We start from the raw sequence: 288,358 nt of genomic DNA on the forward strand, positions 1-288,358 counted from the left end.
GTTCAATTATCCTGATGCACGTAATGTAGGATGATCTGCCTATACTGCACACAAAGCAATAATAAATCAAATCAAATCCAATCATCTTTCTAAACTTCATTGAGTACATAGAACATAGAACAATACAACGCAGAACAGGCCCTTCGGCCCTTGATGTTGCGCCGACCTGTGAACTATTTTCAGCTCGTCCCCCTACACTATCCCAAAATCATCCATGTGCTTATTCAAGGATTGTTTAAATCTCCCTAATGTGGCTGAGTTAATTACATTGGCAGGTAAGGCATTCCATGCCCTTACCACTCTCTGAGTAAAGAACCTGCCTCTGACATCTGTCTTAAATCTATCACCCCTCAATTTGCAGTTATGCTGATGTCATCATCCTAGGAAAAATACTTTCACTGTCTACCCTATCTATTCCTCTGATCATCTTGTATGTCTCTATCAAATCCCCTCTTAGCCTTCTTCACTCCAATGAGAACAGGTTCAAGTCTCTCAGCCTTTCCTCATAAGACTTTCCCTCCAGACCAGGCAACATCCTGGTAAATCTCCTCAGCACCTTTTCCAATGCTTCCACATCCTTCTGAAATATGGCGACCAGAACTGTACACAATATTCCAAGTGTGGCCACACCAGCATTTTTTATAGTTGCAGCATGATATTGTGGCTCCGGAACTCAATCCCTCTACGAATGAAACGTAACACACCATATGCCTTCTTAACAGCACTATCCATCTGGGTGCAACTTTCAGGGATCTATGCACATGGACTCCAAGATCCTTCTGCACATTCACACTACCAAGAATCTTTCCATTGTCCCAGTACTCTGCCTTCCTGTTATTCTTCCCAAAGTGCATCACCTCACATTTAGCTGCATTGAATTCCATTTGCCACCTCTCAGCCCAATTCTGCAGTTTATCCAAGTCCTCCTGCAACCTGCAACATTCTTCCAAACTGTCCACTACTCCACTGACTTTAGTGTCGTCTGCAAATTTACTAACCCATCCACCTATGCCTGCGTCTAAGTCATTTATAAAAATGACAAACACAGTGGTCCCAAAACAAACCCTTGTGGCACACACTAGTAACCGGACTCCAGGGTGAATATTTTCCGTCAACCACCACTCACTGCCTTCTTTCAGAAAGCCAGTTTCTAATCCAAACTGCTAAATCACCCTCAATTCCATGCCTCTGCATTTTCTCCAACAGACTACCATATGGAACCTTATCAAAGACTTTACTGAAGTCCATGTATACCACGTCAACTGCCCTACCCTCATCTACATGCTTGGTCACCTTCTCAAAAAACTCAATGAGGTTTGTGAAACACGACCTGCCCTTGACGAAACCATGTCGACTATCTGAAATCAAATTGTTACTTGCTGGATGTTTATAAATCTTATCTCTTATAATCCTTTCCAAAACCTTTCCTACAACAGACGTAAGGCTCACTGGTCTATAATTATCTGGGTCAACTCAACTGCCCTTCTTGAACAAGGGCACAACATTTGCAATCCTCCAGTCCTCTGGTACCAAACCTGTAGACAATGATGACTCAAATATCAAAGCCAAAGGCTCTGCTATCTCCTCCCTAGCTTCCCAGAGAATCCTCAGATAAATTCCATCTGACCCAGGGGACTTGTCTACTTTCACTCCTGCTAGATTGATAACACCTGTGCATAACTAACCTAGATCCTTTCTAGTCTAATATCTCATACCTTATTCTTCTCTTCTACAATATTCTCTTTTTCCTGAGTGAAAACCAATGAGAAATGTTCATTTAGCACCTCTCCGATCTCCACAGGGTCCACACTCAACTTCCCACTTCTGTCTTCGACTGGCCCTACTCCTACACTAATCATCATTTTATTCCTCACATACCTATAGAAAGTTTTAGGGTTCTCCTTTATTCTATTTGCTGAAGACTGCTCATGTCCTCTCTTTGCTCTTCTTAACTCTCTCTTTAAATCCTTCCTAGCTGATCTGTAACTCTCCATCGCCACATCTGAAACATCTTACCTCATCAACACATAAGCCTCCTTCTTCTTCATTACAAGAGATCCAATTTCTGTTGTAAACCATGGTTTCCTTACCTTATCACTTCCTCCCTGCCTGACAGGGACATACCTATCAAGGACACGCAATATCTGTTCCTTAAACCAGCTCCACATTTCCATTGTCTACGTCCCTTGTATTTTGCTACCCCATTCTATGCATCCTAATTCTTGCCTAATCGCATTATAATTGCCCTTGGCCCATCGATAACTCTTGACCTTTGGCATGTACCTATCCCTTTCCAACACTAAGCTAAACGTAACTGAATTATGGTCACTCTCTCCAAAGTGCTCACCTACAACTAAATCAAACACCTGGCCTGGTTCGTTACCAAGCACCAGATCCAGTGTGGCTTCCCTCTTGTCAGCCCTTTGACATACTGTGTCAGGAAACCCTCCTGTACACATTGGACAAAAACTTGATCCCTCCGACGTACTGAATTTATAGCGTTTCCAATCAATGTTGGGCAAGTTAAAGTTTCCCATAATGACGACCCTGTTCCTTTCACTCCTACCCAGAATAATTTTGCTAATCCTCTCTTCAACCTCCCTGGAACTCTGCAGAGGCCTATAAAAAACTCCAAGCAGTGTGACTTCTCCTCTCCCATTTCTAACCTCAGCCCATAATACCTCAGTAGATGAGTCCTCATCAAAACTTCTCTCAGCCACCGTTATACTATCCTTGACTAACAAGGCCACACCTCCCCCTCTTTTACCACCTTGCCTGATCTTAATGAAAGATCTAAACCCTGGAACCTGCAACATCCATTCCTCACCCTGTTCTATCCATGTCTCCGAAATGGCCACTACATCGAAGTCTCAGGTACCTATCCATGCTGCAAGCTCACCTACCTTATTTCGGATACTTCTGGTGTTGAAATAAACACATTTCAAACCACTTCGCCATCTGCCATCACACTCCTGTGACCCTGAAATCCTGTCCCTGTCCTTCCTACTCTCATCCTCCTGTGCACTGCAAATACACTTCCGGTTCCCATTCCCCTGCTGAGCTAATTTAAACCCACCTGAATAGCACCAGCAAATTTCCCACCCAGGATATTAGTACCCCTCTGGTTCAAGTGAAGACCGTCCTGTTTGTACAAGTCCCACATTCCCCAGAATGAGCCCCAATTATGAAATCGCGAAACCCTCCCTCCTGTACCATCCTTGCAGCCATGTGTTCAGCGGATACCTCTCCCTATTCCTTGCCTCGCTATCATGTGGCATGGGTAACAAACCAGAGTTAGCAACTCTATTTGTTCTAGCTCTCAGCTTCCACCCGAGCACCCTGAAATCCTGCCTTACATCCTTATCCCTCTTTCTACCTATATCGTTGGTACCTACATGGCCAACGACTTGAGGCTGGTCACCCTCTCCCTTCAGGCCCCTAAAGATACGATCCGAGACATCACAGACCATGGCACCTAGGAGTCAACACACCAACCCAGAGTCTTGGTTGTTCCCAACAAACTGAGCCTCTAGCTATTGAGTCACCAATGATGAACACTCTCCTCCTTTCCCTCCTTCCCTTCTGTGCAGCAGGGACAGACTTTGTACCACAGACCCAGAAACTTCAACTGCTCCTCATATAACATTCCTGGGTTAATTCTTGTGAACTTAATCTAGACCGCCTTCAAAGCCAAGCCCATCCTTTCTCAGATACGGGGCCCAATCTGCGCACAATATTCCGTGTGGTCTGACCAGAGCCTTATACAGCCTCAGTAGTACAACTCTGCTCTTGTATTTTAGCCCTTGTGAAAAGAATGCTAACTTTGTACTTGCTTTCCTAAGTGCCCACTTGCCCGCATGGTATGAGTAGTTTAAACTGAAGCTAGTAAGAAGGAATGGTAGCAATGAATCTATCCATGGCTCTGCAGAAGGTTCAAGCAGAAACCAAAATGTTCAAGATTCTTAACTATTCCCATTTCAGCTGATGATCGATTGTTTTTGCAGCTAAACACTTTCTAACTTTGCCCTCCGCAATGCTCCATCAATATTTCCTTGTCTTGCTACCCTGGCTTGCCTAATAATATTGTCCTGCATTTGTCTTTTCTCCATCCAAAGGCTCCTCTATTTCCTGCACACTTAGCCACTTTCCAACATGACACAGTGAGACAAGTCGATCAGCCACTGGCACCTCTGACAGTGAGAGATGTGGGAAGGAGCAGAGCAGGAGCGCCCACTCAGTAAATTTGTCTTGAGGAAAACACAAACACACTGAAGCCTTCTGAGCCCATTGAATTGTCTGTTACTCAGAGATTCAAATGAAGAAAAAAAATCATTGGTAAGCTCAATACAAGATAAATTCTCTCTGCACATTAATTTTTAGTAAGAACATGTCTGGTGCTGATTAGTGAGTGCTAGGTTACTATCAGTGCTATTTTAATGCAGATACTCTAGTGGTTTTTTTTAAATGAGGGATAAATTGTGTGGGATTCAATTGAAGTGATCTGAGTCATAGTCCTAGAGCTCCCTGCCCCACACCAGTGTAAGTTCTGGATATAGGTTTGCTCACTGAGCTGGAAGGTTTATTTTCAGATGTTTAGGATATTCCTAAAACAAGCCAAACAGGGACACGCATGAGATTTCCTAGAAGCATGGCATTCCAACCAGAACTCTATCAACAAACACATTGACTTGGATCCCATTTACCACCCCCTGAGAAAAATAACAGGAAACGGCATCACCACAGGAAATGATGTCACCACAGGAAATGACATCATCAACCCAAAGAAACCCAAACACATAAATAGAAAGTGGGCCATGCCACCAGTGCTTCATCCAGAGGCTCACTGATGACGTTACCTAGTATGGTGACAAAACGTCTGCAAATGGACCTTCCAGCTCAGTGAGCAAACTTGCATCTGGAACCTCAACCTGAGCTACAAATCTTCTCAAAACTTGCTACCAGTGTAAGTCTGTCCACACCCTGTGGACATAAGGGGGTTCAAGAAAGCAGTTCACCAGTTTGCACGGGCATTGAGAGATAGAAAAATAAATGTTGTCCTTATCAGCAACATCAACATTCCATGAAGGAATAGGAAATGTCAACAGCTTTCCATTGTACAATAAATTACCTGGAAGAGGGCACTGTTGGTATAATCAGCAAGCTTGCAGATGACATGAAGATTGGTGGAGTAGCAGAAAGCATAGGGGACTGTCAAAGAATACAGGAGGATATAGATAGACTAGACAGTTGGGCGGAAAGGTGGCAGATGGAATTCAATCCAGACAAATGTGAGGTGATGCATCTTGGGAAGTCTAATTCTAGAACAAATTATACAATGAACGGAAGAGCCTTGGGAAAAGTTGATGAGCAGAGAGATCTGGGAGTTCAGGTCCATTGTACCCTTGAAGGTTGCTGCACAGGTAGATAGGGTGGTCAAGAAGGCATATGGTATGCTTGCCTTCATCAGATGGGGTATTGAGTATAAGAGCTAGCAGGTCATTTTAAATTGTGCAAGACATTGGTTCAGCCGCATTGAGAATACTGTGTACAGTTCTGGTCGCCATATTGCCAAAAGAATGTGGACGCTTTGGAGAGCGTGCAGAGAAGGTTTACGAGGATGTTGCCTGGTATGGAAGGTGCTAGCTATGAAGAGAGGTTGATTAGATTAGGATTGTTTTCATTAGACAAAAGGAAATTGAAGCGGACCTGATTGAGGTCTACAAAATCATGAAGGATATAAACAGGGGAGATAGAGACAAGCTTTTTCCCAGGATGAAGGATTCAATAACGAGAGATCACACTTTCAAGATGAGAGGTGAAAAGTTTAAGGGGGATACATGCGCCAAGTCCTTTACACAGAGGGTGTTGGGTGCCTGGAACGCGTTGCCAGCAGAGGTAATAGAGGCAGGCACGGTAGATTCATTTAAGATGCGTCGGGACAGATGTATGAGTAGGTGGGGAGCAGAGGGATACAGATGCTTAGGAATTGGGTGACAGATTTAGACAGTGGATTAGGATTGGTTCAGGCTTGAAGGGCCGAATGGGCTGTCAGTTCCTGGGCTGTAAGTTTTATTTTGTTTTGTTCTTTCTTTACAGCAGTACACAGTTAACAGCACCACACCAGCAGCTCAAGAACGAACTTACCTACAAATCAATTTTTTTTTCAAATATCACTGGTTTGGCTTTGTACAGTTTTAATATTCATAATGATTTTATCAGCAGGAACAAAAGGAAATCTCAAGGATGAGAGCTTTGAGTTTCTACTTCATAAATAATATAAAAATGAATTTTCACAGAATGTTTGATAAGTAGCTGAGAAAGCAACACAATGTCCAAAAAAATCATTCTTTTACTGTCAAACCACCACATAATATTATTGATTTGCTCTTTCCTTTTCGCAATATTTTTTATTGACCTCTAACTGAAAGAATGTAAAACTGTGGCCACATTCCCAAGATGCCTTGCTGTTGTAAGGAGTTCTGCGCCCACATTGCCACGTCTCCTCCCAGCTTTTTTCATCTTACTCTAAAAGCAAATCCTTTTCATTCCTTTGTCCCTCATTTCTTTATCCAGCTTGCCCTTCAAATGTATCTGTAGTACCACATCAACCACTCCTTGTGACAGCGAGTTTCTCACTCTCACCATTCTCTGGTGAAGATTCCTGTCCTGAATGTTATTATGAAATTACTGCTGACTATCTTATAGTCATGGCTCCTGGGTTTTGTCTCTCCTGTAGTGAAAACGTTTTCCTTAAGTCAACCTTATCAAAACCTTTAGTAATTTTAAAGTCCTCCATTGGGCCACCCTTCAACCTCTGATTTTCTAGCCTCCTCATGTTGCTTGTTTAACGAGAGCTATCTTTAACCTTATTGTCTTCAAGTAATTATGTGGAGATGCCGGTGTTGGACTGGGGTGAACAAAGATAAAAATCACACAGCACCAGGTTATAGTCCAGCAGGTTTATTTGGAAGCACTAGCTTTTGGAACACTGCTCCTTTATCAGGTAACTGGTGGGGCAGGATCATAAGACACAGAATTTATAGTAAAAGATCACAATGTCATGCAACTAGAATGATATATTGAACAAACCTAGATTGCTGTTCAAGAAAGGAAAGGTAACCTGTTCTCTCCACAGATATTGAGTGATCTGCTGGTGACTTTCAACATTTTTCTGATATTCTCATTCACACTCATGTTATTTGCTTATATATAATAATGGGTAATGTTACCATAATCGCACTGTTGAGAGAGATGATGGGTGGTGAGTTTAACCTGAGGGTCACCGGACCTCAGCCAAGGGAAGGCAGGAATTTCATGGTAACCACAACTGGTGCAGGATTTGAACCTGTTGCAATCGGTAACATTCTGCATTTTAAACCAGCCAAATGAGCTAACTGGCCTATATTATCTGCTGAAAGTATTTTGTGGCATTGAGGAATAGTTTTGTTTCCTTTTTTGATCTATACAGAGTCATTGAGTAGTCATGGCAGTCACGGCATGAGTGAGATGAGGAGAAAAGTTCTCTACTCCTCTGGTACTTCATTTGCTTTTCCAACATTTGTCACTCCTTTCCGTCTCTTTGAGTGATCCTGTGGCTGTTGTGCCAAGTTATAGACCTGCTGTCCGCAATAGTGTCCATAAGGAAAAAAAACAACTACGAAAAGAAGATACCTGTTAAGTTGGAGAGGGTTCAGAAATGATTTACCAGAATGTTCCTTGGACTGGAGAGTTTGAATTATAAGGAGAGGCTGGATAGGCTGGGACTTTTCTCACTGGAGCGTATGAGTTTGAGGGGTGACCTTATAGAGGTTTATAAAATCATGAGGAGTGTGGATAAGGTGAATCCTGAAGGTCTTTTCACTGGGGTGGGCAAGTTCAAAACAATGGGGCATATTATTAAACAGAGAGGAGAAAGATATTAAAGGGATACAAGCAGCAACTGTTTCACACCACCAAATGATCTCCTTTTGTAATGTAAAATGTTATGATTCTAACACAATCCTGTCCTATTTATAATGTGTTTTCCCAAAGGATAAATCTTCCATGCAACTTGTTTTGGAATCACCAAGATTTTCGCTAGTTGTACATTCTGAAGGTGACAGCTCTGTATAAACTGTGTCAAACTGTTCTCAAAGGCTGTGAGAATTGTTTCCTCTGTTTAAACAACCTTTCTGCCACTTTGCTTCATCCTGTAACTTTACCTCCTCCATGTTGATAACCATCATCCCTCGGGCTCATATCATATCATTCCATATCATTACAACAGAGTGTTACAAGGGGACATAAATTTAAGGTGAAGGGTGGAAGGTATAGGGGAGATGTCAGGGGTGGGTTCTTTACCCAGAGAGTGGTGGGGGCATGGAATGCACTGCCCGTGGGAGTGGTAGAGTCAGAATCATTGGCGACCTTTAAGCGGCATTTGGATAGGTACATGGATGGGTGCTTAATCTAGGATAGAAGTTCGGCACAACATTGTGGGCCAAAGGGCCTGTTCTGTGCTGTATTGTTCTATGTTCTAGGTTCTATGTTCTATGTTCTATGGAAACACAGCGTGCCTTTCTTTGGTTGAGGACTCCAAAGTAAAACAAATGGAAGAAAGTTACAATTACTTAAACAAATATTCTTCATTGTCATCTGCAAGCAGTTAAATGGGAATAGTTTTGATGAATTAAAGAACAGGCAAATAGAGCTAGATCTTGTTGATAAGCCTAGTTATGCCTGCCTTAGTAAAGAGAAACTCCCTGAAACTGTTACGAGAAATGAATTTGGACACACCAACTCAGGAACAAGTGGAGGAGGATACCGTGCTAATGAATGCTCAGGCTGGTTTATTAGAGGACATCTGGATTAGTGGTGCTGGAAGAGCACAGCAGTTCAGGCAGCATCCAAGTAGCTTCAAAATCGATGTTTCGGGCAAAAGCCCTTCATCAGGAATAATATTCGAAGACATACCTCTGGAAACTGATGCCAGTTGATTTAGAAGATTTTATGTCCTCTAATCGTCAACTCTCACACTCCCACAAACCTACCCTAACCACAATCCCCCATGCCTCCTTATATCATCCATGCTAACACAATGCCATACCACCAAGTATTCATTTTAGATCTATTTAAGGAATTACGTGGGGATCTAAAACAAAACTTCCAAAACATCTTATACAGTTCTCATTAAACGTGCTTGATAGTGAAGAAAAAACTCTGGCTCACGAAAGTATCAAAGTGTTTAAATGTCCTTAAATGGTTGGTACCTTATATAAGATAAAAATTCTGGTCATTCCCACAAGCTTTTTAATGACTTCTTTAAGCAGTTGATCAAACTGTGAATTCAGAACCTTGTACAGAAACAACTTTAGCTTTTGAAACCTAGCCAATCATTCCTAAAGGCATAAAATTAGCCCAGGAATTTTAACAAAGATTCCTATTGAAACTGCACAGATGATATGCAACTGCCTGTCACTCAAAATATTCCATATTTTCTAATAACCAGAGATATTGGAGTCAGCTTTTTGCTTACAGTTTAAAGAGAGGAGGGATTTTAAAAACAGTTAACGGGCGACACAGTGGCTCAATGGTTAGCACTGCTGCCCCACAGCACCAAGGACCCAGGTTTGATTCCAGCCTCAGGTGACTGTGTGCAATTTCCACATCCTCTCTTTGTCTGCGTGGGTTTCCTCCGGGTGCCCCCGGTTTCCTCTCACAGTCCTAATATTTGCAGATGCTACATTGCCCGTAATGTCCAGTGATATGCAGCCTCGATGGATTAGCCATTGGAAATACAGGGTTAGGGTGGGTCTGGGTGAAATGCTCTTCAGAGGGTCAGTGTGGACCTGATGGGCTGAATGGCCTGCTTCCACACTGTAGGGGATTGTAAGCAGACTTTATCTACTTTAAAGAGCAGTTACATCCAACCCATCAATTTGTGACCCTTGGAATAGCTGAAAATGGAGTCTGTTCAAACTCAGTACTAGATTCATCTCACTCTGATGAGGTTTTTTTTTAAAGTGCCATGAAGTGCCCCCAACATGTATTACCTGCTATCGGGAACATTGTGAATAATTCATTGGCCACTTAAACTCATTAGTTTCTGCTTTATAATCTGCATTCTTTTCAACTCCTCCACCTAGCAACGTTCACTGATCAAGTGCAGTAACTCACTGTTAATGCAGTTAGTGTCGCTTGATTACTAATGAGACTGCGTAACCCTTCAGAAAAATCTCTTATCTGTCTGAATGATTCCTGTCACAACAAAGATCTCTCAATTCTTGAGAAAACTTCCAGTTCACCCTTTGAAATCCATGGAACCTATTGCTATCTGAAAGCACCAATGTACTAGCTAGCTCCTTGACTAAATGTATGGCAAACAGGATTAGATTAGGTTAGGATATCTGGTTGGCATGGACAAGTTGGACCGAAGGGTCTGTTTCTGTCCTGTACATCTCTATGACTGTATGACTATCATAGAGTCAGAGAGATGTACAGTACGAAAACAGACCCTTCAGTCCAACTCGTCCATGCCAACCAGATATCCCAATCCAATCTAGTCCCACCTGCCAGGCCCAAATCCCCCCAAACTCTTCCTATTCATATACCTATCCAGATGCCTCTTAAATGATGCAAGCGTACCAGTCTCCACCAGTTCCTCTGGCAGCTCATTCTATACACATACCACCCTTTGCCTGAAAAAGTTTCCCCTTAGATCCCATTTAAATCTTTCCCCTCTCAGCTTAAACCTATGACCTCTAGTTCTGGACACCCCACCCCAGGGAAAAGACCTTGTCTATTTACCCTATCCATGCCCCTTGTTATTTTATAAACCTCTATAAGGCCACTCCTCAGCCTCTGAAATTCCAAAGAAAATAGCCCCAGTCTACTCAACCTCTCCTGATAGCTCAAACCCTCCAACCTGAGCAACATCCTTGTAAATCCTTACTGAATCCTTTCAAGTTTCACGACATCCGATAGGAGGAGGACCAGAATTGAAGGCAGAATTCCAAAAGTGGCCTAACTAATGTGCTGTGCAACCGCAACATGACATCCCAACTCCTATGTTCAGTGTACTGATCAATAAAAACAAGCATGTCAAATGCATTCTTCACTACCCTGTCTCTCTTTCAAGCAACAAAAAACTGCACTCCAAGGTCTCTTTCTTTGTCAACACTCCCATGGGTCTTAAGTATATAAGTGCTACCCTGGTTTGCACCGTACATTTATCGAGATTAAACTCTATCTGCCACTCCTTAGCCCAAAAGAACATCCCCTTACTTGTGCAATGCCTTGCTCAGATATCACACATACTGTATTACCTGTCAGGGAATTGAACCCCAGTGTCCTGTGTGACAAGCAGAGGTATGGGTCGGGTGCTGACAAAAGGGACCAGATTTACTGTGATGATGCTGCTCCTTTAACAAGGTTGGGTTGTTCTTGATTCTTTTTCACAAGGCAGTAAAGACACAGTCTCCAAAACGTCTGAGGTTGAAATACTTGAGAATGCTTTCAAGTTTTAAAAAAAACTTGTACAATGAAAGGGGAGTGGCCAGTTCTCCCCAGCTCAGCTTTCCTCTGGTTTGGTTTGGCTTTAGCAGTCTGGCTCTTCACTGAAAGCAGTCAGTCAGTTTTTTGAGGCTGCTGGTCCATGAAACAGCTACCTGGAAGAAGGTGTTCCATGCTGAGTCCCTCTGCTGTCTCCTTCACTCCTGTAAGACCCTGCGTTTGATTTTACCTTTTGTGTTAAGGGGTGTTTATGGGGATTGTTGCACATACTGGGAACAGTATTATTAAGTTGGGATAATCTGTTGGGTTTTCGGATAGGTTAAGTTATTCTAGATAGTGTTCTCTTTTGTTTGCATTTCATTCGGCAATCCTGTAAATAAATTCTGTTTTGTTTAAAACTAAGTGGTTTGACCGGCTGCATCTCTCCTGGAATATCCACTTCACACCTACTTAAAACAACGAACAAACTGGGCGACTTTCTTGTTTTGAGGACGTCTGGCCTGGTCCATAACATATAAGATATCTGGTCGGCATGGATGAGTTGGAACAAAGGGTCTGTTTCCATGATGTACAACTCTATAACTTGATGACACTACTTCTTTTGCCAATTGCATCAGGATGTGCCATTTTGGTGCACTCAGTTGTAAGATTATGCATCGGGAGTTTAACTTACATACATTGGCTCCAGCCAAAGATATGAACACAGCAACGCAAATAAAAATCAAGTTGGGTCTGTAACAGACAGACATGAGGCATTATGTCATCTGTCAGGAGGCTGTCTTCGACATCTTGTTGGATGAGATTTTAGCAAAGGCGTTAAACTGGCTGAGGAAATTGAAAATAACAGCTTCAATTTACTTGCTTTGGTGTCATAACCTTTCGTTCCAAGGCTACCCCCGTGGGATGAATGAGAAATTATTGATGTTCAATGCTATAGAACCGTTCTGGGATGTGAGTGAGTAGCAATTTCCAACCTGAAGGTACCTGACTTTATGGTGTTTATTACAGCATTATTGTGTCCACTGCAAAGGGCATAAGTGTTCCAGAGAACCCTGATGCTCATCAAATGTATTTCTGTTTGATGGTGCACTGTGATATAAAACAGCCTCACCGATCTAAACTTTTCCACATGGAACCTATGGACCATCATTCGGTCTTGAATTCAGCCAATGTCCAACTTCTAAACAAGTCAAAGGATTTGAATAAGGCTTGTATTAATACGTATGGCACATAACTGAGAAGCATGCAGCAAAGAGTGAATGAACACAAATTAAGTGCAGCGTTTACATGATTGTGCAGTCATGGAAATTGGAGATTCTCTCTGTGGCAGCTTAAATAGTGAAGGAAATTCTATGGTTCTCCCTCCTCAGTTTACCATCTCCAAAGAGGATTATCCTGAGCCATCCATTGATGCTGGGCTCACAGACGATGCTGCGCTTTTTCTGCCATCTGCTACCAATTACATGTGATCTCAGCTTTGGGAATCCAACAACGTCTCTTTTGCATTCATGTACATCTTTAACTGAGTGTGAGGCCCCAAGTTTCTTCGCGGGAGAAAATTTGACACTTAGTCACATAAGGGCAGCTGTACTTTGTGTCCCAGCACCAACCACAGAGGAGATAGGATGGAAGGCAGGGGAAGGGTGCATTTGGGTGCCATGCCAATGCTGCCAGGCCTGCCCAACGCTGTGAGGATCTTTTAACCCACTGCAGGGGAAGTTTTAGGCAGCCCATATGCCCTACGGTGGCAACTGGTAGGCCACTTCCCACCCTTCTGCAAGTTTTTAAATGGCAGGCAAAGCAGCAATCCAGGTTTGAAGGCTGCCAGTCCCTCTTCCCAGACGAGTGGGGGGGACGGTAGGAGTTTGGGGGTGTAGGGGAGAAGGGGGCAAGTGGTTCTTCATTTTGGGACACCTGAGACATTGGCAGCCATCCTCCCTAAGATTGGTGTACCTCTCCATCCAGCTCCCTCTCGCACTGTGGGGTGGCCTGCAGTTTCAGAAATGGCCACAGCTCCTGATGGCAGCGTGGGACCAGAGAACTGATGGCCATCTGATTGGTCTCGTCAACCTGATTGGAAGTGAGGGATGTTTCTGAGATGGGGGTGAAGGGTGGAAGACTTGCCCCGAGCTACTTCAATGTCCCCTACGCCCACCTGCAAATTTCAGGGCTTGGGCACAGGATAACAATCCCAGTGATAAGTACATTTTTTCCTAACATTGCCAAAGGTCAGGCACAGTTGAGTGAAGCACTGACTACCCAAATAATTGCATAGAAACATGCATGACATTCTTATTACATCCAGTGTGCGTATATTTGTACAAAGCCCCTGAATATCTAAGTGGATTAAGCCTTCTATTTAACACAGTCTAATATTTGTATTCAAGCCACCTCTTGCATCATTGGATTGGAAAGCAGTAAGTGTAGATAAAAAGAACTGTCTGGGATGAACAACAAATCTATCACATGTCCTCCTTTTGTACTTAGTTATAACTTTATTTATTCCTTTACATCCATTACAGCACATGGATTAAAAGCACACCATCCCCTTCTCAAGGGCAGCTAGGGATGCCCACTGTCCCATCAGTGAATTTAAAAAATGCATTTTGGTTTTGGTAGGCAGCACACAAAACTGAGCCTCAAGGGAATTAGCACAAATTTAATAGCCTACAGAAGGTTGGTAGGCCCAATTGGCTGGTATGCAATGCGGAATACCAACAAAAGCACGAGTTCAATCCCTGCACTGGCTGATGGTACTGTGAAGGACTCTCCTTCTCAATCTCCTGCCCCCCCTCCCCCCCAACCCACCCACCCTGCCTGCGGTGTTGTGACCCTCAGGTTAAACCATCACCAGCTGTGTGTGTGTGTCTCTCTCCCTCTCTGTTGCAAGGGTGGGACTATGGTGACTTGCCCTTTCACCTTTTAATGGGTTACGCATAAATTAGGAACAGGAGCAGGCCAACTGGCTCCTCAAACATGCTCCACCATTTGATATGATCATGTGACCCCCAACTCCACTTGCCCTTTCACACGCCGCATACACTTGACACCTTTGCTGATCAAAATTCCATCAAACCCAGCCTTAAAGACTCTCAATGATCCTGCCTCCACTGTTCTCTGGGTAAGATAGTTGTCATTCTTGTTCTCACATTTCTTGATGACTCATGTAGGTAAAATGGGAAGAGTAAACTCATTCCCAACTTTGAATTTCAAGTCAAGTCGGCTTTGATTGTCCTTCTCTCCCTCGTTTCTAACATGAAATATTTTTCACTGTTGTTGCTGCATGATGGGGAAGCGTTAGGGTCTCCATACAAAGTGGTCAGCTTTCAACGCCAGAATGCTGTATAGGAATTACGCATGTGACTGCTGTAGATCTGTTGTGTGGAAACTGTTCAGCACATCACATTTGAAACAACCTACAGCATTTGTTCTGGAGTCTGTGAGTGAGACTGGCATTTCAAAGGTCTTAAGGTTTCTTGCTGTTGTCAGGGATATTGTTTTTGAATTCCCTAGTTCCCCTATATATCCACTCAGGGGCTGTGAATGTTGCTAACCAGGCCAGCGTCTATCACCCTTCCCTAATTGCCCTTGAATTAGATTGAATTGACTGGCTCATTGGCCCATTTCAGAGGGCAGTTAAGAGTCAATGGCTGTGGGTCTGGAGTCACACATAGGCCAGACTGGGTGAGGCTGGCAGAATTGGCTCCCTGAAGGCTATTAGTGAACCAGATGCGATTTTACACCAATCTGTCATGGTTATATGGTCACCATTGCGCTGGTTTATTATCCCAGATTTTATTGAATTCAAATTTCACCATCTGCCGTGATGGGATTTGAATGCGTGTCCCAAGAATGTAGCCTGGGGATCCGGATGATTCATTCTGTGACATTGTCACTGTTCCTCTGCCCCCTAGCCTCTGTTTTGCAGAGAATCATGCAATACTGAAGATTGTTGAACATTTCGTCTCCCATGATGTTGATTGGTGTTCCTACATCTGTGAGAGCATCTCCTTCCGAGTGGCCAGTGGCCGCTGTCACATGTGACAGAACAACAGCAAAGTTTACTGGGGAGGGGGGGACGGGGAGGGAGATCAATTAGCTCCACACTGGTTACACACATTGTGCCTGTGTGGCCCCCTGCTGGCAGGATTGGTCTCTGCAGTTGACTTTGTTGATAGAACATTGAACAGTACAGCACAGGAATGGGGCCTTCGGCCCACAATGTTATGCTGAACACGACGCCAAATTAAACGAATCCCTTCTGCCTGCCCTTGGTCCACATCTCTCCATTCCTTGCATATTCCTGTGCTTATATAAAAGTCCCTTAAACACCCTATCGTATCTGCCTCCACCTCCCCCCCCCAGCATCGTGTTCCAGACCCCTACCACTCTCTGTGTAAAAAACGTCGCCCCTCACATCTCCTTTGAACTTTCTTCCCCTCACCTTAAATGCATGCCCACTAGAATTAGACTTTGTTGATGAGTGAAGAGCATGAGCGATGAGGTTGGATCTTCCACAAGCCTTCCACTGCTTCTTGCTCTTCACTGAATGTGTCTGAAGACAATTGCTTTGTAGGCCCAGATGGGGGACTCCAGTCACAAAAGTGTTGAAGATTCCACAAAGAAGAAAATCAGCATGGAAAGCATTCCTCTCCCTCCCCCCTCCTTTTTGCAGCTCTCACCTTCTGAGATTTAAGCATCCAGCAATCCTTTGATAGATCCAGAGAAAGGCTAAGTATGTAAGGTCAACTTGGGGCTATAACCAGATGGTTGAGGGGTTTTAGGGTGCCAGGTGAGTTGACAAGGGTCCTGTGTCAGGTGAATGAATGGGGCTAGGGTGCCAGGTGATTTGGGGAGGGATGGTTGGCTCTAGGAGATGTGTGTGTGCATATGCGTGGGTGGGGGTATGCTTTAAGATGGGTGGTCAGGCCGACTGAGGAAGAGCTGTCTAGTTAAGATGGAGGAGCTGATCAGGTGGGTGGTGGGACAAATTCTGTTGGCTGTCAGCTCATTTTGAGTCAAGGGTGGTCAGATTCAGGGTCCATCAGATGGGTGGGGGAGGGAGTCACATATTAGGCTGTTAGATTAGAGTTTTACCCATGCATAATTATCTAAAGAATATCTTCCAGTGCTTCACTTCCATAGTAAAGGAGTAAGGCCTTTGATTGTCCGATCGATTGGAGAAGTTAGGATTGTTTTCCATGGAAAAAACAAGGCTGAGAGGATATTTGGCTGGGGGGTGGGGTGGGGGGGGGGTAGGAGGGGTGTTTTCAGAATTTATATGGAGAAACCGTTCCCAGTCATGACAGGATAGAGAACAAGATTGAGGTTTAAAATGCACTTGGTCTCAGGATGAGTATTACTGGCTAGGCCAACAAATGTTGCTCATTCCCAATTGCCCTTGAGAAGGTGGTGGTGAACTCCATCTTGAACCAGTGGTGTCCATTTGGTACAGTTATACCCACAATGCTGTTTGATGGGAGTACCTGTATTTGAACCCAGTGACAGTGAAGAAACTGTGATAGTTTGGATGGTGTGTGACCTAGAGGGGAACTTGCATGCGCAGGTGCTGCCACGTATCTGCCACCCATGTGCTTCAATAGACATCACAGATTTGGAAGAAGCTGTTGAAGGAGCCTAGGCAAGTACACTTTCATTCTGTTACGCCCTCTTGTCACAGTGCATTAGTGGCAGAGGGAGAGTGCTTATGGTGGTGGGCAGGATATCAATAAAATATCAATAAATAACCTTGGTCAGTGAAATAACTTGCAAACAGAATCTTAGCAGCATCTGGAAAGCAAAATTAATACTCAGAATAATTGCCAAGCGTGATTGTAGAGAATAAAACACTCATTCTCATTCAAAGCAGAGACTTAGAGAGACAAGTTTAACAGGAGTTGAATGGCTATTGTTTGTCTTTGGTTGTTCTTACATTAATAGAGGTGCAACATATTGCACTAATAAAGGCAAGTGCTAATGAGGAACAAAGCAGGAATAAATATCCCAACTCTCAGGGACAAATATATTCGTGACAATCTGCTGGTGCTCAGTGTGAATATTTACTGTCCGGCTCAAATGCATTGTAGCTAAATTTCCCATCTGCAGTAAGTTGTGACACCTAGTAATTGTAACTGTGCAATAATTCTGGATAATTCTGGATCGTGCAATAATTACACAGTAATCTGCTCAGAAACTGGCTCTAATCTCCACCAAATGGACACAGGTCAAATCTATAGAACATGAAGGTGGTGGAAGAAGGGCAAGAGGATTTTATTCCAGCATGGCATTTATTCTGCTTCTTTTACCTGGCACACTAGGGTGGGCAACCCCCCTATGAATATAGATAATCAGTAAATGAACTGACTTTCAATAGGACAGGTTTTCGGTGGTTGGGGTGGGGATGAAGGGAGTGGAATACCAGCGTAAATGCACTCCACTGACCTTAGTTTTAATGCTGACCCATCCCATATCCTGGGTTTTGTCAACAATGGATTTCATCTCATCAGGCTGGGAACAGTAATTATGTTATCTCCAGCAGGCACCCAGGAACTGGACTGATATTCAGTAGATATCCTTACAGGACTTCAATGCTTGACTTTGTAGAGTTTCAGGCAGGCTGCTGGTTCTCAGAGTGCTTCCTGCAGCTACCGTGGATCAAGAGGCAAACTTCACTTTACATTGAGTGGGAGAATTCTCAAACCTAAGATTTCCTGACTCTGAAGGAAGGAGGCTGAAAGCATTAGGTCAAGGCAAGTAACTCCCTGGATCCATAATTAGACCATACATCCATAAGATCATAGGAGCAGATGCAGGTCAATCAATCAGCTACTACATCATTCAGTGAGATCATGGTTGATCTGCTAATCCTCAAGTTCATTTTCCAGCCTTTTCTGCATAACACTTGATTCCCCTCCTAATTAAAAATCTGTCCAGTTGTAGCACAGCCTCCTTTTAGTTATACTCCATTCTCTTTGCACTAAAGACTAACATTCCATTTGCTTTCCCTCTAACCCACGGAGCATGGATGCTACCTTTTTGTGATTCATTGATGAGGACTGTCAAATCCCTCTCTTCTGCAACTTTCTGCAGTCTTTCTCCATTTAAACATTGCTCAACTCCTCTATTCTTCCTGCCAAAGTACATAATCACATACTTTAACACATAACATTCCATCTGCCAAATTTTTGCCCACTTCTTGCAGACTCTGTGTTAACCTCACCACTTGCCTTCTAAGCTAGTTTTGTGTCATCTACAAACTTGGCTCAAGTGTATTCATATTCCTCATCAAAGTCATTTATATTTAACTGTGGCCCCAGCACTGAACTCTGTGTCACTCCACTGTTAACACATTATCATTCTGAAAATGTGCCCCATGGCTCAATTCTTTGTCTTCTCTTAGCTGGCCAATCCTCTAAATGTGCTAATATGCTACATCCAACACTATGGGCTCTTATTTTATTAAGTAACCTAATGTAAGGTACTTTACTGAGTAGCTCATGAAGATTTAAATATATCACATCAATTGCTTCCCCTTTACCTATCCTGCTTGCTACCTCCTTGAAGAATCTCAGTAAATGTGTGAAACATGGTTTCCCCTTTATGAAACCATGCTGACCCTGCTTAACCATGTTACTTATTTCTAAATGCTCTGTTATTACATCCTCTATAATAGATTCACATTTTCCCAATAACAAGTTAATATAGTTACCTGTATATTGTCTCCTCTTTTTGAATAAATGTGTTATAATGGCAGCTTTCCAGTGCAGGATGTGTCCAGTGGTATCAAGCTTGAATGTAGTTCTGCATCTCTCCACTTGACCCGATCACATTCAGTCATTCTTTCCCACTCTTCTTCCCCAGCACCCTGCACACACCCCACCTTGCATCACATCTTTCACAAGGCTGTGCTTAATTACCTCTCATGAAGATTATGAATGTTTCCTCCTTGCTACATTCATGGTAGCCACCAAAGGAATTTTCTGTTGATATATTATCCAACAATTTCTCTCATTACTTTTTCTGCACATCATACCCATTACTGTATGTCTCCCTGCGTGAGTCAAGTGACTCATCCACAAGTAACTGGATGTCAGACAAAAAACCATCTGGAGCAATTCACATCCTTACAATTTTTTCTTCGAGAATTAATAATTATTTGGCCATTTTTTATAAATCTTAATTACTGTAGAGAAAGTTGTTTTACTATCTGTTCAACCATTGTGTGTGTCTGTGAGTGTGTCTGTGTGTGTGCAAAATTGGTTATTTAAGAGTGACTATTTATATTTTCCTGTTTCAAAGTTCTTTGATGCTTTGCATCACTGTCCAATAAGCCTGGTTGTTACAGGAAATCAAGAATTTTGTTGCTTATTAAACAAATCTAGCCAATGGATTGTTTTGTATTCATAAACTAATATAGATTGAGTATATAATTGACCATTATGGCGACCTGGATACATTTTAAATGTATGTTGTGACCAGTGGAACTAGAGAAAGCCTGCAAATCGATCACAACAATCCACAGACTAACAACATTGAAAATGAAACTGCACTTGAACAAAGCTTAATGGTGATGAACAACAAAAGGGAAGAAAAGGCAATTTGTGAATTCATGTTGAATTATATTTCAGCAAATTGCAAAGCTTTGTGCATTCATAAAGAGAGTGAAAACAATGTTGTTGATAGTTCCACATTCACCTTGTCATTTTGTTTCTCACTTTGAACAATAATAATTCATTCTTCTTTGCAATTACAAGGCCACTTATGATTTTATGTAATCCTAAACATCTGAAAGCCATGGACTTGCAGACATCAGTTCTAACAAAAAGGCTTATGGATATTTTGCTGACGCACTGCCTAACCCTTTCATTTACCCTTTAAATACACATTTTTATTCTCTCTCTGTTACAGGCTGTTCTGCTACATAATGCAACAACTGTGTTCTTCTGCAGTCCCACACGAGAGAAAATCGCGCAATGGAAAGCTGCTGTAGAATATCGCACTGTAGAATATTGCTACAGAAAATCGCTGTATCCATTCAACAGAAAGTTCGCATTACCCGAACATCACCCACAATTCATCAATCACATAATAGCCGATTTGTGTTGATGAAACACACGTTATACCAGATCTTGACTGGCCTCCCATCGTCCACCCTCTTAAAATTGCATTCAACTAAGACTGTTGCCCATATCCTAACAAAGTTGTGATTAGCGAGTTTTGAGAAGATTTGTAGCTCAGGTTGAGGTTCTGGATGAAGGTTAGCTCGCTGATCTGGGAGGTTCATTACCAGATGTTTCATCACCCTACAAGGTAACATCTTCAGTGGGCCTCAGGTGAAAGAGTGTACACGATTCCTGCTTTCTATTTATATGTTTGGGTTTCTTTGGGTTGGTGATGTTATTTCCTGTGGTGATGTCATTTCCTCTTCTTTTTCTCAGGGGGTAGCAAAACTAATGTCATTTACAAAATACCGTGCAAGGACTGTAACAAACACGACATTGGACAAACAGGCAGAAAACTACCCACCAGGATACATGAAAACCAACTAGCCACAAAACAACATGACTCTCTCTCACTAGTATCCTTACGTACAGATAAGGAAGGACACCACTTTGACTGGGACAACACATCCATCTTAGAACAAGCTAAACAGAGACACGCACTAGAATTCCTGGAAGCATGACATTCAAACTGGAACTCTATCAACAAACACATCGAGTTAGACCCCATTCCCTGAGCAAAAGAACAGGATATGACATCACCACAGGAAATGACAACACCAACCCAAAGAAACTCAAACATATAAACAGAAAGAAGGAATCACGTACACTGCTTTGCCTGAGGCCCACTGAAGATGTTACCTATAGGGTGATGAAATGAACATCCCAGATCAGCGAGCTAACCTACATCCAAAGTTGTGATTAATATATTGGAGCACATTACAACAGTCTGGAGTGTATAGTCATCTAAATAAGGTCAGAAGTCACACAACACAGGTTATAGTCCAACAGGTTTATTTGAAATCACAAGCTTTTGGAGCACTGCTTCTTCAGCAATGCTTCAGAGGTTTGTGATTTCAAATAAACCTGTTAGATTATATCCTGATGTCATGTGACTTCTGACCTTATCCACCCCAGTTCAACACCTACACCTCCACATTATCTAAATAAGGCATGTTATTAAAAGCTCTTTATGATAACAATCTTCATGAGTAAAGATCTACAATTGAATTTAATAATCAGATGGAGTGGTTGGCATTTTGATAAGTGATATTACTTATTCAATAATAAGAAAAGGAAACACTAATACGAAAACCTTCGTTCCATTCTTTTCATCCGTCTCAGCTCCTAAATTCCTAAAGTCTACCGCTTTGCTCAAACTTTGAGAAACCTGTCCTAATATTTCCATTTCTGGCCCACTGTCATTTTAGTTCACTGATTATGCTCTTTGAAGCATTTCGGTTTATTTTTCAACATTAAAGCTGCTTGGCCAATGTATGCTTTTGTTATGTGCCATTGCATCACTGGCTGCAACGCATCTTCCTAAATTTCACTTATTGCTTCCTTATTGTCTGCTTCTTCTTCCTATTGTTCTAATTCTTCCAACCGCAATCCTTTTAATATTGCTAGGTTGGTGCTTGTATGCAGCATTAAACAGTGATGCACCTTTGTGTGGGGAGTATTGTAGGGTGCCCCAACTCTATCCAGTAATCTAATGTTAATGTTCTCTGAAACCATGTTGCACATGGCTCCAGGACAGTAATCATTCCTGAAAGCTTTGGGTGTTGTGGCATTGCAGAAGGGTGCTTTTAGGTAAGTGATGCCCTTTTGAGGTTGCCACACTTTGGAACATGTAAAAGCGTTCATGAACTCTTTGAAAAGAGCAGGGGAGCTCTCTCTGCTCAACTGGGCAATACTTATTTTAGAAACTATTTTTTCTTTAACTATAATTCTGATTATGTAAACCTTAATTTTCAATGAGCAAGAATGGGGGCACAGAAGTAGACAATAGCTGCTGAACAGGATTGGTGCCATCAGAATAAGTCATCAATGGTAAAGAAAGAGGACACAAAGACAACATGCAGCGCATGGGCTAACATCTACCCCGCCAAAGATTTCCATCCATTCCACCAAACGCCTGCCATCCAGCTTCTACAATACACTAATGCACAAAGAGAACAACCCAAAATATCCCAACAGGTTGAGTAAAAATATTTTGTTTTGCAAACAGGTGGAAGAGTTTCTGTTTGGAGCTGTTTGTCCAAACACTGGATGTTTCCCACTAGCGTTAGTAAGTCTATGAGCAGCATACATGGGACAGAACCAGCTCTGAGGGTCAGGAAGCACCAGGCAATGCTTGACTAGTGGCTGAGGTTGAAGGCAAGAAGATTTAAGATGAGATCAGGGTGTTAGGAGGGAGTGGGAAGGGGAGTGTGATGTGGAGAGGACCCTGCAGCCTCTTTTTTAAACCTACTCTGGTAGATTTTAACCACTGAGTGACATAGAATCCCAGCCAACTGTTAACAGTGGGAAGCCTGGTATGGGAGGGGCCAAATTGCCAATCTCTGAGTTTGATCTGGTGGCAAAGGTCAGGGAGTCGGGCTAACCATGAGTGAGGGCTGGTTCAATAGGGCAATAGGAAGTGACAGTGCAACTGTGGGTTTGCATGAATGCTTATCCTAATCTAAAAAGAAATAATTTTAAACTTACCGTTTTTAAACTTTGCACAGCTGGCTAATTTACTAAGTTCCAGCCTGCAAAATGGACTACACCTTCCACAAAAAACCCAGACATCATGATTTTCTCTTACATTTCTCATCATGTTAAACCAAACATCTGAGCTCTACTTTTTTTTTGCATATTTGAACCAGGTCTGAATTTGGCACAGTGCTAGGAGTTCAAAGCAGGGGCAGGTCTGATTGACAACTAGAGTTCAAATCGTTCCCCTTTCAGCATTAAACTCATTGACAAAATGCAGTGTCCAAAAATCCACAAATGCACATCTCTCTGGAAAATCTACCATTTCTTGGTGTTATGGACCAGGCCAGACTCCCTCAAAACATTTCAAGAAAGTAGCCCAGACCCTAATTTTTCTTGCTGCTTTAAGCAGGTGTACAGTGGATATTCCAGGAGTGATGCAGCTGGCCCAACAGTTTTAAACAAAACAGTATTTTATGGAATCATAGAGCACAGAAACAGACCCTTCGATCCAACCAGTCCATGCCGAACATAATCCCAAAGTAAACTAGTGCTGCCTGCCTGCTCCTGCCTGATATCCCTCCAAACCTTTCCTATTCATGTATCTATCCAAATGACTTTTAAATGTTGTAATTGTTCCCACGCCGACAACTTCCTCAGGAAGTTCATTCCACACTCAAACCATCCTTTGTCTAAAATAATTTGCCTCTTATGTCTTTTTCAAATCTCTTTCCTCTCACCTTAAAAATGTGCCCCCGAGTCCGACAACATGAAAAAATTTGGACAATTAGCAACGTTAAGAATTTGTGAGTACATAGCTGATTAATAAGCATTGATCAGCTATTAGACAGCCACGTCCGTTTCGACTAAAACCCAAGTTACTTAAAAAGTGAAGACTTGGCTTTCCTTTAAATAAAATCCAAGTGCCTGCATGTCTGATTTTTTTAAGGACACAGCAGATGAATGCCCGCCACAGCACTGCTCCCCTGAAAGAATATACAGATTATTACAACAGAGCTGAAAATGTGTTGCTGGAAAAGCGCAGCAGGTCAGGCAGCATCCAAGGAACAGGAGAATCGACGTTTCGGGCATCAGCCCTTCTTCAGGAAATCCTGAAGAAGGGCTTATGCCCGAAACGTCGATTCTCCTGTTCCTTGGATGCTGCCTGACTTGCTGCGCTTTTCCAGCAACACATTTCCAGCTCTGATCTCCAGCATCTGCAGTCCTCACTTTCTCCTCGAAGATTATTACAACACTAAAACTCATCTTTCCACAAAGCCTACATGCCATGGTCCCTCCTTATTTGATGCCAATGCTATTGAGAGACAACTGTAGGCCTGCAATCTTTGAACCATAAGGCTGTAGTTCTTCAAACAGTACTCTAAAAGAGACTAAGGTGAGTCAAGGAGCAGTAAATGAAAAGGGAAACAGAAAAAAAGGAAAAAGTAAAAGGAGAGAAATAACAAACATTGTATTGCACTCCATTTCTTTAAACTGGGCAGCCAATAGTCATTTATTTACACATGAATAAAAGAATTTAAAATAACATAACTGTTTTAAAACCCAATCGATTCTATCGCAACTTAATGATACTGTTCCAAATACTTGTAGCATTTCCAAAAACACCCCCTTGGCAAAAGGTTAATATGAAACACTGGTTCTGACAGGAGAGATGTCAGAGAAAGAGAGAGGATCAGCATGGAGCTGCTTCTTTGACCAGTAGCCTTAAAAACTGACTCGCAGCTGCAAAACAGCCAGACTGCTAAGCATCAAAGCTGAAAATGTGTTGCTGGAAAAGTGCAGCAGGTCAGGCAGCATCCAAGGAGCAGGAGAATCGACGTTTCGGGCGTGAGCCCTTCTTCAGGAATGAGGAGGGTGTGCCCAGCAGGCTAAGATAAAAGGTAGGGAGGAGGGACGTGGGGGAGGGGTGTTGGAGATGCAATAGGTGGAAGGAGGTTAAGGTGAGGGTGTTAGGCCGGAGTCGGGGTGCAGAGGTCAGGAAGAAGATTGAAGGTTAGGAAGGCGGTGCTGAGTTCGAGGGTTGGGACTGAGACTAGGTGGGGGGAGGGGAAATGAGGAAACTGGAGAAATCTGAGTTCATCCCTTGTGGTTAGAGGATTCCTAGGCGGAAGATGAGGCACTCTTCCTCCAGCCATCGTGTTGCTATGGTCTGGCGATGGAGGAGTCCAAGGACCTGCAAGTCCTTGGTGGAGTGGGAGGGGGAGTTGAAGTGTTGAGCCACGGGGTGGTTGGGTTGGTTGGTCCGGGTGTCCCAAAGGTGTTCTCTGAAACATTCCGCAAGTAGGCAGCCTGTCTCCCCAATATAGAGGAGGCCACATCGGGTGCAGTAAATGATGTGTGAGGAGGTGCAAGTGAATTTGTGGCGGATATGGAAGGATCCCTTGGGGCCATAGAGGGAAGTAAGGGGGGAGGTGTGGGCGCAAGTTTTGAATTTCTTGCGGTTGCAGGAGAAGATGCCGGGAGTGGAGGTTGGGTTGATGGGGGGTGTGGACCTGACAAGGGAGTCACGGAGGGAATGGTCTTTTCGGAATGCTGATAGGGGAGGGGAGGAAAAAATATTCCTGGTGGTGGGGTCCGTGTGGAGGTGGTGGAAATAACGATGGATGATATGATGTATATGGAGGTTGGTGGGGTGGTAGGTGGGGACCAGTGGGGTTCTGTCCTGGTGGCGATTGGAGGGGCGGGGCTCAAGGTAGGAGGAGCGGGAAGTGGAGGAGATGCGGTGGAGGGCATTGTCGATCACATCTGGGGGGAAATTGCAGTCTTTGAAGAAGGGGTTGTTCGGTATTGGAACTGGTCCTCCTGGGAGCAGATGCGGCGGAGACGAAGGAATTGGGAATATGGGATGGCATTTTTACAGGGGACAGGGTGGGAGGAGGTGTAGTCTAGGTAGCTGTGGGAGTCGGTCGGTTTATAGTAAATATCTGTGTTGATTCGGTCACCCAAGATAGAAATGGAGAGGTCTAGGAAGGGGAGGGAGGAGTCTTAGACTGTCCAGGTAAATTTGAGGTCGGGGTGGAAGGTGTTAGTAGAGTGGATGAACTGTTCAACCTCCTCGTGGGAGCACGAGGCAGCGCCGATACAGTCATCAATGTAGCGGAGGAAAAGGTGGGGGTGGTGCCAGTGTAGCTGCGAAAGATGGACTGTTCCACATATCCTAAAAAGAGGCAGGCATAGCTGGGGCCCATGCGGGTGCCCATGGCTACTCCTTTGGTTTGGAGGAAGTGGGAGGATTGGTAAGTGAAGTTGTTCAGAGTGAGGACCAGTTCAGTCAGTCGAAGGAGGGTGTTGGTGGAAGGGTACTGGTTGGTACGGCAGGAAAGGAAGTAGTGGAGGGCTTTGAGTCCTTCATGATGGGGGATGGAGGTGTATAGGGACTGGATGTCCATGGTGAAGATCAGGCGTTGGGGACCGGGGAAGCGAAAATCATGGAGGAGGTGGAGGGCGTGGGTAGTGTCCCGAACGTAGGTGGGGAGTTCTTGGACTAAGGGGGACAGGACCGTGTTGAGGTATGCAGAAATGAGTTTGGTGGGGCAGGAGCAGGCTGAGACAATGGGTCAGCCGGGACAGTCAGGTTTGTGGATTTTGGGCAGGAGGTAGAACTGGGCGGTGCGGGGTTGTGGAACTATGAGGTTGGAGGTGGTGGATGGGAGATTCCCTGAGGTGATGAGTTATGGATGGTCTGGGAGATGATGGTTTGGTGGTGGGAGGTGGGGTCATGGTCAAGGGGGCAGTAGGAGGAGGTGTCCACGAGCTGGCGTTTAGCCTCAGCGGTATAAAGGTTGGTGCGCCAAACTACTACCGAGCCTCCCTTGTCTGCCGGTTTGATAGTGAGGTCAGGGTTGGAGCAGAGAGAGTGGAGGGCTGCACGTTCCGAGGGTGAGAGGTTGGAGTGGGTGAGAGGGGTGGAGAGGTTGAGGCGGCTAATGTCGCGGCGGCAGTTGGCTACGAAGAGATCGAGAGCAGGTAAGAGGCCAGCACGGGGTATCCAGGCGGATGGGGTGTGTTGGAGGCGGGAGAAGGGGCTATCAGAGGGTGGGCGAAAATCCTGGTTGAAGAAGTAGGCGCGGAGGCGAAGGCGGTGGAAAAATTGTTCGATGTCTCACCGCGTGTTGAACTCGTTAATCCGAGAGTGTAGGGGAATGAAGGTGAGGCCTCTGCTGAGGACTGATCTTTCACTCCACTCTCCCACTCCACCAAGGACATGCAGGTCCTTGGACTCCTCCATTGCCAGACCATAGCAACACAACGGCTGGAGGAAGAACGCCTCTTCTTCCGTCTAGGAACCCTCCAACCACAAGGAATGAACTCAGATTTCTCCAGTTTCTTCATTTCCGCTCCCCACACCTTGTCTAAGTCCCAACCCTCGAACTCAGCACCACCTTCCTAATCTGCAATCTTCTTCCTGACCTCTCCGCCCCCAACCCCACTCTGGCCTATCACCCTCACTTTGACCTCCCTCCACCTATCACATTCCCAACGCCCCTCCCCCAAGTCCCTCCTCCCTACCTTTTATCTTAGCCTGCTGGCACACGCTCCTCATTCCTGAAGAAGGGCTCATGCCCGAAACATCGATTCTCCTGCTCCTTGGATGATGCCTGACCTGCTGCGCTTTTCCAGCAACACATTTTCAGCTCTGATCTCCAGCATCTGCAGTCCTCACTTTCTCCTGCTAAACATCAAGCCAAACCAGAGAAAAGCTGAACTGGGAGAACTGGCCACTCCCCTTTCATCATACAAGTGAGAAACATAAAAGCTTCTTCAAGTAGATAAACGCAGACAACAGACCTTCTGTCTCTATAACCCCTCTGAAAGAAACAAGGACAACCTAACCTTGTTCCAGGGGCAGGCAATCTTAAGTATCAAGAAGCATGGTGCATAGACACTGTCTAAATACCAGAAATGTGGATAATCTTATGGAATAACAAGCATTAATACCCTATGCAATTTAAAAATCTGATCTTTCTTAGAAGGCACTATTTTGTTTAAAAAGTGACTTTAGGTCCAAACTATACCGATTCACTTTTGGAAGATTGAATAAAATTGTGGGAAAGGTTTATATCAGACAAGAGAGGAAAGAATACTCTGGGGAAAGAGCAACAGTTTGGTTAGGGTTGCCACTGCAGAGTGTCTGAAAACATGATAAATCCAACACTTTGATTAAATCGTACATTAAAATATCCATGTCACCATTCAAACAAAACATCCGTACTCAGAAATAACCACATAGCCTGATAGATCATGTTTCTAACTGTGGTTTTAAATTTGTGTCTTCCGTACACAATGACGAAAAGGCTAATGCAAAAAATCTAATGTTTGCATGGTTCTGTGTTTCTGAAAAATTGTAATTGTGATGAGGGTCAAATTTTTCTCATGTGGTGACTGAAAGCTGCAAGTTCCAGTTTAATCCAGTTGACATGTCAATCTAAGGGGGTAATCTGGTATTCTCTTCAGAAGGTGATGAAGGCTGAGTCATTGAATATATTCAAAACTCAGTCAGACTGATGTTTGACAGACGAGAGGGTAATTCGTTATTGAGGAGAGAGGACGACAGAGTTGAGACCACAACCATGTCAGCCCTCATACTGTTGAAAGGCAAGGCAAGACTCAAAGAGCTGAATGCTGTTCCTAATTCCAATGTTCCTGCGTTTTAGAATGGGGCATTAGGCTTGGAAGAGAGAGAGAGCAAACTTGAGAAGGAAAGGCTAGGTGAAAGAAACTGGCATGTGAAGAGAGTGCAGCAGCCAGAGAGAAGCCGTGAGACAGTGAGGCTATATGGTGTGTGTTGCATGGGGTGGGGGTCGGTGTTTGGAAACTTTACTGTCCCACATTGGCTAACCCTTACAGAAGGGCGTTACCTTGCGGCTAAGTGCATGAAAATGCTTTGTTTCAACAATATCAAGCTAAATTTCCATCTGTGCATTACCATCCATTTCCACAACACGCTCATTTGTCCTGCCGACACAAGATTGAAATATGACCTCTCCCCCCAGAAAGATGGACAATGCTGGTGCAGATCAAAGTCTATCCAATTAAAAAGTAAATTGCAAATCGGTAGGCAGCCTTCCAGGGTATTATCTGGCAACTATCTGCTCTGAATTAGAAGCCAGGTTTGATGAGGTATCATAGACTAGTCAGGCAAATGGTCTGTTCAGTGCTTTAAACCCATGCAACTTGATATTGTTGCCACACAGAGACAGATCATTCAGTCCACTGTGTCTGTGCTCATTCTTTGAAACAGCTCCCAATTAGACCAATTCCCCTGCTCTTTCACCACAACCCCGCAAATTTCTCCCCTTCAGGAATTTCTCCAATTCTCCATTTGACAGCATTTTTGAACCTGCTTCTGTCACAGTTCCCAGCAGTGAATTCCGGATGATAACGACAAAGTGTACAAAACAAAACTCACTCCCCCCCCCCCCCCCCCCCCAGATCTCGTCTCTTTTGCCACTGAATGCCAATCTGCCGAGAGATGCCTCACAATAAGACAGGCAGCTACTCACAATATACAAGCAATCTTGGCAAGAGACAGATTGGATGACCCTGTAACCCCAACGGTGATTCAATTTGATTTGAAAGGCAGCGATTGATTTGAGAGTAGGTCCTTTGACCTGTACACTTGCTCCAAGCCTTCTTGGACTTTCTGAGAGAAGGTCTGACTAACAACAGCACTTTGTAATCCTCAAGATCCCTGAAAATATCTGGTAGGCGCTGCAGATTAAACTGTCGACAGACACTCTTATAATATAACAAAAAAATCTGAAATAAAAGTAGGAAATGCTGGTAATACAAAAGATCTCAGCCAACACCTGCAAACCAAGAGTTTTTAAGGTTGAACCATCCATGCTAGCCTCCTCATATACTTCCTGACCTTAATCCATCATCATAGATATCTTATTCCTTCTCCCTTATATGCCTGTATAGCTTTACCGTAAATCCATTCTAACTATTTGTATCAACCACTCCCTGTAGTAGCGAGTCCCATGTTCTTTGGGTAAAGACGTTTCCCTTTCAGAATTCTTGTAAACTATCTTCTATGGACGGGCCTCTGGTAATGTACTTTCTCAGAAGACAAAGCACTCTCTCTCTTCGTAACAGCAGCACAGAATTGCTCAGGTGCTATCCAGACCATCGTGCCTGCACAGCGCCAATTTCCTCCTTTTCTATCCACACACTATCAAAATGTTATATGATCCTCTGTTAGGTTGCCTCTCATCTCCTTCCCCCCCCCCCCACAGACAGTCTGCAAAGTCTGCCAATCCTTTCCGGATATATACACCCACGCATTCCGAATACGATCTTTCCAAGTCTTCTCTACGTCCTCTCCAGTACCTCAACCTCCTCTTTTTGTAACATGGAGACCAGAACAGTAGACAGTACTCTGAGGTCCACTTGAGGTTTGAGGCAGGTTTAGCCTAACTATTTTTTAATTCTATCTGCTCACAATAAAATCGTAGCATTTGGTTTGCTTTGCTGATGTGCAACTCTCACTGATTGCTGATCTGTGAGCTTCACTCCCCCATTTACCCTTGCACTTCCCAAGGAATAAGTGACGTCATTTCCTTCCTCCACAAACGTGTGACCTTGCATTTCTTGGCTTTGAATCTTACTTGCCAATTATTTACCATGTTATGCAAGTTCACTGTTGCAATGTGTGTAGTCCTACTGGGTCTTGAGGACCTTTCCCCCCAGCTCCCTGCTGCCACAAACCACCCTGAACTGAATGAGATTCCTTGGATATGAGCGTCCTAGTGATGCGGGTTACATACCCCTCACGGATTGCTTCAGTGCATTTCAATAAAGCCAGGCTGATTGATCTGATTGTACAGCAGCCATGCAGTGCTTGATGTAATCTCAGCCCAATACTGAAAATGATTAGACCTGGGCCATTGAGTTTTTGTACCTGTTCATTCCAAAAAAGGAGAATGATGAAGATATTTAAGAAAGTAATGCTTTAACAGAACTACACCCCAAACGAGCAAGGTCCAGGTCCCCAAAGGGACGATCTGCCTTTTCAAAATGTGCTTGGTTCATATCTCTCTCCCTTTTATTCGGGAGGAAGCAAAGCAGATCCTGGGAATAGGTTACTGCCGAAAAACGGGCAAATACAGGAAAACAGTACGTGGAATCAAAGGGACAGTGACAATGGGCTAAATGACCCGCTCCGGGCTCTGTATGCTTCGATCGTTTATAATTTAGCTTGTGGTTCCTCTGGTTTTGTTTCTGACACAGCTGCGCGCATTATTCTGTGCTACCTCTAAACCAAAGAGAAAGTACATGTGAGTTATTCCGAGCAATGAACAAAGTTACCATTTTCAAGAGGATCTTTACTATTGCAAGAGAGAGAGAGACCCCTTAGGTCACACAGAATGAAGACAGATGGACACGGCAGTTCAATATAAAATAGGTTTGACGGCGTTCGTTTCTGGTCGGTCTTTATGGTCAGTCCCACAGTGGACCCAGTGACGGCAGATACACTGGCTGGCTGCTCTGGGTGCTGGGTGGCACTGTATGTCCAACTGAAATATGTACAGATACTTTACAAGGGAATATTCGATTGCAAACGCTCGGAGCCACAAATGCTGTTTCGGTTTGTACAAGAAACAGCGTCGGAGCTGCTAAATAGGTTTGGCTAACGTGGCACTGCAAGCTCCCTTCGACCCCCCCCCCCCCCCTAATTTCCAAGGCATCTTTGCAGCTTTTTGGTTCACATTGGCCATGCACTCTCGATGTGTGTGTGTGGGTGTGGGTGTGTTCATTTGTCTTGACTAAGACTGGACAGAGGGCTGTGACAGCAGCCGGCCAAAGCTCTACCTCTGCCGGGAGAAGAGGTTCCTGAAGGCGTTATTGTAGTTCTTGTTGAAGGCGGTGTAGATCAGGGGATTGAAGAAAGAGTTGGAGTAGCCCAGCCAGAGGAAGATACTCTTCCAGATGGGCGGGATGTCACAGGAGCACAGCGGGTTGATCAGCTCGGTGATGAAGAACGGGATCCAGCACAGCACGAAGACCCCGATCAGGATGCCGACCATCAGCGCTGCCTTCTTCTCCTTCTGCTCCCGCCAGGTATCTCCATCCGTCTGGAAGGTGACCGTGGCGTGCCGCACAGTGAACACCATCTGAGGCTGCTGGTTCGCCTCCTTCACCTGGACAGACAGGGTGAACACACCAGTCAGCAGCAGATCTCCAAGACCCACGTTTCAACACAGCATCGTTGCTGCTCAGTAAAGCAGACTGTCGGCACTTTCACTGGACAGAAGTTCATACAACGAAGCATTCCTTCAACTATCTCCTTTCTCTTCCTTTCAATTTTTTCTCACTGTTTCTGTGCCCGATTTGTCTCTGACTGGCCCATTTATTTTTCCAATCTTTCATTGGCTGCAAAATCGCACTGACACTTCCCTAATTTCTTCTGTTTCCCTCCCTTTTATTCAAACCTTCCCCTCTTATACCCCCTCCCCCAATCCACCTTCCCAATCCCCCTCCCCCTTACATATCCCCTTCCTCCCTCTCCCTCTCCCCATCCCTCCTCCCACATCCCCTCTTCCCCTCATACATCTCCCCACCCCTTCACACATCCCCCACCCCTCACACATCTCCCCTCACACATCCCCCCACCTTCCCATCCCCATCACAGTCCCCCCACCTCCCCATCCCCCTCACACATGTCCCTCCTTCATCTCCCCTCACACATCCCAGTCTCTTCACACATCGCCCCTCCCCTCGCCCACACATCCCCCCTCCCCATCCCCCTTCCTCACATATACCCCCTCCCCATCCCCTTTCACATCCCCTTCACACATCCCCCTTCCCCTCCCCCCACATCCCCCCCTTACTCCCACACATCCTCCCTCCCCTCACACATTCCCCTCACATCCACTCCTTGCTCTCACACATTGCCCTTTTCCCCTACATATCCCTCTCCTCTCACATGTTCCCCTTCCCCTCACACTTTCTCCTGCTCTTTTTTCCTTGCATCTTTATCCTCTCCCTCCATTCACTTTCTATTAAATCCATTGCTTTATTCTCTGTCTCTATGCTTTCTGTTTTGATCTCTCCATCTTTCTCTTTCACCCCATTGTTTCCTTTATGACTACTTTTTCCCTCTCTCTTTCCCCTCCTCATATTGGTTATTCTATTTACTGTCTACTTGTTCCTTCTCAGATTTGTTCTATGATTTTAATATTAATTCGAACCGTTTTCCTCTCCCTGTCTGTGGTCCCACTTTTCTACCGTCAGTTTTCTTGCTTTCTCCGTGATCTTGCTCCCTATTTTCCTGTATTTCTTTTCCTTTCATCCTATTGGTTTTTTTTTGCTGTCTTTGAAACTGCTCTCCTTGCATCTGTGTTGTTTCTGCTCTGCACTATTTCCCCGCCTCTCCCTGCTTTTCCTGGTGTTAGTGGTCCTGGGCAGTCTCATTCTCTCATTGCTCATTGTCTCACTGTCCACTCTGTCAGCACTGCCTGAAGACAAATCTTCCTCTTCAGAGTCACCGAATGGTTACGCTGTGGAACAAGACAGGTTCAGCCCATTGTCAGTGCCTCTCTTCCTTTGTCAGTTTATCTCTAATGTTTGTGATTTTTAATGTTGTCCCCCTCCATCTCTCTTTCCTTTGGATATACATGTCTCTCCTTAGGATCCACCTATCCTTCTTTTCCCCTCTCTTTCTCTCTCACATACATTCCCTCAGGTCTTTTCTCTCCCTCTTTATATCTCTTTCAGACACACACTTTCCTTGGATTGTCTCACTCACTCACATTCCCTGAGATATCCCTCTCTCTTTCACAGGAATGGCTCTCTCTAAATCCCCACATCTCTCTCTTCCCCTGAGGCTCTCTCCCTCTGGTCTCATTCTCTCTCTGTTTCTGTGGCATCTCACAGACACACAGACACATTTCTCTCTCACATCCACACTTTCCTGGAGATCTCTCTCTCTGCCTCAAATCTCTTTCTCTCTCTTCCCATGGCATCTTCCTCTCTCTCTCCGTCAAGCAGAAACATCCACACTTTCCTCAGAATCTCTCTATCTCTCTCTTTCTCTTTCTGTGGGATATCTCATGCTCTCTCTCAGGTCACTCACTCCCCCTCTGGTCTCTTTCTCTCTCACTCACACACACTTTCCTGGGGGTCCTTCTCTCCATCTGGTTTCTTTTTGACTTTCTGACCAATGTCTTTCTGATTCACTTTCCCTGAGAAGTCCCTTTTGTCTCTTTCTGTGGGATTTCTCTCTCTCTCTCTCTCTTTCCCCCCTGAGGTCACTCACTCACCCATCTTTCTCTCATACACACACACACATTTTCCTGGGGCTCCCTTCTATCTCCCTCTGCTCTCTTTCTGCCATGGGATCTCTCTTTTTCCCTGGGATGTCTTTCTCATGCATTTTCCCTGATAATTCTCTTCTCTCTTCTCGGCAAATATCTCTTTCTCTCTCTCTCTCTCTCTCTCTCTCCCTGTCTGAACTCTTCCCTTGGGTTATTTCACTGAAGTTTTTTTTTAACAGGTTTCTGTCTTTCTCACGTCTGGATCTACTGTTGCCTGCGCCCTCTGTCTCTTAACCCTCCCATAACCACATCCAGGGGGTGATGCTGATACCAGAGGGAGTGTATTGGGCAGAGGGAGCTTACCTCGACCACTTGGGGCATGGGGCTGACTGTGTTGGCTTTGCGGGAGCCGATGCGGAACTTGGCGGCCTTGTAGATCTTCCAGTAGACAAAGAGCACCACGCAGAGGGGCAGGTAGAAGGCGCCAAAGGTGGAGAAGATGGTGTAGGAGGGCTCCTGGCTGACCTGGCAACGGCCGTCTCGCTCCGAGTAGGCATTGCCCCCCCAGCCGAACAGCGGCGAGAGGGAGATGACGGCGGACAGCGCCCAGGTCAAACCGATCATGAGGTTGGAGAGGCGGCGCCGAGCCTGCACCGTGTACTCCAGGTGCCGGCTGATGGACCAGTAGCGGTCCAGGGCGATGGCGGTCACGTTCCAGATGCTGGCGGTGCAGCACAGCACGTCCAGGCTGACCCACAGCTGGCAGAGTGGCCGGCCCAGCAGCCAGCGGCGCCCGTGCAGCTCGTGCACCAGGCTCAGGGGCATGACCAGCGCCGCCACCAGCACGTCCGACACCGCCATGGAGGCCACCAGGTTGTGCGGGACTCGGTGGAACGCGCGCACCCTCAGGATGGTTACCAGCACCAGGCCGTTCCACAGCAGCGTGGCCAGCACCAGGCCAGCCAACAGCGTCAGGGCCAGGATGCTGAATACGGATACCCCTCCAGGGGGCAGCTGCCCTTCGCTCCTGTTGCCCCACTGCAGCGAGCTGTTGGATACATCCATGCTTATTCCTCCCCACTGTCCAGAACAGTGGTGGGGAGATGGAGGGGGTGGATTAGTCCCCTTTAATGCTCCCTCTCTTTCTGCCTCTCACAGACACCCCTTGCCCCAAGGGGGGTGAGCTCCAAATCCAGCCCCACTCGAACTCTCCATTTCTCGGGACAACAGTGCCAAGCTGGGCTCACCAAGGCAAGTAGCAGGTTGGTGGTAGGACCCTGGAGACACTAGGCAACAGCATCTGTGGATATACAAAGAGAGAGTTAGAGCTTCTCAATCCGTGTGCCTTCTCCAGAACTGTTCCCCCCAGTGTCTCTAGCACTTCTGTCTCTTTGGTTTCTTTGAAATCAAATTAGCTGGTGTAAGGGGGCAGGTCAGTCACTGCACACAGGGGGGCAGGGCACCCACTGCACACAGGGGGGCAGGGCTCCCACTGCACACAGGGGGGGCAGGTCAGTCACTGCACACAGGGGGGCAGGGCACCCACTGCACACAGGGGGGGCAGGGTACCCACTGCACACAGGGGGGCAGGGCACCCACTGCACACAGGGGGGCAGGGCACCCACTGCACACAGGGGGGCAGGGCACCCACTGCACACAGGGGGGGCAGGTCAGTCACTGCACACAGGGGGGCAGGGCACCCACTGCACACAGGGGGCAGGGCACCCACTGCACACAGGGGGGCAGGGCACCCACTGCACACAGAGGGGCAGGGCACCCACTGCACACAGGGGGCAGGGCTCCCACTGCACACAGAGGGGGGCAGGGCTCCCACTGCACACAGAGGGGCAGGGCACCCACTGCACACAGAGGGGCAGGGCACCCACTGCACACAGGGGGCAGGGCTCCCACTGCACACAGAGGGGCAGGGCTCCCACTGCACACAGGGGGGGCAGGGCTCCCACTGGACATAGGGGGGCCGGTCACCCGCAGAACACAGGGGGGCAGGTCACTCACTGCACCCTGGGGGGGCAGGTCAGTCATTGTACCCTGGGGGGGCAGATCACTCACTGCACACAGGGGGGCAGGTCACCCACTGCACACAGGGGGGCAGGTCACCCACTGCACACAGGGGGGCAGGTCACTCACTGCACCCTGGGGGGGCAGGTCAGTCATTGTACCCTGGGGGGGCAGATCACTCACTGCACACAGGGGGGCAGATCACTCACTGCACACAGGGGGGCAGGACTCCCACTGCACACAGGGGGGGGCAGGTCACCCACTGTACACAGGGGGGCAGGTCTCCCACTGCACACAGGGGGGGGGCAGGTCACCCAATGTACACGGGAGGGGCAGGTCACCCACTGTACACAGGGGGGCAGGTCACCCACTGCACACAGGGGGGGGGCAGGTCACCCAATGTACACGGGGGGGGCAGGTCACCCACTGTACACAGGGGGGCAGGTCTCCCACTGCACACAGGGGGGGGCAGGTCACCCACTGTACACAGGGGGGCAGGTCTCCCACTGCACACGGGGGGGGGGGCAGGTCACCCACTGCACACAGTGGGGGGCAGGTCACCAACTGTACACAGGGGGGGGCAGGTCACCCACTGTACACAGTCGGGGGCAGGTCTCCCACTGTACACGGGGGGGGCAGGTCACTCACTGAACACAGTGGGGGGCAGGTCTCCCACTGCACACGGGGGGGGGCAGGTCACCCACTGTACACGGGGGGGGGGGCAGGTCACCCACTGTACACAGGGGGGGCAGGTCTCCCACTGCACACAGGGGGGCAGGTCTCCCACTGCACACGGGGGGGGCAGGTCACCCAATGTACACGGGGGGGGCAGGTCACCCAATGTACACGGGGGGGCAGGTCACCCACTGTACACAGGGGGGCAGGTCTCCCACTGCACACAGGGGGGGGCAGGTCACCCACTGTACACAGGGGGGCAGGTCTCCCACTGCACACGGGGGGGGGGTAGGTCACCCACTGCACACAGTGGGGGGCAGGTCACCAACTGTACACAGTCGGGGGCAGGTCTCCCGCTGTACACGGGGGGGGGCAGGTCACTCACTGAACACAGTGGGGGGAAGGTCTCCCACTGTACACGGGGGCGGGGGGGCAGGTCACCCACTGTTCACAGGGGGGCAGGGCTCCCACTGCACACAGGGGGGGCAGGTCACCCACAGCACATGGGGGGGGGCAGGTCTCCCACTGTACATGGGTGGGCAGGTCACCCACAGCACATGGGGGGGGCAGGTCTCCCACTGCACATGGGGGGGGGGGCAGGTCTCCCACTGCACATTGGGGGGGGCAGGACTCCCACTGCACACAGGGGGGGCAGGTCACCCACTGCACACAGGGGGGGCAGGTCACCCACTGCACACGGGGGGGGGCAGATCTCCCAGTGCACACAGGAGAGGCAGTGCACCCACTGCATACAGGGAGGGCAGGTCACTCACTGCACACATGGGGCAGATCAGTCACTGCATACAGAGGGCAGGTCGGTCACTGCACACAGGGGGCAAGTCACCCGCTGCACACAGTGGGGGGGGGGCTGGGCACCTACTGCACACAGGGGGTGCTGGGCACCCAATGCACACAGGAGGCAGATCAGTCACTGCTCACAGGGGGCAGATCACTCACTGCACACGGGGGGCAGGTCAGTCACTGCACGCAGAGGGCAGTGAGGCAGGTCAGTTGCAATCACCGAAACATGCAGACCCCCATGCCTAAGCTTTTCATTAAGAAAAAAGAAAGTCGACTCATGTTTGACTGGTTCCTGAAGGCTGCCACTGAACCGCGCAAAAGCCGCTGAAATAATCGCCCAGCATTTACCGTGTCCTATGAGCTGTTCAGTAACACCGCTCTCTCAGTGAGTAAACCGTCCCCTCCTGAACATCTTCAACCTCTTCTGTCCCGGCTCGGAAAGGGAGACAGCGGGCTGTTCTCAGCAGCAAAGATGCAGGAAGCTCCGTGCAGGGGCATGGGAGAGTTGCCCACTCACCCGGCCCTGGCACAAAGCTCTCCTCTCCTTCCCGTCCCCCAATCCTCTGCTCACGAACTGGAGCCGGCAAGCTCAGCAACTCTGCTTTATTCCTTCAGCCTCCACCCTCTGACAAACCATGCAGGGAGAGGGAGCTAGAGAAACGCGTGTGTGTGTGTGTGTGTGTGTGTGTCAGAGAGACAGGAGGCTGGCTCTGGATTTAAAGAGATCTCCTCACAGCCAAACTGTGCAATCCTGCCCCAACCCCGCCTACTCTTCCCGGAGGGCTCTTTAACAACGCACCTTCTGGGAGCAGCTCAACATCGTTGAGGGAGGGTAGGGAAAAGGACCCCCTTTTTAACCAGGAGCAGAGTGCCAGCGCTTAAAGCTCAGTGAGAGGGTCACCCCTCAGTTGTGGAGCTCCCCACAGTCCAGATTTCTCCAGGTAAGAGTTCCTTTTTTAAAAAAAATCGATAAATCAAGTTTCAGAAACAAAAACAAAACTGAAGGGCTCCCGGACCCGAAACGTAAACTCTGCTTTCTCTCCTAAGACGCAGCCAGACCTGCTGAGTTTCTCCAGCAATGCCTGTTTCTGATTTCCAGCATCTGCGGTTCTTTCTGGTGTTTTAAAAATAAAATAAATCGGTTTTGTTCATTTATGTGGCCTGCCCTCTTACGTGTTTAAAATCTCCATATTCGGGGTGGGCTGGAGGTGGGGTCTTCAGGACGCGAGGGTGGGTTCTGATGAACGTTGAGGGTCTTCGTGGAGCGGGGAGCGTGCCTCTACCCCGTGAGACCGATGGACTGGGTTCGACTCTCCTTCTGACCCAGAGATGCCACCTGACACATCCAAATAGGTTAAAATAGCGGAAACAAGAGGGAAATAAAAACACAAGGTGCTATAGAAATTCAGCGGCTCTGCTCACAGCTGTAGACAGAAAGGAACCCGGTTAACGCTTCGAGTCCAGTGAGCCTTCGTCAGAACTAGCCAGTTTGGACCGAGTGGTCCACCTCACTGAAAAGGGAGATAGTTCCACCTCTGGGCACCAGGAGGTTTTATTCAGAGCGGGGAACTAGGAATCTAGTGATTGCAAAGACCACAGTTTCCCGACTGAGCACTTTAACACATGCATATGCAATTAAACAAAAATACTGCCATTTCACAAATTCTGCTGAAACTAACTCCTACATCGGGAAGTAGGATGTTGTTCTGTGGAGAGTTAATGCAGCTTCTCTTTTGGTACTGCACGCAGGCAGTTGTATATATATATATATATATATATATTCACACACTTATGTTAAAATAATCCCTATTTAGGATTTCAGTCTCCCGTTCAGTTCTCTGTCACGCTGAGGATGCTGCTCTGGACCGCTGTCTCTGCAGAACTGGAGTTATAATTCGGCTGCTAAGAGATTCTCCATTCCTACGACACCACGCGGAACAAGGCTGTTTAAAAAAAAACATTCTCCCCCACCTCCCATTTGAAAATGTGTCAATATTGTAGGTAAAAATATAACCTGCAGACTGCAGATGCTGGAAACCAGATTTTGGTCAGTGGTGCTGGAAGAGCACAGCAGTTCAGGCAGCATCCGAGGTCAATATTGTGTCTATGTCGCGCGGTTGAGTCTCCCTCCATCCCTCCCTTCTGATTCTTTTCCCGTTCCAGCCCAGCGGCTGCTCGGTGGAGTTTGAGATGTTCGAACTGGCCCCGAGCTCAGCCAGCACACCGTGCTGTTCCGGCTGGGGATAAAGCCAAAGGCTTTCTGTACCTTGTACAACCCCCGAGGCGCTCTGCTACCACCTCCCTCAGTCCCCTGGGCCAGTACACCCAGGAACACGGGGTTCGTGTGGAATTACCACTTGGTTATTGTATCTTCGAATCACGTCAGCCCCGAGGGAGACCATTCTGCTGCTCTTGTCGAGACCATTCTGCTGCTCTTGTCTCATTGAATGAGAAAAAGTCATGCTGAGATTATACAGGATGTGTCCAGTTCTGGTCACCCAGCTATAGGAAGGATGATATCAATTTGGAGAGGGTTCAGAAGAGATTTACCAGGGTTTTACCAGATATGGAAGGATTGAGTTCTAAAGAAAGTTTGGGAATTTTTCACTGGCGCGCAGGGGGTTGAAGGAAGTTTATAAAATAATGGAAGTTTATAAAATAATGAAGGGTATAGGAAGCGTTAATGGTAGTTGCCTTTTCCCCAGGATGGGGGATTTTAAGACCAGGGGGCACATTTTTAAGGTGAAAGGAGAGAGATTTTAAAAAAGACACAGACTTTTTTTTAAAAAGGGTGGTGGAATGTACTTGAACTGAATTGAGTTGAATTTATTGTCACGTGTACCGAGTCACAGTGAAAGGCTTTGTCTTGAGAGCAATACAGGCAGATCACACAGACAAGTAGCGTAGATAAGTAAATAATAGGCAAACAGCAGCAAAAACAAAACCACAGGTACAGGCGAATGTTAAGAGTTTGTGAGTCCATTCAGTATTCTAACAACAGTAGGGTAGAAGCTACTTTGAAACTGGCTGGTGCATGTGTTCAGGCTTCTGTACCTTCTCCCCGATGGTAGAGGTTGTAGAAAAACATTGCCAGGGTGGGATGGATCTTTGAGAATGCTGGTGGCCTTTCCTTGACAGCGGGTCTGGGAGATGGATTCTATAGATGGGAGGTTGGCCTTTGTGATTGTCCGGGCTGAGTTCACCACTCTCTGTAACCATCTCCGATCTTGAATGGTACAGTTGCCCTACCAGGTGGTGATACATCCAGGCAGAATGCTCTCGATGGCTTCCTGAGGGAACAGCGGATGCAGATACAATTACAACATTTAAAAGTAATTTGGATGGATACATAAACAGGAAAGGTTTGGAGGGATATGAGCCAGGAGCAGGCAGGTGGGACTAGTTTAGTTTGGGGTTACGTTTGGCATGGACTGGTTAGATTGAAGGGTGTGTTTCTGACCTGTATGACTCTTTGAAAGAACACTTCTTTAAGTTAGTTTCACTCACTTGTAAATTTTTACCATTTCCACAGCCAGTCTCCTACAGTGTGGAAACAGGCCATTTGGCCCATTGAGCCCATTCATGGTCTGTGAAGACCATCCCTCTCAGACCACTTCCTACTCTATCCCTACATTTCCCATGGCTAACCCACATAACCAGCACAGTCCTGGACATTATGGGCAATTTAGCATGGCCAATTCACCTGACCTGCATATCTTTAGATTGTGGGAGGAAAATGGAGCACCCACAAGAAACCCATGCAGACATGGGGGAGAATGTGCAAAGTCCACACAGTCGCCCGAGCTGGAAACGAACCAAGGTTCCTAGCACTGTGAGGCAGCAGTGAGCCACCGTGCCACCCTGTAGGTTTTACTGAGATTTCTAATAACACTCAGCTGTTGTCTGCCTGGATTGCTTCAGTTAGTTAACTGAAGGGGCACATCCATTAGAGGCAGTGGTTGCTTATTCGGTGGGAAGTGCCAAGCACGTACAAAGACAAAATAGAACAAAACACTACATGTGCTGAAGATCTGAAAAAAACCCAGAAATGGCTGGTGAAACTCAGCAGGTCTGGTAGCACCTGTGGGAGGAAAGCAGAGTTCATGCTTTGAGTCCAGGGACCCTCTTTCAGAATTGATAGGAGGTAGGAAAAGGTGGTATTTAGGCTGGTAACAGGGGGTTTGGATTGGGGGAGGGGTTGTTAGAGGGAACAGGAGCAGGTGGATAGGTGGAGAAAGAGAGAGAGAGAGAAAATGGTGAGGTGTTTGGTGGATGAGAGATAACACTTGTGCGGATGCTGATGGTGGAGTTAGAGTAGCTGTGGATCAGAGAGAGAGAAGCAGCAGTGGGTAATGAGTAACCCAGGATCAAAGTCACCCGGGCTGGGGAGGGATGTGATGGGATTGAGGAGGGTGGTAAGAAAGAGGAAAGAAGCATGTCATGGCATGCGAGTGGAACCATTAAAAAAAATCTCCATAAACACAAGATTCTTTCTTCAGCAAAAAAACAATGGATGGGGAATAGTTTGATAAAACTGTAGGAGGACAATTAATGCCACTCACTTCCAGCAAGGTGTTCTTTTAATTGGAAGAATTCCAGATCCACCCCGGTCTAGCCATAGCTTGTAGTACCATGCCATTCAACTTCAGCTTATTCCTGCCAGTCAACTGTTTGCACACCCTTATCCCCTTGTTCCACCTGCAACACAACCACATCTTTTCATTTCATTTCTAACACAAACAAAAACAGATTGCTAGAGAAACATAGCAGCTCTGGCAGTGTCTGCAGAGAGAAAGCTGACTTAATGCTTCAGTCCAATGACCCTTCTTCACAACGGTTCATTTCTAACCTGGTCTGGTGAAAGGACGTTGCTCTGAAATGTTAACGTCCCAAAGTGCTTTGCCCTTGGTGAATCATTTTTTTGAGTGTGTTCACAGAATATTTTATGTTCGTTCACTGTGTAACAGTATCGCTGGCTAGGCCAGCATTTATTGCCCATCCCTAATTAGAATCATAGACATGTATAGCATGAAACAGACACTTCGGTCCAACCCATCCATTCCGACCAGATATCCCATATTAATCTAGTTCCATCTGCTGAATTTGGCCCATATCCCTCTAAACCATTCCTATTCATGTAATACATGCCTTTTAAATGTTGTAATTGTTCCAGCCTCCATCACATCCTCCGGCAGCTCATTCTATACACTTACCACCCTCTGCATGAATACGTTGCTCCTTAGGTCCCTTTTAAATCTTTCCCCTTTCACCTTAAATCTATGCCCTCTATTTATCCAGGCCTCTCACAGGTTTATAAGGCCACCCCTCAGCCTGCAATGCTCCAGGGAAAACAGCCCCAGATTATTCAGCCTCTCCATATAGCTCAAATCCTCCAACCCTGGCAACATTTATCTAAATCTTTTCAGAATCTTTTCAAGTTTCAACAATCCTTCCTATAGTAGGGAGACCAGAATTGAATGCAGTTTTGCAACAGTGGCCTCACTAATGTCCTGTACAGTCCCAACATGACCTTCCAACTCTTAAACTCAATGCACTAATCAATACAGGCAAGCATTCTTCACTACTCTGTCTACCTGCAACTCCACTATCAAGGAACTATGAACCTACTCCCCAAGGGCTCTCTGTTCAGCAACACTCCACAGGTTACCCTTGAGAAAGTAATGGTGCACATGTTCTCGAACAGGTGTAGTCCTTGGAGTTTCACTCATAGTGACACTCATAGTGCTGTTAAGGACAGCCTTGTAGGATTTTGGCACATTAGAAATGAAGGAAATTGCAGGTGGTGATGTCTTCATGTATCTGCTGCCTTTGTCCTTCTAGATGATAGAGGTTGCAGGTTTGGAAGATGCTGTCTAAGGAACCTTGAGGAATTACTGGTAAGGGGTGGGGCACAGGTGACTCAGTGGTTAGCACTGCTTCCTCACAGCACCAGGGACCTGGGTTCGATTCCGGCCTCAGGCGACTGTCTGTGTGGAGTTTGCACATTCTCCCTGTGTCTGCATGGGTTTCCTCCAGATACTCCGGCTTCCTCCTTCAACCCAAAGATGTGCAGGTTGAGTGGATTGGCCATGCTAAATTGCCCATAGTGTTCAGGGATGGGTAGGTTAGGTGCATTAGTTGGGGGTAAATATATGACAATAGGGGAGTGGGTCTGGGTGGGTTACTCTTAAGAGGGTCGGTGTGGGCTTGTTGGGCTGAAGGGCCTGACTGTCAGGATTCTGTCATAATTATTATATGAGAAAATGTAGCAGCTGATCTGTGAATAGTAAGGAGTCGCAAACAGCAGTGAAAGAAATGATTTGATTATTTATTTTAACAACTCGTGTATATGGGAATGGTTGTTGGCCAAGATATTAGGAGAGATGGCTTTTTTGTATCATGTGATCTTCCCAGTCTTTGAGTATCTTATTTTTTCAAAGGTGGCACCTCCAACAATATAGATGTCCTCAGCACCAATGTGAAAGATCTGCTAATGTGATCTACTCAAGTTTATATACAGACTTAAACACATAAGTTCTGATCTGAATGATACAAAAACACAGGAAGATGAGAATTGGGAACAGGAATAGAACATAGAGCCCATCAAACCTGCACCACCATTCAATATGATCATCGCTAATTTTGGATTTCAGATCCACTTTTCTGCCACTTTCCCATATCCGTTGATTCCCTGGACATATATAGATTAGTCTGTCTTGACCTGAATGAACATTCATCAATGGAGCATCCAAAACGTTCAAGGGTAGAGAATTCGTTAGGTTCACAATCCCTTGAGTGAAGAATCTGAATTCCCAAACTAGAATCATAGAATCCCAACAGTGTGGAAAGAGGCTATTCAGCCCATCCAGTCCACATTGACCATCTGAAGACCATCCCACTAGATCCACACACCACCCTCGTAACACCTCATTTCCCATGGCTAGCTCATCTAGCCTGCACGTCCCTGAACACTATGGGCAATTTAGCACGGCCAATCCACCAAACGAGGACATCTTTGGACTGTGGGAGGAAACACATGTAGACACCAGGAGAACGTGCAAACTCCACACAGACAATAACCCGAGGGTGGAATTGAACCCAGGTCCCTGGCGCTGTGCGGCAGCAGTGCTAACCCCTGAGCTACTGTGCAGCCCTAAGCTAGTACAATAAAAAAACCATTGCGCCACAGCCAGGAGGAATGGACCAGACCCACCAATGAGGAAGCCACGAGGACTGAACATCCGGATCCACTGCACTGCTGCCACTACAGTAGGCCTTGCAACTGTCTTCCTGTGCTGTCACCACAGAAAACAAGAAAAAGTGAACATAGATATAAAAAAGGAATGATAAAACAATAGATAGACAGGCAGACAGATAAATAGTTAGATAGCAAAGACAATGCAGCCGACCAGTTGAGCAGGAGCGAATGGGCACAGTGCCCAAACACTTCCCACCCTGCCGTCTTCACCATCTTTTGTCTAATAATGAATCAACTGGGTTATTCTGAGGATCTGACAGCTTTGTGGTTGCTTTAAGTGGAATGCAATGCTCCGGGAATAAAGAAAGCTAGTACGTACCACATTTAAACTGTCAATACTGAATAGCAAGTGTTGAAATTTGCATATATCTTTTAAAGCAGATGTGTTTTTATATTTTTAGCTACAGAGTCAAGCTTTTCTGATGGCTTTGGCACAACATTGCATGGTGGAAAAGTAATGATTGTCGGGAGTACCTCAAGAATAAAATCCTTCCAAATAAAACTCTTTGATTGTGTGGGTTGCATCAACTCAGTAGTTAACCAGGAAACACTGGGGTGACACAGTTAAGGAACATCAGAGGTCAGACTTCTACACAGTATGGCCAAGTTCAATGTCCTGCTCATTAAGATTTGCAGAAGAATCTGGGAGAAACTGAGAGTTAAGTCCGCTGTTAATTCTAAAGGCAAACTCATCATTAGTGACAAAACAGCAGAGAACTACAAGGGCTGGAAATCTGAAATAAAAATAGCAGCATTTCATTTTGCTGAAGCATTTATAATTGAAATATTAACTCATCGGTTCTCTCTGCTGACTGACCTGCCAGTATTTTCTCTTATTATTTGTGATACATGTCGGCCATTAATAGCAGTTCCTGAGGCAGAATCTTTAAGATCTTTGTCAAACTGCAATTCATTCCTCCTGTTGCTATTTCAGTCGTGTTGCATTTGTTGCCAATTAACAGCTTGCCTCTAGTTATTTTTGACAGTTGTGAAGGTGATTCTTCCAAGTCCTTGGAAACATAAGGAGCTCCCAGCACGGAGTGGCATGGCAGGGAACCCAGCTTGGGGAGCTTCAAATGCCGCAATTACCCAATTGAGGCAGGCCTGCGACTCCCAGAGTCACGTTTGGATTTTGAACAGATCAGCCAGAACCACGCCTCCTCCAAACATTACCTCAATGAGTCACTTTTCTCTCATCTAAACCCATTCCTTTCGACCAAAGAGACACCACACCTCAAACCAATGTACCTTTCTCCTAATTTTTGTCAGTCATGCCAGGGACGTACTTGCCTTGAGCAATGCCAGTTGCAACTTGCTTGGGTGCGTGCTAACATCTGCATCCTAAGGTTGTGGGTACAAATCACACACTAAGGACTTGGGCATGAATCTTATGCTGAAATTCCAGTGAAAGATTTCTGCATGTGGGAGATGATTTATCCTATAATTCATATTTTTTTTAACAAGGGGCAGCACACTGGCTCAGTGGTTTGCACTGCTGCCTCACAGCGCCAGGGACCTGGGTTCGATTCCAGCCTTGGGCAACTGTCTGCATGGAGTTTGCACCTTCTCCCTGTGTCTGTGTGGGTGTCCTCCAGGTGTTCTAGTTTCCCCCCAACAATCCAAAGATGTGCAAGTTAGGTGAATTGGCCATGCTAAATTGTCCATAGTATTCAGGGATCTGTGAGTTAGGTACATTAGTAAGGGGTAAAGTAGGAGAATGGGTCTGGGTGGATTACTCTTCGGTGGGTTGGTGTGGACTTGTTGGGCTGAAGGGCCTGTTTCCACACTCAGGATTCTATGATTCTATGAAGAGCAGCTGAGATCCTCCCAGAGTAAATGCAAAAATACTGTGGCTGCAGTGATGGATTCTGATGAAAGGTCAGTGAGTTGAAAAGTTGGGTTGTGGGTGTTACTGGCTAGACCAAATCCCTGCACCCCCCTCCCCCCCTTCAACCACCAAATTGGCCAGAGGCCAGTAAAGAGTAAACCACATTGCTATGGATTTGGAATAACATAGGTCATACCAAGTAAGGATGGAAGATTTGACCTCAAGAGCATTAGACAAGCAGATGGGTTTTAACAACCATTGATATTGCTCGCTGTGGGGCCAGCTCCTTAACTGAATTTTACCATGCTGGGAGTTGAGCCCATGTCCCCAGATTATTAGCGTGGAGTTCTGGACAATGGGTCCAATACCATTACCATTGTACAGTCAGAAATCCATGGCTGATATTCTGGGGTCTTGAGTTCAAATCCCACCATGGTAAATGGTAAAATTTGAACAAACAAAAATCTGGAATAAAAACAGAGAGCCCAACAGTGATCTTGCAACCACTATTGTAAAAACCTCTCTGAAAGTGGATGGGAGGGAACATGCAAAATCCAAGCGAGTGGTCTTCAGACCTTCTTCTCACTCATTCTATTGTTATAGGTGCATGTATGAGAGGTCACTTGGGCTGTGGTTGGCCTTTTTTTTTCCTAATCAGCCTGTTCTGGAGCAGGTGGGACTTGAACCCAGGCCTCCTGGTCCAGGCCTGGAAAGGGACCCTAACACTGTACAACAGGAGGTCCCTGTTAGATGGCTTTAGGTAGCTGATTATGTATGTAGGCTTTAGGTAGCCTGGCTTAAGGACCCAATTTCCCTCCTGACATAATGTTCTTTGCAGAACTACTCAGGAAATTCCAGATGAGGCTGAACAATCTTTACCGGACGCTTCCTGTGCAGAACTGTTTGTGGTGGAGACTGTTCAGAGATGTTATTGGCAAAAGCTGTTCTGAATGTGCTGTCACAACACCAGGTGAGGAAGCTGTAGCAATGGGGTCTTTCACTAAAGTATTAGGAATGCATCCCACTGTTATAGCTGATAATGCTGGGCGTGACTGCAGATTTAGTGGCTCAGTTTTGAGCTGCTCATAGCAAAGGGAGAACAGCATTTGGATTGGATATGAGAAATGGCACCCTTGGAGACATGGCAGCAATGGGTATTTCGGAGAGCATCAAACTGAAGAGACAAGTTCTGTTGAATGTAGCAGAGGCAATTGAAATGAACCTTCAAGTCGATGATATTATTATGGCAGGACCAAGGAAATGCACCTGATCACAACCCTTGCTGAGTTACGTACATCAATAACTAAAATATTTGGACTCATGTCAACTGCAAATACCAGACATCACCCTGTTGAACAATAATAATAATAACAATAATGTATTAATAAAATTTCAAAACATTTAAGTAAATGTCATGGTTCATTTTGACCGATCTTTCCTCTTCTAACTGAGGCTGCTTTCAGGGTGTCTTAAGTTAAAGTTTTGCCATCCAAAAAGATTGTGTGCGTCATGGGAAGTCGAAAGGAAAATGACCATCACATCAAGTTTCACTGTGCTAGCAAAAGATGGAAGGAAAGGTGGGTGGAATGGTCCCCTGTGCGTGCTGTTAAAGTGCTCCCCCATTCCCCCAATCTTTGTGGAATCCCCAGCCTCTAAACCCCAAAACCCCACCCCTGTCTCACTGAGCTATCCAATCCTTCCTCGACCAAAGGGCCCAAACTTTTCTTAAAGTCCAGTGTCCAGCCACTTCCTTCCTGTGTGTAGTCCCAACAGCAGCCATTACTTTATTCTGGTGGGTGAACTTAAGGGCGTGGATCGGTACCTGGGACTACGATGTTGTGGCCATCACGGAAACATGGATAGATGAGGGACAGGAATGGCTGTTGGAGGTTCCTGGTTACAGATGTTTCAGTAAGATTAGGGAGGGTGGTAAAAAAGGAGGGGGGGTGGCATTGCTAATTAGAAATGGTATAACGGCTGCAGAAAGGAAGTTTGAGGGGGATCTGCCTCTGGAGGTAGTATGGGCTGAAGTCAGAAATAGGAAAGGTGCAGTCACCTTGTTGGGTGTTTATTATAGGCCCCCCAATAGCAGCAGAGATGTGGAGAAACAGATTGGGAAACAGATTTTGGAAAGGTGTAGAGGCCACAGAGTCGTAGTCATGGGCGACTTCAACTTCCCAAATATTGATTGGAAGCTCTTTAGATCAAGTAGATTGGATGGGGCGGTGTTTGTGCAGTGTGTCCAGGAAGCTTTTCTAACGCAGTATGTAGAGTGTCCAACCAGAGGGGAGGCCATATTGGATTTGGTACTCGGTAATGAACCGGGACAAGTGGTGGGCTTGTTAGTGGGTGAACATTTTGGTGATGGTGACCACAATTCTGTGACTTTCACCTTGGTTATGGAGAGAGATAGGTGCGCACAACAAGGTAGATTTTACAATTGGGGGAAGGGAAATTACGATGCTGTAAGACAGGATTTGAGGAGCATACGTTGGGAGCATAGGCTGTCAGGGAAAGATGTGGTGGAAATGTGGAACTTTTTCAAGGAGCAGATACGACGTGTCCTTGATATGTATGTACCTATCAGGCAGGAAAGAAATGGTCGTGTGAGGGAACCTTGGTTGACGAGGGAGGTTGAATGTCCAGTAAAGAGGAAGAAGGAGGCTTACATAAGGTTGAGGAAACAGGGTTCAGACAGAGCAGTGGAGGGATACAGGATAGCCAGAAGGGACCTGAAGAAAGGGATTAGGAGAGCTAAGAGAGGGCATGAAAAATCCTTGGCGGATAGGATCAAGGATAACCCCAAGGCATTTTATGCGTATGTGAGAAACCTGAGAATGACGAGAACGAGGGTAGGTCCGATCAAGGACAGTAGTGGGAGACTGTGTATTGAGTCGGAAGAGATAGGAGAGGTCTTGAACAAGTACTTCTCTTCAGTATTTACGAACGAGAGGGACCGTATTGTTGAAGAGGAGAGTGTGAAACGGACTGTTAAGCTAGAAGAGATACCTGTTAGGAAGGAAGATGTGTTGGACATTTTGAACAACTTGAGGATAGACAAGTCCCCCGGGCCTGACGGGATATATCCTAGGATTATGTGGGAAGCAAGAGAGGAAATTGCAGTACCGTTGGCAATGATCTTCTCGTCTTCACTGGCAACGGGGGTGGTACCAGGGGACTGGAGAGTAGTGAATGTTGTGCCCCTGTTCAAAAAAGGGAATAGGGATAACCCCGGGAATTACAGGCCAGTTAGTCTTACTTCTGTGGTAGGCAAAGTAATGGAAAGGGTACTGAGGGATAGGATTTACGAGTATCTGGAAAGACACTGCTTGATTAGGGACAGCCAGCACGGATTTGTGAAGGGTAGGTCTTGCCTTACAAGTCTTATTGAATTCTTCGAGGAGGTGACCAAGCATGTGGATGAGGGTAGAGCAGTGGATGTAGTGTACATGGATTTTAGTAAGGCATTTGATAAGGTTCCCCATGGTAGGCTTATGCGGAAAATCAGGAGGCATGGGATAGAGGGAAATTTGGCCAATTGGATAGAAAACTGGCTAACCGGTCGAAGGCAGAGAGTGGTGGTAGATGGTAAATATTCAGCCTGGAGCCCAGTTACAAGTGGAGTTCCGCAGGGTTCAGTTTTGGGTCCTCTGCTGTTTGTAATTTTTATTAATGACTTAGATGAGGGAGTCGAAGGGTGGGTCAGTAAATTTGCAGATGATACGAAGATAGGTGGAATTGTGGACAGTGAGGAGGGCTGTTGTCGGCTGCAGAGGGACTTAGATATGATGCAGAGCTGGGCTGAGGAGTGGCAGATGGAGTTCAACCCTGCCAAGTGTGAGGTTGTCCATTTTGGAAGAACAAATAAGAATGCGGAATACAGGGTTAATGGTAGGGTTCTTAGTCAGGTGAGGAACAGAGGGATCTTGGGGTCTATGTACATAGATCTTTGAAGGTTGCCACTCAGGTGGATAGAGTTTGTAAGAAGGCCTATGGAGTATTATCGTTCATTAGCAGAGGGATTGAATTCAAGAGTCGTGAAGTGATGTTGCAGCTGTACAGGACTTTGGTTAGGCCACAGTTGGAGTACTGTGTGCAGATCTGGTCGCCTCACTTTCGGAAAGATGTGGAAGCTTTGGAGAGGGTGCAGAGAAGATTTACCAGGATGTTGCCTGGAATGGAGAGTAGGTCATACGAGGATAGGTTGAGAGTTCTCGGCCTTTTCTCGTTGGAACGGTGAAGGATGAGGGGTGACTTGATAGAGGTTTATAAGATGATCAGAGGAATAGATAGAGTAGACAGTCAGAAACTTTTTCCCTGGGTACAACAGAGTGTTACAAGGGGACATAAATTTAAGGTGAAGGGTGGAAGGTATAGGGGAGATGTCAGGGGTGGGTTCTTTACCCAGAGAGTGGTGGGGGCATGGAATGCGCTGCCCGTGGGAGTGGTAGAGTCAGAATCATTGGCGACCTTTAAGCGGCATTTGGATAGGTACATGGATGGGTGCTTAATCTAGGATAGAAGTTCGGCACAACATCGTGGGCCGAAGGGCCTGTTCTGTGCTGTATTGTTCTATGTTCTACGTTCTATGGTGCTGCACTGGGAGTACAGCGCTGCTGCATGTTGGCAAATTTCCTGTCCCAGAAGTGCTGAAGCCCCATTCTCACCTCACTGAGGCCACAATTGGCCGACTATCACTTCAATGGTGGAGCAGAGCAGCTGGCCCCAGAGCTAGTGAGGTGCTGACTAACCTTTTAACTGGTGCAGGGGATTGGGAACACACAAAATATTCCATCCGACACTGATAAAATTCCACCTGCTCACTCTTTGTCTCTGCACAGTTAATGCCTGACCCGCTGAGCATTTGGGCTTTTTCTATGACGTCTTCCCAGCCTCTAGGTCATTGACTGTCCCTCACCCTATATCATTAAGAACATCTGGCCATTGGCTTCTTGTTGTCTTTGGGAATGTATTAACACACTTCCCTCCATTATAGAAGCAACTACTCTTCAAAACAAGACCTGGACAACATCTAGGTTTGGGTTGGCAAGTGGCAAATAAAATTCATGCCACACAAGTGCCTGGCAATGACTATCTCCAACAAAAGAGAATCAAACCATTACCATTACTGAATCTGCCATGACCATTACCCGGGGGCTGATCATTGACCAGGAACTAGCCATGTAAATGCTGAGACTACAAGAGACAGGTCAGAGGCTTGGAATTCTGAAGCACTTGCTGACGTCTCAAAACCTGTCCACCCTCCTGACTTGAAGCTATATCACTATTCCTTCACTGTTGCTTGGTCAAAATTGGGGAACTCCCTCCCTAACAGCAGTGTGGGTGCCCCTATGCCACTTGGACTAAAGCAGTTCAAGAAGGCAGCTCACCACCACCTTCTCCAGCGTAATAAATGCTGATCTGCCCAGTGATGCCCATATTGTGTGAGTGAATTAAAGAAAATGGCTTTGGACATTCTCGTCATGAAAGAAGCTATAAAAATGCAAGCCTTTCTGTCTTTGCCACAAAACCAGCAGACTGGTTCAACTTAATCATCTTAATACAATTGTCTCCATCCTCATAGAGTCATAGAGATGTACAGCATGGAAACAGACCCTTCGGTCCAACCTGTCCATGCCAACCAGATATCCCAACCCAATCTAGTCCCACCTGCCAGCACCTGGCCCATATCCCTCCAAACCCTTCCTATTCATATACCCATCCAAATACCTCTTAAACGTTTCAATTGTACCAGCCTCCACCACCTCCTCTGGCAGCTCATTCCATACATGTACCACCCTCTGCATGAAAAAGTTGCCCCTTAGGTCTCTTTTATATCTTTCCCCTCTCATCCTAAACCTATGCTCTCTAGTTCTGGACTCCCTCTTGGAACTTCTTCCCCTTTAACCTGGTTTGTCTTTTTTTGACCTGTCCAGCCCTTAGATAATTTGGTCATTCTTCCTCCTCATTTAAATTAGAATTTGAACATTCCTTCCCCCTCCATTCCAAAATATTATTCCAGGATTTTGCCCTCAAATCACCACTTCCACCTCTTCATTCTCACCATCGATTTCCCCCATCCCCTTTAGTACCTTTTCCTTCTCCTTTTGCTTTCAGTTCTGCACTTACATCCCTGCTACAAGTCTTCATTTTGAATGTCACTGTAGTGCCAGCTTTGAAGAAGTTCTCATCTCTGTCTACCTGTTATCAGTGAAGGAAGTGGCAGATATCATCATTCCCACTGACTGAAATGGAATTGATCCTGGGAATAAAAATGGGTATATATCTGTACCATCAATAGCAGTGCCACTGACATAAATATGCTGTGAGGGAGAGAGAGAGAGAGAGAGAGAGAGAGGTAGAGAGATTGAACTACCATCATTGTAGCTTCATCCTAAATGTACAAAATATCACAGAGTGAACATTATAATTTTGTTTTCAGTACAATAAAAAAGAAGTTAATTATAACGGAGTTTAAAAGTTTATAGAACTATTGAGTACAGAAAAGATCCTTTGGCCCATTGATTCTATACTGCTGAAAATATATTACCGATACCAGCCCTGCTTTCCTGAACTGGGCCAGTAGTTTGAATTGTATGACACTTCAAGTGCCCATGCAAGTACAGTTTAAAGGTTATGAGGTTTCCCATCTCAACTAACCTCCCAGCCAGTGTGTTCCAGACCCCAACACAACCTGGATGAAACAGAGTTTCCTCAAATCCTCTGTAAATCTCCTGTCTTTCACTTTAAGATTATGAACCTATGACTAAGGGGAACAGTTGCTTTCTATTCATCCTGTCTATGCTCTTCATAATCATATGCACTTCTCTCGGGTTCTGCTCTCCACTTTTCCTGCTCCAGTATTTCAAACAAATCTTATGGAGAATAGATGCAAACATTCTCTGTTATATGGTTGGTATCATTCCCAGTGTTAGCCTCTAAGATGCCCACGTGATGGACTGCCTGTGCATTGGAGGGCTGAGGTAATTCTAACTTAAATATCCGAATAATTGCATTGCTGAGTGTGGTTCTCTGTGGACAGAAACAATGAAATTGCTTTTGAGTGTTCTCTTTGTCTGTAAACCATTATGTGTGTGCTGAGACAGAACCTACAAATCGAGCTGTCCATTGTTGGAACATTTGAACAAGGCACCAGTTATTTGGCTGTCAGATCTCATTCCAGTCTATCAAATTCTGGCTGATATGTATTTCAACTCAATAGACCTGAATTGGCACTGAAATCTATAACACCCTTGCCTCACAAAAGTTTATTCATCTCTGTCTTAAAACTTTCAACTGACGAAGATTTACCACACCCCCTCAAAATATATAAAGGAGATAGTCTAGATGCGAACGTTTTATTTTATTTGAAGGCTCTGTGTTCTAATTTGTCCATTAGTAGGCTTTAATAAAATACACTTAGAATCACAGAATGCCTACAGTGTGGAAGCAGGCTATTTGGCTTGACAGCCCCTCTGAAGAGGATCCTACCCAGACGCACCCCCCTACTTTATCTGTGTAACCCCGTATTTCCCATTGGTAATCCCCCCCTCGCCTGCACATTGCTGAATACTGTGGGCAATTTAGCATTGCCAATCCACCTAGCCTGCACATTGCTGGATACTGTGGGCAATTTAGCGTGGCTAATCCACCTAGCCTGCACATCGCTGGATACTGTGGGCAATTTAGCATGGTCAATCCACCTAGCCTGCACATCGCTGGATACTGTGGGCAATTTAACATGGCCAATCCACCTAGCCAGCGCATCGCTGGAGACAGTGGGCAATTTAACGTGACCAATCCACCTAGCCTGCACATCGCTAGATACTGTGGGCAATTTAGCATAGCCAATCTACCTAGCCTGCTGGATACTGTGGGCAATTTAACATGGCCAATCCACCTAGCCTGTGCATCGCTGGATACTGTGGGCAATTTAATGTGACCAATCCACCTAGCCTGCACATTGCTAGATACTGTGGGCAATTTAGCATGGCCAATCCACCTAGCCTGCGCATCGCTGGATACTGTGGGCAATTTAACGTGACCAATCTACCTAGCTTGCACATCTTTGGACTATGGGAAGAAACTGGAACACCTGGAGGAAAATCATGCAGACACAGGGAGAACATGCAAACTCCATACAGTCGCCTAAGGGTGGAATCAAACCCAGGAACTTGGTGCTGTGAGGCAGCAGTGCTAACCACTAAACCACCATGCTACCACTTTATTCTCACAACACAGTTAAAATAAAATTAAAAAAAGAATTGGCATAACTTTACTGAAATACTTCATAAAATAACGTATTATTTATCTACTAATCATCAACTGTTCCAATATAGCAGCATCCCATAAACACACCTTTGGCAAAGGCAAGTTCAGCAAAACAGATTTTTCTCATGAAGCAGAGAGAGAGAGAGAGAGCAGTATCTATCAGATTCAACAGCCAACTTCAAACCCCCAAATGAAAGCAAAGCTGACTCGCTCCACTCATGCTGCTTTTATGTAATTTTAAAAAAAGTCTAGAATTCCAAAGCTGTCTCCCCACTGCTTCTGAAGTAAGTATTCCGGCACCACCTCTCTGCAAGAGAAACAGTTCAGAACACATCTCTCTTAAAATCACAGTGCCATCACAGTGTCAGATTTCTGCCATCTTTTGATGGAAGAAACTTCTTCTTACTGCTGAAGAACCAAACTTTAACTTTAATGCCCCAAACTAACAATCAGCAGCAAATCCCGTCTCCAGGACAGAGTAGGAAGAATTCGTGATGTCAGTTTGCTGTTAATGTTAATAGTTGAAATCAATTTAGATAGATCCTCCATTATATCATTGAGGGGGGAGTTCTCAGTCTCCAGGTCAATATTTATCCCTCAATCAAGACATAATAACAAATTAACTTGTCATTTCACATTGGTATATGTTGGAACATGTTGTACACAAATTGACAGTAAAGTTTACTACATTACTTCAGTGACTACTTCAGAAGTACTTAATTGGCAAAGGGAATACTGAGATACTATGGAAGGTGCTATATAAAGGCAAGCCTATGACCTGGTAAATTACTGCTCACTGAACATCCCGGAGTTTGTAATTAAGGCCGAAATGTTAATTGAGCCTGGCATCGCCCTGGTGAACATACAGAGGCTTTCACTGTAACATAATGACAATTTATTATGAAATGGTAGGAGCAATAATTACCCAAGTCACTGAGCTCTCCACCATTAGTGATATATCCATCAAGAAAATTGTCAATTTCTTCTTTGATAAGTTGCACAAGGCACTGACTCACTAAATTGTGCACTTTATAATGCTCATCACACTGCAACAGCCATGCCTTTATGCATTTCTCCAAAGACTTTAACTTGATTGCAATCAGAAGCAATGCACCAACTTGCTATTATAGATTTGATGCCCAAATAAACTTTGGGCCAAGTTTGCGAATCAAGAACACTTGACTGAAATAAACTGTACTCTGTTAGTCAGAAAGGAAAACAGACAGTGCTGCAAGTACATAAAACCCTTTCGACAGAACACCAAGCCGAAACTCTGGGCTGAAATTTATCGAATGAAGCGTAGTCCTGATGCCAGGGTCATTTGCAGGTTGAATAGACAGAATGAGGCGTGGGGGGGGCATTGTTTGGGGGTTCTGTGGCAGTCTTCAGCAATTAACCCCACCTCGCCCACAATTCGGGTGGGGGACAGTGGGTGTGATCAATGCCCAGCAGCGGGTAGGAGGTAGTCCTCACTGGACGCTGAATGGTGGCAACTTTAAAGGTCGGTCTGCAACCATTCATACTGGTTTTCAGCATCTGCAGGATGTTGTTTCATTATGTTGGCATCTGACTCACACATTGGATCCTGAGAAGTGACATTGTGTTGTCTTTGATTTGGCAATGTATCACTCTGGGTGGGAATCCTGCACCCTTTCCAGTGGGGAGTTTGGTGGTGGGAGGGCATTTATTCAAGCAGAGGGGGAAGGGTGATGACTTGTCATACATTCTGTCATCTTGAAGCTGTCCTGTTGCCAATTGAGGCCTTTAAGTGTGCCATCAATGCCAGCTGGGACTCCATTCCCATCATTGCTGTTACTCACCCAGAAGTGGAGAAAGTGAGGACTGCAGATGCTGGAGCTCAGGTTCGAAAAGCATGGCATTGGAAAAGCACAGCTGGTCAGGCAGCATCCGAGTAGCAGGAGAATCGACATTTTGGCATAAGCCCTTCATCAGGAATGTTTCTGGGCCTGAATGACATCACAGTTTCTAAAAAGAGACTGTGCAAGATAGCAGATGATGATATATCTCTCCCAGATTGTCTCAACACCTTTTATGCTCGCATTGAGCAGAATTTCGGCAGAGATGGAACCACCTATTCTGACAGGTCCTGACGAACCTATCCCAACAGTCACTGCATCAGAGGTCAGATCATTTTCCTTTGTGTGAATCCAAGGAAAGTGAAGGGACCAGACGGAGTACCAGGCCATGCACTCAAAGCATGCACAGATCAACTGGCAGAGGTCTCTCCCTGCAGCAGGCCATTGTCCCTGCCTGTTTCAAGACAGCCAACATCATCCCTGTGCCTAAGAAGGCTCATGCAGTGTGTCTCAATGACTACCGCCCAGTGGCCCTAACTTCAATGGTCATGAAGTGCTTTGAAAGGCTGGTCATGGCATTAATCAACTCCAGCCTCCCCACTACTCTTGACCCATTCCAATTTGCCTATCAATCCAACAGATCCACATCAGACGCCATATCACTTGCTCTTCACTCCTCCCGAGAACATCTCAACACCAAGAACAGCTACCTAAGAATCCTACACATTGACTACAGTTCAGCCTTCAATGCTGTTATCCCCTTGAGACTGATTACTAAACTTAGTGATCTCGGACTAAGCCCCACTCTCTGCAACTGGATCCTCAGTTTCTTGGCCCACAGGCCACAATCAGTGAAGATTGGGGACAATATTTCATCGTCACAAACACTCAACACTGGAGTTCCCTATTGTACTCACTGTATACCCATGACTACGTCGCCAAATACCAGACTAATGCCATTAACAAATTCGCTGATGGCACCACCATAGTTGGTCGAATCTCAGATGGCAATGAAACAGACTACAGATGGGAGGTGGAAGACCTGGAAAAATGGTGCACTGAGAACAACCTTGCTCCCAATGCCGGCAAAACCAAGGAACTCATTATTGACATTCGGCAGGATGTTACTCATGCCCCCCTACACATTAACAGCACAGAGGTGGAAAGTGTCAAGCTCCCAGGAGTGGTCATCCACACCAGCTTTCTAGGACTCTTCATGTGAATGCACTGGTTACAAAGGCCCAATAACATCTGCTCTTCCTCAGGCAGCTGAAGAAATTTGGCATGACGGTGAATACCCTTGCCAACTTTTATCGGTGCACCATCGAGAGCATTCTGTGCAGATGTATCACTACCTAGTATGGCAACTGTACCATTCAAGATCGGAGATGGTTACAGAGAGTGGTGAACTCAGCCCGGACAATCACAAATGCCAACCTCCCATCTATAGAATCCATTTACCAGGCCTGCTGTCAAGGAAAGGCCACCAGCATTCTCAAAGATCCATCCCTACAACCTCTATCATCGGGGAGAAGGTACAGGTGCCCGACACACACATCAGCCGGTTTCAAAACAGTTTCTACCCCACTGCTGTTAGAATACTGAATGGACTCACAAACTCTTAACCTTCACCTGTACCTTTATTTTTGTTTTTGCCACTGTTTACCTATTATTTACTATCTATGCAACTTAACCCTGTGATCTGCCTGTATTGCTCACTAGACAAAGCTTTTCACTATGCCTCAGTACACGTGACAATAAATTCAAATTCAATTCAATTGTGCCCCAAACATCAATTCTCCTGCTCCTCAAATGCTGCCTGACCTGCTGTGTTTTTCCAGCACCACACTTTTTGACTTCACTAGAAGTGCCTGGGGAGAGGTGTTCACTCCGTGTGGATGGATTCCTGGGACTGGAAGAAATCTTGCTACTGAGAGTCATTCGTTATGGTGGCCTCTTCTTTCCCAAATCCAACTATCATCCCCCACATGGCCTGGCACCCCATGGCCAATTCTGAGCCTTCTGTCTCCTTCCCTATGGTTAGCCTGACACTGGTCCAGGGCCAAGATCAGAAAAAAAAGGAACTTCGCAAAAAGATGCAATGATGACTTCTGGTTGGCTCCCCGATGTCAGCCAAGATCCATATCGCTGCCGGAAGGTTCCGCCCCATATCTGGTACCATACCTCTCCTTGGAAGGAGAAATACTTTGGAGTTTAAGATTGGCGTAGATTGAATTTTGTTGGAACGTCCCTCACTTCAGAACCGAAACTTGGACAGAGGATGGCAGAGATTCCTTTTTATTGTGGAAGCAGATGTTCCTCAGGCCATCACAACAGCTTGGGGGTGGGGTGAGCTGCCCAATAAGAATGTAAAAACTGGGAATGGGAGCAGGCAATTCAGCCCTTCGAGTCTGCTATGTCATTTGATACAATCATGGCTGATCTCAGCAAAGCTTCAACTCCACTTTCCTGTCCTAAGTCATCACCCTTCACCCTCTGCTTGAATAAATATCCTCCCACCACCAGAGAAGATGCAGGATTTCATCCAGGCTATACATTGCCAAATCAAAGACAACTCAACGTTACCTCACAGAGTCCAATGTGTGAATCAAATGCTAACAGAATTTTGAATATTACTAATTATAAACTGTCTGCCTCCTCAAATTCACTCAACGTCCCAGCATCCAGTAGCACAGGGAAAAATTCTTCCCTTCACCATGATACGAGAGACACTTCATTGTTCATCTCACTGTATTTTGTATTGTATTTTGTAGAACTTGGCTAATTGACTGCCTCATTGAAAATTGTTAAACTCCAAAAGGTCATCTTCTGTGTGATACACTCTGACACATTACAGTAAATGTGAATGTTTTGTCCTGTATCTTCTTCATTAGAATTGCATTAGTCACAACATCCTGATAGTGTTTTTCAGCACAATGATATTTCACGATTAGGAGAAAGTGAGGACTGCAGATGCTGGAGATCAGAGCTGAAAATGTGTTGCTGGAAAAGCACAGCAGGTCAGGCAGCATCCAAGAAGCAGGAGAATCGACGTTTCGGGCATGAGCCCTTCTTCAGGAATGAAGAAGGGCTCATTCCTCATTCTTCTTGAACAAAGGAACTATGTTAGTTATCCTCAAGTCATCTGGCACTTCATCTGTGGCCAGTGAAGGATTAAATATCTCTACCAGGGCCCCAACAATCTCCTCTCATAGCAGCCTATGATACATCTCATTCGACCCTGGGACTTTATGCACCTTTATGTCTACTAAAACATCGCATCCTTCCTCCTTGTTAATCTTAACGTGTTCTAGAACCTCACCATCCCAACTGAAACCCCCGGCTACAATGTCTATATCCTCTGTGAATACTGATGGAAAGCATTTATTCAAGACCACAACCACTGGCTCCATGTACCTGTTGCCCCTTTGGTTTCTTTCCCTGGTAAGTCTTGTAACTCTTAATATATTTACAAAAAGCCTTGGGGTTTTATTTGATCCTACTTGCCAAAGTTATTTTGATGCCCACATTTTCCCTACTAGTTTCCTTTTTAAGCAACTCCCTGCACTATGCTTGAGAAAGGCCTCCCCTGTTTTGAATGTGCTATACTTGACATTTGCTTCTTTTTTTGGTCAAACTCTCGATATCCCTCGACATCAGGGTTCCCTGGACTTGCTGCACTTACCCTTTACTCTCAGAGGAACAAGCTGGCTCTGAATTCTCACTATACTACTTTTAAAAGACTCCCTCTTTCCAAATGTTGACTTACCTGCTCTCGGTTTGCCAGATGCTGTTGAAAGATGTTGATAATGGCATTGCCCCAATTTAGGCACCTAACTTGTGCAATATCCTTATCCTTTTCCATAATGTCTTTGAAACTTATAGAGTTTTGGTCACTATCTCTAAAATGCTCACGCACTGGAACTTAAACAGACTGTGTGGTCCACTCCTGCTCCAATTTTGTATGTTCTTAATCATTGCTTCCTGAGTGATATGGAATCATTGTTTGGTTCTGCAGTGTGTTTCTGTGTTAAGGGGAAAAAAAAGCATTCTGTGAAAGACTTTGCATTCATTCTTGATACTGAAAAGACACAGTTGATGGTAATATCAATCTAAAATAAAATCCAGGATCCAAATCGATTCTGCAATTTAAGACCAACAGACACAAAGAGTGAGGCAGCGCACAAAAGGAAGGTATGAAGGGATGCATTGTCAGTGAATTCATCAGAAGTCAAGTAAAACATGATATGACAAAGGAAAGCAAATACTAATGGATGCAGGTCAACACCCTTGTCTGTCAATCAAGGAATTATTTCAAAACACTCCAGAATACAAATAAGATAGCAGTTGCGAATCTGACCTAACCTCTATTTTTATTACAGGTGATAAATGTCCACAGTAATAGAGCTCAATAAATGCCAGATTGGGAGCTAATTGATTATATAGTGTTGATATGATTTCTTACTCTGAATTTAAATGTAACTTTTACACTTTTTTAAAATTCATTTTTGGATGTGTAATCGCTGGCTGGGCCAGCATTTACTGTCTATTCCTAATTGCCCAGAGGTATGTGTAGAGTCAACCAATTTGCTATGGGTTTGGAGTCACATGTAGACCAGTCTAGGAAATTACTGCAGTTTCCTTCCCTGAAGGACATTAGTGAATCAGATGGGGTTTTCTTTTCGACAATGGCTTCACAACCACCATTAAGCTCTTAATTCCAGATATTTTTAATGTTGAATTCAAATTTCACCAAATGGAAGGATTTGAATCTGTTTTCTCAAATAATAGTCTAACAATAATACCACATGGCCATTACTTCCTCGTGATGTAAACAGATAACAAACAGAAAAACACTTTATTTTCTGGTTTTGTAAGGAAATGTTGTCATGTGATGTATTTTCGCAAGCCAGAAAACTCCAGTAAAGAGCACTGACAAAACATTTATGTTATGATCCAAGACCAATTCACCAAATTCATGTGATGCTTAAGGTCTCACACACACACTTCCTCACACAAACACACTCACACAGACCCTCTCTCTCACATACATCTCATGAGAGAATTACAATTCGTCACTCCTGTCAATCAGGACTTGACATCCCCTCCTTCAAGAGCTCCCCTGTCATGGACTGTCCCAATGTCTGCTCCTGTTCTAGGCAATCACCATCTTATCTGGGTCATGCTCACCTCGTCCCTGAAACTGCACTCCAAAGCTCAGTGACCGGCCCAACTCCAGTTGTTCATCAAAAACTAGCTTGATCAAGCTAACGACTGCTACTTTCCCACATTCTTTTCCCCAAAGATCCAGCTACACATAGCCAGAAACTTGCCCACCTTCCCAGTTCCCCAGGACATCTATTGAATCTGGACGACAACTCTGAGCTGCCTACTTAATCCTAGAACTTTGCCCAGACCTCATTCCAATGGTATAGAGCCATCCAACTGATCTGGACTCCTTCCCAGTAGCACAGCCCCTGCAACTGTGCTTAAGATGAAGACTCTGTCTCTCTCTGTCTGTCTTACTCCAACTGCTTTTCTGGACTGTCCTGTATGAGCTATTGAAACTCCTATAATAATTCCCACCCTGATCTCAGGGCAGTTAGTTGCCATCGAGCACCTTTGGAAGGGTCTGTTCTCAGAATGTTATATTCCCAGAGAATCCTGAAAATGGATTTTATACACTTTACCCTCAGAATTACCAGGTTACACTGATTCAGTTGCTGTCAAACAGGAGCTGGACTCTGATTTATCAAAGGAAAACAGGGCACTTGGAAATAGGGCTGGTGCAAAAATTACTGATGTAAGAAAGAGCTGGTTTAAATAGGTTTTGGTGGTCACGTCAGATTGAAGTAAAAAGTTGTCAATTTATTTCCCCATGGCTCTCTGCTTTTTCTTTCCTGTTCAAATATTTATTTGGTTAGCTTTTGGAAATCAATGATGAATCAGCTTTCACAGCCCCTTCTGTAGATAATTTCCAAATCATAACAACTTGCTGCATAAAGAAACCTCCCCTGCTCTCACCTATGTTATTTTTCTCAATTGCCTTAAACCTGTATCCTCTGGTCACTGACCCTCCTGCAGTAAGCGCCAATTCTCCCCTCCAAATGGAAGGATTTGAATCTAGGGTCTCTGTTTTCTTGAATAATAGTCTATTGAAATCCTACATAACTGATTAATCTTGGTCTTCTTTGTTGTAAGGTGTTGAGGGAATTTTCAGGATCCAACAGCCTCTCAGCTATCCTCTGACCCTTCTCCGCAGGGAGTGACCAGACAGAGATCTTCAGAGTGTCTAAAATGGTCTTTATTGCATGCTGTAGCAAGGCCGAATATCAGACCATGACATGCAGGAGATCTCAAACTAAGGACTAAAGCGTCATTTGCACTCTTGGATTCAATTCCAAGAAATTAGTGTATACCAATTAAAATATACAATCATTTATATCCAATCACTACGAGCAATTAGCTTTATACTGTACACGGACATTAACTATAAACCGACCGACTCCCACAGCTACCTAGACTACACCTCCTCCCAGCCTGCCCCCTGTAAAAACACCATCCCATATTCCCAATTCCTTCATCTCCGCCGCATCTGCTCCCAGGAGGACCAGTTCCAAAACCGTACAACCCAGATGGCCTCCTTCTTCAAAGACTGCAATTTCCACCCAGACGTGATCGACGATGCCCTCTACCGCATCTCTTCCACTTCCCGCTCCTCCGCCCTTGAGCCCCGACCCTCCAACCGCCACGAGGACAGAACCCCACTGGTCCTCACCGACCACCCCACCAACCTCCATGTACAGCGTATCATCCGCCGTCATTTCCGCCACATCCAAACGGACCCCACCACCAGGGATATATTTCCCTCCCCTCCCCTATCAGCATTCCGAAAAGACCACTCCCTCTGTGACTCCCTCATCAGGTCCACACCCCCCCACCAACCCAACCTCCACTCCCGGCACCTTCCCCTGCAACCGCAAGAAATGCAAAACTTGCGCCCACACCTGCCCCCTTACTTCCCTCCAAGGCCCCAAGGGATACTTCCATATCCGCCACAAATTCACCTGCACCTCCACACATCATCTATTGCATCCGCTGCACCCGATGTGGCCTCCTCTAGATTGGGGAAACAGGCCGCCTAATTGCGGAACGTTTCAGAGAACACCTCTGGGACACCCGGACCAACCAACCCAACCACCCGTGGCTCAACACTTCAACTCCCCCTCCAACTCCACCAAGGACATGCAGGTCCTTGGACTCCTCCATTGCCAGACACGATGGTTGGAGGAAGAGCGCCTCATCTTCCGCCTAGGAACCCTCCAACCACAAGGGATGAACTCAGATTTCTCCAGTTTCCTCGTTTCCCCTCCCCCCACCTTGTCTCAGTCAAATCCCTCGAACTCAGCACCGCCTTCCTAACCTGCAATCTTCTTCCTGACCTCTCCGCCCCCATCCCACTCTGGCCTATCACCCTCCCCTTGACCTCCTTCCACCTATCGCATTTCCAACGCCCGTCCCCCAAGTCCCTCGTCCCTACCTTTTATCTTAGCCTGCTGGACACACTTTCCTCATTCCTGAAGAAGGGCTTATGCCCGAAACATCGATTCTCCTGTTCCTTGGATGCTACCTGACCTGCTGCGCTTTTCCAGCAACACATTTTCAGGGTACAATCAATCCCTTATCGTTTGACCTTGCAGTTTTGTGTCTTTGTATATCTATTCAGAGCTAACAACCTGCAGCTCACAACTGTATACCCTTTAATATAATTCTGCAAGGTTTTTAACCCTTTCAGAATGGGTTTAATGAAGATTCATTACATTATTGTTTAAGAATAACAGTTCTAAAGTGGAGGAGCTACATTTACCTTAAAGTTTGATTTGTTTTCTACATTGTTTGTGTTAAAACAGTTGATTTTTCTTTTAGATATTTCATTTTAGATGTGCTTGGAGAGTGGTCTGGACACTTGTTTTGTCCACGTGTCTTTTAAAACCCTTGAAATAACAACGCATTACAAATCAAGGTTGGAAGAGAGAAACATCTGCTGCCTGATTAATCCAAAGGTGCAGAAAGTTAGAACCATCCAGAAGGAGTGAGGTAGGGTTCATGTTTCATTTCGAGATAAAAGACCTGGAACAGCAGATGTGCTGGTAGTTGAGCAGCCTCAGAAACCATCCTCGACACTGGTGGTCCCTCGCAGATGAAGATGGCTCTCTTCCACTCTCTTCCACTCTCAGGATGAGCCCGTAGTTGACTGTACAGACCGATGCGGCTACTGCAGACTCTGGGTGGGTGGGTGTAGGTGTGGCAGCCTCATGCTGTTTGCTTCTGGCTTCCACTTTTTCCTGGCGGCAAGTCTCCAGGTGCTCGATGCCTTCCCAGATGCTCTGCCCCCATTTTGGACAGTCTTGGACCAGTGATTCCCAGGTGTCTGTGGGAATGCCGCACTTCACCAGTGAGGCCTTGAGAGTATCCCTGAAGCACTTCCTCAGTCCACCTGGGGCTCGCCTGCCATTTCGGAGCTGGGAGTAGAGCACCTGCTTGGGGAGTCTCGTGTTGCTTATGTGAACAATGTGCCCAGCCCATCGCAGCCAATCAAGTGGGGGTCAGTGCCTTGGTGCTGGGGACGTTGGCCTGGTCAAAGAGGCTGGTGTTGGTGTGTCTTTCTTCCCAGTGGATTCTCAGGATCTTGCACAGGCAGCATTAGTGATACTGCTCCAGCTCCTTGAGGTGTCTGCTATAGACAGACCAGATCTCAGAGCCACATTGGAGTGGGGAACCACCAGAGCTCTGTCAACCATGAGCTTGCTGTTGGATCTGATGTTCTTGTCCTCAACCGTCCTTTACCTCAGGCAGCTGAAGGCTGTTCTAGCACACTGAAGATGATGCTGGACCTCTTCATCAATACCTACTGTGACCAACAGGACACTTCCAATGTTCGATGTTCTCGGAAGCCTCCCCACAGCCATCAAAAAGCTGCAAAAATAGTCCAGTCATGTCCAAACAGTTGTAAAGGGTGGTGTATGTATGGAATGTACTGCTAGAGGAAGTGGTGGAGGCTGGTACAATAACAACATTTAAAAGAAATCTGGATGGGTACATGAATAAGAAGGGTTTAGAGGAATATGGGCCAAGTGCTGGCAAGTTAATCTCGTTTAATTTAGGATATCTGGTTGGTATGGCTGAGTTGGACTGAATGGTCTTTTTCCATGCTGTACATTTCTATGACTCTATGACTCCACTGAGTACCTTCAGAGACAGAAACTGTTGGTGACATGAGTTTAAGGAACACATATCAGGTAGAAAGTGAGCTACTTTAACAGTTTGTTTAAGGATCTCATCCCGAGGCACTTAATAAATAAAAAAGCACTGAGTGAATACAGAAACCTGCTGAAAGGAAACTGATTTAAGCTATGCCATGTCAACAAAGAATGTCACCACAGAAAAACCTTTCGATGAGGTTAGACATTCTGTTGAGAATAGAAGGGTTGAATTGCTCTGTTATTTCTACTATGATATTTTCAATTGGTTCTTGTCTTGTGTAACATGGTTCATTCTGCACAATAAGTAAGCAGTGGCAGACATTCAAGGAAGTATTTCAAGACTGTCAGCAAAAATACATTCCACTAAGAGGGAGAGACACTAAGAGGATAAACCAACCATAGCTAACCATGGAAGTTAAAAAGAATATTAAGTCAAAAGAGAAGGCATGCAAGGAGGCAGAAGTCGGTGATAGTCCCAAAGACTGGAATAAATTCAGAATCCAGCAAAGGAGGACTAGAAAGATAATGAGGAGAGAGAAAATAAACTATGAGGCCAAACTACCAAGGTATATAAAAATGGACAATAAGAGCTTCTGTAAATATATAAAAAGGCAGAGAGAGGTCAAAGTGAACATAGATTCCTTAGAAAAATGAAACTGGGGAGATGGTTATGGGGAACAAGGAAATGGCTGATGTTTTGCAACAGTCTATCCAAAAGGAAGATGCTTCAAACATTCCATTAACCTAAAGAATTCAGGGAGAAATTAAGGACCAACACAATTACAAGAGAAATAATATTGAACAAACTAATGTGGCTAAAGGCAGTTATGTCTTCTGACTCTGACAGTTTGCATCTTCGAAACCCAAAAGAGGTAAGTACACAGATAATGGATGCATTGGCTGTAATTTTCCAAAAGTCTTGGGATGCTGGAGGATTGAAAAACTGCCAATGTGACAAACAAAACCCTGTTCAAAAGGAAGGGAGGGGTGGGGGCAAGAAGTGGGTAACTATAGGCTGATTAGCCTAGCATCTCATATTATAAAGTTGAATACTATAGCACAGAAACAGGCCCTTCAGCACACCATGTTTGTGCTGACCATGATGCTATTCTGAGCCAATCCCATCTGTCTGCACATGGTCTGTATCCCTCTATGATCCACTTGTTTAAGAGTCTGTCAAAATGTCTGTTAAACATTGCTATCATATCTGCTTCTACCACATCCCCTGGCAGCACTTTAATGAAACCTACCATTCTCTCTATAAAACATTTTCCATACACATCTGCTTTTAAACATTTCCCCCCTTATCTTAAACCTAGAATTTGACATGTCCACCCTGGGAAGATTTTGATTATCCACCCTATCCTTGGCTCTGACAATTTTATACACTTTGGTCAGGTCACCCCTCAGCCTCTGATGTTCTAGCGAAAACAATCCAAACTTGTCCAGTCTCTCCTTATCACTCCAATCCAGGCAACATCCTGGTAAATCTGAGTCAAAAATAGAAATTGTTGGATCTGGCAGCATCTCTGAAGAGAAGTCAGAGTTAATGTTTTGGTTCAAGTGACCATTCCTCAGTTCTGAGATATGTTGGGATCATAACTATTTATCAATGTCTTGGAGGAAGGAAGCAAATGTAGCCAAATTTGCAGACAACACAAAAGTAGGTAGAAAAGCAGGTTGCGAGAGGGACACAAACAGTTTACACAAGTTAACTTAAAGGGCAATAAAATTAGCAAATTGAATATAATGTTGGAAAATATGAAGCTGTTCATCTTGTGGATATTTAAGGCTGAGGTAGGTAGATGTTTGATCAGTTGGGAATCAAGAATTATGGGGAAAGGGATGGAAAGTGGATGTGAACAGGGTCAGATCCAACTGATGCTAATGAATGGAGAGGCAACCTAGAGGGGTCAACATTTTTTTTCGAAGGTACAATGTCCAAAACTGGATAAAATACTCCAGTAAATCAGCCATTTGTAGAGCTTTTGCACAACTTCCTTGACTTTGTATTCGAAGCTTCTGTGTGTAAACTTGGGTGGGATGGTGACACAGTGGTTAGCCTCACAGTGCCAGGGTCCCAGATTTGATTCCAGCCTCGGGCGACAGTCTGTGTGGAGTTTGCGTGTTCTTCCCGTGTCTGCGCATGTTTCCTCCAGGTGCTCCCAGAGTCCAAAAACGTGCAGGTCAGATGGATCAGCCAGCTGAATGTGGGTTTATGAGAATAGGGTGTGGGGGTGCTAATCTGGGTGGTAGACTCTTTGGAGGGTCAGTGCAGACTCGATGGCTGCTTTCTGCACGTAGGGATTCTAAAGCCCCAGATCTGAAATTTTGTTGAACAATTTCTCAGCTTGATCTGCAACTTCCAAAGGTCTGTATGCATCAACACCCAATGCTCTCTGCTCTTTAATCATGTACAATATAGCTTATATTTTCTTTTCTGTTTTTTGGGTGTCACTGGAAAGGCCAGCATTTGTTGCCCATTCCTGATTGCCCTTGAACTGAGTGGTTTGCAAGGCCATGTCAGAGGGCAGTTACTGGGTTCAGGGTCATATGTAGGCCAGACTGCATTAGGATGGTCATGTTCCTTCTCAAAAGGACATCAGTGCACAAGATGGGGTTTTCTAGCAAAAGCTGATCGATTCATGGTCTCCATTGCTAGGAAAAGGCTTCAATTGCAGATTTTCACTCCTTTGAACCCATGTCCCCACAGTTTTAGCCTGGGCTGAGGGACTGATAGTCTACTGATATTACCATTCACATCATACTATATTGCAATTCCATTTTCCTCCCCAAAATGCAATGATTTTATTTTCATTTACCAATTACAGACAGCTTTCTGCATTGACTTCTCATAATCCACCACAAAATTAAAATCAGATATGGTTTTAAAATCCAAACGACAAGAGGGAGCCTTATTATTTTTATTAACAGCACAATCAAGACCCAAGGTACCGAGTCAGTGATGAGAAATGGGTTTCTATGAGAACCATGTTGACTCATAGCTATTCATTGCATTTTTTCACCCCTCAATGTGTTGGTTTAAAAACTCCTCAACTAAATGATCATTACTCACATATGTTCCCTGATAGAAAATCAGTAAAATAGTTTTTACGAATAATTAGATCCTGCCCTCGTGCAATGATCATATATATTTCCAGCAAGTGTTCCTGGCTGGTACTTAGGAATTGGAGTTGACTAGACTAGAATTTGGGGTTCTTACTAGTTTTCCAGTTCAGCAGCACACTCTTGGCTCTGATCTCCAGCATCTGCAGTCCTCACTCTCTCTGAGGTAATTAAAAGTATCAGACAGTGTGAGTAAAGTGTCAACAGTTGAATAGCAAGTGAAGGGATGACCTATAATCTGATTAATTGAGGCAGAGAGATAAGTAGAAGGAATTAAAAATAAAGTGGTGCTGGAGATAAACCAAATGGCTGGAATAACATGATAAGCATAAGAGTCACATGCTGAGGGTCTAACCAAAATAACAAGTAATCAAAAACTGGACAAACTAATTATGGCAGAGAGATCATAACAAGTTATCAAGGTGATGGTGTCAAAACAGGATGGTAAGGAAGATTTTACAAATACAGAACAGTATGGTGGGGTTATTGACATGTATGTTCAAGCCTTCAGGAGATGTCTTAATGTCACAAGATAGTGCAGAACATCAGCAAAGCACAACGCAACCCATTCAGGCTCTCATGACCAATTGCAACATTGTCATCAAACCAGCAGACAAAGGGGAAGCCCTCATCATAAAGAGAACAGACTACCGCAAAGAAGTGTACTGTTAACTGAACAACCAGGAGAGGTTGGACAAGCTAGGACTTTTCTCTTTAGGGTGTAGGAGACTGAGGGGCGATCTTATTGAAGTATATAAGAATATGAGAGGTATGAAGAGGGTGAATGCACTCAGTCATTTTCCCTGGCGTGGGGAATTGAGGACTCGAGGGCATGAGTTTAAGGTTCTAGGGAAAGAATAAGAGGGAACCTGAGGGGCAGCTCTTTTGACACAGTGGGAGGTATGCATATAGAATGAGCTGCCAGCAGATGTGGTTGAAGCGGGTACATTGACAACACTTAAAAGACGTTTGGACAGATACACGGATAGGAAAGGGTAGAAGGATATGGGCCAAGTGCAAGGAAATGGGATTAGCGTGGATGGACATTTTGATTGGCATGGACCGGTTTCAGCCAAAGGGCTGTCTCCGTGCTGTAGGACTCTATGACTCTATTACTAACCAGAAATACTCCAGGCAATTACCTCCCGATCCGACCAAAGAACACACCCATCAACTCAACAGATTGATCCAGACCTTCAGAGTATCTTGCACACTCTCATTCCAAATGCTTCTCGCTCGGGGACTTCTACTGCCTTCCGAAGATATACAAAGCCAACACACCTGTCCTATTGTATCAAGCAATGGGACCCTGTGTGAGAACCACTCTGGCTGTGTTGAAGGCATCATGAAACCCATTGCACAAAGAACCCCCAACTTCTGTCGTGACACTACAGATTTTTAACAGAACCCATAGACCATTGAACCAGGAACATTCCTCATCCCGATGGACATTTCGGCACACTACACCAGCACCCCAGGACAACAGCATCACGGCAACAGCCTCAGCACTCAATACCAACAACTACCACTCTCCAGACACCATCCTGCAACTCATCTGCTTCATTCTCAAACACAATGTCTTCACCTTTGATAACCAGCTCTTCACCCAGACACACAGAACAGCCATGGGGGCCAGAGCTGCACACCAATACGTCAATATTCTCAAGCACAAGTTCAAGCAGGACTTCTTTGCTGCATAGGACCTTCAATCAATACTATACACTAGATATATAGACAACATTTTTTTCCTCTGGACTCATGGCAAGGAGTTACCCAAACAACTACACAATGATATCAACAAGTTAGATGTTGTGGAGGTGCTGGCATTGGACTGTGGTGTACAAAGTTAAAAATCACACAACACCGCATTATAGTCCAACAGGTTTATTTGGAAGCACTAGTTTCGGAGTGCTGCTCCTTCATCAAGGGTTTGTGACAACCACCATGGGCTACTTTTCAGAATCAGGCTCATTCGTGGGCACATGCATCTCTATCAAGGACGGACGTCTTAGTACTTCACTCTACTGCAGGCCCAGGGAGACCCTCATGATGCTGCACTTCTCCAGCTTCCACCCAAAACATGTTAAAGAAGTCATCCCCTATGGACAAGCCCAGTGTACACACAAGATCTGCTCAGACGAGGAGGAATGTGAAGGACACCTAAAGATGCTGAAGGATGCCCTCATAGGAATGGGATATGATGCTCAGCTCATTGTTCGGCAGTTCCGACATGCCACAACGAGAAACTGCAATGACCTCTTCAGAGGACAGACACATTCATGATGATAGAGTGCTCTTCGTCGCCTTCGAATGAAGAAATTAAGCCATGTTCTTTGTAGCCTTCAACAGAAGGTAGGGAAATAGACGGTGACATCTTGAAAAATGTCCATATTACAGAGGAGGAAGTGCTGGATGTCTTGAAATGCATAAAAGTAGATTAATCCCCAGGACCCGATCAGGTGTACCCCAGAACTATGTGGGAAGGTAGGGAAGTGATTGCTGGGCCTCTTGCTGAGATATTTGTATCATCAATAGTTACAGGTGAGGTGCTGGAAAACTGGAGATTGGCTAACGGGGTGCCAATATGTAAGAAACGTGGTAAGGACAAGGGAACTACAGACCAGTGAGCCTGATGTTGGTGGTGGTGCAAGTTGTTGGAGGGAATCCTGAGGGACAGGATGGATATGTATTTGGAAAGGCAAGGACTGATTGCTTTTTGTGTGGGAAATCATGTCTCACAAACTTGATTGAGTTTTTTGAAGAAGCAACAAAGAGGATTGGTGAGGGCAGAGTGGTCAACATGATCTATATGGACTTCAGTAAGACGTTCGACAAGGTTCTACATGGTAGACTGATTAGCAACTTATGATCTCATGGATACAGGGAGAACTAGCCATTTGGATACTGAACTGGCTCAAAGGTAGAAGGCAGAGGATGGTGGTGGAGGGTTGTTTTTCAGACTGGAGCCCTGTGACCAGTGGAGTGCCACAAGGATCGGTGCTGGGTCCACTATGTTTTGTCATTTATATAAATGATTAGATGTGAGCATAAGAGGTATAGTTCGTAAGTTTGCAGATGACACCAAAATTGGAGGTAAAGTGGACAGCGAAGAAGGTTACCTCAGATTACAACAGGATCTTGATCAGAGGGGCCAATGGGCAGAGAAGTGGTAGATGGAGTTTAATTCAGATAAATGCGAGGTGCTGCATTTTGAGAAAGCAAATCTGAGTAGGACTTAAACATTTGATGGTAAGATCTGAGGGAGTGTTGGAGTGTAGGTTCATAGCTCTTTGAAAGTAGAATCGCAGGTAGATAGGATAGTGAAGAAGGTGTTTGGTATGCTTTCCTTTATTGGTCAGAGTATTGAGTGCAGGAGTTGGGAGGTCATGTTGCGGCTATACAGAACATTGGTTAGGTCACTGTTGGAATATTGCGTGCAATTCTGGTCTCCCTCCTATCGGAAAGATGTTGTGAAACTTGAAAGGGTTCAGAAAAGGTTTACAAGGATGTTGCCAGGGTTGGAGGGTTTGAGCTACAGGGAGAGGTTGAATAGGGTGGGGCTGTTTTCCCTGGAGTGTCAGAGACTGAGGTGTGGCCTTATAGACGTTTATAAAATCATGAGGGGCATGGATAAGATAAAGAGGCAAAGTCATTTCCCTGGGGTGAGCGAGTCCAGAACTAGAGGGGATAGGTTTAGGGTGAGAGGAGGAAGATATAAAAGAGACCTAAGGGGCAACTTTTTCACGCAGTGGGTGGTACGTGTATGGAATGAGCTGTCAGAGGAAGTGATGGAGGCTGGTACAATTGCAATATTTAAAAAGGCATTTGGATGAGTATATGAATAGGAAGGGTTTGGAGGGATATGGGCCAGGTACTGGCAGGTGGGACTAGATTGGGTTGGGATAACTGGTTGGCATGGACGGGTTGGACCAAAGGGTCTGTTTCTGTGCTGTATATCTCTATGACTCAATGATTTTATGAGTGTTGCCCCTTATTTTAAAGGTTTGGACTGTAAGAGTGAGGATGTGTTACTGCAGCTGGACAAGGTGCTGGTGAGATACTGTTTGGGAGCACCGAGAGCAGTTTTGGTCCCCTTATTTAAGGCGGGGAGAGGGGAAATGATTTCATTGGCGGCAGTTCAGAGAAGCTTCAACTAGGTGTTCAAAGTTTGGGAAAAGATTTGTAGCTTGGGTGCTCGTTGTTGTGGTTCTGTTTGCCGAGCTGGGAATTTGTCTTGCAAACGTTTCGTCCCCTGTCTAGGTGACATCCTCAGTGCTTGGGAGCCTCCTGTGAAGCGCTTCTGTGATGTTTCCTCCGGCATTTATAGTGGCTTGTTTCTACCGCTTCCGGTTCGAATTCGACTGGGACAACACTACTATTATAGGGCAAGCCAAACAGAGAACAGCCAGGGAATTCCTAGAGGCATGGCACTCATCCACAGACTCTATCAACAAACACATCGACCTGGACCCAATATAACAGCCACTACAGTGGACAGCTGGAACTGACAACCGGAAGCGGCAGAGACAGGCCACTATAAATGCCGGAGGAAACATCACAGAAGCACTTCACAGGAGGCTCCCAAGCACTGAGGATGTCACCTAGACAGGGGACGAAATGTCTGCAACACAAATTCCCAGCTCAGTGAACAGAACCACAACAAGCTTCAACTAGGATGATCCCAAGAATCGTAGAATTCCTAGAGTGTGGAAACAGGCCGTTCAGTCCATCCAGTCCGCACTGACCCTACAAAGAGCATCCCACCCAGACGCCCATCCGTGTAACCCTGCATTTCCCATGGCCAATCCACCTAGCCAGCACATCCCTGGACACTATGGGCCATTTAACATGAGCAATCCACCTAACCTGCATATCTTTGGACTGTGGGAGGAAACTGACTGAGACATAGGGAGAATGTGCAAGCTTCACCCAAAGGTTGGAATCAAACTACTGAACCACTACGCCACCGAGTGCCATGTCTTGGAATTATGTTATGGATGCAAAGTTAAAAATCACATGACACCAGGTTATACTCCAACAGGTTTATTTGGAAGCACTAGCTTTCAGAGGGCTGCTCCGAACGGTGGCACAGTGGTTAGCACTGCTGCCTCACACCGCCAGAGACCTGGGTTCAATTCCTAGCTTAGGTAACTGTCTGTGTGGAGTTTGCACATTCTCCCCTTGTCTGTGTGGGTTTCCTCCCACAGTCCAAAGATGTGCAGGTTAGGTGAATTGGCCATGCTAAATTGCCTGTAGTGTTAGGTGAAGGGTTAAATGTAGGGGGGTGGGTTGCTCTTTGGAGGGTCGGTATGGACTTGTTGGGCCGAAGGGCCTGTTTCCACACTATAAGAAATGTAATCTAATCTTTCATCAGGTGGTTGTGGAGTGTAAGACACAGAATTTGTAGCAAAAGTTTAGTGTGATGTAACTGAAATTATATATTGAAAAATGACCTGGTTTGTTTGTGAAGTCTCTCATCTTTTAGAATGACCATGCTGGTTTCAGTTCTTTCATATGTAAATTGCAGAACATTTAAAAGTTACATTCTCAAGTGAACTTTAACAATCCCCGAAAATTTTTAATATTCGGAAATGTAGAGTAATAGGGTAGAAAAATGAGTCTGGGTGGGATACTCTTTGGAGAGTCAGTGTGGATTTGTTGGGACTAATGAGCTGTTTCCACACTGTAGGGATTCTATGACCTATGACACAAATCGATTCTTGATGAGAAAGAGGGTAGAAGGGATTGTGGAGTCATGTAACCAGCTACAATTTTATTGGATGGCGGAGGAGGTTCTAGGGGTCTATTCCTGCATTTACTTACATTGGTTCAGAATAAACTTTACCTTTACTTCGGTAAAAGCTCAAGAAAACTTGCCTGGCTAATTCCGTAAGTACATACACTGGATTGGCAAGTCCCTCTTTGTAAGGGACCAGTTACTGGAGGGTAAGTAATTAAAAGGGAAGCCACCCTATCCCTCCTCACTTGATTATAACATTTGGTAGGGAGAAAGTGAACACTGCAGATGTTGGAGATCAAAGACACAGCCAGTCAGGCAGCATCTGAGGAAGAGGAGAATCGATGGTTCAAACACAAGCTCAAAGGTAAGGACCAGGGGCGTTCTGTCCTTGTTCCGGTTGGAGGGGTGGGGTTCAAGGGTGGATATACGGGAAGTGGATGAGATGCTCTGGAGGGCATTGTCAACTATGTTGGAGGGGAAATTACAGTCTTTCAAGAAGGAGACTATCTGGTGTGTTCTATGGTGGAATTGGCCCTCCTGGGAGCAGATGCGGCTGAGGTAGAGGGATTGGAAATAAGGGGTAGTGTTGTTACAGGAGGCAGGGTGGGAGGAGATGTAATCCAGGTAGCTGTGGGAATCGGTGGGTTTATAGTAGATGTCCGTGTTATGTAGGTCGCCATTAATGGAGATGGAGAGGTACAGGAAGGGGAGGGAGGTGTCCAAGATGGTCCAGGTGAACTTAAGGTCAGGGTGGAATGTATTAGTGAAAGTGATGAACTGTTCACCCTCCTCGTGGGAGCATGAGGTGGTGCCGATACAGCCATCGATGTAGTAGAGGAAAAGGTGGGGAATGGTGCTGGTGTAACTGCGGAAGATGGACTGTTCCACATACCCGATGAAGAGACCAGCATAGCTGGGGCCCATGGCTATCCCTTTGGTCTGGAGGATGTGGGAGGATCCAAAGCAGAAATTATTGAGGGTGAGGACCAGTAAAGATGAATAAAAGGGTCAGTGGAAGGGTACTGGTGGGGTTGACGGGAGAGGAAGAAGTGGAGGCCCTCGTCATGGCGGATAGATGTATATAGGGATTGGACATGAGGCGTTGGGGGCCAGGGAAAGGAAAGTCATGGAGGTGGTGTGTCACAAACCTAGTCCCTGTTTTTCTAACAGCTGTCCCTTGGCTCAAGGAGACTCTGTCTTTGATATTTTTTCATAGGGGTAATAAAGTGGGCCAGACTCCAATCAATCTGATTTGGTACAGAGATGAAAAGGATTTTGAGAGGCCTTTTGTTTATATGTAAACAGAAGAGACTTCAGGCCAGAATGGTCACGCTTTAGACATGGCCTGTATAAAGAGAGGGGAGTGGTCAGCTCTCTAGCTGAGCTGAGCTGAGCAGTTTTAGTTCAGTCTTGAACTGGTTGCAAGTTTAACAGGGAGCTGTGTGGAAACTCTCTCTCTCTTCCTGCCTTCAACTTCAACCTGTAAGCATGTGTTCCATTGAGACAGGTTTTTAAAGGGAATTTGCTCATTGGGAGTGTTGTATATATTCAGAACAGCATAATTAAGTCTAGCTGGCGAGGTTGAGTTCTGTAGGGGTTCTTTATTCTGTTCTTTGTGTTTCATTGTATGATTTTGTGAATACATTTTTGTCTGTTTTAAAGTATAATAGTCAACCTAGCTGTCTTACTGCAGGTAATTTTCACTGTACACTTACCAAAACAAATTGCAAAGTTATGGTCTGGGCTGCCTGCTTAAGAATGTTTTGAGTGGTCTGGCCTAGGCCATAACAGGTGGAGGCATGGATGTTGCCCCGAACGTAAGTGGGAAGTTCCTGGACCAAGGGGGACAGGACGATGTCAAGTATGCAGTGATGAGTTCAGTGGGACAGGAGCAGGCTGAGACAATGAGTCAACCAGGAAAGTCATGGTTTGTGAATTTTGGGTAGGAGGTAGAACCGGGTGGTGTGGGGTTCCGGGACTATGAGGTTGGAGGCTGTGGATGGGAGATCCCCTGAGGTGATGAGGTTGTGTAAGGTCTGGTAAATGATGGTTTGGTGATTGGAGGTGAGGTCATGGTCAAGGGGGCAGTAGGAGGAGGTGCCTGCGAGTTGGCGTCTGGCTTCAGCAGTGTAGAGGTCAGAGCGCCAAACTGCCACTGCACCCCCACCTTGTCTGCTGGTTTGATGGTGATGTTTGGGTTGGAGTGGAGGGCTGCTCTTTGTGAGGGTGAGAGGCTGGAGTGGGTGAGGGAGGTGGACAGGTTGAGGCAGTCAATGTCCTGGTGGCAGTTCGAAATGAAGAGATCGAGACCGGGTAACAGAACCCCCTGGTCCTCACGTTCCACCACACCAACCTCCAGTTACATCGCATTATCCTCTGCCATTTCTGCCACCTACAAACAGACCTCATCTCCATGGATATATTTCCTTCCCCACCCCTATCAGCGTTTCATAAAGACCATTCCCTCCGCAACTTCCTTGTTAGGTACTCACCCCTTCCCTCCTAGCACCTTCCCCTGTCACAGCAAGAATTGCAAAACCTGTGCCCACACCTCCCCTCTCTCCGCCGTTCAAGGCCCCAAAGGAGCTTTCCACATCCGTCAGAGGTTTACCTGCACATTCACACACATCATCTATTGTATCCGTTTCTCCCAATGTGGTCTGCTCTACGTTGGGGAGACAGGACGCCAACTTGCAGGACACTTCAGAGAACATCTCCAGGACACACACACACACACACACAAAACAACCCCACTGCGCCGTGGCCAAACACTTTAACTCCCCCTCCCACTTGCCCAAGGACATGCAGGTCCTGGGCCTCTTCCATTGCCAAACCCTAACCACTCAACACCCAGAGGAAGAATGCCTCATCTTCTGCCTTGGGACCCTCCAAACCTCATTGGATCAATGTGGATTTCACCAGTTCCCTAATTTCCCATCCCCCTCACCTTATCCCAGATCTGACCTTCCAGCTAGGCATCGCCCTCATGACCTGTCCTACCTATCCATCTTGCTTCCCACCCTCCTCTCTGACTTTTCATCTTCACGCCCAACTTCATCTACCTATCCCTTCTTTCCCAGCTACCTATCCCCCAGCCCCACCACCCCTTTCCCATTTATCTCTCACCCCCCCCCCCCCCCTTAAGCCGCCCCCTCATTCCTGATGAAGGCTTTATGCTCGAAACGTCGATTGTGCTGCACCTCGGATGCTGCCTGAACGGCTGTGCTTTTCCAGCACCACACTCTCCGACTATAACATTTGGTCGTCAGTCTTGCGTAACAGAAATGCCAAATTTTCACATAAATAGACAAGCTTGACAGCAGCTGTGGAGAGAAACATTTAACATTCTGAAACGGAAATTCATTTTCCTGTACACTAGGGATTTTAAACTTTTTTTGGAGTTTGAAAACACTATCATAAAATGGTGAAATTTTGTATCAGCTCAAACCACACCCCCATTCTCTCCCAGCATATACTTAAATTATAAAATAAACAATAAACTAATTCAACCAACTTTTCAACAATATTTTTGTGAACATTTTGCAATAAACTGAAATACCATGAATATTTTACAATTGCGTTTTCAAATAACCTGAAAATCCTTCAGGCATTAAGTGGGTGCTGGGGAAGATATCCTCTGGGGACACATTTCTATCAGAAACTGCTGGACCAAGTAAAGCATTCAAATCTTTGCTTCAGATTTCAGCAGCCGCAAACTGTTTCGTTCGTATTTTATTTTGAAGGGGTAAATATTATCACAAACAGTTTAGTTTAGTTTGGTGTTGCAGATCCTTGTATTAGCCTGTTGTCACTGACTCTCAGTGATATTTGTGAGTCTAGATAATAAACTACCCTCCCCACGCCCCAGCCAGCACTGACTCAGGGACCAGGAGACTCAATGTTTGCAAAGTGGCAACATTTCCCGCGTTATTTGTAACAATCGCCGCCTGGAACCCGCGCGCGCCCCGCGTTCCAACCAGGCCCCGCCCATTGGAACGCGGACCCGACCATGGCTTCGGAGAGGGGTGTTCAGAAAGTGGAGAGACTGAAGTTCTCGGAAACAAAGAATAAAACAGCTCCGTGGATATTCATATCAGTAATATCCTCAATATCATGTGCGTGTATGTATGTGAGGGGGGTGGAGTCGGGAGCGTGGGGGTGATTTTAATAAGGTTAGGTAATCCCCTCCCCCCCGGCTCTCTCAGGATTGTTCTGCTCAGATGGCTGGGGGATCCCCAGGAAGAAGGGGGAGGGAGGTGCGCAGGCGCGGGCTGCTGAATGTATCGAGGGGGGAGCTCCGGAAACAGGGAAAGGGAAGCAGATCTTACCCAGGCAGCAGCAGCAGCCACCCCGGCTCACTCCCCGACATGTCGGAGACGCCTCGCAGTGAGGAGCCGGCAGTCGCTCCGGACCTGTTTAAGGAGATCAAGTTCTTCGCGGTGGGAGATATCGATCAGCAGGTGAGGAGGAGGGGAAGGGGAAGGGGAAGGCCTGGGCTGGAGGGGGATTGAGGATTGGAGGGGGAGAGGGGTGTTTGAGGACTGGAGAGAAGGGGTAAGGGACTAGAGTTGATGGGTTGAAGGTTGGGGTGGGGGGGTTGGTGGCGTGAAGGTTGGGAGGCGGGGGAGCTGAGAGTGGAGGGAGCTGAGGGTGGGAGGGAGGGGGTGAGGTGTTGAAGGTTCCAAGCTGAGGGGAGGAGGAGTGGAGGATTGGAAAGGAGGTTGGGGGTGAGGGGTTGAAGGTTAGAGAGCTGGGGTGAGGGTTTGAGAGTACAAGGTGAGGGGTTGATGGGAGCAAGGGTGTGAGGACTGGGCTGAGGGGGTTGAGGCGAGGGATGGCCCTGGGTCTGGAGGGTCTCTGCTCCATCTTCCACAGGAGGGGGACTGACACTTGGTGCCAGCAGCCTGGGCCTGCAAGCTGCTGCAGCTACTCATGGCCTTCTGCAACTTTTCAGGATATGACCTGGAAGTAGATCATTCTTGTTTTTTTTCTAATCAGCTCCTTTACAATGTTGTCTTTGAACCTCTGTGTTTTGTGTGATTGTTTTTATTTTTCTCGCTTGTGCTCTGGAGTGAGCTGCCTGTGGGAATGTGTTTGTGTGGACGATTGCCTGGGTTTGCACTTCGTGTTGTATAGTAGGCCCAGCCTTGTAATCCCTGCCTGAGGGATCACCCCCTGTTGTGTATGTAAGGACAAGGCTAACACAGCTCAGTCTGGAGAGCTAGGGTACCTCAAATCAATACTGTTACTTATGAAAGAATGATTGTTTGTTTGTTTTTTAAGCACTGTGGAATGTAGAATTTTTCTTTTCAAGTGAATTCTCCTTCCTTTTGTCTCAAATGGATGGGAAAATTACTTGGAACAAGGTTTTTGAATGTTGTTATTTGCATTTGACTCTTCAGTTGCGAAATACATGTGTAAAGTTATTATGATGTGTTTGTCTGCCAATTGATGAGTTTATACCCAGATTACATGAAAAGGTAGAAGTATTAAGCTGCTTTCAGAGACTGAGAAATAATCTGTCATTGCGATTAGATGTCTAGCCAGTGAATCTGTGTAAACATTGAATTGGGAGGTTGTTTTTAATTTGTAACGACCTATTTTGCTGGCATTAATGAGTGCCTTTGTATCCATCTCCCATATTAAATATTGGTGAAGTCTTTGTTTATTTTTATCACGTGGATTAGGTTTGCTCGTTGAGCTGGAAGGTTCCTGAAAATGAACCTTCCAGCTCAGTGAGCGAATGTACATCCAGAACCTCAACTTGAAGCTACAAATCTTATCAAAACTCACTAATATTCATTGTGTTTGGTATTGCCCTCTGTACACAGCAACCCAGACCCTGCGTTTCTGTGATCAACTTGCTATGTGTTTGACCACACAAAATTGCTTTTAGCAAAGCAAATACACCTGCTGAGTTATTAACCAACTTTAGAATAATGGACCCAAAGTTTGTGAGAAGATTTGTAGCTCGGGTGCTCGTTGTTGTGGTTCTGTTCGCCGAGCTGGGAATTTGTGTTGCAGACATTTCGTCCCCTGTCTAGGTGACATCCTCAGTGCTTGGGAGCCTCCTGCGAAGCGCTTCACAGGAGGCTCCCAAGCACTGAGGCTGTCACCCAGACAGGGGACGAAACGTCTGCAACACAAATTCCCAGCTCGGCAAACAGAACCACAACAATAATGGACCCTCAGCACAGTGCTCAGCCCTAGACCCTTCGGTCTAACTAGTCCACGCTGACCGTGTGCCCAAGCTAAACTAGTCCCACCTGTCTGTGTTTTGCGCATGTCCCTCCAAACCTTTCCTATTCATGTACCTGTCCAAATATGTTTTAATTGTTGCAACTGTACCTGCACCCTCGACTTCCTCTGGCAGTTCATTCCACGCACAAAGCACTCTGTAAAGAAAAAGTCCCTTGTGTTCTTTTTAAATCTTTGTTCTCTCACCTTTAAAACTTTGCCCCCTAGTTTTGAACTCCCTCCCCCTAGGGAAAAGACTCTTGCTATTCACCTTATCTATGCCCCTCATGATTTTATAAATGTCTATAAGGTCACCCTTCAACCTCCTACATTCCAGTGAAAAAGTTCTAGCCTCTCCTTATAACTCAAACCCTTCGTTCCTGGCAACATCCTGGTAAATCTTCTCTGCACCCTCTCCAATTTAATAATGTCCTTCCTTCAGCTGGGTGACCTGAGCTCTACACAGTATTCCAGAAAACGCCTCAGTCATCACCTATGGAATCTCCATGGCCTTGTGCCTCCCTGTCTTTGTCATCTCAGTCTTTTGTTTTTAGTGACTGTCCAGCCTTTCTGTAGCAAAGGGGTTTGACGAAACTTTTCCCTTACCAAAGTACTATCAGTGTACGGTAATAAATTACAGCAATTCCTGGGGATTTATGGGAAGGCATGACATTGAAAGCATTCCTTGTGAGAGTCAGCATTATTCCTGATGATGTGCTTTCCTGCTAAATACATTCTGAAGAAGGTCAGAAGAAACAAGAATAGCCTGTTCAGCCCATTAAGTCTGTTTTCCATAATGATGGTGCTGACTGTGGCTTAAACTCCACCTTCTGCTTGTTCTACATGAACCTCATCTCCCTTATTGATCAAAAATCGGTCTAACCCAGTCTTTGTTCTGGTCTCCACTGCACCGTGACATCTCTGAGACAATTCCTTGTCCCCATCTTAAATGGGAGACCTCTGTTTTGAAACAGTGCCCCCATTCTAGCCTCCCTTCCAATAGGAAACAATCGCAGATCAGTCACTTAGCCAAGGTTTCAGTAAGATGACATCACTGAGGCTCCAACGTGTATGCCTGGCCTACTGAACCTTTCCTCATAAGATACTCTCTTTGTTCCTGAAATCACTCGATTAAGTCTTTCCTGAGGTGTTTCCAACAGTAGGCTATCCTTCCTGAAGTAAGATCACAATTGTATGCAGTACTCCAAGTGCAGTCTCACCAGTGTCCTTGGAGTGGGAGCAATACCTTCCAACTTTGATGTTCTGTTTCCCCTGCAGTAGAAGTTGTTCCATCACAGTACAGTAAAGCTCTGCTCTGCTATTTTTGCCAAAGTGGACGACCCTCACTTTTTCCCACCAGATACTTTGCCAGATTTTCACTTGGCGGTGAGTGTTTAAACTCCTTTCTTCTTCCTCCTCTCCCAACTGCCACCCATCTCTTAATTTTCTTCTGAAACGATGTTTACTATCAATGAGTTGGACCTAGTTTCTCACAATCTTACAAAGAATTTTCACATAAACTCTGCCACCCAGGTGCTGTAAACCTGCTCCAAATTTACTACCATTCTGATTTGAATTGGTTAATATTTAACCTGTGGTAAGTCAAGGTATTTGACTACAATAAAACCCCCATGTCTGTTGCACATAACCTGGTAGTAGTTTGGCCCTTTAGGAGCATGAAGAATTCAGTTAGCTCAGAGTCCTACCTTTGCAGTTTTGACAACTCACTGTTAAGTTGCTCTAAGTGATGTGATTAAACATGAATTTCACATGTGTACTTGCACACTCTTGATTGTAAATGGGCAAAGTACGTTTGTCACTGTTTTTGTTGTATTTCATTTCCAATCCTTTTTTTTTTGAAAGGAGTCTGGTCAGATTTATAAACTGCTCTTATAGGATGATTTGGAGATGCCGTGTTGGACTGGGGTGTACAAAGTTTAAAAATCGCACAACACCAGCTTATGGTCCAACAGGTTTATTTGGAAGCACTAGCTTTCAACATGCTGCTCCTTCATCAGGTGGTTGTGGTGATTATATATTTCAATATATTTAAATATTTCAATATATAATTTCAGTTACATCACGCTGTAAACTTTTGTGATACATTCTTATTCTCCACAATCACTTCATGAAGGAGCAGTGCTCCGAAAGCTAGTGCTTCCAAATAAACCTTAGATTACTTAGATTACTTAGATTAGATTACTTAGATTACTTACAGTGTGGAAACAGGCCCTTCGGCCCAACAAGTCCACACCGCCCCGCCGAAGCGTAACCCACCCATACCCCTACCCCTACATCTACATCTACCCCTTACCTAACACTACGGGCAATTTAGCATGGCCAATTCACCTGACCTGCACATCTTTGGACTGTGGGAGGAAACCGGAGCACCCGGAGGAAACCCACGCAGACACGGGGAGAACGTGCAAACTCCACACAGTCGGTCGCCTGAGGCGGGAATTGAACCCGGGTCTCAGGCGCTGTGAGACAGCAGTGCTAACCACTGTGCCACCGTGCCGCCCGGTGGACTATAACCTGGTGGCAGTTAATATGGAGCCTGGTAAACAGGGATTTAATAACCCAGTTCCCGGCAGTACCTGCAGATGGCTTTGAATTACAGAATCCTGACAGTATGGAAGCAGGCCATTCAGCCCATGAAGTCCATAAGAACCTACGGTGAGCAGCCCACCCTATTCGTGCATTTCCCGTGGCCAATCCACCTAATCTGCACATCTTTGGACTGTGGGAGTAAACCAGAGCAACCCCACACAGACAGAGGGAGAATGTGCAAACTCCACACAGTCACCTGAGAGTGGAATTGAACCCAGGTCCCTGGCATTGTGAAGCAGCAGTGCTAACCACTGAGCCACCATGTTGCCCATTTGGGTTGGACAAGGACTAGAGATGGATGATATTAGCCTTAGCAGAGAGCGTAAGAATGAAGAGCAGGAGTCTGCCATTCACCTGTTAAGAACACACACCCATTCACATGAGGTCATGGCTGATCTTTGACTTCAACATCATTTTCTTGTGATGTCAGTGCTGGGGCCACAATTACTTGTAATATGTTAATGACAGATGTGAATGTACTATCACCCAGTTTGTGGATGAGACAAAAATAGTTGGGAATGCAAGTAGTGAGGGTGATACTAACAAAATAGAGGGATATAGACTTGTTGAGTGAGTGTGCAATATAATATAAGAAGATGTAAAGTCTGTACTCTGACAGGAAGAAGAGAGAAGGTGAGGACTGCAGGTGTTGTAGATCAGAGTCAAAGAGTGTGGTGCTGGAAAAGCGCAGCAGGTCAGGCAGCATCTGAGGAGCAGTAGAATCGACGTTTCAGGCATAACCCCGGGAACATTCCTGATGAAGGGCTTATGTCGGAAACATTAATTCTTCTGCTGCTTGATTGGCTGTGCTTTTCCAGCACCATAATCTTTGAGGAAGACTAGAGGAACTGATTGTTATTTAAATGGTGAAGCACTGTGGAAAGCTACAAAATAGAGACTTTTGGTGATCCTTTTGTATGAACTTCAAAAAGCTAGCATCTGAGTTCAATGGGTGGTAGGGAAGGCAAATGGAATGTTGATCTTTGTTTCAAAGGGTATGGCGCATAAAAATCCGGGAGATTGTTACTAAAAACTGTACAAGACACTAGTCGGAACACAGATTTTGGATTCCTTATCTGAGGGAAGATACACTGGCATCGGGGGCAGTCCAGAAGAGGTTCACTTGGTTGCTATCAAGTTTGAAGGAGAGGTTGAGTAGATTGGGACCTACTCATTGGAATAGCAGAGAATGGTAGGTGACCTGTCGAAGAGAAGGATCTTTAGGATTTGCCTGATGGGCTAGGTGCTGCAAATTTGTTTCCCTTTTGTGGGAGGGTCTGGGACCAAGGGCCTAATCTCAAAATAAAGGTTCATACGATAGTCATGAGAAGAAATTACTTCTCTGCAGGTAGCGAATCTGTGAAATTCTTTGCTGCAGAAGGCTGTCAAAGCTTAGTTGTTAAGAATATTTAAGACCCCAGATTTTTAGTCAATGCGTGAATTGAAGCTTATGGTGAAAAGACCTGACAATGGAGTTGAGGATAATCAGATCAACCATTATCTCGAAAAGCAGACCCAGTTGGGCTGAGTGGTCTTATCACTGTATTCAGTCATGTTTTTAGTGTGCGGAAATCTATTGCTCTCTGTTTTAAATGTACTCATTGACTGAGCCTCCACAGCCCGTCGGGATGGAGAATCCCAATGATTCACCGTCCTCTGGGGGAGTGAAGAAATTCCTCCTCCTCAGTCCTAAATGGCCTGCCTCTTCCTCCATCTCCCACCTCTACCCCTCGGCCAGAAGAACCATCCTTCCTGAGTCATCTCATTTCAGCTCCAGGGTACCTCTGTCGGAGTTCCTCAGGGCATTGTCCCACGCTCAACTGGCATCAGCTGCTTCATCTTCATCAGGTTAGGAACGGAGATGTGCTGCTGTTGGTGAATAATGTTCAGCTCCATTTGTAAATCCTAAGGTACTGAAGCAGTCCATGTCCAAACGTAGCCAGGTTTGGCTTGAAAGGTGGCAAGGAAAAGTTGTGCTACACAAATGCCAGTCAATAACTATCTCCAACAAGATAGAATCTACCCAATGCCCCTTCACATTCAGTGGCATTTCCATCATTGAATTCCCCACAAGCAGCAACGTTGGGGGATGCTATTGACTAGAAACTCAAATGGGTTTGTCAGGTGAACGCACTGGCTACAAGAGCAGGTCAGACTTGGAATCCTGCAGCAAGTAACTCACTTCCTGCCTCCTCAAAACCTGTCTGCCAACTCCAGAGCACACGTCAGGAGTGTGATGGAATACTCCCCAGTAACCTGGATAGGTGCACCTCTAGCAACATTCAGGAAGCTTGACACCATCCAGGACAAAGCAGCCTGCATAGTGGGGCATCACGCCCACAAGCATCCACTCCCTCCTCCACTGATGCTCGATATCATCAGTGTGTACCATCTACAAGACGCTTTGGAGAAATTCTTCAAGGCTCCTCAGACAGCACCCTCCAAATCCTATGATCGTTATCATTTAGGACGGGGCAACCGGTACATGGGAACACTACCACCTGCAAGTTCCCCTCCAAGTTTCTCCCAATTCTGACTTGGAAATATATCACTGTTCCTTCACTGTCGCTGGTCAAAATCCTGGAATTCTCTCCCTAACAGCATTGTGGGTCAACCTACTGCAGTGGTTCAAGGAGACAGCTCACCAGCGCCTTCTCGAGGGTAACTAGCGATGGGCAATAAATACCAGGCACATCCCATGAATAAAAAGGGACCCAAACACTTACCAATCTGCAGCTCCAACAGTTTACACAGCACCACTTCTCTCATGATTGTGATTTTCCTGAGTTCCTTTCACCTTTTTATATCCTGATTTATAGCCATGTCTGGGATCTTTATTGTCTACAGTATTGTGAAGACTTGGGTAAATAGCTGTTCAACTCATCTGCCATTCCTTATTTTCGGTTATTAATGCCTGGTCTCTCTTTCTATGGGACTGATGCACACTTTGTTAATGCCTTTTTTCAGCTTTAAATATTTATAGAAAATCATAGAATCTGTTCAAATATTTCTAGCTTGCTTTCTCTTGAATAAATCTTTCCCTCTAATTTTATTTGTCATTCGTTGCTTTTTAAAAAAATTTGTTCAACTTTCTGACAACAAAGGTCACATGAACACCATGAGGTTAGCCTGTTATTCTAGAATTTTATTGAATGTGACCAGCGACATTGGGATTTGGGCCCAAACCACGGAACGTCAGCCTGGAGTTCTGGATTGCCAGGCCAGAGAGATGGATTGTTGTGTGGACACCTCCCTAGGTGGGAGCCTGAGACCAGTTCACATCGACCTTGACGTGAAAGCCAGAGCCTTCTGGATTGATATTGGAAAACAATGACTTTGCACAAGGGGTAAAACTCTCTTTGGCCAACGGCATTTGTTGCAAGGTGAGTTGATTTTTATTCTGTGGTTGAGAAATTTCTTTTAATCAGATATCGGGAGATACAGGCCACAGCTGGGTGTGTAAACATGTATTAGATCTCTGCGTGTTGTTCCACCATTTAGAGGCTAAATGGACTCTTCCTGTTCTTGAGAACAGTGCTGGTGGGAGGAGCTTTGCTGATGCTTCCTAACCTTTGCCAATGATTTCTAACCTTTCTGTTAGATTTTTGCCTTTGACGTTTTTATTTCCTGTTGCTGGAGAAATGGTGTCAATGTGACAGGAGGCAGCTTGATCACTGGTGTTACAGGTTCGTGGGATTGTGACGTGAGTGCAAGAGGGAACGTACAACAGCACTCTGCATTTGCTCAGTGCCTGTTACACAGGAAAGTGTCCCAAAGCACTTCAAGAGCCTGGCTGTTGGGAGGCAGGATCATGTAACAATCATAATTACTGTCCTGGGGACTTAAAGGAAGTGACTGCAGTAATGATAGATGTATTGTAATGTTCCAAAATTTCCTTGATTCTGAAACCGTCCCGGTGGATTAGAGAACTGAAAATCTTATTCTAGAAAGGAGATGGCAGTGCAATGCAGCCACAGAGCTGAACATTGCCTACACTTCCTCAGGAGGCTAGGAAATGCAGCATGCCCGTGAAGGCATTTGCCGGTTTTTATAGGTGCATTATAGAAAGCATCCTATCCAGTTGCATGATGGCTTGGTATGGCAACTGCTCTGCCCAGGACCATAAGAAACTACAGAGAGTTATGAACACAGCTCAGTCCATCTCACAAGCCAACCTTCCATCTATTGACTCCATCTACACTTCTCGCTGTTTCAGGAGGGCAGCCAACATCATCAAAGACCCCTCCCACCCTGGTTCCAACCTCTTCCATTGGACAGCAAATTCACGTACCAACAGATTCAAGAACAGCTTTTTCCTCGCTGCTATTAGACTTCTGAACGACCTCTCAAATTTTAAATTTAATGTTTATCTTGCTCTTTGTATATGTTTTCTGCAGCTATAATGTTGTATTCCTCGCTGTGTTCTGTTACCTGATACACTTTGCATGCTACGATCTGCCTATGTTGCATGCAAAACACAACCTTTTGCTGTACCTAGGTACACGTCACATTAATAAATCAACTGTAATTGGGAAGGTACAGGAATCTAATTTTTAAGGTGATAAGAACAAACCATACCGTAATCAGGCAGAGTCAACATAGTTTCTTGACAGGGAAAATCTTTCTTGGTGAATTTATTAGAGTTGTTTGAGAACATAGCAACTCAGATGGTTCATGGAAAACAGGATCCGTACTGTATTTGGATTTCCAACGGCGATTTGATGGGCTGATACATAAAATATTATTCCACAAGATCTCATGATATCGTGGCGTAATGGGAAGTGATGTGATAAGCAAGGATAGAGGATTGGCTGATTCACAGGAAATTGTTCACCTGAAAAATGACAGAGTTAACTATCTAGATTTAGTGGAGCGCTATAGTGATCTTTGATATAGTGGTCATGTCACTGGACTGGTCATCCATAACCGGTCTGGGGAAATGAGTTGAAATGTCTCTGCTAATGCTGGAAGAAATTTGGATTTAAACGATAAATCTGGAATTGAAAGCTACCTGTCAGTAACAGTGACCGCGAATCATACAGTCATACAGCATGGAAACAGACCCTTCAGTCCAACTCATCCATGTGGACCAGATATCCTAAATTAATCTAGTCCCACATGCCAGCATTTGGCCCATATCCTAAGCCCTTCCTATTCATGTGCCCATCCAGATGCCTTTTAAATGTTGTAATTGTACCAGCCTCCACCACTTCCTCTGGCAGCTCATTCCATACACGTACTGCCCTCTGTCTGAACAAGTTGCCTTAGTCCCCTTTTTAACTCTCTCCCCTCTCACCTTAACCCTATGCTCTCTAGTTCTGGACTCCTTACCCCTGGGGAGGGGGGAGGGGGGGAGGGAGGAGGGAGGAGGAAGGAGAGGAGAAAAGCCCTTGGCTACTCACCCTATCCATGCCTCTCATGATTTTGTAAATCTGTACAAGGTCACCCTTCAGCATCTTGATGCTCCAGGGGAAATAGTCCCTGTCTATTCAGCCACTCCCTCGTGATCAGACCCACTGACCCTGGCAACATCCTTGTAAATCTTTTCTGTGCCCTTTCAAATTCAGCAGAATTGTGATTGTTAAATGCACAACAGGGCCACTAGTGCCTTTAAGAGAAGAAGATCTGCTAGCCTTGTGTAGGCTGGCCTCCCCATGACTTCAAACCACATCAGTGTCACTGAATCTTAGCTGCCCTTTGAAACAGCCGTGTAGGTTACCCAGTTCGAGGCCAATTAGGTGGGGGGGGGGGTGCAGGCACATACTGGCCTTGCACCAATGTCTACATTCTGTGCCAGAATAAAAACAAAACCAATACCTTGGTCTCGACTGATGAAGATCATTAGTAATCACTTGCAGGGACTGGTTGCTTTGCAGCCAAATCCTTTGACAATGCGAAGATCGGTAAGGAATCAAGCCGCAAAGGGATTTCAGTCGAGTACATGAGTAAGCACAGATCTGACAGATGGAGTATGTTGAAAAATGTAAACTTATTTGCAGAACGCATAGAAAAACAAAATGTTATTCAAACGGAGAGAGCATGAAATGTTACCAGAGAGGAATGTACAGATTGGTGTCTTTATATATTAAAAACTAGTAGTTACCGTACAGATACAGCAGGAAGTAAAGAAGATGGATTGTTGGTGTTCATTGCACGGAGTATATACACATGTGGGAATTGTACTGCAAGGCTTTACTGAGACTGCACTTGGAATACAGTAGACAGTTTTACGCTAAGTTAGAATTACATTGGATGTAGCTTTGTGAAAGTTCTCTTCACTGCTTCCTGCCCTGAAAGGTTGCATTATGGAGGAAGCTTACACAAGTTGGGCCTTTACTGTCTAGAGCTCAGAAGAACGAGAGGCGATCATGTTGGAGTATACGGCATTGAGAAGGATGGGTGGACACAGAGGATGATTTCCACCCCCCCCACCCCTCCCCCACCTTCAATTGGAGAAGTCTAGGACTGGGAAGCACAATCTCGAAATGAGAGTTTCCATTTAAATGAAGATGAGGAAGAATTGCTTCTGAGCCTTGTTAGCATGTGGAATTATCTTCCTCATTGTGATGATGCTGCCCCTTTAACAAGGTTATGTTGTCCTTTTGGTTTTCTTCAAGAAGGGTTGTAAAGGCAGAGATGTCGATTTGTCTGGTGCTGATTACTTTGAACAATGCTGTGTTTATGGGATGTTGCAGTAGAGTCAGATGGGTTATGAAGTAAGTTGTTCTAAATTCTGTTTTTCTTTTTTTTTGTTTCAACAACCGTTGTGTGTAAATAAATTCTGTTTTCTTTGAAGTTGAGTGGTTTGACCAGCTGCATCACTTCTGGAGTATCCATTCTATGTCTGCCTTTTTAAGAAAAATAAGTTAGGGTCTTGGCTACTTTCTTAATGTTTTGAGGGGATCTGGCCTGGTCCAAAATGCCTGTCGAGCAGTGGAGACTGGCTGATTGAAAATTTCTCACAGATTATTGATCGAAGGAATTCAGGGTTATTGGGTGGGGAGGGAACAGTAGCAAACAAGAAGGCGGAGTTAAAGCCCCAATCCATGATTTGCTTTAATAGTAAGATAGGTTCGGGTGGCTGAGTGCTCTACCCATACTTGAGTTTTGTCTGATTAGATATGATTAGGAAAAAAAAGCAGTTGTGAAATGCTGGTAAAATGAAAACGCTGTGAACTGTATGTTAAAGGCAAAATGTCGCAATGCAGAGCCTGCCTGGGTAGGCCGCAGTTGTGCAATTTGTCAGATCATGCACTGCTGTATGTAACTGCTCCCCTTGAACGCCCAGCCTAATCTTGATTGGCCTGCTCCCACTACCCAAGTGGCCAAGTCCCAGGTTTCAACTTTGCCTGGAAAATTTGGCCAGCACATGACCATGTGAGGATGTCCTGGGTTAGGTAGGGCTCCTTGCTGCCCCTGTGGGACACAAGTAACATCTCCAACTATGGCTGTGCTTGTTAATGTCTGGACCATCACGTTCACTCTGAGCTCTGACCTCTGACATCCCAACCCTGGTGATATCGCAGCCGTTTACCTTGAGTCAGCTGAACCTGTAGAATAGATTTTAAAACCGCCAAGATTAATCTTTAACTGCCTTCCCAGACATACCTTTCATAGAATCCCTATGGTGTGGAAGCAGGCCATTCAGCCCATCGAGTCCACACTGACCCAGATGCCCCCCTCCCCGCAACCATGTATCCCCATGGCTAATCCCTGGACATGATGGGCAGTTTAGCACAGTCAATCCACCGGATCTACACGTTTTTGGACTGTGTGAGTAAACCCTCGCAGACACGGGAAGAATGTGCAAACTCCACACAGAAAGTTGCCCGAGGGTGGATTTGAACATAGGTCCCTGGTGCTGTGAGGCAGCAGTGCTAACCACTGAGCCACCCCATTACTGGCTGAAGCAACGCAGGGCTAAAGTTGCTATAAAAGTGGAGCCTAAGGACAGGTAAAAATTGTAAGCATCTTTCACAAGTGTGTTAATTTTAGGTCCTCTAATTTAAAGGAAAGTACTTTTGCAGAAGCTTGATACTCAAGTATTGAACGCAAAACACTGTCAAAATTAATCCCTTTTTATAGCAATAGTACATTGTTAAAGCCCCACCCCGTGTTCCCTCCTTCCCATGCTGTCCCTGCTATCCCCATTCCAACACGTCTGGATGCAGGTCTGGCTGCCTGAACCTTCGAAGGAGCCTGTCCTCTTGTAACTGTTTTCCTGTTTTGACCACTGAGCTGAGGCACTCCTGGCCAAAGCTCAGTTGGCAGCTTTGTGATGCACGCTGCTACCAACAGTGTGACTTCAGTTCCCAAGGGTTCTACTGAAGGATTCTCCATCTCAACCATTCCCCTCTCCTGAGGTGTGGTGACCCTGCGGTTACCCCAACACTAGTCATCTCCCTCTAATGAGAGAATAGCCCTATGGTGTGGTAAGAAGTAAGTGACATTCAGTTGTTATTAAAGCTGATCCTTTCTAGGCTGATGTTCCACTCTGCCGTTTAGCAAACTCTTTTAAGGGTCTTCTGTTGTTTATTGTGTGTTGATGATGGGCATATTTGTAGAGTACGTGGTCTTGAATGGCTTTATCATGTTCTCAGCGCCCACTACAGTTTCAAACTACGCAAGAGCTTCTATGGCGGACTGCTCCAGTTCCATTTGTCCCTGTTGCTCAGTGAAAACCTACTGCAATATTGTTTCCTGTGTAAGTTTCCGCAGGTTGCTTCATGTTTGTTGCTGGGTCCACGACTTTTTGTCATTTATTTAAATGATTTGGATGTGAGCATAAGAGGTATAGTTAGTAGGCTTGCAGATGACACCAAAATTAGAGGTGCAGTGGATCGTGGAAAAGGTTACCTCAGAGTGCAACAGGACCTTGATCAGGTGAGCGAATGGGCTGAGGAGTGGCAGATGGACTTTAATTTAGATAAAAGCAAGATGCTGTATTTTGTGAAAGCAAATCGTAGCAGGACTTATGCACTTTAATGGTAAGATCCTGGGGAGTCTGGCTGAACAAAGAGGGTCACAGGTAGATAGGATAGTGAAGACGGTGTTTGGTATGCTTTCCTTTATTGGTCAGTGTATTGGGACTCGGGAGGTCATGTTGTGGCTGTCCAGGATATTGGTTAGGCCACTGTTGGAATACTGCGTGCGATTCTGGCCTCCTTCCTATCAGAAGGATGTTGTGAAACTTGAAAGGGTTCACAAAAAATTTACGATAATGTTGCCAGGGTTGGAAGATTTGAGCTATAGGGAAAGGTTGAATAGGCTGGGGCTGTTTTCCCTGGAGCATCGGAGGCTGAGGGGTGACCTTATAGAAGCTTATAAAAATCATGAGGGGCATAGAACAATACAGTACAGAACTGGCCCTTCGGCCCACGATGTTGTGCCGAACTTCTATCCTAGATTAAGCACCCATCCATGTACCTATCCAAATGCCGCTTAAAGGTCGCCAATGATTCTGACTCTACCACTCCCACGGGCAGCGCATTCCATGCCCCCACCACTCTCTGGGTAAAGAACCCACCCCTGACATCTCCCCTATACCTTCCACCCTTCACCTTAAATTTATGTCCCCTTGTAACACTCTGTTGTACCCGGGGAAAAAGTTTCTGACTGTCTACTCTATCTATTCCTCTGAGCATCTTATAAACCTCTATCAAGTCACCCCTCATCCTTCGCCGTTCCAACGAGAAAAGGCCGAGAACTCTCAACCTATCCTCGTACGACCTACTCTCCATTCCAGGCAACATCCTGGTAAATCTTCTCTGCACCCTCTCCAAAGCTTCCACATCTTTCCTAAAGTGAGGCGACCAGAACTGCACACAGTACTCCAAATGTGGCCTAACCAAAGTCCTGTACAGCTGCAACATCACTTCACAACTCTTGAATTCAATCCCTCTGCATGGATAGGATAAATAGACAAGGTCCTTTCTCTGGGGTGGGGGAGTCCAGAACTAGAGGGCATAGGTTTAGGGTGAGAGGGGAAAGATATAAAAGAGACCTAAGGGGCAACATTTTCACGCAGAGGGTGGTATGTGTATGGAATGAGCTGCCAGCAGAAGTGGTGGAGGCTGGTACAATTGCAACATTTAAGAGGCATTGGGATGGGCATATGAATAGGAAGGGGTTGGAGGGATGTGGGCTAGGTGCTGGCAGGTGGGACTAGATTGGGTTGGAATAGCTGGTCGGCATGGACGGGTTGGACCCAAGGGTTGGGTTCCCTGCTGTATATCTCTGATTCTATGTTGATCACTCTTGTGCATTTACTACATGCTGAACTGAAGCCGTGGTTGGTGTCAGTTTGACGGTGAGTTCTGTGGTATTCTGGTTGAAGAGTGTGGATTATACAGCAGCCTGTGGCTAGGATCCAAACATCCCTGAGCTTTTGCAAAATCGCTGCAGATTACTGTGATTTTGATAATGCTCCACTCTAAGCCTTACAAGAAAGGGACAGCTTACCCTGTTATTCTTAAAAAAAACGTGCTGGTTCTGCCGGTTAAACATAGACCAAGTTGAGTTTATCAGTGTGACAATTGTTAATGCAGTGTGACTGTCAACTCTAAACCCTCATGGATCGTAAAGTTACAGGACTGTGCAATTTCAATATTGTAATTTTGTTCGTTCTTCCAACTTTTACCCCTTTCTTTTCTTCCTCAGTGATTGCAGTTCATTCTAATTCCATTCACCTTCATTGCTCTGTTTCTTTTTCAATAGCTCATTGGTTAAGGAGATGCATCGTTCCTGTGTGTGTCTGTACCTTTAGCAGTCAGTTCATCCTGTGTCTAGTGTGTGTTTACAGCTGGCTGTTTGTTTCTTTAGGTGATTCAGCTGCTGAAAGCTGGCAAGGCGAAAGAGGTTTCATATAACGCATTGGCAACGCACATTATTGCAGAAGATGGTGACAACCCAGAGGTTGGTGAGGCTCGGGAAGTGTTTGACCTGCCGGTGGTTAAGGTGAGCTTTATATTCTCTCTCTGCCCTGCATGGCAAATTCGCCTTTTCGATCTGAAGGGCACGTCGCTGCAGAATGGCTTGGATGTACAATATAAATCAGTTATGAAATGGTTACACCTTGAAAGGAAACCATTTGGCCCAGCCAGTCTTTGGCCAGGATCTCTCCCCTACGTTGTTCTGTTAGCCTGTCCACTTTCCCTTTGGAAAAGGTGATTTGAGTCTGCCTTGACCACGTGTTTGAGCAGTGCATTCTTTCAGTGCTGTGTTTGTTTCAGTTCTCCACTTCTACCTGAGCCTGCTCGGTCATTCACCATGGTCACGGCTGACCTCCCCTCCACCTCAACATCACCTTGCTCTCTATATATCCTTCAACCTGTTCCTAATGAAAAATCCGTCTAACTCCTTTTAAAATTTATTTCGTGTCCCAGCATCCAGTGCATTTGGGGGCAATGACTTCCACAGATTCATGAACCTTAGAGAGAGGTAATTTCTCCTCATCTCTGTTTTAAATCTGGCACCCCTTTAGCATAAACCTGTTGTCGTCTTGGCTCCCAAAGAGGAAACCTCACTTTCCATCTCCCTCGAGGAATACTGAAGTCAGAAGCTACACTTCACCAGGTTATAGTCCAACAGGTTTATTTGAAATTGCAAGCTTTCAGAGCGATGTTCCTTCATCGGGTGAAGTCACTTGCTCCAAAAGCTTGTGATTTCAAATAAACCTGTTGGACTATAACCTGGTGTCATGTCCACCCCAGTCTAACACTGGCACTTCCACATCGAGGAGGAATGAGCAAGGTCAGTCCTCGTTTGGACAAGTCCCTGTTTATACAAACACTTCCTTGACGATATAGTGGGGCTGGTGCAGGTTGATTTTGGTCCCCTAATCTGTGCTGTTTGCGCTGTGTGAGGTAATGGATTTACAAATGCAGTACCCCTTAAGAAGTCTCAGTGCATTCAGCTTGTTGGCTGTGGAGTGGTCGAGTGATGCTCCTTGATTCACTGGAGCAGCTGATGGGTGTTGGTGCTGTGACTGTGTGACTGACTTTCTCTGTGCGATGCTGATTTATACCTCAATCCTCCCTTGATCAGGCGTCCAGTGCAGAGTAGATCTCCCTTTGTGCTGGGGGAGACCGTCCCTATTCCTCTGCCACTTCCCACACAATCCGGGGGGAGGGGGGGGGGGGGGGTTTCAGCGAGTTTGGCTTAATTTGTTTTCTTTCTCTATTTTAAGCTGAAACGTCCAGTGATCAAATTTTTAGCCAATATTAAATGTATCCACCACCCTCACCTCCACCATTGCAAATTTATCTCGGAGTTTGTTTTGCTGATTTTTATTTCTTTCTGACTTGTGATAATTGTGATTATTTCTGTATCTCAGTTTTCAATAATTTATGCACTCTGTGTGCTTCTGAGCACAGCGCAGTTGTATGAAATAAAAATTTCCTTCTATCTTTGGAAAGCCCTGGATCGTTCAATAATTTAGGAGATCCGTGAGTAGGGTATCAAAGTCAGAGATAAGATCTTTAGTTTGGAAGGGCATTTGAAGGAGAGGCAGTGAAGGGAAGTCTTGAATCAGGACTCTTTGAAATGGCCTTTCTGTTGTTCCCTCGTCAATCCAGCTCTTAATGCATCATTCACTTCGTATAACATTGTTATTCAAATGCTATGTTCACTTCTTAGCTTGCAATTTTTTTTCTCCCATGAATTAGCTAATGCCCTAATATAAGCACATGTCCAGTTCTGCAGCACTCTAAGGAAAAAAAAAATCTCTAATATTTAATGTCCTGCAGTATCTGAAATCATTACCCACTGCTGGAACCTGCAGTTCTGTGTGATTCAAATTTGCCTTTTAGAATGACGAATTGTGCCCCAGGTTTCAGTAGCAGTCTGCAGCACTTCCCACTTTGCAGTGATGCTCTCCATTGCTGGGAATAGGGAGATGTTGGTACCTTGTGCGCTGACTGTACGGTCATACAGCACAGGGACAGACCCTTCACTCCAACTCGTCCATGCTGACCAGGTATCCTAAAGGTTTTTCTCTATCCTTTCTGGGCAAGGGTCACCAGCCCCGAAATGTTAACTTTGATTTCTCTTCTCAGATGCTGCCAGACCTGTTGAGCTTTTCCAGCAACTCTTGTTTTTGACCAGAATTGAATGCAGTGTTCTACAAGTGGACTCACCAAAGTCTTGTACAACCGCAACGTAATGTCCCAACTCTTATACTCAGTGCTCTGAACAGCGATGGTCGAGTCATATCGATATTATGCATTTCCTTGTACAGATCTCTCCAGTGTGGAAGAATTAAAAGCCAGCCCTTTTTTCTCGTATTGGTCAGCAAAGGGACATCACCTGGGGAGGCCATTCGACAATGCTGTCTGATATGTACGTACAGAATGGGAGCAGCAGGGGCCAATTCAGCCCCTCCAGCCTGCTCTGTCATTCAATAAGATCATGGTTGACCCGCTGGTCTTTCGAATCCAATGTTCCCATCTACCCACGATGAATTCTGCCGTCATCCAAAGGCTGTGACATGAGGGTAGATTGGACAGGCTAGAACCGCCCTCCTTGGAAGAGTGAAAGCTGAAGGGGAGTGCATGGGGGTGTGCAGAGCACAGAGGTTGATAGCCAAGAGGTTGAGATTAAAGCATTGGAGGGGAGTTGAGAATTTCATTTTCACTCCATAGCACAGTGGGTGGTTAGGGCTCACTCCCTAAACGGGAGCCTTGACACAGATTGAAGTAAAACACAGACAAGGCAGTGGACCAACAGCTGGAGAGCTTTTCCAATCAGCACCCACTTGATGGGCCAAATGGCCTTCTCAGTACATTTTCTACGTTTCATAACAATGGGCTCGGTCACATTTTATTTATGAAGTCATAGGTTAGAGAGAATGAAGCTTCTTGATCACTCTCCAGTGGGTTTCATTCCAGACTACTTCCAACAATCAATGGAACTGGATTGGTGAGGAGAGAATGGATAGGCCAGGGCTGGCCAGGACATTAGAAAAACACTTTTGCAATTCAAACGTTTCTCCACACCATTGGATTTTACCACTGACCATGGTTCTGGAAGGCGTAGTGAAAGTGACTTCATTCCTGACTCCATATAATTGATATTCTCTAGGATTTCTAATGACTTTGAGAAGGTTCGGGGATGATCTGATTGAAGTCTTCAAGGTAAACAGGAAAAGGCAGGATAGATAAAGATAAACTGTCCCCACTGTTGGGGATTCTAAAACTAGGGACTTAGGGCTAGAGCGTCCAGGGAGCAATCTTGGGAATCACTTCCATACAAAAAAAGAATGATTGATGTTTTCAACTCTCTCTCACAAATAGTAGTGGCTGCTGGGTCAGTTCTTAATTTTAAATTGGAGATGATTTTTTGTGAAGAGCAGGTATTAAGGGGAATGGGCCAAAGGCAGGTAAACGGAGTTAGGCTGCATGACCTTAAAGAATGATGGAACAGCCTCAAGGGGCTGAATGGACTACCTCTGTTCCTATATTTCAATTACTTCACTCTATTCAGCTTCAATATCCAGCTTGGAGAAGCCTTGAGGATTTGACTTGTGTCTGAGGTGCCACGGAACAGGAGAGTGGAGTGCTGGTGGTTAGCAGCCCTCCTTGGTTTATATCTTATCCGTGTGCCTCTGAAGTCTGTATCCGGAAGTCAGTGCTGGGATCCACGTCCTCCAAGATCATTGGTTCAGTCCCTTCACCCCCGCGCATCCCAGTGACCTGAGCACATAACCCAGGGTGAGCTACACTTTTGAGGAGCGCTGTTGTACTGCATTGGTGCAGCGTCCCAGGAAATCAAGCCCTGCTGCTGCTCAAATCATCACAGAAGTTAGTTTTTAAAATAAATATGTAAAATCCCCCAACTGTCTGCTTTTTCCGTTAGTCCCAGGTTGGTAGAAAGCACGGATCAGGCTTCTGTACTTAACGAGAAATTGGGATTCGTTGCAGGTCATCCATTTCGAGTTACAGGTTGTTTAAAGCTAAGTTAAGTAAAAACAATTGAGAACTCTAAGCCCTTCATTATACTTGTCCTTACACAAGTCAAAATAACCAGTAGGCCAGAAAGCACTTGGGCAGATGGAAAACAATTCCATAGCTATTCTTCATAAGATCTGTTGGGTTGGTTTTCACTGATGTGAGTGTTGTTTCTGGGGAGGTGGTGTGGGTGGAGGGGGGGATGGGACAGTATTTATTGCCTGCCATGAATTGACCTTGTGAAGCAGCTAGAACTATTGTTAATCGTAGAGATGTTTTTTAGAGTGATGGCTTAGTACCTTGGTATAATTCACAGGCTCGTTTTAGAGGGTAGTTCGGATTCAAGCACGTTGCTGGAGACCAGACTGGTAAAGACAACAACGTTACCTAAATAAGGCACCTTTTAACGAATCAGTTGGATTTTTAATGGGTAGTTTTCATGGTGACTTTCACCAGCTCTCCCAGATTTATTCAATTAACTGCATTTCACAATTTGTACACTTCCTCACTGGGGTCTTAACATGGGTTTCCCGATAATTGGTCAAGGCCTCTGAATCACCAGTCGTAGACTGTGGCGCAGTGGTTAACACTGCTGCCTCACAGCACCAGGTGACTCTGTCTGTGTGGAGTTTGCACATTCTCCCCGTGTCTGTGTGGGTTTCCTCCGGGTGCTCCGGTTTCCTCCACAGTCCAGAAATGTGCAGGTTAGGTGAATTGGCCATGCTAAATTGCCCATAGTGTTAGGTGAAGGGGGAAATGTAGGGAAATGGGTCTGGGTGGGTTGCGCTTCGGCGGGTCAGTGTGGACTTGTTGGGCCGAAGGGCCTGTTTCCACACTGTAAATAATCTAATCTAATCTAATCCTAGAGTCCAGGCGTATAGTACACAAATCTGCTGAACCCATTTAAATGAGGTGGTATGTCTGAGATTAACTGCAGAGGTAATGGGAGTCTTGTGCCAGACATGAACGATGGTTAATCTGAGAAGTGGAAGAGTATGCAGTATTAAGAATGTAACGTATGAATTTAATGACTTTTTTTCTCTCCTCTCTTTTGCAGCCGTCCTGGGTTTTTTTGTCAGTACGGTGTGGCCAGCTTCTTCCGTATCCTTTCAGTGCTCAGATGTTTCACCCACGCAGGGGGATGGATTGTATTTTGCGCCAAGTCAACATGAGGCGATTCTGCAGTGAAATTCAGGAGCGAAGTATTGTAACAGCCAGGGGAATGGAAGGTTTCCTTTGTAGCTTTATGCTTTGCCTTCTCTTCCCTGGTTCCGTTTGAGTGCTCATTGGTGATCGCTGCTCTGGATCCAAGCCCTTCATTCCATTTCCATTTTTGCCTTTCTGCTGAGATTCCCCCTGCTTGGCTCCTTCACTCCTCCACTCTCAGTCGAGTGTGTTTCCATCTCTTCACAACACCCCTTCAGTATTCCTCAATCTTCCTCTGCCTAATGCCATCCCAGGCTTGAACAGAGAGGACATGATTGAGCTGTGTAAAATTCTGGGTGGTGTAGGTGGGGCAGATAGGAAGCAACCTTTTCGATCCCTGGTCACTGATCCTTCCATTGTAGCTTTAAGGAAAGAGGCACAAAGTTGAGACAAGGGGAAATCCTTTTGGGAATCGGAGATTTGTCTGTAAGTGGCAGAAGCTCTCAGTTTCGGAGAAGTATTTAAATGTTTTAGTTGTGATGTATTTAAGGCTATGACTGAGTGCAGGAAATTGGTTTGGAAAAATTGGCTCTCTTTGACTGGTGCTGAGTTGATGGGCTGAGGGCCTAGTTCTGTGCTGTAGACCTCTCTGACTTCCTCTTGTGTTAGTCTGTAACTTGCCTCTGTGCTTTCCTCTCTAACCTACAGCCCATTGGAAGTTAACCTTCCCAGTCTTCCTTCCTATGTCACTGAACCTAAACCCCCCTCCAGACTTGGTGTCTTGGGGGTTACTGTACTCACCATACTCTCTGCATCTCCCTCCTGGGTATTTGTCCACGTAGGGCCCTATGGGCCCACCAAGTCTGCACTGACATGAGAAACACCTGACCTTCAACCTAATCCCATTTACCAGCACTTGGCCCAAAGCCTTGAATATGATGATGTGCCAAGTGGTCATCCAGGTAGTTTCTGAAGGATATGAGACAACTCCCCTCTCAGGCAGTACCTCTAGACTGTCAGCACCCTCTGGGTTAACAAACCTTTCTTCACATCTCTTCACAACCTCCTGCCCCTCACCTTGAACCCGTGTCTCCGCATGACTGACCCTTCACCCTGTTCATACCCCTCATAATCCTGTACCCCTCGATTAGATTCCCTACAGTGCGGAAACAGGCCCTTCGGCCCAACAAGTCCACACCGACCCTCTGAAGAATAACCCACCCAGATCCATTTCCCTCTGACTAATGCACCTAACACTATGGGCAATTTAGAATGGCCAATTCACCTGACCTGCACATCTTTGGAATCACCCCTTTGTCTACTCAGCTCCAATGAAAACAACTCAAGCCTATCCAACCTTCCCTCAAACTTCAGTTTTCCATCCCAGGCAGCATCCTGGTGGATCTTCTGTGCACCACCTCCTCCTCCAGTGCAATCACATCCTTGCTGTAATGTGGAGACCCGATCTGCACGCAGTACTTTTGCTGTAGTATCAGCAAGGTTCTGTACAACGCCAACATGGTTTCCCTGCTTTTCTAATCAATGCCTTGATTAATAAAGGCAAGCATCCAATGTATATTTTTCACCACCCTACTAACATGCCCTTCTGCCTTCAGTGATTTATGGACAAACATGCCAAGGTCCTTTTTTGTTCCTAGCATCATGCCGTTCATTGAACACTTCCATGTTACATTACTCTTTTCAAGTATATCATCTCTCACTTTTCAGGGTTACCTCCCACCTGCCACTTAGCTGCCCCTTCAACCATCCCATTTACGGCGCATAACCCCTGGTGAAGTCTTCATGACTTGCTCATTTTCTTAATGTGATCTACTACATCCTCAACCCAACGGTATTTGAGCTCCTCTACCTCTGACATTCCTTAAAACCTACCTCCTTGACCAAACTCCTGATCAGCTGACCTTGAATCTTCTCAGGTAGCAATGTTTAATAAGGGAGTGATAGTTATTATTTTCAGGAATACTTTCTCGCTGCGCAGTAAGTGTCTCCATGAGTGTATTGGCCCAGGGTAACGTGCTCACTAGCTACAGCCTATTGCCTGCACAAGGAGTTAATAACCAGAGACTTTTCCCTGGGGAAGGATTGACTGGTACGAGGAGTCTTAATTTTAAGATATTAGGAGAAAGGTATAGAGGGTACATCAGAGGTATGTTCTTTATGCAGAGAGTTGTGAACACATGGAATGCGTTGCTAGCGATGGTGGTGGAAGCAGAGTCATTAGGGACATTTAAACAACTGCTGGACATGCACATGGATAGCAGTGAGTTGAGGGGTGCATATGTTAAGTTACTATATTTTACATTAGGATTAAACCTCGGCACAACATCAAGGGCCAAAGGGCCTGTTCTGTGCTGTACTTTACTATGTTCTGCAGCTCCTGAGGGACCCTCTGAGTGCAGTGAACTAACGTGGTCCTTGGTTTTCTCTCACTACTGTAAACCAGCACCTCATATCTGAGTAAACCGGTCCTTCTCTGAGTAAACTGGTCCATACACTGTCACTGACGCTTTTAATGTTTGATCCAGAATAATGAACTGTGCAGCTCATTTCCTTGACAGAACGCACACAGAGTAGCTGGCTTCTCTCCAGAAGGAGGACAGGTATTCTCGGGAGTTACAGCTTGCCTATCACGGGTACGTCCTCGCAATTTTCACTGCCCTGCGCCTGCTCCTCAAGGCAGAGAAAACTCTTTTCTCGGTAACTGCTGTTAAAGGATGCGCACGTTCTCCCTTTTCTTTGTTTGTAGCGAAGACGTGAATTGTACTGTTTTAGAAGAAAGTATGGAGGTGTGCAACAGACTGGCTATGTTGAAACCACTGATGTAGAATATGGCCAATCATTTTCCATGTGTGCAAAGGAAAATGCATCAGTGCTTCATCCCAGTTTAAATTGCTTCCAGTCAATTCACCTTGAAATGAAGAGCAGAAATTGTTTCTTCAGATAGGGGTCTTCACCCAGGGCTGTCTTGGTAATTTTGTTGCTGAGTGTAGTTCATCAATGTGCTGTTAAGTCTTTCCTTTTCCCTGTTGGATCATCTGAACTGTGTCTCTAATTTCCTTGTAAAGTAGTCCCATTTCACCCCCCCCCCCTCAACACCCCCATCCGCAGGTGATGTGTTCCAAGACCTATCGCAAATGTCCAAAACCACGGATAGTAGCGAACCCTATATATGTCATTTTTTAGTTTACATACATACCAATGATAAAGTTTAGTTGATAAATTACATGCAACAATTCATTACCAATGTTAAATAATAAATACCTTGTACATTATTATCCATGCGCGCTTGCCGTCGAATGAACGGGATTCTGGCATTTTTAGCTTAACCCTCAAGGGATGATTGCGCAATGAAGAGAAATGATTAGTTTATATCTGGAATTTTCCATTTAATTGTTTTAGGCAGCGGATAACAGAAACCGTGGAAACCAAATCCACGATTATTTGCGTTCGACTATATATTCCTTTCATGCCATGATAGACTGTGGACTGATGCTATGGTGATATTACTCAGCCCCCTCGAGCTTGTGCTGTCCTGTAACACACATGTTGATACTTCCTGCTCTTTAATTCATAGTGCTCTCTTTGTAGTCGAAAAGACTTTGCGTGGGGAGTATGTTTATTGCTTTTAATTTTATTTGCACTTTATTTTCAAACAACATATTTGGGTTTGGATCTGAAGGATACCCATGCCAGTTGGGCTCGTGCAGTGGGTTTTCTTTTGTAATTCACTCATGGTATGAGGGTGTTTTGGGTAGGCCAGCATTTATTGCCCATCCTAATTGCTCAGAGGGCAGTTAAGAGTCAACCACATTGCTGCAGGTCAGGAGTCACGTGCAGGCCAGACCAGATGAGGGTGGCAGTTTCCTTCCCTAAAAGACACTAGTGAACCAGATGGGTTTTCTGGCCATCTGCATTGGATTCATAATCATTGCTAGATTCTTGGCTCCAGAGTTTTTGAAAATTGATCTCCATATATCCAGTCCCAACTCTTTGCCTTTTCCCTTTAATCCTGCCCATTAGTCCTTTAGGATTGTGGCTATATAAGATTCTTCACAGCACTCATTCGAGTGCTCGTGACAATAAAGCAGATTTATAAGTTCTCTTTTGGATGTTTTGTTATGGATGAGGTCAGACCCCTCAAAGGTAGCCCAGACTCTAACGTTTCTAGTTGTTTTAAGGAGGTGTACAGTGGATATTTCAGGAGGAATGCAGCTGGCCCGACCACTCAGTTTAAAAAAAAACAGAATTTATTCACACACTAACCAAAGGAAACCAAATTTACAATAACATAACGACTTGAAAACCCAACCAACGTGAAAGTGCAACTTAACAAAGAGCTGTTGTGATTTCCTGCACCATCCCATAATCGCACCCCGTGGCAAAAAGGTAAATTCAAACACAGGGTCTTAAAGGAGAGAGACGCCAGAGAGAGAGGGGATCAATGTGGAGCGGATTCTTTTGGTCCCTGGCTAATAACTTGACCAGCAGCTTCAGACAGTTTACTTGTTGAAATCAAACAAACCAGAAAAATCTCTAAATTGGGAGAACTGGCAGCCTCCCTTTATTGTGCAAGTGTTTTTTAAAAAGACTTAAAAGCCTTTTCAAGTAGAGACTTCCAGACATATCGGAACCTCCACCTTTACAACCCCTCTCAAAAAAACAAGGACGGAATAACTTTGTTAAAGGAGCAGCATCATCATACAGAACTTGTTCAGGTAATGCTCCAATCTTCTCAGCTTCTTCCCCCCCCCCCCCCCCCCAACCTCCCCCAAAATCATGTGGGGAGCACTGTTCTCTCATCCCCTATAGTTTCCTCTGCCAGTTAGCTCAATCTGTAGGCTCTGATTACTGCGCCACATGACAGAAGGGACAAACCCATCGCTCTGTCAAAATTCCTTCTGGTTTTGAACACCTCTGTTGTCAGTGCCCTCTAACCATCCTTGCTGTAAGTTTATGGAACCGAAGCTGGTTGATGCAGTTAAGATATGGATTGGTTCAAAATCTGATAAAACGGGCCTACTCTTGATCCTATAATACAGAAAATTTGTTCCTTTCTTATGAAAAGGAATTTTTTGTATGAAGAAACAATATTGGTACGGTTGTTTTTTTTTCTGTTCCTCAATTTTGCTTTTTAAGAAACCTATTTCATGCAAGAATCTGTAAAGTACGGAATGGCACAGTGGCTTAGTGGTTAGCACTGAGGGACAGCGCCAGGGACCTGGGTTCAATTCCATCCTTAGGTCTGTCTGTGTGGATTTCCTCCCATAATCCAAATATGTGCCAGTTAGGTGGAATAGCCCTGGTAAATTGTCCATCATGCCCACCGATGTACAGGCTGGGTGGTTCCCATGGAAAATGTAAGGTGACAGAGACAGGGTGATGAATTGCTCTGTGTAGGATGTTGTTCAGAGGGGTGGTGTGGACTCTATGATGAAAGGCTTACGTGTGAAACGTTGATTCTCTTGCTCCTCTGATACTGCCTGACCTGCTGTGCTTTCCCAGCATCCTACACTCTACTCTGATCTCCAGCATCTGCAGTCCTCGCTTGCTCCTGGTTAAGGAGAGATAGGCAGTGGAGGAGGATCTGTGTATGACTCAGTGGTGAAGTGTGTTACCAGAGTTCTCTGTTTGCATTGTTGCTAATTAGGAGCACAGTTAGAGGAGGAGCAGTGATCCCATGTATTTCATTTCGTCGGTTGTACATTTATTAGCTGTTATTAAACTTAGAAGCCTGGGATGTTCCTTCTAGGGGTGGAATAATGCGATTTTGAGGAAGTTTTTTTTCCCCAGAACTTCGATATGTAATGGGCCCTCTTGTAGCACAGTAGTAGTGTCCTTACCCTTGGACCAGGAGGCCTGGGGTCAAGTTCCACCTGCTCCAGAGATGTGTGATAACATCTCAATAGGTTGTTTAGAAAAATAGGTTAAGTAAACAAAAGAAACAGTGTAATGTTTAAGTGTGGAGGCCGGCTGTGCGATTTTGGGGTTGGTATGAACACTAAATTGGGGGGGAAATCCCCACAGACAGTGGAAATTGGGCCAACAGTCATGTGTTTCCATGGAAACAGTATGTTCTTAGGATTTGTCAGATTTGAACCAGTAAAGGATCCGTTCATTACCAAACACTTTAGAAACAGGCCAGGTTCTTTACTTTGTATAAAATCTTACATTTAAGACCAAAAGCTATATGAGTAGAATTAGGCTATTCAGCCCATCAAGTCTGCTGTGCCATTTGATCATGGCTGATCTGTTTCTCAAACACATTCTCCTGCCTTCTGTCCTTAACAATTGATCCCTTTTCTAATCAAGAACCTATCTATCTCTCTCTCAAATACACCTGGCATCCACAGCCCCCTGCAGCAATGAGTTCCACAGAGTCACCAGCCTCTGGCTGAGAAATTCCTCCTCAGCTCAGTGCTACAAGGTTGTCCCCTTCACTCTGAGGCTGTGCCCTTGGGTCCCTAGTCTCTCCAAGTGGAAATATCTTCTCCACATTCACAGTATTCAGTAAATTTTGTTCAGATTCCTCCTCTTCATTCTGCTAAACTCCATTGAGCTCACACCCAGGATCTTCAAGCCCTTGATTCCCGGGATCGTTTATGTAAGCTTTCCCTGGACCCTCCCTCCAAGGCCAGCACGTCCTTCCTTAGATAGGAGGCCCTAAATTGCTCACAATATTCCAAATGTAGTCTGGCTAGCAAGTTATACAGTCTGTGTAATACATCTTTGCTCTTGCATTCTCGCCTTCTGAAGATGAATGCTGACACTGCATTTGCCTTCCTAACCGCCAACTGAACTTGCATAGTATCCTAAAGAGAATCCTGAACTAGGACTCCCAAGTTCCCTCTGTGCTTCAGATTTGTGAGATCTCTCCCCATTTAGAAAATAGTGTATGCCTCTGATCTTCCTGCCAAAGTGCACAACCTCACTTTCCCACATGGTATTCCATCTACCATTTCTGTGCTGAGGAGTTGTCAGCTTCTGGGAAGGAATGTTCCATTCTACGTGAATGCTTCTAGTTTGGTTAGATTACTGGTTCGAGAAGTGAGACTTCACTGTCGTTTATATAGAGCTACAAGTGTGTTAAAGTAAATACTTAAAAATTATACTTAATAAGCACTGAAAAGTATGTCTCTCTTTCCATTTCTCTGCTCCAGGTTTCCACTGAAGACCGCAAAACGCTATGGGCTTTAATAACGTTTTACGGCGGGGACTGCCAACTCAAACTCAACAAGGCTTGCACCCACTTAATCGTGCCTGAACCTCAGGGGGTAAGTGTGTCACAGTTGCCAGAGCAGCCTGGAATGTACTCCATTAAGATGAAAATCACACAACACTAGGTTATAGTCTAACAGGTTTAATTGTAAGCACACTAGATGGGCATTGTCCTGGAGCAGTCACTACTTTTCCCTGCTTTTGATGGCGCTAGATATTTCTGGTCAGGACTTAGAGGCAGAGAGTTGTACAGCACAGAGACAGATCCTTCAGCCCAACGCCTCCATGCTAACCTGATATCCTAAACTAATCTAGTCACATTTGGCTCATATCCCTCCAAACCCTTCCTATTCAGATACCACCCAGATGCCTTTTAAATGCTGTAATTTTAGCAGCCTCCACCATTTCCTCTGGCAGCTCATTCCAAACAGGCACCACCCTCTGCCCCTTGGGTCCCATTTAAATCTTTCCTCTTAAATGTTAGCTAAGCCAGGCTGCTCCTTGTTACCAAGTTCTGTTTTCTGGTCAGTTCATTCACTACCTGCTGACAAGCTTTCAGACATGTGAGCAGCCCTTTGGTGTTGGCGAATGCCTGTGTGTGCGTGTGAGGGGTTGTGTGAGGTAAGTGGGTGACAGAAGTGGATGGCGATGGTTGTAGGTGACTCAAGCACCTGGTCTCAGAATAAAGGGTGGCATCTTTAATGCAGAGGCGAGGAGGAGATTCCTCTCGGTGGGTCGTGCATCTATGACGTTCTCATCCTCAGAGAGCTCTTGGGACCATCACGTGTACTCAGTGCTGAGAGAGTCCAATTTTTAATCAGCAAGCGGAGGGCTCGTCCTGGGAAGAAGGGGAAATGGAGTGGAGGTTGGCTTGATCCATCATGACCTCCGTTAAACGGCAGAGCAGACTCGACGGGCCGAATGGCTGACTTTGGTGTTCGCTGGTCTGACGGGGACCAGCAGCGTGTTCTCTCATTCTTGTTCCAGCTGCCTGGGCCTCTGAGTCTGGCACTGTCTTCGGAATTGAAGGTCGTGGCCATGATCGGCATGCAGGCACGTAACCTTCAAGGGAGCATTGGTGACCAGCTGAAAGGAGGGGGTGAGGCAAGATGGATATCAGTGGAGCGTGTTGGGAAGTAAATTCACGAGAGGAATTGGTGGGGCGTGTTGTGTAGGGGAGGTGTTTTCCAAGGCATGGCATCATAACGGCCCTGAGTTTTGGAGTGGTGTGGTGGGGGATGGGTTGAAGCTGGAGCTGTGTGGTGGGTCTGATCATTTCGTATTGGGGGAATCCTATAGATTGCGCTGTACTGCAACAGGCCTTTCAGCCCTGGCCCGCGAACTGCCTCCGTCATTGACTGGTTTAACCTTTTCTTTCTTCCCCCTTTGATCCCACAATGTCCCTAGCCTTTCCCAGTTGGAAGTTAGGCTGAATCGGGCAGGTATGTTTCAGTAGGAGGAGGCCATACGATGCCTTGAGGCACTATTCAGCAACTTCGTGAAAGCGTCTGGCACCTTGACCAAGACTCCTTGACTACTTGCTGCGTCAGAATAAATCTCCTTCTTTTCCCTGCCCCGACTTTTCTGCCAGTTTGCTTAAATATGGTTGCCCTGGCCTGCAGCCCTTCTGTTACCGGAGGTGGTGTTATATTGCTTGTTCTGGTTTGGAAATGGTCTTACTGGTGTATTTACTGAGCCACTGGTCAACTGCTGAGTGAGAAATGGGAGATCTCGCACTCTGACTTTCATTTATTCAGCTGGAATGGTTTGAGTCTATCCTTGCTTGGAGGGAGAAAGGAGATAGCAGGTTAAGGGGATATCGCCCTCCCTGATCTTTCTTTTAATGTAAGAGATTGATTGCTCTCATTGAAGACACATTTCTGAAAGGTTTAGATCCACGGAACTTGCCTTGTGGGCATGTTTCAATAGGGCAGTCTGTGTCAGGCTCATAAAATCTTTTTACAGCCAGTTGTTAAAAGCAAATGGGCAGACTAAATTGTGCTGCTTTGCAGTGGCTGTAAATATCTACTTAATAGCCATTTGCCTCAGAGGTGGGGGTTGTCTGAGTTGACTGGGGAACAATGCTAGTCCCAGTGATGGTGATTCTGTGGGAGCATCTGCAGTCTTAAAAAGAATTTATTAGCTATAACTGAAGGTTTCTCCATTCCTGCAGGAAACTGCTTCATGTTTATGGTGCTGTTGTTAATACTGGTTCACCTCCGAGCAGCAGTAAAGCTTTACAGTCCCCTGTCTGGCCAGTTTTTTTCTTGGTGTTCCTGGCCTTTGTGTTGCGTGGTTCGACGGAGCTTGGTATTGCAGTGTCTCCATCTGCCATGTCAGCTTCAAGCTGTAACTGGTGCGCAAGGTGCCGAAGGGGATGAACAACGTAGACCGAGCGAATGCTTCCTTGTGTGGGGCAGTCTAGAACGGGGGGGTCATAGGCCGAGGATAAGGGAGAGCAGATTATAGAGTCATAGAGATGTACAGCATGGAAACTGACCTGTCGGTCCAACCCGTCCTTGCTGACCAGATATCCCAACCCAATCTAGTCCCACCTGCCAGCACCCGGCCCATATCCCTCCAAACCCTTTCTATTCATATACCCATCCAGCTGCCTTTTAAATGTTGCAATTGTACCAGCCTCCACCACTTCCTCTGGCAGCTCATTCCATACACGTACCACCCTCTGAGTGAAAAAGTTGCCCCTTAGGTCTCTTTTATATCTTTCCCCTCTCACCCTAATCCTATGCCCTCTAGTTCTGGACTCCCCGACCCCAAGGAAAAGACTTTGTCTATTTATCCTATCCATGCCCCTCATAATTTTGTAAACTTCTATAAGGTCACCACTCAGCCTCCGATGCTCCAGGGAAAGCAGCCCCAGCCTGTTCAGCCTCTCCCTATAGCTCAAATCCTCCACCCCTGGCAACATCCTTGTAAATCTTTTCTGAACCTTTTCAAGTTTCAAAACATCTTTCCAATAGGAAGGAGACCAGAATTGCACGCAATATTCCAACAGTGGCCTAACCAATGTCCTGTACAGCCACAACATGACCTCCCAACTCCAGTACTCAATATGCTGACCAACAAAGGAAAACATACCAAACGCCTTCTTCACTATGGGTGGCACAGTGGTTAGCACTGCTGCCTCACAGCGCTAGAGATCCGGTTTCAATTCCCGTCTCTGGCGACTGACTGTGTGGAGTTAGCACATTCTCCCCGTGTCTGCATAGGTTTCCTCCGGGTGTTCCGGTTTCCTCCCACAGTCCAAAAATGTGCAGGTTAGGTGAATTGGCCATGCTAAATTTCCCATAGTGTTAGGTGAAGGGTGAAATGTAGGGGAATGGGTCTGGGTGGGTTGCGCTTCGGCGGGTCAGTGTGGACTTGTTCGGTCAAAGGGCCTGTTTCCACGCTGTAAATAATCTAATCTAATCTAATCTATCCTATCTACCTGCGACTCCACTTTCAAGGATCTATGAGCCTGCACTCCAAGGTCTCTTTGTTCAGCAATACCCTCGGACCTTACCATGCAGTGTATAAGTCCTGCTAAGATTCGCTTTCCAAAAAGCGGCACCTCACATTTATCTGAATTAAACTCCATCTGTCACTTCCCAGCCCATTGGCCCATCTGGTCCAGATCCTGTTGTAATCTGAGGTAACCCTCTTTGCTGTCCACTACACCAATTCTGGTGTCATCTGCAAACTTACTAACTATACCTCCTCTGTTCATATACATGACAAAAAGTAGAGGACCCAGCACCGATCCTTGTGGCACTCCACTGGTCACAGGCCTCCAGTCTGCAAAACAACCCGCCACCACCACCCTCTGTCTTCTACCTTTTGAGCCAGGTCTGTATCCGAATTGCTAGTTATCCCTGTATTCCATGAGATCTAACCTTGCTAATCAGTCTCCCATGGGGAACCTTGTCGAAAGCTTTGCTGATCTTTGAGGGGCCCTATTCTCTCCCTAGTTACCCTTTTGTCCTTAATGTATTTGTAAAAACCCTTTGGATTCTCCTTAATCCTATTTTCCAAAGCTGTCTGATGTCCCCGTTTTGCCCTCCTAATTTCCCTCTTAAGTATACTCCTACTGCCTTTATACTCTAAGGATTCACTTGATCTATCCTGTCTATACCTGATATAGGCTTCCTTCTTTTCCTTAACTAAACCCTCAATTTCTTTAGTCATCCAGCATTCCCTATACCTACCAGCCTTCCCTTTCACCATGACAGAATATACTTTCTCTGGATTCTCGTTAACTCATTTCTGAAGGCTTCCCATTTTCCAGCCATCCCTTTACCTGCAAACATGTGCCCCCAATCAGCTTTTGAAGGTTCTTATCTAATACCATCAAAATTGGCCTTTCTCCAATTTAGAACTTCAACTTTTAGATCTGGTCTATCCTTTTCCATCACTATTTTAAAACTGATAGAATTATGGTCGCTGGCCCCAAAGTGCTCCCCCACTGACACCTCAGTCACCTGCCCTGCCTTATTTCCCAAGAGTAGGTCAAGTTTTGCACCTTCTCTGGTAAGTACATGTACATACTGAATCAGAAAATTTTCTTGTACACACTTAACAAATTCCTCTCCATCTCAACCCTTAACACTATGGCAGTCCTAGTCTATGTTTGGAAAGTTAAAATCCCCTACCATAACCACCCTATTATTCTTACAGATAGCTGTAAGAATAGTTTGTTTCTCAATTTCCCTCTGACTATTAGGGGGTTTCTAGTACAATCCCAATAAGGTGATCATCCCTTTCTTATTTCTCAGTTCCACCCAAATAACTTCCCTGGATGTATTTCCGGGAATATCTTCCCTCAGTGCAGTTGTAATGCTGTCCCTTATCAAAAACGCCACTTCCCCTCCTCCCTTGCCTCCCTTTCTATTCTTCCTGTAGCGAAACTGCTTCTCTCAAAGGGTCATGAATCTTTTGAATTCACTGCCCCAGAGTGCAGTGGGTGCTGGAACATTGAGCATATGTCTAGAGGAGGTGGACAGATTTTTAATTAGTGATGGGTTATGGAGAGCAGGCAGAAAAGAGGAGTTGAGGCCGCAATGAGATCACCTGTTGCTGGATTGAATAATTGAGCAGACTCAAGCCCACTCCTGCTCCTAGTCCTAATGTTTTTTATTTTGTTATATCTGAAGCTGGAAGTAACTCCTGCACTTGCTGATCCAGTGTGGCTTCTTTTCTGGCAAAGCTGTAATTTTGAAACAAAAAAAAATCACCTCCCTGTTTCCAAATCTCTCTCTTGCCTCACACCTGTGTCCCTTCCAGCACTAGTCCCAAAAAATTCTCTCCTCCAAGTCCACGTCCTTTAGATCTCAGAGAGAAAAGGTCGTGTGGTAAATAGAACATAGAACATTACAGCGCAGTACAGGCCCTTCGGCCCTCGATGTTGCGCCGACCTGTCATACCAATCTGAAGCCCATCTAACCTACACTACTCCATGTATGTCCATATGCTTGTCCAATGACGACTTAAAGTTGGCGAATCTACAACCGTTGCAGGCAAAGCATTCCATACCCTTACTACTGTCTGAGTAAAGAAACTACCTCTGACATCTTTCCTATATCTATTACCCCTCAATTTAAAGCTATGCCCCCTCGTGCTCACCGTCACCATACTTGGAAAAAGGCTCTCCCCATCCACCCTATCTAACCCTCTGATTATCTTATGTGTCTCTATTAAGTCACCTCTCAACCTCCTCCTCTCTAACGAAAACAGCCTCAAGTCCCTCAGCCTTTCCTTGTAAGACATTCCTTCCATACCAGACAACATCCTAGTAAATCTCCTCTGCACCCTTTCCACATCCTTCTTATAATGCGGTGACCAAAACTGTACACAATACTCCAAGTGCGGCCGTACTAGAGTTTTGTACAGCTGTAGCATAACCTCATGGTTCCAGAACTCGATCTCTCTATTAATAAAAGCTAAAATACTGTATGCCTTCTTAACAACCCTGTCAACCTGGGTGGAAACTTTCAAGGATCTGTGTACCTGGACATTGAGATCTCTATGTTCATCTACACTACCAAGAATCTTACCATTAGCCCGGTACTTTGCTTTCCGGTTACTCCGACCAAAGTGAATCTCCTCACATTTGTTCGCTTTAAACTCCATTTGCCACCTCTCAGCCCAGCTCTGCAGCTTATGTATGTCTCTCTGCAACCTACAACATCCTTTGTCACTATCCACATCTCCACCGACCTTGGTGTCGTCTGCAAATTTACTAACCCACCCTTCTACACCCTCATCCAGGTCGTTTATAAAAATGACGAACAGCAGTGGACCCAACACTGATCCTTGCGGTCCATCACTGGTAACTGGACTCCAAGATGAACATTTCCCATCAACCACCACCCTCTGTCTTCTTTCAGCCATCCAATTACTGATCCAAACTGCTATATCTCCCACAATCCCATTCCTCCGCATTTAAATATAAGGTGGATAGCTGTAAACTACTGAAGGACATCAGTGGACCTGACTGGTCAGCTAGGCAGAGCAGTGGCAAATGGAATTCAACCTGGAAAAGTGTGCAGTAATGCACCTGGGGAGGCCTAATAAGGCAAGCAATTATAGCGTGAATGGGATACCCTGGGAAATTATGGAGATCATAACCTTGGTGTGCATATCAGAACAGTGAAGATAGGGCAGGAAGAATAAGATGGTTGAGAAGACCTATACAACACAAAAACAGAAATTGCCGGAAAAACTCAGCAGGTCTGATAGCAACTGTGGAGAGAAATCGAAGTTAACTATTCAGGTCCAGTGTCCCCTCCTTAAAACTGATGGTAGCTAGGAAAAATGTTGTTTTTTATGCAGAAGTGTACGGAGAGGGTAAGGTGTAAATGATAGTTAGGGTTAGTGCCCAAAGAGAGAGAACAAACTAGCAGGAAACTTGCCACCAGGATATATGAACAGCAACTGGCCACCAAGACACAATCCACTGTCACTAGTTTCCATACATACAGACAAAGAAGGACACCACTTTGACTGGGACAACGCACACATCCTTGGGCAGGTGAAGCAAAGACATGCACGAGAATTCTTGGAGGCACGGCATTCTAACCAGAACTCCATTAATAAACACATCAATTTAGAGTCAAGAGCGTGGTGTTGGAAAAGCACAGCAGGTCAAGCAGCATCCGAGGAGGAGGAAAATTGACGTTTCGGGCAAAAGCCCTTCATGTCAATTTAGACCCTATCGATCTTCCCTTGAAAAGAGAAAAACACAAATGACATCACCCACCTTAAGAAACTAAGACCTATAAATAGAGAGGCAGTGCATACTATCAGCGCTTTACCAGAGACTCTCACTGATGATATGACCTAGTCATGGTGACGAAACGTCTGAAAACAAACCTTCCAGCTCAGCGAGCTAACTTACATACTTATCATTAACCTGAGCTACACATCTTCTCAAAAATTGCTAAGGGACAGAACAGTTGGAAAGACATGAGTAGTTAATGATTAACCTGGGAATGAAGAGATCCTAATGTGAACTAGTTGTGGCTAATAATGTGATATGTAATTGTATGTAATGGCAAGGCCTAATGTGTGCGGCTTGGGAAAAGGTGTCTCGAGTCCTAATATTGTTGAATGTAATACTGAGTCCAGAAGGCTGCAGGGTCTCCAAGTGGAATATAAGGTGCTATTCTTCCAGCTTGCACCAAGCTTCACTGGAGCACCGGAGTAAGCCTGAGATCAGAGATGTTGGCCAGGGAACCAACGTCTGGGGTGGGGTGTTAAGGTCGCAAGTGACTGGGAGTTCAGGGTCTTTATTGCAGACTGAATGTAGGTGTTCTGCAAAGCAGTCACCCAGTTTATGCTTTGACTCCCAGTGTAGAGGAAACCATATTGTGAGCAGTGAGTGCAACAGATTGAGTGAACTGCAAGTGAAATGCTGTTTCACCTGGAAGGTAAGTTTGGGGCTTTAAGTGTTAAAGAGGGAGGAAGTGAATGGATAAGTGTTCCACCTCCTGTAGTTACAATATAGGAGACTTGTCTTTATTAGCAGAGGCATAGCATACAAGAGGAAGGAGGTTATTCTGGAACTGTACAAAACACTGGTTAGACCACAACTGGTGCGCAAAGGTTGTAACCAGGATGGATAGGAACAAACTTGGTTAAAGACTTAATTCCCGTTCCCATTCTCTTTCTGACATGACCATCCTTGGCCTTCTCCATTGCCACAACGAACCACACTGCAAATTGGAGGAATAGTTCCTCATCTTCCACCGGACAGCCGACAACCCGGAGAGCTCAACATTGAGTTCTCCAATTTCAAATAAGCTCTCTTCCCATCCCCCAACTCCCTTCCAAGCCCCTCCACCTTCCTTTACCCCTCCCTGCCACCTACCAGATTAATTCCTCCCATTGACAAACTAGGTCGTACCCTCTGCCTGTCTCTTCACCTATCACCACTTCACCCTGGCCTTGCTACCTCCTTTATCTGCATCTCCCCTCACACCCGCCCTCAATCCTGAAGAAGGGTTACAGCCGAGACAATAACTTCTCCACCTCTTGATGCTACTTGGCTTGCTGTGTGTTCTTCCAGCCTCTTGCCTGTCTCTGATGGATAGGAACGCATTTTTTGTGTTGGTAGAGGGACATAGATGTAAGGTAAGAAGAGAATACACTTCACTGGAGTTCATGGGAACGGGAGATGCTGGAGAGTCAGAGTGGATAAAGAGTCGAGCTTGAAGAGCACAGCAGGTCAAGCAGCATCGGAGGAGACGGGAAGTCGATGTTGAAACCTTTCATCGCTCCCCTTCTTCTTTGACACTGCTTGACCCGCTGTGCTTGTGGAGAGAGTCAGAAGCTCACTGTCTGAAAGGGTGGTTGAGTGAGACGTTTCTGTAACAATTAAGTTGCATTTAGCGAGTCCCTTGCCCAGCCATAGCCCCCAGAGCTATGTATAGAAAAGTGAAAGCTAAACAGCTATGTATAGAAAAGTGAAAAGTGAAAGCTATACACCAGTGTAGTCAGTTCTTTGATTGGTGAGGGACTGATGATGAGCCTTCTCTCCTGTAAACATGTATTACTAAGGAGCTATATGTTTACATTAAACACAGATCTTGAGACTAATGGGATTAGGGTAGTCCCATCAGCATTTTCACAAAGCTCAATGCTTAAAGCCTCAGATCCATACCTTAATAGGCCGCCTTTGAACTTTATAATTACCAACTGAATAAGTATTAAACACCTGCCAGCTAGATTGATCCAAATGGTAATTGCTTCTCCCAAAGTCCTACAGAATAAACATTAAATCTATGCGTTCCTTTAATCAGTGACATAATTTTTAAAATATGCTAAAATGTAATTTTCCTACAAAAATGTTTTCTTTAAAAATAAGAGCCCAGGAATTTTCTCTGTATCCTTTCATAGGGTATGGGTTTTGCGAATAAAGCCAGCACTTTGTTTTTGTAAATCCCTAATTACCCTGGAATTGAGGCCATGTCCAGAAGGCAGTTAAGAGTCAGCAGTATTGCTCAGGGTCTGGAGTCACATGTAGGCCAGAATAGCTAAGGATGGCAGGTGCCCTTCCTGAAAGGGCATTAGCGAATCTGCTGGGTATTTACAGTGGTTGTGCTATGGTACCATTATAGCGGGAAATCTGTTCAATTCCAGATGTATTAATCTGAATTTAAATTTCACCTGCTGTGGTGGGATTGGAATGAGCGACTGGCTTAAGGGCTGTGAGGATAAGGTGGGGTCATGTGATGTGGCAAGAGACTGGTGTGGAATGCAAACATCAATACTGTAAACTTGTTGGGTTTTAAATATCAGTATTATCAACTAGTTAATTCTTGTTGGACCGAAGGTCCTGTTTCCTCACTAGGGAGTCTATGAAAGTTAGGAACTAATTCTGTGTCGAAAGTATGAAGCTGCTATTTTGTTATCAGGTGCTGACTGGCCAGACCACGTGTATATTTCAAAGATTTGCACTGTCTTTCTTTATAGAATAACTGCAATTACTCCTGAAAGGCTAACATACTGTTTTTCAACCTTCCCACAACATGACCCATTCAAAATAAAAAAACCCGAAACATTTCTAATTTCTTCCAGACATTTCTCTAAACCTCTGCCCAATCCCTCTGGGTTTAGGTGCAAAGTTACAAGGTAAGGCCTGTAGCCTAAGATCTTTTTCACTGGAGCGTCAGAGGCTAAGGGGTGACCTTATAGATGTTTTTTAAAAAAGCATGGCGTATAGATAAGGTGAATGGCAAAGGACTTGTCCCCAGGATAGGTGAGTTCAAAACTAGAGGGCATAGGTTCAAAGTGACAGGGGAAAGATTTTAAAAAGACCTGAGGGGCAACTTTTTCACGCAGAGGGTGGTGCATGTATGGAATGAGCTACCAGAGGAAGTGATGGAGGCTGGTACAGTTACAACATTTAAAAATACATTTGGACAGACACATAAATTGGAAGGGTTTAGAGGGATATAGGCCAAATACAGGCATGTGGGGCTAGTTTAGTTTGGGGAAACTTTGTTGTCATGGATGAGTTAGACTGAGAGGTCTGTTTGTCGATATAATGAAGGAAAACGCTCTGTCCATAAGTGTCTTAATTTTCTGTCTCGATATAAATTTTAGAATTGGGGGGGGGGGGGCGATGCTGAATACAGGGCACAGTTGTAGTGTCCCTCCAAAAAAAAAAATTCTACCTGTTACTAGGTTCCAATTTTGAGACCACCTTGTGGAAAAGCAAGGTACAAGTGATAAGTTTTCTTAATGTCAGTGGCAGAAAGGTTTAAACTCTGTTTTGTTTTGACAGGAGAAGTACAACTGTGCTTTGAGTCGAAGCAGCATCAAAATAGTGACGCCAGACTGGGTGGAGGACAGTGTCGTGGCAAAATCCAGGAAGGATGAGTGCACGTATCACCCTCGCCTTGTCATTCTGGAGGAGGAGGAAGAGGAGGAGCTGGCCGGAAATGACGAGGAGCCTGAGATGGACGACAAGTGTTCGGCCAAGAGCAGCGCTGGGTCATCGCGGGCAGGCTCTCCGCTCAGCGTGCCGGGCTCGCCCCCCAGGCGGGGGGGTGAGAAGGCCCAGAAGGCCACCAGCGAGATCATGTTCGACGACTCCTCGGACTCCTCACCCGAGAAGCAGGAGAGGAACCTGAACTGGACCCCGGCGGAAATCCCGCCTCCCAGCGCCGCGAAGCGCCGGCTGGCTCACGGGAAGGAGTCCGCCCTCATTAACCTGTGCGCCAACGTCCCGCCTGTGCCCAGCTCCGTCTCTCACCCTGAGGCCAGGGTTGGCTTGGTGACGCCTGGCCAGGGGGCTCCGGGCCCTGAGATGGCGACTGCCTGGAGCCCCGCTGTCAGGACTCTGCGAAATATAACGAATAACGCTGACATTCAGCAGATCTCCAGACCGTCGAATGTAGCGCAGGTTAGTGGCTTGTCATTCCTGCTGGGGCGCGCAGAATCTCCTGAAGTGGAGCAGGTGGGGTTAACGTGGAGCGCGGCCTTTCTGTTTAAATGTATAACGACAGGGCGGCAGCACTATAGAGTCGCAGACTGTGCAGGTTAGCTGGTCGACCAGTCTGATCTGCCTTCGTATCATCTGTGACACGGTACCCTCATCTCACCCCACTCAGGATTTTAGCAATCTGAAACGATAATCCACCTTGCTCTGTCTATGCTGCCTGATCCACCTCTGAATGTAAGAAGTCGGAGCAGGAGTAGACAGGTCAGCCCCTCGCGTCTGCTCCCCTAATCAGTATGTTTGTGACTGATCTTCTCTCGGCCTCAACTCCACTTCCTGTCCCTCCCCCATTTGCTAATCAAAAATCTGTCTGTCTCCTCATTATTCACTGTCCCAGCATCCACCTCATTCTGGCGTAGTGCATTCCACAGATTTGTGACCCTGTGAGAGAAGTAATTTCTTATCTCTGTTCTAAACCTGCTAGCCCTTGGCCTAAAACTATGGCCTCTCATCTTAGATTGTGCCTCAGAGAGAACCATTATCTCTAGACCTACATTTTTGATCCCCACAGCATGTTATGCACCTCAGTTAGATCTCCTCCTGTATAGACCTAAATTGCTTCATCGCTCTCAATCTTTCGAGCTTTTTCTGTTTTTACCTTAAGCGGTTATAGGGTTTGCTTCAAAGAGACCTTGGAGTGCAGTTTCATAGCTCCTTGAAAGTAGAGTCAGAGGTAAATGGGATAGTGAAGAATTCATTATGTTCATTAGTCACTGCATTGAGTAGGAGTTGGGAGGTCATGTTCAGGCCGTAAAGGACATTGGTTAGGGCAATTTTGGAATATTGCGTTCAGTTCTGGCCTCCCTACTATAGGAGGGATGTTGTGAAACTTGAAAGCGTTTAGGAAAGCTTTACAAGGGTGCTGCTTGGGTTGTTTCTCGGATTCGGCTGGGGTTGTTTTCTCTGGAGTGTCGGAGGCTGAGCGGTGGTTTATATAAACCTTACAGAGGTTTATAAAATCACGAGGGGCATGGATACAGTGAACAAACAAGGGCTTTTCCCTGCAGTAGGGAGTTCAAACTAGAGGGCATAGGTTTAAGGTGAGAAGGGAAAGATTTAAAAAGGGACCTAAGGGGCACCTTTTTCATGCAGAGGGTGGTGGGTGTATAGAATGAGCTGCCAGGGGAAGTGGTGGAGGTTGGTACAATTACAGCATTTTAAAAGGCATCTGGATGGGGATATGAAAAGGAAGGGTATAGAGGGATATGGGCCAAATGCTGGCAAATGGGGCTAGAGTAATTTAGGATCATAGAATCCTTCCAGCATGGAAACAGGCCCTTTGGCCCAACAAGTCCACACTGACCATCCCACCCGAATCCTTTTCCTACATTTACCCCTGGCCAATGCACCTAACTTACACATTCCTGAACAGTAGGCAATTTACCATGGCCAATTCACTTGCCCATCTTTGTATTGGGCCAGGATACTTGGTCAGCGTGGATAAGTTGCTCTGAAAGGGATGTTTCCATGTTGTACAGCTCTGAATCTAAAGTTCTGCATTTCTGCTCTTGCTGCAAGATGACCTCAAATGTCTGTGTGGTCCAGTTAAATTGAAGCTTCTGTTTCTCTCTATTCCCCTAACCAGTGTGGGGATAGGTCTGCTCTTTAGAATTGCGAGCCACCATTAGATCCCTCTCCTGGGTAATTCTGGGAATGGTACAATGTTCCTAACCATCTTAATGACATTGACCCAGCTACCGTCTTGGTCAGCACAGCATCTTCTGAAAGCAGAAGATACTGTGGATGCTGGCAGTCTGCTGAAAAACAAGCAGTTCAAGTTGAAATAAAGAAGGAAATTGCTAGAGAAACTCAGCTGGTCTGCCCTATATGTGGGGAAAAAAATAGACTTGACTCGACAGAAGAGTCATCCTGGATTCAATATTTCTCTTTATCCACAGATGCTTGCTGAGCTTCTACTGCACTTTGCTCTGACTTCAACATTGCATCTCTCCTCTTGCTCTTACACCCTTCCTGAGAGGCCCAGATTAAAGATGTGCTTGAGATTAAAGTTTGTTGCTAGCATGCAGTGCTTCAAGCAGAGACACGGTTTGGTAAAAGGGAGAATATTGTAACTTGTTCAGAAACCAGGCAAAACCAGACTGCAGGTAGAGTCATATAGAGTCATAGAGATGTACAGCATGGAAACAGACCCTTCGGTCCAACCTGTCCATGTCGACCAGATATCCCAACCCAATCTAGTCCCACCTGCCAGCACCCGGCCCATATCCCTCCAAACCCTTCCTATTCATATACCCATCCAAATGCCTCTTAAGTGTTGCAATTGTACCAGCCTCCACCACATCCTCTGGCAGCTCATTCCATACACACACCACTCTCCACGTGAAAAACTTGCACCTTGGGTTCTTTTTAAGTCTTTCCCCTCTCGCCCTAAATCTATGCCCTCTAGTTCTGGCCGCCCCACCCCAGGGAAAAGACCTTGTCTATTTATCCTATCCATTCAATCATTATTTTGTAAACCTCTATAAGCTCACCCCCTCAGCCTCCGACGCTCCAGGGAAAACAGCCCCAGCCAGTTCAGCCTCTTCCTGTAGCTCAGTCTAGATTAGAGTGGTGTTGGAAAAGTACAGCAGGTCAGGCAGCATCAGAGGAGCAGGAAAACTGACGTATCGGGCAAAAGCCCTTCATCCGGAATAAAGGCAAGGAGCCTTCGGGGTGGAGAGATAAATGGGAGGGGGGGGGGGGTGGGGCTGGGGCTGGGGGGAAGGTAGCCAAGAGTACAATAGGTGAATGGGGGAGGGATGAAGGTGATAGATCAGAGAGGAGGGTGGAGCGGATAAGTGGGAAGGGAGATTGGCAGGTAGGACAGGTCATGGGGACAATGCTGAGCTTTCCAGCACCACTCTAATCTTGTTCAGAAACCAGTCTGTTGCTGTGAATGGGGGAGCTGTGGAAGGAGAGGAGTAGTTGATGGGTAGAATGGTCACTCCTTTCTGTATTTATCAGGTCAGTCAATCAGAACTACCAGGTTAAAATGGCCATTGGAATAAAACGGATCCTTAGCTTGGTAACAATGGATTCTGCTGGGGGGACTATGTTTGTTAATGACACATGCTGTCATTGATTCGTAAATCGTAGCGGCAAGTTCATGGGGTTGAGGAACATGCTATGAAGTGTGAATCTCCAGAGTTTGCTGGTTGGTTTACTGTTCCCTGCTGTTCGCTTCTCACAAATGGCACTTCATCCTGAACCATTCATTATTGTTAAAGCCGTGTTGGATTTGCAAGTGAATCCGTCTTTAATCTTGCACGTCCCTAACTCTAATCAAACTGGCTATAAAACCGGAAGCAATAGGAGTAGGCCGTTGAGCCTGGTCTGCCATTCAATAGGATCGTGGCTCATCTAACATTCCTCAATCCACTTTCCGACCTTTCCCTGTAACCCTCGAGTCCCAACTGATCAAGGATCTATCTCAGCCTTAAATATACACAAGGGCTCTGCCCCTACAAAGGCTCTCAACTCTGAGGAACTTCTTCCTTCTACTTAGTCTAAAATTAGTGCCTTCCTACTCAAGACCCTTTAGATCTGGGCATCCTTTCAACATTTATCCTGTCAAGAATCCAATATGTTTGAATGAAGTCACCTCTTATCCTTCTACATTCCAGTGAGTAGAGTCCCGTGTTTAGCTTTTGCTCATAGGACAATCCTTCCATTCGGGGATCAACATAGTGAACTGTCTTTGAATTGCCTCCAGTGAAATGACATTTTTCCCTTAAAGAAGGGGACCAGACTGTTCGCAGTATTACAGATGTGGTCTCACCTTATACAATTGCAGTAAGGTTTCCTCACTCATGTATTCAACCCTTTGAAATAAGAGTTAACATTCCACTAGCCTTCCTGATGACCTGCTGTACATGAGTGTGCTAGCTTTCTGTGCACAAGTACCCCTGTGTCCCTTGTTGCAGATTGTTGCAGTTTTTCTCTATTTAAATAGCACTCTGATCTTCTGTTCTCCCTTCCAAAACAAACAACTTTGTGTTTTCCTGTATTATACTCCATTTACTAACTTCTTGCCCACTTACTCCCCGTGTCAGTGGAGTTTGCACATTCTCCCCGTGTCTGCGTGGGTTTCCTCCAGGTGCTCCGGTTTCCTCCCACAGTCCAAAAATGTGCAGATTAGGTGAATTGACCATGTTCAGTTGCCTGTAGTGTTAGGTGAAGGGGTAAATGTAGGGGAATGGATCTGGGCAGGTTGCTCTTCGGTGGGTCGGTGTGGACTTGTTGAGCTGAAGGGCTTGTTTCCGCACTGTAATTAAACTAAAACACCCTGTGTGATTTAGGAACACTGCTGATAGCAATACAGTGGGCGGCACGGTGGCACAGTGGTTAGCACTGCTGCCTCACAGCGCCAGAGACCTCACTGCTGCCTCAGGCGACTGTGCAAACTCCGGGTTTCCTCCGGGTGCCCCGGTTTCCTCCCACAGTCCAAAAATGTGCAGGTCAGGTGAATTGGCCATGTTCAATTGCCCATAGTGTTAGGTGAAGGGATAAATGTAGGGGAATGGGTCTGGGTGGGTTGGGTTTCGGCGGGTTGGTGTGGACTTGTTGGGCCGAAGGGCCTGTTTCCACACTGTAAGTAAGTAATCTAATCTTACTTGACCTATTGATATCTCTCCAAACTAAAAACCGAAAGAACAGCAAGTGCTGTCAATCAGAAACAAAAAGTTCAGCAGGTTTTGAGAAAGGGTCACTCAATCTGAAACGTTAACTCTAACTTCTCTCCACAGATGCTGCCAGACCTGTTGAGCTTTGAGTAGTTTCTAGTTTTGTGTCTGTCAAAACTGTTTATTTGTCTCCCCCTAGCAACCTACTATTGCACCTATTTTTGTGTCGTCAGCGAGTTTGGCTACAGTGCATTCGCTTCCTTCCTCCAAATCATTTATATATCTGGCAAACAGTTGTGTTTGCAACACTGAGCCCTGTGGAACCCTGCTGGTCACAGCTCAACTAGGCTCTCTGTCACTGCTCATTTTAAAATATGCCCTTAAACAATGTAGACAATAAAGCTGTTCCCATTTGCTGATGGCTCGTGGACTGGGAAAAGCAGGTTTAAGATTTCGGGCAAAGGTGTGAGGTGGAAGTCGTTTTGTGCAGTGGGCGGTAATGTCCCGAAATTTGCTGGTGAGTGTGCAAATAATTGATTGGTTCCTGAGAGAAGTAAGCACGTAAGTCTAGGACGATGGAGCTGAGCAATGGGATTGTCTGGATAGCTCTGCAGAGCTCAGCGTGGATTTGAGGGGTCGAATGGCCCCCAGTGTCATAATTGCTTCTCTTTACCATGTTTTTCATCATCTGGCCGAATATCATTTTGTGATTTAGCATCCAGGTTTACTTGATAACCCTTTGTTAAACCACCGAGGGACATTTTAACTACATAGTCGGCGCTGTGGAAATGCAAGGTGTTGGACTCTGACGATGAGTTAATTATTTATGCAATGCCCCAGCAATTGAACAGTTTAACTGTGGAGCTCATTCCTTCCAAGTGGTAAATTGCTTTTATTCTTACAAAGTCAAATTTGCACTTTTTCACCTGATCTTCCCTCTCAATCCAGTCAGTTTCTTTGTGCCTGATTTGACTGTAATTCATCTGCCTTCTTAGTCATTCCCCTGTATTCTTTCTTGATTCTCATTTCTCTTTGATGTGCGAGCGCTGCTGTTGGTCCTGTCATTCACTAGTCTCCTTGTTGACCTGTTGTCTTCACACTCATTATCGCCTCTGACAGCAATCATTTAAACGATAAAACAGCTTTTTCAGCTGAAAGGTGAGGGAGCATCCTGACAAATTAGGCTAATAGCGAAATGGCCTGTTCCATCAGGAACCAAATTTTTCATCATCTTGTGGTATTGAAGTAAATGGTTTCAGGTGTGGCAGGGTAACTGAGTCTCAGCTTTTGCAGTGACAGTGAATGTCCTCACGGGTCAGTGACTCAATCCAACACCCCAAATCCTGGGACATTTGAGTATGTGTAATAATTATTGTTCCAGTGTGGCTTGTATTACTGTTTCTCAGGCTCTCTGATAATGTTATGGTCAGCCACACCAACTGGTACCTGGCTCGTGGCCGGGCAAGAAGAACTGAAGAGGGGTGGGAGTCACAGACAAAGGAGGAAGACATTGCTGTGACTATTTCCTGAGCCTTTTGTGTATTTGACCCCTTTGAATAACGTAGAAACGGCAACAGAGAAACAAACTGTTCAGCCAATCACTGAAACCCTTAGTAAACCTAAAGCGAGGTGCCTCATACATTAGCACTGCTGCTTCTCAGTGCCAAGGTCCTGGGTTTGATTCCCGTCTCGGGCGACTGTCTGTGTGGAGTTTGCACATTTTCCCCGTGTCTGTGTGGGTTTCCTCCCACAGTCCAGAGGGATGCAGATTGCTCTGTCCTGTGCCGGCTAGGTGGGTTAACAACGATAAATGTGGGATTACAGGGATAGGGTGAGATGCTGTTCGGCAGGTTGCTGCAATTCTGATGGGCCAAATGGCCTGTGTCTGCACTCTGGGTTTCTATGATTCTAAGGGTCATTGGGCAATGCCATGTTTAAAACAATGAGAGAGATTTAAAACATTTCTTTATTGAAGGGTAACGAGCCTTTGGAACACCGTTCCCCAGACAATGGTGAAAACCATGAAGTGTAGCCGTTGAATAAGGAGCAGGTTAATGTCCCCTAATTCACTGTTAGTACACTTGTGCTAGTATTTAACGTCCACACATAGTAATCCTAATCCCATGTATCTGTTCCTCGAAGGTCTTTTGGCTTTATCCCTGCACTATTTATTGAGTAGATTAGATTCCCTACAGTGTAGAAACAGGCTCTTCGGCCCAACCAGGCCACATCGACCATCTGAAGAGTAACCCACCCAGACCCATTTCCCTCTGATTAATGCACCTAACACTAGCTTGGCCAATTCACCTAACCTGCACACTGTGGGAGAAAGCCCATGCAGACACTGGGAGAATGTGCAAGCTCCACACAGACAGTGACCTGAGGCTGGAATCGAACCTGGGACCCTGGTGCTGTGAGGCAGTAGTGCTAACCACTGAACCACCGTATTCATTTATGTTTCTGCAGTCCCTGTTTTCGTCATTAAGTCCTGTATGTGCCCCAGTGCACCAACAGCCCCCTCTTTGGGGAAACAAAATAGCTTCATCTACTCTGTTCACTTTAGTTTTCGATCTGTATTCCTTTATGATCTTTCAGTCACTGAAAGCAGTGTTCCAGCTTTCCAACTAGTCATTATACAACATTTCTTTATCAAATCACCCAGCAACCTCGTCGGTATTCATAAAACTAGCCACAGTCTACCTTTCACTTCTGTATTTTCTGAATCAGCAGCACCCGATTTAGTCATGTCCATGTTTCCTCAACATATTCCACATATCGCGCAGGCTGAAAGTGTAGCATTGTTACGGTTTATATGGATCAAGCATCTCCTAGAGTCATACAGCATGGAAACAGACCCTTCAGTCCAACTCATCCGTGCCTGTCATGTTTCCCAAATTTAAACTAGTCCCACCTACCTACACGTGACCCATATCCTTCAAAAGCTTTCCTATTCATATCCAAATGTCTTTTAAATGTTGTGACTATATCTACACCTACCCCTCTGGCAGTTCTTTCCACATATGGATCACCCTCTGCTTGTAAAAGATCCCCCTCATGTCTTTTTTAAAAATCTTTCTCCTCTCACCTGAAACACATGCCTTCTAGTTTTGAAGACCCCCACTCTGGGCAAAGACAATTGCTATTCACTTTATCAGTGCCCCTCATGATTTTATAAACCTCTAGCATAAGGTTACCCTTCAACCTCTTATGCTCCAGTGAAAACAGTCCTAGCCTCTCCCTATAACTCAAATCCTCCATGCCTGGCAACATTCAGGTAAATCTTTCCTGTGCCCTCTCCAGTTTAATAATTGCCTCCCTAGGGCTACCTTTCATAGTAGCTCTTGTCATGAAGTGTGTATGCACGTTCATATTAATGTACTCTGCAGCTTGTGCACTTGAGCTTCTTCATTATGTATCTTGCCATACCTTTTGCCCTTTCAAAGTGAATTCCACCTGTAAGTTTTTTTTTGTTCGTCCATTTCACCTTGTGATACTTTTCTTCGACCTTCTGAGTTCTTAACTGTGCTTAATAATGTTCATCAGTTTGAGTAAAGCTTCCCATATCCAAATCTAAATTCTTCTGTAATGTTGTTGTTTGGACCATAATAGGGGTGAGCCTTTCTGAGCTGGGTCAGAGAGAGGTAGGCCGTACTGGGTTCCATCTCTATCTTGTACTGCGTGTATGGACTTCAATCTGAGGAAGGCAAAATCATCCAAGTTACTGTTGAGTGTGTGTTGCTGGGAAAACACAGCAGGTCAGGCCACATCCAAGGAGCAGAAAAATTGCCGTTTTGGGCCGGAGCCCTCCCGAAACATCGATTTTCCTGCTCCTCTGACACTGCCCGACCTGCTGTGCTTTTCCAGCAGTGCATTCTCAACTCTGATCTCCAGCATCTGCAGACCTCGCTGTCTCCTCATCCAAGTTACTGTCCAGACATTCCACTCTGTCTCTGCAATCTCTAACCTTATTCATGAAATCATTGCCAGAACTTCACTATCTCTGACCTTAATTCCATCAGTAACCCATCTGGACCGGAGGAATGCCTCCTATTTCAGTTCTCCTGCGTATAGTACCTTTCAGATTCACCTTGTTTCTTTGCTGTATTAAGTCCAATGCCTTTAGCCACCTTTATCAGTTCCATTTTATGTCTATAGTTATACTTCATGGGTTCTAGCCAATGATGCTATACTTCTCTTCCTGCTGGAAATGTTTCTGTTTCAGAACAAAAACACAAATTACTGGGGAAACTCAGTGGGTCTGGTAGCATCTGTGCAGAGAAAACACTTGATGTTTGGGGTCCGGCGACTTTTTCGGAAGGGTTCAGCTCTGTAGAAAGGTCAGTGGATCTGAAATGTTAATTCTGAATTCTCTCCCCAGATCCTGCTTGACCTACTGAGCTTTTCCCAACAATTTTTGTTTTGTTGCTGATTTCCAGCTTCCGCAGTTCTGTTTTTGTAGAGTGGCTGTTCTGGACCTGAACTTCCTGTTTGGTCTCCCATTGCTTGTTGAGATTAGATTCCTACAGTATGGAAACACGCCCTTCGGCCTAACAAGTCCACCCCGACCCTCTGAAGAGTAACCCATCCAGAACCGTTCCCCAACCCTATATTTACCCCTGATTAATGCACCTAACACTATGGGCAGTTTAGCATAGCCAGTTCACCTGACCTGCACATCTTTGGATTGTGGGAAGAAACCGGAGCTCCCAGAGGAAACCCACGCAGACAGATGCCCGAGGTGGGACTCTAATCTGGGTCCCTGGCGCTGTGAGGCAGCAGTGCTAACCACTGTGCTGCCTCCTAACCAGACTCTCCACCAGGCAGAAGGAGGTCATTTGGCCTGTTGAATCTTTGATTCCAATCTACTGTGACGCTGTTTTGAACTTGCCTTGCTTGTGTATTCTTATATTTGATTGTTCCTTCTTTTCTGTAACTATATGACAACTGTTCCCTTCAAATCCCCCCATGCTCCAGTTCATTCTTCAGATCCAGCACAACTTCCTTCCAGGTTGGAGTTTGAATGTCCCAATCGTGAAAGTACTCTTGAGTGTTTTTCAGGAATTCCTTACCTCCTTCACGCACTAAGTTTCCGATTATGTGAAAATCATCAAAGCTCTGTTCCCTCCCTACCCCTATCAGCGTTCCGGAGAAAGTATTCCCTCTGCGACTCCCTCGTCAGATCCACCTGGAGGAAACCCACAGATACAGAATGTGAAAACTCCACACACGACAGGGTGGATTTGAACCCGGGTCCCTGGCACTGTGAGGCAGCAGTGCTAACCACTGAGCCACCGTGGTATTTTGTCACTAAATTTTAACCATGAAGTTTCTGTCTTTGATTACTCGTTTGCTTCATTCTAGTGTTCTCTCAATGTCTTGAACTAGCATTATTATCCAAATGCTCTCCTTTCTGAATAATTTATATGGGCATGCTAAATTCCCAGTCCCCTCCTTTTTGAGATAAGTAACTTCGTTAATTCTGCTGTCTCAGTCTCGTGTGACTACTTGCACCTCCGCATTTACTGCTGTGAACTCTCAACCCACTGTAGTCTGCCTCTCTCGATCCTCCATTTCAGTCTGTATTATTTCTGAGCTGCTCTTAATTCAAATGCTGCATTCCTGTGCTCAGAGCACTGAGTACAGGAGTTGAGGCATCCTGTTGATGAGGCCGTTTTTGGAGTACAGTATGCAGTTCTGGTTATCCTGTGACAGGAAGGATATTATTAATTTGGGGAGGGTTCAAAAGCAATTTACAAAGATGTTATGGGGACTAGAGGGTTTGAGTTAAAAAGAGAGGATGGGTAGGCTGAGACCTTTTCCCCCTGGAGTGTAGGAGGTATAGGACTGACGTTACACAGGTTTATAAAATCATGCAGGACATCAATAAGGTGAATAGCAAAGGTCTTTTCCCGAGGGTGGGGGAGTTCAAAACTAATGTTAAAATGAGAGGAGACAGAGAGGGGCAAAATTTCACACACACTGTGGTTCATATGTGGAATGAACTGCCAGAGGGAAGTGGTAGGTGCAGATACAGTTACAACATTTAAAAGAGATTTGAGCAGGTGCATGAATAGGAAAGGTTCAGAGGGATGTGGGCCAAATGCAGGTAAAGGGGACTAGTTTAGTTTGGGAAACGTAATCTGCATGGATGAGTTGGACCAAAGGGTCTGTTTCTGTGCCATATAACGCTATGCTAGTGTTCTCAGTGGTTCAGGCGCATCGTTTTATTTTGGTCCAGGTTCCAATACCCCAGGAATGTGAACCACTCCCCCCGCACTAATTTAGTGGTCCCTATTAATCATCTTTATCCCGCTGTGTCTGAGATATACCAAAACTGCATGGATACTTGGCCTCTAAAAATGCATTGGCAATGGTGGGGGAAGAAACAGCAGAGACTTTTCGTGACCAAAGTGGCAACTTAGCCTTCCTCTTAGACAAAATACTGTGGATGCTGGAAATCTGAAACAAACATGGGGAACGTTGGAGAAACTCAGCAGGTCTGGTAGCATCTGTGGAGAGAGAAACAGCGTTTGTGTTTCAAGTCCCAAATGACTTCAGAAGTTTGGAAGGAGACTCGTACTGGATTCAAAATGTTATCTCTGCTTCCAGCATTGGGTGCTTGATATTTATTCTTCCTCCTCTTGTTGAAATTGGACAGGGTTATTTACCAGATCACTGCCAGGAAGAGAGATCCTGGGATCAGTTGTAAGCCAGATACCAAACCCTTTACAGCGAGCACAGCCTGCCTTCCTGACTTGTCAACTGCAGTGAATGTAGCCATTTGTCTTTAATGAAAACTCCTACATTGTCTCTTTGCAATAGCTGTTCAATTAGCTTCACTTCTCTGCCCTTTGGCTATATCCGTGCAATGTCCTTTCCCGCCGCAGTTCCCACTTACAGGTTAGAATCCAATCTGCTTGTACTGTACAAACGTTACAGATCGATGATAATTAGAGCTTTCGGCCACTGTAGCTTCTGCCATTTAAAAGATGGGGCTTGTGTAAGATTTTGGTCACATGAGACTCATTTCATTTTGCTGCTTGTGCAGTATTGTATTTAGATAAGTCAAAGGTGCATTTAAAACTGTGTATCAAACTGATGGATGTGTTGTATTTTATGTGCATGGGGCTGGTGCAGAGTTTCTCAAGTTATTGACCAGTAAAGCGAATCGGCAGAAAATTAACTGGGTTGAGCCAAAACTGCTCACCACTTCCTTCTCAACTTGATTTTCCCCTTTGCACCCAGATAATTGAACAGCAAACTCTAAACATCGTTCCCTACGCATCGTGACTATATTTCAATCTCTTAGTCTTGGCACTTTTTAAAAAAGAAAATTGTTGCTGGGATTGTTTCTGCAGATCTTACAGTCCCTTTCTGCTCCGACCAAAAACCTGGAAGCTGCTAGTCAGAACCAGCAAGGCCCGGACCCAAGACATCCCAGCGCCGTCTTGTTCACACAGGTTAAGCAGTTGACCCCCGAGGCACAGCAGCACCAACTGCTGCAGCTCCAACAGCAGCATCTGATGCAACTGCAGCTACAACAGCAGCAGCAGCAACAGCAACAGCAGCAGCAGCAACACCATCCTCAGTTGCACCAGCATCCGTTCCAGCAGCAACAGCAGCACGGGTTCTCCCAACAGCAGCAGCACCATCACTTACAGCAGCAACTACAGCAGCAGCACCTCCAGAGGTTGCAGCAGCAACATCTACAGCAGCAGCAGCAGCATCTACAACAGTTACAGCAGCAACAGCACCATGTCCCGCTGCAGCAGCTGCCGATCTTCGGGCACGATCCAGGGCTAGAAAGTAAGTCGATTGAAGCATTTCATTCGCAGGCGTTACGTCACATGTTTTCCCTTTTGCGTCTTTCCAAGTACATCCACACACCTCATTATGACCTTGATGTCGAGAATGCATTTCCTGTCTGTACAAGTCAGGTCCGGTTGCAGTTCTTGGTTACGCCCTCTTCTCTGCTTTTACCCTTGTAAATTCTGAGGGGAGACGATGGCCTAAAGACTCATAATCTGGAGACCTAGGTAATGTCCTGGCGACCTGGGTTCGAATCCCATCATGGCACTTAGTGGAAGATTAGATTAGATTCCCTACAGTATGGAAGCAGGCCCTTCGGCCCACCAAATCCACACCGACCCTCCGAAGAGTTACCCGCCCAGACCCATTCCCCTACTCTATATTTACCCCTGACTAACACACCTAACGCTGTGGGCAATTTAGCATGGTCACTTCACCCAACCTGCGCATCTTTGGATTGTGGGAGGAAACCGGAGCACCCGGAGGAAACCCATGCAGATACGGGAAGAATGTGCAAACTCCACACAGTCACCTGAGGTGGGACTCTAACCCGGGTCCCTGGTGCTGTGAAGCAGCAGTACATCGAGGGCCGAAGGGCCTGTACTGCGCTGTAATGTTCTAATGTACTAATCACTGAACCACCATGCCCTGGAAGTTTGAATTCAGTGAAAATCTGGAATTAAAAGTCTAATGACGACAATGAAGCCATTGTCAGTTGTCAGGAAAAGTTCACCTGGTTCACTTATGCCCTTTAGGGAAAGAAACAGCAATCCTTCCCTGCTTTGGCCTACATGTGACTCCAGACCCACAGCAATGTGGTTGACTCTTCACTGCCCCCTGGGCAATTAGGGATGGGCAATGAATGCTGAATTAGTGGTGCTGGAAGAGCACAGCAGTTCAGGCAGCATCCAACGAGCAGCGAAATCAACGTTTCGGGCAAAAGCCTGAATGCTGGCCTGGCCAGTGATGCCCACATCCTCTGACTGATTTTTTTTTTTAATATGATTTCAGTTTTGCCTGCAGCAGGGAAATTGCAGGCTGTAGCCGCTTGGTGGTAATATAGGATAGGCTTCTTTAAAGTCCACAAACTCAAATTTACCATTTTGCAGATTTGTATTCATCAAGCTGCTGGTTATACATAGACACTCCCCGCATGCCCCTTCTCTCAAACAGAAAGGGAAACCCACCAGAGTTACATGTGAAATATTTTCCATACTTTGAGGCCAGCTCTTATGTTCATACAGGAACATAGAACAGTACAGCACAGAACAGGCCCTTCAGCCCACGATGTTGTGCTGACCACTGATCCTCATGTATGCACCCTCAAATCTCTGTGACCATATGTATGTCGAGGAGTCTCTTAAATGTCCCCAATGACCCTGCCTCTACAACTGCTGCTGGCAACGCATTCCATGCTCCCACAACTGTCTGTGTAAAGAACCCACCTCTGACATCCCCTCTATACTTTCCTCCAACCAGCTTAAAACTATAACCCCTCGTGTTAGTCATTTCTGCCCTGGGAAATAGTCTCTGGCTTTCGACTCTATCTATGCCTCTCATTATCTTGTATACCTCAATTAGGTCCTCTCTCCTCCTCCTTTTTTCCAATGAAAAAAATCTGAGCTCAGTCAACCTCTCCTCATAAGATAAGCCCTCCAGTCCAGGCAGCATCCTGGTAGACCTCCTCTGAACCCACTCCAAAGCATCCACTTCTTTCCTATAATAGGACGACCAGAACTGGACGCAGTATTCCAAGTGCGGTCTAACCAAAGTTTTATAGAGCTGCAACAAGATCTCATGACTCTTAAACTCAATCCCCCTGTTAATGAAAGCCAAAACACCATATGCTTTCTTAAGAACCCTGTCCACCTGGGTGGCCATTTTAAGGGATCTATGTACCTGCACACCAAGATCCCTCTGTTCTTCCACACTGCCAAGAATCCTATCCTTAATCTTGTACTCAGCTTTCAAATTCGACCTTCCAAAATGCATCACCTCACATTTATCCAGGTTGAACTCCATCTGCCACCTCTCAGCCCATCTCTGTATCCTGTCAATGTCCCGCTGCAGCCTACAACAGCCCTCTATACCGTCAATGACACCTCCAACCTTTGTGTCATCTGCAAACTGGCTGACCCATCCTTCAATCCCTTCATCCAAGTCATTAATAAAAATTACAAACAATAGAGGCCCAAGGACAGAGCCGTGTGGAACACCACTCACCACAGACTTCCAGGCAGAATATTTTCCTTCTACTACCATTCGCTGTCTTCTGTTGACCAGCCAATTCTGTATCCAGACAGCTATGTTCCCCTGTATCCCATTCCTCCTGACCTTCTGAATGAGCCGACCATGGGGAACCTTATCAAATGCCTTCCTGAAGTCCATATACACTACATCCACAGCTCGACCGTCATCAACTTTTCTAGTCACATCCTCAAAGATCTCTATAAGGTTTGTGAGGCATGACCTGCCCCTCACAAAGTCGTGTTGACTGCATTTAATCAAGCCATGCTCTTCCAGATGGTCATAAATCCTATCCCTCAGAATCATTTCTAACACCTTGCAGACGACAGATGTGAGACTTACTGGTCTGTATTTGCCGGGGATTTCCCTATTTCCTTTCTTGAAGAGAGGAATTACATTTGCCTCTCTCCAGTCCTCAGGTACGACTCCAGTGGAGAGCGAGGATGAAAAGATCTTCGCAAGTGGCGAAGCAATTGCATTTCTCATTTCCCAAAGCAGCCGAGGACAAATCTGGTCCGGGCCTGGCGACTTGTCAATCTTAATGTTTGACAAAATTTTCAGCACATCATCTTCCTCTATCTCTATCCATTTCAGCATGCACACCTGCTCTTCAAAGGTTTCATTCACTACAAAGTTTGTTTCTTTTGTAAAGACAGAAGCAAAAAACTCATTGAGGGCTTCCCCTGCCTCCTCAGACTCCACACACAAATTCCCTATGCTATCCCTGATCGGCCCCACTTTTTCTTTGACCATTCTCTTATTCCTCACATAAAGTGTAAAATGCCTTTGTGTTCTCCCTAATCCATTCTGCCAAGCCTTTCTCGTGCCCCCTCCTGACTCTCCTCAGACCATTTTTAAGCTCCATCCTTGCCTGCCTGTAATCCTCTAGAGCTGAGCTTGACCCTAGCTTCCTCCACCTTATGTGAGCTACCTTCTTCCTTTTGACGAGAAGCTCCACCGCTCTCGTCATCCAAGGTTCCTTTATCATACGACTTCTTGCCTGTCTCAGAGGGACATATTTATTCATCACTTGCAACAACTGTTCCTTAAACAGTCTCCACATGTCTATAGTGCCTTTACCATGGAACAATTGCTCCCAGTCCATGCTTCCTAACTCATGTCTAATCGCATCATAGTTTCCTCTTCCCCAATTAAATATCCTCCCATTTTGCCTAATCCTCTCCTCCTCCATAGCTATGTAGAATGTGAGGCAGTTGTGGTCACTATCACCAAAATGCTCTCCCACCACAAGATCTGATATCTGCCCCGGCTCATTGCCGAGCACCAAGTCTAGAATGGCCTCTCCCCTCGTCGGCCTGTCAACGTACTGAGTTAGGAAACCCTCCTGAACACACCTTACAAAAACAGCTCCATTCAAATCTTCTGCTCAAAGGAGGTTCCAATCAATATTGGGAAAGTTAAAGTCACCCATTACAACAACCCTACTACATCCACACTTTTCCAAAATCTGCCGACCTATGCTTTCTTCCATCTCCCTGCTGCTATTGGGGGGCCTGTAGTAAACCCCTAAAGAGGTGACTGCTCCCTTGCTGTTCCTAATTCCCACCCATACTGACTCGGTAGGCAGATCTTCCTCGACAATGGAAGCTTCTGTAGCTGTGATACCCTCTCTGATTAGTAGTGCTACACCCCCTCCTCTTTCCTCCCCCCCCCCCCCCCCCCCCCCCCCCCTCCCTATTCTTTTTAAATGCACTAAACCATGGAACATCCAGCAACCATTCCTGCCCCTGAGAAACCCATGTCTCTGTTATGACCACAACATTATAGAGCATGGATCAGTACCTGGTGCTAAGTTCATCACTTTTATTCTTGATACTCCTTGCGTTAAAGCAAACACACTTTAACTGATCCCTTGGTTCCTTCCCAGGAAAATCCTTCCCACTGGATGGTCTACCTCTTGCTATTGCCTCATCTGCATCAACTCTCACCTCCGGTATACAGCTCAGGTTCCCACCCCCCTGCCATGCTAGTTTTAAACCCTCTCGAACTACTCGTGCAAACCTTCCACCCAGGACATTGGTCCCCTTCCAGTTCAGATGCAACCCGTCCTCCTTGTACAGGTCCCACCTTCCCCAGAAGGCATCCCAATTATCTACATATCTGAAGCCCTCCCTCCTACACCAGCTGCGCAGCCACGTATTAAGCTGCGTCCTCTCCCTGTTCCTCGCCTCGCTATCTCGTGACACCGGTAGTAAACTAGAGAACACTGCTCTGTTCGTCCTGCTTTGCAGCTTCCATCCTAACTCCCTGAAATCACTTTTTATATCCTTGATCCTTTTCCTGGTTATATCATTAGTGCCAATATGTAACAAGATTTCTGGCTGTTCGCCCTCCCCTTTTAGAACCTTATACACCCGATCGGAGATGTCCCGGACCCTGGCACCAGGGAGGCAACATACCTTCCGGGAATCCCGATCCTGACCACAAAATCTCCTGTCAATTCCCCTAACTATCGAGTCCCCTACCATGAGTACTTTTCTATTCTGCCCCCTTCCCTTCTTTGCCACAGTGTCAGGCTCAGTGCCAGAGATCTGACTGGTATGGCTTTCCTCTGGTAGGTCATACCCCCCCCCAGCAGTATCCAAAACTGTATACTTATTGCTGAGGGGAATGTCCACAGGGGATCTCTGCACTGTCTGACTGTTCCCTTTCCTCCCCCTAACTGTAGCCCATTTATCCTTGTCCTGAGCCTTAGGAGTGACCAACTCCCGGTAACTCCTCTCAATTACCCCTCTCAATGAAGGGTTATGGTCAGAGGGTGGGTAACATGGAGTTGAGGCCAGAGAAGATCAGAATGGCGGAGCAGGCTTGAAGGGCCAGATGACCTACTCCTGCTCCTGGTTCCTCTGTCAACTCAAAAGTCTCCGAAAAGTTTGTCCCTTTTAAATACTCACCAACCTCCCTCGCTTTGTGCAGTTTCTCATCAGTGTAGAATCTTTGGTTCCACCGCAGTTGTGAAGTTGTTTGAAACACGAGTTTACAATTCCTTTTGTGTAGCCATGTATTTCATGTGCCTGGAACTCGGTCAATATATTTGTGGATGTCTATTTGAATAAAGTCACAGGTGTTGGACCAGAGAATTGTTTGATTGCAAAGACCCTGACATATATTTGGAAACCACTTTTAAAATAATGAAACATCCCAAGCTGCTTCACAGAATCATTACAAAGCAAATTCTGACACTCAGCCATGTGACGAGGCGTTAGGTGAGGTGATAGAAGGCTTTAGTCAATGAGGTTGCTTTTAAGGTGAAAACTGAGGTAGAGAGAGAGCAGCGAGGTTTAGAGACAGCGTTCCAAAGCTGGAATTGTAAGCAGCTGAAGTCACGGCCACCATTGGTGGAACGATTAAAATTGGGATGTCCGCAAAACTGGTGTTAGAGGATCTCCAGTCTCACGTTGGATTGTGGGGCTGAAGGAAGTTACGGGAGTTAGCTGGGTGAGGCCCAGGAGGGATTTGAAACCCAGGCTGAAAGTTGACTCTAAGCTGCTACAGGTCAGTGAGCTCAGGGGTGTAAGGGGTATGAGCTGGACTTGTGTGTTGAGATGCAGGTAGCAGAGTGTTTCGGGAGGATTGGCTGACTGGCGGAAGACCAGAGAGAGTGGGGTTAAAGGGTTTTTTTTTCAGGATGGCAGCCAGTGACTAGCGGAGGTCCATAGGGGTTTGTGTTGGGACTACAACTATTTACATCATACTTTAACCATCTGAACAAAGGAACTGAGGGCATTGTTGCTAAATTTGCAGAAGACGCAAAGGTGGATGGAGGAACAGGTAGCACTGAGGAAGCGGGTGGCTGCAGAAGGACTTGGACAGCCTCGAGGAGTGGGTAAAGAAGTCGCAGATGGAATGCGCTGCAGGAAAGTGAGGTTTTTGCACTTTGGTGAGAAGAATAGAGGCGTAGACTATTTTCTGAACAGGGATATGCTTCAGAAATCTGAAGCACAAATGGACTTGGGAGTCCTGGTTCAGGATTCTCTTTAGGTTAACATGCAGGTTCATTGGACAGTTTGGAAGGCAAATGCAATGTTAGCTTTTATTTCAAGAGGGCTAGAATGCAGGAGCAGAGCTGTACTGCTGAGGCTGTACAAGGTTTTTGTTAGACTGCATTTAGAAGATTGAGAAGCCTCGGGCCCTGTATCTAAGGAAGGATGTGGTAGTGGGGGGTGTTCAGAGGAGGTTTACAAGGATGTTCGGGATGGAGGGCTTGCCATACAAGGAGAGGTTGAGGACTCTGGGTCTGTACTTTGGAGTTCAGGAGGATGGGGGTGCAGGGTAGTGCATTTATTGAAACCTACAGAATACTCCGAGGCCTGGACAGACTGGAAGTGGCGAAGATGTTTTCATTAGTAGGAGAGGTGAGGACCAGAGGGCAGAGCCTCCAAATGAAGGGATGACCCTTTCGAACTGAAACGAGGAGAGATTTCTTCAGCCAGAGGGTGGTGACTCTGTGGAACTCATTGCCAAAGGGGGCTGTGGAGGCCAAGTCATTGAGTGTATTTAAGACCGGGGTAGATAGGTTCCTGATTAGAAAGGGGATCAGTGGTTACGGACAGAAGGCAGGAGACTGGGGTTGAGAAACATATCAGCCATAATTAAATGGCGTAGCAAACTCAGTGGGCTGCATGGCCTAATTCTGCTCCTCTGTCTAATGGTCTTATGGATAATCTTTAGTTTACGGGTGTAGAATGTGGAAGATGAATCGAGGATGCATTGGAATAGTTGAGTCCAGAGCTTGATGACAGGAGGGTTTCAACAGTAATAAGAAAACATACTGAAGTCCTCAGGCTGTGATAAAGTGAAAAGAAGGTGATCGTGGTGATTGCCAACATGAGGTTAGAAAGTTCATTTCAGCGTTAAATAAAGACCTACAAACAGACCTTTTATGAGGCAGTTAGCAGAAGCAAGGACAATGTCAGAAATAGTTTGGAGGGGGCCCAGTATAATGAGTCAGCAAGATATTTTCTGACCATCTGTTAGTAGTTGTGTAACTATAATTAATCATCACTGAAGTAGGGCGGCACAGTGGCTCAGTGGTTAGCACTGCTGCCTCACAGCACCAGGGTCCCAGGTTCGATTCCAGCCTTTGGGCGACTGACTGGGTGTGGAGTTTGCACATTCTCCCCGTGTCTGTGTGGGTTTCCTCCGGGTGCTCCGGTTTCCTCCCACAGTCCAAAAATGCACAGGGGGTTAGGTGAATTGGCCACGCTAAATTGTCCATAGTGTTAGGTGCATTAGTCAGAGGGAGATGGGTCTGGGCGAGTTACTCTTTGGAGGGTCAGTATGGAGTTGTTGGGCTGAAGGGCCTGTTTCCATACTGTCGGGAATCTAATCATAAGATCTAGGAGAACTAGGCCATTCAGCCCATTGTGTCTGTTCCATCATTCAGTGAGATTGTGGTTGATCTGATGATCCTCAACTCCATTTTTGTGCTTTTTCCCAATAACCCTTGATGCCCTTACTGATTGAAATCCTCTCTATCTTAGCTTTTATTGTCCTTAAGGACCCAGCCTCAACAGCCCTCTGCAGTAAAGAATTCCACAGCTTCATTAGCCTCTGAGAGAAGAAATTCCTCCTCATCTCAGTCTTAACAGGACAGTCACTTCTTCTGGGATGATGCTCTCTTCTCCTCGACTCTCCCACAAGGGGAAACAATCTTCCCACCTCTACCCTGTAAAATCCCCTAATATCTTTCAATAGATCACGTCTTTTTTGTACATTCCAATGAGTGGAGTTGCAGGTAGATAGAGTAGTGAAGAAGGTGTTTGGTATGCTTGCCTTTATTGACCACCCCATTGAGTATAGGAATTGGGAGGTCATGTTGCATGTGTACAGGACATTGGTTAGACCACTTTTGGAATATTGCGTGCAATTCTGATCTCCTCTTTGTAAGGAAGATGTTGTGAAACTTGAAAGGGTGCAGAAAAGATTTACAAGGATGTTACCAAGATTGGAGGATTTGAGCTGTAGGGAGAGGCTGATTAGGTGGGACTATATTCCCTGGAGTGTCTGAGGCTGAGGGGTGACCTTACGGAGGTTGATAAAATCTTGAGGGGCGTAGATAAGGTGAATCGACAAGGTCTTTTCCTTGGGGTTGGGGGGGGGAGTCCAAAACTAAGACAGCATATGTATAAGGTGAGAGAGGGGAAAGATGTAAAAAGGACCTGAAGGGCAAGCTTTTCACGTGGAGGGTGGTGCATGTATGGAATGAGCTGCCAGAGGAAGTTATGGAGGCTGGCACAATTACAGCATTTAAAAGGCATCTGGGTAGGTATATGAATAGGAAGGGTTTAGTGGGATACGGGCCAAATGCTGGTCAATGGGACGAGATTTATTTAGGGTATCTCGTTGGCATTGGGACAAGTTGGATCAAAGAGTCTGTTTCCATGTTGTATATTTTGATGAGTATAGGTCCATCCTACTCAAACTTTCCTTGTATCAGGCAGGGAGGGACTGTTATCAGTCTTGTGGTCGTCTTCTGATGCCTCAAATAGCCAGTGTATCTTTCCTTGGATAAGGGCCCCAAAACTGTTCACAGTATTCCAGCTGTGGTCTGACTAGTTAGTGCTGAATTTTGCTAAACTTGTCATTATTGTAAAGCCTCTCTATTTTAATGTTCCATTCTCTTTGAAATTAAGGTCAATATTTCATTTGCCTTTCCAATTAACCAATATGAACTTGGATGCAGTATTTTTAAGATTTTATGGACGATTAACCGCTTCAGTTTTAGAGTGGTGCTGGAAAAGTGCAGTAGGCCAGGCAGTATCTGAGGAGCAGGAAAATCGACGTTTTGGGCAAAAGCCCTTCAGGCAAAAGCTCATTCCTGATGAAGGGCTTATGCCCAAAACTTCGATTTTCCTGCTCCTTGGATGCTGCCTGACCTGCTGTGCTTTTCCAGCACCATTCTAATCTTGACTCTAATCTCCAGCATCTACAGTACCCACTTTCTCCTGCTTCAGTTTTAGTTTAAAGTTTATTTTTGTGGGCAGTTATACTTTTATTTCTTTGAGCCTTCGAAGCCAGGGTGTTCATGAATAAAACGACTGCATAAGGTTAATATTCCACTACTGTAGCTTTCTAGTCACAACATGTCTAAACATATTGACCATTGCCTTCTGCCTCCCTGGTTAATTGAGCAGTCTTAGTCTTTAACAGTTGCAACACGCTCACCCTGGACAGCTCCTCAATTAATTTTAAAGGGCCTGCATTAACTTGAGAGGATAAAAGAGCAGAACAAAGATATTCCCTGCTATAGGTCTTCGCTAAGCAGGTCAAGTGGAAACAAACACTTGTCAAAGAGGCAAATCCAAATTAAATCACACCACTGAAGTGCACCCTTTTTTTTTTCTGATGCACTCGCTAATCTGACTGTGTCTGTCCTTAATATTTAAAACAAAAATTGTGAATTGAGAAACTAAAATATTTGTCTTAGATTAGTGATGGCAGGTTTGACGTTTGGAATTTCAGTAACAGATGAGAATATGGGGACTGACTGAAATTGCTTTTGTAAATGAGGCAAAAAAGATTTGAGAGGGAGTTTTCAAGACAGGTGCTAGACATATAAATTACTGCAATAATTTGTACAACAGTGTTACTTTTTTAAAAAGTTCCATATTTTGTAAAGACAAAAATAGGAATTGCTGGAAAAGCTCAGCAGGTCTGGCAGTTTCTGTGGGGAGAAATCAAGTTACCTCTTACCACCTCTAGCTTTTAAGAGGTTGTACCTGGGTAACCTGGTCCTTAATGATGGCCCAGTCAGTGGCGACTTGTAAACTTTGCATTGTACTCGTGTGAGTACACATGACAATAAAGCTCATTCAAATTCAAGTTAACGTTTTAGGTCCAAGGACCTCTCCTCAGAACTGACGGTAGCTAGTTTTACCCCTATGACACATGCTGGTTCTCAGATGCCACTATTGTAAAATTCTTGCCCTTTTCCAATCCCTCTGTTGTCTACCTCCTCTCATCTCTACAACTTTAAAAGGTAGCAATTTATTTAACTCTGGTGACTTGAATTGCTCCACCATTGATGGCTATACGTTCACATGCTTAAGACCCTAAACTCTGGAGGTCTGTCCCTAAATCCCTGTCCCTCTTCCTTTTTAGATGGTTCTTAAAACCAATATCTTCGCCTCACATTATGTCCATTAGCTGTAAAGTGTCTTTAGTCCCCTGTGTCTGATGTTGGTTTATGATGCTCCTGTGAAAGTACTTTAGGAAGTCTGATTATTTTAAAGGCGCTATATAAATGTTAATTTGTGTATATAGTGTGCATCTGCAAGTGGGAGTTGGATTAATTTCTGACTCTTGATTGCTATAAAATTAGATTAAGGGACCACACAGGATTAATTGTGAGGGCATAAACTACATTACTGAAATATATTTGGTTACTCTTTATTTAGTAATGCTTCTGAACATCTCGGTGCATCTGTGTAGTCATGAATTATTGTGTACTTGCAGCTATCAACTGCTCAGTTTCCTTCCTCTTTTCTTTTCAGTCCCAGAAGAGTCCTTTTTATTGGGTTGCGTTTTTGCAATTGCTGACTACCCTGAGCAAATGTCAGATAAACAACTGTTGGCAACTTGGAAAAAGGTAATACCTCACGCGTTGCTAGGTGACAAAATAGATTGCGGATTTGCACTTCTGCTGTGAACAACTGGTGCTTTTTTAAAAAAAAAATTTGTTGATGTCCCCACTTGTTTGGGAGTGTTGAGGTGATCCAGAACTGGCGGGGAGTGACAAATGAAAAGAGATCACCATTGAGTTTAATGGGGCATTCAAAGGTGACATTTTACCACAGACCTGGGTCAGAATTGCAAGTTTGTTGCTGCACGGAGTTGCTTACCTGAATGATAGATGGCTCTTCATGGGAAGCCAGCTAAGGACAGGAGGGAAAGGAGTTTGAGAACCCTACAGTGAAGGTTGACTCAACTTGTTCCTGAGATGCAGAGCTTCCCTTTTGAAGAAATGTCCAACAAGTTAAACGTTTACTCACTGGAGCTAACAAGAATGTGAGGTTTTCTTGTAGTCATAGAATCCCTGCAGTATGGAAACAGGCCATTCAACCTATTGACTGACGCTCCGAAGAGCATCCCACCCAGACCTAACCCCCTACCCTATCCCTGTAATACTGCATTCCCTATGGCTAATCCACCTGGCCTGAAAATCTCTGGACACTATGGGCAATTTAGCAAGGCCAATCCACCTAACCTGCATATCTTTGGACTGTGTGAGGAAACTGGAGCACCCGCAGGAAACCCTCGCAGATTGCGCACTGGCAATCATCAGAGGGTGGAATCGAACCTGGATCTGTGGCACTGTGAAGCAGCAGTGCTGACCACTGAGCCACTATATCGCCCGAACACACCATTGTTTTTTTTCATGTGTGGAGACTCCTGTTTTTTCCCTTACCCCCACACTACCGCCTAACTGCGGTAGTGCTTATTTTTTCCCCAACACCCATGGCGTGAGTGTGCAGGTGTGAGACATAGTGAAAAACACAAAGTGCACAAATCTTTATTCAATTTCCACCAGCAGGAAGATAGGAAAGCACCCGAGTGGCCAGTGACAAGCACCGCCCTTCACATCAAAGGGTGATGCCACACCATTGTTGGCAGACAGAAGGCCATTGTCATTGGTCAGTGGACTAATGACAAGTTATCAATCAGTTACTTGTTCCGGGTAATGTCTCGGATCCTGAGATGGGGTCTGGGTAGGTTTGATACTGGGAAGACATTTTCTGTTGTAAAACTGAAACAAGCAGTCCTAATTTAAGGACAAGAGGTTGCCGTCTTAAAAACAGGAGATCGACTATTTCTCTCAGGCTTATTAGAGTGTGGTGTTCTCTTCCCCAGAAGCTAGTGGAGGCTAAGTCTTTAAGTTTATTGAAGGCAGAGTGAGTTAGATTTTTGATAAATGCAGAAGTCCAGGCTTATGGGGCTCAGATGGGAGAGTGTAGCTGAGACTAGAGTCATGTGAGCTGTGACCTTATTAAATGGTGAAGCAAGCTCAAGAACCAAATGTGCTGCTGCTTCTCCTGAGTCATTTGTTCATGTGGTGGAGACTGATTCAATAGTGGCTCGCAAAGGGAATTGGACAACAATCTGAAGAACTGTCAGGCTAAGGGGAAAGGCAGGGAGTCTGCACTGCGTGGCCTCTTGGCCATTCTGTTCTGTATACAGAGGAGCCTCAATCATCTGGCATTCGATTTAACCGAATTTCAGATTATCCAAACAAGATCCCGATGCTTAGCTAAACTTTTATCAGAACGTTCGATTATCTGAACAAAATACTCCTCGCCTGTGTCGTTTGGATAATCGAGGTTCCTCTGTAGTTGTTGGAGTTAGCTACAGAGATGTGGGAGGAGGCTAGTACGGAGTATAGTCACTGGTACAGGCTTGTTGGGTTGAAGAATGGCTCATTTATGTTCGATGTAATCTATTGTTGGATTGTAGTAAATTCGTTTTCACTTGATTAAGCAGAAGAACTGTAGAAGCTAAGCACTTTATCCTTGAACGATACTGTCTGAGAGTATAAATTTAAACTAGAATATTGAAGCAGAACAGTGAGTGAACTGATGGTGATCGACAGGGAGGGTCTCAGCCAGCTGGCCTCTGGAAAGCCCAGCATGGAGCAACTGCAGGCCCAGGCCCATGCCTGTGATGAAGTTTTAACTGTATTTCTTTAGTTTCCTATTTTGTACCAAAGTGTTTGTACCAGGTGCATGATGGCGCCAGGAATGGCAACTTTGTACACTTTTTACTGTAATTCTGTGCTTGAGTACATATGACAATAAACCTAATTCTAATTCCAATCTGAGATAATGCCTCAGGGTTTCAAGGACAAGGAAATATCGATTTTAAACTAGCGGAAAAGGATTTTACTGCTGATCTTGGGCTGTCCCAAAGAGTGTTCAAACCAGTGAAGTTCATTTTAAGTCAATAGATGTGAAGCTGGAAAAGCACAGCAGGTCAGACAGTATCCGAGGAGCAGGAAAGCCAACATTTCATCCCAAAACATTTCATCAGAAGAAAGGGTTTCGTCCTGAAACGGTGACTTTCCTGTTCCTTGGATGCTGTCTGACCTGCTGCGTTTTTTTCAGCTTCACATCTATTGACTCTGGTTTCCAGCCTCTGCAGTCCTTACTGTCTCTGTTTATTTTGAGACTAGTGATTGCTAGTTATGGGATCTTGCAAATACAATCCTGCAATGACCAGACAATTTACTTTGGAAGAATTCATAGAGTACATTCATAGGGTATCCATAGGTTGGTTACTGTTCAGAGGGTTGGTGTGGACTTGTTGGGCCGAAGGGCCTGTTTCCACACTGTAGGGATTCTTTGATATTTTTCCCCATAACAATAGCTTGTGGATCCACCATTGGATCAGGCTGTTTCAGATCTGGTAATGTGTGATGAGGCGGGCTTAATAGATGATCAGAGAATAAAAGATTCCCTCGCCAACATTGACAATAATGGAACAGAATTGGGTTGGAAACAACTGTTCTAAACTTTAAGGATAATTACATGGGAATGGGGCAGGGCTGTCTGGAGTGGACTGGGGAATATTTTTAGAGAAGAGATGGTTGAGGAACAGTGACAGGCATTTAAGAAAACAGTTCACCACACACAGCAAAGAAATATTCCAGGGAGGAAGAAGGATACTAGGAACAGGCTAAACTGATCATGGTTAATAAGGAAAACTAAAGTATCAAATTGAAAGAAAAAGCATACAATTTGACACAGACTAGTGGTAATGCCAACAGAAGATGACGAAAGAAAAATGGTGGAGAAACTTAACTATGAGTCCAATGGAGCAAGCATCATAAAAGCAGACAGTAAGAGCTTCTTTGAGTTAAAAGAAAAGGGGCACCTATGAGTATCTGCTCCTTCAAAAGAGTATCTGAGGAAGTAATGGGGAAGCTAGAGAATGGCAGAAGAGCTAAGAGTCTTCACTACAGGGAATATTAAATTAGATTAAATTCTCTACAGTGTGGAAACAGGCCCTTCGGCCCAACAAGTCCACACCGACCCTCCAAAGAACGATCCGCCCAGACCGCCCCCCCTCTCTGACTAATGCATCTAACACTATGGACAATTTAGCACAGCCAATTCACCTGACCTGCACATCTTTGGACTGTGGGAAGAAACCGGAGCACCTGGAGGGAACCCATGCAGACACTGTGGGAATGTGCAAACTCCACACACACTTCCACAAACTCCACAGAGGCTGGAATCGAACCTGGAACCGTGAGGCAGTAGTGCTAACCACTGAACTACCGTGCTGTGCTAATTAGCATTCTTAGATTACCAAATAATCAAGAAAGAAGAGGGAGAAAATAGCATCATGACTATCATGAGAACAATAACTCGGGAAATTAATGGGATGAAAGGCGAAAACATCCCTTGTATGTAAGGAAAGCATCCTAGGATTTTAAACAAAGTAGGGACAGAGATAATCAATGTACTCTTGTAAGAATCCTTAGATTCTGGGAAAATCCCAGATGATTTTTGGTAAGATGAGCAAGGGCAGGACTTAGATACTTAATGCTAGGGTCCTTGGTAGTGTTGTTGAACAGAGAGACCTAGGGTTTCAGGTACGTAGTTCTTTGAAAGTTGTGTCACAGGTAGTCAGGTTGTTAAGAAGGCGTTTAGAATGCTTGTCTTCCTTGTTCAGACCATTGTGTATAGAAGTGGGGGCATCACGTTGAGATTGTACAGAATGTTGGTGAGGCTAATTTTGGAGTACTGTGTATAGTTCTAGTCACCATGCTATAGGGAGGGTGTTATTAAATTACCAGGATGTTGCTAGTACTGAACAGTGTGTTATCAGTAAAGGCTGGGACCTCTTTCACTGGAGCATAGGAGGTTGGGGGTGAACTTATAAAGGTTTATAAAGATAAAGTGAATAGCAAAGATCTTTTCCCGATGATAGGGGAGTTCAAAACTCGGGGGCATATTTTTAAGGTGAGAGGAGAAGAATTTTGCCTGAGGGGCAACATTTTCAAACAGCAGGTAGTTGGTGTGGAATGAACTGCCAGAAGAAGTGGTTGAGGCTGTTACAATTACAGCATTTAAAAGATGTTTGGATTAGTACATGAATAGGAAAGATTTAAAGGGATATGGGCCAAATGCAAGCGAATGGGACTAGTTTATTCGGGAAACTTGGTCAGCATGGACGAATCGAACTGAAGGGTCTCTTTCCGTGCTGTACAGCTCTTGGAAGATTGCCCCCCTTATACAAGGTAAAACTCTCCTGCAAAAGGGGAGGGAGGCAAACGGCTAAATAGTTATTAGGCAAATGCTGGAATTCATTTTAATGAACATAAAAGGAAAACTGAGAAATGCATAATTTAAGCAAGCCAAATCAGCATTGCTTCGTGAAGGGGAAATCAAGCCTGACCGTTTTGTTAAAGTTTTTTTGAGGAGGTGACCAGCATTACAAATAAAGGGGAATCATTAGATGTTACATACCTGAAATTGGCTTAATATGATTCATCGTCATTGAATCACAGAATCGCTACAATGGGGAAAGAGGCTATTTGGCCCATCAGGTCAGCACCAACTCTCCGAAAAACATCCCACCCAGACCCAGCCCCCCCCCCACCATTTTCCGGAGCATAGGTTATAACCAGTGGAATGCCTGTAATGATTTAAAGTCTATTTAAAAAATCATAAGACATAGGAGCAGAAGGAGACAGTGAGGTCTGCAGATGCTGGAGGTCAGCGTTGAGTTTGTGTTGCTGGAACAACTAAGGCAGGTCAGGCAGTATCCACTGAGCAGGAGAATCGACATTTGGGACTGGAGTCCTTCATCAGGAATGAGGCTAGAACCCCCGAGGGGTGGAGAGAGAAATGGGAGGGGTGGCTCTCAACTACCCTCTCCCCAGCCCCACCTCCACTCCCAGGGCTCCCAACCTCATTCCTGATGAAGGGCTCCACTCCCAAACATCGATTTTTTCCTACTCCTCGGATGCTGCCTGACCTGCTGTGCTTTTCCAAAAACACACACACAATAGGAGCAGAAGGTGGCCATTCAGCCCATCGAGTTTGCTCTGCCATTCACTGAGATCGCAGCTAGCCTCAACTCACTTTATGCCATATCCTTCTAACCCTTGACTATTAAAAATCTGCCTATCTCAATCTTGAATGTAGTTAATGACCCAGCTTTGAAGCTGCCGTGCTAAAGAATTCCATAGGTTCACTACTCTGAGAGAAGAAATTCCTCCTCATCTCCACTTAAACTTAGAATATGTAATTGTATCATTTAGGCTGTTTTTTCACAATGGGAATCAGATTTTCGACACTTACTCTGCCCCTTGAGAGACAGGGTTTACATGGTTTTGGAAAGGGAAGGGCTGATTAGGAATAGTCAACGTGACTTTGTACATGGGAAAATCATGTCTCACTGACTTAGTTGAGTTTATCATGAAGTAACAAAGGAGATTGAGGGCAGAGCAGTGGATGTGATCCAATGGACTTCAGTAAGGCATACAAGGTTCCTCATGGTAGACTGGTTAGGAAGGATAGATAGCATGGAATACAGGGGGATCTATTTGGATACAGAACTGGCTTGAAGGGAGAAGACAGAGGGTGGTGGTGGAGGGTTGCTTTTCAGACTGGAGTCTGTGACCAGTGGAGTGCCACAAGAACCGGTGCTGGGACCACTGCTTTTTGTCATTTACATAAATGATTTGAAAGTGAGCATAGGAGGTATGGTTAGTAAGCTTGCAGATGACACCAAAATTGGAGGTGTAGTGCACAGTGAAGAAGGTTATCTCTGTACAATGGGATCTTGATCAGATGGGCTAATGGGCTGAGGAGTGGCAGATGGAGTTTAATTTGGGTAAATCCGAGGTACTGCAGTTTGGAAAGGCAAATCAGGGCAGGGCTTATATACCTTAAAGGTAAGGTCCTAGGGAGTGTTGCTGAACAAAGAGACCTTGGAGTGCAGGTACATAGCTGCTTGAAAGTGGAATCGCAGGTAGATAGGATAGTGAAGAAGGTGTTTGGTATGCTTTCCTTTACTGGTCATAGTATTGAGTACAGGAGTTGAGAGGTCATGTTGCGGCTGTACAGGACATTGGTTAGGCCACTGTTGGAATATTGCGTGCAATTCTGGTCTCCTTCCTATCGGAAAGATGGTGTGAAACTTGAAAAAGTTCAGAAAAGATGTTGCCAGGGTTGGAGGGTTTGAGCTATAGGAAGAGGCTGAACAGGCTGGGGCTTTTTTCACCAGAGTGTTGGAGGCTGAGGGGTGACCTAATAGAAGTTTATAAAATCATAATGGACATGGATAAGATAAATAGGCAAAGTCTTTTTTTCTGGGGTGGGAGTTCAAAGCTTGAGGCCATGGGTTTAGGGTGAGAGGTGAAAGACGTAAGAGATCTAAGGGACAACGTTTTCATACAGAGGGTGGAGTGTGTATGGAATGAACTGCCAGAGGAAGTGGTGAAGGCTGATACAATTATAACATTAAAAGACATCCAAATGGGTATATGAATAGGAAGGGCTTAGAGGGGTATGAGCCAAATGCTGGCAAATGGGACTACATATCTGGTCGCCATGGACAAGTTGGACCTAAGGGTCTGTTTCGTGCTAAATATCTCTATGACTTTATGTATCCTGTATATTTGAAATCAAGTTACAGACCTTGTACTCAGCGTCTCCTCATTAGACAAGTCACTTCATAGTGAGTATGGAGTGAATTGTCCCCAGTGCTAGTATATCTTTCCTTAGATAAGGACACAAAACTGTTGACAGTATTTCAGCTGTGGTCTGACTCTTCCCTTTATAATTTTAGCAAAAGTAGTTCAGTCAAATTGCTTCCCTGTCTGATCTCGTGTTCAGTGTGCATCACGGAAAGCTATGGAACCAGAAGTAGGTCCATTCCATTCCTGATTTGTACTGAACTAGTCATTCCCATCTCAGCTGTGCTGTGGTGCATTAGATATATGGCAAAAGTTAAACTGGTAACTTTAATAATGAGGTGATACAATTTAATCAAAGCTGACAAACGAAGCGATGCGATGACATGGTTTAACTGTGGGAAGAGTCTCCTGATTGTAGCTGTAGTAAAAATTCATATGGTGTATAAATGATGTGTTTTTATGTTATTGTCCAGATTATCCAAGCCCATGGTGGAATTGTAGATCCCACACTGACCAATAGATGCACACACCTTCTGTGTGAAAGTCAGGTCAGCAATATGTACACCCAGGTAAGTGCACAGACATTTACTTGCCTTTTCCCTTCCTTGCATGCATGTTATCAAGCTAGTTTTGTGAAAACATTATGCAGCCTCATTCAGCCTCCCAGCTTGTTTTGAGCGCTGTATTGATGAAAGAAATTAGTTTTTAATGCAACATCTTTTGATGGCTCATTACTGTTCACTAATTTGTTTAATAAACGTATTATCTTCAATCTCTGATTCTTTGCTATGTAACTGGTGCATGAGTCAAATCAATCCTTCATAACACTTTGCCTCTGGTATTTCCATCCAGATGTTCACAGTTGAGAGTAAAATAGTAGGAATGTAACATCCTGATAATGTCCCCTATTTACATATCGATGCAAATTTCCAGCTCTGTGCTGCTGTAAGTTGCTGTATTTTACCTCCTAAAGCCATGGAATGTCAGTACAAGCAATGTGATGGACGGCTTCCTCCTGGTTTCCCTGCATAAGTTTCTTTTGGCCTTATTTGATTTAGAGAATATCAACTTGCGCCATTTAATAATTTCAGAACCTGCTGCTGGGTCAGTCTTTCAGCAGATCATGACCAGTAACTTGTGTCTCATTCCGAGCTTTGACTTTGGTTTGAATGCCATCGTGAATCTGCAGTGGGCAAACATTTAGGGGAGATGCTTGGGATTTGAGGAGCCAGTCATATTCGTCTGGTCCAGAGCATGGATTTTTGTCGTTTGGAGTTGAGCCTAACGCGGGAGAAGTGAGTGATGAGGGAAGTCCCCCAGTCTCTGTGGTGGCGGCCGCATTGAGAACAGACAGCTGCGGTCTCCCAGAGAGTGAGCTAAGTGGAGAAACTTGGGGCCATGATATGGCTAAACAGTCAAGAAAGATTGTTGAGCTTTTAACTTGATTTCTTTATCTTTCTAGTTTATAATAAGAAAGATAATATTAACTATTACCTTTTATTTCTTTATTTTTATACTATAATGGCCTGTAATGCTTAACTTTTTAACTTGGGTGCAAAGTAGTTTTTAAAAAAAAGAAACAAAAGGTACCTTTGTACGTAAAATGGGACTGTGTGTGGTGACATTGTATACTTCTCACTGTACTCCTGTGCATCTGTACTTGAGTACACACGATGATAAAATCTGAATTAATATCCAATGTAGAAAATATAGGCAGGTGTAGTTGATCTGGCTCTTTAAGCCTGTTCAGTCAATCAATATGATCTCAGCTGCTCATCCAACACTGTACCCTTGTCCAGCTTTCACCTCAGGCCCTTTATCCCTAAGTGCTATATTCTATAAAATACAAACAGAGTGCTCTGTCTCTCAAGGAAAATGAGTAAATGAACCAAGGGTCTTCCTTTCCCTCTTAATTGAGTGAAGAGCCTTGGATTTTACTGCACATTGCATCTGTGTTGACATTTTAGTATCGTTCAAAACTAATCCAACTTTTCCCGTGCTTATCCAATTGTCCTGAACCTTTCTCTGTTTCAAATTTTCCTGTTTAGTGGACCAAATCTCACTGTCTGAATCGATTCTTAAAGCAAAACATTTTCCACATGTCCGTATCACTTGATGTAAAGAGAGTATGATTACACATCCTGTTAACCAGAGTTAATCTTTTTATAGTCACTCCCTGAAAAGATTTTGTAACTTTCAATGCCTCCATGAAATTTCCTCCTGGGTTTCTGTACTTTAGTAGAAATAGTCTGTCTCATCCCTATCAATAACTATAATTTCCTCTTCCATGATACTAAGTTTAGCGCTTGTTCTGGCTTTCAAATATCTACCATTGTGAGGTGCTTCAACAACATACAGTGTTGCAACTTTGGCACAATCCATGTTTTATATAAGTATGTACTCTGTCCTTTTACTCTTGAATGTTAATTGGCAATTTATAAAGCCCCAAATTAATTGGCTTTTTATGGATTTATCTGCCAGCATGCTTAGGATGAATTTGTGCGTGCAAACTTCATTCCTCAGAGTTCCTCAGTGTCTTTTCAGTTGAGTATATATTCCCTGGGCATGTCTGCGATAACTAGTGCATACTGAGGAGGCAATGTTGGCTTTCAACTCTGTTCTCAGTGCAATCCTCTACCATCGCCATGCTCACTTTGAGGAGCAACCTGATTTTGGACTGAAATAAATGAAAGTACAAGTCTTAACATGAAAGGAAAAGGCTGGAAGTGTGCAGCAGGTTGAAGGAGATGGAGACTGTTATGAAGTTTCTGGTACTCAACTTTCAGTGAGGCAGCTGAGTTCTCCCAGAGAGTGAGCTAAAACTTGAACTGTTACCTTTATTTTTTTAATTTTCTAGTTTATATAAAGCATTTTAACAATAACTATTACCTTTGTTAATTTTTCTAGTTACACTATAATGGTCTGTAATGCTTAACTTTATCACTTTGTTTCTCTTTTTTTTTACTACATTGTCCCTCCTAAGATTTTTGTAATTAGGCAGCTGTGTGTGGCGATATTGTAGACCTTTTACTGTACCCTGTAATTGAGTACATGTGACTGCATTTTGGGAAAGCAAATCTTACCATTAAGTGTACAAGTCCTGTTAAGGTCCTAAGGAGTGTTGCTGAACAAAGAGACCTTGGAGTGCAGGTTCATAGCTCTTTGAAAGTGGAGTTGCAGGGAGATAGGATAGTGAAGAAGGCGTTTGGAATGCTTTCCTTTATTAGTCACAGTATTGAGTACAGGGGTTGGGAGGTCATGGTGCGGCTGTGCAGGACATTGGTTAGGCCACTGTTGGAATCTTGTGTGCAGTTCTGGTCTCCTTCCTATCGGAAAGACGTTGTGAAACTTGAAAGGGTTCAGAAAAGATTTACAAGGGTATTGCCAGGATTGGAAGATTTGAGCCATAGGGAGAGGCTGAACAGGCTGAGGCTGTTTTCCCTGGAGCATCGGAGGCTGAGGGATGACCTCATAGAAGTTTATAAAATCATGAGGGGCATGGATAGGATAAATAGACAAAGTCTTTTCCCTGGGGTGGGGGAGTCCAGAACTTGAGGACAAAGGTTTAGGGTGAGAGGGGAAAGATGTAAAAGAGACCCTAAGGAGCAACATTTTCAGCAGAGGGTGGTACGTGTATGGAATGGGCTGCCAGAGGATGTGGTGGAGGCTGGTACAATTGCAATATTTAAAACGTATCATGGTTATATGAGCAGGAAGGGTTTAGAGGGATGTGGGCCAGATCCTGGCAGGTGGGACTAGTTTGGGTTGGAATACCTGGTTGGACAGAAGGGTCTGTTTCCAATCTGTACATCTCTATGAATGGATGCCCTCTCATAATGGGTTAGGCCAACTGAATCTGGAAGCAGTGGTAAGGAAGACTTTAATGCGCTCAGAGCAGTCAGTTCAGCTTCAACTACTGAAGGGGGAGGGAGGAGTGTATCAAAGATCCCTTTCTTCACTACATGACATGAGTGTGACAGTACTCTGACTAATCTCAAAATCCATTCCTCTCAGGTGCAGGTCAAACAGCCATGACTCAGCACTGAACTAGTCAGCAACAGTGAGCGATTGGAGGTTAGCTGATGCTGCACCTCCTGTGTTCAGTGAGTGATCATGCGTAAAACTTTTTGCCAGTTCAATACTTCATTAGACAAACTGCGTTGTAGGGTCAGCTCCACAATTACCTCTGTCCACTTTGTTCTGCAGAGGCTGTCTCACAAGGCTTTCCCCGAAGTTTATTGTGTAACTTGGCTAATAGTTTTTCAACCGTAGTTGATGCGCCATAATTGAATGGCACTCCCCCACAGAACAGTGACCCCTGTGTTCAAGTACATTTGAAACCATGCTCAAACACTAAAGCTTGTAATAGCTCCTTTTGGAATTGTTGCTGTGTCTCAGGGTCCCTTGGCTTATTGCTGGTGACTTTTTTTAAAAGCTGCTGAGTGGGAGTTATGGTTGGAGAGGCTTGCGCATTCACTGCAAGGTTAGTTGAGAAGGAAGTGGGAAGATGAAATGTTAAAACTCTTTGTTTTATTTTCTTTGCCAGCTTCAGTTTCAGAGTTAACAGAAGCTCTGCTGTGTTGGGCTGTTCAGCTGCAGCAAATCTGCAAAAGCTCCATAGGTGTAGTGTGTTCCAGTTTGAAAGAAGCTTTGAATAAACCTTTTCCTTCAAGTCTGTATACAATTCAAGTAATGGTCAGGTTGATAACAGGATACAAAGTTAAGTAGGAATGTTCTGACAGAAAGAGAATACAGGCCCAGCTTCCCAAATCTCTATTCACGGGACAATCCCATGTCAGGTGAATCTTTTTTGCACTCCTTCAGTGGCAATAATATCATCCCCTCGGGTAAATAAACCAGAATTGCACATAGTACTGTAATTGTGCTTTGACCAATCTCCTGTACAGTCCAAGCAAGATTTTTTAATATATTCATGACCGATGTGCCAGCATTTATTGCCCGTCCTTAGTTGCCCTTCAGAAGGTGATGGTGAGCTGTCGTCTTGAATTGCTGCAGTCCATGTACCCTGGATTGACCCACAATGCACTTGGGAGTGAGTTCCATGATTTGACCTAATGACACCGAGGGGCCAGCGATATAGTTCCACCCTATTTGTGATGCAACATCCTGGTAAATCTCTTCTGAACCCTCTCCATCTTAATAATATCCTTCCTATAACTGGGCGACCAGCACTGGACACAGTATTCCAGAAGAGGTCTCGCCAATGTCCTATACAACCTCAACATGACTTCCCAACTCCTATACTCAAAGGACTGAGCAATGAAGGCAAGTACAGTCTGTTGTTGGGAAGAAGACTCGCAGGTGGTGGTGTTCTCATGTATCTGCTGCCCTTATCCTTCTAGATGGAAGTGGTCATGGGTTTGGAAGGTGCTGTCAAAGGATCTTTGGATAAATCTCTGGGACCTGATCTAAAGTATCCCAGAATGTTGTGAGAAGTAAGGGAGGAAATTGCGAGACCCCTTGCAGAAATATTTGCATGATCTATAACTATGGGTGAGGTACCTGATTACTGGAGGATGGCTAATGTACCTTTGTGTCAAAAAGAGGTTGTAGGGGAAAACCAGAAAACTATAGACCTGTGAGTGGGTAAACTGTTTGGTTGTGGGCAAATTGTTGGAGGTGATTCAAAATGTTCATAAATCCTATGTTTTATAAAGGCAAAAATTGATTAGGGATAGTCACCATGGTTTTGTGTGAGGAAAATCATGTCCCACAAACTTGAGTTTTTTGAGGAAGCTATCAAGAAGATTGATGACGACAGAGCAGTAAATATTGTTTATTTGGATTTTAGTAAAGCCTTTGACAGGGTTCAGCATGGTAGACTAACTAGTAAAGTTAAGCCACGTGGGATTTAGGGTGAGCTCGCCAATTGGATACATAATTGGCTTAAATGGCGGGAGACAGTGGGGAGAGTTGCTTTTTGGACTGGAGGCCTGTTACCTGTGGTGTTTCACAGGGATGAGTTCTGGGTCCTCTTTTATATGTCATGTTTTTTTTTTAAAAACGATTTGGATGCGAATATAGAGGCACGGTTAGTAATTTTGCAGACGACACCAAAATTGGTGGCATAATAGACAGTGAAAAAGGTTTTCTGAGATTGCAAAGGGATCTTGATCAATGGGCTGAAAAATGGCAAATGGAGTTCAATCTGGATAAATGCAAGTTATTGCATGTTGGTACAACAAACAAGGCTAAGGCCTTGGGTAGTGTTACAGGACAGAAGGACCTCTTTGTTCTGGTACATAATTCTTTAAAATTTGCATCACATATAGACAGGGTAGTTAAAGGTGTTTGGTACACTTGGTTTCATTGCTCAGTCCTTTGAGTATAGGAGTTGGGAAGTCCTGTTGAGGTTGTATAGGACATTGGTGAGACCTCTTCTGGAATACTGTGTCCAGTGCTGGTCGCCCAGTTATAGGAAGGACATTATTAAGATGGAGAGGGTTCAGAAGAGATTTACCAGGATGTTACCAGGCATGGAATGTTTAGGTTATAAAGAAAATTTGGATATGCTGGGACTTTTTTCTCTAGAGTGCAGGAGGTTGAGAGGCAATCTGATAAAGTTTATAAAATTACGAGGGGTAAAGATAGAGTTCCTAGTAGTTGTCTTTTCCCGAGGATGGGGGATTTCAAGACTAGGGAGACACATGTGGTTGCAGGTTAGCCCACTGAGCTGGTGCATTGTCATGCAAACGTTTCATCACGATAGGTAACAACATCAATGCGACTTATTGAAGCGTTATAATTCCACTCCGCTTGATATTTGCCCTGGTCTGTTAAGGTGGGTGCTGTCACTTCCGGTTTTCCTACGCAGTGGTTTGTAAGTGGGATCTATGTCAACATGTTTGTAGATGGTATTGCGGATTGAAAACCAGGTCTCTAAGAAGTCCTGTGCGTGCCTCTGGTTAGCTTGTCCTAGAATCGTTATGTTGTCCCACTCAAACTGGTGGTCCTCTTTGTCTGCGTGTGTTGAAATGAGGGAGAATTGGCCATCCAGTTTTGCTGCTAGTTGGTGTTCGTGCATCTGGATTGCTAGTTTTCTGCTGGTATGTCCGATGTAATATTTGTCGCAGTTGTTACATGGAATTTTGTGTATCATGTTGGTCCTGCACGTTACGGGTATGGGGTGTTTTGTTCGTGAGTAGCTGGTGTAGTGTGATCCTGTGTAATGATTCCTAGTTATTATTTCTGATATGTTTTTGATATAGGGTGGGGTGACGAGAGTGTTGGGACATAGTGTCTCTTTGGTGTTAGCTGTCCGATAGGCATTGGCAGATGAAGCCGTTGGGGTATCTATTGTTTGTGAAAACCTTGTATAGGCATTCGTCCTCATTCTTGCATCATTCTGGTGTGTTGCCGTGCGAAGTAGCTTGTCTTAAATGTCCTGGCACAGCTCCATTCATGGACATTGGGGTGGTCGCCGTTGTAGCTGAGGATTTGGTTCAGTGGGTGGCCTTTCTGTATAGCTTGGTTACAGATTCTCTATCGGTCCTTCATTCGACAGTGATGACTCGCAATGGGAGTCGATTGTTGTTTTCCTGCTCTCCAGTGAATGTGGTGTTGATGGGCTGTTGTGTTTCCTCTAGCTTATGCATTTGATGACAAATGTGTCATCAATAGTTTGGGTTGGATTATGGGGAGGGCTGTGGGTTCTAGTCTTTCCATGACTGCTTCGGCTCGAAGCTCTGATAAGGGTAGTCCCATGGGTGTGCCATTGATTTGTTGATATACTTGGCCATTGAAGCTGAAGTAAGTGGCGAGGCATAAGTCAAGTGGTTTGGTATGTTGTGTTGGGGGTCAGCGTTTCCAGTTCTTTCAGTAGTGCTGTGGATGATTCTTCCTCCAGTGGTATGTCAATGGAAGTAAACTGCTGTGAGGTCAAAGGAAACCATGATTTCTTCATCGTCGATCTTAATATTGTTGAGGAGTTTCTGAGCTGAGTGGATAGCATGAGTTGGTCCATTGACAAGGTGTTTCAGTCTCTGCTTTGGCCAGTTTGTGTTAGTGTGCTCGGTAAGGAAACTGTGGGTGAGAGAGTGATGTTGCTTTAAGCACTCTGGGGAGTCTCCACCACCAAACCATCATCTCCCAGACCATCCATAACCTCATCACCTCAGGGGATCTCCCATTCACGGCCTCCAACCTCATAGTCCCACAACCCAGCACCGCCCGTTTCTACCTCCTGCCCAAAATCCACAAACCTGACTGCCCCGGCCGACGCATTGTCTCAGCCTGCTCCTCCCCCACCGAACTCATTTCTGCATACCTCAACACGGTCCTGCCCCCTTAGTCCAAGAACTCCCCACCTATGTTCGGACACCACTCACGCCCTCCACCTCCTCCATGATTTTCGCTTCCCCGGCCCCCAACGCCTTATCTTGACCATGGACATCCAGTCCCTATACACCTCCATCCCCTATCACGAAGGCCTCAAAGCCCTCCGCTTCTTCCTTTCCCGCCGAACCAACCAGTACCCTTCTACTGATGGTCTCCTTCGACTGACTGAACTGGTCCTCACTCTTAACAACTTCTCCTTCCAATCCTCCCACTTCCTCCAAACCAAAGGAGTAGCCATGGGCACCCGCATGGGCCCCAGCTATACCTGCCTCTTCGTAGGATATGTGGAACAGTCCATCTTCCGCAGCTACACTGGCACCACGCCCCACCTTATCCTCCGTTACATTGATGACTGTATCAGCGCTACCTCGTGCTCCCACGAGGAGGTTGAACAGTTCATCCACTTTACTAACACCTTCCACCCTGACCTCAAATTTACCTGGACCGTCTCAGACTCCGCCCTCCCCTTCCTAGACCTCTCCATCTCTACCTCGGACGACCGACTCAACACGTATACTATAAACCGACTGACTCCCACAGCTACCTAGATTACACCTCTTCCAACCCTACCCCCTGTAAAAACGCCGTCCCATATTCCCACCTTCGCCACATCTGCTCCCAGGAGGACCAATTTCAGTACCGAACAACCCAGATGCCCTCCTTCTTCAAAGACCGCAATTTCCCCTCAGACGTGGTTGACTGTGCTATCTACCGCATCTCCTCCACTTCCTGCTCCTCCGCCCTTGAACCCTGCCCCTCCAATCACCACCAGGACAGAACCCCACTAGTCCTCACCTACCACCCCACCAACCTCCAGATACATCGGATTATCCTTCATCATTTCCGCCACCTCCAAACTGACCCCACCACCAAGGATATATTTCCCTCCCCACCCCTATCAGTGTTCCGGAAAGACCACTCCCTCCGCCACGCCCTTGTTAGATCCACACCTCCCGGCACCTTCCCCTGCAATCGCAGAAAATGCAAACCTTGCGTCCACACCTCCCCCCTCACTTCCCTCCAAGGCCCTTTCAATATCCATCAGAAATTCACCTGCACCACCACACGCATCATTTACTGCATTTGCTGCACCCAATGTGGCCTCCTACACATTGGGGAGACAGGCTGCCTACTTGCGGAACGTTTCAGAGAACACCTCTGGGACACCTGCACCAACCAACCCAACTACCCCGTGGCTGAACACTTTAATTCCCCCTCCCAGTCCGCCAAGGACATGCAGGTCCTTGGCCTCCTCCATCGCCAGACCATGGCAACACGACACTTAGAGGAAGAGCAACTCATCTTCCGCCTCGGAAGCCTCCAACCACAAGGGATGAATGCAGATTTCTCCAGCTTCCTCATTTCCCCCAACCCTCAGACTCAGCACCGCCTTCTTGACCTGCAATCTTCTTCCCGACCTCTCCGGCCTATCACCCTCACCTTAACCTCCTTCCACCTATCGTGTTTCCAACGCCCCTCCCCCAAGTCCCTCCTCCCTACCTTTTATCTTAGCCTGCTTGGCACACCCTCCTCGTTCCTGAAGAAGGGCTTATGCCCGAAACGTCGATTCTCCTTCGCCTTTGATGCTGCCTGACCTGCTGCGCTTTTCCAGCAACATATTTTTAAGCTCTGATCCCCAGCATCTGCAGTCCTCACTTTCTCCAAGTTGGGGAGTCTGTAGTCTTGTTGGAGCATCTGGGCAATTAGAGCAATCACGTCAGGCAGCATCAGAGGAGCAGGAAAATCGCTGTTTCGGGCAAAATCCCTTCATCAGGAATCCTGACGATATTGCTGATGAAGGGCTCTTGTCTGAAACCTCGACTGTGCTGCTCCTCGGATGCTGCCTGACCTGCTGTGCTTTTCCAGCACCACACTCTCGACGCTGATCTCCAGTATCTGCAGTCCTCACTTTCTCCTACTTATCCCATCATGTTCCCTGACTTGTGCCTTGTAGATGGTGATAAGGCTTTAGTCTGCTCTTGTTGCCACAGCGATCAAACGGTTAGTCTAGTTCAGTTTTTCAGCACTTGTACCTCCCAGGATGATGTAAGTGGCCTATTCAGTACCATTGCGATGGTCATTTTCTGGCACTTGTATGGTGCAGGTGCCTAGACTGCTAATTGCTGTGACAGTGGGGAAGTGGAGGCAGATGCAGGTAAGGGATGTTAGTGACAATGTTTTGGTCCTGACTCTCTACACTGGTGTTCGTCCACAGGTTGGTGTTGATATCGCGCTCGAATCCTGTTGACGTGACATTGTGCATGTTTTTCGAAAGAGTCCGACTCTTTTCCCCCAATCTGAGGGAAGCCCGAAGTACAACCTGCCTTTCCTGTACCTGCCAGGTCACCACTCCTCTCCAGTCACCGACTGAAAAAAGGAAAACTCAATTCAGTGCCAATTAGCTGCTGGATGGTGCTCAGATTGTGAAATATCTGAATGCTTCAAGGGAATAACATTTTGAGAAGTTTTGGAGTTTATTCTGAAGTACCAGATACCAGATACCATAGTTGCCTGGATCAGTTTGTCCAGAAAAAGCACTTACAGGGAGAATTGAGGCTGTAGCAATGTGTGTTCCTCTGGTATTTTGAGGAGGGAAAGTACAATGTAGTTTGGACGAAGAATGGACTGTCCAAACGCTGAAATGTAAGGCTCTTGTTTTAAACCCTATTTGGCCACTTCCCATTTCATTGAGAATCCAGAGCAATTAGTGTGAAAGCCATCTTACTGCAGAGTGAAAAATCTCAGAGGGAAGTGTTTCCGAAATCACCTTGAGGTGAGGGATACAGAAGGGAAACTAATGAAAAGTAAACAAGCGTTTATGGCCCGAATGATGCTTCGAGGTTATGGCATTTTTTTCAGAGCTCAGTTTTGTAGAAAATAGTCTGGGTTTAGCTACATTCATAAAGTCATAGGTATACAGCACGGAAACAGACCCTTTTGTCCAACTCGTCTGTGCTGACCAGATATCCTAAATTAATCTAGTCACATTTGCCAGCACTTGGCGCATATCCCTCTAAACCCTTCTTTTTCATGATCTCCAAATGTCTTTTAAATGTTGTAATTGTACCAGCCTCCTCTGGCAGCTCGGTCCATACACACCACCATCTGTCAAAACGTTGGCCCTGAGGTCCCTGTTTAATCTTTCTCCTCTCACCCTAAACCAATGCCCTCCAGTTTTGGACTTGCTTACCCTGGGGAAAACATCATGATTATTCACTGGATTAGTGATGCTGGAAGAGCACAGCAGATCAGGCAGCATCCAATGAGCAGCAAAATCGACGTTTTGGGCAAAAGTCCTTCATCAGGAATCAAGGGCTTTTGCCCGAAACGTCGATTTCGCTGCTCGTTGGATGCTGCCTGAACTGCTGTGCTCTTCCAGCACCACTAATCCAGTATTCGGTTTTCAGCATCTGCAGTCATTGTTTTTACCATCTTGATTATTCACCCTATCTATACCCCTCATGATCTTATAAGGTCACTTCTCAGTCTCTGACGCTTCAGAGAAAATAGCCTCAGCCTTTTCAGCCTCTCCCTATGGCTCAAACCCACCAATCCTGGCAATGTCCTTGCAAATCTTTTCTGGGCACTTTCAAGTTTCATAACATCCTTCCTATAGCCAGGAGATCAAAAATGCAGGCAGTATTCCAAAAGTGGTCTGACCAATGTCCTGTACAGCTGCAGCATAACCTCCCAACTCCTATACTCCATGCTCTGACCAGTAAAGGAAAACATACCAGATGCTGCCTTTACTATTCTGTCTACCTGCAACTTTACTTTCAAGGAGCTATGAGCCTACGACTCCAAGGTCTCTTTGTTCAGCAACACTCCCTAGGACCTTACCATTAAATGTATAAGTCCTGCTCTGATTTGCCTTTCCAAAATGCAGTATCTCACATGTATCTAGATTCAATCCATCTACTACTCCTCGGCCCATTGACCCATCTGATCAAGATCCTGTTGTAATCTGAGGTAACCTTCTTCGCTGTCCACTACACCTCCAATTTTGGTGTCATCTGCAAATTTGCTAACTATACCTTTTTGTGTTCATATCCAAATCATTTATATAAATGACGAAAAACAACGCACCCAGCACTGATCCTTGTGGCACACCACTAATCACAGGACTCCAGGCTGCAAAGCAACTTTCCTCCACCACTGTCTTTTACCTCCGAGCTAATTTTGTATCTAAACGACTGTACTTCATGTGATCTAACCTTTATAATCAATCTATCTTGCGGAACCTTGTTGAGCACTTTTGTCTTCAATACCAAGCCTGTATGGTAATCCAAGATTGTTTCTCCTCCAATCTGAGGGCAATGGTAATCTGTTGGCTTGTATTATTGACTGGTAGCTCTATGCATAAAGCACATTCCATGATATATTGTTGATGCCAAATTGGGAGGTATTCAGGCTTCTTAATGATAAATGTTGGTGATTCCTTGTGGGGTGATGCTATGGATATTGAAAAGTGGTCTTACTGAGATTAAAATGGAATTTAAGATTGGCAAGTCAGACTTCACTGGCTTTATGTTGATTTTGCCATTAAGTAACATACGTGTGGAGTAATTTCAAGTTGGTGCTTAGTGTTGGTGTGCAACTCGGTCATAAGGTGATAGAAGAAACAGTTGTGGAGCTTGTTTGATTAGTTAAATGGCACATGACCAGGTGTGTTGGACCTCAGTTCTGTGATGAAGTGTCCTAAAATCAAGTTTGTTTTAAGAGCAAGCAAAACACCTGAAAGACTTAAAGGACCTGGGGACAATTTTATTTTGACGGAGAATAGTTAGTGTGGAATGAACTTTCAGAGGAAGTGATGGATATGGGTACAGTTACAACATTTAAAAGATATTTGGATAAATTCATGGGTGGGAAAGGTTTGGAGGGATATGGGCCAAGCGCAGGCAGATGGGTCTAGTTTGGGAACATGGTCAGCATGGACTGCTTGAACTGAAGGGTCTGATTCCATGCTATTTGACTCAAATTAAAAACAAACGCAGAAATAGACAAGTTTCTATCCTTGGGTGACCCCAGAGGACATTAGTTATTTTTAGTGATCATTCCCATGTTGTTTTTCTTAATGGGCATTTGATTACATTTCGTTTCATAATGTTATTGGGTGGGTAGGTGGATAGAGGTGGGATGTACTGACGTTAAGTTTAGGAAGCAAAGTGAATAGGGTTGTTCAATTTACTGGAAAACCAGTGGAGTTTGTAGACGCAGGGCATTGGAGATTTTATTTGGCAAAAATAGGGGGGAGTTCTAAAAATGGGTTGAAGGATTGTGGGGAACTGGTAGGAAAGAGGAGTTGTAGCAGAGATGAGATCAACCATGATTTTATTAAATGGCGGAGCAGGCTCAAGGGACTGAATTGCCTACTCCTGCTCCTCATTCTTCCATTCTTAAAACTGTTGGCCCATAGTTGTGGGATAATCTTCTTTCTGTAAGAGTGAGCAGAATGAAAAAAAAATGTAATTTTTGGTCCTGGTAGCCTGAAGCCAATGTGATTTGGGAGTGAGAGTCTAATACTATGCATGATTAAATATTGATCAATCACTCTCAAATCCAGTCAGGAATTTGAGAGAGAACTTGATTTACTCAGAATTGGAAGTTCACCCCCTTGTCACATGAAGTAATGAAAGCGATGAGCACGAACGCAGTTAAATACGTGAGGGAGGAAGGAATAGACAGATGTTTAGGTAGAGCACGATGAAGGAAGGTGGCAGGTTCTGGTGTGAAACATGGTCTATTGGTCCCACATGGGTTTGTCTTTGTAAACTTCTGTGACGCATCCAAGTTGAGGCGATTTTGAGGGAAAGAGCTGCAAATGCTGATGGTGTTTGCCAAGAACCACAATAAGAATAAATCTGAATGTTACACTTCCGTTTAATATCAACGATGTTCTATCTGATCTCAGTATTTTGGGATAACTTTTTGGGTAACCTTTCTGGGATGTAATTAACCTTTTCCGGTTGATCCCTGGTGAGCCACAGTCAATACTGTTACAGAAGCACTTGACAAAAGAATAAATCCGGTTCCTGACTGTGACTCATTAGTTAGTTCTGTGCTCTTGAGAGAATTGATCAGAGCAGTTCCAATGATAGAAGGCATCCCTTTAGAATTTGAAGCAGTTAATTTGAATCATTCTGCACTATGAAGTATTTCTTCTTTCCACTTTAATTCCTTTTAGTGCATACTCTCCAATTCCACTCATTAGTGTCGCTGTTCTCCCTTTCTGCACCCACCCCCCACCCACCCAGCCCAATCAATGTTATTCATCCTTTAATGACCTTGTACAGTTTTCTTTTGTCAAATAAAACACGCAGCTTTCGCCTTTACTCAACTGCATACAGACATGGGTAGATTGCATCTTCCTGCAGGCTGTTCAGTATAACATTTTCCTAGCTGACAATTTATTTCCCCTTATTTCTGTCTCCTGACCTCAGTCCAAAACAGTATTCTTTTGCGATTTCTTAGGATTGCAGTTTCCTTCAACCAAGAGGAGTCAGCGATGGGCTTTGGAATGTGAAGAGCTTCACATTGATATCGAAGTTGAGTTTGCAGATATAGAAGATAGGCATATTTCCAGATGCTTCCTGTGTTGGTAACCATCTTGAGTTCCTGGTCAATGCAGTTGGCCTGTGATTTATCAGCATCCTTCACCAAGCTTAGCAGGCTGGGTTTCAGTGGCAATAGTGTGTTTGAAACTTGAGTGTAGCATTGATGAGCTCAGTTGAAGCTTAGTCCAGTAGCCACAGAGTTATGATCTTCCCTCTTTTTTTTTCATTGTCTTGCATGTCCTGTTGGCAGTACTTCAACACGATCATTTTGGGACCATTGTTTTGTTAACATTTAACGTTGTCCTTCTGTTACTAGGCCTTGAGAGAAGGAAAGCGATGCATCACTGCTCATTGGTTGAACACAATTTTAAAGAAGAAGAAGATGATTCCACCTCATCGAGGGCTGCATTTTCCGGTCGCTTTCCCGCCAGGAGGCAAGCCGTGTTCACAGCACGTGAGTAACCTACCACCAGGCGACATGTGCCTTTGAGTGACTGGGATTGCTAGAACTCAAGTGGTCTCCTCATGTTTCTTGAGCAATACACGTTTAAAAAGAAGGTGGAGCGTATATATTGCACTTTCCGTGGCCTGGTGATAATGTCACTGGACTGAGAATCCAGAGCCCAGACTATAAGGTTCTGGTAATGAGGGTTTGAATCCCACGATGGCAGGTGGTAAAATCTGTGTTCGGTAAAATGTAGGCTGAAGAACTGAGCTAATGGCAACCACTGTCAATTATTATTGTACGAACTCATCTGGTTCATGAAACTTAAGGAAGGAAATCTGCTACCTTTACCTGGTCTGGGTCTACATGTGATTCCAGACTCCCAGCAGAATGGTTACCTCTTCATTGCTCTCTGGGCAATAAATAAGAACATTAAGGAGCAGGAGTAGGCCCTCTGGCCTTTTGGGCCCGCTCCACCATTCCCTAAGATTATGGCTGATCTTTTCATGGCCTCTGCTCCACTTACCCAACCTCTCACCATAACCCTTAATTCCTTTACTATTCAAAATGTTATCTATCTTGGCTTTAAAAACATTCAGTGAGGAAGCCTTAACTACTACACTGAGCAGGGAATTCCACAGATTCACAATCCTCTCTGGGTGACGAAATTCCTTCTTAATTCAGTCCTAAATCTGCCCCCCTAATTACTTTCCTGTTCTAGTTTCACCTACCAGTGGAAACCTCCTCCCTGTTTCTATCTTATCTATTCTCTTCATAATTTTATGTTTCTGTAAGATTTCCACTCATTCTTCTAAATTCCAATGAATGTAATCCCTGTCTACACTGTGTCTGTCCTCATACGCCAATCCCCTCAACTCCAGAATTGACCTGGTGAACCTCCTCTGCTCCCCCTCCAGTGCCAGTGCATCCTTCCTCAGGTAAGGAGATTAAAACTGCACGCAGTACTCTGTGTGGCCTCACCAGCACCCTATACAGCTGCAACATAATCTCCCTGCTTTTAAATTCAATCCCTTTAGCAATGAAAGATAACACTCCATTTGCCTTCCAAATTACCTGTTGCACCAGCAAACCGACCAGCCTAGCCAGCAATTCCTCCATTAACCATGAACACATTTTAAAAAAACATTTGACTTCCCACAGGATGGTGCAGCCAATGATGTGCTTCTGAAGTGTTGTCACTTGTAATGCCATAAACATGTCAACCAGTTTGTACACCGAAAACTCTAGAAAGTGAGGTATGATAACCATTAGGTCAACTCATACTTGGTAATGCTGATTTGAGGGGTCAATACATTAGGTAATATGGACTGGGACCACAGGGAAATTTCCCTCTACCCTTCCTTCCGTCATGCCTGGGGACATTTAATATTGGTTTGATCTGACCGCTTTGGCCTCTTTCAAGTCTCTCCAAAAGATGGCTGCTTGGGAAATTTTCGTCAATTTTATTAATTGTGAGCTAGAAAGAGGTGCAGTTTGTGGGTAATATGCCATGGGGTCTAGTGAGACTGAAAATTGACAGACTGTCAGAGGGGTTAAGAGTAAGTGACAAGTGGAGGTGGGGCCTAAAGAGGGAGAAGAACCTTTGGGCAGACAAAAGATCGGATAGCGGTCACCCTAGGAGAACGAATGGCTGCTAATGGGGTTGTAGCTAATGATGGGTTTTATGTAGTAGTGGGGTTTGCGGGAAGGTGATGGGGGTAGGTGCCTCAAGCCCTAATATTGTTAAATTCGACACTGAATCCGGATGGCTGTGGAGTCCCCAAACAGAAAATGAGGTGCTGTCCTTCCAGCTTGTGCTGAGCTTTGCTGGAACACTGCAGCAAACCTGGGACAGAGATGTTGGCAAGGGAGCAGGGTGGGGTATTGAAGTGGTAGGAAACTGGAAGCTCAGGGTCTTTTTGTACATTGTAGATGTTCTGTGAAGTGGTCACCCAGTCTGTGCTTCGTTTCCCCAACGTAGGGGAGACCACATCGTGAGCAGCGAATGCAGTACTCTAGATAGAGTGGGAAACAGCGAATGTTTGGTAATTCGCAGTGCAGTATAACCTACTGCACATGTTCTTATAATCGGGTTTGTTGTTGTCAGCTACTCTTGTTTGTACCGACATTCAGAACAATGGATGAGCTCAGTATTTGAGTGGATAATAAGCCGATGCATAGCATCAGTTGCCTCATTCAGTCTCTGTGACCAAGTGCCTCATGCTGATTTTTTTTTACTTTTTTTGTTTTTGTTTGAGTTAGAGTCTAATAGCATGATGACATTTAAACAGGAGATAAGAGCTAAGTGCTAAAGCTGAGTCACTGTATAAAACCTTTGTCTTTTGCATTCATAATGGATTTCCTGCTCTCTCTTCCATTGACATTACTTTTCTGACATCTTAATCATAAAATGAGGACTGAATAAGCACAGAACGATTGCATTTATCTGGCACTTGACATCACTACTGGACTTCGCGAAGATCGTCAGAGCTAAAGAAGCACTTCAGGGTAGCGTAGTTGTTGTCATGTCAGAAACATAGTGGCCAATTTGAGACCCATCAAGCTCCCTCAAACAGTATGTGATGATGACCAACAGATTTTATTTTTGCGACATTGAGGGGTAAATATTGACCAAGATGCCAGGAATAACTTTCCTTCCCTTGTTCAAAATAGCACAATGACTTCTGCATCCACCCAAGCTAGTCATGGAGATGTACAGCACAGAAACTGACCCTTTGGTCCAACTCGTCCATGCCGACCCAGATATCCTAAATTAGTATAGTCCCATTTGCCAGCATTTGGCCCATATCCGTCTAAACCCTTCCTATTCATTTACCCATCCAGATGCCTTTTAAATGTTGCAATTGTATCAGCTTCCACCACTTCCTCTGGCAGCTCATTCCATACATGCATTACCCTCTGTGTGAACAAGTTGCCCCGGTGTTCCCTTTTAAATCTTCCCTTTCTCACTTTAAACCTAATCCCTTTAGTTTTGGACTCCTGTACACTGGAGAAAAGACCTTGACTGTTTACCTTATCCATGCCCCTCATGATTTTATAAACCTCTATAAGGTCACCCCTCAGCCTCCAACGCTCCAGGGAAAACAGCCCCGGCCTAGTCAGCCTCTCCCTATAGCTCAAACCCTCCAACCCTGGCAACACCCTTAAATCCTGTGTTTAGTAACGAGGCACCTCTGACAGTGCAGTGTGCCTCAGTACTCCCCTGGATGTCAACCTGGATTTTTTTCTGAGGGCAGTGAAGTAGGGTTTGTTCCTGGAACCCTGTGATTGAAAATGAGAGAGCTACTAACTCAGTTCTTAGAAATGCTAACTTAGAAGCACTGACTTAGAAACACTAAGTTTAAAGCTGTTGCATCATTGGTAACTTGCACCTAGCTGTAAAATGATGAATTGGTTCAGTTTGATTTAAATTCAATTTAACAATGGTTAATAAAGTAGAAAATTTGCCTCTATCTTCCTCTGAAAAGTATCAGTGCTGTCACTGTGTACTTAATTTATTCTGTTATTTATACTGATTTTGAACCCTGATTTTTATCTTTTGAGGATTCATTGCATTTTACTGTCCCTTTAGACACATTGTCAGAGGAACAGCTATTACTCAAAGGTCCATTTGACAGTTTAATATTAGACAGATGGCCATAATAGAATTGAAGCACAACAGAGCCTGTGTCCAGAACTGATTTAATTATTTAAACTTTTTAAACCATTCATTTCATCCATTCTCTTTGGAAAGCAATTATAGAGGGGTCCTGAATCAGAATGCTAATGAAAGCTGTCGGTCTTGTTGAAACATTGCTTCTGACAAGTTCAGTTGGCTGATGTAATAGCTGTCTTGTGTTCAGAGGTTGGGTTGAACCCAAGAAAGATTGTGCTTTGTGCATGGCCTATTTTTGAGTGCATTAGCAATAATGATGTCCTGAGAGAGCACAAGAGAGTGTGTCATAGTTCCTCAGTATTGGGAGGACTTGTAGGGAGGTGGATGGTGGGGGAATAGACAGTAGTCATGTCCTGGGATGAGCTGTACCAGGAGTCACGTCTGTTAGCCCATGGGCCAGTTTTTGTACTGCCACTTGCATAACCTTCCAGTCCGGACCTTCCCCAACTGACAAAGCTCAACAAGCTACAGTTGCTTCATCACAATGGCCGAGGAGCTCTGTGGTTGTGGTGATCCCCCGGCTGAAGTGGGGCTGTGAAATCTGTAAAATGGGAAGTTAAGGAGCTCAAGAAGCCTCCACATGTTGCCAGTAAATCTCCAAAATAATATAAGGTAACTAGCTGGCCCTCTCCCTCGAAACATTGGGACAGAAGGAGGTCATTCAGCCTATAGAGTCGTCTTCACCTTTCAGGGAGAGTGCAGCTGACTTGATTATCCACATCTCCATTTTCCTGCCTTATCTCTGTAACTCGTGATCCCTTTACTGACAATTATGTTCCTCACAACATTTTAAATGAGCTGGTGTGTATCCAAACTTTGAAAAGCAAAGCTTTAATGGAGTATCTCAATTATTCACTAACATCCGGGGTCCATGAGCCCAACATTGGATCGTGCTTGTCAAAGGTAAGGGTAACCAAAATTAAAATTACACAAAGCGTTTCTATTGTGGCCTCACCAGCTCCCCATCGCAATAACAACGCCTGATTTTTTTTTTACTTTTGGTGCACAGTTTCACTTTGGCAACGACCAGACTAACGAATAATCATGTGAAATATCAAACCCAGAGGCAGGTTTACCAATGTATTGGACAGATCAAGAAATAAACCCTCAATTTAACTGGCGATTCCAGAATGCTGCACTTACACTATACACTGCACCGATGTTTGTCTGAGGATCAGAAAGGTTCTTTGTCTTAAGTAAGCTGGCATGATGGGAAAGGTTGGTTACCTATTTATTTGTGCTAACTTTTTCTTCACCTCTCTGCTGTCCATGGATGAAAGCTGCTTTGATGGAGCAGGTCTGGAAAAACAAACTGAACGGTTTCCTGTGACTTTGCAGATGATTTCTGTCACTGGCTTCATGGATAACGATCGAGCTGACTTGAAGCTGATGGGTTATTTAGCCGGGGCCAAGTACACGGGATACCTCTGCCGCAGCAACACTGTCCTCATCTGCAAAGAGTAAGTTCTTGATTGTTAATGTGAAATGGCGGTGATTGTTAGTGAAGGGTACTGTTTGTCACCGCAATAGAAAAAGACATTGGCTTTCACCAGCTTAACTCTGATGTGCTGTCTGCCAAGTTTTTTTTAGTATTTCATTGGCTTGTAATGTGTTTGGTTGAGTGCACCTTTAAAATGACGGCAAGCAATTTTGTACAGAATCCTTTTACGGAGCGTATCAAGGTCATATGGAGTGAATTATTACAGTTTCGTGCCTGAAGGTCTGGTACTCTTGAGAGCAATGATGGTCAACTGCTTTCTTGAGTGAAATAATTGGTAGTCAAAGGTACATTTGCTGTAATTATGGTTCATCATGATTCCCTGTCTTTTTTTCCAAAGACTACCTGTCATAACTTTCAAGTGTTTGTGGGCTGGAGCAGTTGAGGAGTGGGTGAAGAGAGTGCAGGGAGTTAATGGGAGACAACTCTAAGTGGCAGTGATAGAGCTAATGTGGCAGAATGCAATTCGGTTGGAATGCTAAACTAAAAATACTTCTTGCTTAAGGTTTTATTGAATGGGTGCAGCACAGGATTAGGCCATTTGGCCCATTATGCTTATGTTAATCCTTTTGAATAACCAATCCAAATGGACGCACACAATTTCACTTAACCTTCAGCATTGCAAAGTTTATTTTTCCTCCATCAGGTATTTAACATCTTAAAAGTTGCAATTCGATCTGCTCCGGCAACCCTTTCAGGCTTTACAGATTTTAACTCTTCCGGGTCATAACTCTTTATCTTACTTTTCTTCTTCTTGTCCCTCCTTTTTTTTTAATATCTGTGACCTCTGGTGACCAACCATCTTGATATTGTAAAGACTGCGTTTTTGAAAATATCACAATGAAATCTTCTTTTGACATTCTCTGACCTGCTGAAATTATAATGTGGGGGTACCGGTGTTGGACTGAGGTGGACAAAGTTTAAAAATCACATAACACCAGGTTATAGCCCAACAGCTTTAATTGGAAGTACAAGCCTTTGGAGCGCTGCTCCTATATCAGTTAGCTAGTCTATAGGATCTGTTGGACTATAGCCAAGTGTTGTGTGATTTTTATTTTTAACTCTGCTTGAATTAGAATCACTTCCACAGTCTCTCTAACTGAAGTCCCACTTGCTCGGATGTTTGGATCTCAGTAAGAGGATTTGCTGGTGCTGGTGGTGAGCGTGTGTCTTTGACTGATTTATGCTGGACACTTTGCTCGTGCAAGCCATTGTTCCGAGCTTGTTTTGATGGTAAATTTGATTCAACGTTGAACATTTTCTTTTGATCTGTGCTAGCCGAGAATGTTTTTGTAACGGGCTTCAGTCTTTAGTCACTTGATGCTTTGTCAAGTTCTAAACTGAAAGGCATTTGATTCTATTTGTACAGAATTTTAAAATCGGTGGGGGGGCGCGGAAGTAAGCAAACAGGACCTTTACTTAAGATAAATGGCACAGAGGTGGGGCATTTCAGCCCAACCAGTCCATATTAATGTTCATGCTGCATTCTGGCTTCTATCTTTACTCATCTGAGTTTATCATTTATTATTCTCTGTTCCCTTCCTTCTCTGTATGCTTGCCTGGCTTCCCCATAAATACATCTATACAATTCGTTTCAACCTTCATGTTGTATTGAACTCCACATCCTTATCATTCTTTGGTGAAACGTTTTCTTCTGTTATTATCTCAGCTGATGGTAATACTGGCCAAGTCCGATCCCTGAATGAAAACTGGCTTGATAGATAATGAGTTTAATTTTTTGTGATTTGTTAGTCATTGAATCTATTCATACAAAATTGGCAGTATTCTTCCACAAAAGAACAATGAGTTTATTACTGGAATAATATGTTTATAACTGGAACAAACAGTTCAAAATAATACTAAGGTAAACTGCAAAACAAAGTTTTAACCTTTTTTTTTCCTAGCAACATCCTTTATAGATTCTCAGTCCCTGCAAAATGTCACTCCTATCTTAATCCTTCGATTTATTAGATTCGATTCAATTTGATTCCCTACAGTGTGGAGACAGGCCATTCGGCCCAACAAGTATACACCAACCCTCAGAGTAACCCACCCAGACCCATTTCTCTCTGACAGTAACACCTAACACTATGGGCAATTTAGAATGGCTAATTTGCCTAGCGTGCACATCTTTGGACTGTGGGAGGAAACCCATGCAGACACTGGGTGAATGTGCAAACTCCACACAGATAGTCACCTGAGTCACCCAGGTCCCTGACGCTGTGAGGCAGCAGTGCTAACCAATGAGCCACCATGCCGTCCTCTTACTTTACTGACTTACTGGTTTTGATGGCCTTGAAATCTTTATTCGTTTCTTGTGGCCTCCACTTTTTTCCCCCAGTTTTGGCAGCTTAAAAACCACGACACACACTGTTACAGATAAACTCTTTCAAGTTTGAGGTTTTGTAGCTTGGCTTGCACGTACTACCTTTCTGTACTGAAACTTGCATCTTCTGAACTAAACTCCAATCCATCAGCGCCTTACTGGCTTTCTGTCCATATCAAAGCTTCAGCTTCATCAATGAATGCCACAAGTATCCTGTTGGAGACCATTCAAATCACATGCCTTCTTGAAATGATTTGATTAGTTAACTCTTCAAAACACTTTTTGAACTTTTAAAACAAAGTTAGCTTATCTCTACTTAAAAATCCAAATTACAGTAATATGTTACACATTTTCTTATTCCTGAGTTCTCAATTTAGGTTTGTTGATGACCATCCATTCCTATATAAACGGTTTGGTCAGATGGCCAACTCAATGTCAGATGGAATTTAACCCAGATAAATGTGAGGAGGAATGGGACATGGGAGTACTCAATGAATGGCAAGACACTTGGAAGCTCAAAGGAACAGAGAGATCTTGGAGTGCTTGTCCACTGATCCCTGAAGATGACAGAACAGGTTAATTGGGTAATTAAAAAGGCTGTGGTTAGTACTGTTGCCTCACAGCGCCAGGGACCTGGGTTCGATTCCAGCTTCGGGTGACCGTCTGTGTGGAGTTTGTACGTTCTCCCTGTGTCTGCGTGGGTTTCCTCCGGGTGCTCCAGTTTCCTCCCACAGTCCAAAGATATGCAGGTTAGGTGAATTGGCCGTGCTAAATTGCCCACAGTGTTCAGGGACGTGTAGGTTAGGTGCATTAGTCGGGTAAATGTAGAGTAGTAGGAGAATGTGTCTGGGTGGGTTACTGTTCTGAGGGTCAGTGTGGACTTGTTGGGTTGAAGGGCCTGTTTCTGCACTGTAGGGATTCTATGATTCATATGGGATGCTGACCTTTATAAGTGGTGGGCATAGATTATAAGAACAGGGTGGTCATGTTGGAGCTATGCAGGACTTTGGTTAGACTATAACTGGAGTACTATTTGCAGTTCGGGTCACGGCCTCACTATGGGAAGGATGTGATTCCACTAGAAGGTGTGCAAGTCAACCAAGCCTTCAACAGAGGAGTAGCTCATAAGGAGTGTCTTGTAACAGTGATTTGGTGAGACAATACCAGAGCTTTAGTCCCAGGCATCTGTTTGTGCAGCCACAGTGGGTTCTGAAGGAGGATCGTTGGACTGGAAATGTTAACTCTGCTTTCTCTCCACAGATGCTGCCAGACCTGCTGAGTTTTTCCAGCAGTTACTGTTCCTGATTTTCAGCACCCACAGTTCAATGATTTTAGTTTAGCTATTAAACTCAAAGGTGCGCAAGAGGCCAGAATTGCAGGAAAGCTGAGGTCGTGAACAGTTGAGAGGCTGTAGGAGCTGACAGAAGTAAGGAGCAGTGAGGCCCTGGAGACAGTTTCTTGGGCAGTATTGGCCAGTGAGCACAGGCAACTAGTAAGCAGGTTTCTGTGGTTAGGAACTAGCTCGTGACTACAAGCAGTCTGAACAGGGCTTACTGCAATTAGGATTTGCAACTTTTTTGCGAATCTGGTCCACAACTGTTCTGTCTCTAGGACAGGGGCGACACTTGATGGTGTTGTATTTTGCACCATTATTACAGCTACCGTTCTGTGCAGCTTTAGAAAAGAATAGCATACTGTGAAGACAAATGTCAGGGCAAGACAGAGCGCTTCAAGAATGGTGAATGGTTGGAATCATTTTTCTGCATTTAGTGCTGACCTTGATGCACAAGCACAGAACCTCTGCATTTTGTAGTGAAGGATCCCAGTCCCTTGTGTTAGAGCATCATATGTTCACAATTATTGGTGATAATAAACTGGCAAGTGGGGGACATAAGCTAATGGGACACAGGATATGGATGTATGTTTTAGTTGGAAAATAGGATAAGTACCACAGTTGATTTTGCATTCAAGCTGTATATAACGCCTGGGGTTAATTCAGTGACACTCCATTGCATTCTCCTTCTAAACGATAAAGATCTTTGTTTCTAAAGATATCAGTTGCTGTCTGCCATGGATTGCTCGCAAGCAGAACTGCCAACTGTTCAAGACCATCTGCTGTCTCACTAACGGATAAGCAGCCGGTCTGCAATATTTCTTACAAATTGCTACTGTTGTGAATGACTTTATGATTACCTTTTGTACTGTAGCCGCACAAATGCATACCACGCAAGATTCACTAAGTGACTTTAGGCTTCATTAACACTTGGCTCAGAGGCTTGTTTAGAGTTACCTTGCCTGCAAATTAACACAAAGTTTTTAAAAATTGCTGGGAAAGTGTCCTAGTTAGGAGAATTACAATACGTGAGAGTTGTACAGCATGGAAACAGACCCCTCGGTCTGACTTGTCTGCGTTGACCAGACATCCCAATCTGACTTGGGCCACATGCTGGCAAATGAGCCTATATCCCTCTAAACCTTTCCTATTCATGTACCTAGCCTTTTAAATGTTGTAATTATATCAACCTCCAGCACCTCCTTTCACTCATCCTATGCATGCACCCCACACAGTATGAAAACGTTACCCCTCGAGTCCTGTTTAAATCTTTTTTCCTGTAGCCATAAGCCTATGCCCCCTACCCTTGGGAAATGATCTTTTGCCCAAAACGTCGATTCTCCTGCTCCTCGGATGCTGCCTGACCTGCTGTGCATTTCTAGCACCACTCTAATCTAGACTCTGATCTCCAGCATCTGCAGTCCTCCCTTTCGCCTAGAAGACCTTTGCTGTTCACCTTATCTGTGCTCCTTATGATTTTACTAGATAAAGTGATCTCTGACAATGCAATAGCTGGCGCAAACCAATTACATGCATGCAGGCAACGGTAAGAAGGTCAAGTTGCCTGTTATATGAAACAGTATTAGAAAAGTTATTTATTTTCAAAAGCAAACCAGCTCACTGTAGTGTGGTGCACTTACTTCTGTTGTGCAAGCAAGAGCAATAGATACCACACCAAGGTATTGCCTGGGATGTAGTATCTCAGCTATGAAGAGAGGCTGGAGTACATCAAGGTGTATAAGATAATAAGGAGTATGGACAGTGTAAACCGAAAGCAGCTAGTCCCCTTAGTCAAAAGGTCCGTAACAAGGGAGTAAGGTGGTGGGGGTCTGGGATGCACTGCCTGCAAGGGTAGCGGAGGTGGAAAAGTTCACAAACTTTAAAAAGTACTTGATGAGCGCTTGAAATGCTATATCATTCAAGGCGCTGAGCCCAGTGTGAGACAGTGGGACTCGTGAGGATTGTAGTGTATTTTGGGTGGTACAGCCTCGATGGGTTGAAGGCTCTCTACTGCATAATTCTATGATCTGATCCCTGAAAATTTCTTAATCAGATTCTTATTCATAATTATTGAGGAAGTTCTCATGTGAGGAAATTCGCCTAGGTATGAGCTGTACGGTCTGGATATGACACCACCTTGCAGTTGTCAGATCTTTCTAGTGTTTTGGCTCTGCCATTGGTAAGGACAGTAGCTTCCTAATCCTGAAGGACACTGGTGAACAAGCTGAATTTGTTTTCAATGATTATCGGACAACTTTACAAAAAATATTGAAATCATAAAATGACTGTTGCCCCCAAATTTCTCCAAAATGTCATGTAATAGACACTGTTGAGAATTCATTTTCAGTAAGTCTGCCATTGCATGTTGGTAACGTGGAGTCAGTGTTTAACGTTTTACAAAGAACGAATTATGCTAAAGTACTGACTCAGTGAGTTGTGGAGTGGGAGGATGAAGATTGTGGTGGGACAGGGTACAGTATGGTGAGATTTCCTCTTGGTGTTTGATTTGAAAGTGAACTGACTCTACTTTCCCGGTGGCTTGTCTTGAGAACAGACCGTGTGGATTGAAATATGAGAAGGCGAAGGAGTGGAGGATACCATGTGTGAACGCTCAGTGGCTCTGTGACATTCTCCTCGGGAACTTCGATGCATTGCGACAGATTCAGCACAGTCGCTACACAGTGTTCAACCTCCAGGACCCTCTTGCCCCCAGTCCACAACTGGTTTCAAACCTTTTAGGTATCGTATGTGAAATTTTTAGCTGCCAAATTCATCTGGTTTTTGTGGAATGGCAAAAGATGAGAGGTTCATCTGGATCCTTCAGCCAAGTTGAAACCCGAGCTGGTTGCCATGTTGAATTTTCACCATCACTCGTAGAATAGTGCAGCACAGGAACAGACCCTCCAGCCCACAATGTTGTGCCGAACATGATGCCAAGTTAAACTAATCTCTTCTGCCTGCCCTTGGTCCATAATCCCTCCATTTCTTGCATATTCATGTGCTTATCTAAAAGCTCCCCCCACCGCCGCCAAAACCCCGTATCTGCCTCCTGAATAAAGTCCGAGTGGACTTATCTTGCCATTCTTCAGCTAGACATCCTCACCAGTTCGTAAGCTTCTTCAACATTTTGAACCCTGACCCCTCTCTCTCTCTCTCTCTCTCTCTCTCTGTTCCAAGTTCCATTTTTCATAGTTTTGTTGTAGCCCGTTTTGACAAAGCTCAGTTTCTTAATGGAAGCAGTAGATTGGCCATGTTAAATTGCCCATAGTAAGGGGTAGATGCAGATGTAGATATAGGGGTATGGGTGGGTTACGCTTCGGTGGGGCGGTGTGGACTTGTTGGGCCGAAGGGCCTGTTTCCACACTGTAAGTAATCTAATCTAATCAGCTACTCCTATTTCAGACAAAATTAAACAAAACCCTAAATTCAAAAAGCAGCGCTCTAGTAATGTGCTATCATCCTTTGTGCCAAAGCTATCCTAAATTTAAAGGTAGTTAAATATCTGTAAGGTGCCATTCTTATTTTTGAAAAGGTGGTTAAGTTATCCATCCTTCCTGTAAAAATATTAATGGAGAACAGAGAATAGAACAGAACAAAACTAGGTAAATGCATCTGACTCTCTTCCCTTTCTGTGCCTCTCATAATTTTGTAGACTTGTAAATGGAGTCCCTCGGTCTCTGAATTTCCAGTGAAAACGATGAGTTTATCCAACCTCTCCTACATTACTAAAACCCTCCAGACCAAGCGACATCCTGGTAAACCTTCTCTGCACCCTCTTCAAAGCATCCACGTCCTTCTGCTAATGTGGCAACCAGAACTGCACGCAATAGTTTCTGTGGCATTTGTATCATTGGTAGATAAAGATTTGGTTAAATTCTGTTCATTTTTGTTTCCAGCTGCTTGGCGGATGCCACTGAAGATCTCTCCGGAGCTGTTGATGGTATGACCATGTTTAATTACCCTCTGTCTCAAGTGTTGACTGCTACTATGTAGTTTTTACCCCCTTTTTCACCCTCTCCTGAATTTTGTCCTTTTTCCCCACATTAAGTCTAAAAGCCATGCGTGTAGACTTGTGGGAGATTGAGTAGATTTGCTTTAATCAAACCAAAGCAGGTTTATTATTTCAATGCAAATGATGTACATCAAAATACCTTGGCTAAAGAAAGCATTTACATTTATCTTAAGAGGATATGGTAGCATAGTGGTAAAAATTGCCCAAATGATCCAGAGGCCCAGGCAATGCACTGGGGCATGGACTCGAGTCCCACCATGGTAGCTGGTGGAATTTAAATTCAGTGTCTGAGAAATGATATTGAGGGACTGCAAAGAAGGATTACCAAACCGATTCCTGGGATGGCAGGACTGACATATTGGGAAGAGACTGAATCGGTTAGGCTTGTATTTACCAGAGTTGAGAAGATCGGGGGATATACCTCATAGAAGCGTAAGAAATTCTGACAGGGTGGAAGGATTTTCCTGACTACTGCAGAATCCAGAACCCGGGGTTCAGAGTCTTAACGCTCAACGATGGGCCTTTTTAGGGCTGAGATGAGGAGGAATTTCTTCGCCCAGAGATTGGTGAGCCTGTGGAGTTCTCTGACACAGGAAACTGTTGAGACAGTTTTGCTGTCATCAGCAACCAGCCCCACTCTCGACCTTCGAATCAAGAGAGGGGCATTATTGAAAGAGCTGAAGATGTTTCAGCTGAGGACCCTTTCCTGGTGCCTGACTGTAGCCACCATTATATCCCTCTCTGCTACTTTGGGCTTCAGTCTGCAGTGTGTTTCCCCCAGTTCCCATTGGCTGCAGTTTTTCAGAGCACCCCGATGCCGCAATCTCATCCAAGGCAGCTTCACTGTCAAGAGCAATTACTCTCGCCTCAGTTTTTCTTGTCTGTTTTTATACCCAGGCTGCAGAATCATGAGCCAAGTAACCCTTGCATAACCTGAACTGAATGCCAGTGAGCAGCTTTGTGTCAAGCATATGATAGCTTTTGGCGATGTTTCTGGGAGGTGTTAGCATTCCACACCAATTCCCTGCTCCAATAGTGCCTACAGCCAGCATCTTTAATTGCGCTGTTCCTTGATGAATTAAGACGGGGTGTGGCTAAGTCAGGGCTTATTGCCCAGCCATAATTCCCCTGAAAGCAGTTGAGAGTCAGCCCGTTGCTGTGGAACTGGAGTCACATGTAGGCCAGACTAGACGAGTTTGGCAGATTTCCTTCCCTAAATGATATTAGTGAACCAGATGGATATATTTTTTTCCTGATCATTGTCAGCAGTTTCATGGACATCATTAGAACTCCAGATTTTTAAAAATTGAATTCAGATTCCATCATCTGCCAAGGCAGGATTTCTGCATTGAGAGTCTTGCAATAATGCCATTAGGCCATCACCTCCCCTATAAACTGAGGCAATAGTAAATGAAAGTGAAGACTGCGGATGTTGGAATTCTGGAAGTAAGGCAGAAAGTGCTGGAAAACTTCAACAGGTCTGGCACATCGATGGGGAGAAAACTTTAATGTTTTGAGTCACAACAATATGGAGTAAATTGCATTGTACATTGGTAACTTGTAGTTGAGTTAGCAAGTTGATAAACTTCACTTAGAAATTCCTTCCCAGACAGCATTGTGGGTCTACCCATAGTGGTTCAGATTTCTTCTTGAGGGTAACCAGGGATGGGCAATAAGTGCTGGCCAACTGGTGATGCCCACATCTCTCTCAGGAATGGAGCTTGCAAACGTGATGTCTTCTCAATCTTGGAGAGCTCTTTGTAAAGGTAGACATAGAACAGCACAGCACAGCACGTCAGGCAGTATCCGAGGAGCAGGAGAATCGACGTTTTGAGCATCAGGAAACTGATGAAGGGTTTATGCCTGAAATGTCGATTCTCCTCCTGGGATGCTGCCTGACCTGCTGTGCTTTTCCATTACTACACTCTTTACTCTGATCTCCAGCATCTGCAGTCCTCACTTTCTCCTAGACACGTAGAACAGATATTTTCATCTGCAATGGAGAGTTAAAGCCATAAATGGAAAATAGCCTGTGATAACTGTGAAAGAACATGGAACAATACAGTACAGGAACAGGCCCTTTGGCCCTCCAAGCCTGTGCTGACACATCATGCACTTTTACGCTGTAACTGTCTTCACTTAGTGGATCCATATCCCTCTATTCCCTTCTTAACAACGTATTTGTCTAGTAACTGTCTTCACTTAGTGGATCCATATCCCTCTATTCCCTTCTTAACCACGTATTTGTCTAAGTGCTATTTGAAAGCTGCTGTTCTGTCTGCTTCCACCACCACCTCTGACAATGCATTGCAAGCACTCACCACCCTTTGTGTGTGAGATTCCCCAACCCCAGGAAAAAGCCTCATACTTGCCACTGTCCATGCCATTCACAATCTTCGGAACTTCTTTCAGGCGGCCCCTCAACCTGCTGCATTCCAGTGATAACAAACCCAGTCGATCCAATCTTTCTTCAGAGCTAAAATCCCCCATTAGCAGGCAGCATCCTAGTAAACCTTTTCTGTACCCTCTCGAAGACATCTACATCCTTTTCGTAGTGTGGTGACCAGAATTGTACACAATATTTGAAGTGTGGCCTAACTAAAGGAGTTCGGGAGAGATTTCCTTACCCAACCAGGTAAGTTCCTATCTCGGGGCGTAGATTAGATCAATTGTGTAGGTCCTCTTCATGAGGAAATGACATAAGTGCAAGGGGAAAATAAATGAAAGACAATGTCAGGAGTATTGGGAATGAGATGAAGAAAGATGCTAGGACTTGTGTGGAACATCATTGCTGGCGTAGCTCCCATTGAGACGAGTGATGTGTTTCCTTCCTCTGTGAACCTGCTAAAGGTGTCCTGGTGGTCTGTCTTTTACCTTGCAGAATGTACGTCTCCAGATTAAACAGAAACAAAATGATTATAACGCTCCACCTCCTGTGAAAAGAGCAAGGTAAGGTGACTATGACCATAGCTTTTCTCATTGAGTTTGAGATTTATTGTTGCTTTGGCCTGTGTGGTGGAGAATGTGCAATTATAGAGTTCAAGAGACTTGGCCAGTTACCCAGGTCTGTTTGTGACAGACTGCTGTTATTTAGTGTCTCTAGTTACTGTCGTCCGTGTTTGGTTTGTTTTGTGGTTTTCCTTAACTCTCCATTCAATGCCTCTGAAATACAACACAGATGTGAAACAGGAGTCTAGATTAGAGTGGTGCTGGAAAAGCACAGCAGGTCAGGCAGCATCTGAGGGGATGCTGCCTGACCTGCTGTGCTTTTTCAGCACCATTCTAATCTAGACTCTGGTTCCAGCATCTGCATTCCTTGTTTTTACCTACACAAATGTGAAACAACTTGCATTACACAAATATCCAAATTGTTGTCTTAAACTCTTGCTGTCCTGAACTTGAGTGCTTTTGGAATTTAATGGAATGCATTTTTTAAAATTGCAGTTCAAGTAATCACAATGCTACATATTTGTCATTAACTTTTTACATGTTAAATTGATGGATCAGACATTGGCCTATTCTTGAAGACGAGACGCAGAACAAAACTAGTACAGAAGGAGGCCCCTCTGCCCATCAAATATGTGCTAGCCCTTTCAAGGCACAATCCATTTGGTCCCACTCCCCACTCTTCCTGCAACTTTTTTCTCCTTTTTGCATTTATCCAATTTCCTCATTTTTGAATCTGTTTCCACTAACCCCTCAAGTAGTGCATTCCAAATCCTATCACCACATTTCTTAAGAAAGGTTTCCCCCACTGTTATCTTTGGTTCATGTGGCATTTGCCTTTAGCCCTCTGGTTCCTACCCTTTATCAGTTAGAAGTAGCCTCCCTTTATTTACACTATTTGAATCTTTCACGATACTAAACACATCCATCAAATCTCTTCAGCACTTCCTGCTAAGTTACTGTATGACCTTATCACTCATTCATGTAAATCTCATCTGCAATCTCCACAAAGTCTGAACGTCCCTCCACAAAGAGGGATACTCACAGTTGGACACAGTGCTCCAGCTGCAACCAGCCTCCAGTTTTATCTCTGTTTAGCAGAACTTTGTTGCTTTCGTACCCGGGACCCTGTATATTTAGTCATTTCTTTGTTAAAGTGTCCTGCCAACTTCAGTGATTTGTACACACATATGCTAATGTCTCTCTTTTCTTCAATCCCCTTTAACTCATATCGTTCCTCCTCATTCCATTATCACCTCACTTCTTACTGCACGGAATTGCATGGGCCACCCATTTTACCATCCTTTCTGTGGTGTCGTGAAGTCACGTATTATCCTCCGCACCGTTTATTGCACTTCCAAGTTTAGTGTCATCTACAATCCTTTCAAAAAGAAAGGTTGAGAAGGTGGAAATCTTTGTGGTATCCTCAGCCAGTGGGGGAATTGAACCCAATCTGCTGACGTCACTGATTGCAAACCAGCCGCATGGTTTTAAAGAAAAACAAACTCAAACCCGCTCAAACCCAATGTGCATGTGTGTGGGGATTGAATCCCAACAATTTCAGGGGAGGCGATGGCCTAGTGGTATTATTGCTGGAGTGTTAATGCACCGATCCAGCTAATGTTCTGGGGATCTGGGTTTGAATGCTGTCATGGCAGGTGGTAGAATTTGAATTCAATAAATATCTGAGATTAAGAGTCTAATGATGGTCGTAACTCTATCGTCGATATTCAGAAAGACCAAAGGAAACTGCCATTCTTACTTGGTCTGGCCTAACCCACAACAATATGGTGGTCTCTTACCGGCCTTCTGGGCAATTAGGGATGGGCAATAAATGCTGGCCTAGACAGTGACACCGTCATCTCCTGAATGTTTATTTTAAAAGGAATGGTATGCTGTTATCCCTCCGCTTTAATAATCCAATAGTTTAATTCCTTGTTGAACAAGGGAGGCCGAAAGGTTACCTGGGGTAGATGGGAATGTGGATTTAAGGTTAAAGTGAGTTCGCCCATGATCATCTTGAATGGTGGAGTGGACCAAATAGCCTGCTTGCTCCTGCTATATATGCTTGTAGTCTGCCTGTGGAACAGTACTCTGTGTCTTTGAGAGAGAGAGAGAGAGAGAGAGAAAACAAAAAGAGCACTTCATGTGGTATCGGGGTGAGAGAGCTAGATAACCTGGGTAGTTTTGTGTGGTTCTTTTTTATCTCCCATCGATATGATCACAGTTTCTGACTCGGCAAGTCATCTGTCTAACCAGGATTGAGGATCTGCCACCACCATCAAAAAAGCTCCCTCCAGAGTCAACACCAGCAGTGCTGTTCACAGGATTTGAGCCTGCCCAGGTTCAGCAGTACATCAAGGTAACCCTTCCCTGCGCCTTGTCTCTCACTTCTTGTTCTGTGTAATACTTGAAGGGGTCTTCCGTTGAGCAGCCAATCACGGCGGCAGACTAGCCCTGTGATTTATTCTAACCATTAAGTGGATGCAGTCTTTTAGTTTTGTAACGTGGTGAAAACTTAGGGGCAGCATATCAGCAGATGCCCTTTACCACAGAGTTATTTGTTAACTTGGCTTTCTGTTCGTCTTAACATTCATTTAACATGTGGTACACTCAGGTTGCCATTCTTCAGTCAAAACCATCTGAGGTGCCTCCCTGAATTGGGAGAAGAGGGGAATGTGGGGGAATAAATGGCTAAAACATCAGTATCAACAGCAATCTGAAAGTTTGCACTGTACAGCCTCTTACTGTGTTACAATAACTAACTACCTCATCACAGTGCAGTTCAAACGAGATTCAGGGTGATTTGGAAAGTCTAAAGATGGATTTAACCAGAGAGGTCGGTTCTGAAGCGTCAGTCATACAGCACGGAAAGAGACCTCTCAGTCCAACTCGTCTATGCCGACCAGATATCCTAAATTAATCTAGTTCCATTTGCCAGCATTTAGACTATATCTCTCTAAACCCTTCCTATTGCTACCCATCCAGATTCCTTTTAAACGTTGTAATTGTACCAGCCTTCACCACTTCCTCTGTCAGCTCATTCCATACATGCACCACCCTCTGCATGAAAAAGTTATCCCCTCAGGTCTCTTTTTAAATCTTTCCCCTCTCCCCCTAAATTGATGCCGTCTAGTTTTAGACTCCCCCATGCTGGGGAAAAGACATTGGCTGTTCACCCCAAACAGTGTCATAAGGTTGGAGGGGCATTGGTTCACAATTCTGAAATGACAGATTGCAATTTCTGGAGATCTCTGCCAACTCGAGACAGATTTAAGGTGATAAACACCAGAGGTAAAACTGTTGGTTAAATGGAGTCTAGGCATATGTTTTTGTTTTTTCCAGTTAGAGCTTCTTTCCAACTGTCTCGCCATCAGCTCTAACTGCATTGATTACTTGCTCCCTCTATGTAAAATACCCAATTGGTTTCTCACCCAATTACTCTCAATTGACATATAACCGTCACCTTTCCCCAAGTTCCACTTAACCTCAGACGTATATGCAAGATGCTACTAGATACTGCGATGTGGTTGGGTGGGCTGGTGGCTGACTGGAATTGTTTAGAAATAGTGCATTGTCCTATTGAATGTAGTGTAGGTCGGATGAAGGTATTTGAAGTGGGAAATGAGAATTTCCTGCCTCGTCTTTCAAAATGATCAATTGTGATCCCAATGTACTTAGCACCTGTAACAGTCTGCTATTAGAGCACCAAACAAAAACGAAAAATTGAAAACCTAATCGGGAATCCAATAACTAATGGAACCCCGAAATAGCGTTGTGGAATCTGACTTGTGAATCTGTGCAGGATCACAGGTAATGAGAGCATTTTACCCTCATCCTGGCACATAGGTCTCCTTGGCAAGGCTAGTATTTATTGCCTACCCCCTAATTTCTGTCGGTATGTGAGTTGAATGACTTCTATGCTATGGGATTTAAACAAAACTTTAGATTGAAACCGGGGTGATGATTACGGGGTAAAATCTACACAGCACTTGAAGATAATATCACAGAGAATGGAAGGAATGTCCAAGTTTGTCACCTGTGGAGAACATAGTAAATGGTGTTCTGGGGCCATGATAATGTAGGTAACACTGCGAGCACAAGGGGGTAAAACAACACCTATAGGCCAGTAAAATGGAGCTATTCACTGGAAACCACAAAGAAAGGTCACGGTCGTGGTCCTTGAGAATATTGTTGGTGTCTTCAAGCAGGACACTGCTGGGCCAAGTGGGAACCACTCCTTGCCATCACCCTGAGAGACTTTTAGTGCAGTGCTTAGAGTGTAAATGATCTATTCACGCATCTTAAAGCAAGGCCATTGGTAAGATAGTCTTTGGCAGTGATGATGTGATGAAGGGAGTTAATGTGATGTTGGCAAATTTGTAAGAAAATTATTCCTAAAATCTCTTAATAGCCATCAAGGAGGTTGAGGCGTACCAGTAATGTCACAGGGCTTGTAATCGAGAGCCCCAAACTAATACTCTGGGGTCAAGGGTTCAAATCTTACCCAGACAGATGGTGGGATTTGAGTTTAATTAATAATATCTGAAATGTAATACTCACCTCAGTGATGGTGCCTGTGAAGCTATTGTCAGTTGCTGTAAAAACCCATGTGACACGCTTGTCCTTTAACTCTACAAAACGTAGGAAGAAAAGTGGGCCATTGTGCCCAACGGGTCTGTTCTGGCATTTGGGTGAGGTCATGGCTGATCTGATAATCCTGAACTCCACTTTCCTGCCTGTTGTCCATAACCCTTGATTCCCTTTACTGACTCAAAATCTACCTCAGCCCTGAATATACGTCATGACCCAGCATTGATGGCAGTCTGTGGTAAAGAAGTCCACAAATTCACTACCCTTTGAGAATTCTGCCTCGTCTCTGTCTGTCTTAAATATGCAACCCCTTATCCTGAAATTATGCGCTCTGGTTCCAGACTGTCCTATAGGGGGAAACACATTTTCACCTCCATGCCGTCAAGTCCCCTGTGTATTCTATTTGCTTCAATAAGGTTGCCTCTCATTCTTCTAAATTCTAATGACTGTGGGCCCAACCTACTCGACTGCTCAGTTGAGGGCATCAGTTCAAGGTTGGAGGGGAAAGCATTAAAGGGAACCTGAGGGGCAACTTTATTTACACAAGAGGGTAATGAGCTGCCAGTGGAGGTGGTTGAGGCAGGTACATTAACAATATTTAAAAGGCATTTAGACAAATACATGGAGAGGAAAGGTTTAGAAGGGTATGGGCTAAGTGCAGGGAAATGGGGTTAGCATGGATGGAGATTTTGGTCAGTAGGACTCTGACTCCTCACAATTCGGTCCCTCCATACCTGTATCAGCCCACTGCCTTCAATGCCAATATACCTTTCCTTAGATTTGGAACCAGAACTGTTTGCAGTATTCCTGGTGTACTGACTCATGCCTTGAATGATTTTAGCAAAGCCTCCTGAGTTTTTTGGCCCATTCCATTTGGAATATAAGCTGACATTTTCCATTCCCTGTTACGTGCTGAACTCAAATGCTAGCTTTCTGTGATGGCTACTGCTGTCCTTACCTGGTCTGGCCGACATGTGACATGGTTAACTCTTTACTGACCCAGCAGCCCACACAGTTCAGGGAAATTTGGGGGTATGCAACCAATTCTGGCAGCCCATGAAAGACAATCAGGGAAAAAAAATTATATACACCAAAGTTAGAACCTTGTCTCGGGGGAAGTCTGTCTTGTGTTTTATTTTGTCAGCCATTATATCAGTTGTCATCAAACTGTCTACATACATTGGTAACCAAATGATGCATTTCTTTTCGAGAATCGAGAAGATTTCCTCCATTCATGTCTTTGTTACTTCAAGACATGATTCCTCCAGTGCACAGCTGGTTAGCTTCACATCTTCCAACTTGCATAAAGTTAAGCTCATCCACAACATCACTTGATTGAATTCTTAGCTAGTCATGGTCACCCATTGTGCCTCTGTACCTGCTGACCCACACTGCCACCTCCCCCCCCCCCACGGTGGCATAACCCCTCAGTTTTGAAATTCCTGGTCTTTGTTTTCAGATCTCTAGAATCTCACGGTTCCTTATCGACGTTAATCTGCTCCAGCTCCGAATCATTCACTGATCTATCTCCATGTCTCTCGGAAATGGCCTATCGCCCTGACTTCTGATGACCTTGCCTGTCTGCTGCATTCTCTTCAGGCGGTATATTCCCAAACCCTGCAGTTCTCTCCTTTCAACCCCTCTATTTCTCAGCTTCTCTCGCTTTAACACACTTCCTAACGCCTACCTCTTTAGAGCTGCTTTTGGTGCCCTGCCCTGATAGGTCAAGGATTTCTGTAAAATTGCTAGCGTTAATCCTCTTTGGCTGTGTTACTACATTGTTTGTGCCTGTGTAAGTACATATTCAGCACTTCTGATGGACGTCAGGTTTTTTTTTTGTGAAAGCACAACTTCATTTTTCTACCTTTATTTCAGAAACTCTATGTCCTTGGTGGTGAAGTTGCAGAGTCTGCTCAGAAATGTACCCATCTGGTGGCAAATAAAGTGACACGTACAGTGAAGTTCCTGACTGCCATCTCCATCGTAAATCACATTGTCACACCTGAGTGGTTAGAGGAGAGCTTTAAAAGTCAGAAGTTTATTGGTAAGTCACCGTGCCGGTAATTGCTACTGGCACTGATTTCAGAGCCCTCTCTTAACTCACCGCACAGTGGCTGCTTCAGTTTTGAGGTGACCATAGCATGAATATGCACATCTCTAATATAGGGTCTCCACATCTTGTACTGATACTTTTGTATGTTGATAGGGTGTAAATGGTTACAGTGCAGAAGGAGACTATTTGGCCCATCGTGGTGGTGCTCACTGAATGAGCCTTTCTCTTCATGCCATTCTCCCCACAGACCCAAGCATTCTGCTTTTTTTCAAATACTCTCCATTCAAAAGCCTCAACCGAACCTCGCTTCCCAGCCCTTTCAGGCCATGTGTGATGCTTAATTGCTAATGTGCAAGTTGTGTGAGGTGCTGTATTTTGGGAAGGGAAATCAGGGCAGGGTTTAGACATTTAATGGTAAGGTCTTGGGAAGGGTTGCTGAACAAAGAGACCTTGGAGTGCAGGTTCATAGTTACTTGAAAGTGGACTCGCAGGTAGCTACGATGGTGAATGTGTGTGGTATGCTTTCCTTTATTGGTCAGTGTATTAAGTATAGGAGTTGGGAGGGACATGTTGCAGCTGTTACTTTTGGAATATTGCATGGAATTCTGGTCTCCCTCCTACAGGAGAGATGCAGTGAAACTTGAAAGAGTTCAGAAAAGATTTACAGGGCTATTGCCAGGGTTGGAGGATTTGAGCTACAGGGAGAGGCTGAACAGGCTGGGGCTGTTTTCCCTGGAGTGTCGATGCTGAGGGGCAACCTTATAGAGGTTTACCAAATGAGGGGCGTAGATAGGGTGAGTAGCCAAGGTCTTTGCCTTGGGGTGGCAGAGTCCAAAACTACAGGGCATAGGTGAGAGGGAAAGATATAAGAGGGACCTAAGGGGCAATGTTTTCACGCGGAGGGTGGTGCATGTATGGAATGAGCTGCCAGAGGAAGTGGTGGAGGCTGGTACAGTTGCAACATTTAAAAGGCATTTGGATGGGTGTATAAATAGTAAGGGTTTACAGGGATTATGGGCCAAATGCTTGCAAATGGGACTAGATTGGGTTGGGATATCTGGCTGGCATGGACAAGTTGGACCGACAGGTCTGTTTCCATGCTATACATCTCTATGACTCTGCTGACCCATCCAAAGCGCAGAACATGCATACCTACATTGGTACCAACTAAGTCATGAATGCCACAATGTAACACGATTGCATTAAATAATTGTGCATGTGTGACCTGACCATGCCTCCTCCTCTGTGGGCAGAAAGGTCAACGCCATGCCATCTGCACCAATCCATTGTGGGATAGATGATGCAAAATGAGAGGTTCCCAACAGGCCTGGTGTCTCGGGGCTGGGACAGCCAAGTTCCATTCCCACTGATTCCCTTGCCTCTAGACAGCTTGTCTTCCCTTAGCCTCGACATCTGGCGTGCAGCTGAGATATGCGATCAAGTAGTGTTGAAGTCAGAATTAGAGTGGGGATAACAAAGTTGTAGAAATGGAAGAATTTTGGATGACACTGCGTGTAACCCCGTGCCCATTTCTGGGTGTGTGGCTCCCTACTCTCACCCTCCAGTTGGTGTTTACGGCAATGGGTGATGGCTGATGGCAGAGCTGGAAATTTCCTGCATGGTGACAGCGTGATTGTCCAGAATAACCGAGCCCCTTAACTACTCCTCCTCCAGCGCCTCGGAGAGAGGCCTGTGATTGCTAGCGTGCACAGTGTGTCTTTGCCTCGTCACTTCTTGCTAATATTCCTATCAAAACACACCAGATGGGGGCACAACCTTTTCTTTGTGTTTTAAATTTTCCGGAGTTTAGATGTGCTCATTATAAGGTTGGGAGGGTTGATTTGAACCTTAGGGGAGCATTATGTACTTCTGTTAGCACCACGCAACATGTCTTTTAAAACTAAGACTGATTTTGTAAGAAAAATACCATTTTCATGTCATTACTTTGGAGGAGAAAGATTGCACCGTAACAGTATTTTTTATGGAAATGTTCCAGAAAACGAGGGAGCAGCCCACTTTTGCTCAGTTCATATTGGAACAATCTACTGCAAGCCCCTAAATGAAGTCCACATTTTACCTTGGAACAATATCATTGAATATGCTTAGCTCCTGTTAGTGTGCTGATTTGATTCCAATGAGTACCTGATGTGTATTTCTCATACTTAAAAAATAAGTTTAGAGCTGGATAATCTGCATTTTCAGTTACAATTGCTGTTTTTATTTTTCCACAGTCAAATTTTTCCAAACCAGTTTCTTGATTTATGCAGTCCCTCACTATCCAAAGTGCCTTTGAACTTTTGCATTTCAAAAATAATTTTTTAAAAAATGTAATGTCTTTTATGACCGTTGGCGTATAGGAACTGGGACGTCATGTTGAGGTTGTACAGTGTGTTGGGGAGGCCTTGTCTGGAGTACTGTGTGCCGTACTGGTCGCCCTGTTATAGGAAGGCTATAACTAAACTGGGCAGGATTCAGGACAGATTTACCAAGATGTTGCTGGAGAGATTGGAGAGTTGGAGACAGGAAAATAGGCTGAAAGGCTGAGACCTTTTGCCACTGAAATGTGAAAGGTTGAGGGGTGACCTTATTGAGGTTTATAAAATCATGAGGGGCATAGATAAGGTGAATGGCAAAGGGCTTTTCCCTGGCCTGGGGTGGGAAAGTTCAAAATTAGGGGGTAGATTTTTAAGGTGAGAGGAGAAAGGTTTAAAAAGGACCCGGGGGGGGGGGGGGGGGGGCAACTCTTTTATGCAGAGAGTGGTTAGTTTGTCAAATGAACTGCCAGAGGAAGTGGTGGAGTAGGGGCAGTTACAATGTTTAAAAGACATTTGGATAAGTATGTGAATAGGGAATGTTTGGAGGGGTATGGGCTAATGCAGGATGGTGGGACTAGTTTAGTTTGGGAGCATCATCGGCATGGACTGGTTGGACTGAAGGGTCTGTTTCCACGTTATAGAACATGGAAAAATACAGCGCAGTACAGGCCCTTTGGCCCTCAATGTTGCGCCGATCCAAGCCCACCTAACCTACACTAGCCCACTATCCTCCATATGCCTATCCAATGCCCGTTTAAATGCCCATAAAGAGGGAGAGTCCACCACTGCTACTGGCAGGACATTCCATGAACTCACGACTCGCTGAGTAAAGAACCTACCCCTAACATCTGTCCTATACCTACCACCCCTTAATTTAAAGCTATGCCCCCTCGTAATAGCTGACTCCATGCGCGGAAAAAGGTTCTCATGATCAATCTTATCTAAACCTCTAATCATCTTGTACACCTCTATCAAGTCACCCCTAAACCTTCTTTTCTCCAATGAGAACAGCCCCAAGTGCCTCAGCCTTTCCTCATACGATCTTCCTACCATACCAGGCAACATCCTGGTAAACCTCCTCTGCACCTGTTCCAGTGCCTCCACATCCTTCCTATAGTATGGCAACCAAAACTGCACACAATACTCCAGATGCGGCCGCACCAGAGTCTTGTACAACTACAGCATGACGTTGTATGACTCTGTTTCCTTAAAAATAACTGGCAATGTGTTGTCAGCTGGAATTTGTCTATTGTGCTCCTATCTACAAATAACAGATAGCAAGCTTGGGAGGATTGTTTTTTAACTTCAGTTTGAAGACATGCTGCGCATTTTGTGTTTACACCAACCCGTGTATCGTGTATCCACTCCACCCCCCCCCCCCAATCCTGATCTATTTCTCCAGGGATTCTCATCACAATTCTGCGCTTGCTGGGCTGGTGAGTAATGCCCCCTCTTATCGGTGAACTACCCAACATGTTGACTTTTTCTAGCACCTGGGCTACTTCTCCTCCTGCTGTGCTGTTTAAAAGACATTTGGATAAGTATGTGAATAGGGAATGTTTGGAGGGGTATGGGCTAATGCAGGAGTTAGCCACCTCTGTGCAGTGCTTCAAGACAGCTAAGAGCAGTATAGATTGGGTTAACAAATCCGATCCTTCTTACTTGTAATATCAGTGCATGGATGTAGCTTGCTGACCCCCTACAATGTCTTAGCCAGAAGCCAGTCTCTGTTGTGCAAGAGATTTGAGTTAAGCTGAATGCTTGTAAATTTGTTTTTAACCTGAGCGTCCGAAAGCTGCAGTCTTTTCTAACAGGTAGTATTTCTTTTCCTGCAGATGAGCAGAATTTTGTCCTGAGAGACGCAGAAGCAGAAGTTCTCTTCTGTTTTAGTTTGGAGGAGTCACTTAAGAGGGCACAGAATGCTCCTTTATTCAAGGCAAGGTTCATATGCTTCCCTGTGTGTATTATGTCTGTGCGTGTTGTATTTCAGTGCACATTAATAAGCGTTACTGGTGGGCCTGCACACACAGCAGCCCTGCAGAGGCTTTTGCCAAATCTCTTCCGAGAAAGGAAAAGAACTGTAGCTATCGTTTATCTTCTACATGTACGTGTTGACACTGAAAATGAAGACGAATTGAGAAGCTGCAAGGATGAACAGAACTAAAGTATTTTTTGAGCAAGGTCCCTAAAGGGGTAAATTTGCTTTAAAGAGTCAGACGGAACCTGGGAATTAATTATATCAACTCAGAAATGAAGTTTTGCAGGGCATTTGGAGCAAAGCCCTCATGTTGACAGAAGTACAGTGGGTCAAATGGCCACCTCCCATGCTGTGAAAAGCTACTGTCGCATTAATAGTAGAAGAACTTAAATGTAGCCCTGTTGCAGTCATGCGTAGTATGGAATCCTCTTAACTCCTGGAAGCTAGGTCACTGATAGTGTTTAAAGAGGAGGTAGATTTTAAATATAGAGATATCGAGGGCTAGGAAGAGCTGCAACAAAAAAAAGAGGAAATGAGTCATCTGGCACATCAGCCAAGATCTCATAGAATGGCAGGCCTGAATGGCGTTACTCCGATTTCTGGAGTTCTTATGTAACCTGCAAGGCTACAGCCAAATGCTGGGAAATGCGATTAGATTAGGTGGCTTGTTGCTCAGTTTTGGCTAGCGCAGTCCAAGTAGCTTGACTCTGGGATGTAATTTTTGCCACGGCTTCCTGTTTATTGCCTGCTCTCTTTCAGGGCAAGTATTTCTACATCACTCCTGGGATTTGCCCCAGTCACGCAACGATGAAAGCCATCATAGAGTGTGCGGGTGGTAAACTGCTGCCTAAACAACCTGCCTATCGCAAAATCATGGAGCATAAACAGAACAAGGTTGGTCGTCCATGTGCACTTTTGTTGAATGAGCTTGGTGGATGCTGAAACCCCAGGCTTCACCCTCAAGACAGACATTGGCCCCTTTTTCAAAAAGAAAACCACCAGGGCATTTGCTTCCTCGGCTCCTCAAACTAGATCAGAGTCAGAATTTGTTTTAAAAAAATGATCAGAAACCGAGCACAGTAATGCTAACGGTAAAAGTAATTAAAGTCCCCTGTTCCATTCTTTTGTTTAGGGGGATTGGATGGTGCAATGAGCTTGCACTCTCTTCTCTCCACCTTCTGGCTTCAAATGCAGCCCAAGCTATTCGCTGTGACGGTCTGACGTGAAATGAGGTTCATTGTAACTGAGCTCCCAGCATGTGTCAGTCTGTACAATTAAATTGGAAGTCGAATCCCCACTCTTGCTTAGGGAGAAGGCAATGTTTTTTCTGAAGTTAGTTAATGGCACTTTAAAAAGGTTCTTTAAGTCTCAGACAGGAGTGCTCTCTGCTGACAATTGGCATCTGAAATGCAAATGCTTCTTTCACTCACTCGAACGTAGGAAAAGAGAGCAAATCAATGTTGGGCAATGGAATTGGCCTATTGCATCTACAGATTTCTTCAGTTGCTGTATATCAGTCCTTCACCTACTTACAAGTACTTTTTCTTTTTCCTAAGAGTTTGTCCGAAATAATCCTCATCTCGTGTGAAAACGATCTTCACTTATGTCGGGATTATTTTATCCGAAATATAGGTGAGTAGCTATCTATGCCTGAGATGCTTCTTGCAGCCATGCAGTTAAATTTTGGTCGTTGATTTGTAACTTCTGTTTCTGTTCTTTCCAGATGTTCACAACGCAGAGTTTGTTTTGACTGGTGTCCTGACGCAAACACTCGATTATGAGTCATATCCTTTCATGTGTGAACACTTCCAATTCTGACTCCTGATAAAACCTGCTGCCAAGGCTGATTTAACTTGGTTCACTGATCTTTTTAACACCTTTCAGGGATCGTAACTCTTCAGGGGGCAATGACACGCGTGGCTTGTGTATTTAAAGGGATTTGTTAGACTGACCCCTCTGGTATCCCAGATTTCTTTTCCATTCTGCCAAACCTTCTAAGTTAAGGCTTAGGTTAAAATTTATATTCCTTTGTCCATGGTTGTGTTTATGCATGATGAGCTCTCCCAGTCAGGCTACTCAATAAATGGCTGACTTCTTGTAGCTCACTGCTTCACGATAGCTTGGAAGGGGGAGAACGTCACTGGCAGGCCAAATAAAACAAAGCTGCAAAAGTTCATGGTCACTTGTATGGGAGGCATATCCATTATTGTAAATGGAAATTTAAATCTGAAGGATACCAAACCTAGGTACCAAATTATCTATCGAAGGTAGAAATTAAATTGGATTATAATTTTTTTATATGGGCAGCAGTGCAAGTGGAAGCATCTGAAAAATACCTTTTACCAATGTTGGGTAATTTGTTTACTTTCTGTACCCAGTAATTTAAAAATCATCTAGAGTTCTGGCTATTAATCTGAATTTGACAGTCTGCATCTCTGAATGGAAGGTACTGTGCTGTGTCCTCTAACACCGTTAAATGGTTATTGTGGTTACCTTGGAACCTTGAAATACCTCAAACAGATGCGTTCAGTATTGCTTTTCACTTGGGTGAGTAACAGCGCTTGCAGGATGGTTGTGACAGAGAATAGTCATTTTCTTCCAATAGCTCGAATTCTCCAGTACCACGGGAGATTGAGTGTGTTGGCCAGTCAAGGTCTTTATTAAGTTGCTCATCTTTGGGTCTTGCCTCCTCAGACTGCCGTTATCGGTATGTTAGTATTTAGAGCTCTACTTGTGTAGAGTATTACCGTTACCAAACCACCAAGATGATGCATTACAGAAAAATTATATTTGTTTTTAAACAGTTATCCTGACGTGGTTTGAGTAAAACAATATTACAGTGATAAATGGATTGATACAAATTGTTTTGAGTGTAATTTTTGAGAGGAATGCGAACATTTTGTTCTGCAGTAATATTAAACTTAGCACTGTGCTCTAGCTTTTGAGCAGTTAATTGACTAAGAACAGTTCACCATTTCATCACCATTTGATAGATCTCTATCTGTACCAATCCACTCCCATCCAAAGCATCAGCAGAGCAACATCACAGGAAACCAAAAACTGGTTAACCTGACCTCAATCATTGGTAAGATTTTAGAATCCATTATTAAGGGAGAGATTACGGAGTATTTGGAAGTGCATGATAAAATAGGGCTGAGTCAGCACAGCTTTGTCAAGGGGAGGTCATGCCTGACAAATCTTCAACTTCTTTGTATAACTTGCTCATTACCTTTTCAAAGGAGAGCCAGTGGGCATGATCGATTTGGCTTCAGAAGGCCTTTAACAAGGTGCTGCACTGCATGCTCCAAAATGAGATAAGAGCCCATGGTGTAAGGGGCAAGATACTGGCTTATACTGAGGATTGGCTGACTGACAGAAGGCAAAAGTGAGGACTGAAGATCAGAATCAAGATTAGAGGGGTGCTGGAAAAGCACAGCAGGTCAGGCAGCATCCGAGGAGCAGGAAAGTCCACATTTCGGGCAGGAGCCCTTCTTCAGGAATGAGGCTGGGAGCCTCGGGGGTAGAGAGATAAATGGGAGGGGGTAGGGCTAGGGAGAAGGTAACTAAGAGTGCAGTAAGTGGATGGAGGTGGAGTTGAATGTGATAGGTTGGAGAGGAGGTGGAGCAGATCGGTGGGAAGGAAGATTGGCAGGTAGGACAGGTCATGAAGATGGACCCCAGTTCCAAACTGCCAGCTCTGCACCATCCTCATGACTTGTCCTACCTGCTAATCTTCCTTCCCACCTATTCTCTCCAGTCCCAACCCCTCCCATTTATCTCTCCATCCCAGCGGCTCCCACTGTCATTCCTGATGATGAGCTCCTGCCAGAAACATCGATTTCCCTGCTCCTCTGAGGCTGCCTGACCTGATGTGCTTTTCCAGCACCACACTAATCTTGACTGGCAGAGTGGGCATAGAGGTATTTTTCAGGATGGCAGCTGGTGATGAGTGGAGTTCCATGGGTCAGTGTTGAGCCCACAACTATTCATATTATATAATAACAATCTGGGCAAAGGAACTGAGGGAGGGCATTGTTCCTAAGGTTGCAGATGCCACAAAGACAAGTGGAGGGACAGGTAGTATTGAGGAAGTGGAAGACTGGAGAAGGATTTGGACAGGCTGGAAGAGTGAGCAAAGAAATGGCAGATGGAATACAATGTGCGAAAGTGAGAGATTATGGGAATACAATGTGCGAAAGTGAGAGATTATGCACTTTGATAGGAACAGGGACTTGGGAATCCTAGTTCAGGATTCTCTTAAGGTTAACATGCAGGTTTACTTGGCAGTTAGGAAGGCAAATGCAATGTTAGCCTTCATTTCACGAGGGCTAGAATATAAGAGCACGGTATACTGCTGAGACTGTGTACGGCTGTCGTCACAGAGTCATACAGCACGGAAACAGACCCTTCAGTCCAACAAGTCCATGTCAGACATAATCCCAGACTAAACTGGTCCCATCTGCATGTTCCTAGCCCCTATCTCTCCAAACCTTTCCTATTCATGTACTTATCCAAATGTCATGTAAAAGTTGTAACTCTACCTGCATCCATCATTTCCTCAGGAAGTTCATTCCACATGTGAACCATCTTATATCTTTGCCACTTACATATATTTTTTTAAATTTCTGTTCTCTCACCTTCAATATGTGCCCCGTAGTCTTGATATCCCCCATCCTGGGGAAGAGGCAGCTACCATTAACTCTATCTGTACCCCTCATTGTTTTATTAATTTCTGTAATGTCGCCTCTCAATCTCCTACACTCCAGCGAAAGAAGTCCCAGCTTATCCAGACTTCCTTTATAACCCAAATATTCCATACCTGATAACATCGTGATAAATCCCTTCCGAACTCTCTCCAGCTTAATAATATCCTTCCTATAACTGGGCGACCAGAACTGGACACAGTATTCCAGAAGAAGCCTCACCAATATCCTGTACAACCTTGACATGACTTCCTAACTCCTTTACTCAAAGGACTGAGCAATGAAGGCAAGCATGCCAAACACCTTTAACCACCCTGTCTCTCTGTGCCACAAACTTCAAAGAATTATGTACCTGAACCCCTAGGTCCCTCTGACCTATAACACTACAAAAGGCCCTACAATTAATTGTCTAAGTCCTACCATTGTCTGTTGTACCAAAATATAATACCTTGCATTTACCCAGATTGAACTCCATTTGCCAGTTTTCAGCACTTGGACCCATTTGATCAAGATCCCTTTGTCATCTTAAATAACCGCTCTCACTGTCAACTGTGCAACCAATTTTGGTGTTGTCCGCACACTTACTGACCATGCCTTCTACGTTCTCATCCAAATCGTTTATATAAATAACAAACAAAAGAGGACCTAGAACCGATCCCTGTGGAACATTGTTGGTAACAGGCCTCCAGTCCGAAACGCAACCCTCCATCGCCATTTTGTCTTCTGCCATTAAGCCAATTATGTATCCAATTGGCAAACTCACCCTGAATCCCATGTGACCTAACTACTCATTAGTCTACAATGTGGAACCTTGTTGAAGGCTTTACTATAGTCCACATAAACAATGTCTACTGTTCTACCCTCATCAATCTTCTTAGTTTGACTGCATTTGGAATATTGAGAGCTGTCTTAGGCCCCTCACCCCTGAGGATGAGGGGGAAATCTCATAAACGTACAGAATACTGAGAGACCTAGATAGAGTGGACATGGAGAAGATGCTTCCAATGGCAGGAGAGACTAAGATCCAGGGGCATGGCCTCGGAATGAAGGGACAATTCTTGAGAACTAAGATGAGGAAGAATTTTTTTCAGCCAGAGGGTAGAGACTTTGTCGAACTCATTGCCACAGAAGGCTGTGGAGGCCAGTCAAGATTAGAGTGGTGCTGGAAAAGCGCAGCAGGTCAGACAGCATCCGAGGAGCAGGAAAATCGATGTTTCGGGCAAAAGGCCTTCATGTGGAAGTCAGTCATTGAGAGTCTTTAAGAAAGAGATAGATGGGTTCTCGATTAGTAAGGGGATCAGGGTTGGGGGGGATTTTGAGGAACAAATTGGCCATGATCAAATAGTGAAGTTGACTTGATGGGCCGAATGGCCTAATTCTGCCCCACCATCTTATGGTTTTAAGCAAAACCCAGGGGCAGAATGAGTTTTCACAAACCGATCGTGAACACACTCTATAGATGACGCTGTTTGATTTTGAGAACCAATCTGGATAGCTTCTGAAAATCAACTTAAACAGCCAATAAATCTTGATACCAGATGCACTTTGAGTAATGACAGTCACCAATTATGCTGTATCAATAAAAGTCCCTGTCACCTGGTGTGTTGCTACCTGTTGTTTATTGACACGAATTACTATCACTTGCTGTGCTTTATTAGTTAACAAAAGATATAATGTAATTGGGAATCCAGGGGCCTGTTGCACATGTACTTTATTAACATAGGATACATTACCTTTCATTTTAAGAGCAAAGAGGTTTATGCTGTTAAACATATTAAAACTATCACAATGCAGCAGTTTAAATGGCATTAATTTGTAGGTTATTTCTTTGAGTCAGACATCACTGAGGTAATGGTCCCTATTTTAGAGGGGAACTATAAAAGTGATCAAGAACAAAAGACTGAAAATATCTCATACCATGGACCTCTGATTTTATGACTAAAGGGATTTGGGAGCATTTGAAAAGTATGTTCGATACTGTGCTATGCATCTGGGTCAGATTCAAAAATCCTGTCTGTGATCGAGAACTTTTCCTTAACGATCTTACATATAAATTCACCTGAAATGGTGCTGGGTGCATGGTGTTGCACAGCCAGATTGCCAGAACAGTGTTGAATCAAACTACTGAGGAGCTGGGACAAGTGTGTTGTACTTTCCTGTTGACTGTCACTCTACAGTTCAGTCTGAAGTGTCTTCAGTGAACCAGACAGATTCAGGCAGGAGAGGAAGAAGAAAAGCAATTTGCATCTTTTTAAGATGTGTGTTACTTAAGAAACATATTTTGTTATGTTTTACTCCAGTGCTGGCTTGTTTTCTTACTGTAGAATATTGTACTGATTATTTTAGCCAGTTCAGATAGTAATTGATTATTTTTAATAAACTGTTTTTAACTATGACTGTGGTACAAGCCCATAAATAAAAATCTAGCTCTAACTCTTGTTTATTATGAAAATTTTATAAAGGGCTGTTGTCTGATAAATTATGGATGTTTTGAAATTCTGGACTTTATGCAAATTTTGTTTTGTATTTCTAATTTGTGAATTACTTTTATTACGCAAAGTTGCATGAGTTGAATAAATGAGTTTTAAAAATTACCAGAGTCACTTCTCGTTCTTAAAGATTCAGGGACAAGAGATTTTTAAGCTCAAGTTTTCAATGATGTGGTTTTTATTTATTTGTGGAATGTGGGTGTTTGCTGGCTAGGCCAGCATTTATTGTTCATCCCTATTCACCATGAGGGCAGTTAAAAATTGACCACGTTGCTGTGGGTCTGCCAGGCAAGGTAAGGATAGCAGCTTGCTTAAAGGGCATTGGTGACTTAGATGGGATTTTCAGACAATTGGGAAAGCTTTGATGGTAATCATTAGACTCTTGATTCTCATCTTTTTAAAATTGAATTGTAATTCCACAATCTGCCATGGTAGGATTTAAACCCAGGTCCCCAGTACAGGGTCTCTAGTGATAAAACTAATAGGCCATTGCCTACTCTGTTCATGTTATCAATTGCATTTTGCGATAACTAATTGTGAGGATGATGTCTACTGTGAATAGTGTTGGGTGTTTTTTTTATATATCTGGAAGTACTATCATATACAGCTGAATAGCTACCATGGGTTTTCATGTTTAGACATTATCATAGAATCAGAAGACGGTCAATGATCAAATCGTCTTCTCTCTACTTAAGTCAATTTAAATTAAGTTTACACCATTTGAATTTCTGAGGTTAAAACTCTTATCGCAGAAAAAGCACCCGCTTCCTTCTCTAATATAGCCAGATTCTGATTTTGCCTTATATCCACGAGCAACATAATTCTCATCTGCAAATTTATTTCCAATTTACTCGTTCGTGGTTATGGGTTTGGAAGGTGTTGCCTAAGGATACTTGGTGAATTTCTGCAGTATATCTTGTTGATAGTTCACACTGCTGCTCCTGAGCGTTGATGGTGGTGGAGCGAGTGGATGCTTGTGGAGGTGGTTCCAATCAAGTGGGCTGCTTTGTCCTGGATGGTGTTCAGCTTCTGGAGTATTTTTGGAGCTGCATCTATCCAGGCAGGCAGGGAGTATTCCATCACACTCCTGATTTATGCCTTGTAGATGAAAGACAAGCTCTGGGGAGTCAGGAGGTGAGTTACTTATTCCTCACCTCTAACCTGCTACTGTAGTCCTAGTATTTATATGGTGAGTCCAATTCATTTTCTGGTCAGTGGTGGTTGATTTAGCTTGTTTGGCTGCACGGCTGGTTTGTAATGCAGAGTGATGCCAACAGCATGGGTTTCAATTTCTGCTGCAGCTAAGGATCCCAGGATTCCACTCTCCTTCCTAACCTCTCCCCTCACCGCCACCCCCCCCCCTTTCATATCGCTCTCAGAGAGCAGGTTTCCAGTCTGGGAAGATTGTAGTGCTTTTACCTTTAACCTGCAGGGTGTTGACAGGTAATTCAGTAGTTTATTAATTTATACGATGTGAATGCAGCTGGCTGAGCCAGTGTTTTTTGCTTATTCCTAACTGGCCAGAGGTTATTTCAGAGTCGACGGCAGATTTTCTTCCCTAAAGGAACTGCTAATGAACCAACTTGGTTTGTCCCCTGACATTGAACATCTTAATACCTCGTTTTTTTATTGAATACAAATGCCACTATCTGCACATGATGTGATTTGAACCCAAGTTCCCAAAACATTGCCTGAGTCACTGGATTAATAGTCCAGCAATGATACCACTAGGCCACTGCCTCCCTGTTCTGGCACAGTGACCTTTTTCAATTTGAGTATATTGCTCAAGGTGTAATGATGGTAGTGGAGTCAATTCTCAATCAAGTCGACAACCCAGTCTTCCAAGATGAGATGTGTGTTTGTGTTGCATTCAAACAATTTCCAGTTAGTGTTTTGTGCATCCTAGAACCACGAGACTTTTAATATTGTCCATCCAGTCTCACTGATGTTCTTCACTTAAAAACTAATCTGTGTACCCACTGAAGATTAGTCCCTGGGAGTATGTCACAATAACTATACTGTTTTTTTTTCTCTAATCCTTGTTGCAGGACCTCCTCATGTAGTAATAACAGACTTGGTTTCTCTGTCAGAAGTTTCCACTTGTGGTTAGTTAACGCATGGGTGTATGTTTGCTACATTTTACCAATTAACCAAGGTAGAGAACCAAATTCAGTTAGTATATATCATGCCAAGCTTTGTATTTGTCAGATTCCATCTTTCCCCAGTTACACATTCTTAAAATTCAAGTTAGAGGGAAGATTCTTGCAAGCATTGGCCCTAAGAGCCTAAGTATTTGAAAATAATCCTGTTCGTAACATTTCATCTTCTGCCTTAATTTTTTTTTAAATCACTTAATGACGGTGTCGATGGCTTGGCCAATATTTATTGCCCAGAGGGCAGTTAAGAGTCAACGCCATTGCTGTGGGTCAAAGCCCCATGTAGGCCAGACTAGGTAATGAAGGGTATTAGTGAACCAGCTGGTTTCTTTTCGACAATCCGCAATGATTTCATGGTTCTCAGTAGATTCTCAAATCCCGATTTATTTTTTATTCTTTTGTTTTTTAATTCAAATCCATCATCTGCCATGGTGGGATTTGAACCCAGGTTCATGGAACATTCACTGAGTTTCTGGATTATTAGTCTAGTGATAATCCCACTAGGCCTTTACCTCTCCCTCAATTCCTGATGAAAGCTATGGAGCAAACAGGCTGTTTGCCCAAAAGCATCTACATTGGTATTAATGCTCCATACAAATCTCCAATCCTACCTTGACCACCACATGTAAATTTGTCAGTGTAACCTCATCCTTTTTCTCTATACAGAGGGACTTATGAGCAGGACTGGCCTATTCAACTCTTCAACTATCCTCGGAAATTCTAGATTGAGGATGAACATTGGTCTCTACATATTTCCCCATCGTCCCCGTATCTCTCATTGACGTTAAATAGTAAGGAGATGGGCATGTCAGGAATGTCTCAGAAATACCTTAATTTTTCACCTTGGGGAAAGTAGACCAGATGGATTGTGTTAACTACAGAGGGGTCTCCCCGATGTCCAACTCTGGGAAAGACATTTCAATATTCCTCCGTGCTAGTCTAAAGAGCTCATCATGGAGTCAGGATACTGATTCCATCCATCAAAAGGCCCTGTGGACGTGAACTTCACCACAAGACCATTACAGAAAGCAGCAGCAGTTACACCTAAACATAGCCACCTTTGACCTCCCAAAGGACTTTGGCTTCGTCAACCAAGAGGCTTTATGGAATTTGGTTATCTGTAGAAATTCATCAGTCCTTGCCTGCTGCATAGTGGTGTTCAAGCTATAATTGTCAGCCTGTATCTCATCCAATTTGACGCACAGACCCAACCCTTCCCATCAAGCTGCAGTGTGGTTACATAATGATTATGTATGCAAGCTCCAAGACCATCATTGGGAAATTCACAGAGGCATCGATGGAATGGATTTTATGCTAATCATCCAGAAATCAAAGGTTTTCTATCAATCTTTTCCCACTTGACAACACTCCCTCCATCGTCCTCCGATTATCAAGATCAACAGTGTGAGGTGCTACACTTGAAGAGATCAAATGTTAAGCGAAAGCGTACAGTGAATGGTGGAATCCTGAATAGCATTGATTTATAGAGGGATCTTGTGTTTCGAGTCATTCGCTCTTTGAAAGTGGCCACACAAGTAGATAGGGTGGTAAAAAAAGTGTTTGGCAAGCTTGTCTTTGTCGGCTGGGGAATTGAGTACAAGAGTCAGGATATCATGTTGCAGCTTTTTAAAGTTAGGCCACACTTAGAGTATTGAGTTCAATTCCGATTGCCACATTACAAAGAAGCATGTGAAGGCTTCGGAGGGGGTGCTGCCCGGATTAGAGTCCTTTATTCCTTTTGCCCGAAACGTCGATTTCGAAGCTACTTGGATGCTGCCTGAACTGCTGTGCTCTTCCAGCACTACTAATCCAGTATGTGAACTATAAGGGCAGGCTGGAAAACCTCTAGATGTTTTCTCTGGAATGGTAGAGGCTTGAATTTGAATTTGAATTGGATTTATTGTCACGTGTACCGAGGCACAGTGAAAAGCTTTCTCTTGCAAGTAATACAGGCAGATTACAGAGTTAAGTAGCATAGATAAGTAAATAATAGGGTAAACAGTGCCAAAAACGCAGGTACAGGTGAATGTTTAGAGTTTGTGAGTCCATTCAGTATTCTAACAACATTAGGGTAGAAACTGTTACGAAACTGGCTGGTGCGTGTGTTCAGGCCTCTGTACCTTCTCCCCGATGGCAGAGGTTGTAGAAAAACATTGCCAGGGTGGGATGGATCTTTGAGAATGCTGGCGGCCTTTCCTTGACAGTGGGCCTGGTAGATGGATTCTATAGATGGGAGGTTGGCCTTTGTGATTGTCTGGGTCAAGTTCACCACTCTCTGTAACTGTCTCCAATCAGTTGCCATACCAGGTAGTGACACATCCAGATTGATCTCGATGGCACACCTATAAAAGTTGGCAAGGGAATTCGCTATCATGCCAAATTTCTTCAGCTGCCTGAGGAAGAAGAGACGTTCGACCTTTGTAACCAGTGCATCCACATGAAGAATTCAAGAAAGCTTGTTGTGGATGACCACTCCCAGGAGCTTGACACTCTCCACATGTTCCACCTCTGTGCTGTTAATATTTAGGGGGGCCATAAGTAACATTCTGCCGAAAGTCAATGAGTTTCTCAGTTTTGTTGGCATTGAGAGCTAGATTGATCTCAGTGCACCATTTTTCCAGGTCTTCCACCTCCCACCTGGAGTTTGTTTTGTCGCCATCTGAGATTCGACCAACTATGGTGGTATTATCAACGAACTTGTAAATGGCATGAGTCTGGCTTTTGGCGACACAGTCATGGGTATACAATGAGTACAGTAGGGGCTGAGTACGCACCTCTGGGGGGTCTCCAGTATTGAGTGTTAAAGAGGATGAAATATTGTCCCCAATCTTCACTGATTGTGGCCGGTGGGTCAGGAAACTGAGGATCCAGTTGCAGAGAGTGGGGCTTAGTCCGAGATCACTAAGTTTAGTAATCAGTCTCGAGGGGATAATAGTGTTAAAGACTGAACTGTAGTCAATGAGTAGGGTTCTTACGTAGCTGTTCTTGGTGTTGAGATATTCTAGGGAGGAATGCAGGGCAAGTGATGTGACATCTGACGTGGATCTGTTGTTCCAGTAGGCAAATTGGAGTGGGTCAAGAGTAATGGGAAGGATGGAGTTGATTAATGCCATGACCAGTCTTTCAAAGCACTTCATGAGCATCAAAGTTAGGGCCACTGGAGGACAGTAGACATTGAGACATGCTGCAAGAGCTGCCTTAGGCACAGGGATGATGTTGTGGTATACATGGACTTCAGTAAAGTGGTAAGGTTCTACATGGTAGGCTATTGGGAAAATGCAGAGGCATGGGATTGAGGGTGATTTAGCAGTTTGGATTAGAATCCGGCTTTCTGAAACAAGGCAGCAAGTGGTGGTTGATAGAAAATATTCAGCCTGGAGTCCGGTTACTAGTGGTGTTCCACAAGGATCTGTTTTGGGACCACTGCTGTTTGTCATTTTTATAAATGACTTGAACGCATGTATAAGTGGATGTAAGTTTGTTTGCAGATGACACTAAAGTCGGTGGAGTAGTGGACAGTGTAGAAGTATGTTGCAGGGGGACTTGGATAAACTGCAGAATTGGGCTGAAAGGTGGCAAATGGAGTTCAATGTAGCTAAATGTGAGGTGATGCACTTTGGCAAGAATAACAGGAAGGCAGAGTACTGGGTCAATGGAAAGATTCTTGGTAGTGTGGATGTGCAGATAGATCTTGGAGTCCATGTACATAAATCCCTGAAAGTTGCCACCCAGGTTGATAGTGCTGTTAAGAAGGCATATGGTGTGTTAGGTTTTATTGGGAGAGGGATTGGGTTCTGGAGCCATAATGTCATGCTGCAACTGCCACACTTGGAATATTGTGTGCAGTTCTGATTGCCCCATTACAAGAATGATATGGAAGCATTGGAAAAGGGCAGAGGAGATTTACCAGGATGTTTCCTGGTCTGGAGGAAGCTCTTATGAGGAAAGGCTGATAGCCTTCTTTCCAATGAGAACAGACCCAAGTCTAAGAGAGGATTTGTAGAGACATACAAGATTAACAGAAGATTAGATAGGGAGATAGCAAATGTCTTTTTCCTAGAATGATGACGTCAGCTTGTACAAGAGGGTATAACTACAAATTGAGGGGTGATAGATTTAAGACAGATGTCAGGGAGTGGTAAGGGCATAGAATGCCCTATCTCCCATTGTAGTTAACTCAGCCACATTGGGGAGATTGAAACAATCCTTAGATAAGCATATGGATGATGATGGGATAGTGTAGGGGAATGAGCTTAGATTAGTTCACAGGTTGGCGCAACATCGAGAGCTGAAGGGCCTGTTCTGTGCTGTATTGTTCTATGTTGGCCCTCTTGAAACAGGCATGTACAGTAGCCTGCTGCAGGGAGAGGTTGAAGATGTCTGAGCACCTCTGCCAGTTGATGTGCACATGCTCTGAGTGCACGGCCTGGTACTCCATCTGGTCCCATTACTTTCCTTGGATTCGCATGTAGGAAAACCGATCTGATCTCTGATGCAGTGACTGTTGGGATCAGTTCATCAGGACTTGTCGGAATAGGTGTTACCTCTCCGCTGAAATTCTGCTCAAAGCGAGCATGGAAGGTGTCAAAATGATCTGGGAGGTATATGTCATTGTCTGCTATCTCGCACTGCCTCCTTTTAGAACCTGTGAGGTCATTCAATCCTTGCCATAATCGCCGGGTGTCTGTCTGCGTCTCCAGTTTGGATCAGTATTGGTCCTTGGCTGTCTTAATGGCTCTGCGAAGGTCATACTTGGATTCCTTATGTTTGAGTGGGTCTCCTGATATGAAGACCTCACACCTGGTTATTAGCAGGTTCTGTATGTCTTCATTCATCCAGGGTGATGTGAGTGGTAAGATTTTTACACAGTGGTAGGAGTCTTCCGCAAAGCCCGTTCCCTCCGTGACTACCTGGTTAGGTCCACGCCCCCCTACAATCCACCCTCCCATCCTGGCACCTTCCCCTGCCACCGCAGGAATTGCAAATCCTGTGCCCACACCTCCTCCCTCACCTCCATCCAAGGCCCTAAAGGAGCCTTCCACATCCATCAAAGTTTTACCTGTACATCCACCAATATCATTCATTTTTTAGTATCCGTTGCTCCCGATGCAGTCTCCTCTACATTGGGGAGACTGGACGCCTCCGAGCAGAGCGCTTTGGGGAACATCTCTGGGACACCCGCACCAATCAACCACACCGCCCTGTGGCCCAACATTTCAACTCCCCCTCCCAGTCTGCCAAAGACCTGGAGGTACTGGGCCTCCTTCACTGCCGCTCCCTCACCACCAGACGCCTGGAGGAAGAACGCCTCATCTTCCGCCTCGGAAGACTTCAACCCCAGGACATCAATGTGGACTTCAACAGTTTCCTCATTTCCCCTTCCCCCACCTCACCCTAGTTCCAAACTTCCAGCTCAGCACTGTCCCCATGACTTGTCCTACCTGCCTATCTCCTTTTCCATCTATCCACTCCACCCTCTCCTTCCTGACCTATCACCTTCATCCCTTCCCCCATTCACCTATTGTACTCTATGCTACTTTCTCCCCGCCCCCACCCTCCTCTCACTTATCTCTCCACCTTTCAGGCTCTCTGCCTGTATTCCTGATGAAGGGCTTTTGCCCGAAACGGCGATTTTACTGCTCCTCGGATGCTGCCTGAACTGCTGTGCTCTTCCAGCACCACTAATCCAGAGTCTGCAGCGCACTGCCAGGTAATAATGGAGGCAGATATGATAGAGACATTTAAGGGGCTTTTAGATAACCACATGAATATGTGAGGAAAAGAGGGATATGAACAATGTGCAAGCAGAAGGGATGGTCATGTTCAGCATAAGATCATGTGCCAAAGGGTCTGTTCCTGTACTGTGTTCCAACAGGTAACCACTGAGTTATGGGATTCAATTCCCATTATTTCAAAACCAACATGGTTTCTGATCTGCCAACACGTCCTTTGGCTGTCTGAGGATCAGAATGTCATCAGTCTGTACGTTTGTGCTGTGAAATCTCAAACCTCCTGAAAATATAGATTCCCACAGAGTGGAAACAGGCCCTTCAGCCCAACAAGTCCACACTAACCCACCCAGACTCATTTCCCCGAACTAATGCACCTAACCTTCACATCTCTGAATACAATGAGCAATTTAGCACACCCAATTCACCTAATCTCCACATCCTTGGAGTGTGGGAGGAAACCAGAGGAAGCCCATGCTGACACAGGCAGGACGTGCAAACTCCACACAGACAGTCAGCCGAGAGGGGAAATTGAACCCGGGTCCCTGGCACTGTGAGGCAGCATTGCTAACCACTGAGCCGCCCCAAATCACTGGCATCTGCAAAATCCTGCAAACCCACAGGGTGTGTGCTTCAATATCCTCTCACAGACTAAAATCTCAAGCACTGAGGCACTGTTTACTATTGATCAACTAGGTAGGCAGGCCACTTCATCCACATGCCCAACATCAGATTTCCAAAACAAACTCTTTACTCCAAGCTCCGCCAGAAAAAAGGGGTCGTTGGAAGGGTGAGAAATTGATTCAAGTACCTCCTTGAATACTTCCCTGAAAAATGCAGTATCCCTGCCAACTCGTAGGGACTGCCTAAGAAGAAGTGAGAAATCCGGCCATCTCTCAGTCTCAAACTAAGGAGTGTTAATCCAGTCACCCAGTATTGGCCCATTCCGATACATTTCAATTTTGTTGACGAACCTACTGCATGGGCCCAATATACAGAAATTCACTAAAGAGGAGGAAAACTGCAACAAGCTGCCATTCCTTGATGTCACAGTACAACAAACAGCCAATGGGGAACTTTAAACCAGCGTCTACAGGAAAACAACACATATGGGTCAAATATTGAACTGCAGAAGCAATCATCCCAATGTCCACAAACGAAGCTGCATCAGAAAATTATTCCAAGGAGCCACCACACACTGCAGCACAGAGGAACTACGCAGAGCAGACAAAAATCTCCTATATTATGTATTCAAAAAGAATGGGTCCTGAAGAAGGGCTTCTGCTCGAAACGTCGATTCTCCTGCTCCTTTGATGCTGCCTGACCTGCTGCGCTTTTCCAGTAATACATTTTTCAGCTCTGATCTCCGGCATCTGCAGTCCTCACTTTCTCCGTTCTCAGCAACAAACTCAAACAAGCAGACAAGATACGTCCAGAACCCCTAGCCACTCTCTCCTACATCAAAGACATCTCGGAAATGACTGCCAGATTACTCCGACTCCTTGGAATTGTGATGGCTCACAAACCCACCAACACACTAAAACAGCAGCTAATGAACTTGAAAGACCCTATACAGACAACAAACAAAACAAATGTCATTTACAAAATACCCTGCAAGGACTGTAACAAACACTACATTGGACAAACAGGCAGAAAACTAGCCACCAGGATACATGAACATTAGCTGCCACAAAACGACATGACTCTCTCTCACTAGTATCCTTACATACAGATAAGGAAGGACACTACTTCGACTGGGACAACACATCCATCGTAGGACAAGTCAAATAGAGACATGCACGAGAATTCCTAGAAGCATGGCATTCCTACTGGAACTCTATCAACAAACACATCAAGTTAGACCCCATTTATCATCCCCTGAGAAAAAGAATAGGAAATGACATCACCAACCCAAAGAAACCCAAACATATAAATAGAAAGCAGGAATTATCAGCAGTGCTTCGCCCGGAGGCCTACTGAAGATGTTACCCAGTAGGATGACACAACGTTTGGAAATGAACCTTCCAGCTCAGCGAGCAAACCTACATCCAGATTCTATTACCCATTAATGGGGTAATATTCTACCCATGCCAAGATGTTACATCCTGCACCGTGCATTTCATTTTTTACATTAACCTCTGATATAGGACCTTATCAAATGTCTTTTAGAATTCTAAGTGGAATACAACCAAAGTTTACCTTCTTCACAGCAAGTTTCTTCCTCAAGAGTGTTAATAAATTCACTAAACAAGATTTATTTTCCATGTTGACGCTGCCTGACCACTTTCCACTTTTTGAAGTGTCCTGCTATAAAGTTTTTAATAACTTCTAACATCTTCCCTATGTCAGATATGATGTTAACTGATTGTACTCTTTGATCTACCCATTTATTTCTCAAATATTATTTGTCTCTGCTAATTCAGATGTGGTTTAGATAATAATCCATTTACTGGAAGCTTCCAAATCGGTAGCTCTGCTTTGCTGTCTCTAGCATTCTCTTCAGTTATTAAATTGTTGAATGTCCTCAGAAAAAACATCAGTTTAAAGAAATGTAGTCTGCTGAAATTGCACTAACCAATGACATTGGAATTTGAACATGATGTACAGTTCTATATGCCTGTTAACAACTCAATGTCTAAAGATTTTAGGCCTGGTATTCATTATTTGAGGCTATGTAATGTAACTGAAAAATTACAAATATTTCCTTTTATTTTCAATGTATCCCTTAACTGTCAATCTCTCTGTGTTGGGGTGGGTGGGTGTGCATGTCTTATGAGCAAAGAGTAAACAGGTTGGGACTCTACTCACTGGAGTTTCGAAGAATGAGAGGCGACCTCATTGAAACACATAGGATTCTTAAGGGGCTTGACAGGGTAAATGTTGAGAGGATGTTTCTCCATACTGGAGAGTCTAGGACCAGAGAGCATTATAGAGTCATAGAGATGTACAGCATGGAAACAGACCCTTCAGTCCAACCCGTCCATGCCGACCAGATATCCCAACCCAAGCTAGTCCCACCTGCCAGCATCCGGCCCATATCCCTCCAAACCTTTCCTATTCATATACCCATCCAAATGCCTCTTAAATTTTGCAATTGTACCAGCCTCCACCACATCCTCTGACAGCTCATTCCATACACATACTACTCTCTGCGTGATAAAGTTGCCCCTTATGTCTCTTTTATATCTTTCCCCTCTCACCCTAAACCTATCCCCTCTTGTTCTGGACTCCCCGACCCCAGGGAAAAGACTTTGTCTATTGATCCTATCCATGTCCCTCATAATTTTGTAAACCTCTATAAGGTCACCCCTCAGCTTCCGACACTCCAGGGAAAACAGTCCCAGCCTGATCAGCCTCTCTCTCTAGCTCAGATCCCCCAACCCTGGCAACATCCTTGTAAATCTTTTCTGAACCCTTTCAAGTTTCACAACATCTTTCCAATAGGAAGGAGACCAGAATTGCATGCAATATTCCAACAGTGGACTAACCAATGTTGTGTACAGCTGCAACATGACCTCCCAACTCCTGTACTCAGTACTCTGACCAATAAAGGAAAGCATACCAAATGCCTTCTTCACTATCCTATCTCCTGCAACTCCACTTTGAAGGAGCTATGAACCTGCACTCCAAGGTCTCTTTGTTCAGCAACACTCCCTCGGACCTTACCATAAAGTGTATAAGTCCAACTAAGATTTGCTTTCCCAAAATGCAGCACCTCGCATTTATCTGAATTAAACTCCATCTGCCACTTCTCAGTCCATTGACCCATCTGGTCAAGATCCTGTTGTAATCTGAGGTAACCCTCCTTGCTGTCCACTACACCTCAAATTTTGGTGTCATCTGCAAACTTATTAACTGTACCTCTTATGCTCACATCCAAATCATTTATGTAAATGACAAAAAGTAGAGGACCCAGCACCGATCCTTGTGGCACTCCACTGGTCACAGGCCTCCAGTCTGAAAAACAACCCTCCACCACCACCCTCTGTCTTCTACCTTTGAGCCAGTTCTGTATCCAAATGGCTACTTCTCCCTGTATTCCATGAGATCTAACATGGCTAATCAGTCTCCCATGGGGAACCTTGTCGAACGCCTTACTGAAGTCCATATAGATCACATCTACTGCTCTGCCCTCATCAATCTTCTTTGTTACTTCTTCAAAAAACTCAATCAAGTTTGTAAGACATGATTTCCCACGCACAAAGCCATGTTGACTATCCCGAATCCGTCCTTGCCTTTCCAAATACATGTACATTCTGTCCCTCAGGATTTCCTCCAACAACTTGCCCACCACTGAGGTCAGGCTCACCGGTCTATACTTCCCTGGCTTGTCTTTATTGCCCTTCTTAAACAGTGGCACCACGTTTGCCAACCTCCAATCATCCGGCACCTCACCTGTGACTATCGATGATACAAATATCTCACCAAAAGACCCATCAATCACCTTCTCATTACCTCAGAATAAAGAGGTAATGAGGAAGTATTTCTACTCTGAGGGCTGTGAGTCCAGAATGTCTTGCCGAAGAGAGCTGTAAGGACAGAGTTCTCGAGTATATGTAAGGCTGAGATCGATAAATTCTTGATCAGTCGGGGTATTTAAGGGTTACAGGCAAATGCAGGAAAGTGAACTTGAGGACTGCAGAGTCAACCATGAGTTGGAACAGGTTCGACAGACCTATTCCTGTTCCGATTTCTTATGCTCCTTTACACATCTGATTTTTTACAGTTGATGTATAGATTAAGGTCCCTGTGATTTTCACCATACCTTTCCGACAAGCTTTTAATATTTCTTCCTTTATATACCGATCCTACCATGAGATTTCCTATTGGGGGTTGAAGTGACTTTTTATCTTTACTATGTCTCATTTCAACCCAAACTGCTCCAAGATTTGGTTTCCTGAAGTTAGCTTATTGTTCTATAGACAACTTAATTAACAGAACTACACTTGCACATTTTCCTGGCCTCCTGGCCTTCCTAAATGTCCTGTACTGCTAATATTCAGGTCCCAATTTGTCACCCTGTAATGCCTGTCAGATTTTACTTATTTGTGCAGGCAGTTCATTTGTTTTGCTTTGAATGTTATTTACATTCAGTTACAGAGCCTCATTTTCTGTCCTTTTATTATTTTTGTAACCCATGTCCTCACCTGTTGATTTATTCTTAGATTTTTAATTTCTATCGCCTCATGTCATGGTCTGTTTATCATTTTCCATCTTAATACCTTTCTCTTAGCCTCGTGCTTACTCCCGATTCTAAACTTCCCCTACAGTGTGGAAACAGGCCCTTTGGTCCAACAAGTTCACACTGACCCTCCGAAGAGTAACCCACCCAGACCCATTTCCCTCTGACTAATGCAGCTAACACGATGGGCAATTTAGCATGGTCAATTCACCTGATATGCACATCTTTGGACTGTGGAAGGAAATCAGAGCACCCGGAGGAAACTCATGCAGACACGGGGAAAATGTGCAAATTCCACACAGACAGTTGCCCGAGGTCGAACCTGGATCCCTTATGCTGTCCTCACTATTTTAGTGTAAAATGCTCTCTACTTTGGGTCCCAACATATATCAGTCCCCAGAAGTATTCGCCCCACTTTTCCCAGCATGGTGCGACAGTGCTCCACAAGCTGGAACTAAGTTTCCCACCCCAGTCTTTTAAAATGTCCATTTATTTCTTCAAACTTACGTCACCTCATATATGGCTCAGGTAATAATCTGCTTTCCAATATTATGCTGCTGTAGTGCCCATTTTGCATTTATTAGAGGAATGGAATAATAATGTTTGCTGTCGGGAGCTTCTTCACCCAACCATATCCCCCTACTCAAGAAGTTCACTTCGCAAATACTTTGTTGATAACCAGGAAGCTGGCCCAGGATTTGCTCTGTGTGCCAACTCTGGGTGGCATCATGCTTGATTAGGAAGTCTTGGTTCAGCAGGCAAGACTTTTGGCCTCAGGACCAGTCACTGAACAAAGGACACAACACGCTGCAATGGGACATGGCAGTTTTCCAACGCTTCCTGCTGCAAAGCCTTTTTTTGAAGTTTGAAGAATGAAAACTCTAAGATTTAGATGCTTAGACCAGAGACAGTACATACTGAAAATTGAATACTCCAACATTGTTTTTCAAAGACAGAAGAGCTCCTGTGATGAATTGTTAGAAGCTGCTATTACTTCATCCTTAGCTTGAGGCATCTTCAAATCGGACTCTCGGGTGTTTTGAAGCATCAGCTTAAATATGAACACAGCAGCACAATGTGTGGGCTGAGTCTAGAGCCTGCGTCACTGAGTGTCTCTATGCGCCTTCTACCAGATAACATCTTTTCAGTTATGTCTTTACACTTGTCATCTGTTCCCTTTAGGGATGTGCTGACTTATAGGTTTTGGAAAACTGGTTGATCTTAAATCAGGGAAAATTGCACGAGAGTACAGGACATAGAACATAGAACATAACAGCACAGTACAGGCCCTTCAGTCCTCGATGTTGCACCGACCTGTATCACCAATCTGAAGTCCATCTAACCTACACTATTCCATTCTCATCCATAAGGGAGAAAGTGAGGACTGCAGATGCTGGAGATCAGAGCTGAAAATGTGTTGCTGGAAAAGCACAGCAGGTCAGGCAGCATCCAAGGAACAGGAGAATCGAGGTTTCGGGCATGAGCCCTTCTTCTGGAATGAGGAAAGTGTGTCCAGCAGGCTAAGATAAAAGGTAAGGAGGAGGGACTTGGGGGAGGGGCATTGGAAATGCGATAGGTGGAAGGAGGTCAAGGTGAGGGTGATAGGCCGGAGTGGGGTGGGGACGGAGAGGTCAGGAAGAAGATTGCGGGTTAGGAAGGTGGTGCTGAGTTCGAGGGTTGGGACTGAGACAAGGTGGGGGGAGGGGAAATGAAACTGGAGAAATCTGAGTTCATCCCTTGTGGTTGGAAGGTTCCTAGGCGGAAGATGAGGCACTCTTCCTCCAGCCGTCGTGTTGCTATGGTCTGGCGATGGAGGAGTCCAAGGACCTGCATGTCTTTGGTGGAGTGGGAGGGAGAGTTGAAGTGTTGAGCCATGGGGTGGTTGGGTTGGTTGGTCCGGGTGTCCCAGAGATGTTCTCTGAAACGTTCCGCAAGTAGGCGGCCTGTCTCCCCAATATAGAGGAGGGCAGCCTGTCTCCCCAATATAGAGGAGACAACCGCCTCCACGATCGCCAGGAAAGCCATCGCCGACAGATTCACGGCCTCCGCAGGGTCCACGGCTATCGGGAACAACACCATTTCTGCCGTCGCCACAGCCACTTCCGCCCCCAGGTTGCCGTCGCCGCAACCACTTCTGCCCTCAGTGACATCACTCACCTACACAACGACCACGCCGCACGCGTCTCCACCCCCATGCCGATCTCCGTCACCACTCCTAACCCTGCCCCACGCCGATCTCCGTCCCCGCCCTGATTCCCGCCCCCAATCCCAGCTCCAGCCCCACACCAGGTCCCAGGTCCTAGCTCCCAGCCCTGCCGTGTTTTCACCATCCCTCCAGAACTATCCCTCTCTGAGGATGAAAGATCAGTCCTCGGCAGAGGCCTCACCTTCATTCCCCTACGCTCTCGGATTAATGAGTTCAACACGTGACGAGACATCGAACAATTCTTCCGCCGCCTTCGCCTCTGCGCCTGCTTCTTCAACCAGGAAGACAGTTAACGATCTGTATACACGAACACCAACTAGCCACGAATCGACACGACCAGCTATCCTTAGTAGCCACACACACAGACGACAAGCAACATGAATTCGACTGGGACAACACTACCATTATAGGACAAGCCAAACAGAGAACAGCCAGGGAATTCCTAGAGACATGGCACTCATCCACAGCCTCTTATCAACAAACACATCGACCTGGACTCAATATACCGGCCACTACAGCGGACAGCTGGAACTGACAACCGGAAGCGGCAGAGACAGGCCACTATAAATGCCGGAGGAAAAAGCGCTTCAAAGGAGGCTCTCAAGCACTGAGGATGTCACCTAGACAGGGGACGAAACGTTTGCAAGACAAATTCCCAGCTCGGCGAACAGAACCACAACAACGAGCACCCGAGCTACAAATCTTCTCCCAAACTTTGAACTTCTCTTTCCAATCCTCCCACTTCCTCCAAACCAAAGGAGTAGCTATGGGCACCCGCACAGGCCCCAGCTATGCCTGCCTCTTCGTAGGATATGTGGAACAGTCTATCTTCCGCAGCTACACTGGCACCACCCCCCACCTTTTCCTCCGCTACATTGATGACTGTATCGGCGCTGCCTCGTGCTCCCACGAGGAGGTTGAACAGTTCATCCACTTTACCAACACCTTCCACTCTGACCTCAAATTCACCTGGACCGTCTCAGACTCCTCCCTCCCCTTCCTAGACCTTTCCATTTCTATCTTGGGCGACTGAATCAACACAGGCATTTACTATAAACCGACCGACTCCCACAGCTACCTAGACTACACCTCCTCCCACCCTGCCCCCTGTAAAAATGCCATCCCATATTCCCAATTCCTTCGTCTCCGCCGCATCTGCTCCCAGGAGGACCAGTTCCAAAACCGTACAACCCAGATGGCCTCCTTCTTCAAGGACCGCAATTTCCCCCCAGACGTGATCGACGATGCCCTCCACCGCATCTCTTCCACTTCCCGCTCCTCCGCCCTTGAGCCCGGCCCCTCCAATCGCCACCAGGACAGAACCCCAGTGGTCCTCACCTACCACCCCACCAACCTCCATATACATCATATCATCCGTCGTCATTTCCGCCACCTCCAAACGGACCCCACCACCAGGGATATATTTCCCTCCTCTCCCCTATCAGCGTTCTGAAAAGACCACTCCCTCCGTGACTCCCTCGTCAGGTCCACACCCCCCACCAACCCAACCTCCACTCCCGGCACCTTCCCCTGCAACCGCAAGAAATGCAAAACTTGCGCCCACACCTCGCCCCTTACCTCCTCCAAGGCCCCAAGGGATCCTTCCATATCCACCACAAATTCACCTGCACCTCCACACACATCATTTACTGCATCCACTGCACCCGATGTGGCCTCCTCTATATTGGGGAGACAGGCCGCCTACTTGCGGAATGTTTCAGAGAACACCTCTGGGACCCCTGGACCAACCAACCCAACCACCCCGTGGCTCAACACTTCAACTCCCCCTCCCACTCCACCAAGGACATGCAGGTCCTTGGACTCCTCCATCGCCAGACCATAGCAACACGACGGTTGGAGGAAGAGTGCCTCATTTTCCGCCTGGGAACCCTCCAACCACCAGGAATGAACTCAGATTTCTCTAGTTTCCTCATTTCCCCTCCCCCCACTTTGTCTCACTCCCAACCCTCAAACTCAGCACCACCTTCCTAACCTGCAATCTTCTTCCTGACCTCTCCGCCCCCACCCCCACTCTGGTCTATCACCCTCACCTTAACCTCCTTCCTCCTATCACATTTCCAACGCCCCTCCCCCAAGTCCCTCCTCCCTACCTTTTATCTTAGCCTGCTGGACACACTTTCCTCATTCCTGAAGAAGGGCTCATGCCCGAGACGTCGATTCTCCTGCTCCTTGGATGCTGCCTGACCTGCTGCGCTTTTCCAGCAACACATTTTCAGCTCATTCTCATCCATATGCCTATCCAATGATCATTTAAATGCCTGTCAAGTTGCTGAATCCACCACTGTTGTAGGCAGTGTGTTCCATGTTCCTACTAGTCTCTGAGTAAACAAACTACCTCTGGCATGTCTTCTATATCTATCACCCCTTAATTTGATGCTCTGCCCCCTCATGCTATCCAACACGATCTGAGGAAAAAGGGTCTGACTGCCCACCTGATCTAACCCTCTGATTATCTGGCAGGACACTGATGGTGAAACGAAGAATGATTTGCATTGAACTTTCATGACCTCAGGATGTCCTAGTCCTGGTGAAGTAGTTGAGGATTGTAGTCCCTGCTGTCATGTCAAAGTGCATTCATTAAGAGAGGTGCTCATTAAGATAGTGTAGCTACCAAAAGAAATGGTCAGCATAGCATAACACCAAGATTCCTTACTCACAGGAACTGTCGAAGAAATTAGGTAACAAATTCTATTCACTGTGTTATTTGGATTCCAGGATTCATTTACACTTCTTGGTGTAAGGCTTTCTGAGCAAATGGATAGAAGGATGAAGATAAATGAATTACATTTTCACCACAGTGATAGCCCAGCTTCCCTCTGCCTTATTTGTCATTCAGGCTTCAATTTGGTAGAAGTTATTTTCAAGTCTTTGTTTTAGTTGTCATGCAGACCTGAAAAGACAGGTCTCTAAGCACAGAGGGGCGGTACATTGATAGTTGCTATCCGAATTGCCCACACCTCGTCTCAACACAAACTCTCACTTGCACAGAAGTCTGACGGCTCCAGAGCAGAGAACCTTCAACTCTGAGGATAGATGGAAGATGTCTGAATTTTTTCTCCTTGGATAAAGGAGGCTAAGAGGAGATTTGAAGGAGGTTTACAAATCAGTGAGCGGGCTGGATAGACTGGTGGGGAGAATCGGTGGTGAACTGACCATAGGTAATAAGAGGTACAGTTAGTAAGTTTGCAGATGACACCAAAATTGGAGGTGTAGTGGACAGCAAAGAGGGTTACCTCAGATTACAACAGGATCTTGGCCAGATGGGCCAATGGGCTGAGACGTGGCAGATGGAGTTTAATTCAGGTAAATGCGAGGTGCTGCATTTTGGGAAAACAAATCTTAGCAGGACTTATACACTTAATGGTAAGGTCCTAGGGAGTGTTGCTGAACAAAGAGACCTTGGAGTGCAGTTTCATAGCTCCTTGAAAGTGGAGTTGCAGGTAGATAGGATAGTGAAGAAGGCGTTTGGTATGCTTTTCTTTATTGGTCAGAGTATTGAGTACAGGAGTTGGGAGGTCATGTTGCGGCTGTACAGGACATTGGTTAGTCTACTGTTGGAATATTGCATGTGATTCTGGTCTCCTTCCTATTGGAAAGATGTTGTGAAACTTGAAAGGGTTCAGAAAAGATTTATGAGGATGTTGCCAGGGTTGGAGGATCTGAGCTACAGGGAGAGGCTAAACAGGCTGGGGCTGTTTCCCTGGAGCATCGGAAGCTGAGGGGTGACCTTATAGAGGTTTACAAAATTATGAGGGACATGGATAGGATCAATAGACAAAGTCTTTTCCCTGGGGTTGGGGAGTCCAGAACTGGAGGGCATAGGTTTAGGGTGAGAGGGGAAAGATATAAAAGAGACATAAGGGGAAACTTTTTCACGCAGAGGGTAGTACGTGTATGGAATGAGCTGCCAGAGGATGTGGTGGAGGATGGTACAATGGCAAAATTTAAGAAGCATTTGGATGGGTATATGAATAGGAAGGGTTTGGAGGGATATGGGCCAGATGCTGGCAGGTGGGACTAGATTGGGTTGGGATATCTGGTCGGCATGGACGGGTTGGACCGAAGGGTCTGTTTCTATGCTGTACGTCTCTATGACTCTAATAGCAGTAACCTGGCTGATCAGTTAGTCACCAGTCCCACTCTGCTGCGGGTGACCAATCCTTCTGAAAAGGGATTTCGAACCCTTCCTCTCACAAACGGATCTGCGTTATTCTAATGGTGACTTTATATCTTTTCACGGATCCTCTTTTCCCTGCACTTCTTACCAGCTTCTTGGTGAACATTTGTCTGTGAAATACTGAGATTGTCCTGCTGATGTTTCAATGGCTGTTGCAGCCTACAATGGCGATCTACAATGCTATCCTTGTTTTGGGAATCTCCATATGAAATTCTAATGTAGGCCACGGCTATTTGTTGGCACTACCAAAACTGTTCAAACTGTTTAAAAGTAGATGTCTTGGTTTATTTTATGTTTATTTCTGTCTTATTGATAAAACCAAATCTGCAGCCTTATGTGTTTATGCTTCAGTGAAAGATTGTCGCGTTAAGTTGAAAATAAATCAAACCAACTTCATTCTGGGACCAGATTTGCCCAGTGGTCCTTCGTCTGTGCTGTGGGTAGTGTCTTCCTATTTATTAGAGTAGAGTTGAGTCAAACCAGAAGAGGCACTTGTCTTAGGTGAGAGATTGGTTGATTGAATGTTAGCAATAAGAACAGTTGACTTTGATAGTCGGGGATAAATACAAAGGACTTGCAGAGCTGTCGAGAAAACATAGGCTCCTCACAAAGGCTAATGTAGAACTGTTGTCTCCTCCCAGACAGAGAATGTTTGTGCTGTGTTATCAAATTGAACAGAGTTAACACAGTTTCATCACTAATTGTTTCAGAACCTTTGCTTTTTACACCAAGCCCTCTATGACACTCCAGTCAGGTACAAAGGATCATACCAGAAAAGTGTGGGTATAACATATTGTTGTGGTCTCAGTTAATCTTCCCACTGGGCAAGTCAGGTCCCAGAATAAAGTTTGGTTTGATAGACCTTTGTTTTCAATTTAACGCGACAGTTTTTCACTGAAACATAAACACATAAGACTACAGGTTTGGTTTTATCCATAAGACAGATTTTTATTACACAAAGAAATAAACATAAAATAAACCAAGACATCTACTTTTAACATTTTGGAAAGTTTCAAAACATACAGCAAAATAAATTTCCTTCTGTTCCCCAATATCATTATAGTTACTCTGAAACCCAGAGAAATTATTTCACTATTAAATCTATAAGTTCACTGTAACAACTTAGTTCTGGTCATACGAGATGTAAGGCCTTTTCTTTTAACTACTCACAACTGAGAGCTTACACTTCCTCGGTCATTAATATTCTGCAGAGTTCTAACCAAACATTCCTGGTCAAGAACTTTCACAAACTATACCCTGTCACTGGAGGAACTTGTCGCTTACTATGAGCATAATGTCCTTTACTAGGAGAGACTATTTATGCCTCTGACCCTAGTGAAGGTCTCCATTAGCCTGTAGATATTTCCTAATCAATCTGTTCAAGCAGGTTATGATACAATCCTGTGGAGAAAGTGAGGACTGCAGATGCTGGAGATCAGAGCTGAAAAATGTGTTGCTGGAAAAGCGCAGCAGGTCAGGCGGCATCCAAGGAGCAGGAGAAGGGCTAATGCCCGAAAAGTCGATTCTCCTGCTCCTTGGATGCTGCCTGACCTGCTGCGCTTTTCCAGTAACACATTTTTCAGCTATGATCCAATCCTGGAAGAGGTGGGACTTTAACTCAGGTCTCCTGAATCAGAAATAAGGACACAACCACTGCATCAGAGAGCCCCCTATCATGTACAAATATGTTTTGTTGATATTTCACACCTCGAGAGCAGGTGAGACTTTAACTTAGACCATCTAGTTGAGAGATTGGGACACTCTCAGCGCACCACATGAGTCCTTCATAAGTCTGTTAACTAATTCTCTAAACCATGCTTAGCTGTGATACATCACATGAATTGAGTTAAAATTAGGATTTCTATTTCAAATTTCTGTACAGAGTGATGTGAACCAGAGCAGAGCAGAAGAATCAGCAATGTAAGATTCTTTTTCAAACAATGCAAGAAATTAAAAACTCATTTAGTTTGATATCTCTACCTGGGAAAATATTGGAAACATTAATTAAAGATGGTGTTACTAAATAGAAGGATGGAGCACAAGTAATTTGATGCAGGCCACATGAATTTCAAAAAGGAATATTGACAGACTTGACTTTGAGGATTTAAAATTCAGCTCTGGCCATTGAGAAATGAAATCTGGAAGTGGTTTCTCACACAAATCCTATTGAAGATGTAAAACTCTCCCACACTGCTTCAGGTAGCTGCAAAGTTTTAAAGACCTAATATCAATAGCGTTTTGTTCAGAAAGGGATATAATTCAAGAGAGGAGATAAATTGAATTTGAGGTACAGATGATTTAGTTGAATGGTAGAACAGACCTGAGGAGCTGTCCTTCAAAGGAGGTGAAAGATATGTTGAGCAGGGAAATACTGTGCATATAGAAGTAAATACACTCTGGCAAGGTATCCCAAAGGGACTTGTTGGATGCGATTAAGAGCTACTTTGTACAGCATTCCCCATGTCAGATGCTTGTTGGGGACATGTCAGCCATGGCTAAATATGTAGCACTGATTCTGGGTTGGAGACACACTCTGGGACATGAGGACTAGAAGTTGCTGACACTTCAGTGCAATAATGACAGTGCTGCATTGGCAGGCATGTTGCATTTAAGAGCAGGCTGCCCATTCAACTCCTCTAGCCTGACTCATCATTCAATTATGTTAGCGGCACCTCAAAGTCATTCACTTCTGTTGACTAATGAAAATCTGTCGACTTTATTCTTTAATGTTTCAATTGACAGAGCTCTGTGGGAGAGTTCCACATCATCATCAACATGTGGGGATGACCGACTCCGTACTTAAAGTCCTCAAAGACCCCGATCAGGTTTGTCAAGTATAATATACCTTCTGGAAATCCATATTAGCTGTATTAGATCAGATTAGATTAGATTCCCTACAGTGTGGAAACAGGCCATCTGGCCCAACAAGTCCATACTGACCGTCCTAAGAGTAACCCAACCAAACCCATCCCCTTACATTTACTCCTGACTAATGCACCTAACACTTTGGGCAATTTAACATGGTCAATTCACCTGACCTGCACATCTTTGGATTGTGGGAGGAAACCAGAGCACCCAGAGGAAATCTGCACAGATACGGCTGTATTCAATTATTTCCCCAAGTTATTGAAGAATCTGTTTTGAATAGAGCAGGGCAACAAGCTCTATTGTTCTGGTCAACATTTATCCCTCAATCTCCAGTGCAAAGGAAAATAACAGGTTACTGCATAGAATCATTGAGTTATACAGCACAGAACCAGACCCTTTGGACCAACCAGTCCAGGCCAAACATAATCCCAAACTAAACTAGCCCCACCTGCCTGCTCTGGGCCCATATCCCTCCAAACCTTTCCTATTCATGTATCCATCCAGATGTCTTTCAAATTGTAACTGTACCCACATCCAACACTTCCTCAGGAAGTTTACTCCACATGTGAACTACCCTCTGTGTAAAGAAATTGCACCACATGTCTTTTTAAAATGTCATTCCTCCTACCTTAAAAATGTGCCACCTAGTTTTGAAATCCCCCTTCCTAGGGAAAAGACAGCTACTATTAACTCTATCTATATCTTTCATTATTTTATAACCTTCTATCAGGTCACCTCTCAACCTCCTACGCTCCAGTGTATATGGCTGTCTGTCAGAACTTGCTATGTACAGATTGGCTTCCACTTCTCTACTTTAGTATAGTGTAGCAGCCTCCTTGCGGCTAAAACACAGATACATTGCTACCTTGGTCAAACAGCAAGGAATTCCGAGTACATTGACCAGTAAAACTCTGAAATCCCAAAGCCCACAACAGACACAGGGAAAATACAGCATTCAGGTTCTAATGATATTAGAGTCATGTAAAAGGTACCAGTTATCCTAGACAGACATATCCTCCACAACATATCCACCAAACAAAGGAGGGTCCAGATGGAAACGCACTGAGTTCTGCTACTAACAGTACAAACTAACATTAGTATGCTATCCAAATGATGGACTCTTTTTAATTGAGTCTCCTTCATTGGCCAGAATTATAGAAAATCCATTTCAAACAGTATAAAAACAAGGATCGCTGGCAGACTGCTCTCTTGCACCTCCTGAGGAGACCAGCATGGCCAAAGGTTGAGAGCTGCTGACAGTCTGGAGAGAGAGAGAGAGAGAGAGAGAGAAAGCAGCTTGGCATTCCACACAGACAGAGAGAAGTCTGTGCAAACCTACAAGAGTCTTGGGAAGTGTTGTAAGCTTAAGGGACCAAATAGGATTAGAGGTAGTGTTGTTTTGTAGTAAAAGCTATTGTAACTGGTTTCTTAATAAAGTTGGGCCCATTTTGCATTGCTACTGGCTTGTGTTTGTAGTGATTTGACAACTTTGGCATTGTGGGACACCTGGGCAAATTCTTTCATGACATTCTGGTTAGATTTGCCTAACTTGCTTTAAGGAGGAACTAGATAATAGTGACTATACGTCAAAACTACTTCACTGACAACAAAGTGTGATGGGTGTCCTCATATTGTAAAAGGTGCTCTAACAATGCAAAACATTTCTTGTTTGCTATTCCTTTAGCTAGACACTTCTCTCACTTCCACTCGTGATCTCCTTTCCATTAAAACAGCTCATCTGTGACCAGCTCCCAGGCCTAGCTCCGCACGTATGAGTGTGGGGACAAACAGCTAGATGGCTAGACTATGATGGGGTGGTACGGTGGCTCAGTGGCTCAGTGGTTAGTACTGCTGCCTCACAGCACCAGGGTCCCAGGTTCGATTCCAGCCACAGGTAACTGTCTGTGTAGAGTTTGCACAAACCCCCCGTGTCTGCGTGGGTTTTCTCCCTCAGTCCAAAGATGTGCAGGTTAGGTGAATTGGCCATTCTAAATTGCCCATAGTGTGAGGTGCATCATTCAGAAGGGGAATGGGGTCTGTGTGGGTTACTCTTTGGAGGATCGGTGTGGACTTGTTGGGCCAAAGGGCCTGTTTCCACACTGTAGGGAATCTAATCCACCAATACCCATGGTGCAGGTTCAATCCCTGTGATAGTTTGTGGAGGTCTGTCTTGCATTGTGATTGCGGAAACTGTATATAACTCAGTTCTGAAGAAGTGTCACTGGACTCAAAACGTTAACTCTGCTTCCTCTCCATAGATCTTGCCAGACCTGCTGAGTTTCTCCATCAATTTCTGTTTTTGTTTCAGACCTCCAGCACCTGCAATTCTTTGATTTATATCACCCATTAGTTCATTAGTTTCTCTAATGGGCAGAGATGCCTATGGTTGTTTGTGAGCTCTGGCTATAAATGTGACATGGCACAATGGCTCAGTGGGTTAGCACTGCTTCCTCACAGCACCAGGACTCCAGGCTCGAATCCAGCCTCAGGTGACTTGTCTGTGTGGGGAATGCACTTCTCCCCAGTTCTGCATGGGTTTCCTCCCACAATCCAAGGATGTGCAGGTTAGGTGGAATGGCAAAGCTAAATTGCCCCACAGTGTTTAGGAAAGTGCAGGCTAGGTGGATTAGACAAGGGAAATGTTGGATTACAGGGATTGGGTGGGATGCTCCTCAGAGGGTTAGTCTGCTTCCATGCTGTAGGGATTCTATGATAGATGCCCTCACCTGCCATTAAGAAGCCCCATTATATCATTATGATCACTGCAATGAGATTTATTCGTCACTGAGATAGCTCTGGCAGTTTCTTGAATTTGGTTACATGTCTCACCTTGGCTCTCCAGGCCTGATTCCACCGAAACTAAGGTTCTCCATCCTCCAACATTGCCCAAAACACTGCTGCAAGCAAAACCAGGAGTAAAAAAAAACTCTGCTCTTCACTTTGAATGTCCTTCTTCATGGGTTACGAAAATATTGAACTTCAGCAAAGCAAGCTCTGAGACCCAATCAGCTAATGGAGAGCATCGTCTGTGGCTGATTGTGGGGAAAGGTGAACATGGGTGTGGCAGATGACCAATGGCGAAAGTGAGGACTGCAGATGCTGGAGATCAGAGTCAAGACTAGGGTGGTGCTGGAAGGGCACATCAGGTCGGGCAGCATCCGAGAAGCAGGAAAATCAACATTTCTGGGGTGGAGAGATAAATGGGGAGGGGGGTGGCTGGGGAGAAGGAGCGAAGAGTGCAATGGGTGGATGGAGGTGGGGTTGAAGGTGATAGGTCAGAGAGGAGGGTGGAGTGGATAGGTGGGAAGGAAGATTGGCAGGTAGGACAGCTCATGAGGATGGTGCTGAGCTGGCAGCTTGGAACTGGGGTAAGGTTGAAGAGAGGAAATGAGGAAATTGGTGAAGTCCACATTGCCAGTCTGTTTCAGGACATGGTTGAAGAGCTTCAGGGCAGAGGAGATGACCTGAGGGTTGCAGTGACAGAGAGAGACTCACTGAGATCTTTGTAGAGAGAGGGGGAGAACATCTTCAAGGTAGGCAAGATGAGCAATAACCAGAGTTTGGGGGCAGAATATGAAGGAGGGGTTTATAAAATCATGAGGGGCATGGACAGGGTCAATAGTTAAGGTCTTCTCCCCAGGGTAGGGCAGTCCAAAACTAGACAGCATAAGTTTAAGGTGAGAGGGGAAAGATTTAAAAGGGACCTAAGGGGCAACCTTTTCACACAGAGGGTGGTGTGTGTATGGAATGATCTGCCAGAGGAAATGGGTGGAAGCTGGTACAATTACAACATTTAAAGACATCTGGATGGGTGTATGACTAGAAAGGGTTTCGAGGGATATAGGCCAAATGCTGGCAAATGGGACTAGATCAATTTAGGATGTCTGGTCAACATAGAAGGGTCTGTTTCTGTACTGTACATCTCTATGATTCTAAGATTGACGTATCCAGGATTGCCAATACTAATAAGTTAAAGGATGGAGAATGAATAAAATGGCAGAATTGGCAAATAAAGTTCATCGTTGATAAATTGAGGTAATACATTTTGGGAGGAACAGCTTATGACTTGAGTGCGAGTCTGGGTGGGATAGAGGAACAAAGGAGTCTCAGAGTACAAATACATCCATCAAGCTGTTCTAACACCAGTTAGCAACCATTAAAATTATTTCCAGAATTGAAAGCAGAGAAGTTATGCTAAACTTGGTTAGTTCATTCCTCAAGTACTGTGTATAATTCTGGTCACTCAATGATAAAAAAGATGGAGACCTTGGAAAATAGATTTACACTGATGAGACCAGAAGTGTGTGAGTACACCCATCAGGCAAAGATTGACAGGTATCTTTTCTCTCTTTAACAAAGAAGGCGGAAGGAGTCAGAAGAAACTTCTTGACTCTGAATGGTGAAGGTGTAATATTGGTCAGCACAGTGACTGAATCACTACACTGGGAGAGATCAGTGAGGATTTCAGAGCCTGATCAGCTAAGTCTTTGATTTTATGATTTCTAAAACATATTAATCTTAATCTGCTTTTATTTTGTAAATTCTATGATAGTGAGTATGGTGAAGTTTTTTTGTGATGTTTTACTGAGATCTGTCCCTTGATTGAACTTTAACATAATCGATAGTGACAGTGTGTTGAGCAGTAAGACTGTGCTCACCCTGAGTTTTTGAGCAAAGTACGTTGTGTTTGTTTTCGGTATTTTCTGGGTCTGTGGATGGTTAAAGGGGTAGGGATGACATTTAGTAGAGTGAGGTGCTCTTCCAGTTGGATGTGGGAGATCGGGGATTTTTTAATGTTCCCGGAGACTATAATGCAGAGAGCAAGGTAAGACTGATAGATTAAACTGCGTTTATTTCAATGTAAGAGGCCTTATGGTAAGGCAGATGCACTTAGGACATGGTTGACAAGCATATCGGGAAGAAGGGAATTAAAGTTTACCATGCTTGATTTAGATGTCAACTTTAGTTTTCCAGAAGGACTTAGATACAGTTCTTAGGGGGAAAGAGATCAAAGGATGTGGGGAGGACATGGGAACAGGATTTTGAGCTAGATGATCAACCAGGATCATATTGAATGGTGGAGCAGATTTGAAAGGCTGAATATCCTATTTTCCATGTTTGTGTTTCTATGAGGGACATGACAGGAAGCTCGAGTGGAGCATAAACACTGGCATTGGCTGGCTGGGCCGAATGGCCTGCTTGTGCTTACAGTTCTATGTGATCCTGTCAACATGTCCGACCAGTGATGGTAACCCTTACCCCTACAGGAACTGATAGGATAGATTTCTGTTCTGAATGTCTGGATGAGGGGAGCAGGACCCCCATGATCTGCTCATTGATTTCAAGTCCCTTTAGGTGCTTAATACGGGAATACACACATTGTGGAGTTGGGAGTGCACGCTGGGGAGGTCTCAGTGTGTAAATGGCTGCCTAGTGTACCTCACAATCAATTCTCCCTTCCGTTGATTTGAATGAGAAAGAAAGCTGAGCAAATTCAATAGAGTTCATTTCATAGTGACATACAAGGCCAGCATGAGAAAACTATCCTCAGAGAGTCTTTGTCAAGATGCTACTTTTATCAAATTCTAGTTTCCCCTTCAATAAACCGAGTGAGTTCCTTTTGTGAGGAGAAGGTCGCTTTGAAAGATGACAGGGTTTGTTTTTGCTGGTTTTTTTTAATTTAGCCTTTGAAAGAAGTGTCATTTTCTAGCTTGATGGTTCATAGTCAGCTTCTGAATGATTGGAGGAAATGGCAAAGGAGCCTCTTACTCTGGTTGACAGCCTTTGATTTACTGTGACCTGTTAGTGCTTTAATGATGCTTGAAAAGGGGCCAAAGATTATAATGCAACGCTGAAAGTCTGGGTTCAAACCACCACCAGATGGAAAGGCTCTTAGGAACAGAACTAACTGTACTTACAGGTGAACATTTGACCCTGATGTACCAATTATAATTAATAAGCTGACTTGCAGTGTGCAGCAGAAGGGAAAAAACACTTTCCCTTCGAAAGGAATTGGAAAAGTGCAAAGAAAGATGTAGGATTTTTGAGCCTTGAATCCTTTGCAACACAGAAGCAGGCCACTCAGCCTATTGACTCCACGCCAGCTGGCTATGTAGCAACCCAGCCAGTCCTATTCTTCTGCTTTATACGCCTAGCCCTGCAAGGTTACTTCTTCAAGTACTTTCTCAGCAGCTCAACAGAGAGCCACACAAATAATCTGAAAGTGTCTGTCTGTAGCATTTCAATAGTAATTCTGTTAATCCTTCTGGTTAAGCAAAGGCAACATTTATTCCGTGTCTTTCAAGTCTTAAAGTGCATCAGAGACAATTAAATACTGATTTAACTTGGGAAACATGCCAGCCAACTTGCAAACTGTGGATGATAAGTAAGACAGGCATTTCGGATTGGAACAAGAGCTATTGAAAGGTGCTACCTGATACCTCAACATCAGTCATAGAAGCTAATAGAAATTGCACAAGAACAAAAGGATCGAATACAGGTGCAGGGATGTACAGCTGAGACTGTATAAAGGTCTGGACTGACTGCATTTGGAATATTGTGAGCAGTTTTGGGTCCTGTATCTAAGGAAGGATGTACTGGCTCTGGAAGGAGTCCACAGGCGGTTCACAATGATCTTGGGGATGAAGGGTTTGTCATATGAGGAGTTGTTGAAGACTCTGGGTCTGTACTCGATGAAGTTTAAAAGGATGATGTGGAATCTGAATGAAACTTACAGAATACTGAGAGGCCTGGACAGAGTGGGCATGGAGAAGATGTTTCCATTCGTAGGAGAGACTAGGGACCTGAGGGCACAGCCACAGAGTGAAGGGGCGACCCTTCAGAACTGAGATGAGAAGGAATTTATTCAGCCAGATGGTGGTGACTGTGGAACTCATTGCCACAGAGGGCTGTGGAGACCAAATTATTAATTGTATTTAAGACAGAGATAGGTTCTTGATTAGTAAGGGGATCAAGGGTTAGCATTAGAATGCAGGAGAATGGAGTTGAGAAACATATCAGCCATGATTGAATAGTGGAGCAGACTCGATGGGTCGACTGGCCTAATTCTGCTCCTATATCTGATGGTCTTATGGGTCTGGGGCTCTGAATGTGCATTGAGGGAAAGGGACAACACATCTCACAAAGATTATACATCTTGGAGGAGTGCAATGCAGAGTTTTGGAACAACATAGAATCTGAGAGAGGTGAATTCTAAGGAAGAGGTTGATGGAGATGATTCAGAGGCTTGATGTGGGGGGCAAGGGAAATGATGGGGAGGATGTCCAAACCAAGAAGGTATAACCTTGAAGTTAGAGCATTCAGCAGCACGGCCAAGAAGCATTCCTCACATAAACCAGTAGCAATTCATGATCTCTTGAAAGCTGTGGATCTGGAGTCTAGGAGAAAATGAGGACTGCAGATGCTGGAGACCAGAGTTGAAAAATGTGGTGCTGGAAAAACACAGCAGGCCAGGCAGCATCCGAGGAGCAGCAGAATTGACGTTTCGGGCATAAACCCTTCTTCAGGAATGAGGCTGGTGTGCCAAGCGGACTGAGATAAGAGGTAGGGGGGAGGGAATTTGGGGGAGGAGCGCTGGGAATACGATAGGTGGAAGGAGGTGAGGGTGAGGGCGATAGTACGATAGGTGGAAGGAGGTGAGGGTGAGTCTGGAGTCTAGGTCAAGGAAGGTTTTGCTGGCAATCAATCATACTTTCATGGCACCATTTGTCAGACTAGCTCTCAAATGAAATTCCACTGGCTGCCACAGTGGGAGTTGAGGTCACAAACAATTCTCAAAGCATTAGGTTCTGAGGAAGAATCACTTGAACCAAACGTTAACTCTGATTTCTCTCCACCGATGCTGCCAGACCTGCTGAGCTTTTCCAGCAATTTATGTTTTTGCTTCTTAAAGCATTAGCCCGGGCTCCTGGGTTACCAGCTGAGATGACTAATCTCCAACAACCACTACATTTCCACTACCTCACGGTCTCCCCAAACATCAATCTATTCCTTAGTCAGAAGGATAGTGGAAATGGATGTTAATGTTGAGTTTTATTGCTTATTAATCCAAGTGTTACTATAGACTCTAGGTATTTAATAATCAAGTAGAAAATATTGTCTTTAGCATTAGAATGCAGGAGAATGGGGTTGAGAAACATACCAGCCATGATTGAATGTGGAGCAGACTCGATGGGCTGACTGGCCTAATTCTGCTCCTATATCTGATGGTCTTATGGGTATGTGACCTGTTTCAAGGTTTGATTGGTTCTCAGATGATGTGGTTGGAAATTGGAAGCTGGAATTGAGTCAACCTGTTTGAGGCAGGCTGACTAAGATAGGCTCGTTTTTCCTATTGCAAGCCATGATTAATTCACCAGCATTGACTTTGAATCCCACACCACAACAAAGGACAGAACAGGGCAGTTCCAACAGGAGAGGTTGACATCATACTTCGCAAATCTCCAGCTACATTTTTTTGTCAAGGTATGAGTGGCAATGCCATGGTGGCATTTAATGCCCATCTCTACTGCCCTGAGAAGGTGGAATGGGGTTTCCCTTAAAACACCATCACATTGAGACAGGAGGAATGCACTATCTCTCTTCCTTTCTCTCTCCAGCCTCACTAATTCATAGATCACAACATTAATTTAACTGTTTTATTCACTTCCCAATATGGCCAAATTGTAAGCTTGCACTATATTAGAATAAAAACACACAGAATCCAATTTTCTTTAAAAAAGACAAAATTATTGATTTATTGACTGCTGGAAATACTTGACAGAACACTCTGGGTTTGAGGGGAGAATAAATAAGAAACTGGGGCACATCCTTACGCGAGAACAATGGTGTGTTCACAATCTTCTTAATACGGCACAAATCAAGTTCATAGCAAGAAGAAATTTGCAATGACTTGTGAATCTCTAGAACCTAATTTGGCATCTTCCCACTTAGCAGCACCAAGCTCCTTCTGTCCTTTAGACCCACCACCCTTCTTAAGAAATTGCAAGGTGTTGTTTTCCAGTATTATGATCTTTTGCTTCCAATAACATAGAGTGTGAATTATATTTGAACATTGTCTACTAGTATACTGGGAATGCTTGTCTTTTTTTATATTCAATCACAAGATAGGGACATCACTGGCTAGGTTCGCATTCATTTTCCATCCCTAAATACCCAGCGGGGAGTTAAAAGTCAACCACATTGCTGTGAGTCTGGAGTCATATGCAGGCCAGACCAGGTAAGGATGGCAGTTTCCTTCCCTGAAGAACATTAGTGAACCAGATGGGTTTTAATGATAACTTTTCCATGGTCATTATTAGACTCTTAATACCATATTTCATTTGTTGAATTCAAATTCCATCCAGATTTGAACCTAAGTCACAGAACATTATCTGGGGCTGTAGATTAAGAGTCTAGCAATGAAACCATTCAGCTATTGCCTTTCCGTACCCCTTGCCTACACTGTATTTCCAGCCCTACGCCTTGCCCAAAGTTCTATATCATGGATGCTGCTATACATCAGGTCATAGAATTATTCCTAGGGGAAACCGATAGAAATGCTGCATTACCAACTTCGAGGAGGCACCTTGGGCTGGATTTAGTTGTCCCAAGAAAATCATGAAAGGAGTGTAAGGTTTGGCAAAACTGAGGCTGTGGAGTCACTACTTTCCTCTCAAGAACCCTGCTCAAACATTCCATAGTTTGGGAAAAATGATTGGATTAGGTTCAGTTTGTGACCTCACTTACATGGCCAGTGATCTTAGGGATCACTAGTGAAAGTCCAAAGGGACAAGTGTACTTATATCAGGTGGGTTTTGGAGGTTTCTGGAAAAGGAGTTGACTATTACTATAACTAGCATTGCATTATGTTTAGATGCATTAGAGTACTTTGTCAATTTGGAAAAAAGGAGCTACTATGCACTCAAAGCTGTAGAAAACAGTACTTGGTAAATTTCATGATGTGACTTGAAGTGCTTTAAAGGCTCATAGTACTTTAACTTTGAAGAAAAAGCTTGCTGCTTTAACACAGGGAAAAAAGACATCTGCTCTTGAAATTTTTCAGTGACAGGCTATCTAGCATCATCTAGAACAACCCTAACAAACTTTCTAAAAAAAACCCAATATTCTTCATTCTCTAGAGCATTGTTGGCATGTTTTAGCAGCTGAGACCCTTATGAGTACTTGGCTGAGGTTTAAAAGCTACAAAACACTTAGCACAACTTGTTCGAAGACAGGTTTAAGAGGTCTTGTCATCTTTTAATGTCTCAATGGCCATCTGAGGAGATGTAACGATTTTTCAGTGGCTCTAGAATAATATTTTCTGTGCAGTAAGAATGCTGGCATATCTGAATGACACTATATAGATTGGTGTGGAGATGCTGATGTTGGACTGGGATGGACTAGGTCAGAAGTCACACGATGCAAAGTTACAGTCCAACAGGCTTATTTAAAATCGTAAGCTTTCGAAGTATTGCTCCGTATCGGGTGACTTCACCTGACGAAGGAGCAGCTCCGAAAGTTTGCAATTTCAAATGATGAGAACCTGGTGTCGTGTGACTTCTGAGTCTATGGGTTGTGAGAGGTTTGATTTTTTTTTCCCTTTCAAAAGGATTTCCCATCACTGTTTACTGGCTTGGAACATCTGTCCATAGAGGATACTGGGGTGAGTGTCTATGAAGGATAGTTTGGGAGGCATGGTGGGGTTGTGGGGATGAATGAGATGTTGCAGGTGAGGCACACAGAATCAATGTCCACCAGAATTGACGAATGTCTTCTAAATGATACAACTGGGCATGTACATTCTTTCAACGCTGCATCATACCAAGCAAGATGGCAGACATCAACCTTGTTCACAAACATCTCACAGAGACAAAGCCATATGGGAGAAGGTTCCAACTTCATGATAGGTAACTGACCCACTCCCAATGGACAAATAAAATAAATGTGGTAAAGGGATTTGGTACAAGTTAGAATATAGAGAGCAGAGATTTGTCCATGTATATGGGATGGGATGGTGCCCAGGGATCTGGAGGTGACAAAAGCACAAACGAGGCTTTCAACATGAGGTGGACTTCAGCAGTGGTGGATTTGGCCTGTGCTACAAAGGTAGCTGCCCATCGAGTATTCTCCATTACACATTATAAGGAGAGACTGGGCGCTCTCCAGCCCATTCACCAGTAAAGTTAATGCCAAGCAAAATGAAAATTGTGGTAATGCTTGCATAAAATATGTAAGGATTTATTTTGAAAAAAGCAGAAAGAAAAAATCAGCAGAAACATTAAAAGGGAAGAAAGTGGGAATACTTTAGTCAGACAGGACTTATATTCCAACTCTTTGAGGGGACCCAAATGTGAAATGTAAAACCCTGTGTTGAAATGGTAACTCATGCATAATAATGATTTGTATTCTCAATAGTTCACTCTGGCTGATGGATGGATGGTTTGAAGGGTTAGGCTGACATCAACATAAATAGTTCATATTTTGGAGCACAGCGTTGCTCTGTCATTGGTGATTTGTGTTAGAATTCCTTAGGGCTATTGTGCTAGGATTTTCAACTGTGGTGGTGAATAGATTTATTTTTTGTTCATATTTGATTTGACGAGGGATCACTGAACTTATTTAAAGTTGAAGCAGACTTGAAAATCCAAGACTCTGGTTTTTATGTTCCCCTTCAGCAAGTGACGTAGAGACAATATGGGGGCAGTCATCGTTGGGTGAGAGCTGCCTGGGACCAGATTTACATTCCAGCTTCTGTTGTAATAAATTGTAAAATTGTCTTCTCTCAGAGTGAGTGAGCATTTTGGCAACTAGTTTATAGATCATTGCATAAACGGCTCAAAATGTTGAAAGGCCATTTATAAAGTTCAACCTTTCCACAGTCGGTGAATAATCCAAGACTCTTAACAATTTTATACAGTTGCACCCATAGAAAACATTCCATCCAGTTGCATCACTGCTTTGTACAGCAACTGTCCAGGACTGTAAGAAACTACAGAGAGTTGTGAACACAGCCCAGTCCATCACATAAGCCAACCTTCCATCCATTGACACCATCTACACTTCTCACTGCCTTCCGCAGCCAACATAATCAAAGACCCCGCTCACCCTGGTTACCATAAGACCATAAGACCATAAGACCATAAGACATAGGAGTGGAAGTAAGGCCATTCGGCCCATCGAGTCCATTCCGCCATTCAATCATGGCTGATGCGCATTTCAGCTCCACTTGCCAGCGTTCTCCCCGTAGCCCTTAATTCCTCTAGACAACAAGAACCTATCAATCTCGGCCTTGAAGACATTTAGCGTCCCGACTTCCACTGCACTCCGTGGCAATGAATTCCACAGGTCCACCACTCTCTGGCTGAAGAAATGTCTCCGCATTTCCGTTCTGAAATGACCCCCTCTAATTCTAAGGCTGTGTCCACGGGTCCTAGTCTCCTCGCCTAACAGAAACAATTTTCTAGCATCCACCTTTTCAAAGCCATGTATTATTTTGTATGTCTCTATTAGATCTCCCCTTAATCTTCTAAACTCCAACGAATACAATCCCAGTATCCTCAGCCGTTCCTCATATGCTAGACCTGTCATTCCAGGGATCATCCGTGTGAATCTCCGCTGGACACGTTCCAGTTACAATCTCTCCCAACCTCTTCCATCAGGCAGAAGATACAGTAGCTTAAACCCACATTCCAAACAGACTTGAGAACATCTTCCCCACTGCTATTAGATGGATGGAGCTTTCAAATTTTAAATTTAATGTTGATCTCGCTCTCTGTGCACCTTCTCTGCATCCATAACATTGTATTCCTCACTCTGTTCTGTTATCCTGATGCACCTTGTATGGTACCATCTGTCCAAGTTGCAGGCAAAACAAAACTTTTCACTGTATTTAGGTACGTGACAAAAATAAATCAAATCAAATCACATCAAGGTCTTCACCAATTTTGTACAAAAATACCAGATAGAGTAATGGGGCTGAATTTTAGCTTCCACTCTCACCTCCCACCCGGGGTAATGCTCATGTTCTTTGCCATCATCTTTTGCCCACTCCGGACCTTTCTCCCAGTGGCTAGGATAATGTCAGGTAGTTTCCCTGAACTGAGGATTATTAAGGACAATTAATGGTCACTTAAGGAGCTCGTACTTCCTCATCACTTGCCCACCTTTTCTCCCACACACTGGCACAACACAGGAGGGGAGTCCTGGCAACTCTATCTACACTGGCTACATGTCAACACCAAGAGATAACATCTCCTCCAGAGGCTTCCCTGTCCCCATAAAAGGCACCTTCCCCATCAAGATCAGATCTCCTGTTGAAGGATTTACATGTAGTTGGAAAGGCGAGGACTGATTATGAATAGTCACCGTGGCGTTGTGCATGGAAATCGTGTCTCAATAACTCGATTGAGTTTTAAGCAGAGCTGACAAAGAGGATTGCTGAGGCAGAGCGGTAAATGTTGTCCATATGAACTTCAAAAAAACGTTCAATAAGGTTCTGCATGGTAGCCTAGTTATCAAGGTCACATCACATGGCATCCAGGGGGAGCTAGCCAATTGTGTACAAAATTGGCTTGAAGGAAGGAGACAGAAGGTGGTGGTGGAGGGTTGTTTCTCAGACTGAGACAAGCAATATTCCACAAGGATTAGTGCTGGGTCCGCTGTTTTTTGTCATTTAAATAAATGATTTGGATGTGAACATAGGAGGTATGGTTAGTAAGTTTGCAGGTGACACCAAAACTGGAGGTGTAGTAGACAGTGAACAGATGGGCCAATGGGCTGAGGAGTTTAATTTAGATAAAGTGAGGTGTTGCATTTTGGAAAGGCAATTCAGGGCAGGCGTTATACACTCAATGGTAGGCCCGGGAGTGTTGCCAAAGAAAGACACTGAGGGGTGCAGGTGTATAGTTCCTTGAAAGTAGAGTCACAGATAGACAAGGTGATGAAGAAGGTGTTTGATATGCTTGCCTTTATTGGTCAGTGCATTGAGTATAGGAGTTGGGGATGTCATGTTGTGGCTATAAAGGACAATGGTGAGGCCACTTTTGATATACAGCTGACAAATCTGGTCGCCCTACTCTAGAGAGGATGTTGTTAAATGTGAGAGGATGTAGCAAAGGCTTACAAGGATGTTGCCAGGGCTGGAGGGTTTGAGCTACAGGAGAGGCTGAATAGGTTGGGGCTTTTTTCCTGGAGCATTGGAGACTGAGAGGTAACTTTAAAGAGGTTTAGAAAATCATGAGGACCATGAATAGGGTGAATGGGCAATGTACTTTTCTTAGGGTAGAGGAGGCCAAAATTAGAGAACAAATGTTTAAGGTGAGAGGGAAAAGATTTAAAAAGGAACTGAGGGGTAACTTTTTCAAGCAGAAGGTGGTGCGCAAATAGAATGAGCTTCCAGAGGAAGTGGCAGAGGCAGACGCAAATACAACATTTGAAAGACATCTGGATAGGTACATGAATAGGAAGGGTTTAGAGGGATATGACCCAAATTCTGGCAAATGGGACTAGGTAAGATTGGGATGTCTGGTCAGTGTGGTTGAGTTGGACCATGGGTCTGTTTCCATGTTGTATGACACTATGTCTTTATAAGTGTTCTCCCCATCTCCCAGTCTCTTCAACCCAGCACTTATCCCACTATGTACCTCACCTTGCTCACTAAGCCATCCCTGTCAGACACAGGCCAAATTCCAGCTCTTTTCCTTCATGTATTGCCTGCAGTGTGAGTAACAGCCACCATGTTGACAGAGGGGCTAGTGAGCTTCCAGTCGATTAGTCAAGTCAGTCTCTCAGACTGGCGAGCAGCTCTGGAACAGGATAGAGCTATCCCCCAATGTGGTCAGAAGTCCCACTCTGAATTACTGAATGCTCCCAGGGTAGTCTCATGATGGGGACAGCCAGATTCTATATTGCGACTATGTAAAGTCCAGCGAATAGATTGGTAACAGTGCAGAAAATGACCATCCAGCCCATATACTGTGTGGGTGGCATGGTGGTTCAGTGGTTAGCACTGCTGCCTCACTGCACCAGGGTCCCAGATTCCATTCCAGCCTCGGGTGACTGTGTGGAGTTTGCACGTTCTCCCCGTATCTGTGTGGGTTTCCTCCCAAAGTTCAAAGATGTGCAGGTCAGGTGAATTGGCCATGCTAAATTGCTCATAGTGTTGGGTGCATTAGTCAGAGGGAAATGGGTCTGGGTGATGTGGACTGGTTGGACCGAAGGGCCTGTTTCCATACTGTGGGGAATCTAATCTATCAATCCTTGAAGCAATTTTACTCAATTAACTACCTTTTCTAGCAATTTAATGCAAGGAATTGATTTAGGCATTGTTTTCACATATGCTTTGCCACCCTCTTTCTCCCAGTGGCTAGGATAATGTCAGGTAGTTTCCCTGAACTGAGGACTATTGAGGACAATTAATGGTCACTTAAGGAGCTCGTACTTCCTCAACACTTGCCCACCTTTTCTCCCACACACTGGCACAACACAGGAGGGGAGTCCTGGCAACTCTATCTACACTGGCTACATGTCAACACCAAGAGATAACATCTCCTCTGGAGGCTTCCTTGTCCCCATAAAAAGGCACCTTCCCCATCAAGATCAGATCTCCTGTTGAAGGATTTACATGTAGTTGGAAAGGTAAGGACTGATTATGAATAGTCATCGTGGCTTTGTGCGTGGAAATTGTGTCTCACTAAATTGATTGAGTTTTAAGCAGAGCTGACAAAGAGGATTGCTGAGGCAGAGCGATAAATGTTGTCCATATGCACTTCAAAAAAACGTTCAACAAAGTTCTGCACGGTAGCCCAGTTACCAAGGTCACATCACATGGCATCCAGGGGGAGCTAGCCAATTGTGTACAAAATTGGCTTGAAGGAAGGAGACAGAGGGATGAACCAGAACTTGATGTGGGAGGGGTTGGTAAAGAATTTGAGTTTTCTTGAGGTTGAGACTGAGACCAATTCTTCAGTCTGCCTCTGTGAAAACATAAAGCAGGGCTTGAAGATTCTCTTCTGAGAGCATGGAGATGACATTATTCTTGAAGAATAGTGACAATGTAGTTGGAGAAAAGGGTGGAGGCGATGACGTATCCCTGCCTGACCCATCTTGACCTCAATGGATTCTGTCATGTTACAGCCGGTGATTACAGTTGCTAACATCTGTCATGGAGGAGACAGAGGGTATTGGTGAGTTTCATCAACCTTTGATAGGGTTTGGGTAAAGACCTTGGCCACATCAATGAAGACCATGTAGAGTGGTTAGTGTTGTTGCTGGCATTTCTCTTGGAGTTGCTGAGCAGTGAAAATCATATCCATAGTTCCACGGTTTGATCAGAAACAGCACTGGCTTTCAAGAAGGATTTCATCTGAGGTTGGGAGAAGGTGCCTAACCAGGATTCAGGTGATGATATTCCCGGTGATAGAGAGCAGGGAAGTTCCCTCCAATCCACTTTGTCTCCTTTCATGAAGCTGGTGGCAATGACAGTATCCCTGAGATCACGAGGGATTTCTTCTTTCTCCCAAATTTTCAGGAAGATGGAGATAAGCTCTGCACCTCCAAGTTTGAGAATCTCCACTGGAATTCCATCAATTTCTGCAGCTTTTCCATTCTTCTTGTGTCTAATGGCAGCTTCAACTCCTGATGCAAGTTGAGAGTTGAGTGATTTCCTCAAACACATGCTCATTGACGATTATATCATGGGTTTGGAGTTCTTTGAATTTGCTGTGATTGTGGATATGTTCTCCGAGTTGGGAAGTTGATTTGCAGACATTTTGTCCCCAGTCTAGGTGACATCTTCAGTGCTTTGGAGCCTCCTGTGGAACACTGCTGTACTGTCTCTTCTGGAATTTATTTGGTTCTGTTCCTGCTGCTTCCAATTCCTGGTTCTGGCAGTGGCTGGTAGAGAACCTAGAACAATCCAGTGCAGAACAGGCCCTTCGGCCCGCCATGTCGCGCTGACCTGTGAACTAATCTAAGCCCGTCCCCCTACACTATCCCATCATCATCCATAGACTGTTTAAATGCCCCTAATGTGGGGCAGGCAGGGCATTCCATGCCCTTACCACTCTTTGAGTAAAGAACCTGCCTCTGACATCTGTCTTAAATCTATCACCCCTCAATTTGCAGCTATGCCCCCTTGTACAAGCCAACATCATTATCTCACTGTTCATCCTATCTAATCCTCTGATCATCTTGTATGTCTCTATCAAATCCTCTCTTAACCTTCTTCTCTTAAATGAGAACAGACCCAAGTCCCTCAACCTTTCCTCATAAGACCTTCCCTCCAGACGAGGCAATATCCTAGTAAATCTCCTCTGCACCTTTTCCAATGCTTCCACACCCTTCCTGTAATGGAGTGACCAAAACTGTACACAATATTCCAAGAGAGGCCGCACTAGTGTTTTGCATTGTTGCAGCATGACATCATTGCTCTAGAACTCAATCCCTCTACCAATAAAACCTAACACACTGTATGCCTTCTTATCAACCTGGGTGGCAACTTCCAGGGATCTATTTTCACGGACATCAAGATTCCTCTGCACATCCACACTACCAAGAATCTTTCCATTGACCCAGTACTCTGCCTTCCTGTTATTCTTCCCAAAGTGCATCACCTCACATTTATCTGCAAAAACTCCATTTGCCACCCCTCAGCCCAATTCTGCAGTTTATCCAAGTCCCCCTGTAACCTGCAACATTCTTCCACATTGTCCACCACTCTACTGACTTTAGTGCCATCTGCAAACAAACTTACATCCACTTATGCGTGCATTCAAGTCATTTATAAAAATGACAAACAGCAGTGGTCCCAAAACAGATCCTTGTGGCACACCACTAGTAACCAGACTCCAGGCTGAATATTTGCCATCAACCACCACTCGCGGCCTTCTTACTGAAAGCTAGTTTCTAATCCAAATTGCTAAATCACCCTCAATCCCATGCCTTTGCATTTTCTGCAATAGCCTGCCATGTGGGATCTTATCAACTGCTTTACTGAAGTCCATGTACACCACATCACCTGCCCTACCCTCATCCGCATGCTTGTTCACCTTTTCAAAAAACTCAATGAGGTTTGTGACACACAGCCTGCCCTTGATGAAACCATGTTGACAATTTTCAATTAAATTGTTGCTTGCTAGATGATTATAAATCCTATCTCTTATAATCCTTTCCAAAACATTTTCCTACAACAGATGTAAGGCTCACTGGTTTATAATCACCTGAGGCATCTCTACTGCCCTTCTAGAACAAGGGCACAACATTTGCAATCCTCCAGCCCTCTGGTACTAAACTTGTAGACAATGGCGACTCAAAGATCGAGGCTAAAGGCGCTGCCATCTCCTCCCTAGCTTCCCAGAGAGTCCTTTGATAAATCCCATCTGGCCCAGGAGACTTATCCACTTTCACACCTTCTAGAATTGATAACACCTCCTCCTTACTAGCCTCAATCCTTTCTCATCTAATAGCCCTTATCTCAGTCTTCACCTCTACAATATTCCCCTTTTCTTGAATGAAAATGGATGAGAAATATTCATTTAGCACCTCTCCAATCTCCACAGGTCCACACACAACTTCCCATTTCTGTCTTTGACTGGCCCTTTTCCTATCCTAATCATCCTTTTATTCCTCACATACCTATAGAAAGCTTTAGGGTTCTCCTTTATTCTATTTGCTAAAAACTGCTCATGTCTCCTCCTTGCTCTTCTTAACTCTCTCTTTAAATCTTCCCTAGCTAATCTGTAACTCTCCATCGCCTTATCTGAACCACCTCATCTCAACATCACATAAGCCTCCCTTTCCGCTTAACAAGAGATACCATTTCTTTAGTAAACCACGGTTCCCTTACCTTATCACTTCCTCCCTGCCTGACCGGGACATACCGATCAAGGACACCAAATATCTGCTCCTTAAACCAGCTCCACATTTTGATTGTCCCCACCCCCTGCATTTTGCTACCCCATTCTATGCCTTTTAAGTCTTGCCTAATCACATTATAATTGTCCTTCTCTCATCTATAACTCTTGCCCTTTAGTGTGTACTATCCCTTTCCATCGTTAAACTAAACATAACCGAATTATGGTCACTCTCTCCCATTCACCACCAGGATATTAGTACCCCTCTGGTTCAAGTGAAGACCGTCCTGTTTGTACAGGTCCCACCTTCCCCAGAATGCACCCCAATTATCCATATACCTGAAACCCTCCCTCCTGCACCATCCCTGCAGCCACGTGTTCAGCTGATAACTCTCCCTATTCCTTGCCTCGCTATCACGTGGCACGGGTAACAAACCAGAGATAGCAACTCTGTTTGTTCTAGCTCTCAGCTTCCACCCTAGCTTCCTGAAATCCTGCCTTACATCCCTATCCCTCTTTCTACCTATGTCGGTACCTACGTGAACCACGACCTGAGGCTGGTCACCCTCTCCCTTCAGGACCCCAAAGATACGATTCAAAACATCACGGACCCTGGCACCTGGGAGGCAACACACCAACCGTGTTGGTCGTTCCCAACAACCTTCTATCTGACCCTCTAACTATTGAGTCCCCAATGACTAACACTCTCCTCCTTTTCCCCCCATCCCTTCTGTACAACAGGGACAGAGTCTGTGCCAGAGACCTGCACTGCATACCCCTGGTAAGTCATTTCCCACCCCTCCCCCAACAGTATCTAAAGCAGTATACTTGTTTTTTTGGGGCATGACCACAGGGCATCCCTCCACTGACTGTTTTTCCCCTTCGAACAGTCACCCAGTTTTCTTCATGCCTATGAGTAATTACTTCCCTGTAACTCTTATCTATCACAGACTCTGCTTCCCAAATGATATGAAGTTCATCCAGCTCCCGCTCCAGTTCCCTATCGCAGTCTTGGAGGAGCAAGAGCTGGGTGTACTTCCTGCAGATACGTTTGGATGGGACACTAATGGTGTCCCTCATCTCAAACATCATGCAGGAGGAACATTCCTCTCCCTGCACTGCCATCCCTGCTAGTCCCCTTATCAGAAAGTAAAAAACAAGAGAAGCTTACCTGATGTGTCCCTGGCGTTTAAGGTTGGAGAAGGTGGGTCTAGGTCTATGTGCTTGTTGATGGAGTCCACGATGAGTGACAATCCTGTAAAATTTCTCTGGCTCCCCCCTGTTTAGCTTGTCCTATGATCATTGTGTTGTCCCAGTCGAATTTGTGGTCCTTGTAATCTGTGTGTGTGGCTACTAGACAACTAGTCGTGGTATTTAGTGGCTAGTTGGTGTTCATGGATGCATATTGCTAGATGCCTGCTCATTTGTCCTACATTGTGTTTTGTGCCATCTTTGCATGGAATCTTGCAAATTACATTATTCTTGTACATGATGGGTATAGGTTCTTTTGTTCCGGTGAGTTGTTATATGTGCAAAGCTGTCGGTTGATGGGCTGTCATTGATCCCCAGCAGGCAGAGAGGTCTGGCTGTCAGTTCCGAGACATTTTTTATGTAAGGTAGTGTGGCTAGCGTATTGGGTCATGTCATGTCTTCGTCGTATTGTTTGTCTGTAGGCATCTGCTGATGAAGTTGTGGGGATATCTGTTCTTGGTGAAGATTCTGTAGAGGTGTTCTTCTTCTTCCCTTTGCAGGTCGGGAGTGCTACAATGTGTTGTAGCCCTTTTGAACAGGGTCCTAATGCAGCTTCTCTCGTGTGTGTTCGGGTGGTTGCTGTTGTAGTTCAGGACTTGGCCGATGTGTGTGGCTTTCCTGTCCACTTTTGTGGTGCATTCATCGTTTTGTTTCCTTTCTGCCATCATATCCAAGAATGGGAGTTGATTGTTGGTTTCCTCATCCCTCGTAGATCGGATCCCTGTGATCATGGTGTTGATAATCCAGTGTGTGTTCTCGATTTCTGTTCTCTTAATGATTACAAGTGTTGTCCACCTACCTGATCCAGAGTTTGGGTTGGATTTGTGGTAGGGTTGTTTCTTCCAGTGTTTCCATCACTGCTTCTGCTATGAACCTGGAGATGGGTGAGCCCATAGGACTCCATCAACAAACACGCAGACCTAGAGCCAATATGACAGCTGCTGCAATGAACAACAGGAACTGGAAGCAGCAGAAACGGAACCAAATAAATTCCAGAAGAGACAGTACAGTGTTTCACAGGAGGCTCCAAAGCACTGAAGATGTCACCTAGACTGGGGACAAAAGACTTGCAAGTCAACTTCCCAACTCAGCAAGCATGCACACAACCCCGGCAACTGGCACCCGAGCTACAAATCTTTACACAAACGTTGAGTTCCTTGAGGTGGTTCTCTCCACCTGAGTCTGATGTTTCTCTGTCTTTCAAAAGGGCTCTTTATTGGCTGCGAAGTACTTGGAAGCACCCTGAAATCAGGAGAAGTTCTCTGTAAAGTTCTTAATGTAGTTAGTGGTTCCATTCCTGGAAGTTGCTACTTAATGTGAAAGGTCCTCCAGTGAATCCTCTGTTCCTACAGGAATCAATGTTAAAGGCAGAGTTAGGTTCCTTCAGACATTTTCTTGCCCCTGTACCACATGTGTACATCACTCGCACACCGAACTGGAATAATTTGGAAAATAACTTACGTCACTAAATATAAAATAAACGTAATTCAGTATATTCATATATAACATTTTTGAAACAATTACTTGTCTTACCAGCAGTGTGTTATTGGACTGATGAAGCTCCCTCTAATGGCAGCGGTCAGTTGGTGCAGGAAGCTGCTCAGTCCCTTCCACAATATGTGACCTTCAGTGCAGGTTCAAAACTGCAGCCAAGGGATGGGAATGACTTCAATGTTCAATGGAGGCACCTAACGTAAAAGCAGAGGGTGGGAGGCAAGGCTGGGAGGAGGGCAGAGTGAGGCAATACCAGAGGGAGAGTTGGAAATTGTGGTGCTGTGAAAGCAAAGCAGGTCAGTCAGCATCCAAGGAGCAGGAGAGCATGAGCCAGAAATGCAGATTCCCCTGCTCTGCCCAGCCTTGCCTCCCGCTCTCTGTTTTGACCCCCTTATTTACGTGAAGATATTATTTCATTGGAAGCAACTTAGGGAAGGTTCACTAGGATGTTCCTGGCATGGAGGGGTTGTCTTATGAGCAAAGGTCAAACAGGTTGGGTGTTGACTCACTGAGGTTTAGAAGAATGAGAGGTGATCTCGTTGAAACATTTTGGATTCTTAAAAGACTTCACAGCTTCAAAACACTAAGAAAAAATGTTTTCCCTAATATGATAGTCAACGATCAGGCGGCATTGTCTCTGAATAAAGGGGCACCAACTTTAGGCTCAGATAAGGAGGAATAAGGTTAAGATTGATAGATTTCCGATCAGTCTTGGAATCAAGGGTTACAGGGAGAGTGGATGTGAGGAATGTTAGATCAGTTATGATCCCATCGAATGACGGAGTAGGTTCAAGGGGCTGAGTGCCCTATCTCTGTTCCTATTTCTTATGTCTTAAGTCTGACTATACCATGGCTGATTTCTACTTCAATACCATTTTCCCACATTCCCTCCACATCACTCAATGTTTTTAATATGCAAATTCTATTGACGTCTGCCTTGAATATACTCAACAACTAAACATCCACAGCCATTTGGAGAAGAGAATTCCAAAGAATCTTCATCGTCTGAGTGAAGACATTCTTCCTCATCTCAGTACTAAATGGTCTCTCCCTTATTCTGAGAATGTTTCCCCCTTTTTTGGAGCCCTCAGCCATAGGGAGATCATCCTGTCTGCATCTACTCAGTTGAGGGCTTTTGCCTGAAACGTTGATTCTCCTGTTCTTCAAATGCTGCCTGATCTGCTGTGCTTTTCCAGCACCACACTCCTGACTCTACTCAGTTGAGTCCTACTTGGATATTGTATGTTTAAATGAGATCAGCTCTCATTCTTAGATGTTAGAAAATACAGGTCCATCCTTCACAATTGTTCCTCAGTGGACAATTCCGCCATCCCAAGAATTAGTTTGATGAACCTATATTGCATTTTCTTGTATTTTTGTAAGGCAGAGGTGGACAGATTATTGATTACCAAGGGGATCGAAGATTATTGTAGCTATGCAGAAATGTAGAGTCGTGGTTAAATCTGATCATCCATGATCTTATTGAATCATGGGACAGACTTGAAGGGCCAAGTGACCGACTCTTGTTCCTTGTGTATATGTTCATATAGAAACCCAATGGAAGCCGGCCACTCAGCCCCCCGAGTCCACACTGACCCTCTGCAGAGCATCCCACCCAGGGCCACCCCTGCAGCCCCACCACCCTGCATTTCCTATGGCTAATCCACCTAACATGCATATCCCTGGACACTATGGGCAATTTAGCATGGCCAACCTGCACATCTTTGAACTGTGGGAGGAAACCCTCGCAGACACAGGGCGAATGTGCAAAATCCACGTAGACAGTCACCTGAGGTAGAATTGAACCTAGGTCCCTGGCGCTGTGAGGCAGCAGTGCTAACCACTGAGGATATGTTCCTCTATGGGAAATATATCCTTACTTGGGAAAGATGAGCAAAGCTGTATACAATACTCCAGGTGCAATCTCACCTGCACAATATACATTGTATTGTCTATATTCAAATCATCTTACAATAAAAGCCATTTGTCTTTCTAATTGATTGCTGTATCTACCTTAAAGCTTTCAGTGAGTCAAGAGCAAGGACATCCTTTGACGTCAACAGTTCCCAATCCGTCACCATTTAAGAAATACTCAGCACCTCCAAGCAAAGCAAGTAATCTCACATGAACTGCGCCACTGCCACGTTCTTACCCATTTAGTCAGCCCGCCAAAATCCTTATGAATACACTTTACATCCTTTTCATAACTCAGGTTCCCACCCAGTTTTGTTTGATCAACAAACTCCAAACTACTCAGGTATTTTCCAATCAAGTTTTTCAGAGATGGCACAGGCCGTGAGCCTGTCGTCTCCTGATTTTCTTCACGGCAGGGCACAAGCGATGAAGCCATGGGATAGCTTTCTGAGCTGCATTGTGAATTTTCCAGTCCGCCACTGACAACTGAAGTTGTCTAATCAATCTGTTTGGAGTTTTATTGGAGCAGGTGGGACTTAAATAGAACATAGAAGGGGCCTTTGGCCCAAGATGTTGTGCCGAACATGGTGCCAAATTAAAACATCTCCTTCTCGTAGAATCAACTCCAATCCCTACAGAGTGGAAACAGGCCCTTCAGCCCAACAAGTCCACACTGACCCTCTAAAGAGTAACCCACCCAGACCCATTCCCTTACTGCTGTACATTTCCCCCTGACTAATGTACCTAACCTACAACCCTCGAACGCTATGGGCAATTTAGCATGGCCAATTCACATAACCTGCATATCTTTGGACTGTGGGAGGAAACTGGAGCAAACCTGCGCAGATACGGGGAGAATGTGCAAACTCTACACAGACAGTCGCCCGAGGCAGGAATCCAACCCAGGTCCCTAGCACTGTGAGGAAACAGTGCTAACCAACATCCCTTGGTCTACATTCCACCATTCCTTCATTATTCATGGCCCTATCATATCTGCCTCCTACACCATCCCCAGTAGTGCGTTCCAGACTCCTACCACTCTCTGTGTAAAAGACGTGCCCTCACGTCACCTTTTGAACTTTCCCACTCTCACCTTAAATGCATGCCCCCCAGTATTAGACTTTTCAACTCTGGGAAAAAGATTCTGACCATCAACTCTATCTATGCATCTCATGATTCTATATAGACTTCTATCAAGTCTCCCCTCAGCCTCCCCTACTCCAGAGAAAACAACCCAAGTTTTTTATAGCTCACAGCCTCCTATCCAGGCAGCATCCTGGTAAACCTCTTCTGCATCCTCCACAAAGCCTCCACATCCTTCCTGTAATGTGGCGACCAGAATTGAACGCATTACTCTAAGGGTGACCTAACTAAAGTCTTATAAAGCTGCAACATGACATCCTGTCTCTTATACTCAATTCCCTGATCAATAAAGGCAAGCATGCTATATGCCTTCTTTACCACCCTATTTACTTCTATAGCTACTTTCAGAGAGCTACGGACTTGAACCCCAAGACCCCTTTGTACATCGGTGCTGTTCAGGGTCCTGCCATTAACTGTATACTTTTCCTTAACATTCGATCTCCCAAAGTGCAGCATTTCACACTTACCTGGATTAAACTCCATCTGCCACTTCTCCACCCATATCTGCAACTGATCTATATCCCACTGTACTCTTTGACAACCTTTTACATTATTCACAACTTCAACTTGAACCTGGGCTTCCTGGTCCAGAAGTAAGAACAAAACCTATGCATCTGCAAGAATCACCTGGTCCCCATATCCAAATAACTTATATTGATTATGAACAGCTGGGGCCAAGCTATTAATCCATGTAGTATCCCAATGATCACGAAAGCTCTTGTTGAGCCGAGGTAGTGTCTCTATCTCGAAGCAAGGAGGCCCAGGTTCAAGGGGTGTGTTAAAGGTTGCTCTGCAAAGATTGCTTTAAATATGTCTACCCACTGGTCACAACCTGCCAATGTGACATTCACATTCCTTCTCACATGATTTTCAGTCCAATTATCAACCTTCAATCATTTAAGTGTCTGCTGGACATGCACATGGATCGTAGTGAGTTGAGGGGTGCATAGGTTAAATTATTTCATTTTACATTCAGATTAATCCTCGACACAACATCGTGGGCCAAAGGGCCTGTTCTGTGCTTTACTTTTCTATGTTCTATGTTCTATGTTCTATCCATGGTGGTATGCTTTTCCTATTCCAGGAATGGGGACAGCTCTGGTAATGGCTGCACCACTGTGTTTCCATCCAGGGATGAAGTCAGGAAAATCTCCCCATGGTTTTTACCCAGCTCTGGATTGGAGGAGAGGGTATGGGGATTTGTGGAGCTGTGAAGAGAAGGTAGCCTGAGAGAAGGAGTCTTTACTTTTTCTGCTGCAACATTTTGCTCATATTGTGATTTTGTTTTGCCATTATCCTTCGAAACAATGACTTCTGCCGCACTTGAAGGGAATTGGGTCTCATTAAACCAGTCGGAGCCCTTTGAAATGAGGTGCTGTATCTAGAAACTCAGAGTAACTTTACTTCCAAATATCTCATTTCTCCTTTCCATCTTACATTTGAAAGTTGTTTTTTCCCACAACGTTTCTGCAATTATTCCCACAATTGGGTCTTTGCTTTCAGATTGTGTCTCCAATAGCTGTTGCATCACTCACACTGAATCCCATTCTGCTTCTGCGACTGAGTTTATCTATTATATTATTAAACTGAAAGTTTATTTTCTTCTATAAGATTAACTGTGTCAATATTGAAGTGAGGATTTCTTTCTCCACCTGCAGAGAGGCTTATTTGGATTTATTATCTGGAGAAATATTGGGATTAAGTCAGTAATTCTGTGTGTGTGCATTTTGCTGCAGATATTGACGTGGAGAGTCAATAGCTTCTGCCAAAGTTATTAAGAACTAACCCAGAAAGGGGTTAGAGGCCTAAAAGAATCATCTGGCTATTACTTTCCATCATTGTGGATTTTATTTATCACTAATTACCATTGAAGAGATTAAGGGATTTTAATATCAATATACCAAACTATTCAAGAGAATGATGATGGTTGAAATTTTAAACCAGTCAATTGTCTGTGTGCGATTTCACAGATCATTACTTCCAACATAATTTCTAATGGGTTTATGATTTCGTTAGAAATATCAATGAGATATCCTGATGAACACATCTATAACATTGCTTCATTTCTGTCCTCCAGCTTACTCTCGTTTTTGCGCACCACTTCTGTTTATTTCACTGATTCCCTTCTAGATCTGCCCAACGTGATCATATCCGTCACTGCAAACCACAACGGGGTTAATCTGAGAACCCCGCAGACACGGGGAGAACGTGCAAACTCCTCACAGACAGTCGCCTGAGGCTGGAATCAAACGTGGGACCCTGGTGCTGTGAGGTAGCAATGCTAACCACTGGAGCACCTCGATCCTTTTGCACCTGAGAATGCCACACCCATTCTCTTTTCGATAATACCCTGTTTCCTTTCTCTTCCTGCCAAAGTAAATTACCTCACATTTTTCCACATGATACACCATCTGCCAAATGTTTGTCCACTTACTCAAACTATTAATATCCATTTGCAACTCCCTTATGTCCTTTTCACAACATAACTTTTACGTACCTCTGTGGCATCTGCAAATTTAGCCACAATGCCCTCATCTAAGTCAAGGATGTCAATTGAAAAATGCTGAAATTGTACATGTGTCCTTGTAGAGGGAGGAGGAGAACCCCCCTGGACCTCACCTTCCACCTCACCAACCTCCAGATGCAGTGCATCATCCTCTGCCATTTTTGCCACCTACAGTCAGATCCCACCCCCAGAGTTATATTTCCCTCCCCACACCTTTCAGCATTCTGCAGAGACCATTCTCTCTGCAACTCCTTCGTTATGTCCATGCCCCCCCTGAAAACTTCCTCCTGAAATCTTCCCTTGCCACCATAGGAAGTGTAAAACCTGTGCCCACACTCCCCCCCCCTCACCTCCACCCAAGGCCCCAAAAGATCCTTCCACATCTGGTAGAGATTTTCCTGCACCTCCAAACACACCATCTACTGTTGCTCTTGATGTGGTTTCCTCTACATCGGGGAGACAGGATGCCAACTTGTGGAACATTTCAGAGAACATCTCTGGGACATACGGACTAAACAACCCCCTGACCTGTAGCTGAATACTTCAACTCCCCCTCCCACTCCGCCAAGGACATACAGTCATAGAGTCATAGAGATGTACAGCATGGAAACAGACCCTTTGGTCCATGCAGTCCATGCCGACCAGATATCCCAACCCAATCGAGCCCCACCTGTCAGCACCCGGCCCATATCCCTCCAAACCCTTCCCATTCATATACCCATCCAAATGCCTCTTAAATGTTGCAATTGTACCAGCCACCACCACCTCCTCTAGCAGCTCATTCCATACACGTATCACCCTCTGCATGAAAAAGTTGCCCGGTGGATCTCTTTTGTATCTTTCTTCTCTCAGCCTAAGCCCTCTCGTTCTGGACTCCCCACCCCCAAGGAAATGACTTTGCCTATTTATCCTATCCATGCCCATCATAATTTTGTAAACCTCTTTAAGGTCACCCCTCATTCTCCGACGCTCCAGGGAAAACAGCCCCAGCCTGTTCAGCCTCTCCCTATAACTTAAATCCTCCAACCCTGGCAACATCCTTGTAAATCTTTTCTGAACACTTTCAAGTTTCACAACATCTTTCCGATAAGAAGGAGACCAGAATTGCACACAATATTCCAACAGTGGCCTAACTAATGTCCTGTACAGCCGCAACATGACCTCCCAACTCCTGTACTCAATACTCTGACTAATAAAGGAAAGCATACCAAACACCTTCTTCACTATCCTATCTACCTGCGACTCCACTTTGAAGGAGCTATGAACCTGCACTCCAAGGTCTCTTTGTTCAGCAACACTCCCTAAGACCTTACCATTAAGTGTATAAGTCCTGCTAAGATTTGCTTTCCCAAAATGCAGCACCTTGCATTTATCTGAATTAAACTCCATCTGCCACTTCTCAGCCCATTGGCCCATCTGGTCCTGATCCTGTTGTAATCTGAGGTAACCCTCTTTGCTGTCCACTACACCTCCAATTTTGGTGTCATCTGCAAACTTACTAACTGTACCTCTTATGCTCGCATCCAAATCAAGTCCTGTGCCTCCTCCACAGTCAAATTCTAGCCTGGAGGAAGAACACGTCATCTTCTGCCTTGGGACCCTTCAACCACACGGGATCCATGTCAAATTCACCTGTTTCCTGATCTCCCATTGCTCCACCTTATCCCAGATCCAACCCTCCAACTCAGCACCACCCTCTTGAACTGTCCTACCACCCCATCACCTTTTCCATCTATCCACTCCACACCCCCTGACATATCACCTTCTATTCCACCTGTTGCATTCCCAGCTACCTTCCCCCCAGCTTCCCCCCCCCACCAAATTTATCTCTCAGCCCCTTTGGATGCCTCCCACATTCCTGATGAAGAGATTATGCTCAAAATGTCTACTCTCCTGCTTCTCGGATGCTGCATGACCGGCTGTGCTTTTTCAACACCACACCTTTTGACTTTTAGAACCCTTGAGCTGAATTGACTCAATGCAAAGGGTCGGAGAGAGAGGAAATAAATAAACTTTTGTTTCATAAGAAAATATCCCTGACACAGGGAGACAGAGATAGGAACAAGGCCTTTTGGGAAAGGACAGGTGAAGGAGGGTGTAACTTTTTCTCAGCGGTCTATACAGGCAACAGTGCAGTTCAGGTGACTTCTACAATAGACAAACACCCGATGAAGGAGCAGCGCATCGAAAGCGAGGGCCTACAAATAAACCTGTTGGACTAGAACCTGTTGTTGTGTGATTTTTTGCTTTGTCCACGCCAGCCCAACACCGTCACCTCCAAATTATTACTGAAGGGAGCATACTTCGGAAGAGGTTTTCTAGATTGATACCTGGAATGAGCAGTTTATCTCATTGGTAAAGACTGGACAGGGTAGGCCTCTACCTGTGAGGTTCTGAAGAGTCAGAGGTGACTTAATCGAAATGTATAAGATTCTGAAGGGAATTGACCAGGTGGGTGTAGATAGGACAGCTTCTCCTTTGGATGAATCTAGAACTTGGAGTCATAGTTTAAAAATCAAGAGTGATCCATTTATCACAGGATGTGGAGGTGCTGGTGTCAGAAATCACATGACACCAGATTATAATCCAACAGATTTATTTGAAATCAAAAGCTTTGGAGAATAAGATTGTAAAACACAGAATTTATAGCAAATGTTTACATTGCGATGTAACTGAAATAATCTATTGAGAAAGACCCGATGAAGGAGCATCGCTCCGAAAGCTAGTGTGCTTCCAAATAAACCTGTTGGACTATAACCTGGTGTTGTGTGATTTTTAACTTTGTACACCCCAGTCCAACACTGGCATCTCCAAATCATTCCTGCCCATAAACTCTGTGCCTTGACTAATAAAGCCAAGAATCTGATAGACTTTCTTAACCACTTTACCCAATTGTCCTGATACCTTAAGGGACTGGTGTAAATGTACACCAAGGTCCCTCTGATCCTAGGTGCTTCCCATGGTCATCCTGGTCATTATGTATTCTCTTGTCTTGTTTGCCTTTCCCAAGTAAATCACCTCACATTAATCTGGATTAAAATCCATTTGCCATATGGTCAGCCCCATCTATATCCTCCTGTAATCTAAGTTTATCCTCCTCCCTATTTCCCACCCCATCAACTTTTGTATGACCTGCGAATTTATTGATCAATCCTTGAGCCTAAATTGTTTATGTGGACCACAAACAGCAAGGGTCCCAACACTGACCCCTATTGGACACTGCTGAACACACGCTTCCAGTTGGGAAAATGGGCCTCATCCCAATCCAGCCTCAAGTGGTTGGGGGTCGGGGTAGAATTACCCATGCTTTCCATGGAAGGTTGAAACATTTACATCATCCTCCTGTTAAAGAAAGCATTCCCACCTGCAAATGAATCCCGTTCATCAGTGTCCCAGCTCAAACAGTGAAATCTCACAGGAAAATGTTCAAAAAGGTCACACAACACCAGCTAATAGTCCAACAGACTTAATTGGAAGCACTACCTTTCAAAGCCCTGCTCCTTCATCAGGTGGTTGTGGAGTATAAGATTGTAAGACACCGAATTTATAGCAAAAGTCCTGTGTCTTACAATCTTATACTCCACAACCACCTAATGAAGGAGCACCTCTGAAAGCTAGTGCTTCCAAATAAACTGTTGGACTATAACCTGGTGTTGTGTGGTTTTTAACTTTGGACACCCCAGTCCAACACCAGCTTCTCCAAATCACAGGAAAATGGATTTGCTGCTGGAGTCTGTTAGCTGGCTCTCTGCTGTCCTCCAGTGCTCCCTTCTGGTACTTTATAAGTTCTTGTTCTTAAAATCAACCTGGAAAGTCGTATTATGATTTCTTTTCTTGCATGGCTTATAGGTAAATAGGAAACACAGAGTCAGGCCATTCTGCCCAGCTAATCCATTCTGGCATTTATGATCCTGCATGGTTCAAGACCATGGGAATCTGACATAAAACCAGAAATTTCCAATAATACTCAACGAGTCTGTGGAGAGAGAAACAAAGCTAGTTAACGTTTTCAGCTCAATGACGTTTCATCAGGATTAGAAAGTGATGGAGCTGTTTTAATCTGATAATTTTGGGGGACTCTTTTACTGATGCCATCTATTTTCAATTTTCAGACTTTTAAAACTGAGTTCAAGTTCTATTGCTGTCTCAAGAGCAGCTTATTCCTCGAGCTATCTATATATTTTGGATTTATTAGCCGGTTCAAGCAACCTGATGTTTGGGCATCTTGAAGACTGAATGATACATCCCCTGCCAATTCCCAGACGAGAGATTGTAGCAAAAAGGCTAACATTGGCGAGTGATTAATATTCTTCACAAGTTTTATGTTCTCGTTCACCCAACACTGTGACCTTGGTTTGAATCCACGAAGATTTATTGGAATGTGATTAAACCTTCAAGGCTTATAGTGATTTTGGTGCCATTTGAATTTTAAGAGAGCAGTTTATGACTGAGGGAATGAACTCCAGCTCAGTGGTTTTTACAGCTGGTTGCTGTAACAAGGTGAGAGGCCTTAAGGAATTTTTGGGACATGGTGCCCCTTTATTTGTTGATACCTGCAAACCATATCGTGGGGATTTGGGAGATCAGGTTCCAGCCTCTGATTGGTGAACGGGACTGTGTCAATGAGCCTGTAACCTTTAGCCTTTGCCCCTTTGCTGGGCTGAGCCAGTTGGATTGCACCCCTCTGCTGCTTAGAATTGCAGAATCCTTACAGTGTGGATAGAAGCCATTTGGCCCACTGAGTTCACACCAACCCCCTGAAGGGTATCCCACCCTATCCCTGTGATCCCACGTTAATCCTGGCGAATGCCCCTAGTCAGCACATCCCTGAACACTATGGGGAATTTAACATGGTCAATTCACCCTGACTGCACTTCTTAGGACTGTGGGAGGAAACTGGAGCATCTGGAGGAAACCCATGTAGACACGGGGAGAATGTGCAAACTCCACATAAAAGGTCGCCGGATGGCAGAACCAAACCTGAGTCCCTTACCCAGTGAGGAAATGTTGCTAACCACTGAGCTACTACTGCGGGGTGGCATGGCCGTGCTGGAGTGGAAGCAAGAATATGGCAAGTTCTGGAGCTGCCGTGCGCTGAACCAGCCCTTTGTTGGAACTGGTGTGGGTGGGTGGGTTGTGGAGTGTAGGTCGGCTGCTGTCACCATTGTCTAGGCTTCCTCTCCTTGACTAGGCCGCATGACTTAGATAGACAGGGCAGGTGGATTCGCTGGGGGCTAGTGAGGAGGCCTCACCAATCACTTGGTACCTCCGTTCCTGTGCACACAGATTGATGTGACGCTTCTGAACAGTTAATTCAGCTGAAAGAAGTGATTTTGCTGTGGAATTGGAATATGACTTGGAACAGGAAAGGTTCGCAGCCACCACTCTAGTTTGAAGTTAACAATTTTGAAGAGTTTTCCAATTTGTGATGTTTATGTTTGTGGAAAAGTCATGTGAACACCGTGGCTACTGGACTCCAGATCCCATTACAGCCTTGGTCCAGAAATTGAAACGACAACTGAATTCCAGAGGTGAGGTACCCTTGACAGCATTCAACCAGGTATAGCATCAAGGAGCCTGAGGGAATTTTAGAATCAGTAGGAATCAGAGGGAATCAGAGCGAAGATGGAGGCGGCACTCTGGTGGAAGTGTATCAGAAATTGATTAACTCAATATTACCACAACGCCGTGGGAGCCTAAAAAAAACAAGAACAGAAATTGCTGAAGAAACACAGCAGGTCTGGCAGCATTTTACAGAATCCTGAAAGGCCATTTAACACATTAGATCCATACTGGCCCTCTGAAGAGCATCCCACCCAGACCCACTGTCTCCCCAATAAACCTGCATTTCTCATGGTTAATCTATCTGGCTTGCACACTATGGCATAATTTAGCCAATCCACCTAACCTGCACATAGAGTCATAGAGATGTACAGCATGGTCACAGGCCTCCAGTCTGAAAAACAACCCTCCACCACCACCCTCTGTCTTCTACCTTTGAGCCAGTTCTGTATCCAAATGGCTAGTTCTCCCTGTATTCCATGAGATCTAACCTTGCTAACCAGTCTCCCCTGGGGAACCTTGTTGAACGCCTTACTGATGTCCATATAGATCACATGTACCGCTCTGCCCTCATCGATCCTCTTTGTTACTTCTTCAAAAAACCCATGCAGAATGTGCAAACTCCCCACAGCCAGTAACATGAGGTGGAGTCGAACCCAGGTCCCTGGGGCAGTGAGGCAGCAGTGCTAACCATTGAGCCACCATGCTTCATATCTGTAACCTGAACTGAAGAAATGTCACTGAATACTGTCAGATGGAGTACAACATGGGAAAGTGTGAGGTCATGCACTTTAGTGGGAAGAACAGAGGCATGGACTATTTTCTAAATGGAGATAAAACTCAGAAGTCTGAAGTGCAAAGATTCTTGGGAGTTCTGGTCCAGGATTCTCTCAAGGTAAACTTACACTTGTAGCTAGGAAGGCAAATGCAATTGTGACATATATTTTGAGAGGACTTGAATATAAAAGCAGGGATGTACTTCTGAGGCTTTGTAAGGCTCTGATCAGATCACATTTGAGTATTGTGTGCAGTTTTGGGCCCCATATCTCAGGAAGGATGTATTGGCCCTGGAACATGTTCAGAGGAGGTTCACGAGAATGGTCCCATGAATGAAAAACTCAACAAATGAGGAATGTTTGAGGACTCTGGGTCTATACTTAAGAGAGTTTAGAAGGATGAGGGGGGTGATCTAATTGAAACATACAGAATAGTGAATGGCCTGATAGAGTAGATGTTGGGAAGATGTTTCCATTGGTAGGAGATACTAGGAACCGAGGGCACCGCCTTAGAGCAAAGGGAAGACTTCTTCAACTTCTTCAACAAGAGATTGGTGAATCTATGGAATTCACTGCCACAGAGGGCAGTGGAGGCCAGGTCATTGAGTATAGTTAAGACAGAGATAGATAGGTTCTTGAGGATTAAGGGGATCAAGGTTTATGGGGAGAAAGCAGGAGAATGGAATGAGAAACTTATCGGCCATGATTGAATGGCAGAGCAGTCTCAATGGGCTGAAAGGTCTAATTTCTGCTCCTATCCCTAATGGTCTTATGGTGTTATGGCCTCAAAACATTAACTCTGATTTCTCTCCACCATTGCTGACAGACTTGCTGAGCTTCTCCAGCAATTTCTGCTCCTGTTTATTTTTGATCTCCACCAAGCGCTGTTCTGATTTGCTGTGGGGGACCTTGCTATACTCAAGTTTGTGACGCTGCTGCACCTTTAACAACATTATTGTGGCCTTGGATTTTTTTGAGAGGGGTAATAAAGGCAGAGTGCCCAAATGTCTGAACTGGCTACTTTAATAATGGCTAACAGGTGCTGCTAAGGTGACCAATCAAAAAAGGCTTTCGGTGTTTGTTTTAAGAAACCTTTGTACAATGATAGGGGGAATGGTCAGTTCAGGGTTTCTTTCTGGTTTTATCTAGGGACCCAAATAAACAGCTGCATGCCTTTTCCCACCACCCCCCGCCCCCCCCCCACACCCCCTCTGAATCTCTACTGTAAGACCCTGTGTTCAAATGTACTTTTTTTTGCTCAGAGATGTGTTTATCAGATGTTGCAGGAAATCAGAACAGCTCTTTGTTAAGTTGCATTTTCGTGTTGGTTGTGTTTTCATATAGCTACGTTATTGTAAATTCAGTTTTCTTTTGTTCATGTGTAAATAAATTCTATTTTGTTTGCTCCTGGAATAGTCACCTTCCATCTGCTTCAAACAGTTTGGCAAAGTTAGAGTCTGGGCTGCCATTTTAAAATGTCTTGAGCGGGTCTGATCTGGTCCATAACGCGCTGGCTGTCATTCTTTGTACCTTGCAGCATGAATTGCACTTCAGAAAGCACTGAGCACTTCAAGGATGAGAGGAACACGCTGCAGGAATGCGAGATTTCATTTTGCCTTGGAACAGAAATCGTGACTGGCGAAGCAATAAATCACCAAACGCTGAATCACCGAGTGACTGCCAGAAAAAAAGCCAGCAAAACAAAAAACAGCGAGAATGATTTCAAACGCCATTGGAGGAAATGAGCAACCAACCAAGTGCACCTGTAATAAACGAGTTTAGAAAATGTTCAAATACATTCGAGCTGATGACATTTTACAGAAAGGAAGCTGTTGTCCCTGACTTGGTCTGGGCTCCATGTCGCTTCAGACCGATAGTAATCTGGTTGACTCTATCCACTTTCCCAAATGCCTGCCCCAGGAATCTGTGACCGATCAGGGAATCACAACAATCAGGGAATCCAAGTACAGATGGTAGGATCTAATCAGATGTGCGCCTCCTCCAGAACTCTGATCGAGCTACCGATGGCAGGTTGGTACAAGCCTGACACTGCTGGAAAAAATCGCGGAGGTCTGTGCAGCGTCCTCCATTGTGTTCCCTCTCATGGTCAGCGTTCTTGTGTGTTGTGTGTTTGATGGCACATAATGAGTTCTGAGTTTGAGGCAGATTGATTGAAGAGAAGGGAAATCAAGGACAGATATCAGGCTTGATTTGCTCTGAATCTGATTTATTGCTGAGCAGATCATACAATACAATAAAAGTGCATTATGGTAACAGAGTGGAGTGCACAGAGCCATGGAGGAGGTGCAGAGAGAGAGATCAACATTAACATTTCAGAGGTCTGTCCAAAAGTTTGACAACAGCAAGCAAGAAGCTGTTCTTGAATTTGTTTATGTGTGCACACAATCCTTTATAACTGAGGTGGGAGAGCTCTTTGATGATGTCGGTTGTTTTCCTGCTGCAGGTGGAAATACAGATTAAGTCAGTGGATGGAAGGTTGGCTTGCGTGATAGACTGGGCTGTGTTCACAGCTCTCTGTAATTACTTTCGGTGTTGGGAAGAGCACTTGCCATACCAAGTTGTGAGACATCTTCATAGAATGCTTTCTATGGTGCATCTATAATGAATTGGAACAATCTTTACAGACGTGCCGAATTTCCTTAGCCTCCTGAGGAAGTCGAGGCGTTGCTGCGCTTTCTTGACCGTAGTGTCAACGTAGGATGGACCAGGACAGATTGTTAGTGATTGTGACTCCCGGGACCATCTCCACCTCAGCACCTTTAATGTAGACAGGGGCAGTGCCCTCCACTCCACTTCCTGGTCAATGACCAGCTCCTTTCGGTTCTCTGCCTTGTCATCATTTGAGATCCGACCTATAATGATGGTGTCATCAGCAAATGTGTTAATGGGTTCGTGTGGAATTTGCCCCACAGGTGTGTCTGTGTTCATGTGTGTCTGTGCGCACATGTGTGTGTCTGTGTCTGTGTCTATGTGCGTGTGTGTGCGTGTGTGTGCATGTGTGTGTTTGTCTGTGTGTGTGCATGTGTGTGTGCGCGCACGTGTGTGTCTGTATCTGTGTGTGTGTGTGTGCGTGTGTGTGTTTGTGTCTGTGTGTGTGTGCATGTGTGTGTTTGTGTCTGTGTGTGTGCTTGTGTTTGTGTGTGTGTCTGCATCTGTGTGTGTGCACATGCGTGTGTGCGCATGCATGTGTGTGTGCGTATGTGTGTATGTGCGTGTCTGTGTGTGTGTGTGTTTAAGGAGGATAGCTGGGGGCTGAGCACACTGCCTTGTTGGGCACGACTGTTGAGGATTTCCATGGAGGAGGTGTTGTCGCTTATCCTTAGGCCCATCCTTCGATGACATCTGCTGTGGACCTGTTGCAATTGTAGGCAAATTGCATGGGATGAAGGCAACCTGGGAGGCTGGATTTGATGTGAGCTATGACCAACCACTTGAAGCACTTTATAATTATGGAGGTCAGTAACACTGTTACTGGTTATCCCTGTTGGCCTTCTTAAACAAAGGAAGCAATATTGGTTTCTCTTCAGTCTTCTAGGAAATCACATGTAGCTAAAGGGAATGCAAAGATCTCTGTCAAGGCCCCAACAATCACCTCCCACCCCCCACCTCCCACCAACCCCCCCCTCTCCCCCCCCTACTTAACAAATAATACTGCTCATTAGATAAATACTATAAATAAGATACATGTAATATTATACCAGACTGATTTACATATTAAGAAGGAGGAGATGTTGGGTATTTTGAGAAACATTAAGGTAGACAAATCATCAGGGCCTGTTGGGATCTATCTGAGGATACTGATGGAGTCTGGGAAGAGAGATTGCTGGGACCGTGACAGAGATCTTTGCATCCTCTTTAGACACAGGCAAGATCCTAGAAGACTAGTGAATAGCTGTCCCTATGTTTAAGAACAGCAACAGGGGTAATCCATGAAATTAAAGGCAGGTGAGCCTGATATCAGTGGTAGGGAAATTATTGGAAAAGATTCTTAGGGATAGGATTTACTCACTTATTAGGGATAGTCATGATTCGGAGATGCCGGTGTTGGACTGGGGTGTACAAAGTTAAAAATCACACAACACCAGGTTATAGTCCAACAGGTTTAATTGGAAGCACACTAGCTTTCAGAGCGACGCTCCTTCATCAGGTGATTGTGGAGGGCTCGATCGTAACACAGAATTTATAGCAAAAATTTGCAGTGTGATGTAACTGAAATTATACATTGAAAAATTGATTATTTGTTAAGCCTTTCATCTGTTAGAATACAGTGATAGTTTCACTTCTTTCATGTGTAAATCACAAAACCCTTTTTTTTAAAGTTGCATTCTTGCGTTAGCTGTTAACAATGGTGATAGCTAGACTGTATGTTGAAGGTGTTAGCCCCCTGTGTTCTCTGTCTATGACCTGATGTTTAGATTGATTCTAATCTAAAACGTGAGATAACAGAGTTTTACATAAATTCATGCAGTTTTTGAGCTCAGAGTTCTACATAAATGTATGCAGTTTTTGAGCAAAGTGAGCAATGTAACTCTGCAAGTACAAATTCACCCCACAAAATATATGTGTGCATGTGGGTCTTTGTCTGTCTGTGTGTGTGTGTGTGTCTGTCTGGGGTGGGGGTTGTGAGCGTGAGAAAGTGTGTAAGGCTCTGCCTTTAATACCCCTCTCAAAAAAATCCAAGGACAGAATAATGTTGTTAAAGGTGCAGCAGCGTCACAAACTTGAGTATAGCAATGTCCCCCAGAGCAAATCAGAACAGCACTTGGTGGAGATCAAAAATAAACAGGAGCAGAAATTGCTGGAGAAGCTCAGCAAGTCTCTCAGCAATGGTGGAGAGAAATCAGAGTTAATGTTTTGAGGCCATAACACCATAAGACCATTAGGGATAGGAGCAGAAATTAGACCTTTCAGCCCATTGAGACTGCTCTGCCATTCAATCATGGCCGATAAGTTTCTCATTCCATTCTCCTGCTTTCTCCCCATAAACCTTGATCCCCTTAATCCTCAAGAACCTATCTATCTCTGTCTTAACTATACTCAATGACCTGGCCTCCACTGCCCTCTGTGGCAGTGAATTCCATAGATTCACCAATCTCTTGTTGAAGAAGTTGAAGAAGGTCTTCCCTTTGCTCTAAGGCGGTGCCCTCGGTTCCTAGTCTCTCCTACCAATGGAAACATCTTCCCAACATCTACTCTATCAGGCCATTCACTATTCTGTATGTTTCAATTAGATCGCCCCCTCATCCTTCTAAACTCTCTTACGTATAGACCCAGAGTCCTCAAGCATTCCTCATTTGTTACTGGACCAGAATTCCCAAGAATCTTTGCACTTCAGACTTCTGAGTTTTCTCCCCATTTAGAAAATAGTCCATGCTTCTATTCTTCCTTCCAAAGTGCATGACCTCACACTTTCCCATGTTGTACTCCATCTGACAGTATTCTGTGACATTTCTTCAGTTCAGGTTACAGATATGAAGCATGGTGGCTCAATGGTTAGCACTGCTGCCTCACTGCCCCAGGGACCTGGGTTTGACTCCACCTCATGTTACTGTCTGTGGGGAGTTTGCACATTCTGCATGGGTTTTTTGAAGAAGTAACAAAGAGGATCGATGAGGGTAGAGCGGTACATGTGATCTATATGGACATCAGTAAGGCGTTCAACAAGGTTCCCATGGGAGACTGGTTAGCAAGGTTAGATCTCATGGAATACAGGGAGAACTAGCCATTTGGATACAGAACTGTCTCAAAGGTAGAAGACAGAGGGTGGTGGTGGAGGGTTGTGTTTCAGACTGGAGGCCTGTGACCATGCTGTACATCTCTATGACTCTATGTGCAGGTTAGGTGGATTGGCTAAATTATGCCATAGTGTGCAGGCAAGATAGATTAACCATGGGAAATGCAGGTTTACTGGGGAGACAGTGGATCTGGGTGGGATGCTCTTCAGAGGGCCAGTATGGATCTAATGTGTTAAATGGCCTGCATCCACCCTTTCAGGATTCTGTAAAATGTATAATTTCAGTTACATCACACTGCAAATTTTTGCTATGAATTCTGTGTTACAATCGAGCCCTCCACAATATCCTGATGAAGGAGCGTCGCTCTGAAAGCTAGTGTGCTTCCAATTAAACCTGTTGGACTATAACCTGGTGTTGTGTGATTTTTAACTAGGGCTAGTCAGCATGGTTTTGTGCAGGGGATGTCTAGTCTCCCAAATTTAATTGAATTTTTTGGGGAAGTAATGAAGATGAATGATGAGGATAAAGTGTGGATATTGTCTACATGGACTTTATAAAGCACTTGCCATGGTCCCTCGTGGTAGTCTGGTCAAGGAGATTAGGTCACATGTGATCCCAGTGAGTTGAATACAACATTGGCTTCGTCACAGAAGACAGATAGTAGCCGTGAAAGAGTGTTTTGCTGATCGGAGATCTGTGACCAGTGGTGTTCTTTGTAACATCGAATTAGTGGAGTTTTGGATAGTGAGGAAGGTTGTCAAAGGATGCAGGAAAAGATCAAAGTAAAGTTGGGCAGAGAAATGGCAGGTTGAGTTTAATCCCGACAAATGTGAGGTGGTGCATTTTGTGAGGTCAAATGCAACAGCAAGTATACAGTAAATGGCAGGTCCCTTAGGAGCATTGACATAGAGAGAGGTCTTGGGATGCAAGTCTATCGGTCCCTGATACACGAGTGGATAAGGTGGTAAAGAAGGTGTGTGTCGTGCTTGTCTTCATCAGTTGGGACATTGAATATAAAAGTTGGCAAGTCATGTTGCTGTTATATCAAACTTTAATGTATAAAGTTCTCTCCCTTCCCCTTGTCACTTTTAGCTTCAAGATGGCAGATGATGGTATCGTGGTAATGTCACTTAACTTGTAAGCCAGCAACCCACGCTACTGTTTATGGAATGTGGGTTCAAATCTCACCTACAGGTTTTAAAGTTCCATTAATAAAATTTGAAGATAAATCAGTCATGACTACTATTATTAGATACAAAACTGGCTTGATGGTAGGAAGCAGAGGGTAATAGTGGAAGGATGTTTGTCAGACAGGAGGCCTGTGACTAGTAGAGTGCCTCATGGTTAGTGCTGGGCCCATTGCTGTTTGTTATCAACATCAATGATTTGGATGAGAATGGTTACTGATGACACTAAAATAGGCTTTATTGTGGACAGTGAGGAAGGTGATCAAAAATTGCAGTAGGACCTTGATCAGCTGGGGAAGTGGGCCACGAAATAGCAGATGGAGCTTAATATAGATAAGTGTGAGGACTTGCATTTTGGAAAGTCAAATTAAGGTTGGAGTTTTATGGTGAATGGTAGGGCCGTGAGGAGTGTAGTGGAACAGAGGGATCTTGGAGTTCAGGTTCATAGTTCGCTGAAAGTGGAGTGACAGGTAGACAGGGCATTGGGGAAGGTTTTGGCCTTCATCAATCAGGGCATTGGGTGTAGAAGTTGGGAAGTTATGTTGCAGTTATACAGGACATTGGTGAGGCTGCACTTGGATTATTGAGTTCAGTTTTGGTCACCTTGTTATAGGAAGGATGTTATTAAACTGGAAAGAGTGCAGAGGAAATTTACAATGATGTTGCCAGGACTCAAGAGTCTGAATTATTGGGAGAGGTTGGACAAGCACAGACTGTTTTTTTAAGAGCGTAGGAGATTGAGGGGGGATGTTATAGAAGTGTATAAGATCATGAGAGGCATGGATAGAGTAAATGCACTCAGTCTTTTTCCCAGGATTGGGAAATCGAAGATTAGGAGGCCTCAGTTTAAGGTTAGAGGGGAAAGAATAAAAGGGAACCTGAGGGGCAACTTTTTTTACACAGAGGGAGGTATGCATATGGAATGAGCTGCCAGCAGAAGTGGTTGCAGTGGGTACATTAACAACATTTAAAAGGCATTTGGACAAATACATGGATAGGAAAGGATGAGAAGGATATGGGCCAAGTGGAGGGAAATGGGGTTAGTGTGGATGGACATTTTTGTCGACATGGACCGATGTGGGCCAAAGGGCCTGTCTCTGTGTTGTAGGACTCTATGACTCTAAGAAAACTCTCTATTTCTTTCTTAAGTGCATTCAGTAACTTCAGTGTTCACAATCTTCCACGGATCACTACCATTACCTGAGAAAAGAAGCTTTCCTCAGCTTAGTCTGAAATGGCTGATTGTTGACTGTGAGCCCTTGTTCTAGAACCTGGTCAGGGGAAAACATCATCCCGGCATCCAGCCCTGTCAGAATTGTATATGTTTCAATAAGATCCCCACTCATCCTTCGAAGCTCCAGTGAATACAGGCCCGATTAACCCAATCTCTCATACGTCAGTCCTGCCATTCCAGGACTCAGCCTGGTAAACCTTCTCTGCCCTCCCTTCATAGCTGGAACATCTTTTCTCAGAAAGGAGACAAAACCTGCACACAACATCCGGGGGTGTTTTCAACAAAGTTCCGAACAGCAGCATTAAGACTTCCTTCCTTCTGTACTCAACCCTCTTACAATGAAGGCTAACATGCCATTTGCTTTCCTAATCTGTGTGCTGGCTTTCAGTGACTGGTGCACAAGGACTTTTTTTATTCCTTTGTAGATACCCCTTCCCCAAGCTCTCACCATTTAAATAATACTCTGCACTCTGTTTTTCCTACCAATATAAATGTCACATTTATCTCACAAGTATTTACCAGCTCACTCAACTTCCCTGAAGCAAATGGAAGTTCCATTTTGTCCTTCTCACCATGCACACACACCTCATTTTGTGTCATCGGTAAACTTTGAAGTATTACATTTAATTCCCTCATCCAAATCATTCATATATATTGTGAATAGCTGAGCCCCAATGAAGCAGCTTGTAACTGCTCAAGGGAACTAAAAACCATTAAGATATACAGAGTCAGCAACTGAAATAAACAGGGCATCAAAATTAGCCAAAAAGCAAAGAATGCTGGGAATGCGTGAGCCAAAACAGACAGAAGAGACAATTCTGCCGAGGGACAAGTCCTTGCAAGATCTAATCAATTGAAAGCTGGAGAGGCACCAGAACACATTAAGAAGTGTGAAAGTGGCCACTCAACCCTTCCTGACAAACTAACAACACTAGATGCATGGGACAGACATGCCTCAGGAAGAGAAAATCCAGGTGTATATTCTGGGACAAAACCAGACTTTCAGGCCCAAGGGCAGACTTGTCAAAAGGTTCACTGTTAGGCAAGCTATCAAGAGTCATTAGCAACATCTCAAGGTGATAAAACCAATTAATTTGATAAATCTGATTGGTCAAATCCTTGGAAAGTTCCAGAAGGTAGCCAGAAGGGTATAGGAACACAGCTCAGCAGATCTTGGGGTACTCCCCCACTCCCCAGTCTCCCTAGAGGCACATTGGGATACGGCAGTGACCAGATCAGCTCACCCTCCGAGCAGATAGAGAATCAACCGACAGCAAGATGGCGGCACAGTAAAATGCTCCAGCCGGAGCTCCTCTGCTCGCTAGCCCATATTCCATTCTTTTTTCCCTTTTTGCTGCAGCATTTCTTACCCCCTCCCACCCCCACCATCCTTTAACTTCTTAAACGACCCTACCTGGAAGGAATGGAGAATGGAATCTCAGACCAGCCTGGCACCGGAGACTAGCACAGCGCGGGAGGTGAGTCAGGGCTGGGAGCAGACTGAATGTGGGCCTGCTGGGGGCCGAGCCCTGGAGATGAGTCTAGGATGGAGGCCAGTCTGTGGAGGCAGTGAGACATTGTGTTCTGAACCCTGGCGGGCACGGACTCAGTGAGAAGGACTACTTTAAAGATACGTTTTCTTATCATTCTTGACTTTTTAAAGTCTGTAATCCCGTGCTAGTAAATAGTCTTTTACTATTTCAATTCTATACCAATACTTAAAGTATCTGTACCTCGGTACCCTGTACCTAAGATGGTGCCGAGAGGTAACATGACAAACTTTTCACTGCATTCATTCGAGTGCACCTGACAATAAAGACTATTATCTCAAGGCTATTCTAACCTGTGATATGAGAAGCAGACCAAGCAATTCGATAGACCAGCAATCGTTACGAGTATCTGGGAAGTAGTTTAAGTTTCTAAAGAATCTGTGAGTTAGAAATAGAGCTGTTAAAAGTTTAACGTTTAACTCTTAACCTTCCTTGTCTTCAAATAAAATTGTGACCTGTTCACTGACTACAGACTTGTGCTGTGTAGTTCTTTCCTGGTACATGCTCATGTGCCTGGGTAAATTCATATTGTGTACACTGGTTGAGGAGCCTACAAGGTCTTAGAGATACCTTATTCCAGACAACCAAAGACTGATTCTTGTAGTCACTACCTTTCATTCAAAAAATGACTTATATATTCCGACTGTCTGCTTCCTGTCAGTGACCCAATCCATGCCACTATGTTAACAGCTTACATGTGACTTTATCAAGGACTTGGACAGGAACTGGGGCGCCTAAACTGGGAACAGATGTTCTCAAGAAAATGCACGACAGAAATGTAGAGATTGGTTGGGAAGCACTTGCTGTGAGTGTTGGATAGGTTTGTCCCACGGAGGCAAGGAAGGGATGGTAGGGTGAAGGAACCTTGGGTGACAAGGGAGGGAGAACATCTAGTCAAGAGGAAGAAGGAAGCTTACTTAAGGTTGAGGAGGCAAGGATCAGACAGGGCTCTAGAGGATAACAAGGTGGCCAGGAACGAACTGAAGAATAGACTTAGGAGATCCAGAAGGGGGCATTAACACCTTGTGTGTGTGTGTGTGTGTGTGTGTGGAGGGGGGTGGGTTATGAGTGTCTGTGAGAGAGCATGTGTATGTATGTGAGTGTGACTGTAAAGGAGTTTAAGTCTGTGACAGGGTGCGTGTGTGTGGGATTGTTTGTGTGAACTTATGAGAGAGGTTGTGTATGAGAGAGCATCTGCCTGAGTGTGTGTGGTGCAGTGGGGTCACCTGTAGTGTGACATGAACCCAAGGTCCCGGTTGAGGCCATCCCCATGGGCACCAAACTTGGCTATCAGCCTTTGCTTGGCCACTTTGTGTTGTTGCTTGTCCCAAAGTCTGCCTTGGAGGACGGTCACCCAAAGGTCCAAGGTTGAACATCCAAGATCTCTGAAGTGTTCTCCGACTGGAGGGGAACACTCCTATCTGTTGATTGTTGTGCGGTGCCCATTCATCCATTACCATAGCCTCTGCTCGGTCTCACCAAAGCACCATGCCTCAGGGCATCCTTGCCTGCAGGGAATGAGATAGAAAATGTTGGCAGAGTCACATGAGTGCCTGCCACGTACATGGTGGGTGGTGTCCCCACATGTAATGGTGGTATCCATGTCCATACTCTGACACGTCTTGCAGTGGTTGCCATGACAATGTTGGACGGTGTTGTCCTGAAAGCCGGGCAGTTTGCTACAAACAATGATTTGTTTGAGGGTTGGCGGTGTTTAAAGGCAAGAGGTGGAGGTGTGGGGAAGGCCTTGGCGAGGGGCTTATTTCCATTGATAATGTGTTGCAGGCCGCGAAGAACATGGCATGGTTTTTCAGCTCCTGGGAAGTACTGGACAATGAAAGGTACCCTGTCGGTTGCAGCTGGTGTCTGTCTCCTGAGGAGGTCATTGCAGTTCTCGCTGTGGCACGTCAGAACTGGCAGTTGACAGGTTGAGTATTGTACCCTGTTCTTATGAAGGCATCCTTGAGTTGTTCCAGGTGCCAGTGGTGGATAGTGTAGAGGGCTATTATATGTTGCAATGGGACATTGCCAAGATGCAGAGCTGGGCTGAGAAGTAGCAGATGGAGTTCAACCTGGACAAGAGTGAAGTGATTCATTTTAGAAGGTTGAATTTGAATGCAGAACACAGGGTTAAAGGTAGGATTCTTGGCAGTGTGGAGGAACAGAGGGATCTTGGGGTCCAAGCCCACAGATTCCTGAAAATTGCCACCCAAGTTGATAGGGCTGCTAAGGAGGTGTATGGTGTGTTGGCTTTCATTGGCAGGGGGATTGAGTTTAAAAGCCGTGAGGTTATGCTGCAGCTCTATAGAGTGCTGGCTAGACCACACTTGGAATATTGTGTTCAGTTCTGGTCCCCTCATTATAGGAAGGTTGTGGAAGTTTTACAGAGGGTGTAGTGAAGATTTACCAGGATGCTGCTTGGACTGGAGGGCATGTCTTATGAAGAAAGGTTGAGGGAGCTAGGGCTTTTCTCATTGGAACGAAGAAGGGTGAGAGGTGACTTGATTGAGGCTTACAAGATCATGAGAGATATAGATCACTTGGATAGTCAGAGACTTTTTCCCAGGGTGGAAATGGTTATCACAAGGGGGCATGATTTTAAGGTGACTGGAGGAAGGTTCAGAGGAGATGTCAGAGGTAGATTCTTTACACAGAGAGTGGTGGGTGCATGGAATGTACTTAGGGACATTTAAGTGACTCTTGGATAGACACACGGATGATCGTAAAATGAAGGCTATGTGGTTAGTTTGATCTTAGAGTAGGATAAAAGGTTGGCACAACATCAAGGGCCAAAGGGATTGTACTGTGCTGTATGTTTTATGTTCTATGGACTTTCTGACTTTCTAAATACACCACATTCACAGGTTCTCCATCTATCAGTTAGAACCTTAAAAATTCCCAGTAGATTTGTCGAACATGACTTATCTTTCACAAGTCCATGTTGACTTTGTGAAATCCCATTGGTATTTTTTAAATGTCCTTTATTGTAGACACTTGAAATTTCCCTTGTACTGATGTTAGGCTAATTGGTCTGTAATCGCTGCATTTCCTTTTTCCCTTCCATTCTTTTTTAAACATTGGGATTACATTTGGCACCCTCCTGCCTGATGGGACTTCTGCAGAATCTATGGAATTTTGGGAAGATGACAGCCAACTTTTCCACTGGTTCACATTACCTCCTTCAGTACCTTGTAGATTACCAGGCCCGAGCAATTTATCAGCTCCCATTAATTTCTCCGGAACCATTTTCATTTTGCAAATATAAGTTTCCTTCATTTTCTCCTTCCCAAGACACCTCTGCATTTCCAGGATGATTTTTGCATCTTCTTCTAAGAAGACTCATGAGGGCCATGGCTGGGGGGTGGGGGAGTCCAGAGCTAGAGGGCAGAGGTTTAGGGTGAGAGGGGAAAGACATAAGTAATCTAAGGGGCAACTGTTTCACGCAGAGGGTGATACGTGTATGGATTGAGCTGCCAGAGGAAGTGGTGGAGGCTAGTATGATTGCAACATTTAAAAGGCATCTAGATAGGTATATGAATAGGAAGGGTTTGGAGGGATATGGGCCGGATGCTGGCAGGTGGGACTAGATTGGGTTGGGAAAGCTGGTCGGCATGGATGAGTTGGACCAAAGGGTCTGTTTCCATGCTGTACATCTTTATAACTGTAAAACAGAATAGGAATACAATGGTTGTGAAATTGCCCTGCCATTTTCTTGTTCTCCATTACCAGTTCTCCCATTTCAGACTGGAAGGTTCCAACGTTTCTTTCAACAAAGTGTTTTCTTTTTGCCTACTTGTAAAAGATCTTGCAATCTGCTTTTATGTTCCTTGAAAGTTTACTATTTTTCCCTCATAATCGACCTCTTGGTCCTCATTTACTGAATTCTAAAAATGTTCCCAGTACTCAGGTTTTCCATTTTTTGGAGCAACTTTATTAAATACAATCTGTAATTTATTTCGTTAACAGGGTTAGGCCACTTTCTCTGATTTTTGTTCATCTGAAAAGGAAGTATAACAACTATATTCATCCATCCTTTAAATATTGACCATTGCTTATCCACCATTGTGCTGTTTAATGAAGTTATTCAGTTTATTATAGCCAACTAACCCCCTCCTATTTCATAGTTTCCTTTGTCAGATTCAGGGCCCTAGTTTTGGATTGGACTACTTCACTTCAAATGGAGAATCTTATAATTTTATCATCACGTTTTCCTAAAAAGGCCACTCAAAACAGGATTATTGATAGACCCCTTCTCATTGCACAAATCCACATCTACGACAGCCATCCTAAGTTGTTTCTTCACTGCACTGGACTAAAAATCCATCTTATACACACTCCAGGCATTCATCTGCCACAACCTTATTGCTAACGTGATTTCCCCTGTCTACATGGGGATTAAAATCACCCATAATAACTATAGCACTCTCATTGCTTGCATCCCTAATTTCCTGTTTAGTGCCACCTCCTACCTTACAATTTGGAGGTCTGTAGATAACTCCCATTGGTATTTTCTGTGTCTTGTCACTTCTTAACTCCACCCAGACTGATTACTTGTCTGGAATTCCTGTGCCATTATCCTTTCACACTATTGAAACTGATTTTGCCTTGAACTAGGAAAACCACCACATCTCCTTTTTCATTTTGTCTGTCCTTTTTAAAGACTGAAGACTCTTCAATGTTTAGTCCCAAGCATTTTTTAAAAAAAATATTCTTAATAACATTAATATTCCTTAACGCCACTTTCCTGCCTTTTCCCCATAACTCTTAATTCCCTTACTGATTAAAAATCTCTCTATGTAATCTTTGAATTCTTACTGACCCAGCCTCAACAGTCCTCTGTGAGAAAGAATCCCACAGGTTCCACAGATGATCCTCTGAGAAAAGGAATCTCTCCTCATCTATATCATAAATTTCTATCGTGTAGGACAGATAGACTTCAGATTGGTTCCACAGGTTGCTGCAACATTGAGGGCTGAAGGGCCAGTACTGCTCTGTAATGTTCTTTGTTCTATGTGGTGGCAAGGTGGCTCAGTGGTCAACGATGCTGCCTCACAGCACCAGGGGCCTGGGTTTGATTAGATTACTTAGAGTGTGGAAACAGGCCCTTCGGCCCAACAAGTCCACACCGACCCGCCGAAGCGTAACCCACCCAGACCCATTCCCCTACATTTACTATGGGCAATTTAGCATAGCCAATTCACCTAACCTGCACATTTTTGCACTGTGGGAGGAAACTGGAGCACCCAGAGGAAATCCACACAGACACGGGGAGAATGTGCAAACTCCACACAGAGAGTCGCCTGAGGCAGGAAATGAACCCGGGTCTCTGGCACTGTGAGGCAGCAGTGCTAACCACTGTGCCACCATGTCGCCCGCAAGTTTGATTCCACCCTTGTGTTACTATCTTGATGGAGTTTGCGCAATCTCTTTGAGTCTGTGTGGGTTTTCTCTGGATTTCTTCCCACAGTCCAATGATATGCAGGTAAGGTGGATTGGTCATGCTAACTTGTTTGTAGTGTCCAGGGATGGATAGATTAGTCATGGGAAATACAGGGGGACAGGGTAGGGATGTGGGTTTGAGTGGGGTGCACTTTGCAGGGTCGGTGTGAACCTGATGGTTTGAATGGCCTACTTCCATACTGTAGATCCTAGGCTTTCTTACAAGGGGAAGCCACTTTTCTGCATCTACCCTGTCAATCCTCTAAAAACCTCATATTTTCAAAAAAGCTATCTCTCATGCTTCGAAATTCCAATGAGTATAGGCTAAACCTATCCATCCTGAACTCATTTGGAAGACTAGGAGATCAGATGCTGGAGATCAGAGCTGAAAATGTATTGCTGGAAAAGTGCAGCAGGTCAGGCAGCATCCAAGGAGCAGGAGAATCGACGTTTTGGGAATGAGCCCTTCTTCATGCTGACCTGCTGCGCTTTTCCAGCAACATATTTTCAGCTCATTTGGAAGACTCTCCATATCTTGTATCAATCCAGTAAAAATGCTGGGGCCCAAAACTTATCACAGTATTCTCGTACACAGCATTGCGAGATCAGTGGTTAATTTTAAATCCTGGATAGTGTGGCTGTACTGTATCTTTAAGAAAGTTAAAAGCTAGCAGAACTAGCTGACAGCACCAAGTGTTCTGAACAAGGTACAATGTAACCTTTTGGTTAGCAGTTAGTGGAGCTGGTTGCCTGGAGACAAAAACAAATTTGAATTTGGCCAGTCAGTTTAAATTATTCCCCAAAATACCAAACTCCAATCAAGTTTGAATTTAGTACATTGACAATATTAAAAACCAATGATGCAATCTGATGCTTTGGGATATAAAACTGTGGAAGATTGAACTTAAGACCATAAGATCATAAGACATAGGAGTGGAAGTAAGGCCATTCAGCCCATCGGGTCTACTCCGCCATTCAATCATTGCTGATGGGCATTTCAACACCACTTACCATTTCACCCATGGCTCCCCATGGCCCTTAATTCCTTGCGAGATTAAGAATTTATCAATCTCTGCCTTGAAGACATTTAATGTCCCGGCCTCCACTGCGCTCTGTGGCAGTGAATTCCACAGGCCCACCACTCTCTAGCTGAAGAAATGTCTCCTCATTTCCATTTTAAATTGACTCCCTCTAATTCTAAGGCTAGTAACCCTGCCTGACGGAAACAATTTCTCAGCATCCACCCTTTCTAAGCCATGCATTATCTTGTAAGTTTCTTTTAGACCTCAACCTTCTAAACTCTAATGAATACAATCCCAGGATCCTCAGCCGTTAATCATATGTTAGGCCTACCATTCCAGGGATCATCTGTGTGAATCTCCGTTACACATGGTCCAGTGCCAGTATGTCCTCCCTGAGGTGTGGGGCCCAAAACAGGACACAGTATTCTAAATGGGGCCTAACTAGAGCTTTATAAAGTCTCAGAAGCACATCACTGCTTTTACATTCCAACCCTCTTGAGATAAATGACAACATTACATTTGCTTTCTTAACCACGGACTCAGCTTGCAAGTCAACCTTTAGTGAATCCTGTACTAGCACTCCCAAATCCCTTTGTATTTGGCTTTATGTGTTCTCTCAGAGAGTGGCGGGAGCTGGTCAGAAATGAAGTCGGAGCGCAAAGCCAGTCGGGAAGGTAAGTTATTGTTATTTGAATGGGTGTGTTCTAGTCCCCAGGTCCTACAAAGTAGGGCCTTCCTCCCACCCACCTCCTCTAACCTAAATTAAGAGTCCACAGACTTGCGCCAAAAAGAGGGTCCAAGGAAGTTCCTGTGGATTGAAGAGTGAGGCTTTAGCTCAGGAGTCTTTGACAAGGAGGTTGAGTGAAGTGATTACACCACAGTTGAAGAGGGTGAAGACATGACTGCCAAGCTGGTTCAGTGCGCTACGTGCTTGATGTGGGAGGTCAGTGTCTGGCTTGTATAAGTGTGGAAAGTGTGTGCACGTTCAGCTACTGACAGAGCATATTGCAGCACTGATGAAAGAACTCGAGGACCTTAGACTCATCATCCGAGAGAACGAGATCTTTCTGGACAAGACCTTGGTGATTACACCGACCATACCAGAAAAGAGCAGAAGAGAGCAGACGATGAGGAAGGCAGAGAGGAGACAGGCACAAGAGACCCCGGGGGAAGTACCTGTCAGGAACATGTTGAATCTTTTGGAAACAGTAGAGACAAGCGACACTGCCAGTCCATGAGGTGGCCAGGTCTGTCAATCAAAAGTTGGTGTGGAGACAGAGCGGAAGAGTCGGACATCGCACAGAGCCGTGGTAATAGGGGACTCCATCGTGAGAGGAACTGACCGGGGTTTTTGTGGCAGCAGACGGGACTTAAGGATGGTGTGTTGCCTTCCTGGTGCCAGGGTTAAAGACATCACAGACAGAGTGCAGGAAATCCTCAAGGACGAAGGTGAAGAGCCAGAGGTGGTGGTACATGTCGGCACAAATGATGTCGGGAAGAAGAGGAGGAACATACTACAGCGGGACTTTGGAGAACTAGGAAGAAGGCTGAAAAACAGGACGTCCAAGGTGGTTATCTCTGGTTTGCTTCCAGTTTCTCGGGCTGGTGAGGCCAGAAACAGGGAGATAATGGACTTGAACGTATGGCTGGGGAACTGGTGCAGGAAGCAAGGATTTAAGTTCTTGGATCACTGGGGTATATTTTGTGGTAAGCATAAATTATACAAGAGAGACGGTTTGCACCTTAGTAGGTTATGGTCCAGCATTCTGGCAGGCAGGTTTGCTACTGCAACACAGCTACATTTAAACTAAGTTGCGGGGGGGAGGGGGCAAACTTGATGTGTAAGAAGGAAATTGAAGGGAAAGTTAGAACAAGACAAGTCAAGAAGGACAACTGTATCAATGAGGCAGAAAACTCAAAAAAGGATCAAGCTGTAAGGTTGAGTGAAATAGGAGTTGATGGGAAGGGTGAGGACAGTAACAAATTAAAAATACTATACATGAATGCACGAAGCATTAGACTTAAGATGGATGAGCTTGAGGCTCTTTTGGAAATTGGCAGATACGATACTGTGGGGATAACTGAGACGTGGCTTCAAGTGGACAGGGCCTGGGAAATGAATATTCAAGGCTACACGTGCTATCGTAAGGACAGACTGACGGGCAGAGGGGGTGGGGTGGCCTTGTTGGTAAGGGAGGATATTCAGTCCCTTGCTCGGAGGGACCTAGAATCAGTGGATGTAGAGTCAGTGTGGATAGAGCTGAGAAATACTAAGGGTAAAAAGCCCCTCTTGGGAATCATCTACACACCCCCAAACAGTAGTCTGGATGTCGGGTGTAAGTTGAATCAGGAGCTGAAATTGGCCAGTCGCAAAGATGCTACTACAGTTGTTATGGGGGATTTCAACATGCAGGTAGACTGGGAGAATCAGGATGGTATTGGACCTCAAGAAAGAAACTTTGTGGAGTGCCTCCGAGATGGATTCTTAGAACAGCTGGTGCTGGAGCCGACCAGGGAGAAGGCAATTCTGGATCTGGTATTGTGCAAGGAACTAGAATTGATCAGGGACCTCGAAGTGAAGGAGCCATTAGGAGGTAGTGACCATAATACAATCAGCTTCAATCTGCAATTTGAAAGGGAGAGGGTTCAATCGGAAGCGACAATATTTCTGTTGAATAAAGGGAAATATGGAGCTATGAGGGAGGAGCTGGCCAAAGTTCAATGGTGCAATACCTTAGCAGGGATGACAGTGGGGGAACATTGGTGGATATTTCTGTGTATAATGCAGAAGTTGCAGGATCAGTTCATTCCAAAAAGGAAGAAAGATCCTAGGAGCAGGCATGGGTGGCCATGGCTGATAAGGGAAGTTAAGAAACATATAAAGTTTAAAAGAGAAAAAGTATAACATAAGATAAGTGGGAAAACGGAGGACCGGGAAGCTTTTAAAGAACAACAGAGGATTACTAAGAAGGAAATACGCAGAGAAAAAATGAGGTACGAAGGTAAACTGGCCAATAATATAAAGGAGGATAGTAAGAGCTGTTTTAGGTATGTGAAAGGCAAAAAAATGGTTAAAACTAAAATTGGGCCCTTGAAGACAGAAACAGGGGCATATATTACGGGGTACAAAGAAATGGCAGAAGAATTGAATTGGTACTTCAGATCTGTGTTCACTGGGGAAGACTGCAAGCAATCTCCCTGAGGTAACAGTGGCTGAAGGACCTGAACTTAGGGGAATTTATATTTGCCAGGAATTGGTGTTGGAGAGACTGTTAGGTCTGAAGGTTGATAAGTCTCCGGGGCCTGATGGTCTACATCCCAGGGTACTGAAGGAGGTGGCTCGAGAAATCGTGGATGTGTTGGTGATTATTTTCCAGAGTTTGATAGATTTGGGATCAGTTCCTGCGGATTGGAGGGTGGCTAATGTTGTACCACTTTTTAAGAAAGGTGGGAGAGAGAAAACAGGAAATTATAGACCAGTTAGTCTGACCTCAGTGGTGGGAAAGATGCTGGAGTCTATTATAAAGGATGAAATTACGACACATCTGGATAGTAGTAACAGGATAGATCAGAGTCAGCATGGATTTATGAAGGGGAAATCATGCTTGACTAATCTTCTGGAATTTTTTGAGGATGTAACTCTGAAGATGGACGAGGGAGATCCAGTGGATGTAGTGTACCTGGACTTTCAAAAAGCTTTTGATAAAGTCCCACATAGGAGGTTAGTGAGCAAAATTAGGGCGCATGGTATTGGGGGCAAAGTACTAACTTGGATTGAAGGTTGGTTGGCTGATAGGAAACAAAGAGTAGTGATAAACGACTCCATTTCAGAATGGCAGGCAGTGCCCAGTGGGGTACCACAGGGATCAGTACTGGGACCGCAGCTTTTTATAATATATGTTAATGATATAGAAGATGGTATTAGCAATAACATTAGCAAATTTGCTGATGATACTAAGCTAGGTGGCAGGGTGAAATGTGATGAGGATGTTAGGAGATTACAGGGTGACCTGGACAAGTTAGGTGAGTGGTCAGATGCATGGCAGATGCAGTTTAATGTGGATAAATGTATGGTTATCCACTTTGGTGGCAAGAACAGGAAGGCAGACTACTACCTAAATGAAATCAATTTAGGTAAAGGGGCAGTACAGAGAGATCTGGGTGTTCTTGTACACCAGTCAATGAATGTAAGCATGCAGCTACAGCAGGTAGTGAAAGAAGGCTAATAGCATGCTGGCCTTCATAACAAGACGAATTGAGTATAGAAGCAAAGAGGTTCTTCTGCAGCTGTACAGGGCCCTGGTGAGACCACACCTGGAGTACTGTGTGCAGTTCTGGTCTCCAAATTTGAGGAAAGACATTCTGGCTATTGAGGGAGTGCAACATAGGTTCACGAGACAATTCCTGGAATGGCGGGATTACCTTACACTGAAAGACTGGAGCGACTGGGCTTGTATACCCTTGAATTTAGAAGACTGAGAGGGGATCTGATTGAGACATATAAGATTATTAAAGGATTGGACACTCTGGAGGCAGGAAACATGTTTTCGCTGATGGGTGTGTGCCGACCCAGAGGACACAGCTTAAAAATACGGGGTAGACCATTTAGGACAGAGATGAGGAGAAACTTCTTCACCCAGAGAGTGGTGGCTATGTGGAATGCTCTGCCCCAGAGGGCAGTGGAGGCCCAGTCTCTGGATTCATTTAAGAAAGAGTTGGATAGAGCTCTCAAGGATAGTGGAATCAAGGGTTATGGAGATAAGGCAGGAAGAGGATACTGATTAGGAATGATCCACCATGATCATATTGAATGGTGGTGCAGGCTCGAAGGGCAGAATGGCCTACTCCTGCACCTATTGTCTATTGTCTCACCGTATAGAAAATTGTCCATACCTGTGTTTTTCTGAAGTGTAAGACCTCACACTTGCTCACGTTGAATATCATCAACCATTTCCTAGACCACTCTCCTAAATTGTCTAAAACTTTCTGGAGCTTCCCTACCCCCTCAGAACTATCTGCCTGTCCGCCTAACTTCCTATCTATCATTGGTGACCTTCGCCAGAATGCCCCCAGTCTCTTGATCCAGATCATTAATATATAAACATATAGATTAGATTCCCTACAGTGTGGAAACAGGCCCTTCGGCCCAACAAGTCCACACCAATCCTCCAAAGAGCAACCCACCCAGACCCATTCACCTACATTCACCCCTGACTAATGCACCTAACACTACAGGCAATTTAGCATGGCCAATTCACCTAACCTGCACATCTTTTGGACTGTGGGAGGAAACCAGGGTACCCGGAGGAAACCCACACAGACAATGTGCGAACTTGACACAGTCAGGTGCCCGAGGCTGGAATTGAACCCGGATCCCTAGTACTGTGAAGCAGCAGTGCTAACCACTGAGTCAACATGCCACCCCAAAAAGCACCCATCTCATTGAATGGTGGAGCAGACTCGATGGGCTGAATGGCCTCCTCCTGTTCCTATGTTCCTATTCCAGGTGTGGTCTGACAGTGCCCAGTACAGTTTTAGCAAGACCTCTGTACTTTTATGCTCCATTCTCTTTGAAATAACTGCCTTCCCTGTTACGACTGAACTTGGATGCTTAGTTTTTTTTTTGACATTTATACATGAGAACTCCCAAGACCCCCTGTTTTACAGTATTTCTCCACTTAAATAATAATCAGCTCCTTCATTTGTCCTGCCAAAGTGCATAATTTCACATTTTTCCACATTATATTCTACCTACCAGTATTTGTTGCATACTTTGTAACCTGTCTAAACCCTTTGAAGAATCTTGGTTCATTAGTAATGTCATCCTGGCCATTTATCTGCTCACCTATTCTTCTTTCATCGGTAAATTTGGCTTTAATACATTCATTCTCTTCATACAAATCATCAATATATGTTGTGGTCCCAGCACTAATGCTAATGGCACTCCACTAGTTACAAGTTGCCATCCTGAAAATGCCCCCCCCACCCCCGTCCCAACTCTCTGTCTTCCATTAGTTAGCCTATCCTCCAACCATGATAAGACAGTACCTTCAACATCATAGGCTCTTATCATATTAAAAAGCCTAACATGTGGTACCTTATCAAATGCCTTCTGAAAATACCAATAAATTATATTCACTGCTCCCTCTTTATCCTGGCTGTTACCCTCTCAGAGAATTTGTGTAAATTCGCTGGACATGACATCCCTTTCTTGAAACTATGCTGACTCTGCTTGATCGTGTTATACATTTCTAAATGCTCTACTATTACATCCTTCATAATAGACTCAAACAAATTTCCCAATAACAGACATTATGCTAATTGGTATATTGTTATATGGGTTTTTTGTCTCTTTCCCTTTTTAAATAATGGCATTACTTTTTAAATTCTCCAAGACTTTTTCAGAATCAATTCCTGGAAGCTTATTCCCAGTGAATCTGCTATCTCTGTAGCTACTTCTCATAATACCCTTGGGCCCATCTCATCAGATGTAGGGGACTTATCAGTCTTTGGCCTCATTATTTTCCCCAGTATATTTTTTGTAATGATAGTTCCTTCTCCTTTTGCACATTGATTATTTAGTTTGGAATGCTGTTAACATCTTCTGCTGTGAAGACAGTTGCAAAATATTTATTCAACTAATCTCACTGTATTGAGGCCAAGGTGAGACTAGCCGTGATCATACTGAATGCAGAACAGGCTTCAGGGGCTGAATGGCCTACACTGTTCTTATCTTCGTTATGTTCAATTTCTGAGGTACCCATTATTACTTCCCCAGCCTGTTCTCTAAGTGGCCTATGTAAACCTTAGTTTTTTTCTGTTCCTTTTATTCTATTTATAGTCTACTTTGTGCATATTTAGGGCTGAGATAGATAGATTCTTGATCAATAAGAGAAGCAAGGATTATAGAAAAAAGGCAGGAGAGTGAATGTGAGGAATGTTGGACCAGCCATAATCCTATTGAACAGTGGAACACACCTGAAGGGTTGAATAGACTACTCCTGTTCCTATTTCTTATGGGTTTATGGCCTTATTTTGATATTACTTGCAAGTTTAGCCTCAGAATTTATCTTAACATCCTTGGTGTCATCTCTTGTTAGTTTTTAAAACTTTCCCTCTCCTCTGCCTTACCATTAATCTTTGCCAAATATTATCTTTATTCTTACAGTTTGATGCTATCCTTAATTTCCCTGGTTAACCGTGGCTGAGTTATTCTCCTCGTGGAATCCTTCCACGTCCTGGCCATGAAGCATTGACTTAGTTGGACCCGGGCTAATTATTGATCAATAGTCTATCCTTCTTCAACTCAGCTAAGACTCAAATTAAAGTTGGGGGTCCTTTGGTAGATGTGAGAGAAGTTGTCCTTCTGTGGTGACGGAGACTGTTCAGCAGAAACATTCATGGCTTGTGAGAGCCAATTTTTCTTGACAGAGAAAGTGCCTCCATGTTCCATAATCATTACTAAACCTAGCCTTCAGGAATATAAAGTACTCTGTTTCTGGTATAAGCTGTATCACTGCTGACACTAGCAGATGAATGCATAATAGAAACTTGCATTTACTTTCAAATCTCAAGTATTTGTTTTTTTTATTTTCAGTGGGGGAAGGGAAGATGGGTCTAACGTTGCTTTGAATTTACCATGATGTGATAGGCAGCATTTCAAGAGTTCCATTCAATGCCGCTCACTAAGATTTATTCAACTCAATCACAGAGCAATGATTTGCTTCTGAAGCCCTTTGATTAAAGTCCTCTTCCAATCCGTGCACTGAATTAATGCTCCAAGTATGTAATGGTGAAATGAAACAGCCCAAAGGTAAGAAGATGAGAGTGGTTGTAGACCATTCAGCCCCTTGACATACACTGTGGAATCTGTGGTAGCCCAAGTCTCTGTTTCCTCTGGCAGATCCTCACTGAAAGTGGAAATGGAAAATTGGAATGGGAGAAAGGGGTTGGGGGTGGGGTGTGATGTGTGCAAAGGGAATGGCCTACACACCAGAATGACACTGTGATTTGAGAAAATGATGGCAGAATCCTTTGGGAATTCCGATCAATGTCAATGAAATTTACCAAAGATCCTCAAACAGTGCCTTCCGAACCCACACCACTTTCACCTAGAAGGATAAGGGCAGCAGATATGTGGGAACTCCACCATCTTCAAGCTCCAAGATGTTGCCAGGGTTGGAGGATTTGAGCTATAGGGAGAGGTTGAATAGGCTGGGGCTGTTTTACCTGGAATGTCAGAGGCTGAGGGGTGACCTTAAAGAGGTTTATAAAATTATGAGGGGTATGTTTAGGATATAAAAACAAAGTCTTATTCCTGGGGTGAGAGAGTCCAGAACTAGAGGGCATAGGTTTAGGGTGAGAGGGGAAAGATATAAAAGAGACCTAAGGGGCAACTTTATCACTCAGAAGGTAGTACATGTATGGAATGAGCTGCCAGAGGAAGAGGTGGAGGCTGGTACAACTGCAACATTTAAAGGGCATCGGGGTGGGTATATGAATAAGAAGGGATATGGGCCAGGCGCTGGCAAGTGGGCCTAGATTGGGTTGGGATATCTGGTTGGCATGGATGAGTTGGACCAAAAGGTCTGTTTATGTGCTAGACATTGCTATGACTCCCCTCCAAGCCACTCACAATCCTACCTTGGAAATACACTGCCGTTCCTTCACTGTAGCTGGGTCAAAATCCTGGAATTCCCTCCCTAATGTCATTGTGGATCAACCCACAGCAGGTGGACTGCAGCAGTTCAAAAAAATAGCTCACCTCCACCTTCTGAAGGGCAACTAGGGATAGGCAATAAATGCTGGCCCAGTCAATGATGTCCACATCCCACAAATTAATTAAAAAAAGGTTGCTAGCCTTGTCTTTCCCTTAAGTTCCACATTTGTGGCCTTTGGTTCTGATTCAGGCCTCTTGAGAATCCTTCCCCAACACAAGGTCCATGCAGAAGGCCAAGCCACACTCTGTTTCTACAGCCGCAGCAGCCTCATTCTCTTTTAGATTAGATTACCCTTTGGCCCAATAAATCTACACTGACCCTCCGAAGGGTAACCCACCTACCCTAGAGTTGCCTCTGACTAATGCACCTTAAACTCCTACAGCTACCTGGATTATACCTCTTCCCACCCTACCTCCTGCAAAAATACCATCCCATAATCCCAATTCCTCCGCCTCCGCTGTATCTGCTCCCAGGAGGACCAGTTCCACCACAGAACACACCAGATGGCCTCCTTCTTTAGAGACTGCAATTTCCCTTCCCACGTGGTTAAAGATGCCCTCCAATGCATCTCATCCACATTCCGCTTCTCCGCCCTCAAACCCCACCCCTCCAACCGTAACAAGGACAGAACGCCCCTGGTGCTCACCTTCCACCCTACCAACCTTCGCATTAAACCACATCATCTGACTCCATTTCCGTCACCTCCAAATGGACCCCACCAAAAGGGATATATTTCCCTCCCCACCCATTTCCGCTTTCTGCAAAGACCATTCCCTCCATGACTACCTGGTCAGGTCCACGCCCCACAACAACCCACCTTCTCTTCCCGGCACCCTCCCCTGCCATCGCAGGAATTGCAAAACCTGCGTCCACACCTCCTCCCTCACCTTAATCCAAGGCCCCAAAGGAGCCTTCCACATCCATCAAAGTTTTACATGCACATCCACCAATATCATTTATTGTATCCATTGCTCCCAATGCGGTCTCCTCTACATTGGGGAGACTGGACGCCTCCTAGCAGACCGCTTTAGGGAACATCTCTGAGACACCCGCACCAATCAACCACACTGCCCTGTGGCCCAACATTTCAAATCCCCCTCCCACTCTGCCGAGGACATGCAGGTTCTGGGCCTCCCCCACCGCCGCTCCCTCACCATCTGACGACTGGAGGAAGAACGCCTCATCTTCCGCCTCGGAACACTTCAATGTGGACTTCAACAGTTTCCTCATTTCCCCTTCCCCCACCTCACCCCAGCTCCAAACGTCCAGCTCAACATCATCCTCATGACCTGTTCTACCTGCCAATCTCCCTTCCCACCTATCCACTCCACCCTCCTCTTTGACCTATCACCTCCATCCCCACCTCCATTAACCTAATATATGCTATGCTACTTTCTCCCCACCCCCACCCCCACCCCCCTCTCATTTATCTCTCCATTCTGCAGGCACTCTGCCTCTATTCCTGATGAAGGGCTTTTGCGCAGGGAGGCGTTGGATTATTTGAAGGTTTGGTCTGATCGGGGTAGTCAGGAGAACAATTTAATGGTCACCCAGATGTTTAAGCAAGGTTTCAGTTCCTCTAACAAGTCCTGGGTAACTATTCAGGTCAATGAATCATTAACTTCAACTCAGGATTGTAGACATCTTCCCTGGCTTCCAGCCTCTAGGTGATTGGCCACTCGACTTTCAAACTTCTGGACATTTCCTATATAATATGTGTATCTGGATTCCTGTGTAATGCTGTTGTCCATCTCTGTTGGAATGATGATAAGAACATGCACTCAATTCTGGTCTCCCTGCTACAGGAAGGATATTGTGAATCTTGAAAGGGTTCAAAAAAGCTAAACAGGGTTGGAGGGTTTGAGCTGTAGATTAGATTTGATTAGATTCCCTTTGGTATGGAAACAGGCCCTTTGGCCCAACAAGCCCACACCACCCCTCTGAAGACCCACCCAGACCCATGCCCCCACCCTATATTTACCCCTGACTAATGCAGCTAACACTATGGACAATTTAGCCTGACCTGTACATCTTTGGATTGTGGGAGGATACCGGAGCACCAGGAGGAAACCTATGCAGACACAGGGAGAACGTGCAAACTCCAAAAAGACAGTTGCCCAAGGTGTGGCTATTTTCCATGGAGGGTGAGGGGCTGACCTTGTAGAGGTTTATAAAATTGTGAGGTGTATGGATAAGATAAATAGCTAGGTCTTTTTCCCAGGGGAGCAGAGTCCAGAACTCAGGGGCATAGATTTAAGGTAAAAGGGAAAAGATATAAAAGAAACCTGAGGGGCAACTTTTTCACACAGAGGGTGGTGCATGTATGGAATAAGCTGCTAGAGGTGCTGGAAACTGGTGCAATTACAACATTTAAAAGGCATCCAGATGGGTATATGAATAGGAAGGGTTTGGAGGGTGTTATTAAGGTATACCGTACCTTTAAGAGAGAGAAGAAGCTAGCAAGGACTGATTGAAAGCACAGAGAGTGCTGAACAAAGTAAAACACTTGGTTGAGGAGGGCGGTCAGTCGCTGGTGTGCGTCCGCACCCAGGTCACGACGTTCCGCCTTCAGACCTTGCGGCGATACCTTTACGTCGAGCCTCCTCCTAGGTGGTGCGCCCTGGCGACCTATGTTTTCCGCCAGGTGCGTAACCTCAACTACGACACGCAGCTCTTGTTCGTCGACCGTGACGGTTTGGAGGTCGCCCTCAAGGCGCTGCCTGTCTTTTACCAGGACCTGATCACTGTCTGGAACATGGTCGAATCGCGTCGCGCCTACCCTCCGGCTGGAGTAGCGGCTGTCGTCAGGGAGCCGTTGCTCAGGAATCCGCACCTCCGTACTCGCGGATTCGAGTGGCTGTCAGAGGGGAGGGCCGTGGCGGCGAGGGTGACCAGGGTCGGGGACGTGCTGGGTGCCGGGGGCCTGGGCTGGACGCTGCCGCAGGACATAGCGAGCAGGGCAGCGGTAGACGTCCGGTATGTGGCCTCCGCCATCCGACGCCTTAAAATGGCGGTGCTCGGACCCGACGTAGTGCACCGATTGGAGGACACTCAGGTGTGTGGTGGGATCCCGTCCGCGCTCACCCCGGCCCGGACGGAATTTCACATTGGCCCCAAGGTCCCGTACTTCCCGCGGGAGCCTGTGCCCCACAACCTGAGTCGCCTCCGGAATTTTAATTTTGTCCCTTTCAAAGATGTAAAAAGGAAGGCCCTGTATAGTCTGCTGCTGCACACCGTCCACCTCTTCTCCCTCATCCACCGTCCGGACACGCCTTGGCGTGCCCATTTGCCACCGGGCGGTGGGGATCCCCAGTGGAGGGCTCTCTACGCGGGAGTCCTTCCCCTTTCTCTCGGGGATCTGGGGTGGAGGGTGCTGCACGCAGCAGTCCCCTGCAACTGCAGGTTGCGGTGGTTCACGGACTCCCAGCCCAACTGCTTGTTCTGTGGCGCTGTGGAGTCCGTGGACCATATATACATTGGGTGTGGGCGTTTGCACTCCCTTTTTGATTTTCTCAGAAACCTTCTCCTCTGCTTTTGTTTGCACTTCAGTCCCACGCTCCTGATCTTCGGGCACCCGGTACGGAGGAGGGAGGGCAGGTCCGAAGACCTCCTCGTGGGTCTGCTCCTGGGCTTGGCCAAACTGGCCATCAACAGGTCCAGACAGCGGGCCGTGGAGGGGGTCGTTAGGGCCGACTGCCTGCCCCTCTTCCGGGGTTACGTTAGAGCCCGGGTGTCCTTGGAGAAGGAGCACGCGGTGTCCACCAACACCCTGGAGTCGTTCAGGGAGAGGTGGGCGCCGCAGGGAGTGGAGTGTATTATTTCCCCCTCCAACTCTATTTTGATTTAATCCCTGCCCTCCCCTTCACCTTTTTTGATCACACAGCATTGCCCTTTGATGTGAAGGGCAGTGCTTGTCACTGGCCACTCGGGTGTTTTCCTATATAAAAAATAAAACACTTGGTTCAACCAAATAACTGGAGTTGTATTGCCATGGAACAAAAATTATTCAAATTTGGCCAATCAGTTTAAATTATGGCCCAAGATGCCAAAATCCAATCGAATTTGAATTTAGTGTTTTGATGACATCAAACCAATGAAATGATCTAATGCTTTGGGGTATAAAGCCGGACATTTTGACCAGTTAGTGGGAGAATTGTCAAGCCATCAACAAGGTACACTAGCCATGTAGCTCACAGAAAGGTACCTATCCATAAGAGAAATTGTGCAGCAGAAGATGGAACAAGAGATGATCCAGGAAAACCCAAAGAAAAATCTATAAAGGAGAATTGACAAAGCTGACTGGTTTTGAAATGTGATTTTTTTTTTGTAAATCTTAATCAGAGTATTTTATTGGATCAGTATTGCAGAGAGGGAGGTAAAAAATAGGTTTAAGAGAAAGGGGTGGTTAATAGTGATTTTAATGTTCTCTGTTGGACATAAAGAATAAAATTGTTAATTTTTACTTTAAATAATGGAATCTGGGATAGTTCATTGCCTCTTGAGATTTAGCAGATTATGGTGTAAGGTGAGCTTCTCTGTGAGTTGGGTTTAAATTAGCAGATGGGTTTACCCCATGTCATACTTGAACATGTTTAGATAGATCCAGTCAGAGATTTGGACAGATTTGAATAGATTTGGGGTATGAAAAGAAAAGCTGAGTAGATTTAAACACTTGCTGGTTAGTGTCCTAGATCTTTAAATATAATGTAGGTGAGACAATTTGTTTAATTTTGGTTACTTGTGATTTGTTAATTAAAAGTGAGAGGGATGGCACATAAAGCAGCTGAAGAGGTTCTGGGGTTTGAAGATGATCCCGAGATTTGCCAAGAAAGTTGAGAAAGAAGTGAAAAGATCATGTTCTTAAAATTAGCAAAGAGGTTAGAATTGGGTTTAACAAAGGACAAAAGTAAAGGGAAATTGTAAGGAAATTACTCAAACACTTAGGTGCAGTACAGTTAGAAAAACTTAAATTATAATTGAGGAGAATGGTGGTTGAAGACAAACAAAAGGGGAGAGAAAGGAAAGAGAGAGAGAGAGAGAGAGAGAGTGAGAAGGTTCTTCACTGAGCAAAGGGAGAGAGAAGAAAGGGAGAGAATTTGAACTTGAGACATTGTGACTTAGCAAAGTCAAGTGAACAGGATGGAGATTAAAAGAGAAGGCAGGGGTATACATAAATATGTCAAAGCTCTGTCACATTTTGATAAGAAAGATGTTGAAGCCACCTTTATTTCATTTGAAAAATTGGCTGGGCAGATGGAGTGGTCTGAGGATTTATGAGTAATGCTAGTTCAGACTAAACTGGTAGGTAGAGCTAGTGAGGTATTTGCCGCACTGTCAGATGAGGGGTCAAGAGATAACGAAGAGGTCAAACAGGCTATTTTAAGTGCTTATGGATTGGTACCAGAAGCATATAGACAGTGGTTCAGAAACATAAAGAAGGAACCAGTCAGACTTGTGTTGAGTTTGAAAGAATTAACCATAGTCCTTTTGATAGATGAGTGCAGGCCTTAAAGATAGATAAGACCTATGAGGCTCTAAGAGATTGTTCTGCTGGAGGAGTTTAAAAACTCACTTCCATAGATGATAAGTATTCGCAGGGAGGAGAAAGTTCAGGAAGTGGTAAGGGCAGCAGAATTAGCAGATGAGTACATATTGGTGCATAACACAAACTTCCGGCCAGAATTTTGTCCTGTGTGGGATAGAAGTTGGGAGAAGGGGAGATCCTACACTATGAAACCAAGAGTAGAGAGCACTGGTAAATGTTTACCACAGGATAAAAAAGAAGCCCAAGAGGGTGGAAAGGAGGTGAAAGCCCACAGGTCTTACCATTGTGGCAAAGTGGGACACATAAAGTCACAGTGTTGGTCATTAGAGAAAGGCACTGTGGGAAAAGATGTGGTAAAAGAAGCTAAGCCAGTGGCATTAATGAAGGTAGTAAAGGAAATCCCAAGAAGAGCCGGGGAGCTGCAGGAGAGTGCACAGCCTCGGCAGGGGCTGGGTATGGAGTTAGTAACTGCTCTCTATAAAGGATTCACCTCTGTGGGTAAAGTTTACTCAGAAAGAGCAGGGGGAGAAGGGCAAGAAGTTATAATTTTGAGAGATACAGGATCTAAACAATCTCTAATAGTAAGAGATGAGTGAATTTGCACTCTTTTTGATCTGTTATCCGTGTGGTAATTTGTGGGATAGATGGACAGAAATTTAGCGTTCCCCTATGTAAGATCAGGTTGGAATGTTAACTCAAGACTGGAGAGGTTATAGTGGGAGTGATTGACAGAGTGTCAGTTCCAGGAATCCAGTTTGTTCTTGGGAATGATTAAACAGGGTCCAAGGTTGGAGTGACATTTCTTGTTGTGGAAAAGCCCAAGGAAGATCAAGAAACTGAGGAGTTAAAAGGAAAATATGCTGGTATTTTCCCAGACAAGAACCCACTATCATAAGTCACAGCATGAAGCAAAAACTAAAGAGAAAGATGAACGAATTGAGGTTCAGTTAGCAGCCACCCTGTTTGATGTAATGGTGCAGGCAAAACCTGAACAGGCAGAGGGTCAGACAGAAGTGTTTAGTCCTGAAAAGACCCTCTGACCACCTGCATGTGGTTTGTGGATCAGGCTCATGTAGATCTTTAAAGGCCTTTCGTATGTTGAAAGGGGCTCCTACTTAATTTTTGGTCACACCTCGGTCTTTATCTTTGGACACCTGGTGCAGAAGGGAACAGGCAGCTCAGCAACCTCCTGGTGCCTCTGCTCCCATGCCATATCCAAAATGGCTGCCAACAGGTCCCACTAATCCTTGAAGAGGAATCATGCAGTATCCACGGATGCGTTATAGATCTTCGACAACTTGTGGGCACCGCAGGGGCTGGGTGCATAACTGATCAGCCAAAAGGATTAATCGATTCGAATTTGTAAATCCCCTTCGATAATTTGATTTTTTTTGTTACAGACCCCCTGAGGGGATGTGAATTCAAACTTAGTTCAATTTATGAAGATTGGGCTGAGGGGGTTGGGGGAAGGATGTTTGGTGGAGGATACTTGTCGTCCATTGCCAGCAAAGTATAAGATGCCCCGCTATCCCTCATCACCATGGAAATTTCAGGGATTATTCTCTGTTGCTGGGACAGCATGCAGAGAGTATTAGATGCACAGAGTCATTTCACTTCGGATCCATCGCCAGTGCTCCTGGTCTGGCGCTCTCTCACTGAGCATGAGCCTCAGTCCCCTCTGCACACCAATGAGAGTTGGTGATGGTTATGTTGAGCTGGTGACATGAGGATCTCCGCAGCCAGCCTCACCCATGGCAGTTTTAGAAAAAAGAAGCAAAGTACAGCGGATACTGGAAATCAGAAACAAACGCAGCAATCGCTGGGGATACACAGACCGTCTGGCAGCATCTGAGGGATTAAAGCAGAGCTAACATTTCGGGACCTTCAAGAAGGGGCCAGACGTCTGGCTTATGTCACTCAGCTGGAGGTCCAGAAGGGCATAGTGGATTCAAATCACACTCTATGACAGCCAATGGAATTTCATTTCATTTTGGGAGCTGGTCTCTGTAATGTTGAATATAAGGCTGTTAGTGACTGTTGCAGAAACCCCACTTCTCTTTAAGGAAGACAGTTCTAGTTTCTCCAAACTAACTCTGTCGCTAAAAATCCCTCCATTCTGGAATGCTGATTCAGAGCACAGAGTGGGAAAGTGGAGTCAAGGATTAGCAGACCTGTGTGTGACCAAGCAGATTTGATGGGCTGATTGGCCTACTTCTACTCTGCCATGTTATGGTTTTATTATAGTCTTAAGCAGTCAAGACGGCGAATGATATGTCATGTACATAACAAGAGGAGCAGGAATGTCTTGCTGCAACTCTACAGGGTGAGAACACATGTGGAGTACCTTGTGCAGTTTTGATCTCCTTATCTGTGGAAGCATGTTCTGGATATGGAGGGACTGCACTGAAGATTTACCAGACTGAATCCTGTGCCATCAATTCAGCTATCAATTCAATCGTTCTTTTTTTTTTGTGACATCAATTCACCCGGAACACCAATCCAAAGGCAGATCAGACGAACACATTCTATTGATCCCTGAGTTTTGTGAATCAAATTCCAAATGTCCAACAGTATGTTTTGAGTCACAGAATGAATTCTCAGGTGAAAAAGGAAGGAAGGAAGGTCAAATGTCATTTGATCGTTTTCCTTACTTCGTGACATCAAGTCATCCGGAAGACTAGTGTGTTACAGTGGGTGGCACGGTGGTTAGCACTGCTGCCTCACAGCGCCAGAGACCCGGTTCAATTCCCGCCTCAGGCGACTGACTGTGTGGAGTTTGCACGTTCTCCCCATGTCTGCATGGGTTTCCTCCAGGTGCTCTGGTTTCCTCACACAGTCCAAAGATGTGCAAGTCAGGTGAATTGGCCCATGCTAAATTGCCCAGAGTGTTAAGTGAAGGGTTAAATGTAGGGGTATGGGTGGGTTGCGCTTCGGTGGGTCGGTGTGGACTTGTTGGGCCGAAGGGCCTGTTTCTATACTGTAATGTAATCTAATCACTAATCTGAAGGCAAATCAGATGAAAACATTGCATTTAATGCCTGAGTTTTGTGAATTGAATTCCATTTGTCTGAAGCTATTTCTTGAGTCACATGTTGAATTTCCTGATGAAAAGGAGAGACCGAACTAAAAGGGGGAAGAGATAGAAAGAAAAATATCAAAAGACCCATCAAATGGTGGAAATAGATTTCCACCACTTGATCGTTCATTCTTTCAATGAATAAAGAACAAAGAAAATTTACAGCCCAGGAGCAGGCCCTTCGGCCCTCTAAGCTTGAGTCGATCCAAATCTACTGTCTAAACCTGTCGCCTAATTCCTAAGCATCTGTATCCCTCTGCTCCCCACCTTCTCATGCACCTGTCCAGATGCATCTTAAATGAATCTACCATGTCTGCCTCTACCACCTCTGCTGGCATCGCATCCCAGGCACCCACCACCCTTTGTGTAAAATACTTGCTGAGTCTATCCCCCTTAGGCTTTTCACCTCTCACCTTGAAAGTGTGACCT

At 44.8% G+C, this 288,358-nt stretch overlaps 2 protein-coding genes and 1 long non-coding RNA gene across 5 annotated transcripts; 1 reads left to right on the forward strand and 2 right to left on the reverse strand.

The window, feature by feature from the left end:
• Positions 1–31,517: 31,517 nt before the first annotated feature.
• htr5ab (5-hydroxytryptamine (serotonin) receptor 5A, genome duplicate b) lies at positions 31,518–40,243 on the reverse strand. Of its 3 annotated transcripts, none has more exons than XM_072576232.1 (3): positions 40,227–40,243; positions 34,829–35,765; positions 31,518–32,350 (listed from the first exon to the last, which is right to left on the reverse strand). In XM_072576232.1, exons 2-3 carry the CDS (start codon positions 35,528–35,530, stop codon positions 32,018–32,020), a joined length of 1,035 nt encoding a protein of 344 aa, XP_072432333.1. In that variant the 5' UTR covers positions 35,531–35,765; positions 40,227–40,243; the 3' UTR covers positions 31,518–32,017. The 3 variants fall into 3 exon arrangements, with proteins under 3 accessions (XP_072432333.1, XP_072432332.1, XP_072432331.1); XM_072576231.1 differs by lacking the exon at positions 40,227–40,243 and adding an exon at positions 38,760–38,814; XM_072576230.1 differs by lacking the exon at positions 40,227–40,243 and adding an exon at positions 38,309–38,732.
• Positions 40,244–40,765: 522 nt separating this feature from the next.
• LOC140480813 (uncharacterized) lies at positions 40,766–79,719 on the reverse strand. The gene is made up of 3 exons (XR_011961407.1): positions 79,592–79,719; positions 42,523–42,658; positions 40,766–41,250 (listed from the first exon to the last, which is right to left on the reverse strand). It is a non-coding gene; the product is annotated as an uncharacterized lncRNA (long non-coding RNA).
• paxip1 (PAX interacting (with transcription-activation domain) protein 1) lies at positions 79,576–198,669 on the forward strand. The gene is made up of 21 exons (XM_072576229.1): positions 79,576–79,723; positions 94,932–95,066; positions 100,113–100,156; positions 102,792–102,855; positions 107,380–107,493; positions 118,221–118,841; positions 130,918–131,365; positions 142,132–142,226; positions 149,756–149,851; positions 164,514–164,651; positions 169,657–169,778; positions 176,030–176,214; positions 177,372–177,415; positions 180,369–180,436; positions 182,693–182,795; positions 186,902–187,070; positions 191,230–191,330; positions 192,132–192,266; positions 192,929–193,004; positions 193,096–193,155; positions 198,122–198,669. Exons 1-21 carry the CDS (start codon positions 79,631–79,633, stop codon positions 198,136–198,138), a joined length of 2,928 nt encoding a protein of 975 aa, XP_072432330.1. The 5' UTR covers positions 79,576–79,630; the 3' UTR covers positions 198,139–198,669.
• Positions 198,670–288,358: the final 89,689 nt, after the last annotated feature.

This window comes from Chiloscyllium punctatum, chromosome 8 (assembly GCF_047496795.1).
Source record: "Chiloscyllium punctatum isolate Juve2018m chromosome 8, sChiPun1.3, whole genome shotgun sequence".
Lineage (NCBI taxonomy): Eukaryota > Metazoa > Chordata > Chondrichthyes > Orectolobiformes > Hemiscylliidae > Chiloscyllium > Chiloscyllium punctatum.

Excerpts from the sequence above, each read along its gene's own strand:
- htr5ab (XM_072576232.1), bottom strand. The coding sequence starts at position 35,530 with ATGGATGTATCCAACAGCTCGCTGCAGTGGGGCAACAGGAGCGAAGGG. Across the intron at positions 32,351-34,828 it reads CCATGCCCCAAGTGGTCGAG|GTGAAGGAGGCGAACCAGCA; the intron begins GTAAGCTCCCTC and ends CTGTCTGTCCAG.
- paxip1 (XM_072576229.1), top strand. The coding sequence starts at position 79,631 with ATGTCGGAGACGCCTCGCAGTGAGGAGCCGGCAGTCGCTCCGGACCTG. Across the intron at positions 142,227-149,755 it reads TGTTGGCAACTTGGAAAAAG|ATTATCCAAGCCCATGGTGG; the intron begins GTAATACCTCAC and ends GTTATTGTCCAG. Across the intron at positions 193,005-193,095 it reads TTATTTTATCCGAAATATAG|ATGTTCACAACGCAGAGTTT; the intron begins GTGAGTAGCTAT and ends TGTTCTTTCCAG.